The 288,358-nt window shown below is 34.6% G+C and overlaps 1 protein-coding gene across 1 annotated transcript; it reads left to right on the top strand.

Moving 5' to 3' along the window:
- The first annotated feature begins 75,179 nt into the window (after positions 1-75,179).
- Positions 75,180-286,700, top strand: LOC150094741 (G protein-coupled receptor GRL101-like). Its single transcript, XM_090411656.1, has 24 exons — positions 75,180-75,186; positions 75,318-75,491; positions 149,333-149,437; positions 158,684-158,800; positions 163,782-163,907; positions 177,378-177,476; positions 180,933-181,073; positions 184,724-184,855; positions 203,081-203,197; positions 215,719-215,841; positions 223,717-223,854; positions 224,455-224,574; positions 227,532-227,643; positions 229,278-229,352; positions 243,731-243,802; positions 243,921-243,992; positions 250,548-250,619; positions 266,199-266,270; positions 267,358-267,429; positions 267,647-267,718; positions 269,501-269,699; positions 269,840-270,496; positions 285,039-285,204; positions 286,133-286,700. Exons 1-24 carry the CDS (start codon positions 75,180-75,182, stop codon positions 286,369-286,371), a joined length of 3,279 nt encoding a protein of 1,092 aa, XP_090267782.1. The 3' UTR covers positions 286,372-286,700.
- The last annotated feature ends 1,658 nt before the right edge of the window (positions 286,701-288,358 follow it).

Below are 288,358 nucleotides of genomic sequence, written 5' to 3'. Positions count from 1 at the left end.
TGCAAAATTTGAATCCATATTGCATTTCTCAAACACATTTTATGAGCATTAATTCGCAGTCTTTTCTACTAACAGACAACCGAAGTATAAATTAATCTGTAGTACAACTTTGTGTTGCTTATTTTAATATTTTTATGTTTCTGTCGACACTAACTCACTTTATTTTTTTGTACGCACCTAGTTTCGTATCCAACCAGATGTAACTTAATTAACGTTCTCTATTTGGTTAGTTTTATATAAGAAATCCAACTGAAAATATGTTTTGTTTTAAAAAAAAACAAGTGATATTCCATTATTCATAAAATACATAAGCATACAGAGAGACTATTCGGTTTAGTCGTTTTGTTGTCAGATATTATTTAATCTATTAGTAAAATAATCACTAAAACAGAGACTACGCCATTTAAGGAGATTTATTCCTAAAAATGTTCGTTATATCGTGGATATAAAAGGCATTATTAAAACACATCTTGTCACCATAAAATCCCTAATGTGTCCTCTCGAGGGATGTACGGAACTTATCTTAAAATTACGTGATTAAGTTTACATTATTAGAAACTTTCTATCAATAGTTGTCTTCGAAATTAATTTGTTAATTGCCAGGATGCCATGTTTTCAGATCTTCTAAGTGCATTAATCCCCTTATCCTCTGCTGATTCTCTTTCCTGCCATTCTAGCATTAAACACCTGTTTTAATAGCTTTTCCTTGACTATTCTGCTTACATCACCATACCACCCAATACCACCCAAGCATTCTTCAATGCTACGATCTCAAGTTCCATCTTAAAATCTTCATTTTAATATAATTTTGCTATCTGGTCACTTTGGTGATTTTGTTCACTGTCATGTCGGTGATTTCTAGTCTTTGACGAACCTTGTCTAATTCAGCTCTCAGATCCATTAGTTCAAATTAGGTTGAACACTGTCCTGTATACGAGCTTAATGTTTTAGTTCATTTCTGTCTTATTCCATACAGATTTATTTAGGAGATTTCATATCGTGCTACTTTGTTTATTACTTTACTGTGCGACCACAGATGCGAAACCACTCGACGCTTATGGGCATGCTTCAGGATCAGGAAACACTGTGTTTATTATTATACGTCGAAAAATTAGCTTTTCTTTCATGAAAATGATAGTTTTTAAAGTGGTAACTATTTTGCTTGTACAACAGTTGGAAACGTTTACGTATAAAGCATTTGATTTCACCTTTTGGTAACGAATCTGTACATCGCCTTATTCCTTTTCCCCCTTCGACATGAATTGACCCTTCTTGGCATATTGCTAGCCGAGGGTTTCGGATCTGTGGTCTGGCAGTATTTCATTTTTCATATTCTCTAAAAACCTGCCTAAACAGGTGAAATGTTTTACTCATTCGACAGGCTTTCCATTGAAAATTTAGCTGATGTTCTTCATGTTCCTCATTATTTTCATAAAAATTTGTCTTTTTGTTGCTGATTTTCATTGCAACTTTGATACAGCAGTTCATAAGTCTAGTTGAACAATCGTGTACAGGATTTATTTAAGAGTATAACATCATCTGCATAAAGTAAAGAGCTCAGTTGAATATTTCAAATTTTGATATCAGATTTAATCCCGCTTTCCTTCATAATGCAATCCACAGAGAAGAATAGCAGTTGCGATGGTCTGTACCATTATCCACACCTGGCTTTGCATCAAACCATCTTCGTATATCGCCTTGCAAATCAAATATACTTTGCATAACTTGATATAACGCTCTATTTACATGGCATAATCGTAGCGTTTGAAACTCTTTTCTCTGGAAACTTTGTCATATGCTTTTTTCCCGATCTACAAAACTTAAATACAGATCCTTGTTATATTCTCATGATTTCTCGACTTTTGTCGTAAAATTCTCATCTTTGAAATACTTTTTCATCTTCCACAAAAAACTGTTAATGAGAAACGCGAGGAAGTACGTGCTTGATTCAGACCAAACATTATTTTGTAGTCTTTTCTCAAGTATGTTTGCACAAATTGTAATATGAGAGCTCTGCTCTGATCATCCGGAATTCGACCTTGTGACCAGTCTTCTGACAGAGATAACTCATACAGAACTTTTATACTTCCATATTTAAGTGTTTCTGTTCGAATATGATCTGTTTCAGCTGACTTTTCGCATTTAAAAATTTTGATGGATCACGTGTTGATATATTCGTGATTACATTGCACTTGAATATTTTCTGCACACAGTTTTGTTACTGCCTGTCTCATTTAATAATCTATGTAATGATTCAAAACATCCAGAGTATCTTGATTGCCAGTTTCTGCCTCATCTTTATTATTTCTTATTCCTTTCACAGTACTCTTTCCACCATTTCGAAACCTTTTCCTAGTCTACAGATCATTTTATCAACTTACTAATATTTTCTGTATTCTAACCGAGGTTTTTCTGTGACGTTTTTGTCGCTTTTACACAAAGCTTTCTCTCAAATCATTTGCTGACGTAATTTCTAGGAACGTTTACTATACTTTGTTTCTTTTTCTAGGAATGTCTCTTTAATTTCTAAACTCTATGAGAGTTCATATTTTTCAATGCTTTTAAGCAACTTCACCACCTGCCTTCCTGACTGAATCCACCGATGATCTTTCCGAGTTTATCAGTAAGGCTCCAAGGTCTGTACTTGGTTCAAGCGCTTGCATTTTATTTTAAATAATATTTCGATATTTCATTCTATAGTTCATCTATGAGAGCCGTTCGCTCGACTTTGAAGAAGTTTTAACAAGTTATGAAAATGATATTCATTTTCATAACTAAATCTCTCTCTCTCTCTCTCTCTCTCTCTGTTTCTTACTATTTAAAATTCCCTGAGCGCTCTTGTGTCTTATATTATCATTGATAGTGGTAACACATCACTATGAGCTATAACATTAAATAAGTCCAATTAAAAAGGTTAGTGCTGAATGCTATAGCTGCTCCTTCCTTCCCCTAATCACTTGTGCTCAATAAATCTTACGATTTCCTTTAGCAGAATTCGACCTGTTTTAGTCTTCTACTTTTTCGTCTGAATAACACCAGTTGTGCTGACATAATGCTTATTTAATTCTTCTGCCTGTTTCTCCCTCTTTCTTTTTGATACTTCTTACGTTGATGGTTTCTATTTCAAGGTAAGAAGGACTCGTTTAATCGAGAGACACTACAACTTGAATGATATTTCATCACATTTTACTATCGTTTTGTTTTTAGTTTAAGTCAAAAAAGAATACAATTTGATCAAAGAAGTCCCAAACTGCTAGTGTTCAATCCCCACAAGAATGTGAGGATTGAACACTAGATACAAATCCCGGTATGGTTAATGCATTTCGTACAAGTTATGTGACGATCTTTGCTTTGAAAGTAAAGCTACCCATTAAAAACCAAATTACTAAATAAAAAAGAAAGAGTATTTTTTGTAAAGGCTTTTTTCGCAATTAGTATCTAGTGTTGAAATATTCCTTGATTCTAAACAGCATATGATCTTTCGAATAATTCTCAGAAAGGATGAAAATGAGTATACCTTCTATCATTCTAAGTATGATATTAGTATATCAGTAAACAGACGAAATAATACATTTTCTGAATGTGAATTTCAATCAGTTAACGAAACAAGTTGTCTTCTATAACTTCACATGGATGAGTATGAGACACAGTAACTCTTTATTTCTTTCCTTATTAGCAAAGAAATAAATATACTGTATTTCAATTTTCGTATAAAGTCCTTCTACTGAATAATCGCATTTTGGGCAGCATATCATAATTTTGGTAATGTCTACTCTCACCAAACCAGCCAAGCATTTCAAATATATGAATATATATATTATATTTCATTAACTATAAAAGGTGTATTACATTCTATCCTTTCATAAATAATTGAAATAAAATTTAGGCATTAAATTAATTTTATTCTAAATTAAAAATTATTTGCTTTTTTATTAATTAAAATTTATTATTTTTTTATTGCTAGTTATTGAAAAACAGGAAATCTCTCTTTATGTGAGTTCTTCTCTACGTTAAAATCGAATAAGTTGAATATGGGCGGACATCATAAGTACTTTGAATTGCATGATTTCTTCATAATAAGGATAAAATTAACTGGATACCTACAATACTGATATTTGAAAACGCATTTCGTTTCATACATGCATACACTGCAAAGAATGCGACTGACACCCCTGCTGGCAAGGTGCATCGTACTAGGTAACGAGTCACGTGTTTGTAGCCGGTATAAATTGGAGGAATATGATGTTCCAAAGTGAGAAGGGAACTGGCGGAGTTTGAAAGAGACGTTGCGATAGGGTGCCATGTTGCAGAACCATTTGTTCGGCAAATTGTTGACAATTTGATGATTGTGGACCACCCACCACAATCACCAAACGTAACCGCAGGGTGCTACGAAGGATAAGATGTGAAAACCGCCAGCCGATACTTCCGCCTTACAACAGTCCAAGACCTCATTACACGCCTACAAGAAGAATGGTCCACAATTCTCGCTATCGTACGCTTGTAGAAAGCATATCCCCCTAAGATTGCTGCGTTCATTGCAGCGAAAGGAGGTCCTACATCTTATTAAGGTGGGCGCCATGGCTGTTTGTTCTTTACACTATGGTGTCCTTTGATTTCGTTGCCAGCAGTGTATCACGGATTTTGTTTCAAGGAGCCTGATTTGCAGGGGCTCGACAGAATGAAACATTCGAAAATTAAGTATAACAATAACTTCAATCTGATTTTGTGAAAATGTAACAGAATTCAACGTGTAAGATGGACAGAAGAATTTTTCTGCATCGTTTGATTTTGGTTTCAATGGATGAAAAAGTGAATCCACACGCGCATCAGCATGATGTTTGTGTGGCTGCATGCTAATAGTGAGAGTTGAGGGTTTATTTCTACGTACGGTAGTTTCCCCATCGTCGTAAGTTTTCCCGCAATTAACGGATGAGCTGAAATGGTTATATAATACCAGAATAGAAGAACTATTTATAATTTATTGTTCCTATACCTCTTGTAGTAGCTAAAACGGATTCAAAATGGCGGGGGGGGAAGAAATCTACATGATTTCTAAACATGTTGTTCCAATTTTTTATTTATTTATTTTTTTATGTTATTACCAATACTCATCATTCTTCGTGGCATTCAACTTCATTCAAATAACTACATTTATCACCAAAGATAATGATAACACAATTTGTAATTAAAAATGTCCCTTTGGTGATCCCTTTCAGTTTGTAAATGCTAAGTGACTGCTGGGAATATTTGAGTACCGTTTAATTTAAAAAAAAAATATTTTAAAATATTTCTGGCTCAAATATTTGGTTTCTCCTATTATAACAGCCCTTGTTAAGTCTTACTTGTAATGCTGCAGATGGAGATTAATCAAGTTTCCATTCAACAGCAACTCGTTGGAGAATATGCCAATTAATATCTACAACAGACGCAGATTTTTCCGGATCTAATTAGCCTTGAACCGAACGCAAATATAGCAATATTTGTTGTTATTGATATTATACTTTCGGGTTTTCATATTGAGACGAAAAGGAAAAATAATTATGCACATATTTTCTGTAATTATGTGCAGTATTCTGTAACAGGATCAGAAAACCCTCTCAGGAATTCCTTTAAATGTAGACCGATGAAGATCTTGAATATGGAATAAAAGTTGGTTATATTATTACAAGCCATTCCACTTCAGCCCAAACTACTTTTTTTCTTTCGTGTCTTCTGTGAACAGTAAAAGGAACGACTAGAAAAACATACATACACACACACACACACACACACGCACGCACGCACGCGCGAATTCTACCCACGAAAGGCTGTTAACTGATAGAAGATGAGTCTTAGTGGTCTCCGTTATCTAAGAATAAGATAATTCGGAAACCTTGCTGTAGAGACCGAACACGGATTCATTTCAAGCCACTTTAGTCCCCTAGTAAGCAGAGTGGTGATCTCATACGGGCGGACGATTCCACCTGATGACATTACTCAAACACAATGCCCACCGCTGTTCAAACCCGCAGCTTGTTTGTTGGAGAATGAGCACCTTTACCACTCGGTCAATCTGGCCACTGACTTTACTGTCAGCTTCTCCAAGTTACTGTTAGTTCCCCAGTAAATGTCGAAGTCAGTGAAACGAAGTAGCAGTACCGATGTACAATATCTTAATACCAAGCAATTCGGAGCCTAATAAAAGTTAGATGCATTAAAATCCAATGCCTTATTTCCCAGATTTAGTCCAAAAATAAGTAATACATAAATAATAAATAAGTTATAATAGATCCACAGTCATTATTCGATGCTTCTTTGAGACTGTAAAAGTGCTAAGCATATTAGATAACAAAAATAGGCTGTGAACCTTTATTTACTCCGCTATCTATCTATCTCCTCGACAAGCAGCTATTTATATAAGATTTTCGTGTTATTTTACCCTGTAATGGTGGAAGGATCAAACTATGTTTAGCGCTAGTGATAAATGATACTATCTTGCGTTCATTCAGCTTCGAAAAGCAAAGAGCCTCATAGGGAGATGTTGTCGCATCTAAACATGGCACAGTTTTCACGTGCAGTACGTGACATCTTTAATAATTGGATAGACCACAAATTACTCCGAAAGAAAGAAAGAAATATAACTCTCTCCACATATTACTGCCATACAGATTACTTCATAACTCTCTTCATGGAGAGAGTTATCAAGTAATCTGTGTGGCAGAAATATGCATGCTAGGAGAAAGAAGAATCCATTGTAATCATAGAAAACATGAAAACATTACGTCACATGAGAAGATGGCGTCAGACGATAGCGTGACTTCACATCGGTCTTAGTCGACAACAAACAATATATATATATATATATATATATATATAAAATGAAGAATTTCTTAATTAATGGAACAAACAAATCAGAGTAAAAAGAAAATAGAAAAATATAACCTATTATTTTACTATTCAGTTTCACAAGTTTAACGATTTGGGGCATGAAACACATTATCTCTGTATTGTCTAGTAACTGAATTCGAATCCCATCTATTAACTAGATGGGATTCGAATTCGGGATTTTTCAGACCGAAGAGTATTGTCATTTACTGTATGAGAGAGAGAATATATGCATTGATATATTAGAAGCGTTGAGATACTAAAACTATTATACCAAATATTTCACAATCCAAGACAAATGTCGCTTATTTTTAGAGAAATATCTGAAAATCGCTTAGCAAAATACTTTTCTAAGCTGTTACAATTTCATCAAAGTTGTTTTAGCATTGTATAAAGGCAGTTATAATATAATTCAGAATTTACTTCTGAAAAAAAAGTGTTAGCATTAATTAAAATTAGATATTTATATTAATTAAATTAAATGTATTAAATTTAATTATACAATATTAATTATAAATAATTGATAAAAATATTAAATGGAGTGGAAAAATCAAGATAACTTAAGAGAGAGAGAGAGACCGCCAGATGAAAAAAAAAATGGGAGCCTCTGAGAAGAGAACTGTAAATAAATACAGTTGTAAATATACAGTTACTGTTTTTATATCTGTGCTTTAAGCACCGATATTTTGGGAGTTCATGTCCCTCACCTTGATCACCTGGAGAAGATAAGTTAGGTTCAGAACTATATAAATACGCAGGAACAAGATTCAAAGGAAGACTCTTATTATTTTTAAATAAAATTTACTCAACTGGTATCCCCCCAATAGAATGGAAAAAAGCAATTGTGATTCCTATCTTTAAGAAAGGTAATAGAGATGACCCTAAAAACTATAGAGGTATCAGTATACTAAATTCATGTTACAAAATATACAGCAGAATCTTAAATAACAAATCAATGAAATATTCCGAAAACTTAAACTTAAAGGACGATCATGTATAGACCCAGCCTTCTGCCTAAAATTAATAATAGAGAAAAGAAGAGAATATAATTTAGAAACACATTGCATTTATTGACTTTGAGAAAGCATTTGACAAAGTTAAAAGAAACATATTATTTAACATATTAAAAGAAAGACAAATACCAAATAATATCCTAAAAGCTGTCACAAGTATATATGAAAATAATCAAATACAAATAAGATTAAATCACGAGCTATCATATACGAGAGAGATAAACCAAGGGGTCCGACAGGGATGTCCCCTCTCAGCAACTCTTTTTAATATCTACTTAAATGAAATAATAATAAAATGGAATAAAAATTTACATCAAGGAATTAAACTTTCTTCTACAGTAAACTTAAACACTCTTCTTTTTGCCGACGACCAAATAATAATTACAAATTCTGAAGATAACTTACAGAAAGCTATTTTAAATCTAAATGAGATATCCAAAGATTATGGTATGATAATATCAACAGAAAAATCAAAAAATATGGCCTTTAAAGGACAAGATCCAGCAAGAACTAAAATAGTATTAGATAACAAGATCTTAGAACAGGTGAATTCATTTAACTACCTAGGATGTATGATCACTTATGAAAATGAAAAAGATATAAACATAAAAATTGCAAAATATTTAAAAACAACAAGAGTAATTAACTCTATATTTAAACCAAACCTAGTTCAAAAACAAACCAGGCTAAAAGTATACAATACATTAGCCCTACCGGTCTTAATGTATGGAAGCGAAATCTGGACAATAAAACAAAAAGACAAACAAAGATTAACAACAGCAGAAATGAAGTTTATGAGAAAAACTGCAAAGTATACCCTATTTGATCACAAAAGAAACGAAGATATTATGAAAGAATTAAACCAAGAACCAGTAATTGAAAAAATTAAAAAATATAAACATAGATGGATGGAACACGTTCAAAGAATGAAAACAGAAAGATTACCAAAACAAGCCTTAAAGTACAAGCCATTAGGAAAAAGAAAACCAGGACGTCCTCTTAAACGATTCAAACGTCCTCTTAAACGATGACTTCTAAGGCCGGAACAGGCCATACTAGGCCTAAATCCTTGATACGTATGATGATGATGATGATGATGATGTCCCTCACCTTTATAGTGTAAAAGAGTGCTGAGGGTCAGCAAGTAGTAAGAGGAAAGAGATCAAAAAGTAGAGTATGTTAATAGGAGGTTATAAAAGAGGCTTCATTCGACTAATTTAGCTATATAATCGTGAGGTTGTGACTAAAGGTCTTTAGACATTACTCTCATCACACCTGTCTAAAAAATGCTAAAAATGAAAAATAAACATAAATATCCAAAATAAATAAACAAAAGAGACAAAACGATCACGAAGACAATGTAGTAACCATTGACTAGAGAACCAAATGAACAAAAAAATGGGGAAGAATATGAACCCGAGTGGTACATCTCTCAGGGAGCTGATAAACCGCCTCGTTGTTGGCCTTTGCAGCTCTGGTTTAATCAGGTCAACCCCCTCCTATTTGTGAACTATATAACCAAAGAATTATTTTATAAAAATATACAGGGTTTAATTTGCCCCTGCGTCATGAAACAGATAATAGGTGGTTTGCACCATTTGTTGAAGAACCTTCCATCCCCTAGCAGGAATCTATCCTGTGCCAAGAACCTACGGAATTCAAAATAAAACTCACTGCGGACTCTCGCGTATGTTCCATTTTCGTCCCGTATCTGGGATTTTTTTCTCACTTTCCAGATATGGTATTTCATTTGCTAGGAAAATTAAGGATTTCTGGGTTTTTCTAACGGGTAGTGGAAACTGTAAATACACGAACTTTACAAAGATCAGCATTGAGATGCCTAATACGTTACTGAGTCTTCTCCAGATACGCTGAGCGGGAGGATAGAAGTAGAAGAAATGTTCCACTGTTTCAACGTTCTGGCAAACGTAGCAGAACGGGTCGTGACTGCCTGGGGTCTGTAACTCGACTTTACCTCCTTCACCGGAAGATGCCCATAAGCTATCCTCCAGGCCAAATCCCGATGAAATGGTTGTCCTCAACTATTTTAATATTGTTGAATAATACCTTTGCATTTGTTCCCAGGTGCGGAGTGTCGTATCTAGAAAGCTGAAAAAATTCCAGTATAACTTTGGTGATTTTAATTTAAGAACGTTTACACCATCTGTCGTAAACTTTTTTACGTAATTACAAAGTGGATAATACCACTCGGGCACAACCTCTGTGTGAGGGACCACATGATTTGTAATCCCAAAGAAGGGAAGAAAATGCCTCAGAAAGTACTATATCAAAGTTCTGCATGGTTCGAACTTAAGGATTTCCGTATGGTTTTATATGTGTTCACATAGTATTTTAGACTAGGAAGAGAAAATCCTCCTTGGTTAGTTTAAAGTTTTTGGTATTAAAGTTGATTTTCTTGAACTTCTGTTATGTCTGTTACGTTAATCGTATGCATGAGCAGTGGGGTAATGATTGTTTTTAATATTATAGCTCTGCCGTAAAATGACAAATATCTGGGCTTAAAAGGCTTTAGTTTTTCGTTACATAGTTTTCGGACGGGCAGAACCAGACTCGCCAGAAAAGGAACGCCCAGTACTGTAAGAGGATTTATTAGCGGAGTTAAACCACATGGAAGACACGTTGTCTAGAAATTTCCAAATATTTTAATTTTTGCTACATTTACGCGTAGACCACTGAACACGCTGAACTGATGAAATATGCCAAAGTAGATGGAATCCAAGTCTCGGAGCGCTGCAACTACATTGTCAGCATATGCTTTGCTCTGTCTGGTGACTAGGGTAACGGTATTCCTCTGACCGCGGGAGAGTAATCTATTTTTTGATGAAGGGTTCTAAAGCTAGTGAAAAAAGGAGAGGGCTTAGCCGGCAGCCCTGCCTTACTCCTTTCTGTATACGAATCGGTTCTGGAAGAAATCCATTTATAGCTACGTGGGTGGAGGCCTCTGAGTAAACATTCTTAATTATTGCGCAGCCCAGGTCCCATCCCAATTTTTTGAAGGACGTGATACAAGTAAGTGTGAGTAACACTATAAAATGCTTTTCCAAGATTTACTGAGAGAAGTGCAAGTGGATATTCCTTGTTTTTGGCGAGACAGATGAGAAAAATATGACACATAAAAAAATATAAATACAGGACGTCTCAAAAAATGTATACACACTTCAACAACTGATAACGCACTTAATGTTTGTTATTTTCCAGGTTTAACGGATTTGAAATAATGGTTGAAACCAGACTAAGCTTTGAAGAAAGAAACTTTATCCTAAAATGCTACTGGAAGTATGAAAACGTAGTGGAAGTGCAAAGACAGTTAAGAAGAGAATTTCAACGAGATCCTGCCTATGAGACTTACTATCACTCGAATTAGAGATAAATTTGAAGAAGATGAAACTGTTCAAAACGTCCATGAGCAACGTTCAGGAAGACCACGAACAACTACGATGCCCGCAACAGAAGAAAAGTTGATTAAAATGTATCGTGAAAGTTCAAGAAAATCTGTGCGACAAGCGTCTCGTGAGATAGGAGTATCCAAATCAAGTGTCCATCGCATGTTGAAGCGCAGTCATTGGGAAAGTTACATTCCCAGAATGGTACACGCTCTCAACGAAGATGATCCTGATGGATTGGAAGAAGAGATTCTGTAAAAATCCCCCCCCCCGCGTTCACCAGATCTCACGTCAATGGACTTCTTATGGGAATTTATCAAGGATAAAGTTTACACTTCATAAATTGGCTTGAAAGCAGCAGTCGAAAGAGAATCTACAAGATGAAATTATCTCAGTCTTTGTAATTCCTTTGCTGCACGTTATCAGCAGTTCCTGGACCAGGACGGTCATCAGTTTAATACAGACGTTGAGGGATGAAAAGCACATTTATGTAATGTACTTTATAATGTGAAAGTTAACTGTATTATAATAAATACCAACTTTATGATCATTCAAATTGTGTATACAGTGTTTTGAGACACCCTGTATATATATATTTTTTTGGCTAGATGGGTGAAGCAAGAATGCTTTTCATATTCCCCGTTATCTGTAGAGGAAAATGTATGGATAGGGTGTTATTGAGCTATGAGTTCTGGTCATGGCGGGGTGACGGCAATAGCCGAGCCTCAGTTAAAATTTCGTTGGCTACAGCATTGTCATCCATTACCCTTCCTGAGTACCCATTTTAGCTGGCTCGTACGACATGGGCGATTTTTAAGTAAAGCCCTGTTTAAAAATTAGAACGATCCTTAGCCCATAGTGGCCGAAGGATCGTCCAACTCAGCATTGGCCCACTCAGTGACAGGTTCACTCTACCATCGAGCGGGGCCGCTCATATTCCAGGGGAAAGATCCACAGATAAGACCTACACGAGCGACGCGGGAAAACACCCTCCCCGGAGACTCAAAATGCTCTCTCAGGGCAAACCCTCGAAATCTAAATGTAAAAACACACCCCTCACTGCGAGCAAAATTCTGGAAGAAATGTAAGAGAGTGAAACTCTCGAAACTCTGCTTCCACTTTAATTATTACAGTGGCGCTATCCTTAGCCCGGTCACCACCTTATAGTCCTTATAAGGTTGGCTTAAAGGGGCGAAGCAAGAATGCTTTTCATCTTCCCCGTTATCTGTAGAGGACAGTGTATGGATAAAATGTTATTGAGCTATTAAAGCTCAGATCATGGCGGGAGGGTAACAGCAATAGCCGAGCCTCAGTTAGAACTTCATTGGCTACAGCATTGCCACCCATTACTCTCCAAGGGTATTAGATTGACTGTAACATATATATATATATATATGTATATGTAACACATATATATATATATATCCCGGTCGCCACCTTATATTCCTTATAAGGACTGGCTTAAAGGGGCGAAGCAAGAATGCTTTTCATCTTCCCCGTTATCTGTAGAGGACAGTGTAGAGATAAGGTGTTATTGAGCTATAAGGCTCTGATCATGGCAGGAGGGTAACAGCAATAGCCGAGCCTCAGTTAGAACTTCATTAGCTACAGCATTGCCATCCATTACCCTCCATGGGTATATTGGATATTCCCGATCTCCACCACACGGGGAATCAAATTATATATATTTTGATACAAACATTTTTAAGGTTTATTAAAATACTTTAATTGTTTTAGAAAATTTTTAGATAATTTTCATTTAATTTTTATAATTAAATTAAGATTAAAGTTGCATTATAATTTGTATAGAGATACTTAAATAAAATCAAATTAGAAATCTGAATATCAATTTTAATTAATAAATTAAATATACGAAAATTAGTATTCATAATATTTAATATGAATATTTTAAACATCTTCATAATCATATTCGACAATGCACTAACTTTTTTTATGCTTTCAAAGGAAATATCCTTGATGCAATAATCTGCTGGGACTGGAGCCTGACATATTTCTCCTTAGTTCAAGCGATGTCGGTAACTTCTTACCAGCAACTTCATAATGTCATGAATGCGAGTCTGTTGTGCTTATTCGCCGAGTTGTTCTCCTCTCGAGGCTGATTGATTGATCAGTAACTTCCAGAGTGCGTGATCATTGAATCCGATCAGCATTCCGATATCAAACAGCCCACTCGTGATTACTGCAGCAATCAGATTAGGAACTTTGCACTTGTGTTACGGCGGAACGGTGTCGTTGCTTCTCTGCGATATGTGCAAGCAATCTTGGCTCGCATAATGCGAGTGCATTTGCCTTTCATTTCCTGTCGGTATGGAATTCAAACTGACATCTAATATATAAAGAATGATTTCAATTGGTAAATACAACGTTAAGACTTATTTAATAACGAGATATTTAAAAAAAATGAACTATATGAATGAATATTGCTAATTTCCCATTTATACGATCTCGATAGCTCTGATGCATTACTAGCACGGACTGATTACAGAATGCGAAGAAACAGGAAAATTATTAGTGTAATATTTGAATATCTATAGGATACAACATTTCGAAAAAACAGTAGAAAGACTGAAGAATGAAAGTGAAAGAAAGATAAAAGAAAGATTAGATAGTGAATGCATCAATGCTCGCGGTTGTGGTCACCGATACTTCATCCGGCTAAGAAGACAATGAAGAAATTCGGAATACTTCTAAATTAAGATTCCACTTTTATCTTATTTTCAGACTGATTAAGATGAAAGAATACGTTTTCTTAACTATATTTCTGTAAGTTTTGCAATAAGCCTTGTTGGCTTATGGCTTGTTGAGTAAACTAGGATTTACCTTTCATCATCGCTGCAGTGGAGGATATTTCTACGGAGTATTAGACGATGTACCTAAACCTATAAGTATTCATTTATGCGTATTCGTGTGCGTTACTCGCTAAGTAACTCCCCGTTTTATTTCCCCAAATCGTGAGGAACTCGTATAAGGGATTTTCAAATGAGTGACATTATGAAAATGTTATCCTAGAACGCTGACATGGGGTGGTGTGGTAGACTAGTAACTGAAAATATTTGTAAGTAATATATACTCGTGAGCATATTTCAGTATTGGAGATAATAAAAGTTCTCAACTGTTTGAATTTTTTATGACTCATCAGGAGAGATATAAAGCTTAACCCAATCAGGGTACTAATGTACCCTGATTGGACTAAAGTTTCATTTGTTTAATATTTGTTTTTATTTTTAAACGTCAAAATATTGAAAAAAGCAATTGGAGTAGTTGAAATATTTCACCAGGAATGTCCAATACAGAAGTGTAAACATGTTAGAAGGTCGAATTGCGGATGGTTGGAGTAAAGGTCGCGTTGTGTCCATCGACGAGTATAAAACTTAATGTGACAATTGCAGAGGAATTTTCTTGTTTATGCAAAAGAAGCTGAAAAATTGGAGAAGAGAAACTTGAACAAGAACAAGCTGTGTTCAGGCCATATAGGGGCTCTGAGGATAGGATCAAATTTCACTTTAAGACAAATAGCCAAGAAGAAATCCTGAAAGAGAGAGAGAGAGTGAGTGAGTGAGTGCGTGCGTGGGTGAGTGCGTGTGTGTATCATCTATATGGATAACAGTATGAGGGAAAGTGGTAATGAACCCGATATCGAAATCGAAAATATTTAACTCAGTTCTTTGCTTTAGACAGATGATATTTATACTGATAAGTAAATTCTGCACTAGGCAGAAAGAATGTTGTGAAAATTGTGGTATATGAAAATCAAAAAAAAAAAAAAAAAGCTGTATCAAACCAATAGATCTGAGAGTCGGATTAGAAATAAAGCAGTTGACCAAATAATGGAAACAACAGATGTGAGCTCTAATAAAGATTAAGGAAGTGAACAAATGATATCAGTGGCACAACCATATTAAAAGGACGGATTACGTGAGGTAATTTTCATTGTTAGCATTCAAAATTGTGTGTCTGCAGAGCTAATCTCAGATGGGTCATTTAAACAGAATGGGAGTGGAAAAGAAGTTAGCAAACTTTAATTTAATTTTTTGCCAAGATGGTAGGAAAAGACCCAACGGATGACCTTAATATAGAAAGATTACATTAATATGGTAAGTAGTGCCAACTAAAATATAAGATCTTACAGCAATTGAGACCTGATAACGAAAATGCATTCATTTGGACGAAAATGTTAACGGGATGCGACTCATAATGTAAACTTAATTCTGTAATTCGGTACTGCCACGAAGGGATATTTACGGCAAGTCTAATGACTTATACTGTTGAGTTATTAAGACTCTCTCTCTCTCTCTCTCTCTCTTTCTTTCTCTCTCTCTAATGATTATTTTCCTTTCCAATAATGTCTTGTAAGCTAAGTCGTAAAAAAATATCAAAATGAAATTCCTCGTGCTACAGAACATCTACTTGGTTTTGAGTCATAAAAGCGCCTTTTCCATTTCGTGCCTTCTAATGATGAGTTTTCTTCATTTACTACCGAAGTTCAATTATTCAACATCGATGATGCGAATTGCTCCCGCTGCCTTCGTTCACTCTAAGTAATAAATAACGTATTATTGTTAGGTTAGCTTAATTTAAATGAACCATTTGGAACTAAAGCAAAGGATTCCCTTTAGAATGTGTTCTTTCTTTGATCGATTCTATAGCTAATTTTATTTATTGAATATTATCTTCGAAATTCAAAATTTATTTATTTTATGTAATTGCAATAAAATCCATAAACTAATTTAAGTTAAGGGATATTAGATCCCATATTGTTTCTTAGCCGAATAAGAAACTCAAAGAGTTTCATGCCGAATATGGAAACTATATAAAGTTCGGCGATTCCAAGCGTAAGCAAATAACTGGATAGTGCAACACCTGACCCATTTGGTAGTGCAAACTGAGGCAACTCATAGTAAGGGTGGAGCAGGCTCCGATCACTATTCTTGGTATTTATCCATAATGTGAACTTAGCTCCTAGGAGCTGTATTATTGTTCTACATTATGAGAGAAGGTCATATAATTAGTAATTTATTAGGACACCTTCTTGGCAATTCTCATAGAAGGGATGTAAGTTCTGTTCGCTACAAACTTGGTATTAACTAGGTCTACCTACTCACTGATGAGACCTCAATAAAGGTTGAAACCGGTCTGGATTTCTCTCATAATGTAGAACAGTAATACAGCTCCTAGGAGCTAAGTTCACATTATGGGTAAATACCAAGAATAGTGATCGGAGCCTGCTCCACCCTTACTATGAATTGCCTCAGTTTGCACTACCAAGTGGGTCAGGTGTTGCACTATCCAGTTATTTGCTTACGCTTGGAATCGCCGAACTTTATATAGTTTCTATATTCGGCATGAAACTCTTTGAGTTTCTTATTCGGCTAAGAAACAATATGGGATGTAATATCCCTTAACTTAAATAAGTTCATGTCGCCGAATTGAAGCCTTTGGCTCTTCATATAATTAACCATAAACTAATTTTGAACAGAGAAAAACAAATTTTTCGGTATTAAATAATATTTACAATTTCGATATTAATAAAAGATGTGTAAATAATTTGCCACTTTTACAAGAAAATACAGATTATGATATTTCTTATTTCAGAAAATATAAGTATTATGTCATCAAATTGTCATAAAATCCATTGCTTGATTTGGAATTACGTGAATGAAAGGACATTCATCTGTGGCTTGTGATTTCTATTGGTGCAAAAAAACACCCGTTGCTTGGGGGATCATTCTTAGATGATTGTTAGTGGACGGGATTTGAAAAAAAGGAGTAAAGAGAAGAGAAAATAGGAAAAAGATAACAAAGAACGAAATAAATTTGTCAGTCATCGGCAAGAGAGAGAGAGAGAGAGAGAGAGAGAGAGAGAGAGAGAGAGAGAGAGAGAGAGAGAGAGAGAGAGAGTTATTCTTGGTGAGGGGAAAAACAGAGTGAGCCATGCTTTTATAATATGTAACGTTTTTGGATAAAAGTCAGTAAAATAAAACAAACACTGTCTTCGGGAATTACTCGATTTCCTTAGATCATAGAATTAGATTCATTAAAAGTTTATTTGCAATGGATTACGTGTGATTCCATTCACAAAAGATGTAAACCTATGATATATTAGTATCCTGGGCGAGAGAAATATTTTATTTATTTATTAGTTTTTTTATATTTATTTTTACCTAGGATATTGACATTATTCAGCATCAATGATGCGAATTGTTCTCGCCGCCTTCAACTACTGTGAGTAATAACGTATTATACTATAAGTAAATAACGTATTATTTTAGGATATTGGATATCCCTCCTTAAGGATATTGACAGAAGAAAGTTAAAATATTTTGGACACATTGAAAGGATGAAGGAGGACTTCTCAGAACAGTAATAGAAGGTAAAGTTCCTGGAAAAAAAAGAGGAAGGGATAGACCATCGATGAGATGAGATGAGATGAATTTGTGTGTGTGTGTGTGTGTGTGTGTGTGTGTGTGTGTGTGTGTGTGTGTGTGTGCGTGTGTGTGTGTGCGTGCGTGCGTGCGTGCGTGCGTGTGTGTGTGTGTGTGTGTGCGTGCGTGCGTGCGTGTGTGTGTGTGTGTGGTGATTGATCTGCAGACAGAAAATTGAAGCCTCCAAAAAAGCATACAACAGGATTGTATAGCGAGGTTGGGCGTGGCACATCATCCAGCATCGGGGTGACTATACGTCATCTGCGGATGCCCAGTGAACATATGATGATGATATTTTTACCTATCCGGAAACCTGCTTTAGTTACCAAACACAGAATTTTTCAAGCTACTTCAGGTCTTCGATACTAGAAGTAGTAGTCTTACACCAAGCAACGAAATCTGTCTCCCACCTTTAGACAATCCCGAACATTTATGCCCACAGCGGAATTTTGAAAGCGAAACATTCAAGAGATTTTGCAACAAATTTAAATTAATTGCAATAATATTACAGTGGTATTTTTTCAGACTTTTGAAAAGTGGCAATCAATTCTTTAGCTGGCGGCGATGGCACATTTGAAATACGTCAATGACTTACGAACAAAGATGTTTTACCAACTGCATGGATTGACCGACATAAAATCCGTAGTGGTCTCAAAATCACCACATAATTACAAATGTTTTCATAGTTTACTCACCAATTGATAATAAATAATAATACATACTGACATCTTTTTTGTAACTTTCCTTATAATTGCAAAATTAAGAAGAAAAAAGTATCAGACTCTTTCTACGTAGATAATTATTTCTAGTGTATATTGCTATATAATGGACACTGTGCCAAATTCCCTCTGTTGCCAACCACTCTTATCCTGATCTATATTTATCTCAACATTACTAAGGATACTTGTTTTTTTTTAAGTCATTTATTCCAACTAATATTCATTCAATTATTATTTATCCCTTATTATCTGTTAATTATTACTTATCTATTATTATTCATGGGCTATTATGTATTCAGTTCTGTCCGTTTTTGTTCAGTTTTGTTATCTATTTTCATCTATTTTATTTATCTAGTCGTTATTCATTTAATTTATGCAGTTTAACCATTTTATTCATCCAGTTATTTTTCAGTTTAGTTATTCTAGAAACTCGAAATTTTTCACAAGAAAATAGCTACAATTGGCTATTTTCTTGCCTCTGCATAATTAATCAATAACTAATCAATGCATAATTAACAGACAAAAGTACTGTATGTACTTTTGTAGTAGATGGTGTAATGTAGACACTAATAGACACTAAACTGTATAGCGTTGTATGATGTACACTGGCCTCCACCATGAATCTTGGAACTATATAAAGGCGCTGTGTAATACCAATAATAATATGTAGAAACATTCCATTTTAACTTCGCCATTTAAGTTCTAGTGATGAAATTAAAGTGGTGATCTCCTAAAAGAGGGAAAAAAATAGTAATGAGGTTACCGGAGGGCTTACAAGGACTTAGTTTTGATGGACACCTCGCATATTTTACTCATGACGAAAATAGGCCTGATAATATTACTAATTTAAAAGACTTGTCAACCATCATAATCAAACTATGAGCGAATTAAACTACTACGTATATTCAGAATATTTTTACCTTTGTTTTTAATAAAAGCTCGCTCAGCTAAGTTTGGAAAATAGCCAAATGATACCAAAAAAAATCTAAATACATGTAAAAGACTTCCTGAACTTCAAGAAAATAGTATCTTATCGATTCTCGCTATCATGTTATTGTATGCTATGGGGCATTTCTACGTACCCTTCCAGTGTGTGTGTGTGTGTGTGTGTGTGCTAAAATGATAAGGCGTCTCCTTTTATCAGCGATCTGCCCTAGAATTGATCCTTTAAGCATAAAACGTCAAGGTAGGTCGTCAATTTTTATGGACGATCAGTAGATGCCTTAGAATCATAAAAATTCCGAAAACTCTGCCTCAGGAAATAAAACTTTAGTTTTACAATCTTTATTAATAAGCATTTTTTATTAAAGTATTTCTACGTGCACAGTTTTAGCATAACTTAATGTTAGCAAATATTTTCATTTTTTGAAGTTTATTGTTAACTAAGAGTTGACTAATTGTATAAAACTAAAAGCATGTTTCATTCCTATCTCAATAACGGTCTGATTTCTGGGCTATATTTAGCTAATTTATTTGTGTATCTCCGAAATGGTTAGATAGGGAGAGATGAATTATTCCTGGAAAACAAAGCAGGGGATTGTGGATGTGAGTTATAGCTTCATGTGCGGCTGAAAGTTTTATTATCCAATAGTATTTGCATGCCGCCGTGTATAAATATAGCAGAGAGAGAGAGAGAGAGAGAGAGAGGTCAAATAGCAGCATGTACCTCAAACATTTGCAGAAAAAGTGCGGCAATAAATTTTATTGCGTCAGAGACTGTGCTAGTGAAAAAGCTTTGAGAAAACCTGAAGAGGAACAAGCTCCTCTGATACTTATGAAATGTTTATAAGCATACTGGGGGGGGAGGGTATAAAGCACTTCGTATTTTAGCCATAAGTGAAAGGTAGCGTATCTCAAATAGCTCTCCGAAAAAAAAGTTTAAAACACTTCCGAATTATCAGAAACATCCCTACCAGTTACCAGACAGATGAAGACAGTCCCGCATATATTCGAACTATTATATAAAAGGCTATCAATGGACAGTTCTATCCAGTCAATAGTTCACATGACATTGCCCATATACTACTATTCTGCAGTATTTGTACAAAATACGTTATACACTAGCTATCCGGTGTTCTACATTTGCTTTATCCTTTGTATCGGGATTGCAAGTGGATGAGCACTGGCAATGGATTTTGATAAGGCTCGCTTTTATACAAGCGACACTCTAAACATCCATATTTGTAGCATTTTGGCAAAAACGGACCATCACAAGTGATTCATGAAGCTCTGCAAAATAGTTCACTCTCTGATGGGATTGAGGTATCGTTCTTCATCGTTCCATTTTGTTTACGCTATAGAGTCCACCAGATAAAAAAATAAGTGGGTGAACACTGAATAATCTTCATCAATAACATTTGTTTATCCATTTTTATATCCACGTTTTAATCGAATCCACTCATATTCTTTACATACACGAGACAATTCACAGAATAGTGCATTCACAAATGTTTTGTACAATGATTTCAGCATTTTGTTCACTTTTAATTCACAAGCATCGAATGAATGCAAATGGTCTTTGATGCATATATTCAGAGGACCGACTATGATCAAGCGAAAAATTCAGGAACAATATTGATTATTTAAGCGAACTACATCACTCAACTAGGAACGGAAGTTCATTCAGCAGTGGAATCAAACAAGAAAATAAATAAGACTGCAAAGTTGAAGATGTTTCCAGTCAGCTAAAAGAAATATTTCTATGAATATTTTCAATAAATATTTCTTTTCTTTTTCCCACAAAAATGCATTTGATAAATTTGAAACACTTTTCAATTTCTATTACTAATATTACCGAATGGTTAGTTTCATTTTCTACGAATTCAGCTACCAATCACGTTCAAACTTATTCTTCTGTAGGATTGGAATTCTTGCTTTTGTATCGCATAATTGGAATGAAGATATTAAAATCGATGGACGAGATATGAAGAGAACCGCTCGCTCCCATCTTACACCTGAATTTATTGTGTGAAATCACCGAACTGAGAAACATCTGGGAGTGTGCAGAACTTTCTTACTCGGCCAAAAATGGGAGCAATTATTAATGTCACCCACCTCGTCTGAAAGACACTTTTCTTCAGTGCTGTTGGCCAGGTAGTCACTCAAGTAAATTGATTTGTTCCGCTCGTGAAAGAGAAATTTATTTCACATCTGAATTTTAAGTTTTGAGCTAGTGTAAGAAAAAAAAAGAAATCATAGGGAAACACTAATCTGATTTTTAAAATATCAAATATTGATAGAACGATCACGTACTTGAAAATCATTTTACATAAGTGGACTCTCAGGTAGTGGAAATCGTAATATTACAGAAAACATCTATTTACTTTATTATATTTTTTTCAATGCCCTAGCCAGTTGGTCGAGCTATCGAATATACACTCATGAGTCAAAACAATATGACACCTATATAGGAGATAACCTATTTCACCCGTCTTCATATTGACTCCACCAGATCAAGAAAGATGGCATGAGGTATTCCGACCAACTATAGAGGTCATCGACAAAGCAAGGCGGTGGCAGCCGACAGGTGGATTGCAGAGGAATGCTGGAACATGCTACTCGAACCAGTATTTCTGGAAGGTTCTGGATCCATCGAGCCACCTAGTCAGCATGTAAAACAATACGTCCCAAACAATCCCCAGGTAAAAATTAGCGGTCAGTGGGTGTTCACTGAGGATGAAAAAACCCAGTGATGTCCAGGAGAACAATCCTCATACTAGAATGCCGCACCCGTTTCCGGCCAACTGTGCAGACTAGTTGACTGGTAAGAGGCTGGAGGACACAGTGTTTCGGCTCATGAGTGTATGTATATCACTTTAAAGGTCATGGTAACGAAGTCAAAGATGTATTTCTAGCAAACGCAAATACACTTCATTTTGATCTTTACAATCTATGCCTCCCACTTGAATGTATTAAAATGTCATCATGATAAAGTGCTTTTGACTCGATTTTCCTAGTGGAAAAACTAAAGTGCTTAGTCTATACCGATGGAGCTACCGAGGCTCTCATATCGAATAATAATAATATCATGCACTTGGCTCGCTTCATTATTTAGTTTCCTTCTTTTCTTTCTTAAACTGTAAGGAAATTTTAAAGAATAACATATCGGTTGATCTTTTTAAATAGTTTTGATTAAGTAAGATAGACGTGAAGAATGTTTGACATGAAATGACAATGTCATGTTTAGATATAAGACAAATGCAGGTTTAGAGGTTGGCAGAGATAATCAGCGTGTGATTCTGTTGTCAGAAACAAAATATCGTCAGCAAATGACTCGTAAAAATGAGGTATGCTCTGCTGCAAAATTAGTCCGCTAAGTGAGCCAACATTCTAGTATATGATATGCAGTTACTATAAAGCGCAGAAAGATCCATTTCGAATCTTGTGATATTTTAAACAACTGATCTCGGGAAAAAGTGGTAGGAAGTATCTTTTATTGCAGTTCATACAAATAGCAGTTTGCTAATGTCATTGTCATAACTACGGCCTTAGTTGCTAAGTTTATTCTTCAGCCAATAAACATTCTTAGAAAACGAAGAAAGGGTTTGGTGGTTCAAATCTAGTCGCCGACTAGAGGAAATTTTTCTAAGCCTTTTTTCGACCGGTTCCCGAGTTAGTCGATCTCTGGCACGGGCAAGCGGGTTTTTCCTCCCGGAAACTCGGGTTTTTCGTCCCGTAAACTCAAGAAAATCGACCGCAGAACCCACATTATTTTCAGACATTAAATATATTGTGTTAAGGTTAGGGACCACGAGATGGCGGCACATTTGAGCCGTCTCTCTTCACTGTGGTCCGCTTAATTAGTAATAGCCTTGGGCCATCTATCTCCGATTGGTACCAGTGGAGATTGAACTGCCCACTCAGTCTCCAAAAAGTTAGATAGGGCTAAATGGCCTCGCCTACTCCCGTATACGGGAATAAAAAGGCGTTAGCTGATTTTTTTTTTTATTTGTTATTAAACAGATTTTTTTTTCATTCGCTAGCTATAATAATTCTAATTCCAACATGCATTACAGGAATTCTTTAAGAATACTCCGCAACACAAGTTGAACTTCAAATAGTGTCTTAAATATTTGAAGTAAATATGAAAAAATATATAGTTTTCATATTTACACATTCTTTCTATTTATTTTAGAAAGTAGTATTTTAACTGAATCTAATAATTCGTCTTTAATTAGTGACATTTATGGAAAATAATCCATTCGTTAACCGAAAGGCATAACTTAACTCTTGAGATGAGAGATTAAAAAAAATTGATAAATTAATTTTTTTAACATAAAATAACAGTTACATAATCCGCATATCAGGAGTTAACTATACCAAGCAGAAAAAATAAACTCCGTAACCATGACAACGGAAACATTCTCTTTAAATGGTGATCGCCTAATTAGGAGTCAGTTGCTCTTCACTTATACCGGATTCCCACAGCGTAAAAAAGTAATTAATATAAAAAAATGAAAAAGAAAAAAAGAAATTGTTATTATTTGTTAAAATATCCTTTATTTTAAAATTCTATATATATTATTTAAATATTAACTATATACCAAAATATTTCTAAAATTATAATAATATATATAAATATTAATAGAAAATGTAACGATTTTACCCTAAGAATAAAACAGACAACAAAAGGAAAAAGATCTCCTAATCCTGCCCACAGGCACCAGAGTTGACGGCTCCCCAGTTGCCTGGCACCTAGCAAAAGACAACAGAATACCAGCTCTCACAAATGGAAAATACCAACAGTCTGGAAAGCCACCGTCGAAGCAGGACATACGCCGAAGTAGCCCGCTCATCCAAATATATCCAGCAGGACCAAATTCTTCCAAACATGACAACAGTCATCACAGCCTCATTGGCAAACATGCTTCAATACTTCAGTAAGTCAGACCCTTCACCAAACTCCACAAAAAGATTTCTAAAAGAAACTCAAACCATATTATCAATGCTTGTTAATGAATAAAACTAGATTACTCCCAGACTCACTACAGATCGCCGCTTGGAACGCCAATGGTCTAAAAACAAGACACTGGAGTTTCAAGAATTCTCTCACAGATACAACCCTGACGTCATCCTAATTAATGAAACTCATCTAAGACCTGCAAACAATCCAAAACTGAGAGGCTACACACTATATAGAAATGACCGACTGGACTAGAGAGGTGGTGGTACAGCCATATTTATCAGGAACTGCATCAGGCACAATGGAATACTCACCCCCAACCTGCAACCTAGAACTCACCGGTGTCGAAGTCCACACAAATTCAACTGGAAGACTTAAAATCTACGCCGCCTACAACTCCCCTGCTAAGACCCTAATATTTTCTGACTTGGATGCTGTATTAGGCACAAATGAATCCATCATTGTCACTGGGGTCTTAAACTCCAAACATCCCTCCTGAAACAGCAGAATCACAAATAAAAATGGCCGTATCCTCTTCAGTTACACAGGATTAAACAACGCTGTCGTAACAGGACCCACTGAATCAACCTACCACAGCCCAACTGGCACAGCCGACAACCTAGACATCGCCATTCTGCACAACATCAAATACCAGCACAGCATTCAAGCACTGAACGAATTATCATCAGACCACAACCCAATCCTACTTCACTTAGGGAACAAAAACCAGTTACCTCCCCCCCCCAAACATCCATCATTTGGGAGAAACTTAAGAAAGTGCTACCAGAACACATTGGTCCGTTCCCCATATAAAAGCCAAGGAAGAAATATACACGGCAATAAATAACCTCACCAATCAAATCAATAAAGCCATAACAGCAGCCACAGTATCCACGATTACCCACAAACAAAATCGTCTCCCGGAAGAAGTCATGGACTTAATAAGAGAAAAAACAGACAACGAAAAAGATATCACAGCACTCGTGCTCCCCAGGACAAAACAGCCCTCAACAGATTAAAAAAATCTGTCCGAGAAGCTCTTCAGAACCACAGGAACCAACAATGGGACAACAAGCTCATCTTCATCTCCATAGCAGATCATTCTATATGGAAATTCCTAAAAAACCTCCGGAACAAGCGCAAATCCCCCCACCTCTGCAAGCAGAAAACAGCACCTTGCATACACAGATGCTGACAAAGCCGAAGCCATAGCAAAAAACCTAGAGAAACAATGCTGTCCTGCATATGAGAACCTAAGCATCAGCCACGTATACAAGATCCATCGTAAAGTCAGGTTCACAGTAAATCATCCCGATGTCAATTCAAGTCCTATAATGCCTACCTCACCTACCGAAATAATCGGCATCATCAACCATCTCAAGATCAAAAAAGCCCCAGGTCCTGGAGGCATCACTAACCAAGTCATCAAAGCACTACCACGCAAAGCCATAGCACATCTGGCAAACATCATAAACTCCATTCTCAAATGGCAGCACTTCCCCCAGTCATGGAAAATAGCTGACATCATCCCAATTCATAAACCAGGCAAAGACCCACACCTACCTCAAAATTACCGTCCCATCAGCCTGCTATCCAATTTAGAGAAAATAGCTGATAAAATCATCCTCATCAGACTCCAAGATCATGTCAACCAACTAAATATCATTCCAGAAGAACAATTCGGCTTCCGTCAAAATCACAGCACCACCCATCAAATCCATAGAATGGTAGAATACATCACCACAGGATTCAATTGGAATCAACACACTGGAGCCGTCTTCCTAGACATCTCAAAGGCCTTCGATAAGATCTGGCAACAAGGGGCCTCCTCTACAAACTTATCATCGCTAACCTTCCACTAAACATGATACACCTGATCAAATCCTACCTCTCCAACAGGAGGATGCAAGTCAAAATCAATGAAACAGTCTCAACCCAACGGAAAATCCTCGCTGGAGTTCCTCAAGGATCACTGCTAGCCCCGATCCTGTTCAACATCTATATGGCAGATGTCCCTCAAATTCCTCTCACATCCCCCATCGCCCTTTATGCATATGACACGGCTATTCTAGCCAGATCTCGTCAACCACATCTGGTTACCAAAAATCTACAAGACACCATCCTGAATCTAGAAAAATGGTTTAAAGACTGGCGACAACAATTAAACCCCCAGAAAAGCACAACGATACTTTTCACAAGAAGACGAGCATCCCCCAAAGGAGACATCACCCTATTCAACTCTAAAATTACCTGGAAAACTGAAGAAAAATACCTCGAAATACTTCTCGATAAGCGATTATGCTTCAACAGCCACATCAAGAACACATGCACCAAAGCTTCAAAAGTTATCGCCCAGTTATACCCCTTGATCAACAGACACAGCAAACTAAGCTCAACAAATAAAATACTACTGTACAAGACAGTGATCCGTCCCGCAGTCATATACGCCTCCCCAGCCTGGAGCCATACCTCCAAGACAAACATCCTCAAGCTACAAAGACTACAGAACAAATGCCTGCGAATGATTCTGGACGCCCCGTGGCTCATCAGGAACGCCCAGATCCACCGGGACATAAATATCCCCTACATCTCTCTCTCCACTACTTCGCTCCCTAGCAGAAAAATTCTTTATGAAGACATCTACGCATCCTAACCAACTAATACAACAAGCCGGAAACTATGTCGGTAATGACTACTGGAAACATAAAAGTCCGAAAGCCATCCTAACACTCAACGATGAATAACCACTTCTGCCGATCCAGGGCGAGCTAAAATAGCTCACAAATCTCTCCCATCACTGCTCCCGAAACAGACAACAGGGAATATGAAAAGCGTCAAGCTTCACCCTCTGCGCCATACATGTCCTGCGTCCTGCGTAACGATTTCAATAATTTTTAGCTTAAAGTATTCAAATCCTTAAAATAAAATCATGTCTAAATTCTAGCTGACTTCACTGTTTCAAAAGTAAAATACAGTTCGCCCACTTTCTATCCGACAATTCACTACTGCCAACAGCATGTGTATATGAGACCCACCAGTTTAAGAAATACGTAAATCGCTGTATTAAGAAGCATACCCATGTAAAGGAGAAATATGAACGATGCAGCGGGGAGGTGATTTTGCTTTAATTACGATGTCAACACTGTAGCGAAACCATGAAGGCTCTTTCTAGTCCCAGAATGGATTTGGAGATCGCGAGCAAATTCGCTGCACTTTGGTGCATTATTAAATGCTTAAAAAAGGAAAAATCTACTGTTTACTGAAAGGATTTGTCATCTTTCTAAGGATGTACATGCATGTATTCATCTGCTGTCAAATGAAGAAATTCGCATTAAGACAGTTCATGCATAATCATAAAGGCAAGAAAGATTACTGTTGTTGGTAATGGGCGATAGATGGCGTTGATAGTAGTAGTGTCATGGTTGGAAAATTAAGTATTAGTGGAGAGGATTAGATATATTTAGCGAAGTAGAGTAGTGTGTTCCCTCCCACGATGAGTCCTTGGACTCCTTGGAGGTGTCATAATAATAATAATAATAATAATAATAATAATAATAAAAAGATGACAAATTACTTCTAGTGGTTCCACAATAGTGAACGATATACTTCTAATATGAACAACTAATCATCTATGAACCCTACAGTTTCCTGCAACATTTCCTATAGGAGTAGATGAACTGCTTTTAATTTAAACAAAGGAAGAATCGAAGTTTTCATAGTCTTCTTGATTGATGTGGGTGAAGCTGATATTCAAAAATATACCCATTAGTTTAAATAAGGTTCGCTACTTACGTTCATCTACGTGTGCACTCCGGAGCCAAAACGTTATGACCACTCAACCTTGTTTCCGGTCAACCCTGCATAGTTAGTCGTAAACAGGCAGGTGGTGGAGATATGTTGTTATGCAATGTTTCTGTGATCATCACTTGGTTCCCTCATTCCCATTGACTGCTAATACTTATTTGGGGGATCGCTTCGGACCATGGAATGATATAATTTCTCTTGCATATTTTGTGCATTTTTATCTTTTTTAAAAGATACTTTTTAGCCTCTTTTTTGATCCAGTTCCTTTTGTCTATCTTGCTGTTAGTAAATGATTCTTGTTGCAATGCAAGGCGTTTACTTTACTTTCTCTTTAATATTGCTGTCTAAGTAATCATGTTTACAATTTCAGGAATTTCTGCAGCTCTTCAATGTCACAAATCAGGTCTTTTAAGTTGCATCTGATATAATTAACAACGGCATTTTAGTGGCTTTTCTTTGGTATGCATTACCAACTTTGGAATGCATTAGTGTTTTGGCCAAAATGCTTATTAACAGTAAGGCTTAATGTGCTTACAAGTTAAACTGCATTAGTAAAAGTGATACGATTTCACTCTGTTTTCTTTTCTTTTTCTAAGTAATCATAACTTAATACATCTGTAGGTAAGTCAAAAGCGAGTGTTATCTAGACAAAACTGAATTCTTTCTTCGCAGGCTCCAATTCAACTACTTTAGTGCTCATTGGGGACATTATACGCCCCAGGAATAAAGGAAAAAATAAGAATCATAGTTAACTACTGTTGTGAGAAGAGACGTGAGTATGGATTGATTAATGCGCAGGTGCATTGTCATGATGAAGTTGCTCTTCACCAGATATTACTTTTGTGGCTGTTTTTATAATACTTAGAAGATAATTAAGTAGTTCCCAACTAGAGCTACAGCGCTCGTACGACGTTGAAATATGACATGTTGTAGCATGAATTACTAACGATATTGCGTTGGTCAAAACTTAATCAAAAGCTATTGTTGGTAGAGATGTGGGAACATAACTTCGCAAAGTTCTAGTCATCAAACAAAATTATTTTATTATATATTGATATAACAGTTACTATATAGCCATAGCGCATTTATTACATGGAATCCGAAATTTCAACTTTCCACTTTTGTCTTCGGAGTGTAGAATACCCAGGCAGTAACTGACCGGTTGCCTTCATTATGATCAGTGTTTTCACATTTATAGCGAGAATGTTTTGACAATTGATATATCGGATGTTTATTTTAGGTAAGTTGAATAAAAGTGTGCGAAAAACTGGTATTCTAGCTATAACTTGTATCCCGATGTTCCAGTGTGGAAATGCAAGATCTTGCTACTATCGATCTTTAAGTAAAAGCCAATTTCCGTGAAGGAAATTAACTTTTCTTTCATCCGATTTCTCTTTCTAATGAGCTCACATTCCTAAGAGTGTATCTTTTTAAAAATTATACGAAAAAAATGCATCAACAGTACTAGACTAAAATATAATTTACTTTTTAACAAGACAGGAAGAAGTCCAAAGCACACGTATAACTTGCAAGCAGTTTTGAAAGGCTCATATTGAAATATATTCACACTACTTATATAAACAACTTGTTGAAGGGTTTTTCATGACCCTAGGGATATCAGTAAAATCACATGATCGAAGAGACTTCATTATAACAAACCAAAGTTGTTAGGTGATGAAGCAGAATGTGTTAGGTATATGCTAGTGGAAATAAATGATGTATAAGCCTACTTCTTCTGAATAGACCGGCAAAGGGAATATTTATAGGAAAACGGCTAAAAGTAGGTGATCGAAATTAATTAAAGTGTTCCTGTTTATGGAACACTTTAATTAATATCGATCACCTACTTTAAATAATGCGAGTAACATTTGAGGAAATAAAAAGTTCCGAACATCGAATGCATGGAATTTGCATATCACCGGACTCGGCAGGTGTCAAGAGGATTTATAAAGATGGACAAGGGATTTTTCCGTTCATTCTGGTTGTTAATACCGTCGACAGTGATGGCACTAACTTTAACCCAACGTGCGCTAAACAATTGCAATGCTGTTGTTGCACTCCTTGCGAGTTTCGTCGCCTGAACAAATGTCGACGAGGTCCACTATCTCCATGTGCTCTGCGTCAAATGATTTGTCATTTTGAAAAAAAGATTGTTGGGAGTTACACTTGGAAGAAGTCGCAAGCCAATCAGTTCACAACAAGGGAATAAAGTTGCTACTGCCGTTGTGGAGCAGGTCATGAAGAATAGCGAAGCTGTCGAATCCAATCAAAGCGATCGGGCAAAGTTAAACTGGTGGAATCCTCCAACATACCGGATTCATTAAGTTGTATCCAGTCAGTGCGAAATTATTAATGTGACTTTTTGCCATTTTTTATTAAAAAAATGGCAAAAGTTATATACGATAATCACAAATTTATTATTATTATTATTATTATTATTATTATTATTATTACAGGAGACCAGCAGTGGCCGAGATGTGTAATTGATATATCGGAGATCACGAAACACAACAAATATCAAAAGAAAATATTAGATATATTTCTTTCTGTATTTTTTTCGGTGGAAGGTTTTATTTTTATTTATTATTTATTTATTAATTTCTTTTAATAAAATATTTTTTTTATTTATGCTAAAGATAAAAAAGTAACCTAAAAAAACAAAAGCGTCAAAATTTCACAAATAGATTTTACTCCGTGTGGGTTACCATTTGTTTGCATTAGTGATAGAACATCGTTAATGCGATCTAGAATTCTTGAGTTATCTCTAAGTAACATTTTTCCTTAAGAGCGTTATCGATTGACAGGCATAGGACTTCAAAGAGAATTTCCGTCTCTGTTTGATCCTATTTTTATTGATTATTCACTATAATTGCTAAAATAGATGGTGCCTTTCTTAGCTGCTTCTTGATCACATGATGTTCCATTTCAGTACATCGGAAATTCAACCGAACAAACAATCGTAAGAGATGTTTCTTATTTAACCACCGTGAAATCGGTGCAACAAAATTGAAAGACTTTAAATTATATTCCATTACTAGATCCTAAAAACGTTATAAAATCTTCTATGAAATCTATAATCTTTATCATTAGATATAAAATCGAAATATCGGCCTTTTCCTCGCTTGGAGTTCCGTTATTGGTTAAGAGAATGCCATCCAATTTAATATTAGGGAAGAATGAAAGAAATTCAAACACAAGCTTTATTAAAGACAATTTCTTTAGATTAATTTAATCAATTTAAAAAATTATGAAAAACATTATTATGTAATAATCTGTGCTTTTCCTGCTAGTCAGTTAGAGGAAGCTAAATCGAAATAACCAATAAATAAATAAATAAATAAAGGAAAAAAACATAGGATTCAATATAGTTTATAAATAAAAAATTATCAAATAAAATATTAATGTAAATTTTAAACAAAAGAATATCTTTTGAATTTTTATGTAAATTAATATACTTTTAAATTAATTAATGCAATTTTATAAATACACCTCTCGATTTATAATATAACGTTTATAGTTTAGAAGAAAAGATTAAAAACATGGAGTGTGGGGAAACTTAGCATCGATCGTGATATGCGGTTGTCATTACGTTTTAGTTGGTGATTAATACTCTAGGCGGGTAATGGATGGCAATGCTGTTCTGAAGCCTGGCTATTGCTGTTACCCTCTTGCCATGATCAGAGCTTTAATAGCTCAATAAACCTTATCCCTACACTGTCCTCTACAGATAACGGGGAAGATGAAAAGCATTCTTGCTTCGCCCCTTTAAGCCAGTCCTTATAAGGACATGGAGATAGATATGCAATCATGTATATTATTTTAAAAACAGATTTATTTAAACATTTAAATGTAATTGATAGAAAATTTTGCTACACAAATGTTTTACAATATGGGAAGGTTTTTTATTATTATATTAATCCTACGTAACCTTTTTTAGTTAAAGTGATGTTTATACTGAGATGACCAGGGTTTTCTTACACACTGTAAAAAGGAAGGGCGAAGTGTTATAGACAGCTGGAGGGCGCTTCGGGATGCAGATAGTAGAAAAAGTAAATTATATGGATGTATGCTTACCAAGCAGTTGGTTATCATTTTATGGGGGACTGTATCCGTTTAAACAAGAATGATTCATTATATCAGCAAATAACTAAGATAATAAATAGTTTGATTTCTATTTTGTTTCGTAGAAAAATTTCATTTTTCTTACAAGAAAATAATATTGCAAGTGATAGTTCGAAAGTTAAATTAACTATTGTTTAAGGAATAGACGCGACGCCATCTGATAGCTAATAACATTTACACAATGCTTACTATTTGTGATTAGTTTACAGATGTGTATACAAAGTATAGTAAACCATATTGTTTTTTTTTTATATACTTGCGTTTAATCTTTCGTAAATAAAAGCGAATCTGTTATGTCTATTTATTTATTTATTCGTAAATACATATATTATTTAGCAGTGTTGATTACAGATAATAACATTCCATTGTTAAAAGTAAATCGCTTAAAAATGTATACAAACGAAGTCAACAAAATATTGTTATGAATATATAAGCTCACTCATTGTTTAGCCGATGAAATAATGGAAAGATCAACAATGTGTAACAAGTTCCAAGAATTGCTGGATACAGACAATGATAACGCATTTGTTCATTCATAATGTACTAAAATACTCAGAATTGGTACAAATAATAAAAAATTAACACAAAGTTATTAAACTGACACACCTTTCTGTATACATATGATGGCAACAACCTGGGAAATGGGTGTATAGCAGATGATATGAAGGTTACATTGCTCGAATGTATTACACTCGAAAGAAGTTATAATAATATTCATAAAAGAGTTGTAAGCCTTGGAAAATAAAGAAAAAATGCCTTGTATTCTCAGTTATGTCATAAAAACGATAGAAACATATTAATGATTGAGAAACAAACAAACAAACAAAAAACACACACATTGACTCCAACTGTTAAAGCATTGAGGTCACGAGTGACGTTCTCTAGAGTAAAAAATATTGTGAAACAGTAATGGAAAACGAGAAAACCAGACACGAATGAGTCACACTTCTCCCAACGAAAGTGCCCAAGTATATGCTATTGAGTGATTTCTTCATGCAATCCATTAAGTTCACAAGACATGTGAAAGACAAACGAATAAAAGCTTCTGTGGTACGCAAACAGACCTGACAACACAGAAGAATTTACGTTTTCATTAAAAAAAAAAAAACACACTTGAAAACTGACTTTATTAAAATGAAAATATTTTCTCTATTCACTGGCCAGGAGAAATCGAGACGCCTCACTGGCTGAGTGGTTTCGCCACTCACTCCTGAATGCTAATTTAACGGTTTGGGATATTTTATTTTATTTTATTTTATTTTATTTTTTACATGCAACTGACGGACATGCTAAATTGATGCAACGTAACCTATATTCTACTAGGGACTGAAAGAATAAAGACCTTTTTTTTTTCGATATATATTCTATTGCGCATGTGCTGGTTAAACATACCTTTTCCTACACTTGTCACTTATTTCATTTTATTTCTAAAACAAAGAAGAGAGAAAAAATAAAAAAATAAAACAGAATTTACGTGTTACATTTTTTGTGTGTTATCAACATTCACAAAACTTTTGTTATTCTTTTTTGATGTAATTAGCCCACGTGTCAAAGCGAGTGACAAACAGGTCATATTGTGTCTCTTCCGTAGCATCGTATCCTTACTGAACCAACGTTGCTTTCAGCCCTCGGCATTTATGGTTTGATCTGTTTACTGCTGACTGAAAAATAAGATTGCGAAGGTTGTCATGAGAGCATAAAAGTGATCGTTCCTTCCTCCTCACTCCAAAGATGGATTGATTCTTCGCTCGTTGCATGTCAGGCTCAGTGACCTCTCATGACCAAGTAACTTGTCTTTGCAGAAACCACATAAAGGCTACGATGTGACGGTTAATACTATCGACCTGGTATGCTATGTCTATTTTGTGTGTTCTGTGGTTGATTTGTCTGTTTTGTTGTTATGGTGAAACTCGAATTTCCGGTACTGAAAACTCTTCCGCTTCCATTTGAAAATCCTATCTCATCTTAAACTAACAAAACTTTTAGAAAATTCCTTGCATCTTGGAAGGAGATTCGAACCCGGTCTTTCCAGCTAAAGAAGATGTTATTATTGACAGAGCTAAAAATGATCCAGAAGGATTATCACTTACAATGTTTCTTTCTTTTTTTCACCGCTAGGAGCTTTTGGAATTCATTCCCATAGTTTTTTTTTTATCCTAAGTTGTTGAAAGTTTATCGGGTTAGTTCAAACTAGCTTTGGTAGCAAACATCTATCACAGTCAGCAAAGAATGAACTGATCGTTCCAGCGGTGAATTCGTCCTCAAAAGAACTGCAATGAAATTAATTCTACGTTTTCCATTATGGAAAACATAGAATTAGACAGATTCGCCAACAGGGTATTGTTAACCTTTGGAGTGCTAGCAATTTATGATAGTTAAGACTCTTGGTGAACCATAAAGTAAGTCCTCTAATAAAACTAATACTTATTCTAGTGTGATAGGTGGCGCTGTTGTAGTTTAGATTACATTTAAACTGATTAGAGATTTTAATCATTTTGGTAATGAAAACGTAAATCTACGAAAGTCGAATAATTCAACATAATCTTCTCGGAAATAATAATTTTGAACATAATCTCGAAATCAAATTAATAAGTAGTGGCATTTACGCTCTGATCGTATATGCGTGATTCCCGTTGTCGACAAAAACGTGTTGTCATTAGCTTTACTGTAATGGATGGGAATGTACGTGCTTGTTTCGATGATGGCGAAAGCCTTGAAAAACGTAAGTAAAAAAAAAAAAAAAAAACTGAAAAAAAAATAGTTTGGTTGGTTCGAATTAAGGAAGTGAAACCAATGTTTTATAGCTGCTGCTTTTATAGCTTTAGTTGATTATAAATTAGTATTAATTTTTATATAAAAATAAGGACATTAATTTTGTATAAAGTAACATTAAGTTGAATGTAATGCGACAGTTATTCAATTATATTTTTCTGATGCCGCCATATTGCTTTCTCTTACACTGTCAGGTGTACCGTTGTATTCTTGCGTGTGTTGTTTATTTGAAACAGTAAAAAAACACGTAAATCTCTCTCTCTCTCTCTCTCTCACACACACACACTCAAGTACGCATATTAGATTACCTACTGGAGAACGAGAATTGGGGACTGTAAACCAGCGAGCAGGCGATGGACACCACTAGAATATCAATGCAAAAGTTCAACAATTTGTAAATCTTCAGCTATGACCAGCAAAAGAACGAACGAATGAATTAGTGTATTCAAAACGTAAAGGTGGATAAATATGTTAACGAAAAAACTTACTAAATCACACAGGAATGAATTCCTAGTAAAAATTATAATAATAGATGAAAATAGATAATAATATGAAGTCACTAATAATTATTATTATAATAATTAACTAATAAGTAACTACATCACGAAAAAGAAGTAAACATTTCCTATTTTTTAATTATTGCTTCATTAATAATGCAGTTCGTCTCAACAATATAAACAACAAAGAAAACCGACAACAATACGACTTAGTATTACAACTCTATTGTTGTCTGTTTACCATTCTACCGAAAACATGCGCTAGTTCGTTTGGCTAATTAAATATTGAGTTTTCTGCTGGTAGAAAATTACATTTCATTATTTATAGTCGTCTGTTTCATATTTTAGTAGGCAACAAAACAAACATTCATAATAAGAACAATATTATTATGAGCTGCTAGAGAACCTCATAACATGTATCTTTAATTCTAATGATCAAACCTCATCATCGATAAAAAAATTTTAAAAAAATAATAACAAACAAAGTCTCAAGAGAAAGGTTCGGAAGCTATCTATCCTTCTGTGACCAAAACAGTTTTGCTACGCTGCTATCGGTCTTTTAACTTCTCCGCTGTGAATGGGCATGCGTCTTCTGACACACATACATACTCCGACACCCTACCTAAACGGCAAGCTTGGCGCGAGAGGTAGAAACACCATCGCGGTGCGCTTGTACGGAGAGTTTTGTTGCAAAGGGTGTTCTGAACACGTTCCATATGAAAGGGTTAGATAATGATGCCTGTTTTCTACAGTTGTATTTAAAAAAAATATATTTTTTGTATTTGGACAAGTTGCATTGACAAAAAAGGGATTGTTCAGAATTTTAAATAGATTATGAAAAGTAATGAGAAACAAGGATTTATTCTATAGAATATCGGAAAACGTAAGAAATACCGAAGGATTGATTTTGATATGGTTCCTTTAATCAAAACTAAATTGCAAACATTGACAGTTATTCTGGCTTGTTGGATACCTTGTACAACTTCTGAATTAACAGGTGAGTGGCAATAAAGTTATCAGACATTGGGGATTCAAGTTAAAATTGATGTTCTTATCTAATGCAAAAACAATACATGATATTAAAAAATCAATTATTGTGTAAAGTCCACTTAATCACCGTACATTGAAAGCCAATATTTTTTCCCTTCCTATTGCCTCATGTAACAAAGGCATCTGTTTGTTTTTAAATACAATTCATTTAATAAGAATTATTACGTAACAATAACCAACATACAATATAACATGAAATGTTCAATCATTATTACGCGATTTTCCTTTGTTGATCGGTTAACAATGGTAATTGTTGATCAGATATCTTTCATTCTTGAAACCTCAACTAAGATCGTTTACTAATGCGATATTAATTGTTATGTGTATGTTTTGTAGATTGCCTTTATTCAGAACTAATGGATTCTAAATATTTTTCCGAAGACAAGTAATGATGAGGTCGCACTGGGCTTGTAATAGAAAATCTAAACGTAAACAAAGAATGGGTTCAAGCATAAGCCTTAAGATACACCACGATAGTCCGCATAAAATACTTGATACGGGAGGTAGCATTTAACATGAAACTGATAACATGCTACTTATTTAGTACATTGATTTTTGTGTCTTCTGAAATATATTCAACATTTTAAAATATATTTAGAATTTGTCCAACTTTTAATGATGACATTTTCTTAGATATGCATGGAATAAATGTCGAAGCATTTGTTCTGGTTGATTGGTTGGCTAATTATCAAAAAAATGAAATAAGTCGTGTACATAATGCGTTTGATGTAATTCTAACCATTCATCAAATAACTAGCATAATGACAAGTTTAATCTCTTTCCTATGTAACTCATAATTGAGGTTCATCTTTGTTTCCATGACAACCATTTGAACCATCCGATCTTCTTTAGAGTTGAACTTTGAGTCAAATAGAAGGAAGTATTAGCCTTGACATCTGCCAACTGCTTGTGTTCCTATGATTTAGGAGCAGTACCTTCCCAAGGAATCTCCCCCCCCCCACACACACACACAAAATTCATTTTTGGATAAGAGAAATATTAAATCCTTTAAAACCGGCCATGACGTCTGTAGACGTTCAGCAAAATCTGGATACGATTCTGTAACACCTATTGAATAACATGCATAAGAAGTGCAATTTGATATCACTATTTCATCCACCATGGCCGGTAGAGTGGTTAAAACACAACGATTCGTTTGTACAAACTTTTTTTTTTTTTTTTCATTCACTGATTTTTTTTTTGTATTCTGCTTGCAAAATTGGTAGACTATCTATCTTCGACTCGTTGGTGTCACTATCGTACAATCCTAGGATTCACCTAGGATACACACTCTTGTGGGAAACTGAGATGTTCTTGAAGACAAATCTTAGAAGGAGGTAGCAGGAAGTCTTCTTTCCTTTCAAACAACAGTTTTTTGCTCTCGTTAAAGGGAAGCTAATCGAACGAAACACTAATCAGAAGACATTATGCAAAACACTTGCTCATGGATATCTAACAATCTTTATTCCTATATATTAATCCGCCGATGAACTAATCTTAAGTATGCAAAAATATTTTAGAAAAAATACTTGAAAAGAATAACGATGTTGAATTTCTAATAACGAAAATTCAGCCCTGTTAGTATAAATCGAATTCCATACTTATTTTTCCCAATGGTTACCTTCTGTAAACGAAATCTCTAGAAAATATTATTTTACTTTTGGCCTACAACTACTTTTATTTTTCTTGACAAAAACATACGGCTTTATTGATATACAAGAAATTAATCTTTTATTATTTCAATGTCTAATTCATTAATGCCTTCCTTTAATTTAGTAATTTTTCCCACGGCTTCTTATACCAAGCACCCTTTCACATATTCTACGTTGTCTGACTACTTAAATAGATGTTGTTTACATTTATGAAAAATGTACTTAATGAAATATTAGATTTAAATTAATAATTAAGCATAATAAATTTAGGTTAATCCTTTATCCAAGTGTAAGCAAACAAAGTTTGCGCCTGGGGTATCTTCAGGACTGAGGCAACTCGTGGTAAAGGTGGACTAAGCTCTCATCGCTCCTTGTCTTAGTATCTCCCATAATGCAATGCACATCTCCTTGCAGACATGCATAATACTATGCATTAAGGAAAGGGTCACCACCCAGACCAGTTTCGACCTTTATTGAGGTCTCGTCAGTGGGAACCATACCCAGAGATAGTGATACTAAGGTGGAAGCAATGGAGAAGTCTGCCACTGACGAGATCTCAATAAAGGTCGAAACCGGCCTGGGTAGTGACCCTTTCCTTAATGCATAGCATTATACATATCTGCAAGGAGATGTGCTTTGCATTATGGGAAATACTAAGACAAGGATTGATGAGAGCTTGGTCCACGAGTTGCCCCAGTCCTGAAAATACTTCAGGCGCAAACTTGGTTTGCTTACACTTGGGTAAAGGATTAAACTAAATTTATTATAGTCTAACCAAGGGGAAAAACCTCTAGTAATTATGCACACAGTTGAGATTCTAAGAAAATACAAATTTTAGAATATTATATATGATAATTGAAATTAATTGTTAGGTTTTATTTGTATTTAATGTTTGAATTCTTTCCATATCCTTTCAATTCATACATGATTTAGAATAATTGATGAATCAAAATTCATACATCTGCACTGTATCTCCGTGTGGTGGCCGGGATAAGAATAGCTCCACTGCAATTACCCATGCATGTCGTACAAAGCCACTAAAATAGGTCCCCAGGGAGGGGACCTATTTTAGTCGAAGTAGCCAATGAAGTTCTAACTGAGACTCAGCCTTTGCTGTTACCTTCCTGCCAAAAAAAAAACAAAAAAAAACATCTACATCACTGAGATCCCGTGTAGTGGCGGGGATAAGAATAGCGCTACTGAAGCCCATGCATGTCGTAAGAGGTTCGCTCTCTCAGGTTTCTTTCGGAATTTTGCTCCCGGTAAGGGGGGGGGTGCCCTGAGAGAGCATTTTGAGTCTCTAGGAAGGATGTTCTCCGGCGTGGACAATGAGGGGGCCTTGTAGGTGGATGCCTTTCCCTGGAATATGAGCGGTTGTGCTCAGTGGGGGGGCGTCACTGAGTGGAACCAACACTGAGTTGGACGGTCTTTCGGCCACTTGTGGGGAGTGGTATGGGGGGATCGTCTTAATTTTTAGAAAGGACTTTACTTACATACTGCCCTATGTAGCCCATGCATGTCGTACGAAGCGAGTAAAATGGGTACCCGGGGGGGTAATGGATGGCAATGTTGTAGTTAATCAAGTTTTAACTGAGGCTAGGCTATTGATGTTACCCTCCTGCCATGATCAGGGCATATAGCTCCATCCATCCATTTTCTTCTACAAATAACGGGGAATATGAAAAGCATTTTTGCTTTATCTATCTAGTCAAAAAAAAAAAAAATATTATTCATCTACATGACCAGGTTTAGAGAATGCGAAATGCATCTGACCCAAGGTAACGGATGACAATGTTGTAGCCAATGAAGTTTTAATTGAAGCTTGGCTATTGCTGTTACAGCCATCACTAGAGCTTTTAGCTCAATAACACCCCATCCACACAGATTTTCTTCAATCAGATGACGGGATAAAGAGTCATGGACTCGGTCTACTCCCCCCCCTCCAAAAATTACATCTACATACATGTACATGTATTTATCATACATGTACATTTATATAGTATAATAATAAAATATATAAATAAGTATTTCACTAGAGTATTAAATTTCTCCTTTTCAGTTTTTCTTATAAAATTTGTATTTCAAAATAATTTTCTAAGGTTTGTAGAATTTCCTTCTCTATTTAATGTTTCCATTTTCTTAGCACATTCGTTCAATGCTGATACTAAATGTGCTATAAATAATGGTCCTAAAAAAGGTTAAGCAACTATAAATGAAGTTACTAGAGATTTAAAGCATTGTGGTGACGTATATGAGAGAGAGAGAGAGAGAGAGAGAGAGAGAGAGAGAGAGAGAGAGAGAGAGAGAGAGAGAGAGAGAGAGAGAGTCGTCCTCTGGAAGCGGAACAAACTATCAATAATAATAACTATTGCGTCGGATAACAAATCTGTTTGTTGTTGCGCACATCCATTGCTTACAATAGAATTCCTATCCAGTGGAAGGAATTTCGAACTTTTAAACTTCGTGTGCCTTACTCCGTGTTCCATGGACTCATTCGCTCACAGTCAATAGGAATGGAATTAAACCATTTTAACCTCTTTTTCTGACTTAGCAGAAAAAATTGAACATTTCGGCTGACACTTTGTTGTTAGCTGAAATGTTCGCTTTTGCACCACATTGTTGAGAACTCGTGTTGCGTCACACAATAATTAATTCTGAACTGGAATCAACTTCTTTTTTCCCGGGGTGTGGAAAAAAGAAAATCTACTTACAGGGTCCGCATTGCATTAAGAATACACGAAAGAAAAAAAAATATTATTCGATTTTTTAAAAAAAATAGATATCTTGCATTTCAAAGTCTTGTATTTTTGTTATCATCGTAATAATTTACGTTCAGAAATAAAAGAAAGATAATCACATGAGTACAGATTACTTGTAATGCATTTAGTTCACCGAACCTTCATCTCAGCATGACGCAGATACGTTAACTGACTTTAAAAAAAAATCTCTATCAGTAAAAAATACTGCTATTCAATTAGTACACATCACCAGTGTTCCACTTTTTTAGAGAAAAGATAACTAATTAATTTATTTTATTTTTTTGGTTTAATGGATGAAAACGACATCGAGATATATTTATTACCTAACTTTTATTTGAACATTAAGCAGATAATTCGCCTTGGTCACCAAGGTAACTGAAGACTCAGTACAAAATGACGTAACCCTAAACGGAAGTGGTGCCCTCTGTGAGTTTTCCACCATGATGATATTGAGCGCAGGACCTGGCTATAATAACAATAATAATAATAATAATAATAATAATAATAATAATAATAATAATAATATCTTCGAAACGTTTATTGCATTGCAGTAAGCATGTTCGTTTCACTGGTGAGAGGCAAATATGGCCCGAACAAATGATTCAAGTTAATTCTTACCCCAGAGATCTGTTTCATCCAGCGTCTTGTTATATATATATACTAGACCTAACTTTGGAAAATCGGATGGTAGTCAGTTTCCATACCGGTTATTTGTCAGTTGATTAGCACGACCTCTACCGGTGAACTCAATTGAAACTTCGTACGGCTGCGATAGAGAATTGTTGCCATCTCACTCCGAGTCTTAAACTTGCATTAAAGTAGGAAATATTACTGTGTGAGTGATACTGGCGATTAAAAAAAAACTAGTGTCTGGGAAGATAAAAACACCTCTTCGGATGAACATAAATTAAACTAATTCGAGGCTGTAATAATATTAAAAGACGTAGAAAAAGTTCCTTTAAGCGGTGATTGGCATCGAATCTTTAACAATGTTTATTCTATCGATGTACCTCATACACGCTACCACGAGGATGGAAATCTTATTCCATAATGTATTTAAAAATATTAAAATGCGATTTTATTATTTTAAAGGCTTTCTGTTATATCACACGTTCCCAAAGTGAGCGGTACCGCCCCCCCCAATGGGCCCTGAAGCCTTCTAGGAGGGATATAGTGGGATCAGAAGCATTTGGGGGCGTTCAGGCGGTCCAGGGGTCGGTGGCTCTTTATAGAAGAAATTAATAATATATATATTTAAAAATTAATTATTTTCATGATTTTGCGATTAGGTAATCATTTAAAATGTAAATATAGAATTTTAATGTCCGTCTTACACGATCAATTTTTTTATCAATTTTCTATTTCAATTATTTAATCATTTGAATATTTACCATGTCAGATAGAAATAGATGTCAATTTTCTATATCAGTGAGAAAATTGAACGTGTCATACAGGATATTTTAACTTCTATTTTTTATATACTTAAAACATTTATTCATTTTTTGCTATCGTAAAAAATTGATCGTGCCATACAGGCTTTAGTCTATCCACGCGCGGACGAGTCTTAACTAGTAGTATATCGGTCAACTATTATGTAGGTAATTCACTCAATTCAGCATGTTTTGACAGGAATATGGGTGCTTGCAGTGACTTGTTCAAAGCACGAGTACGATGGTATCGCAAACAAGTCGATTCGGGCTAGATTTCAAATCTATAAATACCAGTGGTTTAGGAATAAGTTTCGTTATTTTTTGTGTGCTTTGCCGACAATCATCAGTCAAAAGTGTGATAGATAAGTGGAGTCATACAAAGTGTAAATTAAATCTTTTATTTTGTGAATATTTTTGCAAATTTTATTACTTCATTATGTACGAATATAAGAAGAAATGTCGACAGTACAGTATTGAGTATTTGAAATATGGTTTTATTCAGTCTCAAATATTTGAAATATGGTTTTTATTCAAACTGTTATAATGGGGGGGGGCGTTACAAAATTTATGTCTTGCAAAGTGGGCGGTGGCCCGAAAAAGTTTGGCAACTTATGTGTTATATGATTGACAGATGCGTTTCGTTTTTGGTGTAAGTTTATCCGAAATTATTACCAATTTAATAAGTGTATAGTAAGACAAGCTTTAATTTTATTATGGTGTTGAACTGCATCCACTCGCACCCACCCATCAAAGAGTCTTCTTACTTTGTTTAGATAGTCATAAACGAACAAATGGCAGTTGGTTTCTGAAATTAACGGGTTCCTTGATGACGCCTAAGGAATTGCATAAACAGTGTATTTAAAAATGAACTGAAAAAAAGTCAAGTATAAATTGAAAGTAGCCATAGTCACTTAACGATTATTGACCACGGAATTATCATACCTATTTTATTCTTAGTCAAAGGTTTATGTTTACATATTTTTAAACCCTACAGAGTAAACATTATTATATACCATATACCATTACGTTATTCCTGTTTATATTCTGTATTCTGTGGCAAGTGATCGAATTCTGTCGCTTTTATCAATTTATCGAATTTACTACAGAAAATAAAATAAATTACTAAAACTTTTCAATAATAATTTTAATAAAATTTAATGGTGTGTGAAGAAAGATCAAAATAGTACAAAGTTCACCCAGCTACAAATTCCAAAGTAAAGTGTATTTAAATCTAAATTATTCTTTCTATTCAAAGTATAAAAATATATGAAATTTCTAGAGATTACAAAAAGTGTGCACGCATTTGTTTTGACGAATGAAAACCTTTTATGAGATTTGAAATCGGTTATGCTAATTGCAACAGCAGTGTTTATGGCAATGAATCACGTTGGTTGTTCGAAGGTCTTAATAAAGTTGTGCACAAAAAGATTAAACAAATGCAAGCTTTAGAGATTACGGGCCAATTTCATCAGATTCTCCATTGGAACCATTATTGAACCGTTCATAAATATTAATAGCAATGAAAAGTAAACAGAACTAAGAACTTAAAAATTATAATCCTATTTTCTCGTTCATAAACAAATCAGCGGTTTAATGGAGAAAATGGGAGGAAGGAAGAACGATCGTTTAGAAAGAATGCCATCTAGAAGTCCATAAATTTAGTAGAAATAGAATCGAACATTTTCTCTCTCTGTCCATCGGGCACCGTCGTAGGTATAAATCCCTTTAAAGACATATAACGTATTTTAGACCCTCGCAACTGAGGTTGAATGAACCAAACTTTTTTCCACTCCAAAACTCGTGTTTTTCGAATAACAAAACGAACACACACACACACACACACACACACACACACACACACACACACACACACACACACACACACACACACACACACACACACACACACACACACGCACGCACGCACACACACACACACGCGCACACACACACACAAATTAAATGAAACATCACATGTGTTTGTGTGTGTGTGTTTAGCTTTAGGTTTTGCATCGTCATTCAGTAATAAAATACTCTTCTCGTGCAGTTTACGGTTATTTACTTCACACACAATTCATCAGCGCTGTTGTCTTCAGCCATTATTGATCTAGAGAGGGGGAAGGAAATCCATCCTAATCCAAGACATTTTTAAAGTCTACTACTTTTTTGTGCAGTGAATTTTAGTTTAAGTAAACGCACAAAGAACGCATAAGATACAAAACTTGAAGAATATAAAATACTAAACGTCTCAGTTTGGACTCCAGCCACAAATAAACAAAGTATAGTATGAGCAGACTATTCACGAATATTTAAACTTCGTTATTTATAATAATTAAATCACAAACGAGCAATATTAACTAAGTCCATATATCTCAAATAAATCTCATATAACAACGAGTATATCCTAACTTTAAAATCAGGTAATTACGCATCAACTTTTTATTTTATTCATTGCCGGGAGAAACTGCTTTCACTCAGCAACCTCATCGTACCGTAGAAGGTTGTGATGATGGTGCATTGGAATATGAACTTGCTACTGAAGCATGATTGCTACATTAATGTATAATACATTAATGTATTATACATTAATGTATTATACATTAATGTATAATACATTAATTATACATTAATTTATTATGATTTATTATTTCAGAACGGTAGTGGGAGGCTATACTACGTTGACAATAGTGAAATACTGCTACGTGTTTATCTAAAGCCATAGAGTAAGAAAATGAATTATGGATGAGCAGATCATCGGTAACGTAGTGATCCCAAGAATATTAAAACGAAACTTCGACAACGAGCAAAAGAAAAAAAAAATGCAGTTCGATACTTTAACACTAATTATGATATTTTTCGTGGGAACATCAGTCAGTAGATTCATTATGATACAAGAATAGTGTGAGTTGCGGTATTTACCATAGGTAGATCACATCAATCGATTGTTGAAAACAGAAAGAGATTGCGTCGATCGTTTGCTGTAGTTTTTGCATTAAAAAAAAAGACTTGCTTTGGAGTTTAATTCTCGGAGTTCGCAAGGACATGCACTATTTAGTATTTGTTATTACATTCGAATTGCAAATCCGTCATGAGTGAGAGCACGCCAAAAATCAAATATTCAGCATTGTTCAGTACATTTATACTTATTTTAATTTTAGTACTAATTGTGACTATGTTTGGAATTATTGTAACAATTATAATCAGTTTGAGGTACTCAAGCGCGGACGATATTAAAAAGAAAAAGAAAAACATTAAAAACTTAACGAAGACTATAAAGTCATCCATTACGAACTTTTACAATATTTGGACAAAAAAAAATCTGTTCAAAGTAAAACTGAGGATTGGGTGTTTGTGTGTTTTATCCTGCCGGATCCAGTTGACATCCTTCTAATTTACAATGGTTCTTCTCTTAATTAAGACCTTGTTTAGAGTACGCAGAATGATATTGATAATAATCAGCGAAAAGTACGTTCCGGTATATCCTCAAGCCTATTCTTAATCCATCTTATCTTAAATGTATTCATTAGGAAACATGACGATCATATTTGTCTGGAGATATGAAACTTTAGATCATTACTTCATCCAAATTGCATATTTATTAAGTGTATGCTGAGAATGAAATACATACAAGACAGGAAATCAAGAGTTGTGTTGACTACGAGACTTCAAGGTAGTCAAAACTTATAATTAAGCCTAACTAATGCCTACAAGGGAGGCATTGATCAGACTTAATTATAAGTATCCTTTGTATTAATTATATATTAATTATTTAATTATTATATATTAGTATTATATATTAATTAATAATAAGTAATAAGTATAAGTAATTATAAGTATCCTTTGTATTAATTCAACTTGCTTGTACGACAAAATAGCGTAAACTATGTTATTCAGAACTATAAAATGTTTTAGAGGATTCAAATTTGATAGAATTGCACAACACAACATTTTGCGGATAGTTAATGTAGTCTGGAGAATCGAATCAAGGCAAAAGTCTTCAAATTTCGAGTCTTAAAGCATATGAGGTTATCTAGCAAAACAATAAATATAAATGCTCGTCTAATTACCATAGACGTGGGGAAAATTAAAGGAAAACACCAAGGAATCTCACTCCAGAAAAGTTCTAAACACTCTCGAAAAGAGACCTCATATGGACCTGTTTTAAGTCACTTTAGACGTGCGATAAGCAGCGTGGGTGAGCTACTACTCTGCCACCGGACAGGAATGAATTAGGTGAGTTTAGATGATGAAAAGATGGTGATGAGATAACCGCATCTTCTGCTTTGTATCCTAAAGTTAGTTTTTAATATCAAACTACGATCATTATGATAATCGTCGTTTATATAATTTTTTATTAATTTATAGTAAGGAATAAAGTGAAATTCATTTCGAAACCAGTTTAATGTAATTATCGTAGAAAGTACTAGTGAATTCTCATCAGTTTTTTTATTTTTATGTCTGCACAAGAATTCGATTATTTGTCTGTCAGTTGAGTTTGTTCTCCTGACGTATTTGCCTGGTTGAGGGACGAAAACCCAGGCAAACCAGCTTTGAGACAGGCTAATTCACCTTCACGTGAAAAGTTCTGATAAAGGTTTTTTCGTGTCCTGGACAGGATTCGAACCCAAGGCTTTCCCGATAAAGTGTATTGTCGAAACTGACTGGCCTGTTGAGACTCAAGTTCTCTCTATTATTAAAGATAACAGGCGAAAATATGTAGTAATTATGCGGGCATCTGATATTTCACATGTTTTCGACCATTTCTTAGAGATGCTATCCTCCAAGGAGGATAGCATCTCTAAGAAATGTTCATAAAGAATATATGATTTTGTCCGATCCTTCTACAAAAAAAAAGTAAAAAAAAAAAGAAAGAAATCAATGAATCCATTTCTATATGTTTTCTTCAAGAGCAGTTCGAACCCTTCTTAAAGGAACTCTGTAATGTAGACTCCAGAAGTGTACTATATATAGTACACTTCTGGAGTCTACATTCTAGACTCTCATTTGTTCAAACCATCTTTCATAGCCCTTACAGTGCGACATCTTGTCCTTTCACTTTGATACAAGTAAATCACTTTCAAAGCACAGGTAACAAAGAATTACCGAGAATGTCAAAATGACCTTTAAATTTGTTATTCATTTTTCGGATATTATCAGAAGGTATCCTAGTTAAAAACAATGAAAGGAATTACCCCACCATGCTACCACATTTCACCGACAAGAAATAGACTCCAGCAAATTTCCTGACAACTAGAAATCCGACACACACACACACACACACACATATATATATATATATATATATGTGTGTGTGTGTGTGTGTCTGTAGCACCTGTTTTATATTCCAGAAATGAAAACATTAATGACTAGACCTTATAGTCCTTATAAAGACTGGCTTAAAGGGGGCGAAGCAAGAATACTTTTCATCTTCCCCGTTATCTGTAGAGGACAGTGTAGGGATAAGGTGTTATTGAGCTATTAAAGCTCTGATCATGGCAGGAGGGTAACAGCAATAGCCGAGCCTTAGTTAGAACTTCATTGGCTACAGCATTGCCATCCATTACATGCGGGGATTGAATGAAATCAATCACCGCATCTATCCTGGAGGTAAGATTTAATTAGGTGGACTATTTTTGATGATATGCCTGCTGAGATGAATTTGTGTAGTAATTCGAAGTGCCATATCTTATCAAAAGCTTTTGCTATGTCTAGGAAAACTGCTCCAGTGTGCTGGTGCCAATTGTAGCCGGGTTCAAATTTTTAGTATATTTCATATACATAATTTTTAGTTCAAGGACATTTTGTATAAAAACTCTCTGATTATTAACATATTTTATTTTATTAATGTCAAATAAATATTTGTATTTATCGTTATAGTATTATTATTAAATAATTTAATAATTAATTTAAATTATATTATATTATTTGATATACTATTATATTTACACCTTATACTTTCCGTGGAATTTTACTGAAAATTATAGTTTTTTATTGACATTAATAAAATAAAATATGTTAATAATCAGAAAGTTTTTATACAAAATGTCCTTGAACTAAAAATTATGTATATGAAATATACTAAAAATTTGAACCCGGCTACAATTGGCACCAGCACACTGGAGCAGTTTTCCTAGACATAGCAAAAGCTTTGATAAGATATGGCACTTCGAATTACTACACAAATTCATCTCAGCAGGCATACCATCAAAAATAGTCCACCTAATTAAATCTTACCTCCAGGACAGACACATACAAGTCAAAATAAACGGAACAGTTTCAAGTTAGCGACGGATCTCAGTGGGAATTCCCCAAGGTTCGATACTGGCACCGATCTTATTTTCGATATATATGGCAGACATCCCACACAACCCAATGTCATCCATCTTAGCACTCTATGCGGATGACACAGCGGTACTTGCCAGATCTCTACAGCCACATTTCATCACCAAAAAAATGCAAGAAAACCTACTAAAACTAGAACAATGGTTCTCCAAATGGAGATTACAAGTGAATCCCCAAAAGAGTATAGCGATACTTTTCTCCAGAAGATTGGCAACTCCCAAGGGGAACCTTTATCTATTCAACACCAAAATCCCCTGGTAAACAGAAACAAAATATCTTCGGGGAATTCTAGACAAAAGATTAACTTTCAACCCACACATCAAAGCCTTATGCGCGAAAGCATCTAAAACCATCGCACAACTTTACCCTCTACTAAACAGAAAAAAAAACAAGCTAAATACCAGAACCAAAGTACTCCTCTACCTGCTGACAATCCGCCCCATAGTGACATATGCATCTCCACACATCCAACACCAATATCCTCAAGTTACAGAGAGTGCAAAATAAGTGTTTGCGCATGATCTTAGACGCACCATGGTTTGTAAGAAACGTCCAACTGCAATACAAACATCCCTTACATATACTTCTTCCTACAAACTACAGCGGAAAAATTCTTCTCAAAGATCTCTACACACCCCAACGATCTAGTGAAGCAGGCAGCAAACTACGACGAAACTGACTTCTTCAAACACAAGAGGCCAAAAGCCATATCCTAAATACTAGCAACGACGATTAATCTCCGTGCCCCCCCCCACACACACACAGGGCGAGCTCACAGCTCATAAATCTTTCCTCTTCAATTCGTCCCTATCAGACAACGGGGAATAAAACAGCATCTTGCTTCACCCTCTTGGCCAGTGATGTGATGTTACGTGTTATAAACTAAATCCTTTACCCGTGTGGTGGCCGAGATAAGAATAGTCCTAACGTAATCCATGCGTGTCGTAAAAGGTGACTAAAATGGACGCTGAGTTTCGAGAGTTTGAGTTAGCTCTCTTAAGGTTTTTGTCTTGAGAGAGCAATTTGAGTCTCCGAGGAGGGTGTTCTCCGGCACGGCCCGGTGAGGGGCTTTGTCGGTGGATGCCTTTCCCTGAAATACGAGCGGTTCTGCTCGGTGGTGGGGGCTCGATGTTTAAGTAAAGCCAACACTAAAAATTAGGGATCGTCCTAATTTTTAGTGTTGGCTTTACTTAAACATCGCCACTGTAACCCATGCATGTCGTAAGATGCGACTAAAATGGACGCAGACTTTCGAGTTTCGCTTTCTGAGGTTTCTCCCGGAATTTTGCTCCCGGTGAGGGGGAGCTTAGATTTCGGGGAGTTTGCCCTGAGAGTATTTTGAATCTCCGGGGAGGGTGTTTCCGGTGAGGCCCTGTAAGTGAATGCCTTTCCCTGGAATATGAGCGGCTCTGTTCGGTGGTAGGGTGGGCCAACGCTGAGTTGGACGATCTTTCGGCCGCTATTGAGTGGTCTAGGGATCGTTCTAATTTTTAAACAGAGCTTTACTTTAAAATAGCTTTACTGCAGCCCATGTATGTCGTACGAGGCGACTAAAATGGGTACCAATGGAGGGTAATGGATGGTAATGCTGTAGACAATGAAATTCGAACTGAGGCTCGGCTATTGCTGTTACCCTCGTGCCATGATCAGAGCTTTATTTATATTTATATAGCTCAATAACATCCTATCCTTACATTGTCCTTTACAGATAACGGGGTAGATGAAAAGCATTCTTGCTTCGCCCATCTAGCCAAAAAAAAAAAGATAAACTAAATCCTCAGTCATTAAAGAATGTGTAACCTAGGCGTCTGGTCATTTGCTTTTGAACAGAATATATGCAGTGGTACATTAAATTCAAAGAGCCACTTTTTTCTTTTCTGTTTTTTACATGAAAAGTCGTTCGTTTTTTCCCCTATTCTATGTTTTTGAAATCCCAAAGGCATTAAGTCTCAATAAGTACGATTAAATACTAATTCCGTGACATTAAAAGCTGCTTAAGATCTTGCTTACTCCATCGTTATATATATTTTATTTTTTATTCAACATCTTTCCTCTTATACTTTGAAGTTTGTATCTGAGCTAACGTAAAAAAGAAGACGCCTTATTAGGAGCACTGAATCTATTTCTTGAAGAAAATCGTTGCAGACATAATGACATGTTTTTTTTATGAATGGTCGAAGGAAGTGTTTCATAATTTCGCTATAAAATATACATTTTATTATTATTTAATAAAATAAAAACTAAGCACAAGATTACTTCTAAGCGACCTTTAGAAACTGCATTGTGTAAAATAAAAAAAAAAACGTATCACGGTTTTACATTTTTACATTACATCTAGCGAAAAAAAAAAATTGTCACAAAAGTTAAAACTTCATTTGTTGCCATCCATTACCCTCTCTGGGTACTCATTTTAGTCACCTCGTACGACATGCATGGGCTACAGTAGGGCTATTCTTATCCCGACCGCCACACGGGGTGTGTTTGCGACAAATTACATGAGGTTAAATGCAATTCGTCACAAACATACCCGTGTGGTGGCCGTTATGAGAATAGCCCTACTGTAGCCCATGCATGTCGTACGATCAGAGCTTATAGCGCTATATTACCCCTTACCCCATTGATACATTTTTTTCTACAGATAACGGGGAATATGAACACCATTCTTGTTTCACCCATCTGGCCAAAAAAAAAAATGTCACAAACATGATTGAGTATTTTCATAATTTATGATATGGAAAGTGGGAGATGAATTAAAAAAAAAACTCAGTTAAGAGAAAATAAGTGTTAAATGTATTTGAAATGTAGAGTGCTGAAGTTTGACTGATGGAAATAAGGTTAAATGGAATTAGGAAATCGATAAACATTGTATCTTACTATTTCATATTGATTTCCGATTTTGTGAAGATCGATGTGGGATATATCTCTTATGATATCCATAATACATCACATCTACTGATAGCTACTCCGAAATGTGACGCATATGCTGAAGTGTATATTGAAGTCGCTATCAGCGTAGGTTTGCATTATTAGCACGTTGAAAACAGACTATTACTCAATGCAGAGAATTGTACACCACACATAACGACGTTCTAATAACGGCATGATTCATACTGAAGGCTCAGGGAAACCACTGAGTTATCTATTTGCATATGATTTGAATAGCCCTTCGCTTATGTGTCCATTCATAGGAAACGTATTCAGAAGTTAACTCAGACCAATACACATAATCAACAGTCCTCACAAGTTTAGTTAATAGAAGATAGATGAATCTGAATAGCGTGGGTTATTTGAAAGCAATACAAAAATCAATGACCATTGTTCATCCTTATTACTGCGCATGCTTGTTACACCATCGTCCCAATTCTGTAGTTTTCAATACAGATCGAAACTGAATGCCCTTAATAGAGGATATTTCTATCAATTAATCTGTTCTGTTCAGTTACATAGATATAAGAGACACAGTATGAAATAAATTGCTTAATATTTGCACAAAGTCACATGTAAAATTATTGCAGAAATGGACGGACTATGGTTAGGCCTAAGCGCTAAGGCTTAAAACATGCTTATCGAATTAAATAGGTTATCTGAAATTAAAACAACATAATCGCTCAATTTATTTAATTTAAACATTCTCTCTTTTATTATGGAAAAACAGCATTCATTATCCAAAAGACATATATCAATGGTACAAACAAATATGTTCTGTAAGAGATAAACACTTTTTTTTTTACAAACAAAATAATAAAAATAAAAGATCCTCTCAACTTTAAGTCTTGTTAATTTCGTTCCAGGAATCTTTTAATCGTCTTGAAGAGTATCCAACATCCAACTTTGTTTCATTCCATATAGAATTCATTAAATCAAGCAAACAACCCGATTTTAACTGAAAAGATTAAAGAACTGATTTTGTATCGACATTTATTTACGTAGTCAAGCTAACACACGCTGTTAGCAGTTTGTACAAATTGTTTTCGACTTTGCCTTGAAGTTACTCAATGAATGTAATGGCCCGTGTAATCTGCTGGGACCAATAAGAATCTTTTTCACCAAAGCACTCGAAATAATTAAATGGAAAGTTTAGTTTAGGTAATTGGAAAGAAGGATTGTGTCTGGTCCACTTATTTTGACTAGACCTACGTTTTGTGTGTAACTGAGTCAGAATAAACAACCAACTTGTTCAAACTGTAGTTCAAACAGTCAGACTTCAGACTGTAGTCTCTTTCATGAAGTTTATCTTGAACTTAAAATCATTAATTAAATATAATAATAAGAAAAGTAAACAGATCAATGCAAAAGTATTGGATGCTTAATTATAAGTACATTACTTTGAACAAAATCGTTTTGACTCGAAAACAAAGATGGAGAATATGAACAGACTTCCAACATTTCTTACAATCAGTGGGTAGTTTCATTTTCTAGTTAATTCTTTATGATTTATATTTCGTAATTCCTCTTATGAACTAATTTATATAATTTCTACAATTAAGAAGACTCAAAAAATAAATAAATAAAATAAAATAATAATATATATTTTTTTTTCTTGAATTTGCGTACCTGGGTTCGGCAGGGGGGGGGGGATGAATGAATACCCCCATTACTGTTCATAACAATTAAGTTAATGGTGCCCATAAAACTGCTGAGAGGATTTTAGCCTTATCATATATGAGAAAGGGGAAGCTCCTGCTAAAGGCGATGCACGGGCTCTTGGGGAGAATTTGTGTCTTGTATTAGTGTGATACCGAAGAAGCACATGGCGAAGCTTGTGATTTCACGCACGTACGCACGCACACACACACACACACACACACACACTCTCTCTCTCTCTCTCTCTCTCTCTCTACCGAAAACGTCATAACTATCGGCGGTTTTATGGGCAGTTTGCTTAATTGGCGTGACCAGTAATGGATAATATAATACGTTTTTAAAATATTTTATCGAAAATCAAAGCATCTTGGTTTTATTTTCGTATTTGATGGTGAGAAGGCTCTTTTTTTTGGACCTATGGAGGTAGGAGAAATATTCTTAAATAATTTATTAAAAGCTAATTCAAATTTACATTTGATTACAGGAAACGTTATTAAATTTATTAATTGAAATTAAATCAATATAATTTATTACGATAGTATAATGGAAAATATTATATATCCAATTATATTTTATAGACAAATACAAAAAAAAAGTAGATTTTGATATTTTAACAGATCGATTGCACTACTTAAAAGGCACATTCTTCTCAGGAGTTCGTATGTTCGCCTTTTATTAGTACTTAAATTAGGTTTCAATGTGTTGATACGAACTATTAGTTCTCATTCAGAGACCAGGCTGAAACCTAGAGAGCAATAAAAGTCTCTCAGCACCATGGTAATCCTATGCCAGAAAGTTAAATTTATCAAAGTAAACTCCCGATAGGTGAATATTTCGCTATAAAATATGGATGGATCCATAATCTTCAATAGTTCACATTACTTTAAGAATTAAATTATTGTGTTAAAATGTTTCACTGTTATTGTTACCTTCCTCAATTTGTGTCAAGTAATTTCATAAAATTGGAGGATCACGTGACGCATTTCATATAATGGATTATCTACGCTACCAGGTGTCGCCTGAGATAGATGTTTGATGCGATAAATTTGATATAATATTCTGACTCAGAAAAGCCATTTTTCGAGCTCTTCATGTCAATTATCACGTACAATACGCTAACGATGTGTGTACTCTGGTAGGTTTATCTATTTTGTGAGAATGAAAATCTAAGTTTCTGTAAGGAAAAAACGATGCTACATTCTAATGAACGTCGGTCGTAAAGCGCTTATAAATCCATATAAAATATTCAAATTATATTTCAATTTTTTTGAAAAAAATATTTTTTAAGAATAATATTTCGAATATGATAAAAATATCCCGCTTATACAGTAAGCCTCGTTTTTTTTTTTAACCGATTATTTCGTTGCAGAAAAATGCAATAAATAAATAAATAAAGTGAAATGCATTTTTCTATGACAAACGTTAATTGACATGGAGGGGGAAGTTAGTTAACTAGAGGCGATGGAAGAAAATTTGGTAATATATATATATATATATATATATATATATATATATATATATATATATATATATATATATATATATATATATATATATATATATATATATATATATATATATATATATATATATATATATATAAGTTATAAATCTTACATATTTGTTTATGACAAAATATGTTCTCAATATACATTGGTTATTTCTACCAAATATTTACAAGAGTATAACTTGTAGACTTTTTTGTTTCTCTAAATTTCGTGTACATTAAATGCACTACGGTCTAACCCGATTCTTTCCCTACTTCTTATAGCTTCTTGTGACAAGAATCATTTTCTTCTATTCCGAAAATCACAAGGATGGTTTTAGAGTTCTCGCATATGACAGGAATTCATTTCTCTTTCACGACACCAGCGCAACAATTCTTTATGCAAATAGATGACTTCTGCAAATCCCAGAGGATATTTTTTTCCGACAGGGATGCCGTGAAGTAACTCGCATTCAAGTTACATTCATGAACTGCAGAATTCCTATCTCGTGTTTCGACTAGATTGGGTGATAAATATCGCAACGGTAGTTAAGGAATGTAAATAAAGTCACGTTACCATGATGATATTAAATTATCTATTTTTAGTTTATAATTATCAAGGGAATGTAACCAGTCATCATTTGCATTGGTAAAATTTCACGTCATGTTACGCATATGTGGTCAGCGTATCGCATAAATATCCAGTGTGGAAAATAGTAAAAAATAAAATGAAGGGGAAAAAATATAACCATTAATCGAATATCAGCAAGGAGCGAAAACACACAGAATTTTCTCACATGTAAATGTTGAATTAGAGAATTATTGTAGAATAATAAATAGAGTAAATTCTATAATAATTATAGAATTATTTTCATAATTCTATAATGTTTCTCGATTGTCGAGACTGTTCTAAAGAAAGCATCTGCGAATGTGTTCAAACATTCATTTTACATCTTATGGTCTCCTTATTGGGATTAAAAAAGTAGAATTTAAATAGAATTTTAGGGAAATCTCCGTAAAATTCTCTACTACGTTCTATAAAAACATAAAAAAACAAAGAGAGCTTGAAACGCGATATAGTAGGCATTGGTTTTAGAACTTTTTTTTTATGTTGCTCCTACCTACGAACGTTTATTTGGAAACCCATAGTACAATTTTTACTGGAATTCGTCCATCTCACCAAATGTTTCGAATTACGAACACTGCAAAACTATAATTCCGTATATAAACATTTCTAATCGAACATCATTTGCGTCAGCTTCAGTTCCATATTTCTGGTTTCGTCCAGTACTGATGTTCATTCCTGATAGCGTTTGTCCTGGATATTATCTACGATTATTCTATTGCTTGTTATATTTTTCGATAATTTTTCCAGCTCATTACTCCAAATATCCAGTATAGATCTTCTTTATGACCTATGATTCCTGTTGTGGTATTCTTTCCACCATTTTCAAGCTTCTTAGTGGCATGCAGAATGCTTTGTCACTTTTGTAATATTTATCTTCTGTATTTATCTTGAGTTATGTTGAGTTAAGCAATGCCTCTTCAGTTTGCAATTCCCTCTCTGTTTGGTTCATTTCTTCAAAATAATTTTCCAAGATAATATTTGTGTATTTGAGTTCGAAGGTCACATCTGAGATTTATTCACGTTTCTGAAGAGAGTAGCATAATCGATAAAAAAATTGCTTCTTTTCTGTTTTTTTTTTCTTTATGTGAATTTATGGACATTTTTCTATTCGAATACTGTGCCAGTAATTACTCGTCCATGTCCTGAGTAGAATTCCAACAGGTAGTTACCATTATTATTAGCATATAGTCGAGGTCTCTTTTTCACACCCACATTTTTCCAATGAGTTATTATGACTAGAAAAATTCTTGCTTTAGAACCTCCCATCGGACCCATTATTTTTATATTTTGGAACATATTTAGTTATAATTCTTATATACAAAATTCCATTAAAACCAGGAATTTTGAAATATTCCAATGGACAGCCATAAACTAAAGTCCTAATCTTGACAAAAAATTCATTAATTACATTTGTTCTAGAAGACCACAAAGAAATAATTTATAAATAAGCTTTTTTATTTAATATAAATTGGAAAAAGTATGCAAAGTAGACGACTTTGCATACTTCAAGTAAAAGTTTTCGTTTTTTAAACATTATTTATATAATGTGTTTTAAATATCTTTCCATGCTGACAAAGTAAAGGTAACCAATAAATAAAATGACAAGCATAACATGTACTTATTACAAAATGTGGTTGTTAATATTGTAACTTTATGCCAGTAAGGTTAGTTTAGTTTTTGAAACGATCTGGTATTAAGCGTTGCTAAATCATCTTTCCCAAGTGGAATTGCGAAACTGCAGTAATGTAAATGGAAAGTATGTACGGTAATAAATATTTACATTGAAATATCCAATTTTCGATGTTGGACATTCGAAATAATGTTCCATCATTTTTCTATGGAAGCTCACCTCTACAGGAAATAATATTGATAATTTTCTTCATAATATTTGACTTTCAATTTTGCCGATTGTTTTTTGCAATAATATTTTTTCAGTACTGCGTAAAATATGCAATTTCAATATTCTTGAGATTGTATACTTTACGACTGATTGATGAAAGCTGAAACATTTTTTTCACATTGGAAAAATCTTTCGAATATTAATTCCGAAAGATTTTTAGCACGAATCTTTTAGCAATTCTGCATTCATTTTTCAAATATAATTACATACACTGCTTGGAAAGAAGTTAACGGACACATTCATGGACAAGTTGCATCGTATCACGTGTTTTGCAGCACGTATAAATTGAGCTATCACAGTTGCACGGACTTGTGATGCTCCCAAGTCAGTGCAACTGTGTCCGCGTGAAATGGCTGCGAGAAGGGGAACTGACGGAGTGTGAACTGACTGAGATGAAAGCGCGGAAAGTCGAGTGCAAGTAATAGCCGAAGTGAATTGACAACTCACAACCCCCTCTTGAACATGACCGTAGGGTGTTTGGAAGGATAATTTGTAAAAACCGCCATTCGTCGGCCCACACGTTGAATGCGAAGTTCCGAGCATCGACTGGAACACGAATCTGACAAAAACCTTCAGGACCGAGACTCACATAGATTTCTATTGTAGGACCGCAATATGCCAGCCCCCGCATTACCCGAACCAACATGCAGCGTCGTCTTCTGTGGTGCCAAGAGCGTGTACAGTGGTTCATGGAAGGTTTGGAAAACTGGAGCCAAGAATTACGCTACACCGTCTACTTTGCACATGGGTGAGTGGGTGGGTGTGGCGGATGTCCGGTGAACGTCTGTAATCACAGTGCGCAATCTCAACTATGAAGTTCAGCAGTGACGGTGAGATGGTATAGCCCTGTTTTTCTCGCTTTGGCCTTGGACATTTGTTTGTCGTGCCATGAACACTGAACTCCGAGAGGCATCTGAACATCAGAATGTTCAGATGCCTCTCTCACTATATACTAAGGTTTAAAATCATGCAATAATTAACACACGTTTTAGTGGCATAAAAAGACAGTAAGTATGTATATTTTTAGGTTTTCTAGGCATAACTTGTTTCTAAAGCTTCATATCTTAATATCAGTTCTAAGTATAACTGTGTTTTCTTCCTTCAACCTTCAAATGAAACGTCTACCCTTTCAGTCTACGTAAAACGATACTCGAAAATATACAACAAAACATTGATCGGCAATAAAAGAAATTTTTCCCGTAAATTCCCTTCGTCAATATTTTTATTTATCTCTGAAAATGAATATACTGTATCACAGAGGGTAATTCTCCGCATTTGAAAAGTATTCGCCCCAAGAAAAAATCTGCGTACTCATTTGAAATGTCACATAACATTTGCAAAACTATTTTGATAAAAAAAATAAATTAAATTAAATAATGATGGTCTAAACGAAGTGATGTCGAAATTCAAATTTAATAAATTAATTGATAATCTTAAGTAAGTTTGAAGATATATCTGTCGGAAAACCACGAATTTGCATAAAGTTGGGTAAAACGAAAAATAAAAATATTGCGAGTGCCGTCTCTTTTTGTAGTCGTTGTAACAAGGAGTAGGAATAGGATCTATTCCTTCATTATTATTTAATCTAAATTCATATTATGAAGGATAAGGTTTATTCAGAAAGAGAGAAAGAGAGAGAGAGAGAGAGAGAGAGAGAGAGAGAGAGAGAGAGAGATTATCTTTTTAATCAGCATTCTGGAGAAAAAATATATTTCGATTGTCAGCTATAGATGGAAACGTGTCAACGTTAACTGAAGCGTTGGTAATATACGGCATTTTAATTAAACCAAAGAGCTATCTCTTAAAGTTCACGCGAACAAGTTCGATGCGCCATGATAAAAGACGGAGTAAAATAGTGAAATTAGTTAAAAGAAAAAATGCGGGTCGAAATAGTCAAACATTTGATAAGCCAATGCACGAAAGCTAATTTTGTGATCATTGAATGGACTCCAACGGAAATCAAACGTATTGGTGTCTTAATGAAGGCTGTATAGTATGCAAACAATATATCTTTCAAGACAAATGCGACTATAAACATTATTATGAAACGGGAGTAAAAATGAATTGCCTTTATAGGTTGATTTATAGATGTGTTTAGAATTCTCTGGTCTTGAAACTATCCGATTCTTGATATCGTAATAGTTCAAGAGGATAATGTAGATCAAAAGATAATATAAACTGTTCACTAAAATGCAGGCTTCTGTTTCATATTCTCTGATTATATTGAATAATTCATTCGTCTCTCAAAAAGCAATTTTAGATGTTTATATTTTACGATAGATGTTAGGATTTCGGTTTTAAAAAGTGATGTAATTCCAACTTCATGTTATAGAGAATTTGTATATTCTTATTAGTTTTGTATTCCACATAATTCACTGTTATTATTATTATTATTATTATTATTATTATTATTATTATTATTATATTCACATAATTACTATACAGTCAAACCAAGATATCATTTAAACAGCAATCTGACTGGTGTTACGGAGCATTCAGATTCTACTTTGGTGTGTTTAAGCCACAGCCGGCAAACTTCGAATTGCCAGATCTCGATATTTAGGGAGTTTTTCCCAAATCTTTGTAAATTTGTCATCTGTGGGTACTACAACGTGAATAATCCAAACTTGTTTATGTTCAATAATTGTGATGTCAGGTTCAGTTGTGTTCTAAATGCCGATTAGTTTGTATTCTCAAGTCCCAGAGAATTTTTGTTGTATCGTTTTCCAATACTGTCTCTATTTTTTGCTGCCACCAGTTATCGGAAGTAAGAAAACTATATTTTTTTCATACATCCAAGTGAATTATTTTGGCCACTTGATCATGGCGATATTTATAATTAGTTTGAGCTATGTTGCTGCAGATATTATTATTCTTATTCTTATTATTATTATATAAAATATATATTATTATATATAAAAAAAATACAAACCCATATATCATATTTCAGTGCTGTAGTTACAGCGTTTAAATATACCAAAAAAGAAACCAAATTGTAAATACATATAACGCATTGTTAAGTGAATAAATGCTGTATTATTATTATTATTATTATTATTATACAGAAAAAAAAGAAAGGAAAAAATCTGTACGAATTTCATTGTTACAAAAAAAAAAAAAAACAGAATTAACACTATATTAATCATAATTTTAATAATGAAAAAAAGGGTTGAATTTTTTAAAGAAAAATAATGTAATCAGATATGAATCACATATAATCAAATGTATGTAAGTATCATATGTAAAAAAATAAATAATAAAAATTATTATTATTATTATTATTATTATTATTATTATTATTATTACTACTACTACTACTACTACTACCAGCAGAATGTTTATGGAGAAGTAACATCAAATATTGATGATCATATTTGAATAAATAACTATAAATCAGATTTCCTAAAAAAATGAATGTATTTTCTTTAGAATTAAAAAAAATATTTTTACTTGAGGCCTCCAAGGACTCGCTGTTTACTATTCGATTCACCATTTGCAGTACATGTTGATTTGTAATATATGCAAAGAATTAGGACAACAATAACTGCAAATAGTTTCAATGAAAACTGCTAACAATTATATTTATAAAATGAAACACACCGATAATTAGAAAATAAAAAAAATGATGATTACAACGTTAGGTCAATACACAGTATCTGAATTTCATATTATTGAGGCAAACATACACATTTAGTTAGAAAAACAAAAGATATGTCCCTTCTGTGAGTGATATAGTTTTTCTCGCTTACAAAGAGAGAGAGAGAGAGAGAGAGATCATCCAATGTAGATGATAAGGATTTGAACAAAGAGTCTGATTTGCTATTTATGATGGATAAATATTTATGTGGATCAAGAAGAACCGATATAATCTTAACTACTCTGAAATAACGCTTTCATATTTTTTCGCAAATGTAGCTGATCATAGAAAATATGACAGAATTTCTATCGATCAGCGAATTCTGAGAAGTACAAAGTTTTTCGATTCACTTTTAAATTATATTCTGTGATGAGTCTGTAATAAAATCTGGTGTCATCCATTAACATCGATCATTTAGTTATTTGGTAGTCTTATAAATACATTTCTTCCTAAGCTGTAAGTTGCATTCACAAACTGAGCTTGCATTTCTAGATTTTAAATTACATTGGCGATCTCAGCATTGAAGTAGATGTCTCCAATGGAAACGGAAGAATCGAAATACTGCCATTTGCATAAGATATGCATTTTTTTCCTCAAGGAAAACAAAATCTGATTCAGCACCTGTTGAATTTAAATTACAGAATCTGTTACTTTCTCCAGCCGGTCTTTCTTTAGATAAACACATTCAAAAAACAGAAAGGTGAACTTTCGTTTAACATAAGATACACAATAATATTCGTATCTACTTTATTAAAGAATCAAATATTATATAGAAAACTCCTAAGGTTAATTTCCTTAAAAATTTCTTGTTACTAAAGAAAAATTATACAAATTGTAATTCTTTCAGACTGTTTGTATAGTACAACGTTTTTGGATAAAGACCAGTTGAGAAATACCCGGATGTTCTTGCAGGGAAAGAGAAGATTGGATGATGATTAAAATTTCACAGAGAATTTAATCTGGTAAAAGCATCATTTTAAGTGACACTGAAAAGGTTCATATTTCTCCCTTAATCTATGCACATTAAGTTCGTGTTTTTTTCTGTTCTTTATTTTTCCTCTAACAGTAATTTTAAAAGAGAGGAACTTGCATTAGCGCAAGGAGTACTTTAAGCTATCGCATATCATATTCCAATTATTAAGCCATTAGCGATCAATGAATGAGACAGAACCCAATATAACTAATTACCACACCACATTTAGACAGAGATTATATGCTGTAACATTACGCTCTTTCAAGTGCTAATGAATAACTTATCTCTTTAACCCTCTTGAAGTAACAAGGACGATATCTCTACGAGATATTATCTCTCCGTGTTACGTAAGAATTTGTGCTTTAACGAGCGACTCATTATTCAATGCAGTTGTTAAACTCTATATTTAATCTGAAAGGAATATTGTTATAAAGCGTAATGATTCTTCTCGGATGCATTTTGTGAGATGTGTTAGCGCCTACTAGATTCGTTTGGTCGTTTTCTTTTGCCGGAATGTCAATGCGTATGAGCTCTACTTTGGACTGACGAATTTTGATGAAATTTAGTATTTTAGGTTACGGAATCGAATTTTTGATTTACAGTTGTGTCGTTTGAGTACCATCAAATTAGGCAAATAACTCGAAATTATCTAACACTATATTCAACAAACGGTAATAAATAATCTACTGTATAAATTAAAAAATAAAAAAAGTCGTAAGACATAAAATCATTTTAATGTGATGTGATGTGATCTGATCGATTATCTTGTGCGTAAACACCACCTTAATCCATGCAGGCATTCGAAACAAAACCCGCTGGAATAGGGTGGTTAATCTTTATTCCCATAGTGTCCTATGGCTGTTTGCCTGTATGTGGGATGAAAAATCCGGCTAACTCATACGTTGAAAAGATGACAAAAAATAGAGAATTTTTTGTCATCTAATTGCCATTCAATTTCTCTTACTTCAGTGTTTTCTACAATCTTGAAATATAATGTTAACGAACTCTTTTGCTCTCTTCAAATTTTCTGCCAATCTACAAACTAAACTATACTGTAGGAATCTTTTCTATGAGATTACTACGAAAATGTGCCACTGAAGCAAAAATAAATTCGAACAGTCGGACAACGATACCTCAGAATTCAAAATGTGAAATTCCAATAAAGTATTTCACCCAGAGTCCTCTAGTGACTTTTCTCTCATTTTTATAACGAGCTCTAGTTTAAGAGATCCTATGCTCCGTGTTTTTTTTTTTTTTTTTTGAAATCAAATCACTGGAGATACTTTTTACAGAAAGATTATGTTCATTTCAGAGGATTTCGGTAGAAGTATTCGTAAATCGAATAACTTATGTAATTTCCATGAGCGATGGACTCGTGACAAATACATGAATCCGTGCATTTTGCCTTGAACTAGTGCTTCTGATTAAAGATTCGTTCATTTTTTTAGTTTACCTTAGGAGCTCGCAAAAAATATACAATTTATTTGTAAAATGATTATGGATCTATTTACATTACCTCGTTAGAAATAAACAAGCAAAAAAAACTGGCTTGTTCCAATTACATTTATTACTCCAATCCAAAACCTTTTCAACCTCTTTGCATATCATGTGAGGAGTAGAATAAACTCGCTAATTTAATTCATAGTTATTCTTTCACTAGGGAAGAGAGCCCTGCAACTTAACTATGTGCTTACTAATGATGTAAAATCTCCTTGAGAGAACCAAGATGACAAGACATCCGTATGTCGTGTGGCACCTTCATGATTTACCAGACCGCTGTATGTTTCGTTTCGTCGGGGGGTGGGGGGGGGAAGAGTTCTATAAAGGAACTCCAGGTATCATTTACTTTCCGTTTTAAAGATCTACAAGAACTTAATTATGTTTTAGACACTATTCGAACCCAGATCTTCGTAATCAGAAATCATACATCGTTCTAACTACTGCAAGAGGAGAAGCATCTAATTGAGTTCTTATTTTTATAGATTTCTAAGACCAGAAAAGACACATCAAATCATTATTAGAATCGTCACTTAATTCTCCTATGAAGGATGTTTATCTATTTCGACGCAGTGTTAGCTAATTATTTATAAATACAATGAGCGATTTTATTTATGATATTTACATTTCATAATTACCATAATTAATCTTGCTTAATGGTTATCTCAAGTCATTAAATTACTACTTGATGAATCAATTTTTATAAATTAGTGTAATATTTATTTTCGTATGTGTGCTACTCGAAGCCATTTCACTATTATTTTGAAAGACGTTTGAATTAGTAATTAAAAGAACAGAAAAACAATATTCTAACGTTATCTTTATATTAGCATAAACATGATCGCCTTAATGTAGTGTCAAAATCATTTCCCTAGGCAGTTCTTCGATCTTTAATTTAAATAGTAAGCAGTCAACCTCAATAATCTTTTTTCTTTGGCTTAATAGAGATAAAATATTCCAGTTACGTAATTGGATGGAAGCCAATTAAACAGGAGTCGGGATATTAATCACGTCTCCGTGGCCATTCTATTAATGATCTAGTTTGTCATTTTATTCAATGCATTCTTATCAATTTGGTTGTAAAATTTCAAAATAATTAACATGAATAAATAATTTTCTATACATATTATTTATACACTGCCTGGTCAATTTATTAGAATATTCTTGGGCCGCCCTTTGGATTCCTATCGAAAGCTATAGCCACGTTCTTTCCCTGGAGAATGGGGATATTACAAAGAGCTGAAAGACACTGATAAGGTTACTCTTGGGCGGATCCCCCTAACGCGTATTCGGGCACGCCCTCATGGACCGCAGTTACTATAATGTTCAAATCACGAACAAATCGCTTCTTTTGTCGAATATTGATATTAACGTATTTTTATTGATATTAACATAACTGATACTAATCAATTATTTATTAAGATTCTGTGGAGCTAATACTAATACGAGAGGACTTTATGACCTCATAACAGAAATCCAAAAATGTATATTTCTCAATAATATAAGAACGCCAGCTGTTTAGGGAAAAAAACACATTTGTTTTGGTTTCGTGTCTGTATTATGAAAAATTTAATCCGTTTTTATTTTAATTAAATGAACCAGGTTTTGAATTTTTAACGTGTATCATAATCATAAAAAACGCATTAGCTCAGTCTAATGAGCTATTTTTATGCCTATTAGCAGGTTATACGTGGATTATTTATTGATTTTTTAAACGAGTACATTATGAAATCTGACAATGTGTTTGTCTAAGCATATTTTTCATACTTTGTTTTGGATTCTTCCATCAATTATAGATTGGTTCTCAAAAAATAACAGTACTTCGTAAGTCTCTCCATCTTTTAGTAACAAATAAATCCATACTTTGTTTTTTAATTTTTGTTAAATTATGACAATGAAAACTTTATATTAAGATTGAAATACATTTTTGTGATGCACTAAGTGGAATTATCCTTGGACACCAAACGTTGTAAGTTGTTGGTAACAGTTGACTAACATATCTTAACATGGAGAACGTGCTTGCGATGTTACATTGTGAGTACATTTCCTATCTTGTTCCCGTAAGACATGACAAGATCCCTAAACGCACAAATCTATCCACATGGTTTCTACAAGAAAATATCACGTTCAATGCAAATATTTATTGGACTAAAAATAATTTCGTTTTCCAAACCAAAAAGCTGTTGATTTATATCATGTCATCAGGATGGATGTGTATATAAAACGTATATTTTCTGAATTAAATAATACGTTTTACTGTCAATAAAAAGAAATAAAACTCATTCAATTTTTCACGGTTTATTCCATCATCCATCTTATTTACTGTGCATGTTTTTAATTTTCAAATAAAAAACTGCTGTAATGCTAATAGCATGTATTCCTTAACAAGCCTGAGTTAATAAAAAAAAATTGGCTCGTGTCAGAACGGATATTCACAAATGTCTGAGAAAACAGGCCTATTCTTAATGTTCTGGTTAAGTATGACATTCGCGGTTTTCTTAGGCATTTGTGAAATACCCATTTTGACATTTGAGCTGATTTTGTTTCCAACTATAATCAAAAATGGCTATTCATAAGTTAAATGTTATTAATTCTGAATAAAGAATACTAATACCATTTCTGTAGTTTAATTAAATGTTTTTAATCATTTATAGCTTGATTTTCTCTATCGACTGCTTAAAATTAATTTCTACATTTGTATGTTTATATTTTCTTTGTTTTCATTGTTGAAAATAACGGAAATATTTCATTGTTGAAATGTTTCATTGTTGTTATTTGGAATTATGATCTAAGCAACAAAAGCTATGAGGTCAATGCATTTTGTTTGTAAATTGCATTTTCGGAGGACCGGTAATAGTTTTCCAAGAATAGGTGCAGGACTACCGACCACACTTTGGGTGACTCTCCTGTAGCCGATCTATATTACATATAAGAAAAATTGCAAGACATTTCAATGGCTAATAGTACGACTGCATATAATTATACGTTTATTTAGAAATGACACTTGTAAATTTAGTTAATTTAGCATCAAATGATATGATGAATTCAATATGTAGTCATTAAAGGCGATCAATCCCTCTGATTCTGGGCTAATTATTTTACCCACAGAAGGATATCTGATATTCGGATTTAACTGGTTGACTGGCTTCATTGGCACAAGTCGATAAAGCTACGATATTGTCTTACCTTTTATGAAGACATCTATAATTGGACACAGAATAGCACCGTATGGTGAAATTGCATAAGAAGTTCCGTAGTTAAATTGTACTGTCTATTTTTGAAGTGCAGATTGGCCTTCATGAAACGATAGGAAGAAGATAGGTATTGCTAATAAGGATATTATGCCCAGATTAATGCACCTGGATGCTTTTTTAATTATACACTCCGGAAGTTTGAGCAAATGATATACTGAGTTATAGTGCTTTGCTGGTAGGATTATCTCTGAGTAGATTGTGATAAAAAAAAAAAGGATGTGCGCTTTGTCATTTTGGAAGGAGATTCTTCTGTTCTTTATTTATGATCGCTTGTAAGTATCGATTGGTGAAACCCATTGATTGCTTTTCTGAACCATTTTAAGCGATTTTTAAGTAACTCGTTCATCTGAACGAGTTCACTCATACTAAACAACTGACTCGCAGAACATTACTGGTTTGATGGGTGAAGCATTAATACTGTTCATATTATCCTTTGTCTGTGAGGGAAGCTCTTTGAGTGGAGTGTTACTGAGCTTTAGGCTTGCCCTGTGATGGCATTGAGATTAGTTCGTTTAGCAGAGCATAACAGTGATTGGGTCTTTTATATTTGTAGTATTGTGCTTCATTGCAGTCCGAAGCTTGTTTGATCAGCGGGTTTGGATGATGACTTGCCTTAATGAAGAACGTTTCTGCTAGATCATGGAGAAGGGAGGAGATATAAGGAAAGTTGACTTCTCTGTGAATCTGGGAGTTTCTAATAAACCATGGGGCATCCAGAATCATCCTCAGGCATTTGTTCTGTATCCTCTGCAGTTTTTGAATATTTGTATTCGAGGTGTGGCTCCAAACAGGAGATGCGTAAGTGATGACTGGGCGTATTACCATCTTATATATAAGTAGTTTGTTACGTACATCCAGCTTACGTCTGCTGTTGATCATGGGTAGAGTTGCGCGATTGCTTTAGATGTCTTCCAGTCAATGGGTTTTATGTGATTGCTGAATTGAAGTTTTTGGTCAAGCAGCACGCTGAGGTATTTAATTTCAGTCTGCCATGGAATCTTGACTCCTAATAGGTGTATGTCCTTCTTGCTCTGGACGTTCTTTTTGGAAAACATTATACCTGGACTTTTTCGAGGGGTTTACTTGAATCCTCCAGTACAACAGCCACTTCTCCAGTGTATGAATACTGCTTTGGAGTCTACTGATCGCCAGTCCGGGGCTGAGAGATCTTACTAGTAGAGTGGTGTCATCTGCATATAATGCAGTGATGGTTGTACTAGGGTTTTAGGGGATGTCGGCTATGTAGATCGAAAATAAAAGGAGGCCAAGAGAGCTCTGAGGCACACCAACCAGGATTTTGCGTCTAGTTGAGGCAATTTCATTTATTTTGACTTGCATAAATCTGTCTTTGATTTATGCATCTATTATTTTTATTAGCTTGATTGGTAGGTTGAATTCTATGAGATTGTAAAGCAGGCCCTGATGCCACACCTTGTCAAAAGCCTTTGCAACATCTATGAAGACTGCGCTGTATGGAGGTTCCAACTGAGGAGTAAGTTGCTCGAGCGTACCGAGCTTAAGCAGGATGGAGGTTGTGGTCGGAAGACAGCTCGTTTAATGTTTCCAGCTGATACTGGTATCTAATGTTTATGAGGATGACTATGTCAAGTACATCTGAGCTTCCAACTAGACTGTGATGGGTGGGCTCTGTAAGGTCCGGCTATAATTATTGTTTCGTGTTGAATAATTGTTTAGTGTACGACATGTATTGTTGATTGTGGAGCTGAACCAAGCTGTGTTGTGTTTGGCGTTGAAATCTCCAGCCATAATAATGGAGTCAGTAAAGCCGAGAATCGAATCCAAATCAGATGCTAACAGTAGGATGCTAGGTGGGTTGTAAGCGGCGTTGATTTTGATGCTGCCGGTATTGTTAGTATGAACTTCAATACCTGTTATCTTAAGGTTCTTGGTTTGTGGGTTGGTCAAGACGTTATGGCTTAAATAATTTTTGATGTATACGACTGTGCCTCCTTCACAGGCGGTAAGGCTGTTTGTTTTATGTTTGTTTTTATATATTATTACACGAAGCCTCTTAATTTACGGCTATTGGCTGGCCTGAGATGCTTTTCTTTAACCAGGACAATGTCCGAGTTATATCTGTGAGTAAACTCTTGCAGTTCGAGGATCTTGTTGATCAGACCATTTGCGTTCCATCATTTATGTTTACTCTTATTTACGATTGAGGGCTGTCCGAATTGAATGGGTACCTTCCAGGAATTTCTTAGTGGAGGATTGCGAAGGATTTGTTTTGCTGAATTCCCGAAGCATGGTAGCTAGTGAGGCAGTTAGTATTGATGTTAGATTGGAATTTGTGAGTTCGTAGGAGAAAGTATCCTTGGCTCGTAAAGCCTCGGCATATGTTTTGGTCATGGATTCAGGTTGTTTTCCTTCCTGAGTTGTCGAAGTGGAGGTTGTTTGGACTGGATGACGAACTGCACGGTTGCCCGGAGTGTCACTGAAGGCGGTGGATGGGCGATTTTTCTGACCCGCGGTTCGCACCCTTTTGTAGTTGGCGGGGTGGGGACCTCCACAGTTGGCGCACTTAACCGGCGTAGATCTTGGTTTGATGCATGTGATGATCTGGTGGCCTTCGCCGCAATTTAAGCACCTGAAGTTAACCCGGTTTGTTTTTGAGCATGACATTGCTGACATCTGTGGCACTGTCCTGTTGACGCTCTCTTTCTGAGAGGTTCCGTGGTAATTCTGAGGCCACCATTTCATATATCTTCTGAGTGTTATCAATCTCTACAAGTAACGGCATTGGCCTTTTGTCTGACCTGAGCATCCGGCTCACTTTGATTGGGGTCAGTCTCTGGTTGCTTAGATCAGTGGAGATTTCTTCGGGGGTGATTCCTTCTGTGACACCGCGTATCACCACCTTTAGGGTCTTTTCGCTTGGTAAAGCAAAGGTATGGTAGGAAAGATTTTTGTTGTCCATTAGCCTTGTCATTTGCCAGTGAGTGTAGCTGGCTGGATTTTGACTCCCTCATCTGAGTTTTTTGTCCAGGAGTATGCGATGTTGTGCTCCCTGAGGGCTGATCTGACAGAAGTCCATTTCTCCTTATCCCGTAATATGACTGGGGAGACCTTTACCGAATTCCTTGGAACGTCCTGTGTTGGTGAGTCTTCCATAAGATGTTCTGTTGTTCTGCGCCATAACATCTCCCCTTGTCAGTTGTTATGGCGGGGGATTTTAGATGGTAGAAAGTAGTGAAATCACCTTGAGTTTCCTCATCCTCTCCTTCTGGATCGTTTGTTTTAAGAAACCCGGCCAATCAGTCTCAAACTTTGTCATGATTAACTTCAGCACATCTAGTGACTCCTCCTTGTTTAGGGTCGGGATCTGTTCCTTGATGATCTCCATGCCGATGGAGCGTCTCCTGTCGCCTGGAATTATTTGAGGGCTGTGAAAAACTTAGCAATAAAGTAGGTGCCCTACAATTATGTTCCAGCAGGCTTAAGGACCTGCCAGCACAATCTTGTTGACTGGAACAGTCAACTAGCCTAGATCGAGAAGCGGTGTTGTGTTGTGGGAAGAAACCGTGAAACTGCTTGGCTCAGCTCGGATTTTCTAACTCCCTAAAACCATACGTCCACCACTGGTCATCAATTGCGGGTGGGGCCTACGCGGCCATTGACCTCATACACATTTCTTGTATAGGGGGAGAGAGTAGGAATTCGGGCAGGGTTAGAGCCAGTGCAATGCAAGATTCAAGGAACACCATCGTAAATTGTGTAATATGACATAAAAGATCGTGGTTTTCAAACACAGTTAATAAAACACGTCTGTCCGCATCGGAATTAATCACCCTCAAAAATAACTGACTCGGGAATTTCGGCAGTTAAATGGTGTCTTTAGTGATTAATTCAAAGCTCGTTCTAGTTTAAAATTTTTTCAGAAGAATAGATCATTAAATAATATTTCCCATTGAATTCCTTTTTTTAAAAAAATTATATTCGCTCTTATTGTTGTAATCATATTTTAGTAAACAAACTTTCCTGGCGCGTTTAAATAACAAAAAAGTTATATTGTTTTTTATGAGCAATTGAAATATTATTATTGAAACTAATATAGTAGAGACATGCATGACAACTTGTTTCAGCTCTGAACTGTTAATGAAACAATGACAAAGCATGCGAGAAGAAGAAAAAAATGACTGAAATTGACAGGACTAATTTTTCATTTCAACAATGGAGATATAAAGCCTGTTAATTGTTATTCGATTTAACTGTTATATTCCTTCGTAGCTTTGTGTTAAATTTATATTATTTGCAAATAATTCCTGCTGCATAGAATGAAAATACTCTCAACTCTTATCATTGTTCAGATTACTGCTAAAAATGGTAGTCTGTTTGCATACGACTAAGCCGATAATACGGAAGTGAATAAGACGATTAACAATCAGAATAAATTATAAACAGCATATTGTTAGACTAGCATATAACAGTCACAGAACACGATCATAGTTGGAAAACGAAATACAGATTTTATGATTCTAATATTATTTCCGTGCAATTTTATATTTCTAGTTAACTTCATAATTAAGAACTCCACTAGATTTTTGCAACATGAAAACGTCATGCAATCTTGTTACTCTAAAAACACTAAAAAATAGAAAACAAAAAATAAATTATAAACAAACATCTAAACAACGCGGACTTATATATTTTGCATAAGCTGTAGAAACTCCATAAAATTGGTAAATTTCTAGGAATTTCTAGGAGACTAGTTACTACCTTTCTCGAGGAGAGAAAGTTACTAACCAGTCTATGTAAAAATTCTTCTTGTTTTGGTACTCGCTAACACTAGTATGTCCGAAGATCGCAGACATATAAATCATTGAAGGCTGCTTAACAGATAAAGAAAATCTATAAAGCTAAAGCCGAAATATAAAGAAAACAAAGGAATTCCCAGGAAATATAAGAGAACAGTAAAACTGCTACAAGTCAGGGAAAACTGCGTTACCTCGTTTTAAGTTATTTACTTGAGCTACGGAAAAATATTTGGGAAAATTATATAAGATGAACAGAAGTTTATGGAAACACAATACCAGAAGATACTTTCGTATGGGAGAGAACTCCCTGTGGATACTTCCGGGCGCATAGTGAGTACACCTAGTAGTTAGAACGAGAGGAACTTATTCAAGAAAAATGCAGCAACTCTTCAAAAATATTCAGGTAATGCCATTGTGTTTATGATGGACTGTAAGCTTCGATTTTCTTCTTAACTATAAAAGCACATCAGTCTTTTTTCCTTTTGCCTCTGTAAGAAATTTCTTCAAATCTTCAGTGCTTTTTCTTGAAGTTTAGTATGAAATATATTGCAATCTTAATGTTCGATTTTGGTAAATAGGATACAAGAGGCTATTTACAAAAGAAGAAGGGGGCCGAACATACCGATTGCCAGGTTAATAAAGAATGCAAGGTAGTCTTATGATATCGGAAAAGCAGTGGAGATACACTATGTTGACAACAGTATTTGGACACCTAGTTGTGGTAAAAAATGAGTTTTAATTACATTTCTAGTACCGAGTGGGGCCACCTTTGGCTTGAATGATAGCAACTACTCTTCGTGGCATGCTCTCAACCAATTTCAGATACGTCGCAACAGGAATATCCTATTCCTCGCGCAAAGTTACTCACATTGTTGCCGAAATGTGACTACTATGGTGTGGAGCGAATTCAGCGTTCTAATTCGTCCCAAAGATGTTCAATGGGGGGGGGGGTCTGGACTGTGAGCCGGCTAGTCTAACACTTCGACTTTGTTTTATGGAAACTTGTCTCGGGCACGAAGCGCAGTATGGCGTGGACCTGCTTAAACATGCAAAGGTCACTGTCGAAGTACTTATACAGCGTCGGAAGCATGAAGTTGTCTAAGATGTCCAGGTAGCCATCACACGTCATGGTTTTGGGCGCGTCCACCAAAGGACCAATCCTCAATCTGATGCAATTCTGCAGGAAGTGTTCCCCGGTAATCTTCAGATCCAACATGGCTATCACAGTAAAACGTTTGAATTCTTCGCTGCCAGAACCCTTTTCCACTCATCTATGGTCAAGGAACGGTGTGAAAGACACCAATTACTCTGCGTAGCATAGCAACAACTCTGCTGTGGTAATCTAAGGCATGCAACCCTCTGCGGACAGTTTTAGTGCTGACAGATTTCCCTGCGGCATTTTCCACTTTGGCTGCAAGGTCCGGTGATGATAACTTGTGGGACCTCGGCTATTGAGTGTCGGTGGCCATACAGGGCGTTTACCTGATGTGGTAGCACTATCAGCTTTCCATCTATGAATGACACAAGCAGCAGTGGACGGGTAGCAATGCCACCGACAGAAATACCACTGATGTGACCCTTAACTACCATCCCATATTGGAAGTCTGTCAGTTCAACTGATCGTGGACATCTTGACATGGAGTACAGGGCAAAAACGCAACACATCCCACCTTTTATTACCAGCCTTACACTCCCTGAATATTTGCATGGGATAGAATCCTAAATTTGCATGGCACGTAAGGTGTCCAAATACTTTTGCCAACATAGTGTATAAATCTCAAATATCGAATATTAAAAAGCAACTCAGGAAAAATATCAAAATTGACCCTTTCATCAGACAGGTGTTAAAATTTAAACGAAGTGAATTAATGTTTCCCATCTAACCTCGAAATATTGTAAAGCCACGATCTTTTGGTAACAAAACGGGCACTAACAACTACTTGATGATTAAAAAACACTCAGTGTCACTGTTCTTGGAAATTAAACTCGACATGAGTAAATGTGGTAAACGTTGTATTACTGATCACTTTACGTAATTCTTGCCAAACAAAAGCGCCGAAAAGAAAATCCTAACACATTTCTAGCAGCCACCACCTAAACAGATCCATCTCATTTAAACAGTGTACTGATTTGTCACTCCAAATCTACAGTTTTACTGCGGTTTACTCTCTAATTATATCTATAAAAATGAAATCAAGCATTATTTCGGAGTGTGCTGTTCAGCACAAAACGAGGATATGGCAAACATGTAACGTCTTGTCTGAGAGACTTCCATGCAACCTGCCAATAGCAATATACACGATTCACCACTTTCTTATTTCTTGACATCGTTTTAGACAGTTTGCTTAAGATTTGTTGAGTTTATATTCACCATTATGTTTCCATTTATTTAATTATTTTAACCACAGTCGATCTCGGGTGCTGTAATTGTGTTGGTTAGTAGCGGTATGCATATTTTTTGATGGCTTTAAGTTGTAAATGATTCTACCAACCAATGATCAAGGATCATTGGTTGGTAGACAAAGATCAGCCTTATTCGTTGGAGGCCTGAAATGGCTTAAACTCCGTGTTCGATCTTCAGAGCACTCTTTCCGGATTATTTAACCTTTATCCTACGAGCGAAGTACAAATGGTATCAAACATAAATCGACCCTTACTTGGCCCACCCCTGGTACGTTATTCGAAAAAAATAATGGTGTTCGGATCAATTACAATGCAATGTAAAAAAGTTTTTGCTTAGAGAAATAAACTTTGGGACATGTAATATTTAAACAAAAAATAAAAAATTGAATCTCTAATCATTTATTTTACTTTTGTACTTGAAAGTGATCAATATTCATAACCGCTGAGACAACGTCTGTTGTGGAGTTTCCTAATACATCTGTCTTTATATATATTTTTCCAAATTAGGGATTGTTTATTTCTCAGACTCGAAACAAACAAAATTTACAATTGAGGTGGCATTCCCAGAAGCAAAATTAAAAAAAAAAAAAAGGTCACTATCCTATTGAAATAACTCTTTGGCTCCATTCCATCAGTGACACATTTCCTCCAATTCCCAAATGGGACCTCTCTGTGCAGTGTCGTTGCCACCACCACCACCACAACAACAATCCTCTCTTGAAACCATTAATCACCCACATTTGCTGTTTTCCCATCTGGGACGATCCATCTATTAGCAGAATCTTCATTGCACACCAACGACCATCAACACAGATATTGCAGTTCTGTGGAGACTGAAACTCCTTATACACATTGCTGTTTACAAATTTAAACTCTCAACTTTATAATAAATATTTACTCATGGCCTTATTAGAATCATCAGCATATTTATTTTGAATGCGCTGTGATTTACAATTTATGTTTTTTTTTCACATTTGAAATAACAATATTCCCTTGCAGCACTTTGTTCGGTCATAGTACAGAATAAAACTAAATATTGTTGATGCAGCATTGTTTACAAAACATCAACAATAGCCTTGTTCTTCTGCTTCTCATATAATTTTGTAAATTGCACTTTTGTCAATTTCGGGAACTTCTTGGCTGAAATTACATTCTTGTGAACACGTGCGTTCATGAAAAGATAATTTTCAATTGTTTATATATGTACACACATGAATATAGTGATAGTGTATAGTACATTATTAATATTCAAGCTGTTTATTTATTATGAGAGGTAAAAACATTGTGCATGATATAAATAAACAAGACTAAATGGATCCATTTTGATTTTTGTAAATAATGTGTTATATAGGTTGGCACTACTCCAGCAAGGCACGATTTTTTTACGGTTATTATTTTCTTTAGATGCGTGGTCTGTAGAGCAAAACAGGGAGATCATTCTACCTTCTCTGCTCCTGTGCGCCCTTGATGAGAAGTCTTATGACTGCGGAGATAACACCGGTTGTATACCAGACACATCTCGATGTGACGGTGTCGCCGACTGTTCCAATGGTGGAGATGAAAGTGTGTTCCTTTGCGGTAAGAGACAGTTTTTTTTTATTTTATTTAAATCATTTGTATTTTCATCGCCACAAAAAAAAAGAAAAGAAAAAAATGGAGAAGTAATATTTTCCCATTATTTAGTTTACTAGTAAATGAACGAAAAATACCATTACCGATTTTTTTTTAATTTAAATTTTTAAATCGTAATAAGAAAAAGAAAAAAAATCGTAATAGAGACATATATTATTATAATATATATTGTATTTATATTCAATACTAATTTATAATTTATATCCAAAAATATATTCAGCGAATATAGCAAAAATGAAATGCAAATATTAAATTTTTAGCATCTTACATACACATTTTTAGCATGGCACATTATCTCATATTTTTATATAGATAGATATATTGTTATTGTACATTTATAGTACAAGCACCTGAAACTTAAAACGATTAGTAATAACCAAAGTAAGAATTAAAAACATTAAAGAAGTTTAATAACAATTTAATGTGATGGATGTGCTTCAATACTGCTACACAAGAAGTCAATATCAGGTGAAATATTTGAAACTGCAATTCTTAGATTCTTTCCGATGCTTCCATTGATAAGCAGGACCTGTGTTTATTTTTAATTGCCAATAACGATGAAAATGCTGTTTCACAAAGGTATGTAGCTGCGAAAGGAATTAGCATGGCTGCGTTTGCTAATGAAGGACATTCTTTTAGTCGTCGAATCTAAAATTCGGATAAATCACTGTTAACGAATTCTGATTCGTGGGTTGAATCTGTTCTCATATCAATTAGTTCTTCTTGGGATGACCTTGGAAGATTGCTCAATTGTAGAAAAGGAGCAAATGGTGTTCTTATCCAATTATTCTTTATCTTCATTCAAAGTAGGAAAATATTTTTCGAAAAAAACCATAGAATTTGTGAGATGTTAATTATTATCCTTTTATTTTCTGTTAATAGTAAAATATTATTTTCTTTAACATATTCATGAAGAGAAGTAAGCATTTCCGTTTTATTATCCTTAAAACACTTTAACCACGCAGAAAGTTTACTTTGAAATGCTTGAAACTTAATGTTTAGCGTTAATATATTAGTGCTTTTCCTTGCAGAGAAAGATTCAATAACTTTTTCGAAAAAATCCGACAGATAAGAAATGAACCACAACTAATTTTGATCACGAAAATGAGATGCTAATATGGGATTTTGATCAATAAGAAAAATCCGTAGTTCATCTTTCAATATTAAAACTCATTTCAGAACTTTTCCACGAGACAACCACCTTACTTCTGTCTGATATAAAAGAGTGTCGTAATTGGAATCCATCTCTTGGAATACGAAACAGTCTTGTATTAGTAGCATTACTTTTTATATAATTAACTACAGTAGAAACTTCTGATAGCACTTTACTCAGCGATTCTTCCGTTTGTCGAAATACTAAGTTTTCTCCATGGATAAGGCTATGAACATGTCTTGCAATCGGATAAACTTTTTTTTACTTCTGCTACAAAACCTGAAATTCTCCCCATCATGGCTGCGGCATCATCAGTGCAAATCCCGATTCACTTTTGCCAATCAAGTTCATATTCTTTAAAAAAATTATTCACTTTTTCAAATATATCTTTTCCTTTGGTTGTACCGGAAAGATTTCTGCAAAACAGTACATCTTCATGAATTTGAAAATTATAGAGGTATCTAAAAAAAGCATTAAATTAGCGTCCGTTATATTATCCGCATTACTTTGTTTGATTCGTGAAATTAATGTAGACATGATAGTATCGGCAGCGCAATCTATTCTTCTTTTAATTGTGTTATTAGGCACAGGAATTTTTTTAAAGGTTCTGATATTTCGGAACCAAGGATAGTTTCGCAAATTTTTATTGCTGCTGGTAAGGTGAGGTCTTCACCATCTTTGGTTTTTGCAATTAAGAAAGCAATTTCGAAAGATACTTTTACTAATTTGTCATTCAGTTTAGAATGCTTTGAAAAACATTTAGTTTGGCGTTTTAATTCTTCAGCCTTTCTTTGAAAAAACTCAATTGTCTTATTATATTCCCCATGAACAGTGTCTAAATGGCGACGTTTTCTGGGTCGCATGCAATCATTTGATAACTGTTTACAGCGCATTACACACATAGGTTTGTTTGGATCATTATATGATGGTAAAACCCATATTTCAAATAAGAAGGATCATAGTTTCGAATTTTTTCATGCGACATTTTTTGCCTCTTACCGTTTGGTGCTGAAGATGATGCGGGCTGTCCTGGTAAAATATGAAATACTGTCCTTTTTTTGAGTCTGTTTCTGCTTCTTCTGATTGTTCGAGGGATTTTTTTTTTATTTTTTTATCCGCCACTTATCCATCTCAGGGTTAAATTTTTTAACGTAGAATAGATCAAATAATATCACCACTTACCGATACTGGCACACCACAGACTGATAACATGAAATTAGTGAATATTACCTGAATAAGGGAATCCCCGGACCAGGAACATTTTTCTCTTTTGTGACTTTTCTCCCTTTAAGGTAATTAAGCCTAACGCGAAACAGACAGCAAAGGCAGGTTATTAAAACGTGCATATGATTGGTGCGGTATTAACAAAAGATCCGCGCAACCGAAAGATAAAAGCATAACTGACAATTGAGTAAATGTTAACTCTCTTCAACCGAATTCCATATGTGAAACTGCCATAACATTCATTATATATACAGGGTGTTCGGGATAAATTTGACAGTTTCGTAAGGAAAAAGAAAATCTTCTTTGTATCTATTAAATTTAATGAATTGACACAAAAACATTACAGGCAGAGTTAATTACAATACTATCAACAAGATTTACTCAAAATAACCACCATTAGCATCGATCACAGCTTCAATTCTGCTTCGGAACCTCGAACAAGCTGATGCTACAGTCTCCCTGGGAAGGGCCGCAAAAACTGTTTTAATTTTATCCATTAACTGGGCTTTTGTATTACTGGAAGTGCGATTGGTGTCTTTTTCAACTGCGCCCCATACAAAATAATCCATGGGGTTAAGGTCTGGGGAGTTTGGAGGCCAAACATTTGGACTGGTGAAGTCGTAGAAATTTTCAGACAACCATTTTTGACTTTTCCCAGAGGTGTGGCAAGGGGCCGAATCCTGCTGCCATACATACGGCCTACCATTGGCTACCCTTGTTATCCAGGGCTTGACTACAGTTAGCAACTCCACGAACAAAGCCCGAATTCCAATGCCAGGGTTCTTCAACACCTGTTCCTGCAGATTTGCGAGGAATTCTGCTGTACGAACGCAATCAGATCGTCTGCTAGGGATCTTTCTTCTTGCTACATCCTCGTAGTCACCATTGCAAGTCTCTAGTTCATGCCTGATTGTTTTTACTGTATTCAGGGAGCATTGGGCAGCAGTCGTAATATCCTTATTTTGATGGCGGGCACGAATCATCATGATACAAGTTATTCTCTTCCATGATTCAGGTGGGTTCTAGCTATCCATCCTTTCTGACATCTTGTATATGAATGAAGAAGGGTCCAAACTTTTAAATGAAGAGAAGTGTGTGTTAATACATGTAACGTACGGAAAAATATAATTAATTATAAATATGTCAAATTTATCCCGAACACCCTGTATATATATATTTTTTTTCTTCTTAGTTTTAACACTTTTACGAATTTTAACACATTCGGTTGAATTTTATTGCTGCCCTGCGAAATCGAACTCACACACATCTACTTAATACTAGTTTTAGTTAGATACTGTGTTTGCCCATGCAACGTATGGTTTACTTGAGTCTATTTAGCATAGTTTCTGTATGAGGGGCTGATTCATTAATTAGTGTCGTTTTTATCTTTGTCTCTAATTGCACTATTTGTTGAGAAATATATTAGCAGACTGCTCGTACCTTATTCACTGACATAATAAAAGTACTTGTTTTTATTGCCTCTGCAGTATGGTGACTGTTGGGGAGGGAGTGTTGTTTACCGCTGCAAGCGAGTTATTTCGCCCAGCCCCACGTGAACTTGTTTAAGCTTTTTTTTTCATGTGTGAAGTATATGCGAAACTTTTATTGGTAACAGAAAACTAGCTGGGATGACAGTGATAATATAAAACGAGTTTTGATATGTATATAAAGTCAATATCAACAGTCCCTGATTACGAACGTGTGATGAAAGGGACGGGAAGATTTCGAGCTTCCCAGGAGAGAATTCAAAGTAAATACAAGTAAATAAAATTAACCACTGCTTTGAAATGAAACTTATATGAATAGCATATATTTACTAATATTCATTAAGCGCCGAAATACGCAGGAAGCAAAGTTTGTGAAGCAACACCAATGTGTGAATTTTTCCATTAAAATATAAAAAATAATAAAAAAAAAATAATAAAAGTTAAATACGTTTCTTTTAAGATAAAAAAATCTACTTAGTCTTAAAACATTTTAAATTTGTTTTCATTATTTCACGGTCCGCCCTCAACAAAACCTACTGCCCCAAGGGCGCCGCGGCCCACAGTTTGGGAAGCGCTGCACTAGATGACGCCTCACCGGAGTGAAAACTATAATTATCGTGATGGAGTATTTTTGCAGTAAAGAACGCTTTTGCGATACCTTAGAGAAATACGAAATATTAATGATACAGTTAAGTATGCTATCATGTAGCAAAATGAATTTTTATTACATTTTGGTTTGACGTGACCTCAAAGCTTTATAATTGAACTTTACTAATCGTGATGATAAAAATATGCAGAACACGTCTCCTTTTATAAATCGCCTATTTAAACCTTCCCCCATAACACAATAACAGTACTAAAGTGTCAAGTGTTTTGAGAAAAAAAAGTTAATATCAACTTTCAGGATGAGATACCGAGGTGCTCTCCATCCGGTAATAACGCCTTCAAGAAAAAGTATAACACTCACAGAACATCGTTCAAATTCTTTCTTTGTTATCATATTTATGAAGGAGAGATCATTGTTTGCATCTAAAATAGGTTTAAGAAATAATGTAGGTAAAATTACTCAAAAAAAAACATTTAATTTAATTTGATATATTTAGCTTAATCAAATGGCTTTTGACTATTAATAATATTAATTAGACACATAAATTGTAATGATATTTTTCTCGGTCAATTAATCCTAAATATGAAGCGATTTTAAGATTTGGATTCCACAACATTCAAACTTGCTACTACAATTTATCACGTATTTATCAATAACATATAGTACATAAAAATAATAGTGGTGTATTGATGTTTTGTATTATAATGAATACAAAAATCACTTTTTCTTAATTAATTTAAAATCCAATTGAAATTAAAATAGTTTTAATTTCAGATTAAAAACTATTTTATAGTAAAATGTTAAATCTTTCTTTTCAAACTATCTATTTTTACTTTTTTGCAATACCTCTAATTGAGGTAATTGCAATTATTTTGTTGCGAACCAGAGCTTTAACTCAATGTTAACTGGCACTAAACATGTGCCATAGGGAAGCAGACAATACGAGAATTTTGTTGATTCCGAACATTCCTTGTATCATTTACCGGAAAAGTTTTCGCGTACTAAAATTTAATTACTAATGGCCAAAGTTGATGTTCTGAACTCATCAGTACCGTTCTTGAATGTTTTATATCTAATTGTCAAATTGACAGGAAATTGCCGCTACTTTGTAAGAGACTGGAACAGAATTTCAAAGCTCTCCCGTTTGTACTTTGTTGAGGAAACTCTTTCGTCTTCATCTCACGCAATGATGCTGTTCACTTGACCTCCTGTCAACTCAAACGGAAGACGAACCATGAAACTGACAAAAGAAAGTAAGAAAGTGCTAGAGGAGAGAAAAGTCCTTTTTTCTCCACCTTAACTTGAGTCATTTGGCATTTTTGTTTTCTAGCAGAGAATTTATTTAATGGTTTACTTCACTTGTTAGTTCAATTGCAAGATAAAAACAAATAAGATATTGATTTGGTTCTTACAATGAAAATATAACACCTGGCTTTACTAGATGAGTAAAAGACATGGATTTGTATTGCATTTTGTAATTTCATGTAAATCAAGTAGGGATTTACACTTAATAAAAAATGCAGTTGTAATAAATAAGATGTGTGATCTGCATCTTGAACTAAATAAAATCAATCAAACCCATCTCATACTGCATAACATTATTAGGACGCATCTTGCATTGTTTAGTAGGTTATCGGCCTAATTAACAAGGGTAGATGTATTCTCCTATCAAGAAGATGTGGGTTAGAATCCCCCCCCCGTGGACAGAATTGTTTGTAAATATCAGTAGATGGAAGATAAAATTCTTCTCACATTAGCTGAGAGATTTCATCTCATTGGAAAACGAAGATGAAAAAAAGTTCCATGTTGCGTCTTAAAATATATATTAATTACACTGTTAATAGTTTAATTAAAGTATTCAAAATTAAATAATAATATAGTACGTTAACCCACTCAAACTCATATTTCTATTGCACAATAGGTTGACAACTTTTCGTGTGTGGAAGTCACATTAAAATGTAAGATTTATATGGCGTATTGTAGCGAAGCTACATCGAATCTCTTGTACTGGATAACCTTCACAGAATCTGTTGCATTGGACAACCTTCACAAAAAGCCTTGTATTGGGCAATCTTCTCAGACTTTTCTCTTGTACTAAATAAACTTTGTGAATTTCTATATGAATATTTTGCTGAAAATATTCCGTAATTTTTAACTCGTATTGATGAAAAGATGCATGGATTTTTCATCTTGTACTGATTAAAATGCATAGATCGATTTTCATGTTATATAGATGAAATGCATGGAATATATAATGAATTTTATAATGGATAAGATGCAGGGTTGTAGCCTGTCTTATACTGGGTAAGCGTCATGATTTTGCATTTAATACTAAATCGCATGTATTTGCAATTAATAATATTCATAGTTTTTTGTATTGCATTTTATTACGAACACAAACGGTGGACGATAAAAATAAAATAAATACAGTGTAATGAATTAGTTTCATATAAGATCAAAGCAATTAGGCGACCACTCAAAAACTTTAAGAAGGAACATAGTTAGGAAAGTTAAGTCACACGAAACAAGAAAATATACGGTACATAGAAAACGACCCACCGAAGACCAAGGACGTAGTTAAGTAATTGGTTACTATGAAATCTGGAGGGGAAAAATGAATTCATGTAAGAAATTAATAAGTGGATATCGTAAGCTAATAACAGAAGCTCTTTTTGCACTTCTTTGTACATGTTGTTTGAAATCTTGGATCATTCGCGTTATAAAATGTGCTTTGTGTCATTCTTTATGGAAAATAAGAGACTTTAATCATCTGAATTTAATTATATAATTCACTAAGTACAGGAAAATGCCGGTCAAAGAATTTAATTCCAGCAACCAAAAATACAATTTTCATAGTCATGCCCTATCGATCATACATGCCAATGACATCATTAAATTATCTTTCGGAAGACGTTTGCCTGCACGCTATATTCAATAAAACTTACTTGGAAGACAAAATAGGTGGGAGATTGGAGATCTTTCCCCACCTTTGTTTTCAAGTGAAATTTCTCAGTAAGCTTACGGCAAAGTTATTGAACCCCACGAAAAGTAACTTCTAAATCGACTTCTAATAACATCGTCCTTACAAACAGAGAGGTTCTGTTGCATAAGAAGTGCTTGCTCGGAATACTTGTGGCAATCTTTCGACACACTATCAACACCATTCTGCATCATCAGATCCAATAATGCACACATCGCATAGCTGAGACATTTTCTTCGAAATCAAAAGAAACGTTTTTCCCGTCTCTTATTACCACCAGCGGGTTATAGTGCACGAGCAGTTCGTAACCTGCTGATTATGTGTTTAATAAACAGTTTTCTTTCACTTTTGACCTTATCAATATCGAGATTCATATTCGCCTTCGTTAGTGTGCTAAAATACGAGGAACGGATCACTCTTTGACTAATAAAGATGGTCACTGCCGATCTTCGTATCGACTTCAGGTTAAATTTCCAATAGCATAAATGCATTGCTACTGCATGAATACGATAAAAATGTCTTCTTATCTTATAATTTAAAGAAAACACGATAAGATGGTTTACATTATTTCTGGACCCTAACTAGGATCTTATGCTAATATCATTTGTTTTTCCCAATGCAAATCGGGAAGCCAAAGAGTCCATCACTTGTTAATGTTCAAGGAACTTTTAGCAGCAAAAAACCGATTTAGGTTATACGAATGCCGCTGAACTCTGCACATCATTACCATACTTACAACTGTATTCTCGAATAGCATACTTATGGTTATCTTCACATCGTTAAAATAGACTGCTTTGCATTTTCTTACAAAAAGTTATTATGATTTAAATTAGCAACCTACTTTATATCACAAGTAATAATTCAGGTAATAATGGACAGAGTTTGGTTCTCCGAAAAGTTAAAATAAGTATTGATAAAAAAATGCATCACAATATTGAAAAATACATAACTTATAAAACCATATGAAGTGAATAACTTGCTAAGATATAATACGAATCACATAAAAACAAATTTCTATTAGAATAATGCACAGGTGCAAATGTTTCACATTACGTAGGATGCTCAAAGACATCCTATTAAATAGAGAATTCTCGAGTTATTCTATAATCCACTGCTAACACGACATAAAATTACGATTCTTCATTAAGTGCCAATAAAAAAATAAAATAAAAAAGACCATCCTTTATTTTGCGTTGAACTGCGTATTCGTTACACAGAAAAAAAATTTATTTAGTCACTCTGTTATATTCTCTGAAGTAATGTATTAATTGTTTGAAAACTTTATTAATTGTTTCGAATATTAGTTTGAAAATTTTGTTGTTTTTATTATTAATTGTTTTGAAATGTTGTTTTTATATTTTGTTTTAAAATATTCTTTTTATATTACTGCTGCTGCTACTACTACATTGGTGTAAAATCATCACAAGAATATTCCTTCACGAAATGCACGCAGACTTCATACAAATGAAATGATTATTATTTTTAAATAACGTTTTACTCGTCATGTTTATTCACCTGCTTCCGTGATTGAGCATCCATTTCATTCATGGGGAGGACCGAAAGGACTTCAAATGAGAAGTGGTCGGAAGTTTAGTTATTGGTATCCAATTCGAGGTTGACAGCAAAAGAAAAAATTCTATATATGCGCAAAATATTATCCACGCATATAAATAAACGAATTATTCTTGAATTCAATAAACAATTCATAATGAAGGTTTATTTTCTTGACCATATGAATTAGTATAATAATATTTGGTTTACAGATCAAGTATTGATAAAATTTATTAACTCTACCAACTAGTTTCGCCACCCTTTAACTGTTGGCATCTCCAGGAAATGGGCATATAGGCTTAAAACAATCTCACAATTATGAATAACTGTAAAAACTGACAAGAATAATTACAAATAAAATAGCATCGAACGTGAGTGAAACACGTATCGCGTGTACAAGATTAGCCAGCTGTTGCTAAGAGGAGCTTCCTGTAGTTTGTGTTGAAGTTCATTCCTTGTATTTTTAGAGATCTAATTCGTGTTTTCCATATCTCTGGGAGTATTAAACCTTGATTTCTGTTTAAGCTAACAGTAGAACGGGTGACTGTGGCTGCTTCTTTGAAAATTCTTGAATGGTAGTTTTCCTCAATGTAAGGGGAAAAGCTTTTATTAATAAATTGCTTCACTAAATTTTATCAATACTTGATCTGTAAACCAAATATTATTATATCAATAAACAATTGTTTTTTGATATAAAACACAATTGCTTATTTAAACAGTAACCCTTTTTCCATATAATTTTAACTGCATGCATGCTACCATTTTTGTCTTTTGTAAATGGGAATGATTTTGTGTATGTGCAAAAAGACCTTTGGGAATTCGTTTTCCTTTTTTACCTCTACAGTTTTTACTTGAAGAGTCTCAGTTTTACGAGAGAATTACTCATCCTCATAAATTTTACATGGGCTCTGAAACCACAATCAGTATTCGAGCCTCGTGAAGAAAATTTCCAAAGACCAAATCAGTTTTTAATATTAAACTATCTGATTTGCTAAATGTAAGCAGACATTCCACATTAAATATTTATAGTCTACTTAGTTTCATGTAGATTCAGTTTTATATTTTCTCTCGTAATACTTTCTATGACTTACCATATGTGATACGCCAGACAAGGCTGTCTTGAGAATAAGATTTAATTTGGAGAAAAGACTAATTAATATATTATCTCCAGGCTAAATAGTCGAAATAAGATTAATTCAGGCCCTCACCTAAGCCTCCCTTCTCTACCACTCAGAAATCAAATACTGATCTTCAGATTGCCAAAAGCTGCCTGCCTGTGTACGGAGATTTAATGAAAATCGATCCGTTTGTAGCAACTGAATCTTTTTCTTACACTTTTACGCTAGTGATAGTCCGGAGAAATTTTAGCGGGTGTTAAGAAGGCATTTCTCAATGCCGTAAAATTGTTTGCCCTTTTATAAACAAAGAATTTCATTCGATAATAATAATAACGAAAGATTTAAATTAAAATTCTTCAGCAGGGTTCAACGACTCATTTTACAAATTTATTAGTTTTAATAATCAATGTGGATCAAAGCAATATAAACTTCGTTATGAGTTTCTCGTAATTTATATTAAATAATTCTGATCAAGATAGAATCTCCTGAGACAAATCATATTTGTTTCAGAAAATTTGATTCAAAATTATTGGCCTAAAATTTCTTATTCCATTCAGTTGAATTAATGTATCGTCTCCTTGCTTTATTCTGCTAAGCATCCAACGTTTTCTATCAAGAATAGTTTTACAACAAATTGTTCTTATTTATCCGAATATTTTATAGGTCTATCCCTCTTCTGAACTCTCTCTCGATTTATTGCTTCACTAGTAAATGTGACAAGTCATCTTAACTTAAGAATCAATTGTTATCATTCTGTCTACTCGAAAGCTCGTCATAACTGCATACACATTTTTACCAAGTCAGAATTGATTTCAAAGAAAATGCTAGAAAACATAGCGTCACACTCAGATGGAAATTATTATTTTTTGGCGTCATTATTTTTATTTGTGACAAATTAATCCTTTCGTGTAGTTGTATTGTAATAAACTGAAGACAAGCTAGCCACTGCAAGTTTTGCTTTTCCTCTAACTCCTGCTGACGATTTTACTTTTCTTCGAGCTCCTGTTAGAGATTTTCATTTTCTTATAATCCCTAGAGTGTTTGTTTTTCCCCAAACTCCTGATAAAGTTTTTTTTGTATTATAAATTCTATTATAATACATCGTGTTCAGTATCAAAGCCAGTTTTCCATTTTTATGCATTGAAAATCAAATCCCATTCGACACATGTTTATAAATTACGTAGACTTGAGATGGAAAAGTTGGCTGAGAAGTAATATTTGATTCGCATAGAATTTTAGGTGCTGAGTTCAGAAAAAATAGTAAAAAAATTTCACTCACCAATTTTATCTAATTTCTAATTTTATCATTTTTATTAGTAGTATTTGGATTTAAATTCAGCTCATTGGTATTTATTTTTATTCGCCTTTATTTACAACTAATTAGTTGTATAAGTGCTTTTTTGAAGGGCCTTTTTATGGTAAATAAAGAAATTTCCACGAAACTTCTCATTCTTAAGATAGAGGGAGGGAAGAATGCAGATAAACGTGCAGGTGGCTACTTTCAATCTGATTCGCCGAGAAAATGGATGACTTTTCTATTGTCACAGACACTTATGTTTTCCTGTGTAATTCTTTAGTTGAACTTTAGTCGCTATCTACTAAGATTATCATAGTTCTGAAAGTTGGCATATTTTCTAAGTTAGTGTGAAGATTCAATGTACTACTGGTTACCAGTAGCACATTCCGTGCATTTGAAAGAATGATACCAAAATGTAGCCTTCATTCTCAGCAAACTTAAGTACAATGATCATGGATGGACAGTTTGTGGTGATCTTAAAGTCATATCTATGATTTTGGGACAACACAGAATATACACCAAATACCCGTGCTTTTTATGCGAGTGGGATAGCCGAGATCGAGAGCAACATTGGATCAAGAAGGAATGGCCAGAAAGAGTCACATTAGAACCTGGAAGTAAAATTGTTACACGAAACTGTGGTTACTTGGGAAAAAATCATTTTATCCCCGCTTCACATAAAGCTGGGATTGAGGAAGCAATTTGTCAAGGCTTTGTCGAAAGAAGGAGAGTGTTTTAAATACATCTGTGCAAAATGTCCGGGGTTATCTATCGGTCCTGACATTGGGAAACTTATGAAGGACAAATTGTTTGAAGAAAAAATGGCAACTGTTGAAAAAGAAGCGTGGAAAGCTTTGAATAGGTGGTGACCAAATGTTTAGGAAATCACAAGAACCCCAACTATAAAATGATTGTGGAAGACATGCTACAGAAATTCAAGGATTTGAGATGGTCCATGAGCTTAAAAGTGCACTTTCTCAATTCTCATTTAGACTACTTTCCTGAAAATCTGGGAATTGTTAGCGAAGAGCGATTCCACTAAGACATCAAGGAGATCGAAAGAAAGTATTAGGGCAGATATAATGTCAAAATGATGGTGGACTATTGCTGGATGTCGCACACACGGGAAAAGAATTTCACAGAAAAAGTTCAAAAAGAAGCTTTGAAGGAAAATGAAAAAGACACCACAACGAAACATAAGCTATGTACTAAAGGTTAATCTTTAATTACTTTAATTAATTTTTTTCCCAATACGTTCATTCCAAAAATGTTTATGGAAAATTTTAAATACTGTTATTTTAATTATAAATATCGAGATCCACTTTGTGAAAAATCCTTATGTAATAGAGAAAATAATGGAAGAGATTCCAGATAATTTTTCATGACTCGAATTTTGCCGGCCTGTGTTATTATCTTTCGTCTCATACAGATCCTTCTAAAATAAAGGAGAATTCCATCGATCACTTCTTTGGAAACGCTACATGCAAAAATTAAAGAAAATCCAAGTGTGCCTTGATATTTCCAAAGTGTTTGACTGAGTTTTAGTAGTGGGTCTTTTTAAAGTAACCTTGCATTTTATGGTTTCCTCCTGTCCTTGAGTTTGTCAGGTTCTCTCTCACTACACAACACATCGTGATGGATGGGTTTCTTCTGTATATCAACGATCTTCTCTAATTGAATCCAATGCACAGTTTCGCTGATAACAGTGCCCTGTATTATTCTTTGTTATCTGAGAAACGTCGGACTATAAAAGCCAACGAAACTTCGAGAATCTCTGCTTTTGTACTCCAAACTTGAGAGAGGATCAGATAACCTTGTTAACGTCCACGCTGATAAATTTAATCTTTTCTTATTTCTTGTAAGAAAGAACTACTTTTCTTCAAATCTGACCTTGGATAATGCCCACATATCTTTACAAATTGAGATATCTCACTCGGTATAATTTGACTTAAAATGTTTTTGACATGTAGAGGATACAGATATTGCCTTCTGAGCATCCAAGAAATTAGAGTTGCTCTTCAGCTTCTCTAAGCACTACTTTATTTCTGAAAGAAAAGTTCCGCATATTGCTTCAGGCTATAATCGTACTTCTATATTAGAACATATTCTTAAATTCTAGTCATCTGATATGTAATTTAATTTTGATAATCCTGTGCTACCACAAGTCACAAGGCATTAGGCCTTGTAAATCTGTCCACGTATGCCCTTTGTGCCTTGCGGCGCAAAAGTGTTAAAAGTATAGGGCTTTAAAAATTAAATTATAGGTTAAAAGTGATGGTCTGAGTGGGTGCTAAAACGTCTTATGTAATCCGATGATTTTAGTATATATGCAAGACCCAAGACGTTGCTGTCTATAAGGGTGATGCAAAATGCCTTTATATTCCCTGCTATCTGATAAGGTTGCTGTGTAGGGGAAAGTTTATGAGCTAAGTGCTCTGCCCGAGTGGGTGCGAGTTAAACATCTTCGTTAGGAATTAGGATGGCCTTAGGTCTCCTATATTTGGGGACATCTGTTTCGTCATAATTTTCTGCTTGTTGTACAAGTTCATTTGAATGTGAAGACGATGCTGAGAAGAACTTTACTGCTGAAGATTGTAGGAAAGAGTAGATGTAGGGATATTTGTATCCCGGTGGAGTTGGACATTTCTGATATACCATGGTGCGTTTAAGATCATGCGGAGACATTTGTTTTTCACTCTTTCTAGTTTGAGGACATTTGTACTTGAGGTGTGGCTAGGGAACGCATAAGTAATAATGGGTCGAATCATCAACTGATAAAGGAGCAGTTTAATTTTGGTATCCAGCTTGTTATTCCTATTGATAAGCTATGCATACGACGCTTTTGCGTGTGGACTGAAGGTTAGTTTTCTGTCCAGCAGTACCACCCCAAGATATTTGGCTTCTGCTTTCCAGGGAATCTTGGTATTAAATAGGAAGATGTCATCTTTGGGAGATATTGAGTTTTTAGTGAAGAGCATGGCGATACTCTTCTCAGGGTTTACTTGCACTCTCCATTCCGAGAACCAGTGTTCTAATTTCAGCAGGTTTTCTTGCAGTTTCTTGGTGACAAGATGCGGTTTAATAGATCTGGTTAATATAGCTGTGTCGTCTGCGTATAGGGCAATGATAGATTACATTGGATTGTGCAGCATGTCCGCCTTGTAAACCGAGAAAAGTATCGGTGCCAGTAGGGACCCTTGAGGCACTCCTGCCAAGATTCGTCGCTGGGTAGATAATATATCATTTAGTTTGACTTGCATTCGTCTGCCACTAAGAAATGACTTTATAATTTGGACTAGATCTAATGGAATGCCGGCTAAAACCAACTTGTATAGTAGTCCAAAGTGCCATAGTTTGTCGAATGCCTTTTCTAAGTCAAGAAAAACTGCTCTGGTGTATTGGTGCCAATTGTAACTTGTGGTAATGAACACAATTAGTCTGTGAATTTGTTGAGTGGTGCTGTGAAATGGAAGAAAATCAAACTGTTCTATAAGAAGAATGCTTAACATTTTTACTAAAAGTTCAATTCCGGAAAGGATAGCTTTTTCTGCTATTTTACCCAAATTAGAAATCAGACTTATGGGACGATAACTTTGAGGCTGCTGAGGATCCTTGCCAAGCTTACAAATAGGAACTACGTCTCTCCCAACTTCTATGCAGAGGAAAGTACTTGAACCTGATTAGTATATGTTAACACTGAGATATATCCTTATAAGGACTGACTTAAAAGGATGAAGCAAGAATGCTTTTCATATTCCCCGTTATTTGTCGAGGACAGTGTAAGGATAAGGTGTTATTGAGATATATAAAGCTCTGATCATTGCAGGAGGATAAGAGCAATAGCCGAGCCTCAGTTAGAACTTCATTGGTTACAGCACTGCCATCCATTACCCTCCTTGGTACCCATTTTAGTCGCCTGGTACGACATGCATCAGCTACATTGGTTTTTTTTTAAGTAAAGCCAATCCTAAATATTAGGACGATCTCCAGACCACTCCATGGTGGTCTGGAGATCACCAGACCACCATGGAGTGGTCTGGTGATCTCCAGACAGAAAGACAGTCCAACTCAGCGTTGGCTCCATCAGGTGATGGGGCACCCCCCCACCACCGAGCAGAACCGCTCATATTCCAGGGAAAAGCATCCTCCGATAAAGCCCCTTACCGGAGGACACCCTACCCATAGACTCAAAATATGCACTCCCAGGAAAACCTCCCGAAATCTAAGCCCCCCCCCTTCACCCGGAGCGAAATTCCGGAAGAAACCTGAGAGAGCAAAACTCTCGAAACTCTGCGTCCATTTAGTCGCCTCTTACGACATGCTTGGATTTGCATTGGCGATAATTAAGTAAAGCCAACTAAAAAATTAGTTAAGACGATCCCTAGACCGTCCATCTCAGCGTTGGCTCCACTCAGTGATGGCCTTCCACCCACACGCCACCACCGAGAAGAACCGCTCATATTCCGAAGAAAAGCATTCACCGGACTGTGCTGGAGAACACTTTCCCCGGAAACTGAAATTGCTCCCTTAAGGCAAAAACCTTAAGAGAGCGAACTCAAACTCTCGCATCCCTGCGCCCCAGCAACAGCCGAGCCTCAGTTAAACTTCATTGGTACAGCATTGCTATCCATTACCCTCCCAGGGTATTAATTAATCACCGCATCTCACGGTCGATCGCTGTACTTATTTTATTATAGCATATTTAAAATTTATTTTAAATTGTGTATGTTACTTCATACACAATTTCTAATGCTATGCAAAATGTATAAACCAATAAAGTATAAATTTTAATATAAACTTAAAGTTTATATATTATTATATTTTATTATAAAATATTATTATTATGACGATAAGCATCTTAAACCATTACTGAATACTACTGCTACAATTTATGTAAACAACATAATTTGATGTTTAGAGTCGCTTGCCTCCAGATCATATGCTAGTGACGTTAGTGTTAGCCTGAAGAGAGTAATATCATTAACAGCACTCTAAAAATTCATGATTCTGTGTCGAGGAGAGAGAGAAAGAAAGAAATTGGGGTGATTAATGACCACTCTTACCGAATCACCCGCTGCCTTCCATATAGGCGTGTATGCGTCCACAGGTATTTCCACAGTCATCGTTCATCAAAACTGAGCTAGTTAACTTCGACAAAACTAAACACACAGCGTAACACTTATCCAATATCCATTCACAGTTCAACTTCAAGAACTTTGCTTCCACTTAATTGTTCTCTGACACAAAAGTTCTTGTTAGTTCTGCTTAGTATTTATTTACAAAACGTACAATCTATATGCAGAGTGTATGGTTTAGTGCAATTATATGAAACGCAATTTATATAATTATAATGATGCAATATTATAAATTTCTAAAGTTTTTTTTTTTTTTCATTTTGCTTTAGCAGCACTGAATACACCATTGACAATCTTTCGCATTTAACAAATTACGAAAAAAAAAGGTTCTCAGTTATTTTTCGAATGATTGATAAAACTGACTTTCGCGTTTGACAGATGTCTAGTGATAAATGACTTTCTAACCTTTTATAAAATTCACTTCATTAATCAAGTTTAGAACATTTTTAAAAATCTACGTTCATATGGTTAAAATACGGAAAAACGATTCAAAATAATGTCATACGTTTCACAGGACTTTTTTTGTTTTACAGGAAGACGAAATTTCTTTCACCTTCCTTCCGTTTAATCGAAGCAAAATTTCATGTAAAACATGAAATACTCATAAAATTCGCATTAGTTTTTTTTTGAGTAATTATATGTAGTATTTTTGAAGTCATACGTAAGTTGCTTATCGTATTCTGTTCGTATTTAAGAGGTTTTCGAATTTAAAAGTTTGATAAAGTATTTTATTTCTAATTTAAAATATTTTCATCTAAAGCGAATGTTATTACACTTCGTGACGCACTATCGTTTTAAATGCTTCACCAAAAATACTGACACTTGTATCCATCTTCCCCTCCACCACTTTTAAATGATACATCGTTATATTCTGAAGCTCATGAAAATACTCTCAGATTAAAAGCAAAAAGGTGGGAATTGGAAAAATGTTTAAAATATTTATTACGTTTAAGAATCTCTTGTTGCTATAGTGATGCACTTCTCATATATCATTTAGCATTTTCGAGTTAATGCATCCCTGCATAAGATGTTGCATTCGCATAATCACATACACAGAAGTTTTGCTCATGTTATTCTGATTATGTTTCGTTTATGAAATTTTCAACACCAGATAATTTAGAGATTTGAAGGTGAATTTTGAGGTCATTACTAGCAAAGCAACTTTGCATAGCTACCGTATGCGATGGTTTCATTCCTTTTTCTTTTTAGTACCTTATGTTTCAATTTTTAGTAAAATATTTAATAGAGTTTATTGTTCTCATCCCCTCAAGAGAGAGTTTATCTCAGTAAATAAAAATGATGATTCATCTTTGTCATTTTGGCAAATTTCTTCGGTAATTTAAGCTTTTGCTTTCTTAGTTAGAAAATATTAATAGATGATGATAGAAAACGGTGTTTAATAACTTTCCTAAGAGAAAATTAGATACTATGTACCCTATCTTAACTTTCCTATAGAAGGGAGGTATCCCTGATCCATAGTATCCCCCCCTTTCTTTAGGAAGAAGGAGGTACCCCCTGATCACCATCAACACTGCCTGCGAAGTGTATTCAGAAACACTATTAAGATACTAGGCATATTGTTTTTCAAGTCAATTCAAATCTGCGACAAAAAAAGTTGTGGTGACATACCATACGTTGAAAGTGTTTATAGCCTAAAGACTTTCAAATATATTTCTTTAGCAGTTATGAACTGTACCACAAAATCCGATTATCTCTCTCATCATGATCATTGTCATGCGTATTAATGCTAGGATAGTTCCTTCTTAGCTTGAGGCACAGGCCGTTATTTTCTACTGCCTTCACGAAATACAACCTTTAACTTTGAAACATGATGTCTGAACGGTTATGCTGAGCTCGGGGGTTAGGCATCCCCTCTTACTCTCACATGTTACTGAGAGGGGATGTTAGTATACGAAATAGTTTAAGGATCAACCGTTTGCTATAATGATACTAGCGTTAGAAATGAGAAGTTGCCGAATTGAAGCAGGTATTTAGAGATTTATGGAAATGCAAATTGATGGGAAATACCAGTGAAGGTCAATATGGCGGAAGCGAACGAGCAGTAAGGAGAACTCAGTAGTTCATTGACTGTTTATCAAGTCACTATGACATGCTTACAGTAATTAATTCATCGAAGATTAAAAAACAAAATAATTCATTCAACGTATTAAAGCATTTCTCTGCAAATGTATTAATTTTCTTTCAAAATTATTTGAAAAGTTCGATGTATAGAGCAGCTTTTTCGGATAACCGTAACCTTTACACCACCGGTCGTACTTATATTAATGTTTTACAACCTTTGCTGGAAGCGATTCGCATAAAAAATAAATAAAAAATTACGATTATGCACTATTAGAAATAGAAGCATTAACCGTTCCTAAGTTATTGTTAGAATTTTTAAAATTAATGGAAATATTAGATCAGCAACAAGTACTATTATTATATTAGCAAATTCGTATTATTTTGTTTGTAAACAATAAGAATTGTTTACATTGCTTACAAACGTTGTTCGTAAAAATTTTAATTTATTGTTATCATAAAATCTTGTTATCATGTTTTATAAACAAGGGAATGCATAATAATTGCATAGAAAATATTAGAAGCTGCTTAGCATTTAAACAAAGAAACAAACAGACAAGCACACGAACACACACACATTCAATCAAAATACTAGTTAGGATCAGATACACAAGATGGGGATAGTAACGGACTTGCCGTTATCTCTAATATGGTACGCCGGTAGAAGTCCACATGATCGAAAAAAAAAATAAATAAATAAATAAAAATAAGGCTGGCTACCTATTAAAATTTTTTGTTATACTGATCCAGAAATTGCGAACGACAACATTCTGAAATCATAACAACAGGGATTAATCACATAATAAAATCGTGTGCTCTGCTAACTGATTCTACTTATGGAATGCGAAATTGTTTTGATCACTTTAAAAATGCTTCCATCACCAACAACGCACTTCGAATGGCAAACAGACAATCTTTGTAATTAACACAGCAAAAGACATTGAACTTGTACATAAACCAGTCATCTGAAATGACAGCTTTCATCATTAATTATGCATAAAATATTAAAAATTAGAATTGTCATTCTTCCTGTTATTAATAAAAATTCCCATCGGCATACTTGTTCAATGCGTAAACTCTTAAGTATACATTAAAAATTAATAAATAACACTCACCGTTGTGGTTGTAGCTCCTTTTAGCATTAGTAGTACATCTTCTATGCTTGAGAGTGTATTTCTTGTTACTTCTGATGTTCAAATGAAAAGAATCGAGACGGAGGCATGAAACTGTCTGAGTATACCAGAAAGAAAGATTTTATATATATATATATATATATATATATATATATATATATATATATATATATATATATATATATATATATATATATATATATATAAAGTAAATATAAATTAAATAACAAAATTCCAAAGTACGCAATTCCATTATTATTATTATTTTCAGTAATAATTTAAAGGTGTCTAGCTCTTTTGCTAGTTTTTATATCCAACTTAAAATTAACAGTAAATTTTCATTATTTTTCACGTATAATATAAAATTTTAATATTTATTTTATAAAACGTTTTTTCTAGATATTAGTTATTTTATGATTTCAATACAAAGTATTATTTTTTCATGTTTTTTTAGTTTTTTTATTTAATATCGTTTTGAATTTTTCTTTTTGTATTGTATAGTAATGTTTGAGAAATTTAATCATATTTCTTATATGAAATATTAAACAATTATTATATTATGTTATATAAGGAATTGAAATGAAAGCGATCTCAGATCTCATCAGTCCATCTTTTGCTGTTTGAAAACGGCTTTCATCGCTCAAATTCTCGTGGAATATAGCCTTGAAATTGTTACACTGTATTTCGCATAATGACATTTTAAATTTATCATTTCTGTTGGAAAATTCCATCATGGTTCGTAAGCTTTTGAATGTGACTATCATCACAGAGATGATTAATTTTAGAAAATCTCTTAAGAGAAAGAACACCTGTAGGAACCGTAGTGAGCAGACGAGTAAGATGTAATTGGTTATACGATGCACGGATTAAAATTAATCTTACTTGGAATGGGACATCAAATACATTACTCTCAGTGATATAATTGCTAGTTTTCTAACAAAATGAGCAACGCACTATTTATTTATTATAATTAATAATAAATTTTCAATGACGTTATCACTAAAAATAAAATTTCAATAAAATGGTCAATTCATCTGAACAGCGGAGAAGCATTCAACGGTATAAGAATTCTGTTCATACGAAACATATCAGCAGTAAGTAAACAAAAGTTTAGCTGAGATCTTGCAGAATAAATTTTCTGATATTTATCATATATTTATAGTCCTCATAGTCCTTATAAGGACTAGCTTAAAGGGGCGAAGCAAGAATGCTTTTCATCTCCCCCGTTATCTGTAGAGGACAGTGTACGGATAAGGTGTTATTGAGCTATTAAAGCTCTGATCTTGGCAAGAGAGTATCAGCAATAGCCGAGCCTCAGTTAGAACTTCATTGGCTACAGCATTGCCATCCATTACCCTCCAAGGGTATTGGATTGAATGTATCAATCACTGCAATTTTCGATTTTGGTGTTTATGTTTTCAATAAAAGTTAACAAAAAAGTTTCAGTCAAATTTGCAAGATTATGAAGGATTAGTTAAATTTTTTTATTAAAATTAATATTTTTCATTATTTTTGTATTAAACACAATTAATTAAAATGTATCAAAATAAGTTCTCAAATATTCAAGATCGTTACTGTGGTCCCGATTAGACTGATGGCTTAGGCTTCCATAAATCACTACATTTGAACATACTGGTATGTGTGGTATCTTCGTTTCGTTTCGTTCCATTCGACTGTGTGTGTGTGTGCGTGCGCGCGCATCTGTGTGGAGCTGAGTCCTACTACTGTTTTATGGACTCTAATGATGATAATTAAGGACCTTAACTGTTTCATTAACAGAAATTAAATCCAAAATTGTCTCCCCATTATTACATTATCGTTTTTCGCTCTTAACTTATAAAGTGGAATCATACATAACAATGTCTGATGTTAACAATTCACCATATTTTAAGTAATTGATGCCACACGCGATACTCAAAAAAATTACGCAATTTACAGCAGCATAGTTGGTATACAAGAGCAGTTAACCAGGAAGAGGTGCGACTGGCGAAATCTTTATTAATATATTAGGAAATGAAAATGAATTTTATTAATCAGATATTATTAATCAATAAAATATATTAAATAAAATCTTCAATAGACAATGTTACTTCTCATTTTATATAAACACATTTTATTTTAATTCTTAGGTTTATTATTGTTTTACGAATTTTCTGCATTTATCTGAAATAAAATTAATAGGTTGGAAGAGTTTTTAACACCGGAGATCGAGAAACAGCGGGATGGGGACCTTCCTAAAAGTACTTCTTGATCATCTTTATTGCTATCACAAGTACTTTCCGACGATGGATCAAAATCATAATGTTCATACTGGGTTCACTCTTGATCGCATTGTTTACTCAATAAATCCCAAAATATTGTACGTTTATTTGCTTTTATATAATTCTAATAAATACGAAGGTTTTTTATTAGAAAATAAATAATATGAACATGAAAATATTGTTTTCAGGAGAGATCCTTGAAATTCGGAACCAACTTGGATTCAAAAACTATTTACGACACGAGGAATTTACAGCATCCTTTCCCCCGTAACTGAATTAAGTGGTGTGGAAATTAAGGCGATTTTGAGTAGAAAACTTCTAATCGTGAAAGATCTGGATATTACCGAAGTTTCACAAAGCTAGTGCACTCCACAATTATTCAACTTGTGAAGGAACAACGAATAGACTAAGATTTCATTTACGTTTGAAACGCCACTTTCGGTAATATACTTCTATGGTTAAAAAGTATCTCAAACGAAGAATCATTTAAAATGTGTATCATACTAAAAGAACAATATTAATATGCAAAGATCAAATTCATTTATATTGCACTATAATAAATGAAGACTCATTTAATCTTTATTTTTATTTTTTCCATCGGAAGGTACAACTTCCACCTGGAATAGCATTCATTAAGTTCCATAAAATCCTCGCCCACGTTTAAGAAGAAGGTTTTTTAATAATGCCATTCTAAATATCGCAGCATTCTTTAATACAGATTATTACCACAACAGTTACTTATTTACATTGAAAACATACTTTCTTTGTTTTTTAAGTTTACTCTAACCAACACCATCCACTCTCTGTTCATCGTCTCATCGACATGTCTTTATTTACAGTTACCTGTCTAATTCTATTTCCTGAAGTTTTACACACACACACACACACACACATGGAGGGGGAAAGACGTCTCTTCCTTTGATATCCACAATGGCTTTTAAGAAAGCTGAAATAGATTCTAATTTTTTTAAACAACAACAACACCAACAACTGCTATATCACTAGAGGAATCTTACCAAAAAATTCTACACTTGCAGAGTTTTCCAATCGAATGCTACTATATGTCATCATTTAGATTACTCATCATTCGGATGTAATCTAGTATAAACACTTTTACCGCCAGTTCGATACATTGAACGGACTACATATTTAGAAACAGACTCTCTCTCTCTCTCTCTCTCTCTCTCTCTCTCTCTCTCTCTCTCTGGGACATCTCTAACTTGCATTGTTGTTGCAATGGAGTATGCTTATTGAGCACATGGGGCATAATTGAAAAATAATTGAAATCGACTAACTAGTTTGGGAACACTTACAATAAGACTTAGTTTTCGTGTAGCTATTCGAAAGCTTTGCTAGATCACATATAATAAATGTGATCTAGCAAAACTTGATCACATATCATAAATATTTTGACCTATTATGTATATTTGTATATTAACAATTTTGCATTCGTTACTGATGGATTTTGCTTTGTGAGCTTCTTGATGTTCCGGTTTAGAATGCTCTTTTGTGGGATTTTGCTGTTTAGAGTCAGTTGCTTTGGACTGTCCCTAAAAAATTATACAAAAACTTGTGTTAAGTAAAATTTATTTTTCTCCAGAAAGTATTGACTTTAAATGTAGTTAATTGTTACATCTGATATTTTGCACTTTTAAAATTACCATAAAAGTTTAATTATAAAAAAGAAATTTATTTTCGCAACAAAAGTGAGATGCTGTTGATTTACATTTTAATAATTTTCATATCTTTTCTATTTATTTAATATTCATCAAAATGTATTAAATGTCTTCACTGGAAGATAAGCCACTAATACATTAAATAGCTTTCTTCTACCACACGTATCATTTGAATTTGAATTTTAAATAAACCCTTCTAAGAAAAAATAAAATAATCTCTTGCTGGAATCTTGCTACTTTATCGTAGATTTTCATTGAGCTGGGAGTCTTATTGAATTTGCCGTTAGACTCTCTCTCGAGACTTGTCTTCGCCTCTAGAGGAACAAAGCACTTGCAGTGTTTACATTTTAGCTCGTACATTTAGACCAATATCGTTCTTTATTACTCTTGACACTTTAGAAGACCCTCATTAATCTCAGCCCACTTCTATAATTATAGCATCTAATCCGAGCTGACAGAAAGAAGGAAATAAACCAGCTTAATAGGAAAAGATGGGCTTTAAGCCCAATATTAGAGAGAGTAAAAACACGCTAGAAATTTCGTCGATAGTAGAGTCTGTTACCCTGACAACAGCTGCTGCTTGTCAATATATATGGATATATAAAACGACGCATGGTTATTAAAATTAATTTCATTGACCAAAGTATAACAAAAATGTCGATATCACTTGCTGGTGCGAGCTAAGATAGAAATATATCTTCGTATTTCTATACGATATTACGCGTAATTCTATCAATTCTGTCATAATCTGTGAACCACAGCGCGACCTAGTTAGCCAAGTGGTGAGCGTCTTTACTTTTCAACCGATAGGAGCATAGATACTTGTGAAATTCTTTGTCTGGGGTCACATTGTGTTGCTTTTCACAGGTCTGAAATATATTGACATTTTTCACATTCACCAAAATAATGCGATATTCTTCATCACAAAATTTAAATTTTTTTATAAGTCCTTATGAGGACTTGCTTAAAGGGGCGAAGCAAGAATGCTATTCATCTTCCCCGTTGTCTGTAGAGGACAGTGTAAGGATAAGGTGTTATTGAGCTATATAAAGCTCTGATCATGGCAGGAGGGTAACAGCAAGAGCCGAGCCTCAGTTAAAACTTCATTGGCTACAGCATTGCCATCCATTACCCTCCAAGGGTATTAATCACCGTATCTCACGGTCGATACGTCTCCACCGATCAAAATTTTAATTCGTTCACACCAGAGAAATTGTATTATTATGATATACAATTCGTAACAGTGTATACTAATGTTTTAGAATATCGGAAATTTATTTAAAGGATTTATAATTTTAGCGCACGAATTATAAGTAAAATATCTATTCAATATTCTTTTAGTTAAACGATTAACTTATCACGAGCATCTCATTCGACCGTACCCCGAAAATATTCCATGGTACTGAAATCTGGTGACTTACAGGCCATTCCATTAAGATAAAGGCACAATTTCTGTGATTATTCTTGAACGAATGTATGTGCTCTGTGCGTTATCCTGTTGGGTGCTGGAATTATCACATTGACATTAACCGAGGTGCTTGGTTGCCAATGATGCCCAGTGTTTGTTCTGCTAGAATTTCAAATGTTCTAAGACTGCTTTTGGAAAACGTTCCTGGATCTACTGATCAAGATTCTTCCATTGTTATAACTGAGCATCATTGATCTATGGTTTCAAGCTGTTTGTCGATAAGACGTAACAGGAAACGGGATTCATTGCTGCATAAAACCTTTCTCCAGTCTCGTGATATCCACTGCGGATGTTGTTTTGCCCCACCATAGCTGTATATCTGTTTTTTGTTTTTTTTTTGTCCCGATAGGCGCAGTACCTCAATAGTCATCTGCTCTTATATTCCACTAGTAACAGATGGAGGTATTTATCGGCTCAGTTGGCCGAATTTTCAGTAAACAGCATATGGGTTTCTTGTTCCACTGTGGCACAGGTATTTGGGCGCATCTTTAGACTGCAGATGCTTTTAAAGCCCTTATTGTGAGACAACCTGCCTCCAATAGTTTATTGTATATGTGAAGTGGCCTGAAGGGTATTATCATGTCTGGTCTTTATAACTGGGTTCTCAGATCATCTAATATTTTGTGTAAGCTTAAAATCATTTTGGATGCAAAGTCGAACATTGAAGAGTAGCGGTTAGACATTACTAGGTGATTAGATTAAAATGGTTTACTTATACACTTTTTGATTTGCTATTAATTTTTTGTCGAAACTAAAACTTCAATGCCCCCATCATCACTTCCCCAGACTCTCATTTAGTTTGTTTCCTTCTCAGAATGCCAGATAAACTGACCGAGTTATATTTATTTTTGCAAATAACAGTTTCGTATGCAGGTGAGCTATTAATAGCATTCGTAAATGAAAATTATACCTAAAACAGTGATCTCGGGCACAGGCACGCAACAAAACAAGAATCCAGTGATCAGTATTAATACTACATCTAATATTTTGCATTTATTGTAGTTAAGTTTCTTACCAGACCAGATGGTGGTGGTGTGTATGATTACGCATACCCACCACTGAAGTTGATCACAATGGCTAACATTCCCAAAACTACACATTCGTCCGTGAAGCTTTCTTTAAAGAATTTAAACTCACAAATTATAAGTATAATATCTCTTTCATCTTCTTTTAGTATTAGGTGTTTGCATTTATAGTCTGCGTAGCTCAATCTGTAGAGACGAAGCCCTTTGGTCGGAAAGACCTTGGTTCAGTTGCCGTCTAAGACGTCGAAAGAGACCAGATAATTTTATCTGGTCTCTTTCGACTAAAGGTGAGATCCCCCCACCCACACAACGACAGGCCGGTTGATACCCTGCACCCGCTGGATAAAAACGCTAGAAAGAAGAAGTGCTGTGCACAATGGGAAAAAGAAAGGACCTTTCGGAGTTCGATAAAGGGATTATTGTGGATGCCCGTCTGGCTGGAGCCACTATTTTGACAACAGCGGAGCCGACAAAATTTATTGCTGGAAGGTCGGATGTCTTCCAAGGAATTTATGAACATTGTTGCCCATGAAGTACATCCTGCACTGTTGACTTTTTTAATCAGGAGGTGACGGTTGTTTCATGGACTATAATGCTACTGTCCATTTCTCAAGAATTGCTCAGCAGTGGTTCAGAGCGCATGACAGCGACTTCCATCATTTTCTCTGGCCATCACATAGCCCAGATCTGCACCCGATTTTGAATGTACAGGGCATGTTAGTAAAACAAAATCCGGGAGCAAAGTCCTGGTCCGTCGAATCGGAGCCAGTGATAGGACATTCTGGTGGAGATTCAATCCAGTACTTTGTATAATCAATGCCAAACAGCATACGTGCTGTAATTCGAGCTCAAACACGGAATCAAATAAAAGGTTCTAATTCAGCGGCGTTATATGTACATGCATATCGAATATTTAACGTTATTATGTTTTCTAAGGTTTCTGAAGTACCAGACTGGTAGTATTTTTATCCTGTTTTTTCCAAGGTTTAGGGATTTTATTTAGAGGCCACCCCCTAAATTAAACTGACTAAAACAGTAATCATCAACTTCTACCACGTGATAGTCGTTAAGTGATTTTACTCTCGAGCTGCAATCATGATCCTATTATTTGAAACCTTAAGTAGCTCCGATGAAAATTTCTAAATTTGGCTTGGAAATCAACATTCTGGATTATCTTAGTCTATCCAGGATAATGAACATATTATGTGTTACCAAAACATAAAGTAGTGTTTGCATTAAAAAATCCACTTCGAGCCAGAAAATTGCCTCTCAAATATTCTTCCGATGTTTGGTCTGTGTACTCCAACAATGCACTTAATACGTCACCCGAATTGTCCACATGATAATATGGACGATTCGATGTATGATAATCGCTGGACCATTCCATACATAATCGTGCATGATAATGCACCACATGTGGTGCATTACCATGGCGCACAAGCCAAGAGCTCGATAGAACATCATAAGGTTATTTCCTTGCGAATATTTTAAAGTCATTCCTCAGATTGCATCTTTATTCAGAATTCCTCCTCTTCCCTCGAATAAAAATAGTAGCAAAAAATAAAAAAGAAAAAAGAAGAAGAACGATAGAAAAAAAAAAAGAATAAAAACCTGACTACGACACCGCAGCTGTGAGTTATTCCCAAACATGTATATCACAGATGCAACGAAGAACGTAAGGATTCGCTTCATATAATGGGGAGAATTGTACTTTGAAAATATAACCAAAAATAACTTGAATGTGTTTTAAATTCCTGCAAAAATTCTGTCTTGCAATATTTTGGATTAATCTTCATAAAATAAGTTATATTTACTATCTCATTGTGTACATAATTTCATATTTTACAAGTTATGTTCATGAAAATAACTCTTGGAAAGTTTGCTGAATAAGAAAACTGTTCTTCAAGCGTAAGCAAACAGAGATTGTGGAAAGAAATGCATGAATAAGTAGGTAGGGTGGCACGTTTATGACCACTCCAGACATATTTCTCCATTTCAACACGCCTAAGAAGTGTTGGAAATCCTCAGGCATATATAGTGAGGCACGTGCTTTTTACCCTTCTTCACAAAGTAAGGGTATTGCGTTGTAGTTTGTGAGAAGTGTAAAGAAGGTCATAGCTGCTCGTTGACGATTATCTGTATTACCAAGACAAGTCGGTGAAGGAAAGAGTTTATGGGAGATGTGAATGATGCCGAAGTGCAGCATTGAGTAGGGGTTTGTAAAGGAAGCAGAAGGAGTTTTACATAATAAGAATGAACATAATCACATCCGCTAGAGGACAGGAAATACTTGTGATAGATCAAGCTATATTATTTTTTTCACATCGACTACAACCTATCGAAACTACAAAATTTGTTGAAGATGTAGCGAACAATAAGACATACGCGTTTCAAAAAGGTATAGGATTATCTCTGCGGATTTTGTTTTATCATATTGTGCTTTTAATGGTACAGGGGCATATTCAATGGCTCTTTATTCAAAGACACAAATTAATGTAATATTCTTTTAATGTAATATTCAGTCATTGGCCGACGAAAATAGTGATTTTTTTCACTTCCCGTTTTTAATCCTGCAAAATGAGAAGAATTTCACCGTAGAATTCAGATTATTTCAGACAGTTATATAAATGTGGGTTGGACAAACAAGATTTCCCCAAACATTTGCCCTACTCTTGACTCCCTTAAAGTCGACAGTCACCAACTGAACTACAATAAACACAGAGTGGACGAAAATGACTTGTTAAAATACTTTTGCCACTATATTTTTGGGAATAAAAGAAATTGGATCTATTTAAAAATATTGTTTGCACTTTATTTAAGTATAACGTGAACATTTATACTTAATTTGGACCTTTTAAAATTCACAAAATTTCGTTTACATTTTTATACTGTATCTAAGTTAGACTTTGAAAAAAACATTTCTAATTTGTCATAATTAACTTACACTTTATTAAGTATGGTATTTCAAGTTTCCAAATATAACACAGATTATAAATGACCTTCTCAAAAATTGTATTTAAAAAATTACTTTCTTTTTAAGGAAAATTTGTTTATATTTTATATGTAAATTGTTATTATCTTTTAAAAGTAAAATGCACGATACCAGTTGTCTTCCACTGTTCAAAGAAACCTTTTATCTAGATAGATCATATGTATGAATAGATAATGCATATTTCGTGTTATATTGTACGCACATTTCTCAAACTTGTTTTAATATAATTTTCTCATTTTAATGGTAAATTTAATTTTGATACGAGTGTATAATATTTGTATTTATTGTAATATAATCCTAGAAGAACTGTAATACGTTGTAAGGTTGTCTACACCTATCTCTGCTACCGATCAAGAAACTCGACGTCAGCAAGTCTACAGGAGAGCAAGAAAGCCCCTAATTTGATTTCTACTAGTGGCTATCGATAAATGGAGAACATTAGTGATTAGCTGAGAGAAATTTATTTGCAAAGACAATCGACACTTAGTTCAGCCGAATTGTCGTAATGGGGCGTGAATATCAGTCTGAGATACAGCAAGAATTTTGCAAAATATTTTTGGTCTATTTTTCATCCTTGAGTATTTTGTGAGTTTAGTTGGAGCTTTCTTAATTCGAATAAGTTTAATAATATTGTTCTTGGACGTCCTGTAAAAAGCAAGACAAAGTAAATTCTTCCGTTAATTCTGTTTGTAGTGACACTCAGAGAATTGCACTAATCGGTGTTTTTCATGGGTATTGCCTTGACCTCTAATGTGACATTCGATGAACGAGAGCTGACAACAATCCTTCTTTTTCTTAGTTCTATAAGAGTGTTACTATTACGGTGTAGGTACATTACAACTAATTTGACACTGCCGTTGATTATTGGAGACTTAAGGTGATATATTTTTAAAAAATGTCTAATTTAGATTACTAATCCTTAATCCATGAGAGGTTAATCTGCTTTACGATCCCATTTTTTATGAAAGTATGGACATAAAATGCTTCACTTTGATCCTGTTACTCAGGAGACTTACATAATATGTTTGTTTATTTATTTGAATAAATGAAGGTTGTAATAATTGGGAATCTGAGTGGGGAAGTTCGTTCCAAACCCAGTGGGTGAAGGAATGAATTAATGAAACGAAAAGTTAATAGTATGTTTGAAGCTGGACAGCGACCGCATGCTCACCAGCAGTTTCTTGTGTTTTCAGGAGAAAATAGAGAAAAGGTGACATTCAAAATCAAAGGAACATTGTCTATTAAAATACCTATATTTTCTTGAGAAAGTGCCTAAAGTGCGAATGTAAGAAATTAGCCATCATTTAATTTTATTACCCTATTTTGTCTCAGTAAGAGTTTTTAGGAAGGATTTTAGTGCATCACCCCAAGTGTGATAACAATCTTCTAAGTTAAGGCGGATGCAGAATTTATACAGCGTAGACTATACGGGAAAGTAAAGTTTGGAGAGAAAAGGATATCTATACTTTGGAGGAACGGAGACTATTTATTAGATGTCCTAAGAAATGTCTTAGGTGTAAGTAAGCCTAAGCAGGGATGGCATGGATGGCAAAAGTTGTGCCAAATGCTCTTGGTAAGGGAAAAGGTTGAGTGCATGTGGTCAGAAGTCATTTTTCACACTTGAATTGTTGCAGCTGCAATGAAGCAATGAAGACTGTGGGATTAGAACCACTTGTAGTACAATGATGTGTTATTTGAAGTATCTTAGTACACTCAGAAAAGAAATATTTGGAGAATGTTTGGGTTTGGATTTAGTGGAGATGAAGATAAATGCCTTCATTCCAATTAGAATTATTTCTGTTATTCGGTCTGAGAAGATACTTGAATAAGGAGAACAGAAACAGTAAAATATCACGAAAATGATAAGAGAGGATCATAGACGTTATCCCATGTGTGACTACTGTAATGCCAAAGGACGCGAAACTGAGAATGGTTCGATGGATGGTGTTCCATAATAAAGCAATTTTGGAGTTATGGACCGAGTTACAGAAATGAGAGCAAACGCCATACATTTGAAAGAATAACTGCTTTAAAAGAGATCAATGGTGTCGGAAGAGTGAAAAGTATTATTTTGTATTCTGGTGAACTGTAACAATTTCAGAAACTACCAAATATTTGTGCACCTCTTCCTGCTTCATCACTGTACTTTGGGATGGAATTTCAATTTGAGTTGTCTACATTGGAGTTCTAAAGAAAAATGTCTCATTGTTTGGTTATCTGACTGTAAGATAACCAGAGTAATAATCACTTTGGAAAGCGACAGATACATTGCATGAATGCAATTGATTTGATTAAGGAAATTTTGATGTGAAGTGGATCAAAAAGTGGGGGTCTAAGGTTTCTCATCCTTTGACGAGATATATAACATCTGATAAAAGTAGGTTGCACGCCGCTTATAGTGGAAAACACTTGCAGAATGTAGTTTGGAAGACTAAAGAAGATGGTTGAACTGCCATTTTTAAATTTTGTTAAGAATAACTGGTCGGAATAGAGATGAGACCACGAATATTAGGAAAGATGATGTAAACGCCTTCTTTTTAGGAACTAGTTTCGGTCATTTTTTATGATTTTCCGTCATATTTTGTTGTTCTGTATTTTTTATATTGTTTTTTAGAGAAAGAGAGAGAGAGTTTAATGATCTGAGGTGTTATCAAAGTTATTTGAGGTGATTTGCATAGTTGAGTATCAGAGTGGATTGGAGAAGAAGAAGCATGCTACGAAGTGAAAGATCCCTACACATTCCCTACGTAGTAAGCACCGAATCTGTTGCGCATAGTGTTTTCTATGTTGATTCCCATACACGCGCGGTTGGTGGAATTGCCTCTAATTATGGAAGATATGCCAGAACCTCGTTTGTGGAAACAAGGGTGATCTGTTTCCAGGAAGGTGGAAACAGTACACACCAGCCTATTCGTTAAGAGCCATAAGTATTTGTGTTCTCTTATGGGTTTACGTATTTAACCAATGCGTAAGGTTAAATATTTATTTGCGATTAAATTACTATTATTATTGGTATTGTAGCGGATAAAGAGGTCAAATAATTTTTTTAAAAAAACTCAATTGGAAGTAATTCTATTTCACTTAACTAGAAATTGCGTGGGTCTTGGAAATGCCAATTCAGTGTAATTCATCATAAGTTTCTGCGAGTTTGTTAGAAACAAGTAGGTCAACCCTCGTTGAGATATTTTTTAAAGAAAAAAGAGTGATTAATTGTTTTCTACTGTTTCGTTTCAAACAAGCAGACAAAAAAAAAAGAAAGAAAGAAAGAAAGAAAGAAAAAGAAACAGTTCGTTGCTAAATTTCTTGTCGACTGTGCTCTGAAACTCCTGCAGTTGTGGCTACCACGCCGAATTCAATTGTTATACAGAGAAACATACCTTTAAGGGGCAATGGTGCCTTCAGTACGAAACAAAAACTGTATTGCCTACCGAAGAATTCTTCGGCAAATTTGTTAGCTTGTAAAAGCGAGAAAGCGGTGCGGGTCTTCTGTTTAAGTTATCAAGTTACACAGAAATGTCAACTTTAGCAATTGTAGCTACAATTACAAAATAAAATTAAATTAAATTAAAATTAAGTTAAATTAAATAGAAAGTTGTGGCTGCTGATAAAGCTGACGCTGAACAAATTTATAAAATTCAAGAGACAGGCAAACCTTTGGATACATATATTCATATAATTATATATAAATTATAACTAGAACAACTTAGACGTCATATATTTGTGTGTATATGAGATGTAGGTGGTGTACGAGGTGTCTGAGAGTGACGTTATTTACATCTTTGTATGTAAAGCGTAGCACCCTATTACAAATGGATATTTAATATTGTCATAATTATATTAATTACATTAATTCTTAAAGTAGATTTAGAAGAAAAATAATATATAATATTTTTAGAATAATGTTAATATCGTGACTTCAGAAAACATTTCCTTCTTTATTGGAATACATTAGCATTTTAGTGATTAGTATTTAGTCTGCAAACAATTAGGAATATATGGTGTTTTTATGTGTTATTCATTTTATTTTATTTTTTATAATTAAAGTTTAAATATTAAATCATATGGCTTCATCTGATCCACGTGGCAATATATTCTGAATTTGTAGATGGAAATTGTAAAACGTCATTAAAAGGGAAATAGAAAGTATCCAATAAGAAGTAATTCTGTTTCCAGCTGCCCTCTGTCTTCCATTACAAAAAGCTTGTGATTAGTGATATGAAGAATAAATGGCTACTTGTTTGGATGGATAGAAATCCGGTAATATATTTTAGGAATGTGAACATATAAACCCAGATATAAGTCAACCTGATATTGTTCAACAGTGAGATTAAATTACAAACCCTTTAAAAGAGAGCTCAAGAAATTAAAATACAGAAAATATTGACTTTAAAGAAAGGCGCACGTTAACGGCTTCTTGATGGATTTATTATGCGTGCCATTGCTTGGATTCTCCCGCTGGTTTCTCTGTTTTTTAGGGATGAAAACCACGTCACTTCCTTATGACATAGACTAACTCAGCTTCAGTTTAGTAGTCTTTATAAACGTTATGTTCTGGATTAGATTTGAGTTCTAATCTTTTCTATTAAAAGAAATGCTAGTTATTCAGACTATGCTAAGACAGTGAGATTGGGTTGTTTAGGAAACTGTCTCAACTAAAGTAGCGACACTCATGTGTGATTGCTATTAAAGGAGTTTGTTCTGAAGCCTATATTCACGGGTGAAAAACCCGAGTTTTCTTTTACACACATACATACATTCATACATACATACATACGCACGCACACCAGGCTAAACTGGAGATACTTATATTTTTATATTCATCGTAATCAAAAATTTGTTCCTCGACAACTGTTCTGTGAGTCTTAATCCAGCTTGTCCTCGCAGTTTTCCCTTCAACAATTTCCCTTAGCCTTTTATAAGATATGTTTCATTAAATCTTTCCTGGTACACTCAGTAACTGGAATAATTATCAAGAGAATTATTTGTAAAATTCAGTTTTATTCCCCTTTATATATATGGACATTATAATAGCTGTGCCCCGATCATCTCGTATTCGGCCCTCTGTGTACTCCTTTTAATTAAACAGTATAAACTCTGTAAATATTTAAAAAAAAAAAAAAAAAAATCAACTAACGCCTTTTTATTCCCGTATACGGGAGTAGGCGAGGCCATTTAGCCCTATCTAACTTTTGGAGACTGAGTGGGCAGTTCAATCTCCACTGGTACCCAATCAGAGACAGATGGCCCAAGGCTATCACGAATTAAGCGGTACGCAGTGAAGAGAGACGGCTCAAATGTGCCGCCATCTCGTAGTCCCTAATCCTACCACAATATATTTAATGTCTGAAATAATGTGGGTTCTACGGTCGATTTTCTTGAGTTTACAGGACGAAAAACCCGAGTTTCCGGGAGGAAAAACCTGCTTGCCCGTGCCAGAGATCGACTAACTCGGGAACCGGTCGAAAAAAGGCTTAGAAAAATTTCCTCTAGTCGCCGACTAGACTCGAAACCAAGTCTTCCTTCGTGCGGCCAAGCGCGGTGGTTGGTAAACGCCACATCCACTGAGCTACACAGGCACTGTAAATATTTTATACTAACATATTACAGCATTTCTGATCAAATATCATCTATTTCAGGTACCTTTCCACATTTTAGGTTTTTGTTGGCCTCTTTTATCTAACCATCGATATGCAATCCTGATTGACTTCCTACTAAATATTTTCCTATGAAACCTTCTCTATGTTTTTACATTATTTAATAATTAATTGAGGTGTTCAGAATATCCTTACCTTCAGTTTTATATAATCGGCATGCGATGCGCATGATTTTTTGTACTCTTTTCCTGGTTTAAAGCGAAGGGCTCTTTAGCAGCCTCCAGAACATTTTGCGTCTTTCATAATATTTATCTATTGTTTTATACCTTTCTTCTTTTTAAAAAAATCTTTCATGACTTTTATTTAGTTACTTTTTTTTAAATATAACTGAGCTTCCTACAGTTTTATATTATATAAGAACACATACTGTAAATACCTGAAATATTTTATACAAAGGCGGTATGTGATTCATTTTTAACATCAGGTGTGCAAAACAAAAAGCACATTTTCGTGAACTTTTTTTTCCATGTTTGTACACAATTTCACTGCATACTTCCATTCGGAGTCAATCCGTTTTTATTTCCAGAATTCTTGACGCAGTTAATTTTTTTTCAAAACTTCTTGACTCAATGATTTTTTAAAACCTCTTGAACTAGTTAATATTTTTTCAGTTCTTCCACTGAGTCTAAACGAGTTTGTTGTTGTTTGTTTAAACGCCATCACTTTTTTCATAATAATAATATTTGTAGATATGAGGTGGCAGTTCATTTCTGAGAACTATTTGAATTTGCGGTACTCACTTCTTATTTCAAATTTCCTGTTTATACTTGTCTTCTAGTGTAGTCCAAAGATATTTTTGTCAACAACATTATTAATAAGATGTTTCTTATTTATTGTGTATTCTCTCCATATGAATTTATGCACCTTTTTATAATGAAACATTAGCGAGAATAATCAATATTCTGAACTGGAATCTAATAAGTGCTTACAAATATTACTGTAGCCTTCTTCAAAATGTTCGTAAGTATTTCTATATGTAGAGGATTCATTTTGTGCTATGTATAGGTCTCAAACAAGAACCAGCTTTTAATTTTCTTTATTTTAGCTTCTCTCTTCGATGCCTCGGGCAGTTCAATCCGAGTTTCCAGTGAATGAATTTCATTTCTTCATGTATTTTGGAATAAAATAGCACAGATCTTTGATAACTCATCTAGATGATACATCGTTTGTTATCTAAAACAGGAGTCGGTTTTGGCTGACGAACCATTTTGGAGAAATTTTGGCATTAACAGAATATTTCGAGAGCTGAACCTGAAAATAAATACCGGAATAATAGATATAATATGGTGCGTTAATATTTAGGGTATAAATTGATTATATTCATGTTTCTCTGAAATATGTTTTAAATAAAGTAGGAAACAAAAATATAATATCATCCAAAACGTTCAACTGAAAAATCGAACTAATCTTCGAAGAGCTTAAAAAAATTCTAAAAGGTGCGCGGATTGATGACCCCCCTGATGTTGAGGATATACAGTTTCAACCAATATTGATATATTTGTCAATTAGGTCCCAAGGCGTCAGACTATTCCATTCGTTTCAGCATCCAAATGGAAAAATAATAGCAGGGAATGCAGAGGAAGACCACTAGGTCTGAATCACCCCGTCTCTTCTCAGCATTGGAAATAAAAAGGAATTCATATGGTAGATTATTATTATTACTATTATTATTATTATAAGTAACACTTTCATGGGCACAAAGGAGGATTAGTCACAGGAGGACACACTTGCAAACTATTCACCATCCACCGTCCCCCAGTACTCTACAAAATCTGCTATCTACACAATATCTCATTTATCGCCCATTTGTCTGTTCGTTATCATCACTAAAACAGGGATTGGACTACCAAACCAAGTCTCTTAACAAATCGAGTTGTGCTTGACGATAGTCAATGCATCCCAAAGACAACATGAACATTTTAAAAAGCTGTATATTCATAATCATTAATGATGACAGTAGATGCAAAAAAACAAAGAGCTAAAGACAAAATCTAGAAATTGGACTTCTAAATCACCTGCTTGCTTCTAATTGGAACGATGCTTCTCTCATTTGAAATGAATGCAGATAAATTCGCCAGAATATTTACTGCTGCAAAAAAACAACAACAACTGCTTCTTTGTGTTTCTGCTAGAAAAGGTACACTCCTCAATTATTAACCGATTATTTCTTCCATTCGGAAAGTCGGATGGATTGTTAGTAAGATCGTTAACTGACTTAAAAGACACCGTCTGTCATTAATCTTTGGAACAAAAACAACGACCCCTGGTGAGATCAACACTCTGTCTAATCTGATTATATGGATGGCCGCAGAACAGCTTTCCAGATTATTGATTAAGGAGCTTTGCATGCAGCGATGTTTCTTTCATTCTTTCTTTCCTCTCTCATGCTGTGTTTATTCTTATACTCCCACTTGATAGAATATCGCTACACCAAAATAAATGTTTAATTAAGACCCAATGAAAAGGAGATGTTAATTATTTCAGGAGAAATAAAGCAACTTCGTAATGGCAAATCTCTCTCTCTCTCTCTCTCTCTCTATCTTTACAAGCTGTCTATCTATCTATCTCCTTAGTGATGCTTTCATAATTATTTTATTTATTTAATTGAATTGACTTAATTCAACAATTTCCAGATTATTATTTTTATATTTTAATATTCAATTTTGCATTTTATTAATTTTTAAATTATTCTGGTATTTGAATATTAATACGACTTAATTATTATTATGATTATAATTACCCTGCTGAAAACATGTAGGGGATATTTTAGTTTCTGTCGTATAATTATAAATTTCTGCAAATAATTATAACTATTGGGTACTTATACATGAATAAATATTCCTTACTTATGAGATGGGGTGTAATTGATGAGATTGTTTAAATAATCGATATTTATTACAAAGTATACACTTCAGCGTGAAATAACTTTAACATGAATAACAACAAGAATATATCCTAATTGTTTTTTTTGAGCAGTATGTTTATAAAACAAGTAAAATCGAACCTGATAAGAAAAGCTAAGCATTCATAATATATCACGACTGGTTTTAAATTTCCATTCTTATTTTTCTAATCTTCACAGAGTTGTGTTAGAAGCTGAATAAATGAGTATGGATTCGTATATGTTAAACGAATATTTAAACAACGCATATATCAAAATAATTAACAGTAATCATTTTACAAATATAAATATTTATCGAATATGAATAAAAATTCATATTTTAGAATAAATGCTGCCAAATGAACACAAACACTGGGATCTTGAGCCACCTTTGCTAAGAGTCGATTCGATGTGCACTACATAAAGTTAGTGATCTTTGTCAAACAAAGATGGTTTCTGAGTACAAAGACATTGCATGTTGGCTTTTAAGGAACAGTTCAATGTAGTATGCATGAACGAAAAATGATTCAAGATATTTCAGGGTCTACGGTATCTTGTGTAGATTCTTTGATATTACAATCTATAGAAGATAAAGAGGACTAGGCTGTATCCATTCTTAGAAAGAAAGGACACAGATTTTTCGAAAAATTAGTATATATATTCAATGTTACTCTGCTTTGATTGTGCATTAGTTTCGATTTTATGCTGTTTTCTTTTCTTTCTTTTTTAGCGCTTTTTCCAAACTCCATATGCACATATGAATAGGTCTTTAGTCTCTTCATTCGTCCATATGCAAATTACTTTTATTCCAAGAACTTGGCTTTGGAAAACAAACTGGGATGCGGAAGAACGTCGAAATGTGGTATTACATCAGCTCGCTCTGGAATGATGCAATAATTTAAAAGTGATTTAAAAAACCATCAGAATTTCGGAAACCCAAACCCACAAGAGGTCATCCACGGTTCAATTTTGATTTGAACAGATGCATTTTTATTGGCAAAATGATAATTAAAACTGAACTGATAATTTTATATCGGCTGGATGAAATTTGTGCCAATTTGGTATTTGGATCTCAGTTAATATTTGTCAAATTATTTCAATCCTAGTTGGATTATCATTTGTACAAGGGAAGTTAAAGAAAATAATGTTATGTCCTAAAATGTCAAACACCGTTTTGAATATAATAAATCACGTCATTATTTGAGACATACTTGGAAGGTTCTTTCTTTAAGAAAATTACTGCTGCTTCATAACCTTTGTTTTTAAATAACGCAACCTGATTGCAAAAATCACGATGGTTCTCTTAAAAACAGTCGAAATATCAACAATCCGAAATTCTACTTTGAACTCTCTCGAACGTGTATTCTTTATTAAACTACACACTGTTAAGCTCATTTAGATTTAAGACTGTTTGATAGAAGAGTCTTATTTTTTTTGCGTAATTCCATTTTTATTGAATAAGTTTCGTTGTTATAAAAGTCCTAGGTTCAAGTAATCGATGAGATTTTTCTTTATTTATTGTCATTGGCGAAATTATTGGAAACGATAACAGCTCCCTTTCAGAAATTGCCTTCCTGTCTTATGACCCTGCAAAGTCCATTAAGAACATCTCCTTCTTTCTAAATGGTTTTATTCCTTTAGTTTATTAATTAAGGCTATGACAGTGAGCGAGTTCAAGGCAAGGTATGATAGATACTGTGAGAATGTTGAACAGCTGTGTGAACATGATGTTTAGGGCCTCCCTCGATGAGTCTAAGGACTCCTGGAGTAGCCCGTGGTAATAATAATAATAATAATAATAATAATAATAATAATAATAATAATAATAATAATTAACATCGCTGAGCAACAACATTCATGGAGAAGTGATAAACCATATTTGTTTACTATCTGGAGGCTCACCAGTTAATGAGGGATCAGCCATTCTAGATTAACTGTAAATCACCTTTGCGTACATCACCCAAACTCTAGTCACGTGGTGCTGAAATATTGGAGAAACTTTTACTGTTACATTTGATACTTTTGAGGCATACAACAGGGTCGAGCAAAGATGACTCCTTACAATATTGCTGTCCTGTGGGATTCTTTCCACTATTTATAACTCTCAGTGGAAAAATGATCCGCACTGTTTGTCTAAGAGGCGTACCCACCGTTATGCCTCTTAGACAAGTCCGAAGACAGTCTGTCTGGAATGAGATCACCGTTATCTGAGAAGACTTGTACCTCTGTAATTCTCGCATTCAGTATTATTTTCATTTCTATATATGGTAACTATGAGAGCTTTAATTAAGAGGGAGATGTTAAATCCCGTTTTATTTTATAGCCGGGTACGAAACTAGGGTCGAAATCCATCGATATCCATAGAGTTTCAATGCCGAAAAAACTATCGGCGGAACCAAGTGTAAATGATCACTTGGATAGTACAACATCAGGGCAACTCCATGCAAAGGTGGAGCAAGCTCCCTCACTAACTTTAATATTCTTTCATAATGTAAAACCCAGCTCCTAATATATAGTACACCACTTCGGCAATTCGATAGTAGAGGTATGTAAGTTTCTGTTCACTTAAAACCTTGATATTCCAGGTCTACCTACTCACTGATGAGACCTCAAAAAATGTTGAAACCGGTCTGGGTAGTGACCTCTTCTCATAATGTAAAACAAATTATATATATATATATCTCTTAGGAGCTGGGTTTTACATTATGAAAGAATATTAAAGTTAGTGAGGGAGCTTGCTCCACTTTGCATGGAGTTGCCCTGGTGTTGTACTATCCAAGTGATCATTTACACGATTAGCCTTTTGGCTTATTATCTTTGTATGAGAGCTTTACTTTCATCATCTGATCATACACTCTCTAATACTCCCATTCAATCACTGGGTTGAATGGCAGTGTTAGGGAGTATCTAGTGTTATTACACCTTTATATATTTGAGCATTTCAGATCGAATTTCATCTATCTTTCTACATTTCGTGCTCAACTGATTGTTTTGTTTTCTACCTGATGTATTGATATGCATATCCTGATCGGATATGTCTTGAATATTTTACCACAGTTTTCTAAACGTTTCATTTAACAGCATTTCAAAGTAATTACTGCACACACTTAGCTGACTAAATGTTTTCTTCAGAGTTTGCCACTGACACTTCTTATTTTCGAGCTCTCATTGTATCTCGAAAAATAATCGTACACGAGAGCCTATGCGTCACTTGTAAAAGTTGTTCAACTTTAATTCTTTTTGAAATTTCTTACATATTTTTTCTTTTCAGTGTACTATTCATTTTTATTCTTCTTAAGAAAAAGTGATGACTGCTTCTAGTTTCATCTGTATACTGTATTATGATATTATCTTGTATTCTGAATTAGTGTGAACACTATCAACGGTAATAGTCAATGAGACTTTTCTTATTTCTTGAGTCTTCTCTCCATGTGAATTTGTGCGCATTTTTATGTTGGAACGTGATGTGGGAATAATAACTTGTTAGTAATAACTATCCTATACCCTGAACAGAAATCCAGCAGCTTGCTCTTTCCGAAAACATTTCTAAATGCCGTACATTCATTTCCAACCAAGAACAAATTTTTCTTGTTTGCTTTATGTCCGATCCCTTCTGTAATGCATCTCCTCTCGAAACATTCTCCTGCTTCTTCCTTAGGAGAACCTTCTATAGGACCATAGGCACAAATATGTTTAATTTTCTAATACCACGTTTTCAAATTTGCTCGCATAACTCTGTTTGAAATTTCTTATCGATCAAGTGGTTTCATATTCATATTTAGTGTTTAATGCTATAGTTATCCCTTCTGTTTCTTCCTCTTCCCGAATGAAGCATCCAATATTTATTATTTAGCAGGATCGCACCTGTTTTAGTGTTCTTTGTTTCAGTATGTCTACGCGGTGCTTCTGTAGTTATCTACCGTTTCGACTTCTTTTCCGTTGATGCATCTTAGATTGATTTGTCTATCCGTATTTCTGCTGACAATCATAGGGTAACATCACTGCGTACTTCGTCCGCACGGTTAGCCTCGTGGCTTTGCGCTTAGCAACTATATGACTGGGGGAAGGAGTGTCCCAGGTTCGATTCCTGTCGAAGACGTGAGGAACTTGAGGATCATCCTCAGCCATAGCCAAGTTAGCCGGTCTCGGGGACGGGCAGTAGGGTTTTTTGCGCCAGTTTATCTGACGTTTTTCATCCCGCAAGCAGGCAAACCGACACCGTCAACACCACACGAATCTACAGCCATAAATACTTACTACAAGTATTTTCCTAATATCTTCGTTTTATAATATGATATTGCCATTGATGCCATCTGTTCACGCCTCTAATCTTTCTCAGGACTCTCACATCTGCGGTCTCTAGTCTTTGGCCAAGTGTTTTACTTCTGACTCAGCTCTCAGTTCCATAAGTTAAAACTGGTTTGAACACTGTCTTATACAGCTAATTTAGTGTTCCGACTAATTTCTCTCTTATTCCATATGAATTTATTCAGTTGACTTCCTACCATACCGGCTTTGTTGATTCTGTTGTCTATTTCCATATTTAATTTACCATCTTCACTAAAAATCATGCCTAAGTAGCTGAAATGTTTCACTTGTTCCACAGGTTCTCCGATCACAACGTAGTTGATATTTTCAATGATTCTGCCTATTTTCATTGTCTTTGACTTTTTAATGCTGACCTTCATACCATATCTATTACAACAGTTATTCAATTTAGTCAGGAAATCTTGCAAACTTGTATCGGATTTATTTAGAACTATAACATCGTCCACATAAAGCAAAGAGCTGAGATTAACACCTCTAATTTTGATATCATGTTTAATACTACTTTCCTTCATAATGTTATCCATATAGAAAATAAATAAGAGAGGGGATAATGTACATCCCTGTCTCACATCAGATTTAACATTAAACCATTTTCCTGTAATTCCTTCAATTCTAACAGCTGACTTACAACTCAAATAAAGACTAAGTATTGCTTGATATAATGCCCCATTGACACCACTGTAGCGTATTGAATAGCTTCTCTCTTGGCACCTTGTCATAGGCCTTTTCCAGATCGACAAAACTTAAATACAGATCTTTGTTATATTCCCATGCTTTCTCCACTATTTTCCGTAAAGTGAAAATCTGATCCTGACAGCCTCTATTTAGCCTGAATCTAGCTTGTTCTTCATCAAGCTTCTCTTCCACAATCCTTCTCAACCGTTTCTCAGGAACACTTAGGAACACTTAGTATAGAAATGCCTATGTAATTCTCACATTGTTTTATTTCCTTTGTTATATATGGGTACTATGAGAGCTCTACTGCAATCATCTGGAATTCGTCCCTCGGTCCAGGTCTTCTGAACTGTGCAGTTCAACCATTGTAAGACTTTTATACCTCGATACTTGAGCATTTCTGGTCGAATATCATCTAGTCCTGCTGTCCTTCCGCATTTCAGGCTTTTGATGGCTTTTTCTACTTCAAATATGGATATGTATTCCTGACTGCATGCCTCGTCAGCGTTTTTTTACCACTGACGAAGCTGTTAGCACTGCTTGTTTCATTTAGCAGTTTTTCAAAGTAATTACTCCATACTTCAAGGATATCCTTTTCTCCAATTTTCATGTCACCTTTATCATCTCTAATTCCTTTAACAGCATTCTTTCCTTCATTTCTGAGCTTCTTCAACAACCTCCAGAATATTTTGCCACCTTCTTGATATTTACTTTCTATATTCTTGCCAAAATCTTCCCATGACTTTTGTTTAGCTAGTTTTACACAGTGTTTAGCTTGCTTACATTTGTCTCTGTATTCTCTAAGAGCACAAGCTGACTTATTTGCCAGGAACCTTTGATATGATTTCTTCTTTTCCTTCACTGCCTCTTTAACTTCCTGTGTCCACCATTGGGTTCTGATTTTTCTATCCTTGCAGGCAACCTCACCACATGCCTCTCTGGCTGAATCAATCAGGGTTTTCTTCAAGGTTTGCCACTGAATCTCCAAGGTTTGGTTCCTATTCTCTAACTCTTTCATTTTTTTCTTCAATAATCTTTGTGTATTTTAGTTCACATCTGAGAGCTGCTCAACTTTTATTCACTTTAAAACGTTTTTACACGTCATTCTTTTCAACATGAAATTCAGTTTTATCCTGCTCAAGACTAAATAGTGATCACTTCCAATTTCAAATCCTCTGTACACTCTGGTGTCCTCCACCAGGGAAAAAACATCACTATCAACAATAACATAGTCAATGAGACTTTTCTTATTCCTAGCCTCTTCTCTCCATGTGAATCTGTGCACATTTTTATGTTGGAACATGGTGTTAGTAATAACCAGTCAATGTCCTGAGCAGAAATCCAACAGATATTTGCTATTATTATTAGCTTTGCTCTTTTCTCCAAATTTTCCCAAACTATTTTTGTATGTCTTACAATCATTTCCTGCTCTGCTATTTAGATCCCCAACAAGGACCAACGTTTCCTTTTCAGCCTTAGCGGTTAGATTTAAATAAAGGGATTTAAATAAAGTAATTTAAATAAAAGAATGTAAATATAGAATAGCCTCCGTCGCTATATAGACGATTTCGATTTCCATCCATGCCGTGAGATTATTGCGACTAAAGGTGAGTCATACGGTGAGTAGAGGTTTTTTCACAATAACCTCAGGCAAACCGGCCCTGTGAATGAACGAACGCGCGCGCGCGCACACACACACACACACACACACACACACACACACACACACACACACACACACACACACACAGATCGACAGCATGAATACTTGCCCTTAGGGAGTGCAGCACAAGAGTGACGAGCCGGCTGCATTAATTCGTCGTAAATCCTTCATTAGAGGACTCAACCCGTCCTAAGGGACGGATGAGAAGGGAAGCAATAAATATTGGCTAGAAGTTTAGGTTTCGTGAAAGAATATCATCCGTCTTGATAAATCACTTTGATCTTAAAACAGTTCTGAATAAGTTGTGGATTTTTCAAAGAATAAAAGAAGTATTTGAAAGGATAAATATTTATCCTTTATCCCTTATTTATATACTGTATATCAGAAAATATTTTATTAAATAAAGGGGCGCAACTTGAAGCTAAATTACAAAATAAAAAAAAATTCCGTAAATGTTTTAGAAAATAACACCTTCGGAAATAAGTATGCGAGAAGGCGTTATGAAAGGTTAATGTTGTCAAATTGTGTGTTATCTCCAGGGGCCGCTCCTGAATTGGCACTGCGGAACTGCAGCATCCCCAATTTTTCTCTTTATATATATTTATTAATTTATTTATATTTGCTTGTAATATTTAATTTTATCATCAATAATCCTATACAATTCTCTTATTTTGTATAAAAAATAATTAAAATCCATCTTGTAGCACTTAGGAGGACGAAGGACGCTCGCAGCACTGTGTTTATCATAGTGTCATATTGCTACATGCGAAAGCATATGCATGTCCACTGTTTTATATTTAATATGCAGTTTGCACCACTAGTAGAGTGTTCCTAGTGCTTATCGTGTTTACTTATCGTCTCTTTAAATATTTGGACATTGAACATTTGTTATAGTTTTTATTTTAGAAGATTATTGGGGTTATGATAATGGATAATGGGTTATGATTGGGGTGCTTAAGGGTCAAAGCTGTATAACTGAGAGGAGACCTCCACATAACCTTTAAAGGAATGCGGAGAACCGACCAGGGCTTCTGACCTAATGTCCAATCCTCACCTTCTCGTGGTGCACCCTGTTGGGTATCTACCTGGATACTGAACGAAAGATGGGCTGGCAATTTGGGATTTAGCCGACCAAATTGTATACCTATTGGTTAAACCAAAATAAAAAATTATGGTACGACATGACAAAATTTCATGCCGGCTGGGGCGTCGCCCGGTTAAACAAGGCCCCCGTTGTTTTCGCCAGGGAACCAGGGAGAACAGCGAAAAGTCAGCTACTGGAACAAATCTGAAAATAAACCGGAACTCAACATCACCAGAGTTAAAGATCGGTACTATCAACATAAGAAGCCTGAATGGCAAAGAAATGGAACTAGCTGAGGAATTAGATAAGTACCAGATTGACATAATAGGGGTGACTGAAACAAAAAAGACCAAAACTGGTGAGATCTTTCTGAGCAATAAATACAAAATGTTATATTCAGGCAATGACAATCAAGGAAAAGAAGGAGTAGCCATAGTATTCAACACAAAATGCGAGGCTAATCTTCTTGAATGGCAGTCAGCCTCAAGTAGAGTACTGTAGGCAAATATGAGAATGGGGAACTGGACAATGAGACTTATTTGTGCCTATGGTCCCACAGAAGGATCTACTAAGGTAGAAGTGGAAGAATTTTTTGAGGCTTTAGAAATAGCAACTGACACAATGAAAAAGGAAAAGTTGGTCCTTGTTGGGATCTAAACAGCAGAGTAGGAAATGATTGTGAGACATACAAAAATATTTTGGGAAGATTTGGAGAAAAGAGCAAAGCTAATAATAATGGCAAATACCTGTTGGATTTCTGCTCAGGACATGCAATGGTTATTACTAACACCATGTTCCAACATAAAAATGTGCACAGATTCACATGGAGAGAAGAGGCAAAGAATAAGAAAAGTCTCATTGGCTATGTTATTGTTGATAGTGATGTTTTCTCCCTGGTACAGGACACCAGAGTGTACAAAGGATTTGAAATTGGAAGTGATCACTATTTCGTCTTGAGCAGGATAAAATTGAATTTCATATTGAAAAGAATAACATGTAAGAAAGTTTTAAAGCGAATAAAAGTTGAGTAGCTCTCAGATGTGAACTGTAGACTAAAATATACAAAGATTATTGAAGAAAAAATGAAAGAGTTTGAGAACAGGAATCAAACCTTGGAGATTCAGTGGCAAACTCTGAAGAAAACATTGATTGATTTTGCCAGAGAGGCATGTGGTGAGGTTGTCTGGAAGGATAAAAAAATCAGAACCCAATGGTGGACACAGGAAGTTAAAGAGGCAGTGAATTAAAAGAAGAAAGCATATCAAAAGTTCGTGGCAAATAAGTCAGCTTGTGCTCTTAGAGAATACAGGAACAAGTGCAAGAATGCTAAACACTGTGTAGAACTAGCTAAACAAAAGTCATGGGTGGACTTTGGCATGAATAGAGAAAATAAATATCAAGAAGGTGGCAAAATATTCTGGAGGTTGTTGAAGAAGCTTATGAATAGAGGAAAGAGTGCTGTAAAAGGAGTTAGAGATAATAAAGGTGACATGCAAAACGGGAGAAAAAGATATCCTTGAAGTATGGAGTAATTACTTTGAAAAACTGCTAAATGCAACAAGCAGTGATGAGAGCACAGTGGTAAAAAACACTGATCAGGCATGCAGTCAGGAATACATATCTATACTTGAAGTAGAAAAAGCCATCAAAGGCTTGAAATGTGGAAAGGCAGCAGGAATAGATGATATTCGACCAGAAATGCTGAAGTATGGTGGTATAAAAGTCTTACAGTGGCTGCACTGCATAGTTCAGAAAGCCTGGTCAGAGGGACGAATTCCTGATGATTGGAGTAGAGCTCTCATAGTGCCCATATATAAAAAGGGAAATAAAACTGAATGTGAGAATTACAGAGGTATTTCCCTACTGAGTATTCCTGGCAAGATCCATGCAAGTATACTTGAGAAACGGTTGAGAAGAATTGTGGAAAGAAAGCTTGGTGAAGAATAAGCTGGATTCAGGCCAAATAGAGGCTGTCAGCTCAGATCTTAACTTTACGACAAATAGTCGAGAAAGCATGGGAATATAATAGAGATCTGTATTTAAGTTTTGTCGATTTGGAAAAGGCATATGACAAGGTGCCAAGAGAGAAGCTATTCAATACGCTGCAGTTATATGGTGTCAATGGGGCATTATATCAAGCAATACTTAATCTTTATTTGAGTTGTAAGTCAGCAGTTAGAATTGAAGGAAGTACAGAAATATGGTTTAATGTTAAATCTGGTGTGAGACAAGGATGTACATTATCCCCTCTGTTATTCGTTATCTATATGGATCACATTATGAAGGAAAGTGGTATTAAACATGATATCAAAATTGGAGATGTTAATGTCAGCTCTTTGCTTTATGCCGATGATGTTATGCTTCTAAATAAATCCGCTACAGGTCTGCAAGATTCTCTGACTAAATTGAATAGCTGTTCTAATAGATATGGTATGAAGGTCAGCAATAAAAAGACAAAGACAATGAAAATAGGCAGAATCATTGAAAATGTCAACTGTGTTGTGAATGGAGAACCTGTGGTACAAGTGAAACATTTCAGCTACTTAGGCACGATTTTTACTGAAGATGGTAAATAAAATATAGAAATAGACAACAGAATCAGCAAAGCTGGTATGGTAGGAAATCAATTGAATAAATTCATATGGAATAAGAGAGAAATTAGTCGGAACACTAAACTAGCTGTATACAAGACAGTGTTTAAACCAATTTTAACTTATGGAACTGAGAGCTGGGTCAGAAGTAAAACACTTGACCAAAGACTAGAGACTGCAGATATAAGAGTCCTGAGAAAGATTATAGGCGTGAACAGATGACATCAATGGCACTATCATATTAAAAACGAGGATATTAGGAAAGAACTTGACATTGTCAACATCCAGGAATGCGTTAGCAGAGCTAATCTCAGGTGGTATGGTCACTTAAACAGAATGGGCGAAGAAAGATTAGCAAAACAAGTGTTCTCTGCCAGGTTGGCAGCAAAACGACCCAGAGGAAGACCAAGATATAGGTGGATTGATACGGTACAAAGTGCCTTAGACGATAGAAATATAAGATCTGATAATGTTGGAGTCTTGACAAGTAACAGACTGATTTGGAGGAAAATTGTAGATAGGAAGTTAGTAATGATGTAATTTTTTTTCATGCAGTACTGTCATATCCTGTACACCCCTTGAGGGTACATGGCAGGAATTTGATGATGATGATAATGGATTTTATTTTTAAGTAATTTTGAATTATACTAAACTGTATAATTTTATCGATAATAAACAATATTCTTTCATGTTTATTATTTTTTTTTAATTTTTACCATAATTTTGATATTTTATCCAAACACGTATGTACTTACAGTGTGTATGTATATTTCGAAAGTTGCAGCACCCCCACGATTTCAAGCCACGAGCCGCCACTGGTTATCTCATTCCTTTGCGATGCCTCGTATACATAAATATAATAGAATCAGTTATTGAATATACGGCACAACTAACAAAAAGCATAAACATCGATATTTTCCTCTAATTCAGGAGGAATTTAATCATAATAATTAGGATTAAAATACAAATATTAGGTATATTCAATTTCACATCTGCAATCTGAAATTTGATTGTATTGTTTGTTATACGATTATCATAACAAAAGAAATACAGTTCCATTAGTAGAACTGAGTATTTTGTCTTTTGTCAAACATAATTACGCAATTTTTAATTTTTAAATTGCTATATTCTTTCGAAACCTTTCTCCAAATGAAAAATCTTTTTTTTGGTTTACACACACACACACACACGCGCGTGCATGTGTGTGTTTGTTTCAATACACGATGAAGTTGTGCAATATCCTGGAATAGTATCGCAATTCTTCATGTCCATAGATAAATAATAAAAACATCTGTTCTAATTGAACATAAACTGATATATTTCACTTATAGGTTATGACATTGTCATAGCTTTACTAAAATAAAAATGAAATATTTGTCGTAGAGATTCATATGTCAACCAACATACCGCAACCAGGAAAATATTATCTACAAAACAATAAATAAATAAAAGCTGGATATAATGAATGACAGGAATTCGTTTCTGTTATTGGCATACTATCAACAATTTCCATCAGTTTTGATCTACTGAAGATGGCTTTGCATTCTTTTACAAAACTGCTTGTTACCACCGCTTGCATCGCTGAGACGTATGTCTCTTTACTGCTGATTGTAGCCTGGTGAAAGACAGCTGGCATTTCACTATCTGGTAATTGGGAATTCTTCTGCTGATGCCTTTTGATGCGAATGACAGAACTCCAGCGAGAAGGAAAATCAAATGCAAAATAAGAATGCCTTTGATTAGGATAGAAAACCGTATCGATTTCATCGTAAGCGAATAAAGTATTTCTTATGCATCACCCACACATAAAGTGATTGATAAACAGAAGGTTTTGACTTCGGTAGAAGTTTTTACTGAAAATGTGTAATGAATGCGATATTGCTGGATTATCAGTATCATATATAAAATCAATTTAACGCATGGCGGCATCTGTCAATGAAAAATGGTGGAAGTTATATATATATATATATATATATATATATATATATATACAATATATATACATATATATATACAATATATATACATGTTAAAGATACCAAGCTATTTTAAACCTGGTTTTACTCCATTTCCCAAGAAAGCAAACAGACAAGTAAGTCAAGTTCGCACCTGCAAGTAGTGCAAGTCTGGGTGACCCCGCACGTAGTGCAAGTCTAGGCAACTCGTGGTAAAGGTGGAATAAGCTCTGATGAAGTTTGATCTTGTCTTGATCTTTGAGCTTTGATCGTGGTAAAGGCGAAATAAGCTCTGATCAAGCAAAGTTTGTTTTCTTACTTGGGAAATGGAGTAAAACCAGGTTTAAAATAACTTGGTATCTTTAACGTATATTATACCCAAGGTAAAAAACTCTCTACATCTATCTCTCATCCTGAGATTTTTTATTTAATATGGTCAAAGCACCTTATGGTAACTTGTTTTGGTAAAATACTTATAAGCTCTGTATTACTTAAATCTTGGTATTTCTAGCCTGGCTCCCACTGATGAGACCTCAATAAAGGTCGAAACCGGTCTGGATAGTGGCCCCTTGCCTTTAATACAAAGCATCATATATCTCCTCCAGGAGATGTGCTTTGCATTAAGGGTAAATATTAAGAATAGTGATCAGAGCTAATTCCACCTTTACCACGAGTTGCCTAGACTTGCACTACGTGCGAGGTCACCCAGACTTGACTTACTTGTCTGTTTGATTACTTGGGAAATGGAGTAAAACCGGGTTTAAAATAGCTTGGTATTTTTAACGTATATTATACCCAAAGTAAAAAACTTTCTACAGTATATATATATATATATGATAAAAATAGCAAAAAAAAAATCCTTAGGCCATCATGATACAAAATGTGCTATAGGTTTATAATAACATTTCTTGGGTGGAAACCACACATAAAAAATATAAATGAATGATTATTTTTTGATTATTAACGAATAAACAGGAAGAAACGATCCATGATTATTACGGTTGTTGTTATTATTGATTATCACTGATTGTTTAATGTTTTTAACACAAATATCAATAAGAGATTATTTAAAAATGATTTATATGTAATCAGTGTTGCAGAATATGTTTGGTTTTGGTATTTTAAATTATTATTCCTTTTTAAAGATTAGGTAGTTGATTGATAAGTAGCGATCTTGCACGATAAGCCGTGATGATCATGCAAAAAATAAAATAAAATAATGAGAGATGGCGGAGTTTTTCCCTACTGTATACCTAATATTCTGTACCGTTACAGAATATTAGGCATTTAATTCTCTTAAGATATTAGCGGAGTTGTATTAATGCTTAACTTTAACGTTAGTGCTTAAATATTCAACACATAATGATCATATAATGATCATTATGATGATCAACACATCATTATATCTGTTTTGTTTCGCTTAACGTCAAATACTTCTTTATTGTTAGAATGGATCGTACGCGTTTGATAAATTTAAATCGGAGCAGGAGTTCTGATTTGTGTGTGACATGCAAGAGGTGACATGCAATCAATGGCACTCCACATTCTAAACTTTTCCGAAATTTACGATTGGATTCTTTTCAAATGAAAACACAATTAAAGAAAGGTTCGGTTGGATAATCAGTAACTGGGAGTTAATTTATTTGTGAAGTAATTCATAATTCCGCTCAGGAGAAAATAAAGAAAAATGCATAATTCTGGTTTCTGTTAATGTGAAAATAATCACGGGAACAGTAGAAATTTTGCAATGACTTCCCTTTATGCTTTCTGATTCGGTGCCGTAATTACAGACTTAATAGGAAGCGGGAAGTCTTTCCAACGCATCGTATTTGATGTTTGTAAACACCTGTAAGGAATATCAATAAAGGCATTTAAACCGTAGGAAGACGGAAGACTGGCTGATATCATGAAAACAAAAAAAAATTGTTTTTTTCCTCATGCAAAGAAAAGTATTCCTTCCGGAGCAAAGACACGGGATTTTCTAAGAAAATTCTGAAGTTTCCTATTGAAGACGATGGATTTTTCTTTAGTAAAACAGACAATTACAGTTAATGCATACAATACTGTTGTTTAGTTATCGAAGCAATTATGCCTACACGACTCGCATATTATTTGTCACAATTGCAGCTCTAGTTGCCGTTTTTTCTGTTCGTAAAAAAAAAAACACGAATTTTTGGAAGGATAATCCTGTCACTTTTCTATGAAACTGTTTAATTCAACCTTCTGTTTGAGACTTCTAAATGGGATATAACCTTCATCGTTTCAAAGGAAGCATTAGCGTCATTATACACAACGACAACAACCACAACTATCACATGTGATATAACAGCAGTAGTTATTGTCGATAAAATAGTTGTACTCATTGTTATCCATAGGTCCTGATGCTCTGATTTTCCTCCTATAGTAATTGTTAATGTAAATTTCATTCCCTAAAGTTTGTAAAGAGACCATTATCTCTATAGGACATTAGCTACAGAAATCATAGGGCTTTCTCAAGCCACTTCGGTGCCTAGAAATATTAGTTTAATCATTAAAAACTATAACTTTGTTTCAACTTATTCGTATTCAATACATACAAAACAAACAAACACGCGATCCAACCAGTCACCAACCAACGAATCCTTCAAAGGGCCGTAACAACTGAACAGTATCAAAGAGCGGGTATTTGATACGCAGAACTGTGTGGTAGCAGAATGTTCTTCCGTTAATCTATTTATATACTTTCGAAGTATTTGTTTACGAACTTTGCGAAAGCAAAGTAACCTGAGGAAGTATTTCGCTAAGTATGTTTACTGAGAATGATGTTACCTTCTGACTATTTGAAAGACTTCTTTAAGGAATTCGTCTATAAATAGAATAACAGGAAGTCGAGACCGCTCATCATAATGAGATCACCAAATTAGACTACACCAAATATTTTAATTTCCGAATCTTGAGTGGAGCGAAAAAATATGGACTTTATTTGTAATGCAAGATCTCCTGAGGTGTTTCTAATGCTGAGAGACCAGAATTATAACTTACACTAGAGAATTGTATTTTAAATAATGGAGACATTTAAGAAATCAACTTAAATGTTAAAAGTATTTCAAATGATAAACTGCTCTATAACAGATTATTCTGTAATATCTTTTCTCCCATGATTTATATATTTTTTTGATGTCAAAATGGTCTTATATGGAGAAGACAAGATTTCTCACAAACATTTTGTTTATATTACCGCAAAGCATGCAGATCTGCAGTAGAGTCCACAAGTCTCAATGTCCTTTGTTAGGGCTACAATTTCAACCAATCGGTAGAACTGCTATAATATATTGCATATACAGTCTTTAAAATAAACGAACCTGTAAGCGAAGGGTCAATAAATTCTCTAAATGTGTTCGAAATAAACATTGGTAATTTCAAGTTTAGGAAAAAAATATTTAGTGACTTATGTTGTCAAAAATGAAAACTTAAAACACGAATAGACCCTATTATTATAACTCTATTGACTACATCATTGCCATCTGTTACTCCCGGTTTTGTTCCTTTCTGGATTATCTCCGAAAATAACTAGGGACTAGATCGTCTGAAGGTTATCGTTACATATATAAATTACTAAATGGTGTAAGAGACTATAATGCATAGACTATAATTAATTACGATACTATCGAGATGGAAGTTATAAAAAAAGTTATAAAACTTCACATTCCTTTACTTACAGCTTTATTTTAAGTATGAATGAAATGCATCCGGAGCTACTCGAAATAAATGATTCTACCTTTCTTTTCCTCTTCACAAAATCTTTCTCCTCTACTGAAATCTCTGTGTGTGAGTAATCTGAACTCTAACAAAACATACCGAATATTATCTGCACATATAAACGTCTTAATCTTAAGCCTTCCACTTTTGAGCAATTATTTTCCTGAAAACTCAGAGTATCTTGAAGGAAAACCTGTCTCAAGCGTATAAATCACCTTCAACTGAAAAGTCCTAAAAAGGATTCTTGAAATATACAGTAATGAATGCATCACTTGCATTACCTCAATGTTTTCTGTACACTAATTTCAATATTGGCGATCTTCTATTCTCTGTCATTATCCACTCTGAAAGCATTTCTCTCTTATGAACAGTGAGAACTAATGACTCTCTGCTTTAAATTATGAATAATCAAAATGCCTTCAATAATGACAGACTAGGTATAGGTTGAACAATAATTTGACCTACTAAGCCAGCAATTGTCCGAAATCGAACTATTTGTTGTATCGGGTAGCCAATGGCTTTATAGTAAACACATTGCTTATATTGCGATGTGATAAACACATGCGGTCAGTAATCAAACAATTTCACAGTTCGGAATATTACACTGCAGCAGTGGTACGGACTCAGAACACTACTCTAAATACCGAATCCAAGCTTTCTGATTCTCTTTTGGATTTTGGAAACTGATTTTATACCGCACAAGATAAACTTCGTAACGCAGTGTTTTAAATACGTTCCCCTGAATCAATTAAATAAATTATTGCGCTATTTAAAGTATATTTCTTCGTCATAGGAAATATTTATAGCAAATTTTCCCACTGGGTTGGATAGTATACTGTACTTAATAAATGTATTCTTGTTTTCATCATTTTATCTAAGCAAAGAATAATATTGTGTTATATTTTTGTGAAAGCTTGCATATTAATAAAGGAAGTTAATAAGTAATAAGATATCAATAAGTTAATAATAATGGTTAAAGTATAATATACTTTTAAATTTTTTTCGAAAATCGGAAGGGTAGAACACCGTTATATTATTTATATATATTTTAAATATATTTTTTGAAATCCATAATTTATATATATATTTGGGGAATATGATATGATATCTGAGTCTTTTTAGGACTTCCAGGGTAACATAACAAATGGCAATGCTGTAGCCAATGAAGTTTTAACTGAGGTTCGGCTATTGCCGTTACTCAGCCATGACTAGAGCTTTTTAGCTCAATAACACCCCATCCACACAGATTTTATTCATTCAGATGACGGGATAAAGAGTCAAGGGCTCAGTCCATCGCCCAGTTCTTATAAGTTATAAGAACTTTTTTATATATATATATATATATATATATATATATATATATATATATATATATATATATATATATATATATATATATATATATATAAGTATTATGGATTATTATATATATTTATATATATAAACAGGAATTATATTTATATATAAATATATATAAACAGGAATTAAGATGGCGGCGTGGAGATGAAACCCTGGGAGGGTAATGGATGGCAATGCTGTACCAATGAAGTTTAACTAAGGCTCGGCTGTTGCTGTTACCCCCTAGGGCGCAGAGATTAGAGAGTTTGAGTTAGCTCTCTTACGGCTTTTGTCTTAAGGGCGCAATTTGAGTCTCCGGGGAAAGTGTTCTCCTGCACGGCCCGGTGAGGGGCTTTGTCGGTGAATGCTTTTCTTCGGAATATGAGCGATTCTGCTCGGTGATGGTGGTGGTGGGTGGAAGGCGATCATTGAGTGGAGCCAACGCTGAGATGGACGGTCTTTCGCCCACGATTGAGTGGCCTAGGGATCGTCCGAATTTTTAGAGACGGCTTTACCTTTACATATGGCATGATGGTTGTTGTTGCGAAGAATGTTTTTGATTTCAGTGGTGATTAGTGAGTCTTAGATTTTGTGAATCTTCTTTGATAGCGGAATACAAAGTAAGACTTTGACTTTTGATGCAATTTTCCGGCCCTAGCCTGTTCTCTTCGCCATTATAAATATTTCTCAGAATTTCTGCTGGCAAGTCTCAAGACCTGCGGGATTTCTACTTGCGCTCATACGCAATTCCCCAATCACCACCTATTAGATTTAACAACGAACAGAACAGATATTGATAACTTTAATGATTTTCTAGATCATCTAAACAAAGATCAAGCACTAAAACTATTTAAATCATTGCTTAAAAAATTCGATACGGAATGTCCAGGTTTCCTAAACCTGTACACTCAACCAGATGAACCCGAAGATATCGAGGACGAAGTTCAAGAGATCAACAACACGTCCATCTCCCTACCTGAGAACCATAGTCAGACAGACTTCACAGAAGAACACACGAATAAAAGACGCAGAACCGAGGATGATCATATGGAAAACAAAACACCCTCACAAACAGTGCCGGAAAAAAAGGAAAAGTCCCCCCAGGTAATTCTCCGTGAAAAAGAAAAATGACAACAGTTGCAAGAAACCTGAGAGAACATAACATTGACTACTCCTGGGCCAGAAACACCGACGAAGGAGTAAAAATTCAACCGACAACAGTCACAGACTACAGAGGGATAACAAAGATGATGGATAACAACAAACTATAGTACCACACCTTCGCACTAAGCAGCGAAAGAAATCTCAAGGTTGTACTGCGAGGTGTCACTGAAGGCATTACCTCCAAGGAGATCGTGGCAGACCTCACCCAGCAGGGCCTAACACCAATCAAAGTCAGCCGGATGCTTAGATCTGATAAACGACCGATGCCATTAGTATTAGTTGAGATCCAGAACATGCAAAGACGAATATATGATATAACTGCGGTCTGTAACCTTAAGATAACAACAGAACCACTTAGGAAAAGGGCATCAGCAGGGCAATGCCATCGTTGCCAAAAGTTTGGCCATGCCCAAAGACTATGTAAAGCCGAGTTCAGATGCCTGAAGTGTGGTGAGAAACATAAAACCATTAGATGCTCAAAACCAAGATCCACACCAGCCAAATGTGCTAACTGTGAAGGTCCCTACCCAGCAAACTACAAAGGATGCGACCACCACCCCAGAAATCACGGAAATTCAAGACCCATCCAACCTCCCCCAATCTGGACCACTCACAGCATCTCAGCTGCACAGTCATCAAACTAATAAATCCCTATCCACAAAAGTCAGGAAAGGGCTCAACCTCCCACCAAGACCTATGCAAAAGCAGCCCGGCCAAAGGACACAATGCAGAGCAATCGAATAGGCTCCAACATCACAGCAATACTGACTGCTTCGCTAGTCACTATGCTGCAGGAATTCAGCAGAACAAACCCAACTCCATCCTCCACAAAGAGATTCCTTCAAGGAACCCATTCCATACTGACAGCACTCAATAATGAATAAAACAAAAGTAAAACCCAACTCGCTTCTAATTGCAGCCTGGAATGCCAACGGCCTCGCCAACAAGACACCAGAACTACAGGAATTCGCACAAAGACGCAACCCGGACATAATGCTGATCAACGAGACCCACATAAGACCTGCCAACAACCCAAAAGTGAGAGGATACACAACGTACCGAATGGATAGACTCAGCACCAGAGGGGGAGGCACTGCCATCTATACTAAACCGTACCTCCACCACAATGCCATATCCAACTCACAGACTACCAACCTGGAGACTGCAGGAATACAAGTCCACACAAACAATGCTGGAAGCCTCAAGATATATGCCACACACAACTCACCAAGCAACCCTCTACTGACAGCAGACCTGGATGCCGTCCTTGGCACCACAGACCCCAACATCATAGCAGGAGACTTGAACGCCAAACACTCAGCATGGTTCAGCTCCACCAACAACAGGAGTGGACGCATACTACACAACTATCCAACACTTAACTCAGTTGTGGTGGCAGAGCCCACTGAGCACACTCATTACAGCCCTCATGGCAGATCAGATGTACTTGACATAGCTATCCTTAAAAACATCAGTTATCAATACCAACTAGAGACGATCAATGAACTATCATCTGACCACAACCCAATCCTGATCAAACTTGGCACGCAAGACCAACTAGCCCCTCAGCACACCTTCATATCATGGGATAGGCTAGCCAAAATCCTACCAGAAAATACATTGACCCTGTACCCATCATCCACAAAAAAGAAGAAATAGATGAAGCAGTAAGCAATCTAACAAACCAAATCAAAAAAGCACTAGAAGCAGTCACTAAAACCACAACCAATCACCCAACCAGACGGATCCCAGAAAACATCATGGACCTCATCAGAACAAAAAGCAAAGCCAGGAAAAGATACCACAACACAAGAGCCCCACAGGACAAGAAAACATTGAACAACCTGAACAACAAAGTCAGAAAAGCACTTTAAAACCACAGGAATCATGATTGGGACAATAAACTGTCATCACTCAACACAGAAGATCACACAATATGGAAATTTCTGAAGATCCTGCGCACCAAACACAACCCTCTACCCCCCCCCCATGCAAACTGCACATGGAACGGCACACATTGATAAAGAAAAAGCAGAAGCAATATCAGAAAACCTAGCAAAACAATGCAGCCCATCATATGACAACATAAACATCACCCACATATATAAAGTCCATCAGCAGGTCAAGCGTACCTTAAGACAGACCTCAGACAGCATCACCCCCACTACTCCAATGGAAATAACCAACATCATAAAATATCTAAACAACAAAAAAGCTCCAGGTCCAGATGGAATTACAAACAGAATCATCAAACTACTTCCTCGAAAGGCTATTGTGCACCTGGTTAACATAACAAATGCAATACTGAGGATACAACACTTTCCCACTGCATGGAAAACAGCCGACATCATACCAATAAAAAGCCAGGAAACAATCCACAACTCCCCCAAAGCTACCGTCCAATAAGCCTGCTTTCCAACCTAGGAAAGATTGCTGAAAAAATCATCCTCTCAAGACTACAAGCAAAAATCAGACCAATTAGCAATAATTCCAAACGAACAATATGGCTTCCGCCGTGAACACAGCACAGTGCAACAAATACACCGACTAGTGGAGCATATCACTCAAGGATACAACTGGAACCTTCACACAGCTGCAGTCTTTCTGGATATTTTCAAGGTCTTTGACAAGATATGGCATCAAGGATTACTCTACAAACTCATTCAGGCCAACATTCCAACAAACCTTATCCGTCTAATAAAATCATACCTTACCGACAGATCCATGCAGATAAAAATAAATGGCACCATCTCAACTAGGCGCCAAATCCTGGCAGGAGTACCACAGGGATCCCTGTTGGCTCCTTAACTTTTCACAATCTACGTGGCTGACATTCCACAGAGCCTGAGAATGACATTCACAGCCCTATATGCTGATGACACAGCTATAATGACAAGATCTTTCCGCCCACACCTGACGATCAGTCGTCTCCAGGACACCATTACAAAGCTAGAGAAATGGTTCTCGGACTGGAGGATACAAGTAAATCCCATCAAAAGCTCAGCTATACTATTCACCAGACGCAAAGCCTTCATCCAAGATGACATTCAACTCCTCAGAAAAAAGATACCATGGCAGACAGAAACCAAATACCTTGGAGTACAGCTAGACAAACAGCTAAATTTCAACAGCCACATCAAGCTCATAGGCACAAAGACACCCAGAATCATAGCCCAACTCTATCCCCTGATCAACCGCAAAGCAAATTGGATACACGCAACACGCTGCTACTATATCAGATGGTAATACGACCAGTAATCACATATGCATCCCCAGCACATCCAAATCTAACATCCTGAAACTACAGAGGATACAAAACAAATGCCTGCGGATGATTTTGGACGCCCCATGGTTCGTCAGAAACACGCAGATCCACAGAGAAACCGGAACCCCCAGACATCCATTCTCTCCTTCATGACCATGCGGAAAACTTCTTCAGCAAGGCACACTCTCATCCCAACCCACTAATCAGACAAGCTTCCAGTTATAGTGAACATGACTATCACAAATATGAAAGACCCAAAGACCCAAGCCAATCCTGCTCTCAGGATTGGCTTGGGTCTTTCATATTTGTGATATGAAAGACTAACTCCACAGTTCACAAAGTGCGAGCATAAGGCTCAACCCCCCCCCGTCAAGCTTCTCGACACAGACAAAGGGGAAAACAAAAAGCATTTTATGCTTCACCCAGCAAGCCAGTAATGTTGTTGTTGTACTTTTATAACATAACACCTATAAATAAAATAACATCTATAGAAAAGCCTGGAAATAACCCACTACTTCCCCAAAGTTACAAGCCCATCAGTCTACTATTCAGCCTTGGCAAAATTGCAGAGAGAGTTATCCTCTCCAGACTACAAGATGCGACAGAGAAACTTAAAATCATTCCTAATGAGCAATTTGGTTTCCGAAAGGAGCACAGTACCACTCAACAATACACTGCCTGGTAGAACACATCACAGTAGACTTTAATTTGAACCAGCACACTGCAGCCGTATTCTTGGATCTAGCAAAGGCATTCGACAAAGTATGGCACCAGGGCCTACTCTACAAGCTTATAAAAGCCAACATACCCATAAACATCATAAGACTGATTAAGTCCTATCTCTCAGACAGATACATGCAAATAAAAATCAATAGAATTATATCATCCAGAAGAAAAATTCTGGCAGGTGTACCCCAAGGCTCTCTTCTGTCCCCCCCTACTCTTTTCAATCTATGTAGCTGATATCCCACAAAACCCAAGAACAACCATCACTGCCTTATATGCCGATGACACGGCAATATTGTCCAGATCTCTCAGCCCCAAGCTGGCAACCAAAAGCCTAAAGGATAGCATCTCCTCTCTTGCAAAGTGGTTCTCAGATTGGAGGATTCAGGTCAATCCACAGAAAAGCTCAACTATGCTTTTCACCAGAAGAAAAGTACTCATCAATGAGGACATCCAACTCTATGGGAAAAAGATTCCATGGCAAACAGAAACCATGTATCTGGGAGTTAGACTGGACAAAAGACTTAGATTCAACAGTCACATTAAACTCACTGCAGCAAGACATTCAGAGCCATAGCACAGCTATACTCCATGATCAACCGCAGAAGTAAGCTTCACGCACAAAATAAACTACTAATATACAAGATAGTATTACGCCCTGTAATCACGTATGCCTCCCCAATCGTGGAGTAACACTTCACAGTTTAATATCCTAAAATTCCAGAGGATACAAAATAAATGCCTACGGATGCTCTTGGATGCACCGTGGCATGTCAGAAACACACAGGTCCATCGGGAGATCAAAACCCATACATACCCCCTCCCTACTGCATGACCTAGCAGAGAAGCTTTTTACCAGAGCAATCACTCATCCTAACTCACTGATTAGTCAAGCTTCAGAATACGATGAGACAGTCTACAACAACCACAAAAGACCAAAAACAATCCTGCTCCCAGCTGATATCAACTAACTACACTGCCCACAAAGGGAGAGCATAAAGCTCAAAACTACCCCCATTCGTCTGTATAGCAACCCAGACAAAGGGGAATATAAAAGCATATTTGCTTCGCCCATCCAGTCAGTAAAGTTGAATGTTGAATACTTGTGGAGATGTGATCGAATTATTTAAAACTGTCTCCCGTGTGGTTGCCGGGATAAGAATAACACCAATGTAGCTCATGCATGTCGTACGAGGCAACTAAAATGGGTACCCTGGGAGGGGTAATGGATGGCAATGCCGTAGCCAATGAAGTTTTAACTGAGGCTCGGCTATTGCTGTTACCCTCCTGCCATGATCAGAGCTTTATATAGCTCAATAACACTTTATATTTACACTGTTCTCTACAGATAACGGGGAAGATGAAAAGCATTCTTGCTTCGCCCCTTAAAGCCAGTCCTTATAAGGATCTTATATATTTGTGGAATAATAAATATATTATTTATATTATCACGAATAATTTGGAATGTGTTTTGTTATCTTGATAATTTATCACATATTATTGCAATTCGTGCACGGGTCGAAGTTTGTTTTCGTAGAATACCTGGACAGAATGTCTTTTTAAGTAGCGAAAACAAAGCTCCGACGGTAAAGTTTGAATTCCTATTGTCAACAGGTTTAGGGTATCTACTGCCTTTTAATTATATTTTGACAAAAGTTTGAATCATTGCTAATGGTTACGATAATTTTAAGTTCTCTGGTTAATTTCGAGACAAAATAAGTTTCGAGTATTTAGCTTTGAAATAACCGATGGATTCATAATATTTTTATCATAGAAATTTTCGAGTATCAATTATTGTGTTTACGATTCGCGTGCTTCACATATTAGGGAAATAGTTTGAATAAATATTTACCTATTATTTCATGTTCATGCTTCTAAAGCGTTTACTTCTGGTTTCAGTTTGTCTTCTTTTAAAGATTCACGTTTATTTTAATATTTGCTGTGGTGTTTAGATTTTTTCATGGATTTAATCAGTTCACAAATAGCCTACAAAAGTGGAAAATTAAAAAAAATAAAATAAACAAAGTAATGGAGTACGCAAATAAAATATTAAAATCACTCATAGTTCATTTATTTTATTTTACTTTATGTAAAGCAAGGGTACATTGATAATTGCCATAATAACTGTATGTTGAGGTGGCGTGAGTAACCGACCCTACTCCTGGTTATGTAATCATTCAGGGCATCACGTGCTTTAAACGCAGTGGCAGAAAGCGTTTCGCTGTGTGCGATCGTTATACAGACATATTACGTGTTTCTGATGACACATGTAGCTCAACCAATTTTGGAACCTTCACGCTATTAATATGTTGAACACAACTGCGGATATATTAAACCATTGGACTTTAATTAAATCCTTCAGTCCATAATTGCATTTTATTAAGTGCCATATAATTTGTTAATGGCAGCGGAAACCTTGTAAACGAGATAAATAATATGTCTCTACTATACGTTTATGTTTCTTCCAATAAAAAAAAAGGATAAGTTTAGCTTTCAGGTAGGTCTTTTAAGTGATATTCATTTATAAATATCACTTAAAAGATTCGCGTGTTTTAATTTTGCTTCTCTCCCTTGTTGGTATGACACGCTTCCTTTGCAATTTAATTAACATCTACATATCTAAATAAAGGAATTACAAGCTTAGTGACGCATGCGCATATGACAACAAGTTCAGGGTATCTGCTGCGTTTTAATTATATTTTAACAAAAGATTGAATCATTGCTAATTGTTACGATAAATCCCGCTTCACGATAATTTATCGCATTGCATCTTGATGTATAATACTCATTATAATTAACAAATTAATAATATTTGAGATTTAATTTTCTTTTTTTTTTCTTTTTACTTTCCTGGTGTTTATTATGTTAATACAATACAATATCAGATTTCAAGAGAGAAACTATAGAATTTGCTTATATCTATCATATAATAAAGAGTATGGGATTCTTTAAGGGAGAACACCTTTATGGATTTGTTCTTGTACATTAAGTTATTTGCAAAGTTATATACATTTATGAAATAAGTAAATATGTTGGAAATGTAAAGCAAAATACTTATCATCCTGTAGTCGTCGGTACTAATACTGAAAGGTCTAAAACCTAGCTTATTTTTTTTTGTTTAATCTTCCTCTCAATGTGTTACGCTTAGTGGCTTCCTACAGTCAAGCAATATGCCTTTATATAAACCCTGATATAAGCTCCGTAAGTTACATGTATTAACACACACTTCTCTTCATTTAAAAGTTTGGACCCTTCTTCATTCATATACAAGATGTCAGAAAGGATGGATAGCTGGAACCCACCTGAATCATGGAAGAGAATAACTTGTATCATGATGATTCGTGCCCGCCATCAAAATAAGGATATTACGACTGCTGCCCAATGCTCCCTGAATACAGTAAAAACAATCAGGCATGAACTAGAGACTTGCAATGGTGACTACGAGGATGTAGCAAGAAGAAAGATCCCTAGCAGACGATCTGATTGCGTTCGTACAGCAGAATTCCTCGCAAATCTGCAGGAACAGGTGTTGAAGAACCCTGGCATTGGAATTCGGGCTTTGTTCGTGGAGTTGCTAACTGTAGTCAAGCCCTGGATAACAAGGGTAGCCAATGGTAGGCCGTATGTATGGCAGCAGGATTCGGCCCCTTGCCACACCTCTGGGAAAAGTCAAAAATGGTTGTCTGAAAATTTCTACGACTTCACCAGTCCAAATGTTTGGCCTCCAAACTCCCCAGACCTTAACCCCATGGATTATTTTGTATGGGGCGCAGTTGAAAAAGACACCAATCGCACTTCCAGTAATACAAAAGCCCAGTTAATGGATAAAATTAAAACAGTTTTTGCGGCCCTTCCCAGGGAGACTGTAGCATCAGCTTGTTCGAGGTTCCGAAGCAGAATTGAAGCTGTGATCGATGCTAATGGTGGTTATTTTGAGTAAATCTTGTTGATAGTATTGTAATTAACTCTGCCTGTAATGTTTTTTTGTCAATTCATTAAATTTAATAGATACAAAGAAGAATTTCTTTTTCCTTACGAAACTGTCAAATTTATCCCGAACACCCTGTATAGTCCATTTTTGTTGTTTGGTCACATCAGGGATTACTCATTACATCGGATTGCTTTTCTATCGGGGACGTCCAATTTTCTTCTCACATCTACAAACACGTTTGGTAGTGATTACTTGTACTCTGAAGGTCTTAAGTAGAAATCTGAGTAATGTTTGGTTGTTCATATGCTGTTTCGATGGTCTTGAGTTATCACAGCAATCAAACCAATAAACAATAACTAACGGATGTCATCTTCAGAGAAGCTTCGTAAAAAGCTTCGAGGATGCAAGCTGAGACATTACATCTCAACCGAGATCAACACAAAGAAAAGAAAAAATCCATTTATTACATTTAAGTGCTGTAGTTACTGAGCTTAAATATATTAAAGTAAAATTGTAAATATACACAATTTATTGTTATTGTATAAATACTTAAAAAACTGTAATCTTATTCAAGCGCAACTATAGATTACCAACTACAATAACTATTTTTAATACATTACACAAAAACAAACAAAGAACGAAAATTTGTGTGAATTTCATTGTTAAAAACCAGAACAATACGTGTTGTAAACGAATAATATATAATCATAATTCTAATAATAAAAATTATTGAAATATTTTTTCATAGAAATCTAATGTGAAAACGATCCATAATCTGCAGCACTTAGTTGCTTTACTTTGTAAATAACATGTTGGAATGTCACTAAAGGCGATTATTCTATATACGTAAATAATTTTGAGATCAATAAAATTATTATTATTACTGGCTATCCACCATAAGACTTATGTTCATTTAGGGGGGCAACATCATAAGCTCACGGATTACCTAAATTTATATTTATAGCAGGATTATACATAAATAAAACCGAATATGTTGAAGGTCGGGTTTTTGGGAGGCGAAAACCGTAGAACTCGGAGAAAAACAACCCTACAGCCACAGCCTGAGAGAAATTTGATGATGAAAACGAGTGAACAGCAGGTGAACCATATTCTGAATAATCACCACTGTGGCTAAAACTATACTCGTACCACAAAATTTACCGCTGGCGTATTATAGAACGGCTTGTGTAAATTGACTCAGGTTATCTTCTCTTTCTCGTTTGATTTTTTTTTTTTGCCTTTTTTTAAAGCACTTTACATTTTTTATGATTCCTTATAGTTGCTCCGAATTTCAAGAGAGCGCTTGTCTTATCAAGTAGGGACTTCAAAATGTTGTTCAGCGCTCGCGTAACTCCCTATTCAAGTTTTCGCTCATTTTGACATATCAGTTAAGCGTAGTTGAAAAACTAACTACAGTCTAAGAGGCGACTAATACGGATGGCGTTTACGTTAGTTTTTCACCATCATGTGTATCATGTTTTTTTTAAAATATTACAAAATGTAGTTTATATTTCAATAAACACGTCAAGAGCACTTATGAAATTATTTGTTTTAATTCTGAAACTAATTTCCATATTTTGTCCATTGATTATATTTGACAATTCAGAAATCTCGGTTGTGTAAAAGCCTGGCTCTGAAAAAATCCATCTTCTTCTTCAATGAGTGAACGTGCATCGCATTTTCTACGTTGTAAAGAACTTGTGAAAACGTTTTGCTTTGATTTCACATCACATATCAGAAAAGCAGAAATCTTTGTTCGCATATTCATAATCTGTTTCTTAGAAAAAGCTCATAACTTGGTTATGTGAAGTTAGTTTTTCGTGGCACTCTACTTTGTGACAACTAATGTGATTGAGAGCAGCTATACAGAAGATCTACAGGATAACCTTCATCATTTTGAAGCATAGGAAAAAGCGGATGATATAGCGAAGGATTTGTATGCCATGATTTACAATAACTCTGCTCAACGTATTACGAACATCGCAAACTTGGCAGTAAACTGTGTTGATGTAGAATTGGAGCATCCGAATTTATCACTTTCCTGTGTATAAAGCGACAAAAAGTTTACGATTTTCCTTGATGTCGAGTACAGTCGGAACACATGCTGATGTGATTATGCAAATGCTGTTTTGCTTTCAGGCGCATGTCCTGAAAGGCAATAAAATGACCCCTTCCAAAAGATTTTTCTTTTAAGAGAAGACAAAGCCAGGCTGGTAATTCTTCATATACTACTGATAATCTGCTGCCATAGCGAATAAAAATTAGCAGTCAGAAATATACGTCGATTCATTTAGAGAAACAGAATTAGTAAATACCTCCGTTCTGAGGGATTTCATAATGGTATCCAGTGATATTGGCAACCATCTTATGACATTCGGTTACACGTTTTCGATAAACAGGTGTTGTGTTCTTGTTATGGTTCCATATTCGTGAAAGTTTTAAACCTACAACACATTAGATACTGTGAATAAATAAGATGAAAGAGTAAAAACTAAAACCTTTTTAACATTGGATTACAAAAGCTGTAAATTTTTCTCTTTAAGAAAAGTCATAAGCAGTAGAGAGAATAAAATACAAGGGAAATTCTTTTCGCTGAGTTAGGAGTTGAACTGTTAAGTAGTTGTGACTTCCCAATTAAAGAATTAACAAATGTAGAGGATAATAGAAAACTATCAGTACTGATTCTGAGGACAATGATGAGCAGTAAATACTTGTTGGAAATGCGTGCAGTAGAAACTAAACGTTCAGGTGAAAGAAAGGTGATTGCATTAGCGACAGTCGAGTCATTAATCAACCTAATTACCCCTTTCTCTACTGTCAAGTATCGAATGCATGTTCTCATTATCAGAAATGTTAGAACGGTATTCAATTTGGGTGGATTTGGAATTCGTCTCTGAAAACTTAATAGCTTTTCAGAGGTAAAGAAAGAAGGAAAGAAAGAGAAAAAAGTAATTTCTGTATAATCATTTTCATTGTAAGATTAAGTGGGTTTAAACATCTAGTGATATTGCAGTGATTTTGCAGAGTGTGTGGTGTTATGAAGACCATTTTTTGGCTAGCGAAAACACACGATTTTTCGCTAGCTATTATACCCAAAATGCCAGAATAAATTTCATCTAAAAATGGCAGTTTCAAGAAATATTAGAAGCTATAGTTATTCCAAGACAAGTCATTTGTTTAGAGCTCTGAATATTATAAAAAGTAAGATGGGTGAAATGTATGCCTTTGAGAGATAAAAACACCGGATTGAGTTTTGCAATCTTGGCAATTAACGATGAAATGAATTCTAACAAAGAAAGATTCGGAGATCAGAATAAAAATAAAATATTTAGATATTCTACAAATTTTATTATTTTGCATGGCACAAAGTTTGATAAATGAGAAAGAGTAGTGCATTGAAGTTATCAGGGACAATTGAAAATTGGATTTCCGGTCAACTGAAGAAAGCTTATGTTATATAGACGTTGTTGTTTGAAATTATTACAGCGGTAGCTATTAAGGCAATGAGAACGGTGAGATATATCTGATAATTGCATATTATACTCTTATCTGGTTTACCTGTTTTTATTGATGTAGAAATAAGAATGTAGGTGAAAGAATATTGGCTCTAGACAGTCTGGTATTCCAGCAGTGGCTGTAGAGCTAAAGATAAAGATTGACTTATCATCGCACGTAATATATGACAGGAGAGAAAACTGGCAACTCATTTATAAAATAAATAAATAAGCAGGTTAGTAAGATAAAATATTCACGAACAGAACGAAATAACCATGGCATCATACAAAATGAAGTAAATAAACAAATGAGCAATGAAGGTTGTAGAATATCTGAGTGTCTCCACAGCTTCATCTGGAAGAATAAGAACAGTAAAAAACAAAAATAAGAATAATCTATAAAGGAGTAGTCACATTAGTACTAACGTATGAAACAGGAATCTACAAAAATCAGAAAATTAATGAAATTACTGAGATGAACACATTAAGAAAATTTGAAGGTGTAACAATATTAAACAAAAGTCGGAACTCACAAATCAGAGAAATATTTTAAAATTCATTAAATAAATGATTGGATCCAAAAACGGAAAAAAGAATGGAAAAATCATATAGCAAGAATACAGGGGATAACAGATTGACAAAAAAAAAGAGAGAGTAAAAACTGGATATCAAAGGAAAGAGAAGCAACAGAAGAAAAAGATGGCAGGACGGCTTTGAAAACTGCCAAAAGAAGTAAAAAATGTTAGACTAAAATATACGTAAAAGGTCTTCTACAACTTTGGGCCATAAAGAAAACCCAAACAGCTCACTTTTGTTTTGAATTCATTAAAACATTTTTCGATATTTAGATAGGATTCCAACTCGTGTCTTTCCAAACTAAAATTTGAAACAATGTTTGTCTTATTCAGAAGTGAAAATATCAAACAATAAAAAATAATATCTCGCACATAAAAAACAAAATTATAGATAAATGTTTCAAATATGAAGGGCATGCCATCTTTGAAGAAATGGAAGCAGCAACTTTAGTGTAATATAATTATGAGAAAATACCTTAAAGATATTTTCGCGTCAATCACAAGTTTCATCTTAGAAATCGAAAATGAAACTAATAAAAAATACTGAATGAAATTGCCATTCAGGGTACAAGAAAGATAATAAAGTCACGACCTTTATCGATGCAAACGCATCAAAGAATCAAAGTAACGAAATCACCAAGTAGCATGTCTTAACGTAGAGTGCATTGCGAGTTTCCGTATCACTTAACAGTCACTGCTAATCAATACAATATGTAGTACTTAACAAATGCGTCTAAAAGAACGACTTTCTTCTAAGACGTTCACAAACAACACGTTTCATACTGTTGGTATTGAAGTTTTGCGATCCTTGTAATTCCAAAGAAAACAATGAGAGAAACAAATTTCCATTTGAAATATATTTATAAGCCATTTTGGATGTATGATTTTCGGATTCAGCAGCTCTTAACCATCTAGAGATCATTAAGTAATTTTGTGTTGTGTGATAATATTGGAAATGGAATATACATTTTTTTTTTGCTAGCTCTTTCATCCAAAATTTCAGAAGAGTAGAAGAAAATTTGCAAGCAAAAAATTATCAATAAAAACTAATCATAAAGCTCATAGTCATTTAGCTCTGTCGCACTGATCACTTCAGAATACATACTAGATTTGATTCTGATGATTTCAAAGACGGGAGTATATTATATTATAGTATTATTTACAATATGGATAAACGACAGAATCCCCACCTCCCTTTCCCTCACGCATACACGCATCTAAATATTTTTTGTAATTATTTTCTAATTCTCTGATGAGACTAAATGAAAGATAATAATGGTTTGATAGGAAAATTATTTTGTAATTATAATTATATTTTCTAGTTCTTATAAGAACTGGGCGATGGACTGAGTCCTTGACTCTTTATACCGTCATCTGAATGAAGAAAATCTGTGTGGGTGGGTTATTGAGCTAAAAAGCTCTAGTCATGGCTGGGTAATGGCAATAGCCGAGCCTCAGTTAAAACTTCATTGGTTACAGCATTGCCATTTATTACCCTGGTTAGTAAGTAAAGGGTAAAATCTCAAAAAATCGGACGATCTCTAGGCCACTTCTTAGTGGGCGAAAGACCGTCCATATCTCTGCGTTGGTTCCACTCAGTGAGGGGCTCCCCGACCACTGAGCAGAACCGCTCAAATTCCGAGGAAAATAATTCACCGGCAAGTACCCCTCAGCGGGCCGTGCCGGAGAACACTTTCCCCGGTAACTCAATTTCTCCCTTAGGGCAAAACCTAAGAGAGCGAACTCATTTACCCAGGATAACAGCAACAGCCGAACCTCAGTTAAACTTCACTGGTTCAGCATTGCCATCCGTTACCCTATATGGGCATCTCATATAAAATCAATCACCGCATCTCACGGTCGATTGATTCACTCTTCCCGACCTCCTTATATCCTTATATTTTCTATTTTTTTTTTTTTACTGGCTTAAAGGGGCGAAGCAAGAATGCTTTTCATCTTCCCCGTTATCTGTAGAGGACAGTGTAGGAATAAGGTGTTATTGAGCTATTAAAGCTCTGATCATGGCAGGAGGGTAACAGCAATAGCCAAGCCTCAGTTAGAACTTCATTAGCTACAGCATTGCTATCCATTACCCTCCAAGGGTATTGGATCGAATGAATCAATCACCGACTATGGAAGTAAAGGTGAAATCTCAAAAATACGGACGATCTCTAGGCCACTCCATAGTGGGCGAAAGACCGTCCTAATCTCAGCGTTGGTTCCACTCAGTGACGGGCTCCCCGACCACTGAGCAGAACCGCTCATTTTCCGAGGAAAATAATTCACCGGCAAGTACCCCTCAGTGGGCCGTGCCGGAGAACACTCCCCGGAGACTCAAAGTGCTCCCTTAAGGCAAAAACCTTAAGAGAGCGAACTCAAAAACTCATCGCCCAAGTGGGTAAGAGCAACAGCCGAACCTCAGTTAAACTTCATTGGTACAGCTTTGCGTTGCTATCCATCACCCCCAAGGGCATTAATGAATCAATCACCGTATCTCACGGTCGATTGATTCCCAATTCCTTATATTTTCTAATTCCCTGATGAGAATATAAGTATATAAGTTATAAATGAAAGGTAATGGTTTGGCAGGAAAAGATTTTCACTTTAGTTTTAATTATTTTTTACATTACCCCAAAAAAGCTTTTTCGTTTTATTTTTAAATTGTATTATTTATTTTCTTATTATTTTATTAGAATTAAATTAAACAATGTCGACATTTTTAGCAAATGATTGATTTTAAATCTCACTTTCTCTCGACTATATATTACTTTTATTAATATATATTACTAAATATTACTTTTCATAGCATTAATAAGAATAAAATTAAGACCAGTCTGTGTGGTTTTAATTTTTTTAAATTAATTTTGAATCCTATTTTTAAAATAATATAACATTTTACTACTTCATTAAAGAGTTATACTACATTTATTTAAGTCGACAGTTGAAATACAAAAGATATATTTTTGCGCATGCTCAATTAAAGGCTTCTATCTTGATGATAATAAAGACATAATTATTGAATATATTTTTTTTTCTTTATTTTGGTCTACAGCTAACACAATAATGTTAAATATAAACCCAGTTTTTCTACATTTCTAGAGTAGAAAATTAATTTATAGTTGCGTAAGTTTTTAATTTCGTTTTTCAAGAGTCTATATTTCTTTCTTGTCTTTTTTCTATTGTTGAACGATTGAGGCTTGGGTTACAGGTTATAGTAAACTAAGAATACGAGCTCTGTTCGTGCGAGTAAACAAAGAGACAAACTTACACTAAGCGAATCAGGGTGATTGTTATATGTTAAACGAAATCTAGACTTTTAAGGAGAATTTTGGAACTTGTTCGTTGTTTTGAATTATGGCTGAAACCACTAATCCAATAAGGCCAGTATTAAAACTATTAATTGCATGCGTTCTTCTGGACGGTTTGCTTATTCTAAGTTGTATACATCCAGTACTTTGGTAGTGCATCAATATATAAAGATAGCAATACAATCATTTTTGATCATTTATATAGAGGTGTGTGATAAAAATGGTTAGGTTGACCAGATGTGACTGTTGCGGTTAGCACCAAGTTCCCGCGTTACGTATTGGGAGAGTAGAATCTGCAGAGCCATTCCCATCGATTTCAAGGTTTTAGTGTCTTCCGTTATTGAGAAGTTAATACTCTTGTAAAAGTTGACTGCATCCTTTGCTATTTCCACTGTATCAAAATAAATAAATAAACAACAACAAAAAGCACGTAGCTTGTGGAAACGTTGCTTGTTCCATAATGCTAGACTACTAGAAGAAAGGCCGTTAACTGTATGTTCGATTCTAGTCGCTGGTTAGAGAAACTTTACGTAAGCATCTCTTCAGTCGGTCCCCAAGTTAATCCATCTTTCATGCATACAATGTAGGATTTTTTTTTCTCTAGGAAACTAGGTTTCATAATCCTGCAAATTCAAGAAAAATCGACCGCACAAAATGCCAATCAATAATATGAATGTTAGGGTTTAAGATCAAAAAATGGCGGTGCTTGTCCGTACTCTTTCTCTCACCCCATGGTTTTACAAATAATCGACGGCTCTGAAGTCAACTATTCTTAATGACTAAGGTTAAAAATCGGCTGCGCAATGATCTCTAGATGCGTTAGTGAATTTTGAATTTCTTCATAAGTATTCAAAATGACACAGTTTAAGAGCAGTGTATAGCCAGTTTTATTCCAAATGAACAGATTTTTTTCCATCACATTTTTAAGGAAATGTTCGATTGGAAATAAGACATGAAACCCCATACATGTATAAAACACATCAGTATTTATAATTTATTCTTCTGTTAAAAACTATCCAGTGTCCGTTCCATTAATTTTTGTGTGATTTCTAATCAGTGAAATGAAATTTCAAATGAATGAGTTTCACTTTCCAAAAAATTCGAATCCATTCAAATGTTAATCAGAACAGGTTCATTAGACACTTATATAGTGATTCAGAGCTACCTAGACAAAGCATCTCACAAGATTGCTTTGCATAAAGAGTTTTATTTTCATTGCCTTCTTCTGGCAATTGTGGTAAGCACTGACATGTGGTATTCACATCACTTCAGTAATACAAAACTCAAGAAATGCGTTATATGTCGTGAGTTTCATTGCATTTTGATTTCCATTACATGTTTCATTACATTTTTTTTTTTCATTTCTTTCGAACGTAGTAGCATCTGGTTATTGTATCTCCATGGATTTAAATACTCTTCATAAAAGGTACATTATAAGACGTTTAACAAACCATTATAACTGGTACAGGAAAGTTTACTACATGCACACATTTTCTTTTTTTTATCAATCTGAATATGACACAACCACGGGGATGATTACTATGAAATTCACTTGGGATTTTCGCTAAATATTAGAAGAGCAACAACTTAATTTTGGTTAATAATTATTAACAATTAAGCACGTTAATATCATCTAAAACAGTTAAATTTTATTGGATAACATAAAAATCCTATGAGAATCGAAGGTTTTGTTAGAGGAAGACAAGAACATGGTATTGTTGCAATAATAAGCTAGATAAGAGCAACACTATGCATCGCTATCTAATAAACACAGAACTTATTAATGAGAAGAATTCAACTTATTTGTATATGTACTCGCATATATTAAAGAGCCGTCTCGCTCCGACAGTGCCGATAATTACCAGCGGAGATACCTGTGTGGAAGGAAATATTTAATTAATCATTGATCATATCTGTACTTATTCTCTTGTTGATTTGTTTCTGTACAAAAATATCGGAATATCAGAAAGAATTCATAAATCATCAAGGTTGTTTCCCAACAAGTAATAAAATGTACGGCTGAGCTACAGTTTACATTTATTTACTTCGAATATATTTCTAAAAGCGCCTTCAGATCTATATTAAGCGCCTTCAGATCTAAAGTTTACTCTTATTGTTGTAAGTGTCGATGTGAAGAATGATATATTTTTTCTTTGTTTTACATTTCTAGATTGAATTCCATCGATATGAAGTATGATACAATTTGTAAATTCTTTTTCTGTGTTTCTAGGTTGCCTTCCTCATGAGTTCCATTGCAATGGCACTTGTATTGATCAGATCCATCGATGTGATAGAGAAGTGGACTGTCCTGACGGTTCGGATGAAGAAAACTGTGGTGAGTTGAATGAATACGTCATAAAGTATGGATTTCTTATCCCTTCACCATCTGTTTCATTCGAAATAACACTTGAGATGGAACAATACAGAAAACGGAACTCAACAGCAGTGCCTTACATTAACAACAAAAAAAAAAGATACGTCTTCCACTAAAATAAAATAAAATAAATAAAGAATAAAATAAACTATTATTGGAAAATGTTCGTACAGTATACTGCATTATTGAATATTCAATTCCATTTAATCTTTAATTCCATTAAAATTTAAACACAAACCTATCAAACGAGAGAGAGAGAGAGAGAGAGAGACGAAAGGATATCCCATCCTCTTAAGACTGTGTCTCTTTAGCACCTTTAAACGACGTGTTGTTATACATCGCCAACGATAAAAACAGAGAAAATATATGAGAACACTTTCTGGTGATGCGTTGTCAAGGCAACTGTACTGGACATATAACGTATCTTCCTAACAATGAGGAAAAAACATAACCTTTCAATAACACCTGACTACCTACAGGCAAGAGACAGGCTTACTTGATAGCTTCATTAAACATGCGAGGAGCATAATACAAACACTACAGTGCTTGTCTTAAGAATCTGTCCCCTATTTCTGTCCAGTCTTCTTACTTCAGCAAAATCAAGTGGCAGTGAATCAACAAGACAAGTTCTGATTAACGTTTCCTGTCGAAAGCAAAGGCGAATAATATCATAAGATACCTAAGACGTACAACTCTAGCATAAGAATAGAACAAGACACCTAAGAGATACTGTATAGCATAACAAGTAGCGAAATGTTCATAGACCCAGAAATAAATATTAGGATTGGTAGCTTTTCTTTAACTATTTGCACAAAATGCAGGCTGAACGTTATTGTTAAAAATTGTTTTTCATTGTTAATATTTCTGTTATTTTTGCGATGTACTATTATGATGTCCGCGACTTAGTTCCAGCATTCAGAGAACTCTTATCTGATTAGTAATTCTGGTAAAAATCAACGAGTGTATGTCTTAATTTATAATGTGTTTTTATTAAATTTGAAATCTGACAGATTTTGCTTTGTGGAATTTCAAATAATTTTACTAAAATGCTACTCAAAGGAAAGCAAAACTGAACATCACTGATAGTTTCTTGTCTCTGTCTGCAAACTCGTTCCTCCTCTCCTATTGAATATCCATCCTTTTATTGTGGAATTATTGTAATCTACACTTTCGACGTACTTTCTTGTTTGTACTCCTGTAATGGCAAATGACCCAATAGAAATCAAAATTGGGAAAGCTCGACACATTTTTATAAGCTTACACACACACACACACACACACACACACACACACACACACACACACACACACACACACACACACACACACACACACATCTCCATGTCGGTATAGATGGCCGTATTCAAGACAGCTCTAATAGTCATCAGGAAGAGCAAAAGCAGATACCGGCAGTCATTCAAATAAAGGGGGGGAGTTACCTTATTATTATTATACAGGGTGGCCATAAAATAACTTTCCCTCTTTGGAGGCATCTGTAGCTAAAGCCAATAAACGGAATGAGACTAAATTTTATATTGAGACTTTTAAAGGCATGGTGAGATGATTTCAACAAAAAAAAAATATTTTGTACCAAAGATCGACGATAGGGAAAATATTGGCGCTGGCGGAGCCAAAAACAAGCGGATAATTACATTAAAGGCAGATAAAATGGAACAATAACATTTCGACAGTGTAAGCGATAACCGCCTCACTCATTCCAGCTGGATATGGTGCGCGTCACAATGATAATAATAATAATAATAATTGAATAAAACAACAACTTGCGAGAGACACAGAAATTAATGTAGTGATTGAACTCACAGGAAATAATGTTTTATTCATCAGAATCAGGGTCTCCTAGACCACATACACGATTTTCAATGTCCTGACCTTTCTTGTTTACAACAAACTCCTAGTGATCGAGTTTCTTCAAACTTCTTAATCACAGCTTTCAGTGCTACAGCTGACATAGGACCTGCACGCAGGTTATGAGGTCCTAAATTCCCGATGGGCCACTACGGCATTTCACTGTTTAAGGTAGAACAACTTAACAAGTAAAGCACGCTGAGGCAAGGTAGGACGCATATTGAGCACAATTCGTTAGTCATTCGAATAACTGCCTGAATGTTTCCAATCCCTTTTAAGTGGAATTGATGGGCTGCTGTCACGTACGTACAGTAAAATTTGCATAATCCTTTTTACCTGCGTTTACTGCATTATTAGTTTTAGCTACAGATACCTCCAAAGAGGGAAAGTTAATTTATGGCCACCCTGTATTATGCTATATTATTAGATGCTTTTCGCAAAATACGCTAACAACTTTTTCTATAACAGTCCCTCTGTTTGTCTTAGTCCACAGATGTGAATTCTTCGGGTTAAACAGAAGCATGCTCACTGATAATTTACAATTACTGAGGCTTGGACCTGTTTCACTCTAGTAACGATTTGCATGCTAATTTATAGCCACCTTGTTCGTGAGCAGATCTATAATTTGTTTAGATATCAGAAAATATCTAATTTCCCCATATACACCATTTTGTGGCTTTCTTTTACAGCTCCAGGCTACCCACAACCAGACCCTTTTTGCAAAGCCAAGGCATAAAATAATAATAATCCCAGCAATTACAATTAAATTGGCTTTCGTGAGCATAATTTTAGGATCAAGTGGTTATTCTCATGCTTAAATATGCACTGGATACACTATATTCGTATGTATAAACTGCGGGTGTTTTAATTGTCGTTTTGTCTGATTGCAAGTTGAAAAGCCTGAGTGTTTCCGTCAGGAAATACCTAACCTCCCCGGAACGAGATCGGATAACTCACATTCCCAGGGCTCGACAAATACGCTCACACACTTGTCAGTGGCGAATAGATTTTGCCAGCTTGAAGTAGCTGCAGACAGACTAGACAAATATAATATTTTTTATTTAATAAAAAATAACTTTCCAAAGAAACTGTTTTTAAGAAAAATAGATGCAACATCAGTAATCACTTTTTGAAATTCCTGTTGACTTATTCTGATCTGATTTTCCCTTTCAGTCGTTTCCGACCGTATGACTTTGTAGGCATTGCACACAAAATATTCCTGGTGAGAGTTTTACAAGGTAGTTCACCATTGCTTTCCCCAACCCCCCAATTTTAGCCGGGCTCAGGACCGGCATATGGCTGGGATCATGACTCTAATCCATGTATGTTCACGGGGCCGGTTTGGGGGGGGAGGGATGAAAAACCCGCGTTTCCTGGTGAAAAATCCCCCTACCTCCGTATAGGACTGGCTAACTCACCTTTAGTCGAAAGAGACCAGATGAAGGTTCCTCACGTCACTGACGGAAATAGAACCCAGGTTTTTTCTATCAAAGGACTTCGTCTATACTCATTGAGTTTTGGAGGCTCTAAGCAGGATATGACAACAATTCTATGCAACTATGTTTACGTCATTAATATCTTCGTATCGACGATTTCCATCCAACGCAGTCTCACCTTTCATCACTCCAATATTATCATATTGTCTGTCTTCTGAAGCACTTCTATTTGCATAAATCCATATTGATCTTAGTTTCCTCTGAGTCTCTTTTCTTCACATCCTTGCATCAAACCTGCTCCATGTGAGACGCCTGTTCGTGCTGGCGAGGGCCTCCCCACTGACGTACTGCTCATTTTCGTTCTATACTTCTCTTATCGTATTCTTCGCTCTATTTGACTAATAATTTGTAATAATTGACTTATTAGAATATATTAAAAATGGAAGGTTGGAGGGGGTCTTGGGAGAGTAGAGCTTCGTGTAATTTGTCGAGCCCTTGCATATTCCATTAAAAAGCACTATTAAACGCTTTTACAATTAGAACACCTAGATAAGTTCGAATTCAGGCTCAAATCCTGTCTAGGACGCGAAGGGCCTTTATCAGGAACCCAGGTTCCAAACAAGGTTTCTTCGCAATCAAATAAGCCATGGAAGCTCACATGTAACATGACAACTAATACTTCGCCAGAATAATCGCATTAGCTTACCAAAGTTTTAAGAAAATTATTTAAATTATTATGGTATTTTATACAATCAAAAATGTCGTTTAGTTTGATATATTATTTATGTTACAGAGAAATTTATAAAATCCAATATGATATTTGAATCCGATAGCATTTTTGTACTTAGAGTTGTATGAAGATTCGTTCATTGTTTCGAACGTTATTTAGGAATTAAAATACAATGAAATCAAGATGCAAATTTCTCTAAATGAATACTATGAATTAGCTTTTTTATTCAAAATATTGAGTTCAGATTTAGTTATGAAGGAAACGATGTTCTGAGACATGCATGTGGTATGATTGCTTCGCTCGAGAAATTTTTCTGTGTTCGAATGATCTTAAATTTAGAATGTGATTTGAAAAGAATTTTTTAAGTCTACAATTCCACTTCCTTGTTTTCAACTCGATGATGTTTACAGCTCGTCACATTCTTGCAGTCTGCTTTTATTTATTTGATAATAGAAACACCGCGAATGAACACGGACTGCTAACAAGACATAAGTTTAGTTATCTTGCTCAGAATATTTAACGTATGTGAGAAATACAAGATGGTGTGACTGAAGAAACTGAGATAGAACCAAGTAACTTACACATTAATTCTACATATTCTCCACGAAGTGTTATACACTTGTTAAAAGACTGCTGCATCATTTGTTTTAAGCTATGCTCTTTCTTGTGGCTATATCAGTTGCTTTAATATCATTTTTGTTCTAGATGTTTATTAAAACATTTCTGAAGGGGGGGATCCCCCTCGTCTGAACTCAATAACTATGAGCAGTATTTCATTTGCATTTTTTAGTTTCCTATCAGGCGATAAAAGAGTGTTAAAGATTACGATACTATAGGAAAGGAAGGAACACATTACTGACTCTAGCTCATCTGCTGTCATTATCAGTATACTTACTGAAAAACAACAGGAAAAAAACTAAAAAAATTATTAGACCTAGAAATTATTCACTAGGAGATTAGTTTGACCTTCTGGCATTAGTCTTCTCCTTCAGCTACTGTTTAGACGACCACAGAAAATCACCTCACATTCCAATTCTCGTCTGTCTAAAACAGATCGAGTTATTTAATGAAGGCTTACCGGCAATGAATGCAGTCTGCTTGCCATTTCTGTGCTGCATCTCATAAGAACAAGTATTTTATGTCTGTTCATGTGTATTTACCGCCTGCTTACCCCTTCACAGTATCAGACCGGCTAACTGACCTTTAGTTGAAAAGCCTTGATAAAAGTTTCTCGCGCCGTAGATGAGATTCGAGCCCAGATCTTTCCAACCAAAGGGATTTCGTCGAAACCAACTGAGCTTCGGAAGATCTTATCCCGTATATACCACAAGAATCTCTCTGTGTCCCTTTTGATCTTTTTACAGAAAGATATCGAAAAATTTCGCTTATTTACGTACTAAGTTTCCCAGCCGACCTGGTATTTCTTTAACTGCACTGAAATTTGTGTTCCAATCAACACTCATTCATCACCACCTATACATGCTGTCCTACTCATTGACACCTATCGAAAAACATGGAAGCAAACTTTTATCAAACCTGTTCCAAACAGGGTGATAAAAAAATTATCGTTCTATTTCCCTCATCTTAGTCCACTCGAAAATAATAGAGAATGGTATTAAGGGCTAACTTCCTATAACTACTTCTAGACCTACCAATTAATAAGTGATCATCAATATTCATTCCTCCTCTCTGGCTCCACAGCAGCTCTCTTAACTAACTCCCTTTGCACAAAACGTCATGGAATGGTTTAGCAAACGGATCTGCTCCCTCTTAATATTGTTCAAGGTTATAACCCCCCCCCCCCTAACGAATTTTGCGATTGGGTTGCAAAATCGGATCGGAATGATTGCTCACTCTGTGGCATAACGGATAGTTTTCACTCACCGAGACACACACCCAGTGCTCTCTTCTTTTGCCCACACTGTTTCTTTTATGATAATTCGGTTCTTTTATCAGTCCCAAATTCTATCAATAGTTTACTGATGACACTACATTTAATTCATTTTTCCATCCTAGAAATCTTGTGGTACCAAATGATTCGAGCTTTTAAAGTTTTCCTAACCAGAGTGTAAACTACCTCCTCATTATTCTCAAGTGACAAAGATAATCTAGTAAATTTTGGTGCTGTTCAAGTACAAGCCTGCTTATTTCTCGGAAGAAAGATCACGTTTCTCTTTCCCTTATTTCTAATAATATTTCTATCAGCAGTCAAGATCGATTTTCTTTTCACATCTAGCTTGGAATAAACTCATTACATCCATAGTCTTCTCTGTCTCCCGAAAACTCGTGTCATCTTTCATTCATAGCATTCATTATTACTCCAACATAACTCCTAAACCTTTATAAATCTCAAACCCTCTGTAGTGTAGAATACTGTTCTAACATTCGAGATTGTTTCCCCAAAATCCTCCCTGAATATTTTATATTGCCCAGAAGAGGGTATTTCTTTAAGATGACCAATTATTTCACAAGCTCCCTTAAATTTCTATCTCACGGACTGTTTTTTTACATCGTCTTTTTATAGGCATTTTCAGGGGTGCTGCTCCACCGGCGTGGCCATCACTATCCCTTCACGTTCTTTCAATTTTCTATACATGCATTACTAAGCAACTGACAGTTACCATTCTTGCACATTTCAGTTTCAAAGTGATCGAAGTAACCTTCATTCTACCTACCTCTGTCTTATCAAAATCTTACCTGTTCCTTTAACAGCAGAGTAACGAATACTGCTTGACGACGAAATTAAAGAAAATTAATTGTTTTTATGAAATTACTTTATTTCGTTAGTATTTAATTAAGATATGTGACTTCTATTGGGATTGTTTGCAGACAGTACGTAACCGGAAATATCAACGCTCCCCCCCCTTCCACATTCCAGGATCGACCATATTTCCTAGTTCCACACAAATTCCGGACCTATCCTGATACAGCATACGGTTGTAGAAAACAATTTATTTATTTTTTACTTTAATTCATCATAGAAACATAATTTTTATTTAGAATAAATCCGTCAGACTTAATAGCACACGTTCACGTCATATACAAAGAATATTCAGCTGCAGTTGTACAATTAAGCATACTAAATAATTATACTTGAATTTTATAGAACAAACAATGTTTCTTTCAAATCCAATCTCATTTCAAAATGGACTGACCAACTAAAGTTGGTATTTTTGAGTTTAGAAATGTATTCCGTCTTAGATTGACGTTTTACAGTTTGAAGAATTAAAAGTGAAGTAAAAATTAAGCTAAAAGAAACATGATAGAACCTTGAGGCAAAAATATAAAGTAGTTTATCTAATTTGTGTAATTTGTTTACGGCTTTCCTGTACACATACAGCATGTGACAATGGAACTAAATCCACCTGACCCGAAGTTCCCTACATTGCCGTCCCTGCTTATGATGTCATCATGAGCCAATATTTTTTAAATGTTTCTTTATCTTCTACATTTGGTTGTAATATTTCCCAGTGTTAAATTCTGGTAAAACAACAAACACGAGATTTCAAATTGAAAATGTTACGTGGTGGCTTAGGATAACTATTTAGGATAATATAGTTAATCGATAACGTAAAAACCAATATGCTAATCAAAGGACATGAAATTTCTCCATTTCACTAGCCTATATTCTCTTGAAGCCTTCTTTATTGAAGTCCAAACAAAACTATAAATCTTAGGGCAAAATCAATAATAATAAAAAAAACATATTGTCATTAACTGTAACGGATGAAATCTAAAGAACCGTTATGTAGTCGAAACCTAACAAAAACATTTTCATAAAGTAGACAAACGTCAGATTACCAAGATCGTAAACAACAAAGACTTCTTCACAGAATTAGTAAATGAAAAACTTTACTAGGTTTCCACAATAAAATCAGTTTGTAGGGAAACCATAAAAAATCCAAAGCTTACGCATCACTCATGTTTCCGCTAGTATCCATAAAAATACATCCAGCTGTCTAGACTGTTCGACACGCATCGTATTACGCAAAGAAACATTTCTGCTAGCATGATTAAGTCACTGATGATGTAATTCGATTTTATGATCAGAGGCATTTATTAATTTTCCAGATGAACATCATAAAAAACTTCCGCACTGAACATAATATCTTTAAGTTCACTGAAGGATGGACAAAGACTGTATGTGTAGGTTTTAAGATATGCCATATGCAGTAAATATGGATCAGATTCTCGACATAAAGTTTTGGATATTTGAAACGTCACCTTCAGTTGAAAAGGTCTTATAAATGTTCTTTGCTTTGTAGACTGAATTCAAATCCAATTCTTTCCACTCAGTAGGATTCGACTATGTAGTAACTGAATAATATCTCGGGTTTCAAAGTTTTCACCTAAAAAATCTAGCCTATTCAGTTCCGACAGCCAAATCAGTAAACAGACAAAGCCGCTCCATCGATCAGGATATTGCGCATTCAGACAGCACTGCATGATGTTTAGACTTGGTAATATTCTTCCGTGTGGATGGTAATCCTCTAAACCTATATATAAAGTTTCACAAATAAACTGTGTCTGGTTGGGGAATTACATGTAGCGACGCAAGCGCTGATCACATCAAACCAGCGACAGAATTCTAATGGCCTACCCATGTCTCAACGCAACTTTCCAGAAGTTACCTATATTCAGTAAAAGCTGTGTGCTAATTTTGTTGGTTGTTTTAAAATAAATAAATAAAAATTTAAAAATTACATATTTTGGTTAAAAAGGAGAAATGGTTTATCGAAATGTCATTTAAAAATAACTAAAATTCATTTTGCTAAGAAATTTGCGCAAGATGAGATTTTTTAATTTTCGTAAGACTAAAAGAGTTGAGAGTTTTGTGTCCGGTGACCACAGTTGACAATTTATCTTTACCATTACTTATAAGCCGCTTGAAGTTTTCGAAAAACGACATGACGATGGTGTTGTAATGATGAGCTTCATGTTTTCCATTATACGTTACTAGATATTAATTTGAACCTTTTGCGAAAGATCAATAATGTATTAGAATTAACTATATTAAAACAAAACCGTATATGATGAATTTCATAAAATTAAAATAATTTATTTCATAATTTAAAGTATTAAATAAAATCAATTGCTTATTATTAAAAATATATTAGTTCAATAACATATCCAGATCACTGTATATCTATTTCGTTTATATTTATATCCCTGCAGAAGCATATTTATGTCCCCAGACCCACACTAAGTGCGATAACCATTACTGTGTTCCAAGTGACACCGTCTGTGATTTTCGGAATGACTGTGGCGATAACTCGGATGAACATGGCTGCAGTAAGTATAATTCTTCATATTATAATATATTATATTAATTAGTTTTCAATAATTTTTGTTATATTAAACGAATACTATTCATTCTTCTGATGGCAAACAAATATAATATATTATTAAATTAAGGGGATATTAAATCCCACATTGTTTTAAAACCGAATAAGAAACTCAAGTAACTTAATGGTTGCACCTTTTTGACAACTCGTATAGCAGAGTATATAAGTTCTTTTCGCTATAACCTTTGGTATCTATTTGGTCTAGCTACTCACTGATGAAGCCTCGAAAAAGGCTGAAACCGATCTGGGTAGTGACCTCCCACCATAATATAATAACAGCATACATTTCCTAGGAAATGTGTTTTTAAATTATGGAAAATACCAAAGGATAACGATCTGAACTTTCCCCACCTTTGCAACGAGTTGCCCGAGATTGTACTACGTACTAGGACTACTTGCATTAGCTCACGCTAGTAATCACCGATACTTTTATAGTTTGCTATATTCGGCATGAAACTCTCTGATTCCAATCTTTGAGTTTCTTATTCGGTTTTAAAACAATGTGGGATTTAATATCCCCTTAATGTAATAATGTTTATATCACCGAAATGAAGCCTATTGGCTCTTTATATTTAAGTAAATATAATATAATTATTTTACCTTCATTCCAATGGATTTCAAAATAAAATGGAAAGCATTTGTTTGTATATTCTCAGTAGGTGACGCATTTAATACAGACTATTTTAAAATATTGATAAAATGAATTTTAACAAAATTAAATAAATTAAATATAAAATTTTATAAGAAAATATTTGCTGCCCTATGAACCTAAGCATTTTGATTTTTAAATATTTCATATCTTTCCGACACCTATTATTCATGTCCATTTATGAGATTGAAAATTTATGTATGTTGTTTATTTTAGCATATTGTAGGATGGTTGTGAGAATCGACCGTGAGATGCGGTGATTGATTTTATATATGAGATGCCCATATAGGGTAACGGATGGCAATGCTGAACCAATGAAGTTTAACTGAGGTCGGCTGTTGCTGTTATCCTGGGTTAATGAGTTCGCTCTCTTAGGTTTTGCCCTAAGGGAGCACTTTGAGTTTCCGGGGAAAGTGTTCTCCGGCACGGCCTGCTGAGGGGTACTTGCCGGTGAATTATTTTCCTCGGAATATGAGCGGTTCTGCTCAGTGGTCGGGGAGCCCGTCACTGAGTGGAACCAACGCTGAGATTAGGACGGTCTTTTGCCCACTATGGAGTGGCCTAGAGATCGTCCGTATTTTTTGAGATTTCACCTTTACTTACATAGTCGGTGATTAATACCCTTGGAGGGTAATGGATGGCAAAGCTATACCAATGAAGTTTAACTGAGGTTCGGCGCTGTTGCTGTTACCCCCTTGGGCGCCGAGATTCGAGAGTTTTGAGTTCGCTCTCTCAAGGTTTTTGCCTTAAGGGAGCAATTTGAGTCTCCGGGGAAGTGTTCTCCAGCACGGCCCGCTGAGGGGCTCTGTCGGTGAATGATTTTCTTCGGAATCTGAGCGGTTCTGCTCGGTGGTGGGGGAGCCCGTCACTGAGTGGAACCAATGCTGAGATATGGATGGTCTTTCGCCCACTATGGAGTGGCCTAGAGATCGTCCGAATTTTTTTGAGTTCACCTTTACTTAAACAGTCGGTGATTAATACCCATGGAGGATAGCAATGTTGTAGCCAATGAAGTTCTAACTGTAGCTCGGCTATTGCTGTTACCCTCTTGCCATGATCAGAGCTTTAATAGCTCAATAACACCTTATCCCTACACTTTCCTCTGCAGATAACGGGGAAGATGAAAAGCATTCTTGCTTCGCCCCTTTAAGCTAGTCCTTATAAGGATTTTAGCATATGCTATGCAAGTTATGATGATGATGATATGTTTTCAGTGAGACTAGTTTCACGCTTAATGTTATTATTGCCTGCTTCTAATTGCTATGATTACTGATGGGTTATGTATCAGTAAATATTCCTTTAAAAACCGTTTCATTTAATGCTGTTGACGTAATTTATTGACACAAACACTTTTAAAACAATGTTTTTGTTTCGGGCGTATTTTAGTCTGGCATAAAAAGGATGCGGGGTTCGAATCCCGCCGTGGGCATGAATGTTTGTGATTTTATGTAATAATACTAGTGGTGGAGTGCGGTAGAGGGCGTTGGCATAGTTGCGATGATGGTAGTTGGGGTTCGTTGTACTTGTAGGATAGTAGGGACCCTCCCTCGATGAGACTTTGGGCTCCCTTGAGGTGTCAAGTAATAATAATAATAATAATTTAAGCAATTTTAGGGAGGATGAATTTCAGAAAGCTATAATGGTTTAATGAACGAACGGATTCGTTAATGAACGAATTTCACTTTATATTGTTTTATATATACCTTAAAAAATAAATATTCGTATCCTGTATAATAAAGAGAACTATATTCTATAAGATACTATATATACTGTAGAATATAGACAATTTCTGCAAGGTATCCTTTTTTTTATGTATATGTTTAAAGCATATCTTATTGATGTATACAAGGTTTCAATTACTATTTCGCTGTTTCTGAAATATTAACCATAAGCATTACACTGGGACATGATCTTTAAAGTTATTTCATGAACATTTCCTCTAAAACAACTTTAACAGAGGCTGTTTTGCCGTAATCTCTAGCTAACCAAACGGAGTCGTTGTCAATGATAGGCTGCAAGCACCGGTAGAACAACCGTAATTCTCCCTTATCAGCTCTCTCCTTAACACACACACACACACGGACAATTCGAGAAACATCAAATTAAATTTCTCAGTGTAAATAGTCTGGTAATACGCTTGAATAGACTGCTGAAGCTGCCATCCACTGATTTCCTCAAATGCCTACAGTTATAAACATTTACACCCAAGAAATCGATAAACCAAAGCAGTAAAGTGATCCCCTGAAGTTTGTAGTAATGTAACAAAGTTAGCGTGAATATTTGAGATAAACATGTATCAAGATTATCCATATAACCGCAATTTAGATGCAGTTTACAGCTAAATTGCTAGTGCAACGCATTAATGTTAGGAATTAACGTTTGGTAAATATAACATGCATAATTTTCCTACAATGTATCATAAAATCATTCAAAACAAATAGTCTGTTGAAGAAATATGCTTATTCATTGTCTGCAGAAAAATATTTTCTAGATTATAAATTAATTTTTTCTTAAAATTTGTAAATATTGTTTTAATTATATTATACCTATTTATGCTTTTTTATATAATTTTTCTTTCAATTTTTGATTCATTTTCCTTTTTAAAGCGAGTCCCATCTATGACAGGTTGTAAAACTATCGCTCAAACGTTTTGCAAGCCACTCGAGTCTCCACTAATCAGGTCAGTTAGTGGGTAAATGAACTTGCCAACCGCCTAAATATATCCATAAATATCCATCTACCTGAATGGAACCTAATCCCACGTCATACTGGCGAAATGAAAAACTATCGACTCCAATCAGGCTGATGCAAATAATGATATAAATTATTTCATAATATAAACATTATGTTTAAATATTAAAAAAAAATTGTGATAATTTTCTTTAAACATTTGTTATTTCCTATAAATTAAATTATAATTCTAGTTGTTATTACAGGAAAACTATAATGAAACATTTTAATTTTTAATCAGTAACTAAAATAAATAAAAATAAGTAAATAAAATACAGGAGACGTTTCAGAATGTGTCAGATTCGCACAATAACGGCTCTTAGCAAGCGACACCGAATTAAAATAAAATGCAAGTTATAATATGAAGTCAATTATAAAAAATAATGCTTTTTTTATAATTGACTTCATATTATATTATAACTTAAATTTTATACTCCATGTGGTGGCCGGGATAATAATAGCCCCACTGTAGCCTATGCATGTCGTACGAGGCGACTGAAATGGTACCCAGGGAGGGTAATGGATGGCAAAGCTGTAGCCAATGAAGTTTCAACTGATGCTCGGCTATTGCTGTTACCCTCCTGCCATCATCAGAGCTTATAGCTCTATAGTATCCCATCCATACATTTTCTTCTACAGATAACGGGGAATATGAAAAGCATTCTTGCTTCACCCATCTAGCCACAAAAAAAAAAAAAAAAAAAATTATATATATATATATATATATATATATATATATATATATATATATATATATAATATACTATAATAGACAAGAAATTATATATAATATATATATATAATAGACAAGAAATATTTTTGTTTTAATCATTCACACAAGTGGAAAGATTAATGACAATGCATCTCCACTACAGGTCTATATATATAATAGACAAGAAATTATATATAATATATAATAGAGGAGAAATATTTTTGTTTTAAGTATCTCCACTACAGGTCTATTTGTATTAACTTCACAATGAAAAGCATACTTTTCAATATTAACTTCACAATGAAAAGCATACTTTTCAATATTAACTTCACAATGGAAGGCATACTGTTTAACATAACTATACATAATAACTGTACAGCCCAAGCATTAATAGTTCTTATAAGAACTGGGCGATGGACGGAGTCCTTGACTCTTTATCCCGTCATCTGAATGAAGTAAATCTGTGTGGATGGGGTGTTATTGAGCTAAAAAGCTGTAGTCATGGCTGGGTAACGGCAATAGCCGAGCCTCAGTTAAAACTTCATTGGCTACAGCATTGCCATTTGTTGATTGGCTACAGCATTGCCATTTGTTGACTCTGGAAGTCCTGAAAAGGACTTTATTTATTTCCCTAAACCTAATCTCCCAAGCATCAATACAAGTTTAAGTGAAAATATAAATCAAATATAAATAAAATTTAATGGCGTTAAGATATAAGTATATATAAAATGTATAAATTTAAGTTTATTTTTATATTTTTTAATAATTATTATGTAGTATTATAATTTATACTTGATTTTTAAAAATAGAATGAAAAATTGCAGGTTTAAATTTCAGCTTTTAGGTCATGCTATTATGGAGAATACACTTGTGACAGCGGGCAGTGCATTCGCGGCTTTTCTCTCTGTGATGGTCGATACGACTGTATGGATGGAAGCGACGAGGAAAGATGTAACGTCTCAGGTAATTAATCCTTGACATTCAAGTGGGTAGTAACGGTTGAGTAGAAGTTCTCATAGGAAAAGTTGACTAATTTAATTACAAAAAGTTGCTGTGTGGTTCCCTCGGGAACACTAATTTTCTCATTGATCAAGTAGTTGGCAGTACCTCATTCGAAATGTGGGACTCCGAAAGACCTGTTCTGTTCTATAAGCTGAAATAGAACCACCAATGATATATACAGAGAATCTCAGTCTACTTTGAATGAGATTAATTATCTTAATGGAGCATGCTTAAATGCAAATTGACTAGGGAAATTTAAAAATTTACTTATTATATATTTAAACAAAAAATTAAATTATATTATATTATCAAATTTAATAACAAAATAGATTTTTTTAAAAATGTATCTAAAATATATGAAATAAGTTAAAGACACCTTTTTTTATAGCTATCTAGTCTGTTAAAGATTCTTGTAATCTTTAACGCACAAATCTTTAACAATTCTTGAAACTGAATTGTTGATTATTGATTGTCTCATAGAAGTGTAAAAATAGTAGCGGAATATAAAATTCCGCTACTATTATTACACTGTTAAAAAATATTATTCCACTATTTAAATTAAGGGATATTGCATCCCATATTGTTTCACAGCCGAAAAAGAAAAAAAGAGTTTCATACCGAATATAGAAACTATATAAAGTTCGGCGAGTCCAAGTGTAAGCTTGGACTCGCCGAAAGCGTAAGCAAATACCTGGATAGGGCAACACATAACCCATTTGTTAGTGCAACACTGAAGCACCTCATAGTAAGGGTGGAGCAAGCTCCGATCACTATTCTTGGTATTTACCTATAATGTGAAACCCAGCTACTAGGAGCTGTATTACTGTTTTACATTATGAGAGAAGGTCACTACCCAGACCGGTTTCAACCTTTATTGAGGTCTCATCAGTGAGTAGCTAGATCTAGATAATACCAAGTTTGTGGAGAACAGAGCTTACATTCCCTACTATAAGAATTGGCAAGAAGGTGTCCTAATAAATTACTAAATATATGAAGAGCCAAAGGCTTCAATTTGGCGACGTAAGGGATGTGATATCCCTTAATTTAAATAATTTTACGTCGCCGAATTGAAGCCTTTGGCTCTTCATATATTTAGTAATATTATTCCAGTGTTAAAATATAGTCGTATTTTACTAAAATGGTTCGAACCATGCGGAAGGAGTTGACTTTAAATCATGCAGCAGTATGATTAAATACTTTCTTGAATATTTCCTACCCTTTGGGGATAATTAGCTGTGCTGGACTTGGTTGCAGGAGGCTGTCAGAGTATTACTATTTTACATGGAACACACAAGAAGGTTTTTGTCAGATGGGACTTCAACTAATCACAGAACAAATGTATTGGAAATGTTTTGACTTCTTCGGTCACGAAACTCCGGATTTGAATAAAAAGAGGCGTTATTCACAAACATTAATCCCTGCGACGGACTCCAGTATATGGGAATATCGAATCTGCTGTCGACCAGTGCAGCACATCTGGCAAAAGTTTGGCGAAGTATTAAGTGCTAACTTTTTCGGAGGTGGTCCTATGACAATTTCCTCCTTTGCTAACGAAAAAAACTAGACATACACACAATGAGGATATTAAAGATCCATCATGTTTTTATAGCCAAATAAAATGAAAGTTGAAATGTTTCGACTCTGCCATGAAGCCAGTCTATTCGCTGTTTCTTATTGCATTGATTAACTTTCACTAGCTACCAGCAATTTCAAAATGTTGGTTTTCATCAAAGCATTATTTAATTTTCTAAATTAAAGCCTATTTAGTATTATAGAAATACATAGTCCGTCTTAAACGTGTTCAAGGGTCACACATGGAAAATACTACTGGGGAAAAAAATACTCACGGATTAAAACTGTTAACTGATTATTTCGAACAAGAAAGACACACCATTCTTATGCAAATAGTGAAGAATATTAACGATATGTACAAATGAACAAGGGCGAGGGGGGAAAACTAGCTTTTTATACACATCGTACATTTTTTTTTGGATTTTTTTTCTATCTTAGCGCATCGTTCATTTCTTCGCTTTATTTCTGTTGTTTTCTGGTTGTTTCAATTTTATCACTTTTCATTATAGTTTATATTTTATTTTATCGTAGTTTACGTGGTTTTATTACCGGTTTCACTGCACACTGTTTAATGTTAATTTTTTTTCCATTTTTTCTGTTTAAGATTTTAGTATTTTTTACGTTTTGGAACTTATCCTTTCAGAGTAAAAAGTCAAACGATTATTTTAGAAGCAGTCTGGGAAGAGGGTCAATAGCTTAAGGTTTATTTCTCTCCTCTTATTCTACCATTTTTCTCCTATCCCTTCTGAATCTCTATTGAACTTTAGCATTTCTTTTATTATACCCTAAAGACCAATGATTAGAGACATCAACTCGTGCATGCGGTTAGATTATTTGAATATTTTATAAAAAGCGTTAAAACTATAATATATAATGAAGAAAAACTATTTTAGTGATGTGGCGCTATATTTCTCGAGTGTAACACCAGCATCGTTAACGTTAGTGCTACAACGCAGAAATATTTAGAACAAATTTATAAGAAACTTTAATTTATATAATTAGCTGCGTTTTATTGTATGATTTTTCATGTTACATGAGTCATATTTTAAAATTACACGAGTTACATGAATTGCATATTTTTGAGTTATGTCACTTAAACCTAAATATTTTAAAACTTTATTTTACATATTTACTTTGTTTGTAAACCAGGAAAGAAAACCAGGACGTCCTCTTAAGAGGCTCAACGATGACTTCTAAGGCCGGAACAGACCCCTCTAGACTTAAATCGCTGAAAAGCGTGATGATGATGATGACTTTGTGCATGTGTTTTCCCAACTCGGTATTCTTTTTTATTCGAAGAGGCCAATGTATTATTTGAGGGAAACCTCCCTGTTTTATGCATGCCTTTAAATATTCATAATACTCTTTATTGTCTACGATTTTGTGCGATTTATAATGAAATTTTATCGCCTATTTCTAATAATATTCCCAAGACTTTTCGTGTACCCACTTACGAGCGAAATGTCTACCGTTTTGTTTAATGGTAGCTGCGATACTTGAATATGTGGCTGAACGCATTTCTTCCTAAGAAACAGGTGTGATTTTAATTAATTACTCACCAGGTAAATATTCCCTTAGCGTTGTTTGAAAGAAAAAAAAAAGTTTATCAAGCGACACCAGAGTTTTCTTTTCTTTCAGTGCTTTACAACGGTTTGCGGGATAAAAAAAACGAGTTTCTCGCAGAAAAGACACTGCCACCTCCATATGACAACGGATACCTGACTACCGTATTTTCGTTTGAAACGGGATTCGAACCCACGCCCAACGAAAGCGCATCGTCGAAACCAAATGAGCTGCGGAGAATCTGAGATTGAAAGAAATCTAAGCCGTTTTTTTTTTTTTTTTTTTTTTTTTTTTTTTTTTTTTTAACTAAATACCACCTCTATATTATTGTCAATAGATTCTCATTATGTCAACAATTCTTACGTCAGAATTTTCGACATGCTGCTCTTATGTTAACCATAATATCAACAATTACATTTTCTGAATCAAAACTTCGGATCCAACAAACGATTTCCTTTTGCGGCTCCTTTTGTGACCAAGGTATTATTTGCTAAATTATTGAGTTTCTTTCTTGAATTTATGAGGGTTTAAGAGTTCAGCGGTACAGAATATTTAAAATTAAAGAACTGTCCAGGTAATTCAGGGATATATGGTGCGACTAACATATTTTCTTGACGTAATGACATTTTACTAGCGTGCTAGCACTAGCAGCAATTATCAACAAAACGATAATCACGTTTTTTGACAATTATGACAATAGTAGTTATCAATAAAACGAATTTATCCCGAAAATTAATAGCGTTCCATAGTTTTGCTTAATGAGAGGAATATCCATAATTTCTTTACACTAGACAATATAATATTTCTCCAACCCTGTTCTTGAAAGGAGAAATTAGAACCATAATCGATATACTTACCTTTAACTTGTGTTCTAACTTATTCATAGATGCTTCATTGGATTTCTATCACTCAAGGTGTTGGCCAAGGTAGTGATATGAGAAACCTCTTCTTAAATCACCTATCTAATCCTGGATTTATGGCACGAGGACATGCATTTATACTGTAGCAATTATTTTAAATTAGTCGTAGAATGCACTTCTTGGTGCATTTGATTAATGATGTTGAATTAATTCTAGCATGCACTTGGCAGAACATTGTGTCCACAGTAATGAATTAGTCCTAACACATACATGCAAGCAACATTACCATGAATCCCTTAGTATAAATAATGGAATTAATAAGTTGTTATATTTCAGATCATTTGACTCCATTTAACGCCATCTAACGGAAAAGATATCAACATAACAAACGTTTTACATCAATTTCGATATTAATTGTCGGGTATTGCTAAAGCAAAAAAAAAATCTTTCCTATATTCGAGTATGGTATTCAGTATTAATAATATAAAATGAAAGTTAAAAACTGTCTGTTTAGGTCCTATTAATATAAAAAAGCCATAATACAAATATTTATAAATTAATTAATAAGACACCAATTGAAGCTTTCTATAATATACATTTGGCAGAGAGCATTGTTAATAAATGTATTGTTTTTAATATTTATTTGGCATACGTCGCGAGCAGTATATCAATCGCATGACACAACGCGAAACTAGTTTTCCGTTTTATCGAAATATATTATTGGAAACTTCTTTCTTTTTCAGGATATATCTGAACCTAGCCTACCATTCCTCGCTATTGCTATAATTAAATAATTTATTCGCTGGTGTGGTGTTGATTACGCATTTTCCTTTCCGCCTACTTCATTAAAAGTTGCATCTTTGCTACATAATGAATGCGTGCATTGTGCTCGCCTGGTCCTGAAGAAGAAGAAGAATTTCGTATTACTCTAGATAACAAGTAATGTGAAAGAAGCAGAGATATTTATTTCTGTTGATGCATCTTTCCCTTTATAAATATGCATCTCGCTTGTGTCAGAAGTAAGGCAGACTTCAATTACCTACGAAGTAATTACGCAATCATTGGATCAATCAAAATCAACAAATATCTTCTTTGTGATAATGGACTGTATTAGTCTCTACAACTGAAGTGATCCTCGCACAAATAATAACGGCTCTAATCCCTTTAGGGGATGCAACTGGTATAAAAGAAAAAGAATCTGTTAAATTACTCGTTATGTCGTGCATAATGTAGAATAATTATCTTCGTTTCACTATGAATTACAAAAAGTTTTAATATATCCAAACGGACAAATTATAATTAATCTAAATAAAAGTTTTACTGTTTACTTTCGGTTTATTGTTTTTTTTATCGTATTAATTTCTTTCGGCATATATTTTTAAAGGAGAGAGATGTAGTTGGTTAGTTGCTAGTGTGTGTGTGTGGGGGGGGGGGTCTCTTTAGTTCTACACGTGTGCATATTAAGTGGGACCTTTGCTCTGTGTTTGCTGTCTTGCATTTCAATCCGTAAATCCAGGTTTACTTTAATACAGCTACCTTGATCTATGACTCTGAACCCCCACACCATATATATTCCTAGTCTTCTCTGCACTGAGGACAATTATTGCAGGCTCACCGTATGCGTTCCAGTGTTAAGGTCTTTGTTGTATCTTTCCGAGTCTGTTTACAATAATTCACAGTTTCACAGATGACAATTAAATTTGTTAGAATCGCATTCCAAGAAACTCAAGCTAGTACTCAGGTCACTCGTTCTTCCAACGACGCTGTTTGTCGTTTAATTTACGGAATATCCTTTTTTATGAAATAATTCACTAACTGCAAGACATAAGATTATTTAAATATATAGTTCGACTAAATAAAGTGTGCCTACAATATTTTTAGTCTTTGATTTGAAAAGTAATTACGTTTTCTTTTGCAATGACTCAAGCAACATGTGAGATTAAGTCTAATTTATTTAAAAAAAAAATATTTAATTATTTGATTTAATTTAATGCTAATAAATAATTTGAGGTCTTCAAATTATTTATTAGCATTTTCAATACAAAACGTTTTTGCATTCCGCAAGTTAATGCACTCTTACGAATACTGGGATTAAAATATGACAATTAAAACTTATGTTGAAATCTTGCTGGGGGAGGGAGATGTTATGGAATATTAATGTCGTTATTTTATAATATTATATGCAAATGCAAATGACACAGACGTATGGGTTAAACATAATGGATTTTCTTAAGGAAATTTAAAAAAAAGTGTGGTCTCATCTTTAGCCTAAAAGAAACCACAGATTCTTCGTTAAACGTTTTTCGGCCAAATCGCAATAACAGACAGCCGAATTTTCGACTTTTTTTTTTTTTTTAGTGCCGTCACTTATCATAATAAAAAGATGAATCGTTCCCATCCAGTTTACAAGAGAGTGGGTGGAGACGAGATATTGTCGACTCTGGAAGAGATTGTCGTTTTGAATTTTATTTTCCTCAAATTAGATCGTGTGTTCATGACGTCAAGATTGGAATCTTTGCATCTGAGTTATAAAGCGACCAGATTCATTGATCCGTGACTTCTAATCCGAATTTCATTATTATGAAGGTGCATTAGGGGAAAGTATTTTTCTTTGAACTTAACCTAAATAGGATAGCCAGACCGAAGTGAGTAGCTTTAATCGTTGGGCGACAGAACCTAATCTCATTGTTTAGAAGTCCAACAAAAATACACAAATCAAACTACTTCAATCAATATTGACGTGTAATTCCATAGAACCGCACTGTCATGAAACTAAAGAGAGAAAAAAATTCCATCTTAGCAAAAGATTGGTTTGTTTTTCAGAGTACTTGAACTAGAACAGCCATTTCTTAAACGAAAATTATGAGACACATCTACGAAAATAACATCGATTATTCGCAAATCACAATGATGCAGTTGACAATTTTAGACAATGATGTAGAAATTTATAGCCAGAAGCAAAAATAATAGAATAAAATAAATTAAAACTGAACTATGTAAACTGGGACATCAGTTTTATTGAAGTAATAAACGTTTCCACCAAACGACTACGTAAATAAAAAAGTAATTGAATTCAACTTAAGAAAACGAGAAAAAGCGGGTAAAACAATAGAAAGAAAGTGTTTATATGAAAAAAAAAAAGAAAAAGAAATGCATGTTCATTTTAAATTAAGGAAAAGAAAAAAAAAATAGGAGAAAATAAAAACAAACAAAACAATTGTTTTTACAATGAAATACAAATCAATTGTTTGTTCACGAGACTTCAATATCCACACGCATAGTTTCTTAAAATAAATAAATAAATATATTTGGATATTATACCATTTCACACCATTAAGGGCGAGGATACTAAAAAGCTTTGGAATAGTTTATAAACGAATCGTCGCTGTAAGTTTTGCTTGGTAGATATATATTTTGGCTAGATGGGTGAAGCCAGAATGCTTTTCACATTCCCCATCATCTGTAGAAGAAAATGTATGGATAGGTGCCATTGAGCTATAAGCTCTGTCATGGTGGGGTAACGGCAATAGCCGAGTCTCAGTTAAAACTTCATTGGCTACAGCATTGCCATCTGTTACCCTCGGGATTATCACCGGTAGATAAATTGAATGGGAAAAGGCATAACTTTTGGAGACCATCGAGGTTTTTAATTAGTAGCCTTTTATTTTTTTCCAAATAAAGAAACAGAAACAGAAGAATCTTATGAGAGTATATTACTAATGGATATTGTAAAAATTAGAGACAATGAAATATATGTATATAAATTTAATATTAAATAACGTTTAGGTTTAAAAAACATGCACATATTTTAAATTTGGAGACTATGTGGCTGTCTTCCAACTGTATTTTATGTGAATTGAATCCCACGAAGGGTAAATTTAGCGTACAGTGAATGGACTACACCTGCTTGATCACGACAGTTCATAGCAAAATTAATAAAGAACCTTTGAGATACATAATAGAAAAACTAAACCACAAAATAAACAAACATTAAATTTTATTTTGTTATTTACATTTAATTTTTATGCATGTCTGTCTGCGCATACACTAAATAATTAATTAAATAACATTCTTATAATTTCAATGCAAGTGTTCATTACGATTGTGTCCTCGTGTGGTGGCCGGGATAAGAATGCAAATCCAAGCATGTCATAAGAGGCGACTAAAATAGACGCTGAGTTTCGAGAGTTAGCTCTCTCAGGTTTCTTCCGGAAATTTGCTCGTGGTGGTGGGGGGGGGGGTTTGCCCTGGGAGAGCATTTTGAGTCTCTGTGGAGGATGTTCTCCGGCGTGGCCCGTGAGGGGGGAGGGCACGTCGGTGGACGCTTTTCCCTGGAATATGAGCGATTCTGCTCGGTGGTGGTGGTGGTGGGGGGGTCGTCACTGAGTGGAGCCAACGCCGAGTTGGACGATCTTTCGGCTACTATGGAGTGGTCTAGGGATCGTTCTAATTTTAATACGGGGCTTTACTTACGTATGAGCCACACTGTAGACCATGCATGTCGTACGAGGCGACTAAAGTAGGTACCCAGGGAGGGTAATGGATGGCAATGCTGTAGCCAATGAAGTTTTAACTGAGGCTCGGCTATTGCTGTTACCCTCCTGCCATGATCAGAGCTTATGGCTCTATATTACCCCATTCATACATTTTCTTCTACAGATAATGAGGAATATGAAATGCATTCTTGCTTCGCCCATCTAGCCAAAAAAAAAATATAATTGTGTGTTTATACGCTTAGACTATAATATCTATCCTTAGAGTTCGTAATTTTCTTTCCAATATTTAGAATAATATTTATGTTCGTAAAATAGGGGATATTAAAGATATATCCTTATTTCATAATCGAAGAAGAAAACAGAAATTTCTTTTTCAATAATTAAATACGTTTCAAAGATCGACTTGAGAGTTTATGAGGATACAATCCTCGGCATCGGAGTTGCTTTAACTTACATTAATTACAAGGCACGAGCATCGTCCAGGCAACCGTATCTTTTATCAGTGCTGTTTAAAAGGTTTCACTGATCTGACAGCTGTTTCCAATTTTTTGGTTCTCATCAGAGACCAAGCAAAAAAGCTTAAGAGAAAAGAATCTTCATTCAGTGCCAAATCAATCCGATGCCATAGTGTTGTATTTTACATACGCGAACTCTTGGTCTTTGCATAATTTGTAATAACTAAAAAAAACTGGGCAGCGTTCGCGTCATTTAAGAATTGCAAACTAAAGTAATTCCAATACCGAAGACTGTATTCTCATAAGTCCTTAGATCAATTTTCGAAATTTTTAAAGCTTTTATTTCTTTATTAGGTTATGAAATAATATTGAATAATTAATATTTCACATTTCAATCTATTTAATTTTAAAGAAACATGGACCTTGATCTTTCTTTTGATTATTACAATTTACACACCTACCAAGAGTTTCCTTAAATAAAATACAACTTTCTGTTACTGGATTGTTTTTTTTAACGTCTGCTTATGCAGTTGTCCTTAAGAGGATTATAAGTAAGTTTGTCCGTGTGCTGGAATAAGAATAGCGTTGACGTAACCTATGCGTGTCGTAAAAGGCGGCTGAAATGGACGCTGAGTTTCGAGAGTTCGTTCTATCAGGTTTCTTCCGGAATTTCGCTCTAGTACTTTCTTCCTTTCGAATAAAAATATCAGCGTTAGACATATGAGTTTAATATTGTTCTCTTCTCCCACCTCCCCATATGTCACATTAAGCGAAACAAACATGATCTCTATTTTCCCCTTTCCCTCTCATTGTTCGCTAATCTTCTCTTCCCTCCCCCCGATCCCATACTCACGCAATCTGATTGGCAGTAGCCAATGAAAATAAATAACTGAAAATTTAATGTTACATAAAAATCTAGTACTTTTTTTTTTTTTTCAGATTTAGTACCTTTTTCCTGCATAAGTTGGTACAAAAGTTTTTTGCTTGGTCGTCACCCTGGCAATGATTACGTGTCAGTTACTTGGATACTGATTAAGTTCCAAGTTTTAGGGAACTTTTAATATTTCGTTTCCTATCTCGGCCGCTTCACCAAGCTAACGCTTATCGAGATGACAGTGAACCTTTTAGACAGGCACTGATTAGTTCGAAGCTATTGCCTAGTCTCTGATGAGATCCAAATGTTCGAAACAGCTGTTAAGCGAGAAACCTTAATCAAAAGCACTTATAGAAGACAACCATACGCACGCCTGGGCTACTGCAAGCTAAGGCAACTCTGATGGTGACGCCAGTAGCCCAGCATCTGGCGTCAGCATCAGAGTTGATGCTGACGTCAATTTCACGTCAATTCTGATGTCAATTTTCGAAACTTTCAAAGTCTCTATTTTCATCTTTCGCTATAAATTAAGGATGGATCTTTAATATCACCTATCATTATCTATTGAACATCGCCAAAATAAAGATCTCAGCAATTCTTTTCATTATAATCATGTAAAAAAAAACGGTGTTACCTTTTGATTTTCTTTATAAATAATAATTAATGTTCCGTGTAGTGCTTCTATGTATTTTCTGATGCGAAATTTAATACCCTTGTAGGGTAACGGATGGCAATGCTGTACCAATGAAGTTTAACTGAGGTTCGGCTGTTGCTGTTACCCCCTTGGGCGATGAGATTCGAGAGTTTTTGAGTTCGCTCTCTTAAGGTTTTTGCCTTAAGGGAGCATTTTGAGTCTCCGGGGGAAGTGTTCTCCGGCACGGCCCGCTGAGGGGCTTTGGCGGTGAATTATTTTCTTCGGAATTTGAGCGGTTCTGCTCGGTGGTGGCGTGTGGGTGGAAGGCCATCACTGAGTGGAGCCAACGCTGAGATGGACGATCTTTCACCCACGAATGAGTGGCCTAGGGATCGTCCGAATTTTTAGAGACGGCTTTACCTTTACATATGGCAATGCTGCATACCAATGAAGTTTAACTGAGGTTCAGCTGTTGCTGTTATCCCCCAGGGGGGCTGAGATTCGAGAGTTATGAGTACGCTCGCTTAAGGTTTTTGCCTTAAGGGAGCAATTTGAATCTCCGGGGAAAGTGTTCTCCGGCACGGCCCGCTGAGGGGTTCTTGTCGGTGAATTATTTTCTTCGGAATGAGCGGTTCTGCTCGGTGGTCGAGTTTCACTGAGTTGAACCAACGCGGAGATTTGGACGGTCTTTCGCCCACGAATGAGTGGCCTAGAGATCGTCTGATTTTTTGTGATTTTACCCGTTTACTTAAACAGAGGGTTACGGATGGCAATGCTGTACCAATGAAGTTTAACTGAGGTTCAGCTGTTGCTGTTACCCCCAGGGGCGCTGAGATTCGAGAGTTATGCGTTCGCTCTCTTAAGGTTTTTGCCCTAAGAGAGCAATTTGAGTCTCCGAGGAAAATGTTCTCCGGCACGGCCCGGTGAGGTGCTTTGTTGGTGAATGCTTTTCTTCGGAATATGAGCGGTTCTGCTCGGTGGTGGCGTGTGGGTGGAAGGCCATCACTGAGTGGAGCCAACGCTGAGATGGACGGTCTCTCCCCCATGATTGAGTGGCCTAGGGATCGTCCGAATTTTTAGAGACGTCTTTACCTTTAAATATGGCAATGCTGTACCAATGAAGTTTAACTTAGGTTCGACTGTTGCTGTTACCCCCTTGGACGCTGAGATTCGAGAGTTATGAGTACGCTCTCCTAAGGTTTTTGCCTTAAGGGAGCAATTTGAGTCTCTGGGAAAGTGTTCTCCGGCACGGCCCACTGAGGGGCTTTGTTGGTGAATGATTTTCTTCGGAATTTGAGCGGTTCTACTCGCTGGTTGAAGGCCATCACTGAGTGGAGCAAACGCTGTGATGGACGGTCTTTCGCCAACGATTGAGGGGCCTAGGGATCGTCCGAAGAATTAAAGACGGCTTTACCCTAACAGATGTCAATGCTGTACCAATGAAGTTTAACTGAGGCTCGGCCGTTGCTGTTACCCCATAGGGCGCAGAGATATTGAGAGTTTGAGTTGGCTCTCTTAAGGTTTTTGCCCTAAGAGAGCATTTTGAGTCTCCGTGGAAAGTGTTCTCCGGCACGGCCCGCTGAGGGGCTTTGTCGGTGAAAGCTTTTCTTCGGAATATGAGCGGTTCTGCTCGGTGGTGGTGGGTGGAAGACCATCGCTGAGATGGAGGGTCTTTCGCCCAGGATTGAGTGGCCTAAGGATCGTCCGAATTTTTAGATACTGCTTTACCTTAACATGTGGCAGTGCTGTAGCCAATGAAGTTCTAACTGAGGCTCGGCTATTGCTGTTACCCTCTTGCCATGATCACAGCTTTAATAGCTCAATAACGCCTTATCCCTACACTGTCCTCTACAGATAACGGGGAAGATGAAAAGCCTTCTTGCTTCGCCCCGTTAAGCCACTCCTTATAAGGACTATGTATTTTCTTTCTTTGTGATCTTCAGAATAACAGTTATATTTATTGAATTTGAATATTAAACTTCAATTTTTAGCGTATTTAAATAGATGTTTCCCATCATCTTTGTTTGAGTTGCTCGATATTATCTAGTGTTTTCGATAAATAGGTTAAATTGAAATACTCCATGGAGAATAAGGAAAATGTCCTGATTTAGATTTTTATTTTCCTAAAATGAAACAAATATATATTTTCCACTCTTTTTCTTGAACTAATTTTGTAATTCTAGCCAGTTTGGAAAATTATCATAAGAAAATAAATTTTAATAAACTTAAGAGATTCAAATACAACCTCGCTTTGATTTGTTTTCATCAGTAGCATCCTAGATTTTTCTTTCCCATTAGATTTAGTTTTATTCACGTACACTCTCTTTAAGTCTAAACTTCCGTTGATTTTCTAGTTAAATTACATAGCAGAATGGGTAAGATGTTGGTGGTTGAGTGATCGAATGAATTTGTCGCCGATATGTAATGAATTTTAAACTTTTCACATTTCATTTTTCCAGAAAATAAATTAGGATAAAAGGCAATAAACTATTTTAATAAGCCAGTGAAGACCTGAATGGCGTTATAATAAAAAAAAACGAGAAAAAAATATTCAGCATTCGCTTTATAGTAAATGAACTAATTCTAGACCAATATAATATCGCGCGCACGTGTTCGATTTGAATTTTTCTTGCTTTTATTTGTAATTGTTTAACAAGATAAACATCTGTAAATTTGCAATTTCAGTAGGGGTAATTTTTGGAATGTTATTTTTTTTTTAATGTCACCAAGGCCAGTTGGAGAGGAACAGATTGAAACAATTTTTTAGTTATAAGTTTGAAATTTCTACAAATTAAAACCACAAAAAATCTTGCTGGTAACGCTAAAGTGATACCTGAAATCGGGCATTTTAATGCTACAAATTGTTCATCAAACATTAATAGGAACTTTTAATATGTATTAGCTATTTTATTATGTATTTTAAAAAACGAGAAACTTAATATTCAAGAAGAATAAGTTTCTTCATTTTCATTTTTAGAGCATTTTGTAGAATGCGAGGATGGTCGAAAAGCGCATATGTCACTTTGGTGTGACGACTGGCCCGATTGTCCACTAAACCATGCCGACGAATTAAACTGTAAGTAAAATATTTTTCTCTAATTTAAATAAAATATTTTGTGTCTGTGTTCAATTAATATTATTGGTGAATTTTTTAAATTGAATTTTCCATTATTCATTGAAAATTGTGTAGCAGAAATTATACAAACGTCCTTATATTTTTATTCGAAAATATAACGGATAACCCATAATTCAAAGAAAAAGGTAGGTATTAAACAAGGTATGAAAGATTAATCATTGCACTCTTTGCAATATTATACACACTACACAACTGACAGTGCGGCGTTTCTATCATTTGCTTTTTAAGTAATTAATAATTTCGTGAGGCTGAAAGAGTTATTAGCATACCTAATATCTGATACGTCATTGGATGACGTCATTTAACATGGAAGCTTGATTGTGAAAAAACAGCTTCTGTTTGAAACGGTAAGCAAAGCAGATAAATGAAAGGAACAGAATAGGAGTTTCTGAGAATGGTTACGGGTTCCTCTTGTCATGAATATGCACCCTTTTACGTTCTTTTATCTTTCAACTAATTCAGGACATTAGTCATTGGTCTCCATTTCATGGAAGGTCTACTATTGCAAATACAAGCAAAACATCACTTCAAAAAATGACAGAGTTCACTTGCCTGGTGAGAGTACACCATGATTGGACAGGTGATTGTTGAGCACCGGTATGGAGTGCTGAATCACGATGCACACACGTTTCAAATCAAATGGACCTAGTTGGATATGAACGACGACAACAGGAACACGTTTATCAGTATTGACATCACTCAATACTGATAAACGAACCTGCGTTCGTTTATCAGTATTGAGTGATGACAAGTTTAGTAACAAGATAGTGAACTCTAAAACTCCTCCAAAGCTGGATTGAAGTTTCTTAATATAACGGACTTGTGGAACACTAAAGTCTATTTACATTTTTGACAATACAGTGTATATGTCTTGATTGGTGTGTGGATCAAATGCATTATACTATTTTTATTCTATAAGTTTTGATCTTTAATGTTTCTGCTAGTTTGTAATCATTTCCCGTATAATTTCGAATGCCCATGTTTATGTTTATAAATATTATTCTCTTCTGTGTTATGTCTTAATTCTGTCCGTCCTAACATTCCTTATAAGGACTGCCTTAAAGGGGCGAAGCAAGAATGCTTTTCATCTTCCCCGTTATCTGTAAAGGACAGTGTAGGGATAAGGTGTTATTGAGCTATTAAAGCTCTGATCATGGCAGGAGGGTAACAGCAATAGCTGAGCCTTAGTTGGAACTTCATTGGCTACAGCATTGCCATCCATTACCCTCCAAGGGTATTGATCACCACATCTCACGGTCAATAAGCCTCCCCCCGTCCTTACATTACTTTTTACTTTATTTCAAATCAATTATTATACTCCGATGTAATCAGTTTTTTGGTGTGTAGGTATGTTTTGTTTTTTATAAAATTCTAAATATATTCTCTCATTCTACATATGAAACTCTTCTGTTGTCTCACTCATTCTGTTTTTCATCTTATACTTAATATCGCTTTCTTCTTTCACTATAATGATATTCGTTGTAACATCTAGATAGGAGAACTTATCTAGAATAATTTTTCGGTATCTGTTATCAACACATTATCGTAATTTGTCACTTGTGACAAACACTACCATCAAACTATTTATCAATAAATAATAAAACTAGAAAAGGAGAGATCTAGAAAAGTTCATTCTAAGTAATTAGTATATAAATAAACGAACGAAAATAAAATAATATATTATTAATGACGCTAAGGAAATAAAAATAGCTCATTGTGCGACGCACGATATTTTACAGACAGCTCAAAAATAGAGAAAGAGAGAATGAAAATAAAAACGTTTTGATTTTCATTCTCTCTTTCTCTATTTTTGAGCTGTCTGTGAAATATCGTGCGTCGCACAATGAGCTATTTTTATTTCCTTAGCGTCATTAATAATATATTATTTTATTTTCGTTCGTTTATTTATATACTAATTACTTAGAATGAGAGAATATATTTAGAATATATTTAGAATATATATTGAATATAGCTAAGTTTTGTTCCCTTTTTTAGTTTATTTTCATTTACTTTTCAAGCTCTACTGCTCAGTTTTAGAGGAGAGATGCACTAGACAGAAATGTTTGCAATAAACTGTACATATTGACCTACTGTTATAATTTAAGCTAACAGAAAATATTAGCATATTTGTTGCGTTTTTAAGGACTTAAAAGAATTCTGCGGAACTCGAAATATAGTTATGGTAGGCTGGGAAGAGTATGTGACATTGACAACTACTCTCTCCTTATTGATATTTATTTATATTGATATTATTTATTGATATAATTTATCTTTTATTTGTGATAGCATGCTTCTGAAATTCATTGTACGGCTTAGCAGACACAATTATCCACATTCTGGCTATAAAATGTTTTATTTAAAAAAATATCCTATTTAAAATATGGTGTGCAGTGTGTGCATCATGTATACGCAGTGTAAAGATGATATTTTTCCAGGTTTATGAAAATCAGCAAATAGTACATGCTGAATATAAAACTGCGGTTTTTTTAATTTCATTTTATTTATAGCTGTTTTTTATAATCACTAATTCTTATTATTATCTTATTTTTGTATACTTTTTGGATTCCTATTTATCATTTTGGTGCTGAAAACTTCTTCCTTTTAATTGATTTTTAAATTCCTTTAGAAAAAGTTATTTCACATTCTTCTGTAATTTGTTTACTAATTGTCTTTATTTTGTAATTTATTTAAACTAGCAAAATGTGTTTTTTTTTATTCAAGTTCATTGAACATAATAAAAATGTGTCTCATTCCTAGCATTTGATCTCATAACTATTATACAAAATGCATTATAATGGTCATAAAATATTTATAATTGATGATGTAAAAGAACTACTCGAAAGAAAATTTATTCTTTACTTTAATAAACAGTTTTTCTGCTTTATAAAAATAGGTATTGAAATAAAAAAAAAATACACGTGAATTTAAAATATCTGCATGTTGTCTCTTCAACACCATCAGATTTTCATAATAATTAACATACCGCTGTTAAAAGTTAAAATAGATGACAGTAAATATTTTCAAATTCAATTTCAGGTTTATATTTATGATATAATTTGATAATGATTATAAAATGTCTACGCAAAAATTATAAATTATTTTCTTTTTAAAACTTTAAAATAATAAATTTCTATTTTCAGTTTTGTTATATATGTAAATACTTTTCACACCATTTTAAAGATATCTGTAGGCTTAATGTTAGAGATAATTCGTGGAAAGCTTTGAATTTCGTGAATTATATGATATTAATTTGCAGTTTTTGCATTGCCTCTTATGCAACCCTTTTGCATCCATTAAATGAAATACTTTCACTGATGAACTAGAATATTTAGTTATTCGTTATAATCTTTTTATCATGTTTCAAATCCCAAACAAATAACACCCTATTATTTCCAGGTCGCGACTGCACAAGCGAGGAATTTCGTTGTGCAAACTCGAGATGTATTTCTAATGCTAACGTATGCGATGCTGTTTGTGACTGCTCTGATACGTGCGAAGACGAAGAAGGGTGTCAACATCGTTACTACCTTATTGATGGTAAAGTAGAACTAAGCTTATTCCATTAGTATGTGCTTTAAGTATGGCGTGTGTTTTTCCTTAGTGTTTACTAATGGATACCCTGTGGGTAAGCAAAGAAAAGAAACAATAGTTACGACACCTGAGTACAAAGTGCCGACCGCAAATTACTTATGATGGATCGAAGTAACTTCAGCCAGCTAACAGACTCGAGGAAAGTTGCACTGCGAAAGAAGGATAATTAATGCGAAAATAAACGCCGTGTGCTCTCTAGGGAGAGCAAATGACCGAAAGATCAGTCGCTAATAGTATACATTTGCTATTCATTAAATAAATTCTTCACTGTAGTTTGAAAATGAGGTCATCATCAGATAGTGTTGGCTTTTAATTATCATTACGGCACGGTAGGTTTGTGGCCAAAATAAATACCGTTACATTCTTTTAATCTTCCGATTCCGAAAGCTGCATACTGTAAGGTTAAATAATGTCAAGATGTAATATTAAGAACTTACTAAATTATTATTTTTTCAAGTTATAAATTACTTACACACTCATAAATAATTTCATTAATGAGTGTGTAATATTGAGTGAGATGTGTAGTATGAGTGAAATAATTTTATTTCACTACTGATGATCATCTTTAAAAATGATTCGTTTTTCGAAATTCCTGAATTTTATTTCCAAAATATGGGCCTGAGAAAACTTCGCAAGCAAATATTCAGCAAAGGTGAAAACGTAGTTAGAAGAAAAGTACTATGCTAAAACACTTCTTTTAAATTCTGTAAAGCTTTAAAAATATTAATATTTTCTCATAGTATAAAATTCAACCAATAGAAACTTCGATATTTCAAAAAATAAAAATATCCCCTGTTTAGTACACCTTCTCCTTTCTTAAACATAAGGATGGAAAATATCGTTCTTGCAATGCATTTTCCAAAAATAAATCTTGGTTATATTTCCTGTATATACTTGGCTACACTTTTTTTATTATCAGAGTCATTCAGGAAAAACGGAAACCGATTTGATAAAAGGCACCATAAAATATCTTGCATCTGTAAATTCTAAATAGTAAAACTTCGATATTGCTAGCTTACTGCCGCCAATTTAATGTATAAGGAAATACATGCTTTGAAATGTTCGAAACTCGGATTGTAATACGTATTGCTACTTGCAAAACCTAGCAGTTCAATTGCAATATTTTTATTTTTACACATAAAAAAAGTGTTTAAATTTAAATGTATTCTCAGTAACGATTCAGCAACAGCAGTATACACCAAACTAGTATTTATCTAGTTTTTCTTTACTACTGAAAAATGTTTACTCCCCAACTGCGTTTTAACATGCAGTTTACTGACTTTTATTATGTGAGTATTTGTTTTATGAAAGAAAAATGTACGAGAAAGAATTCTTCGTTGGTGTAGCCATGTAAAAATTCTGTACTTGGCTCATTTCATATTGAGAAAAAGCTTCTTTCAACATCTCACTGTTAACTTTTTTTTTTTGAGTAGGAATTTTAAGACACAACAACAACAACAACAATAATAAAAGTCTCCCTATAAATGCTTAGCTACTAAAATGTTTCCTTCTGGATTACTTCTAAAAACTTAAATTATTTTCTAATTTAGATGCTCCAAATATTGCTTAATGTATTATATTTTATAAGATTCTCAACAGAATTTAAATACTGATTTTCTTCTCCAATAACTGATTCACTTTATTTTTTTATTATATTTTTATTCACTTATTTATTTTTTTGTTTATTCCAAAAGTATGTTTTGCATTTATTATCCCACAATCACGTTGAGTATAATGAAATAAATTATGTGGGAGACCGTATGCTAATCATTTTATTGTAAATATATTTTTCTACGGGACAGTATTTATAATCCCGCGCATCATGAATTTCAGAAATAACAGTCAGTCCAAAAAAGGTTGGTTAAGTATGATGATGAAGGTTGAAATAATGCCAAGGCGCCACCGAGGAATATTTTACTTTATCACTTTGTACATGTTGACTGCTGGAGGAATTTCCTGAAGAATTTTTACTTGCAATAAGCTCCACTTTAATCCCTGGTGGTGCATTTTGAAAGCTTTTTTCAATGTAATTTTCTTCACAGTATACAGCAGCAACTCTAGGACACTGTTTTCGATGACTATCCCTACAGAGGCATTTTCAAAGATGCCATTTACTGTTTAACATTCTAGTACAGCATTATAATACTTTCTAGTGTAATCTGTAATATTTTGTAAGCGATTCCTTTCTCTATGTCTATTTAAAACTTTCAAATGAACAAAAAAGTTAATTCCCTGCTTATATTATATCACAGATTTTCTTAATCTTTAAATAGCAATCGAATATATATATTAAAAAACAAAAGATACTATTATAACTACGCTTAACATGAAATTACTTATTTTTAATTAGAGAAATAAAAATCTATTAGCATAATCTTATTTTAAAAGAAATCTTTTTAAATGAATTTATTGCACCATTTTATTTTTTAAATAAGAACGCTCTTAATATTCCTACTGAACATTCTACTGATAATGAGAAGATGCGGTGATTGATTCATTCAATCCAATACTCTTGGAGGGTAATGGATGGCAATGCTGTAGCCAGTGAAGTTCAAACTGAGGCTCGGCTATTGCTGTTACCCTCCTGCCATGATCAGAGCTTTAATAGCCCAATAACACCTTATCTCTACATTGTCCTCTACAGATAACGGGGAAGATGAAAAGCATTCCTGCTTCGCCCCTTTAAGCCAGTCCTTATAAGGACTACTGATAATTGGAGAGTTAATCGACCGTGAGATGCGGTGATTAATACCCTTGGAGGGTAATGAATGGCAATGCTGTAGCCAATGAAGTCCTAACTGATGCTTGGCTATTGCTGTTACCCTCCTGCCATGATCAGAGCTTTAATAGCTCAATAACACCTTATCCCTACACTGTCCTCTACAGATAACGGGGAAGATGAAAAGCATTCCTGCTTCGCCCCTTTAAGCCAGTCCTTATAAGGAGTACTGATAATTGAATGGTCTTAGGTTGGAAAAGACATGATCCCTGGGAGGGTAATGGATGGCAATGCTGTAGCCAATGAAGTTCTAACTGAGGCTCGGCTATTGCTTTTACCCTTCTGCCATGATCAGAGCTTTAATAGCACTATAACACCTTATCCTTACACTGTCCTCTACTGATAACGGGGAAGATGAAAAACATTCTTGTTTCGCCCCTTTAAGCCAGTCCTTATAAGGACTACTGATAATTGTAAGCTAAAGTGTCAAATGATCAATGTTAGTTGATGCATTCATGTAATTAACAGCCGTCTAATCTTATTTATTCGCTCAGAGAATGCGATTCTAGTAAAGGAATTATTCCGAAATTCTTCCAATCTCGTTACATATAACTACGTTTATTAATAATAAGCAATCACTTTGGCATTCTTATTAAAATCGATAATGAATACCACAGACGACACTTAGGAAAAATGGGAATTCGACATTGCGAAAACTACACAACCAGAAACTTTTGCAAATTTAATATGATAAAAACTCCCTTTTCGCTGCTATTTACTTGTTTTTCATCACTATCGTTCTTTACGAGTAATGCTGTTTGATCGCTATAGATGTCGTCATAATTTAATTTGCAAATTATATCTTTATTAATTTCAGGAGTGGCCTTCTGCGATCCAGATGTCAGCATCTTTTGTGCACACAGCAATCGCTGCATTTCTGCGGAATACATTTGTGATGACCGTAATGATTGTCGCCGGGGAGACATTGGAGCCGATGAGTATGGATGTGGTAAGTGAATTATTTTATAAATAACACTTGACTAACAGCAATTCGATTAAAAATCTATATGAGTCTTTGGAATCCATGGACGCTTGGAAATAATACTACCATTTTTAAAATTCAAGGAGAGCATTAATATGTATTAATACTCTCAATACGTCTATAATCATGGTATACCTTTCCCATTGCTCGCTGATTTCTTTCACCAGCAACGCCATTTTGGACATAGCAGGATGTATTATCGATAGTCTTGTTTTGTGGGTTGAACGACAGGAATAGGAAACAGTTTTTTTTTTTTTTCAGTCAGAAAAGTGTACTTTTGAAGTTTCTTCGTCAATACTCGCGCATTGTTTCATACTATTCATCTTTAAAGAAAAACAATCGCATATACTGTTCTTGATGCGTTGTTGAAAGGGTGTTGAAATACACATTATGCACATATTAATAAAAGAATTCAAGGAGAAAGCCTCTGTAAGTGGCGTTTGTTCAAAGCTATAAGCAACCCGAAGAAAGAGTTTTGACTTCGATTCTCATCGCCGACTACAGAAACATTTCAAACCCTTTCTATCACAGGTTTCTGAAGGAGTCAATCTGTAGCATGGGCAAGCAAGTTGTTTCTCCCCTGGCAACTCGGATTTTACGTCTCACAAACTCAAGAAAATTGACCGTAGAGCCCTCACTTCAACCAATAATCTATTGTCTTAGCATTAGGGACTACGAAATGGCATAATCTGTCTGCTCTCTCTTCACCGGATGCCATTTAGAATAGTGATAGTATTGGTCGAGCTGTCTCTAGTTGGTTGACAGTAGACTGCCTTCCCCAGTCTCCAAAAGTCGAATAGGGTGAAAACAGCCTCGCCTACTCCATGTGTAGAAGAAAAAGCGTTAGCGGATTGACTTTAGAATATAGATGCTATGACTTACTGCAAATCTGTAAACATTGTTATTAACCATAGTGTAATTCTGTATTACGGTTCCATATTTTACCTGAAAATTATTATATTAGATTCGAGAATATGATAAAATGTTTCGTTGAAAGATTATCAGTTTTTTTTTTAATTTTTGAAATTAGAAATATTTATTCCTTGGGTTTTAAAGTTTCTGTATTATATACAAACATCATGCATTTAAAAAAGTTAATTCAAGACTAGTGTTGATTCAACTTTTATTTATTACACGCGATGGAATTGTGATAGGAGTCACGTGCTAGAAACATTTAAACGGAGCATGAACGTACCAGACCATTTACAAAAATGCCAGTAAAGATAAGAAGGAAGAACAAAAATTTTGACAGTTGCAGTCGAACTTTTACATCATACTTTGGAAAGCTATCATGGACTTATAAGAAACTAGCGAAAGAAAAAATCGGGAAATTTTTATCCAACATAAATTTTATCCCCCATCTCTTAGAATGGCACAGATTCAACATTACAGGTTTGAAGAAAGGTAATCTTTCAGGTATTAGGCTATATAATTCTATCTAACATTTTCAGAATATTATGGAGAAGAAAGAAGCCCGGAATATCGATTTCGGGAATAAGCTTGACTTTTATACCAAAATCTACATCGTAGAGGAAAGTTTAATTTCAAGTACTTAAATATGTTCATATGGCGCAATGTCTATTGAAATGTTTGTGGATCTAGGAATTTGAATATACGACTGAAGCAACTTTAGGCTACGAGACCCAGTGTATTACTCAAGACATTGCGTGTGTTCTCCGAGTGGTTTGTCTGTTTAGCAGGATAGGATAACTTGAATTTTCTGGATAAAAAACCCTTAGCACTTCCTTACAAGACCGGCTATATTATTTAAAATTACTAAGATAAAAATTAGAGAAAAAGTATATGTATCAATTAAAAATGCAATTCAAACCTTGTAATACATTAAAAATGTGACACAACCAGCGTATTAGATTTAACCATTCCATGGCAACACATAACTTTTAGATGGTTGCTAGCATAGTAAAAGTCTGGATGTGTTTCATGCTTGTATTAGAGGCTTCCAAATATCATGTAAGATACTGGCAACATTTCTTATTAAAAGTACACTGAGAGCGTATAACATCAGTTTCTTTTAAAGGCATTCACAGGAGATTTTCGTCTAGATTAGGAATTAAGGCGGATTTCCGTCCATATCGTACTGTTCTGTGAAAATGTAGCAGTTTATCCTTCCTTTTATGTTCGATATCCCTGGGATGTTCATGCTTTATCGAATTTCAAAACATTTTTCATTCTGATCTGTGAAGGCTTTGCTGCATAAACAACATTGTCTTTGGGAAGGGCAAACTATCTTGGCTACTCTTTGAAAGCGATTCTGATAGTAGCATTTTGTAGAATATGAGCTATACATGGGGGGGGGGTCTCTGTGATTTATAGTAGACGGATGCAACCTTTATATCTGAGCTACAGAGCTTTCCTGTTGTACATTTCTAGTTTTTAACTTCCTAAAGAAAAGTTCTAAATAGAGAAATATTTAGTTATAATCCTTATTAGCATTAATAAAAATATTATATGCTTATTTTCTCATAATTCGTAATTATGTATTGTTTTTAACTAGCCTATATCCTTGTTTCGATAATCTGGTTTGGATAATTTAAACAGTTTTTGGTAAAAGGAATGAAAACAGAACAACAGGAACTACATATACAACATTTAGAGGTATTATAATGCATTATGTATTGTACTGTATGTCGTAGAAATAGACCCGGTGTCTCTGACTATATCGGTCATCATTGGATACCCGGTAATGCCGAAATTTCATTGCCGAGACTGTTCCCAATCAGAAATGTCTTATGATTTCTCAACAGCTAAGGAAGTATGAATATGTGAAACTTAGCTGGACTTGATACGAATCCAGTCCGTACATTGGTGAAATCGTTCGTACATTGGTGTCCAAAAGCTAATCTATTGGACTGGTGTCCAATAGATTAGCTTTATTGTCAGCATACTAATAAATTATATTACACAAAAAATGCTATATATTTTGTACAAATTAAATCATTGTGAAGTTAACAATTTCAGAAGGGGAATTTCAGACAGCAATGCATCTCCCTATTGCGTCCCGAACGTGTTCTATTTGGGGGTTGAAATCTAGGGAGCGTGCTAGCCACTCGATTCGATTAATATCCTGGGTCTCCAAAAGTATCTTCACTGTTCCTGTACGATGTGGTATGGAAATGTAATTCATAAAAATGAATTCTTCGCATACACCAATGACTTACTTCAGTTGACCTCTAACACAATACACAGTTTTGCAGATGGCAGCACATTGCACTCCTCCCTTTCATTTGATAAACCTCACCCTGTACAACTCACTTCAACCCACAGAACATCAACCACAACTTTCCTTAAAGCAGACCTCCAAAACATCATCCGATGGGGCTCAGATAACCTCGTCAACTTCAACGCTAGTAACACAGTTCTGTCTTATTTCCCACAAAACAAAACCATTTTCTCCCAGTATTATTTTTGATAACACTCAAATTCCCAGACAAGGCGAAATTTCTCTTCTCCGAATTACCATGACATCAGGCCTCTCCTGGCATAAACACATCACAATCGTATGCATCCTCAGCTTCCAAAAAACTCGGCTTTCTCTTCTCTTTCGCTCAAGACGTTACTTCACCTCAAAACAGCTGTTAAGCTTATACAAATCGCAAATCCGTCCAGCTATCGAATGCTGTTCTTACATTTGGAGTGGGGCTCCTAAATGTTCCCTCAAAATGCTAGACTCAATACAGAGGAGAGCAATTAGACAGATAAATGACCCAATGACCGAGCTCTTACCGACTACTCCAGCCACTTTCACATAGACGTTTAGTCCCTGCTATTTGTATATTCTACAAATATTTTAATGGAAAATGCTCATCTGAAACAACATCAATAATTCCCTCATCTGTACTAAACCCATTGGAACACGTACAGCCACCTCCCAACATTCCTTCACAGTACACCTTTAAAACCCACAGAATAAGTTTTTCCTCCTCCTCCTTCATCCCTGCTACTGCTGTACTGTGGAACAGTCTTCCCCCTGATGTATTTCCCAAGGAATACAATATACAGGCTTTTAAATCGAATGTCAACAAGATTCTCCTTTCCCATCCCACTACCCATATACGGTACTAAAGTACTATAGGTTGACCAGCCAACCTCTCGTATATGGGCCCAATAAAAATAAATAAAATAAAATACAGCACCATGAAACAATCGAACATGATGTTGAAGAACTGTGTTGTAATATCTTTCACCGGTCACAGTCCGTTTTTCCAGCACTTGTAGCTCGATGCTTCCATTAAGCATAATGTCTCTCTACACCATGACCCCAGCACCACCGTATCTATCCCTTTCAAGAACATTCTCGCGGTGGTAAGGTGGAAAGACTAAAACGACTCTCATCTGTAAAGAGTACATTAGCCCATTTGTGTCTAGTCCAATTTGTATGGATACAACACCACTAAAATGTGTTCAATGAGGAGCTGTGGATAAATGCACACAGACTACAAGACTTGCGGGAGAACAGTCCTACTTGTCGCAGACATCTTGCCACAGGTGTCGAGATATACACGTACCTGTGCTCGAATGGATCCCACTTGCAAGCTCACCTGCCGTGGTGCGTCGATTACATTTTGCTGTTATAACCAAAAATCTGTCTTCACGCTCCGTGACAGAGCGAGGACGGCGAGAAATTTCCCGTTTAGTTAGTACGGTCGCTAAGCCTACTGACATTTCACTTTGCAAAAATGCAGTCTAAATGTCGTTTGAGAGACGTGGCCAGAAGATGTAATATTGAAATTAATATTCTGCTCTTCTGCGTGAACTGTCATAAAGCAATAAACTGAATTAAAGCAAGTAATCTAGCTCGTGAGCAAACAAATATAGCGATGAAGTATTAATAGTCTCCCTATACCGAAATAGTTTTGGAAATAGCTTATACCTTTTCACGGAAATACTGGTAAAATACCAGATTCTGTTCAAGGATATATGAATTACATTCACTATGTTTTTTTTTGTTTGTTTTTTGTTTCGTACAAATATCTAAGGATATGAAAAATATCCCGTTTTTATGAAAAATAAAATCGCATTGTATTTTTAATCAGCTTTCTTTCTTAAACTTTTAAAAAAAGTTACCATATATATAATATAAGAAACGGTGTAAATCCCATTAGAATTTAAGTACATTACTGTTTAAAATTATTCCGCTGATGACTGTATGAGTATAATAGCAATAGCAAAAATATGTTAAATAAAGTAAGTTTTATTTTGGTTATGAAAGTGCTACTTTCCTGTGAATGTATACATTCACAGAAAGAGTGAATTGCTCTGATACATTTCATGAGATCTTCAACAACAGAACTTACAAAAAGAGGACTCTTTAACTGCACCTCAAAACATCAATACAAATATACTAAAATTACATCAACTGAAAACTTCCCAATTAAGATTTTCATGGATGAATTTGATTAATCGAACTTCATTCTTTTCAAAGGAGAAAATTTGAATTGGTATCAATTATTCTTCCAACTGTTGGAGTTTGAGAATCATTTAGGTATTTTTGATAATTGCTTTCCAGACCTACTCTGTACCAACAGTGTAATCGGTATTATTCAATTACCGGTATATGGTAATGCATTTAAAACATCTTGCCCATATCGATACTACAATAATCGATAAGCCACCTGGGAGCCGGATTAAACACACTCAAGACCCACGCTGAGCTTGTCGAATCTTCAAAAGAGAGCAATATAATTGCACCTGATATATAACCAAACACTGTGAAATGGGACATTTTATACTCTCTTTTATAATAATAAATCGCAAAAGAAATTTAGTACATAAATAAATATTCTAATGCATTTTATTCCTCGATTGGAGCAAACAAAGCTATTTTAATTCTAATTAACTGTTTGTTTGAAAATCGGAGGGAGCAGTGGGTCTCCTCCATCTTTAGCCATCAGTGATGCTTTCTTGAGAGTAGTGTGTCTGTGTGTGAGGGGGGTAACTACGCCAGCCAAGTAATTCTAAGCCTAAACAGGTAGATTACTGTCTGAAATAATACGCAAATCTTACCATTTTATTTTATTTGAGGAGTCACAAAAATACTACGTTGACTGTACTGCCAAAGATCGACTAACACGAAAACTGTCTGAAAAAAAAAAATTAGGAAAAGTTGTTCTAATTGACAAATAACCTTCTTACTCACACCCGCACAACATATAGAAATCTTCTAAACAGGATTATCTGCAATAGGAAAAGTAAGGAGAGGCCTTAACAACAATGGCTGGACTGCTTGAGAGGGAGGGGACCTACAAGACGTCGGGCTAGAGGAGAAAATGGCCTTGGAAAACGGGGGGGTGTATGATCTGCTGCAAGGACCCTACTCCATTACAACTTACTACGACATAGAGTCTACTGCAACAAGCTTCACTTGAGCCAACAGAATATATGTTGTTATACTGGAAACTGCAGTTTTTCGCCATGATTTCTTGTTTGCGTTTGTCGCGTAGTATTTTTTCCAATAGTCTATAAATTGCTTCGTTCAGAAGGTGGCGTTTCAGGTTACTGGAGAGTAATTTATACTTCAATCGCTTCGTGGAGATTTTAAATTGTTGCTTTTGTCATCTAAACTTGTACAATAGATCATTGATGCAACGGCTTGTAAATCTTGTTTTATGGACATAAGAAAAAGGATTTTATTACAGATAATCCCCTCTACGACATTTATATACAGTATATTGTGCAGGTGTGAGAATGCTGTTTCCCAAAATATGATAACAGTTTCAGTTGCTACATTTTAATCTATTGATGATCGTCTTACAGAAAATCAGTTTCAGATAAGTCACAAATATTATGGAGTTTGATTTAATGAAGTAAAAGCGAGAGAAATCTAGGTAAATGAAAATGCACAATTGATTTAATTTCTGATTTAGAAATGAACATTGAATTCATGTGCTGAGAGATGATCTATTTCCATCTTAAAATTGCATTCATGTCGAGTTTCGTTTTCTGATAGAGAGGTAAGAACTTGTTTGGAAGTGTCCTTCAGTTTTATTTGTATACTTTTAAAAAGGTATTAAAACCCTTTAATGTGACTAATATTTGAAAGCAGTGACTTGTTTAGTTATTAGTGTTATAGAATACTAAAAATATAAATAAACACTTTAATGCGTTTTCACTCTCCAAAGGGAGTGGAAGGAACTGTTTTACAGTCTTAATCTTGTTTGAAAATATGGGTAGTTGGTCTTCACCCTTTAGCTACCCCCTGTAGTTAAGTTTCTCTATATTTAGAAATCATCAGTGAAGGGTTCTGAGGATAGAGAGTTCACCTTTATCTACTTACCCATCGCATAAGTACAGCAGACAGCTGCCGTCATGTCGTGTTCCTAACCCGAACTGGCATTATTGTGTATAACAGTATGAGTAATGAGGTTAAATAAAAATAATTTCTGGGTTAAAAAAAGCTGAATTAAAGTTGAATTAAAGATCGGTTAACTCGGAAGACGACTTGAAAACGTGTGTCGAAAACGTTTTTCTAAATATCGACTAGAAGAGCCAACAACGGTTTTTCTTTTGCCATCCTAGCATTCTGGCCTTTATCATGAAGTCACATAGTGACCACTTTTAGATCAGTGGAGACATTATGTAACAGAAGGATGGGGAAAAAAAAACTCGTGGACATCGATTAGGGACTGCAAGTGGAAACTTGAAATAACACGGTACCCGCAGAACAAACCCGTTGATTACTACTACAGGATGAGCAAAGTTTCTCCGTACAACAACCACTTTCCACTCTTGAATAGAAGATGAGACTTTCTGCATTTTCTACAACCTGTAGAAAAAAGGCAAAATCTATCCTTCCAGCACTATTTTTGCATACTTCATCCTCTGATTTTTCCAGTATTACAAGTTACATATGGTCAATAAAGTATGTATATCAGTACGTAAGTATGTAAAAAATATTGGTTACTAATATACATACATATGTACTATATATATATATCAATGACACATATTTATATATTATTAATATACTAGGAACAGAAGGAAATTATTAGCAGGAATTTAATTAGTTTTGCAAACTGTGTATTGTTTACTGAGAGAGAGAGAGAGAGAGATTGAAACAGTAGAAAAATCAGCGAAGTTGTGTATTTCGTCATCTTCTGGAGACTACAAAGGAAGTTATTGTGAAAGGAAACGACTTTGTCGTAAACAGACAAGTTTAATAACTGACTCAGGATTTTCGTTATTCTGAAACTGCTTCATAAGGACAGATGATTCATTTATGGGCATTGCAACATTCTTTTGTTTCCTAATAAAATTAGGAAAATCGCAGTAACAACATTCCCAGACAGGTAACAAGAAATATGAAAAGAAATAGCTAACACTGAATAAACATTCGAGACAAAATGTTTCTCTGAATGAAGTAGCAATATACTGTATATATATATATATGTTAAAGTAGTGTTTCCCAACGTGGGGCTTACGCCCCACAGGGGGTAAATTTGAATTTTTTTTGGGGGGGGGGGCAATTAAAAAATGGTGTCGCATTCGTCACCTGATCAATATACTCAAAAAACTCCCCATTGTCGGCGATAAATTGTCGATGTTGCAACCCTGACTTTCCGAGAAAAAAAAACTGACATCACTAGTACAGCAGTCAACATAAATACAGTATCAAGAACTCCCAGAAAAGCAAAATGATCAGTCTACTAGAACTGTATTTAATATAAAAGGAAGAATGGCATGGCTTTCTGACGAGACAGAAACGAAATACCGAACAACTAGTTTTGCAAAAAAAATACTGTTGCCCTTCCCCTCGTCATATTTAGTTGAATGTGGCTTTAGTGCTGTAAGTGACTTGCTACTGAAAAAAAAATCATCTGGATATCACAAACTATGGGGAGTTGAGATTGAAGATGACTAAATTAGTACGTCAAATAAAAACTCTTTGTAGCAGACATCAAACTCAAGGATCGCATTAACTTGGATTTTATTTTCCCGAGTTCAGTTCGATTTATGTTTTATAATATACAAAGTGTAATATAAAATTTTTAGTCATTGAAGAAAGTCAAATTAAAAGCAGTTTTACCTAAGTTCCTTTTTTAGTTAAAGTACATATTTATATTATACTTTTTCAGAACTTTTTTGAATATTATGCTAGGTGGGGGGCATCAAAATCTCTGAGGCGTTGAGGTGGGGCATGATCAAAAAAAAAAAAAAAAACGTTGGAAACACTGTTAAACATACCAAGTAATTTTATAAACTTGGTTTTAATCTTTTTTCCCAAGTAAGCAAACAGACATGTAAGTCAAGTTTGCGCCTGAAGCATTTTCAGCTCTGAGGCAACTCATAGTAAAGGTGGAGTGAGCTCTGATCACTTTTCCTTAGTATCTTCCATAATGCAAAGCACATCTACTTGAGGACATGTATGATGATATGCATTAAGGGAAAGGCCACTATCCAGACCGGTTTCGCCCTTTATTGAGGTCTCGTCAGTGGGAGCCAGACCCTGAGATACCAAGGTTGAAGTAATGCAGAACTTATAAATTTTACTTATACAAGTTTCCACAAGTTGCTTTGACCTTACTAAATAAAAACCTTGACTTACCAGTCTCTTTGCTTACTTGGGAAAAAGGATTTAAACCAAGTTTATAAAATTACTTGGTATCTTTAACGTATAGTATACCCAAGGTAAAAAATTTTCTACATCTTTCTCTCATCCTGCGATTTTTATATAGTAAGGTCAGAGCAACTTGTATAAGTAAAATTTATAAGTTCTGCATTACTTCAACCTTGGTATCTCAGGATCTGGCTCCCACTGACGAGACCTCAATAAAGGTCGAAACCGGTCTGGATAGTGGCCTTTCCCTTAATGCATATCATCATACATGTCCTCAAGTAGATGTGCTTTGCATTATGGGAGATACTAAGGAAAAGTGATCAGATCTTACTCGCACCTTTACTACGAGTTGCCTCAGAGCTGAAAATGCTTCAGGCGCAAACTGACTTTCGTGTCTGTTTGCTTACTTGGGAAAAGGGATTAAAACCAAGTTTATAAAATTACTTGGTATCTTTAATGTATAGTATAACCAAAGTATAAAAAAATTTTTATATATATATATATATATATATATATATATATATATATATATATATATATATAGCATCTTTTTCCTTAGTATAATTACTTTGATGTATTTATGTATTGCTGCACTAGGACTAATTCCATGTCAATGAGGGTATTCGAGAATACCCTGATTGACATGTGCAACATATGATCGTATCGCATGACAAAGTTTGCATTATTAATAACTTTATATCAACATTTCCTTCTACCTCCTAAAAATATATGTTACTTGTCAGATCTTATACGTATTTTCAGGTCTCAGTCTTCCAACTCACTTCTAATGTCAATCCACTTAATTTAGTTTGACAATGGCTCTTCTTTCTGTCATCCTGGCATCATAGTAAAATAGCAAAATGAGAGCAGGATAATAAAACACTTGTTTTACTATCCTGCTCTCATTTTGTTCACGTGCGATGTTGTTGTTATGCTCCATCGAGTCGTTTTCGACTCCTGGTGATTCTATGAACATACATTCTCCAGTCAGATCTGTCCCTGGCCATATCTTTCAGAATTTCCAAGCGCATTCCAGTTGCTTCTTTAACTCCATCCACCCATCTAATTCTTGGTTTTCCTCTTCTCCTGCTTCCATCAACGTTAGCAAGCATCATCTTCATCTTCTCCAGACTGTCATTTGCTCGCATAACATGTCCGAAGTATGACAATTTTTGCTTGATGATCATAGCTTCAAGGGAGCAATCTGGCTTTATTCTGTCTATCACTTATTTATTGGTTTGCTTTGCAGTACATGGTATTCTTAGTAAGCGTCTCCAAACCCATAATTCAAATGCATCTATTTCACAGGGTCCAGTTTTCACATCCATTCAGTACCACAGGGAATACCATTGCTTTTACGATTCTGATTTTTGTTGTGAGGCTAATATCTTTATCTTTAAAACTCTTGCTTAAATTTGTCATTGCTTTCTTTCCGAGTAATAATCTTCTTCTAACTTCTTCAGTACAATAACCATCTTGATCAATTCGGGATCCTAGGAGCACAAAATTGTTAACTGCTTCCATTTTCTCCCCATCTATTTCAAAATCATTAAGTTCTCATGTTGCCTTAACTTTTGCCTTTTTGCGGTTAAGTTTAAGAGTACATTTAGCACTTTCGTCTTTAAATTTCAGAATAAGTTAATCCAGATCTTCTTTGTATTCTGATAGTAAGGTGATATCATCTTCATACCTGAAATTATTAATATTTCTTCCACCGATTTTAATTCCAGCTGAAGACTCCTCCAGCCCTGTCATTCTTAAAATGTATTCGCTGTACAAGTTAAACAGGTACGAAGATAAAATACATCCTTGTCGCACCCCTTTACCTATTGTGAAATACTCAGTTTCTCCAAGATCTGTTTGGACAGTAGCTCCTTGTTCATAATAAAGATTCCTCAGAAGGATAATGAAATGCTCTGGTACTCCCATTGTTCTTAACACATTCCACAGTTTCACATGATCTACAGAGTCAAAAGCCTTGCTATAGTCAAGGAAACAGAGGTAGACATTCTTTTGATATTCCTGTGCCCTTTCTATTATCCATCTCACATTGGCGATTTGATCTCTTGTTCGTCTGCCTTTTCGAAATTCTGCCTGTTCATCTGGCATTTCTCTCTTCATGAATGGTTCCAGTCCTTTCTGAATGATCGTAAGAAAGACTTTACTTGCATGAGAAATCAGTGCTATAGTTCTGTACTTTTGACACTCACTTGCATCGCCTTTCTTCAATAAAGGTATATAAAATGATATTTTCCATTTCCAAGGCCATTTATTTGTGATTGGTGCCTTCTTATTGGATAACTGTTGCAGTGCCCACCTCACTTCACTCTCCAGTATTACTAGCTCATGTGTATAATCCTGCTCTTCAAATTTCTCAGTAATTTTGGAGTCCTTTCTGTAAAGGTCTTCTGTATACTCTTTCCATGTCTTTGATGTCTGTAGCTTCTGTAAGATAACCTCTGTGTTTACTTTTCAATATTGTCACCTTGGCACTAAACTTCCCTGTTACTTCTCTGATCTTTTTGCAAAGCGCTCTTGTTTTTCCTTTCTTGTTTTGATCTTCTATTTGTTGGTATTCCTGGTTACAGTATTTTCCCTTCTCTCTTGTAGCTTGTCGTTGAAACTCTGCATTCAAATCCCATACTTACGGCAAATTTCCTGTGGCCTTCATTTTCCTCCTTTCCTGAGCAGTTCTGATGGCATCTTCTGACAGCCATTTAAACTTCTTACAAACCGTTGGAATATTCATCTTTGCTTCTGTTTTAATTATATCTATAATCTCTTCCCATAGTTTATCTGGTTCTCGTTCACACAAATTGAGTGTGTTGAATCTGTTCTGTATACTAATATCGTATTCAGCTGGTATCTTTCCAAGATCATATCTGATCGACATTTGTGTTGTTTTCGGTTTCCGTAATTTCACTTGTATCGTAGCCACTAATAACTCATGGTGTGTTCCACAGTTTCCACCTGGAAAAGTCTTGACAGATTGAATTGCACTTCTCCATCTTCTTTGTCCAAGTTTATAGTGAATTTGATTTCTGGATTGTCCATCGGGTACATTGTGCTGTTTAAAGCAGTGTTAGCAACAACCAAAGAATTCTCTGCACAAAACTCAACTAGTCTCTTCCCTGCAGTGTTACGAATATCTAAACCAAAACTACCTGTTATTACCCGTTCCTCAGTCTCTCCCACGTTTGCATACCAATCTCCAATAAGTAGCCATAAATCGCGCTTTGGTACTGCATCTATCACTTCTTGTAACTTGCTATAAAATTCTTCAATATCTTCTTCTGGTGCCTCTGTAGTGGGTGCATAAACCTGAATGAAGGTCATATTCATTGGATGCCCACTCACTCTGAGAGAGAAATGATTCTGTAAATCACTGGATTATAACCTAATACATACTTAGCCATCTTTTTACTGACTAAGAAAGATACTCAATGTTTACGACTTGTCTTCTGTCCTGAGTAATACACCATATAGTTCCCTGACTGAAAATGGCCCATTTGTCTATCTAAGTTCACTTATTCCCAATATATCCAGCTTCTTGGCTCCATTTCCATCTTTAGTATTTCCAGCTTACCTTGGTTCATACTTCTTACATTCCACGTTCCAATCCTGTGGGTTGGAACTTGAATGCTAGTGATTGGAACAGGGAGCCACCCTTTTCCAAAGAGCAACTTCCGTGACCAAGCTTCCTTTTGGGTTTGACCTGGACACATCATAAAAACTAGGTCTACTTGTGGAAGTCCCCAGTTGCATGTTGGATGCCTTCAGGTGCGGGGGTCTTACCATCCAGCACAATATCGTACTTTCCCAAGTGAGTACGTCACCATAAATTAACTCTGCTCACACATGAATGTTAATAACATTACGTTCCTTCTCAATATCATTTTAAACATTTTCCTGCCGTTGCTGTTCACTCAGGTCCGTAGTTTCCAATCATTGATTGTTTTACTTCCGACCCAATTATCAGGCCCATAAATAAAAATTTGATTTGATCAATGTCTTGTATATTTCTAGTTTAGAATTTTGGCTCTCTCTCTCTCTCTTATTATTATTATTAATGGAGGCCTCCAGGGAGTCAGGGACTCATCCAGGGGGGGGGGAATTCTACACGCACCAGCTATCATAGTTATTTTTGAATTCCTTCACACTTCTTGCACTCACAACATCCAACGGCAATACATTCCAATCACGCACCACCCGATGAGAGAAAAATCTAGCCTTCACCCCTTCTTATCGGCCTTCATTCATTCTCAGCTTCCAAGGATGCCCTTTTGTCCATTCCTCACCCTCCATAAATTGAAAAATTCCATCAATTCAAATCCTGTATGATCTTTCAGAAGTTTGTAAGTCTCAATCATATCACCCCCCCTTTCTCCTGTCTGCAAATTTCATAATCAGTATTTCACAATATGATATCATTTTTGACACCCTCATTTACTCTCTCTCTCTCTCTCTCTCTCTATCCACTGTATCAGAGAATCACCACGGAAACTAGGAGACCAGACCAGCGAGCAATAGCCCAAGTGAGATCTTATCAGTCTTCATAATCAGATTTCACAATATGATATTCACCCTCGTTTACTCTCTCTCTCTCTCTCTGTCCACTGTATCAGAATTACCACGGAAACTAGGAGACCAGACCAACGCGCAGTAGTCCAAATGAGGTCTTATCAAGGCCTTTGAAAGAGGCAAAATGACTCCTTATCTTTGCATGTCAAGGTTCGTGTCAGCATTGCAATTATTCTCTGAGTTGTATTTACAATCTTTTCTATATGACCCCTGAACTTCGACTTGCTATGTACTAAAACTCCAAGATCCATAGCCTTATCAGTTTCTTCTGGCATAATTCCACAAATATAATACGCCATTGGATATCTAATCACGCCAAAGCACATGACCTTATATTTATTAACATTGAACTGACAGCTATTTTCACATGCTCACAGGTCTCGTCTATTCAAATCATTCTGCAAGTAGTGCATATTAGCAGCACTCCTGGTTATCCTACCTGTCCTTGCACAATCACATGTTATATATCACATGTAATTAATGTACAGATTGAATAACAGTGGACCAAGGCACACGACTGGTTATCTTGAACCTAACAGATTCACACACCCATATACCACTTGTTGATATCTATACAAAATAAATAACGGAAAAAACTCACGTGGAAAGATTATTTAATAGCATAATTTTCGCCTGTGTGTCACAGGCATCTTCAGTACATTAAGCTCAAAATTAAACACTAACTGACAATTCCAAAAAGCGCCACCTAAGTAGCTGGTGTAAGATAACTAAAAAGGTCAACAACTTTCCTTAAAAAAAAAAATACAATAAAAAGTTAGGAAAGATTAGCTGATTTGTAAAGTACTATCTCCCATAAAGGGGATAGACGTAAGCCGTCGGATCTGTTTAAGTTAGGAGAATGAAGTAGAGTTTCACATGTTTCTTTATAAAGGGTTTCCATGAGAAACTGACTTCTGTGAAGAACTCTTGTCTTTCTTCAATGAACTCTGTGTCTAGTGAAGATGGCATGTTCTGCAAGTCCGGACTTTTCAGGTTTAAAGTATTCAATATAAGATTAATGTTCTTCTAGCCGAATAGAGGCAGATCTTCCCGTTTGTCCGAAATAAGATAATCCACAAGAGCACGGAATCTGGTAGACACCTGGATGATTAAGATGTGGAAGCTTGTCCTTAGGAGAAGTGAGAAAGGTGGAGATTTTTCTAATCGGTCGAAAGGCAACAAAAATATTCAGTGGTTTTAAAACTTTTGCTATACGTTCACTGATGCCTTGTACATAAGGGATAGTAATGTGCATTATTTCCTCTGTGTTTGAAGAGGAAGACATTAAAACTACTCAAAGTTCTTTTAATGAAGCAATTCTTATAACCATTAGATAGAAAGGAAGAAGTTATATATTGTAGTTCTTTCTTTAAAAGATCGTCTGTAGAACAAGCGCTTTTTGGAATTGTCAGTTAGTGTTTAATTTTGAGCTTAATGTACTGAAGATGCCTGTGACACAGGCGAAAATTATACTATTAAATAATCTTTCTACGTGAGTTTTTTTCCGTTATTTATTTTGTATCGATATGTCTACTCACGGTTTACCTCTTTTAAAACTTATTGTTGATATCTGTCAGTCAGCCATCCTCTTCTACTTGCCAATAGTTTATAATCCAACCCCATATTCTCCAATTTATGCAATATTCTTTCATGTGTATTCTGTAAAAAGCCTTAGCAAAATCCAAAAGTATCATGGTGTATCCATTCCTCTTGTCTAACTCAGTGGTAACATTATTATAGAATGTGAGCAAGTTGCTAAAACATGACCTTCCCTTAGTAAATCCATGCTGTTCGTTGCAAAGTAGAGATTCTCTGTCAACCCATTTCTGAATGAGAGCCCCAACCGCCTTTTCCAAAATCTCCACCACTCCTGAGATAATTATTGGTCGATAACTGGATTCATCGGCCTTTGCACCACCATTGTGCAATGGGATTACCATACATTGTTTCAACTCCTGTGGAAAGAATCTTCCCTGTTCTAACTCAACTTATATAGGTCAAAGGAATAGCCAGTTCAGCTGAACACTCTTTTAGAATCAGTGCTGATATCCCATTAGTTCCTATTGCAGAATTCTTATTCAGTTTGTGCAACAGCTATCTGTTTGTGTTGCTGAACTCACACTGTATGAGATTCCTCATACAGTGCGAGTTCAGTGTTGTATATACTAAGTTGTTAGCTTTTAGCATAACGTTTATGCATTAGTTGAACACTTCCTTCTGCGTTAGTCACCCGAATATCATCTGCATTCAGTGAGATATGTCTTAAAATTCATTCTTCCTTTTAGTTGCAGCATGATGATAGAATCATTTTAACTTGTAAAGCGATTTCTTTTGATACTTAGCGCTCCTTGCAATCCTTGGGACTCTTCTTCCCCGCTGCTTATAATTATTCCCTATGAAGTAATCCTTTTGGGCTCTCGACTATACCATTTGTCTATTCTATTGTCTATTTCCATATTTAATTTGGCATCTTCACTAAACATTGCACCAAATAGAAATAAAAAATAACTTATATGTTCTTTATTGATGTTGTCAATTTCTGTTTCTATTTTCGTTCTTAATTTAATTGTCGATATGTTTGTGCATTTCAGCAATGCTGAGGTATCAGATCAATTATTATTGATTTTCTGAAACTATGTAAACAAGATAGTGAAATGAAACCCGACAAGCAGTGGGGGTCAGCAAAACCACACAAATTGGCAGTGCAAAATTCATGCCATTCCAGGCGATAATACATACTTGTTAGGTTTTAGGACCAAGAGATGGAAGCCTGTCATATTCTCTTCTCTCATTGTTATATGAAATCATCGATCGGCTTTTGATCAGTTATCAATGACTGGCTACCGTTTTTCCAAAAGTCAGGACTTAAAAAAAAAGAGATATGCCATATATGGAAATAAAAGGCGTTTAAGATTTAATTAATTTAAATCATTATTTATTTATGATATTTTTGCGTTTTATAGTGTATCGTTCATATTACTTGATATTAACGAAATATTCGAGAGATATGGAATTAGAATAATGATTCCTCGTATTATATAAACAACAGATATCACATTCGAGGAGTGTCTAAAAATTGTTAATCATTCCTGGTGCTCTGATGGCCGCTGTCTCCCTCCTGAAGTCAAATGCAATCATGTGCAAGATTGTCTCCATGGAGAAGACGAAATGGATTGCGGTAAGTACTACATATTTTCATTACCCATTATATAAATCTTGCGCACAACCTAAAAGGACAATATCACATTTGTTACACACACACACACACACACACACACACACACACACACACACACACACACACACACACACAGAAACTTCATATGTATATATGAACAACATGAACCAACATTTCAATAAGTTAAATTATTGTAAATAGGTGCATTAGTGTCATAATTAAGGTAGTCCGAGCGGTTAGCTTAGTGGCCTTGTGCTTCGTAACCATATGCCTGGGGCAGGAGTGTCTCAGGTTCGATTCCCGTCGAAGACGTGAGGAACATCCTCAGGCATAGTCAAGTTAGCTTGTCTTGGGAGCGGACAGCACGGTTTTTTCTGCAAGTTTATCTGGAGTTTTTCATCCCACAAGTAGGCAAACCGGCTCTATGAACATACGCTTCTGCAGCCAAAAATATATCCACCCCCCCCCCAGCGGCAGACTAGGCGACTGGGAGTGGAACTAACAAGAAGTCGCATCTAAGTAACACGCGGACCCTGCATAGGAAGCGGGAATAACACGTAGTGAAAGAAGTGTCATAATGAAGGTTATGAAGCATCAGGTCATTTTATCTGTTTACCAAAAAAAAAATTCTAAAAATGTCAGCACCATCTTCGACCAGGGCTGATGAGAGACAAGAAAAAACTGATCAAAATCTTTATCATAATTAAGTTCCAATGTCTTTTCTTATATCATTTTCATCAGGCCATGGAAACTTGAATGAAACAAATATGTGACCAGTAAATCCTTATTGTGCTATAATTAACATGCTGAAATATAACAACCACATTATTTGTGAATGCTGAAATGTTTAATATTTCAGAACACGAGCCTTGTGCCCAAGATGAATTCCGTTGTAACAATGACCAGTGTGTACACATGGACAGAAGATGTAATACAGTATATGATTGTCTGGACAAAACTGACGAAATCGGCTGTGGTAATGTATCTTACTACTTTAAAAAATGGGTGTGTATGTACGGGTGTCTGTATGTATTAATTATAATTACACTAAATAGTTATGAATGATGTGTACTGTGTTTTTAATAACTGAAATGCAGATTTATATGCTCGAATAAATTTTCTCCTTTGTATCTGTGTAAGTTTCGAAAGATAACAGTAAGTTGGCTGAGGTAATACTGAATCACCTAAAATAATCGAATAAGTTCCCAAAGCAACAAGTGAATGTCCGTCCTCTGGCAGATGAATAACAGGTAGTCGACTCGTTTTCTGAGCATTCCCTTGAGGCCTGGGAAGGATGCTATTTAAAGAATAGTAGCTTTCTAGGCACGCTGACAATCCTCTCCAACAGAGTTAGACTAAGAAAGTGATAGCGCGCGGTAAACGAGCACTGCAGTGAGTGATAAGGAACTGTCGACATGGCAACATCCCAAAACATTAAGCAAGGCGTCTTAAGACTGTTCCACTGGAATTGCGAGGCTCCATGGAAACAGCAGAGCATTCGGGAGCGTTTTGTAACCATAGCAAGGCCACACTTGGCTGCAAGCAGCTGAGAGATAATATTACTTACGGTGATGTTTGACAGCCGAGCCTAACTATAACAGGTGGATTGCTGCTGCAATTCACTGGACAGATCGATGGGGAAAAAGAAGACCAAAACAAGTATATTAAACTGTTTCTTTCTGTTTTCTGTTGAGAGAGAAACCTTGTAGATTGTTATCTCTGTTTTAACCGGACTGTCCTGTGTCTGTAGATGCGTGTGTGCGCACTGGACCGGTATGCCTGTTCTGGGGGACGAAAACCCTCGAGTTCCCTGGGGAAAGAATACCCCCCTATCTCCATAGGAGACTGGCTAACTCATCTTTCATCGAAAGAGACCAGATAGAGTTCCTCACGTCACTAATGGGAATCGAACCCAGATCTTTCCGACCAAAGGGCTTCGTCTTTACCGACTGAGCTACGGAGGCTCTTCCGATGTATGTTATAAATTTTAACATGGTGAAATTATGCATTTTTGTTATTGTCTTTATAATACAGTGAAGCATATTATAAGGATAAATAGGAAACTATCTCAGAACGAGGCATGCAATCACTTGTCAAGCATTCTGGATTTATTAATCAAAGACCGCAATACATAATATTAGGTATAATGACGATGTTATAAAAAGCAGATATAATTGAATGATCTTCTCATTATTAATTGGTGAATAGTCACAAGCATGCGTCATACAAAGCTTCTTATAAAAGAAGCTTTGTATGAAAAAAAAATTTTTGTAAAAATGTTGTGCTTTCTGGATTGGAATGAAAAGCATAACCAAAAAGGCTTCACTACTATTACGGTACATTATTTATATTCAATGCGCATGCCATATTTTGTTCTTTATAAACGAGGTAAAGCAAAATATCTATGCTGAGAAATCGAAATTTCTGATTGTATGTCGAGAACTGCCATAGTATTGCATCAGGCAACTTGTTTTGTGTTTTGAAGGATTTCACTGACATATTATAATCACATTATTTATATGCCATATCGTATTGGCAAATAAATAATGTGTAGTAGTGGGGGTTAGGCCCCCTCCGGACAAGATAACTGCTTGCCCTCGTCTTGTGATCACAGAAAATGTCCAGAGGTCAGCGATCGTGCGAGACAGTAGGGTTGACCGCTAGATGCTGCCTTCCATGATTCCACATATCTTCGATTAGATTCAAATTAGGAGAATTAGATAGCCAGGGGAGCAGGAAATGCTCGATTCGCTTGCACAATGCGAGTTTCGTAGTACCAGGCGCTGTCTTTTTCAAAGAGTCCAGATCCATCAGGTTACATTACCACGTAGGGCAATACTTGGTCCGAAACAATCCTAAAGGTAAGAGTTAGCAGTCCAGGTCTGTTAAATGAGGATGAAAGTACCCAGTGGTGTCCAAGAGAACAATTCCCATACCAGAATACCGCCTGCCGCCAGCCTGTTTCCGGCCTATCGTGCAGTCTGGTTGGCTGAAAACTGGCTGGATATCATAATGTTTTGGCTCCTGTATGTCTATATTACATATAGAAAAATAAACGCTGGAAAAAAAAAGTTCTTTTAAAGGAGCTGAATTTCTGAGATTAAGGAACAAAAATTTCAAATGGTTATTGGGAATTACCAAGAACTTTATCAAAGAATTACACAAGATGATCTCAATTAATTCTCTTTGTTTTATTTTTCTTTTCTCTTTCTTTTTTTGAGGCTACTCTATTCTATGTCGTGAATGGTTCTCCGTTTCCCATTACTTACGCGTAACTTACGAAACCTTTTTTGACTGGCTGCAATGAATCTAATCGTTTTTGAACAAAGGTGTTCGCATTGGGATAAGAGTCTAATGCGAGTTGCTAAAAATGCTTTTAGCGACTGCCATTAGCAGTTTCTCAAGACGGTTCTTTTTAAGACATCATTACGTAACGTTATAATCGAAAACATTTTCTCATAAAATAAGCAAAACAAAAATTCTCACAGTTTCTTGGAAAGCATACATCCTCATCGATCTAGTTCTTTTAATCAGCAGGACTACCTTGACATTTCTTGCCTTTCGATGTTTCATTTTACTTCCCGGGTTTAAAGAAACATTTTTAAATTATTCCAAAAACATTTTGTTAACTTCTTTGGCAAAAATCTGTCAAGATTCTGCTGAACTAAGTGTCAGATTCACAGGTGATGTTTTCACTAAGATTGTACTCGTAAGCAACTTTCACTAAACGAACGAATGCATATTATATGAATCCAAAGAAATTAACTTAATTTAGAAGTTAGCCAAACTTATTATAAAGTAAGTTGGTTTTTGCCAGTTTTATCTCGCGTGTTTTCTGTTAATATTTCATACATATTGCATACTTTAATATAACTAAAAATTCAGAGAAACGTTTTTCTCCTACTCTTTTAATGAGCCTACTCCTGTCTATTTTCTGGAAAATCCTTCCTACTCGAGTGTTCCCCAAGAACTAAAATCTCCAGCTGTTCAAACATAATATCAACGAATTGCTTTCTTTCATCCCTGCCCGCTCCCTGAATAATGTTCTATAGGTTCTACTATCTCTCATGTGTGAGTGTGTGTATTGGGGAATAAAAATATCTAAATATAGCGTAGTAGAAAGAAACAGGATTTGACTAACTATAGACAGACGTGTTAGATGGTGAAGGCAGGATTAATCGACTTAGGCTAATAAAAATTAGGTTTATAAAAGCCAAAGTATCGAGATTCACAGACCATTAGGCTTATCCGAAATAGAGGATGAAATAGAATACAAACCTACATACTGATTTGGGACGAGTATTAATTATAACGCACACGAATTAAAGTGAATATGAAATGCTAATATTTCAGACCGTTTTTATATGTGTGACCCCCCACAACCTTCTTGAGAAAATGTCAGTTCAGCGATCTCCCTTATTTCTTCAGCAACCATTACTCAATAATACGAAACATAACTAGACTTAACAATGTGTTATAACGTTATCTCATTTCGAATTTAAAGGAATTAAAATCGGATTATAATGCTACCACTTGTGCAATAACCAAATTAGTACTGTAGATTTATGGATTCGAGCATACTGATGTCTAACAAACCATTATCTGGTTACCATTGGAACCCAACATATTGGCTGCAAGTAATCTGCTGTCGTCGTTGATATTAGTCTACTTAACACAAAATTACATTATTCCTGATGGGTAAGATAATGAAGATTAACCTCGTTTCGTCTGTAGTTAACAGATAGCCTTGGAAATGATTAGCTGCGAGGTTTAACGTAACATGTTATGTCTTTACATTTCAGTAATTTCACTAACATAGGAGATGTTATTGCATCTAATTACAATCTGCAATTTCATATTTTTGAATTAAAAAAAAATGGAACCGCCCCTAAGAAAGAACACAGTTCATTGACTTTCTTCCACGCATGAAATGTTATTCTTTGAAACTATCATCTTCTACCTATCTCAAACAGCATGAACCGCATTTGGTTGTTCCTCCTTTTTCCCTTTCATAACACACACATAATGAAATCATCATGTGTGTGTGAAAGGAAAAAAAAGATGTATTTTAGTCTTTAAATTATGATAGCGATCGTTATTAATAGCTACAGTAAATTTAAATTCATACAATAAGATGCGTTTCCGAAATATACCATTACTGTATTTGTTTTATGCAAAATAAGCAAATATTAGCAGCATCATAAAAGATTTAGGAGTAATATAAAACAGAATACAAATCAGACTTACTTGACTCGTATTTCAGCAGCACTGTATAACACGGTTATGTTTATATTCATACAGTAAGAAATAAACTATTAGAAATAGTCATTTTTTTAGTATAACTGTCACTCACTCACACACACACAAAATAATACAACTGCAATTTATTCGGGGAAAGTAAAATTAGATTCTATCATGTTGAACATTTTAAACAAATATAAATGCAGAACGCCTCAGCGATTATGTCTTCTATGTAATAATTCTATACATATGAAAGGTTTCTTAATCATTTTAAAGAAAAAGATTTTCTTCCTTCGCAATTGTTAACCGCACTGACGTATAAAACTGTTATTACAGGTATATGTATTATTATTTTGTAAATATCATTATATTCACTCGCACACCGATTTCAAATCCTGATAGTGTTATATTAACTAGTTCTCTCGCGACAGCATGGATAAAAGGTCATTTTTCCTGTCAAGATGTAAAATACTAAAGATGGTTTAAGAAATTTAAAACCGAGATTTTTGTATAATCACTTACAGTTAATTAAATATGTAATAAAATATATGTCCACTGTGTTCACGTTTATTTAATGTTTCTTTCTACAATAAAAAAAGAGTAGATATTAACTGATTCAGGTAATCTGAAAGTTTCGATTTCTTGAGCTCTTGGAGGGTTTGTTTCCTCATCCTCGATTTGCAGAAGGACAGAAGCTGGTTTCTGATTTATTCATATTTATCAAATGCAAATTCTGTAAAGCCCACCATCAGTACAGAGACGCTGCGAATACATTTTTATATATATAAAAACATGCAATCCCATCACATACTTGGCGACTACTTTTTTTAGACTCATACCATTATTTATCGAAATAAAATTTGAAATAAGGTTTCTAAAGAAAACTTCCGATTACACACACACGCCACCAGCTGGCATATCCCTGATGTTCTTTGAACTAGAACTTAGAAACCACTTCTATTATTAACTTCCTGAACTGGTACAGCAAACGATAGAACACCTGCGACACTCCGTTAGAAGAATTGTCGGCATTTTCAGTTATGTTATTATACCGCGTTGTTGTAAGCAAAAGGAATATCAATGAACTATATAAAAAAAATATAAATAATACCAAAAGAAGCAGAATACACAATAGGGAAGTATTGTTAAATAGAATGATGGAGGTAACGAATTACTTAAAATTGACCTAATATCAATACTCAGAATATTCAGGTATCTGCGCAGTCCGGTTGAAATATTATGGCCATCCCTGTTATTTCACAATCGGCCATTTCAACCCAGTCAATTATGGCAATCGTATCAGTGTGAAAGCCAGCATACATGGCAGTGGAAGTGCGTGACGTACTATTTATTTGAAATTTCCAACTTGACGGAATTGGAAAAAAAGCATCATTGGAGGATACAGGGTGAAGGCAAAAGTATCCAGGAAATTGCCAATATTATTGAAGACTTGTCGCCGAGATTGCTACAGGAAGTATTCCTAGAATGATCAAAACGTCTGTTGCCAGGCCAATGGTGGTTGGTCACGTGTCACTGATTCTCGTGGTGAATGTGGAGTCTTCCGCCTTGTGTAATCTCATAGACGGAAAACTGTGGAATGGCTGACCACGGAATTTAATCAGAAAAGAAATGGGCAGTGTTTCCTAGACCACAATATCATTTATCGTCGTCGGTATGGCCCTAAAAGTGGGCTTCCAGTCAATGCACCAATGCTTGCAAATAATTATTCACGATGAGACCTACAGTTTGCATCTGAGAGAAGTCAATGGAGACAATTCAAGACTGGATTTCGGACGAATCTCGCTTGCAGCTATGAGGTGTGGATTTTGGGTGAAGGGATATAAGAAAATCCTGGGGAAAAAATCAAGAGATTTTTTTATTTTTTTATTCCAGTAAAAACTGGAATCGATCTCTTGGAGCCCGTATAACCACAGGCAGTACTATAAATGCGCCATATTAGCAAGTTGGCAGTATCGTTTGCGAGTGGTTCTCTGAATATTACACGGATGTTCAGGTGTTATAGTTCGCCCACCGTTTGTAGATCTCTCCTTGGTATTTCGCCAAGAATAGTCGATTCGTACTGAAGGGGAGAATGAAGGATGTACGAATTGGTCGCCAACATGCGAAATTACGTGCTTTCTTGTCTGTCGCTGTACTAGTACTAGCTTGATTTTTGTTGTCGCTTTTTCGCATTATTTTTTTACTATTAATTTGTATGATGGATCCAGTACAGTCAACAAGTTCTATTGTTACACGTTTCAGTAGCTCTTGCAAAAGAATATTGAATAATGTGCTGACATTCTGCGGAAAAGAATCGTCTCCTTGTTACCCTTTCTCAAGTCATAAAACGTGCAATTGCGGGCGTATCGGGGTCGACTGTTAAAAGAATTCGTAGGGAATCAAAAGGTGAAGGTAAGCCAAAATTTAAATCTCTTAAAAAAGCACCAGAGTAAAGAAAACCATTCACGAATCATTCACGAATTTTACGTGGTCGAGAAAAGAGTACCAACTGCTCCGAAATTGATTCCTATGCTTAAAGAAAAAATTAATTTTCCTTGGAAAAGAGAAACTTGAAGAAAAATACTTCATGAAATCGGATTTTGTTTTAAAACGTCCCAGAATAAAAAGAAACTTATCATGGAGCGAAGTGACATTGTTTTATCTAGAACGCAGTATTTGAGAGCAATAAGACGGAGAAGAAAATACCGATTGTGTATCTAGATGAAACTTGGATTGATAGTAAGTTAACTTACGGAAAATGTTGGCAGGCTAAAGAAGAATGTGGAGTGCTACAAACCGGAAATGCCTCGCGGTGCATAATAATTTTGTGTGCGGGTGGAGAAATGGTTTTTTTTTTACCGAATTCAAACTTATATACAAAGCCAATTACCATAGGCAAATGAATTCTACGATCTTCGAAAAGTGGGCAGAAGAAAAACTAATTCCAAACCTTCCTAAAAATGCTGTTATAATTGATAACGCTTCATATCACTCTATTCGATCAAACAAAGTTCCAAATTGGTCTAATAAGAAGCAAGTTCTTATGGATTGGCTCTCTGCAAAAAACATTTCTCATTCCCCAGATATGCGAAAAATTGAATTGCTTAATTTGGTTAAAAGAAACTCGCCCACAACTAAACTATTTAAATTCTACACGATGCTCAAAGCGCATGGATTTCTAGCTTTGAGGCTACCACCATATCATTGCGATATTAATGCTATTGAGTATGTTTGGGCAGAAGTGAAAAGTTTCATTCACCATCGCAACGTAACTGGGGATATTGACATGTCGAAACTTTTTAAGCTTTCAGAAGAGGCGATTGAAAGTATTACAGTTCAAAACTGGTGAAAATATTGCTTTCATGTTACCTCATTGGAAAATATGTATTGGGACAGAGACGGAATTATCGAAGAATTATGCGAACCTTTGGTGATCAGTTTAAGTGAAAGTGATGGCGATTCGGACACCGATTCAGATGACTCTGAAGATTAAAAGGATTTGATAAGGGTATTTTTTCCAACCTTTTTTTGCATGGGTTTGTTAAAAGCGTCACAACAAGTCATAAATAATTAATCGGTTTAGGACATTAAAGTGTCTCAGTTCTCTCTACTGTAAGTTTAGAATATCTAAGTTCATCTGAAATAATTTGTTTTTCTCTATAATTATTTTTATTTTTTAGAAAACTTTCTTAAAAATAAACAGTTAAATTTTTGTTTTATGCTATTACTTTTTTTAATTTTGTTAATACTCTACGTACATTTTTCCAACTGTTATACAAGCAAAATAGTTACACTTTAAAAACTACAATGTTCGTAAAAGAAAAGCTAAATTTTCCGACCTGTAATAATAAACAACCCAGAAGATAGATTGATTACTCTATTATCGGAATGGATTCTCCTTTTTCTGACATGCGCAGAAGTGTCGAGGGACCTCTAATCGGTGGGCGAACTATACCATGGCAACCGAATTTGCTCGATAGATCTGAATCCCATAGAACATTTCTGGAAATGAGGGGTCGAGAGATCAGGGGGTAAGAATCCTTCACCGGAACATTCGCAGATCTATGGTCAACCCAGATTGCGGGGGGGACTAGAATTTATTAGTACAGGCCATAATATTTTGATTGTACGGTCTTTAATACTAAACAAACACAATACTCGCAGGTAAAAAGAATAAATGTCTTCTTACGTCATGTATATATAAAAAAAAAGGAAAATCAAACTATAGTATAAAGCACACAAATTCTAGAAATAAATAAAAAAAAAATAGATCTCTACTTGCTATAGTAAAATATTAGAATAGAGTGGATAGCTGAAAGAGAAATAATTGTAAAGGAGTTAGCTTTGGAAATTACTAAACTGTTTGATTATATTTAATCAATTTTCTCAAATTGTTTATTACATTTAAAAAAAATGTAATAAAACACAACTAATTGTCAAGCTATTTCTCTATTGGCAACTAAGACGTTTTTTTTTTTTGATATAAATATTTCAATAAAGCGGAAGACTCTTTTCTTGAACTTCCGTATATACACAATAGACCAATATACTCTTTTTGAAAGTAATTATTTTCTATTTTGTTTTGACCTACTTTTCGTATTTAGATTATTTAAGAGTTCACTGTTAACCAACACAAAGCGCTATGGGACTGTTAAGTCTTCTGCTTTTGATGAAGAACATGTTTTTAAAGTGTATATCGAATGATCCTTGAAATTTATAGAGAAGTGGCATATTTATGTATGCCTTGAGTTTTTTAAAATACTTGCGACAATTTTGATTGATTTGATGATGAATATTTATCATTAAAAAGGAATGCATAAGATGAAGTGAAAGTTTATTACTGGTCGTTAACAGAAGTATTATATTGCGATTTTTTCTAGCATAAGCGTGACTGATACATACTAGCGGGTTTGTCTATCAGTTTAGTTGGAAAAACCCAATATGAATCCCAAGTAGGATTTATGGCGAACTCAACTGGAGATCAACCAGTTGGTCTCATACAGTGATCAAGTAAATGTAACCGGGTTGGATTTTCCTCTCAACAGACTAACTGGTCGTAGAATACAACATTAACAGATATAATACATTATATCTATTAATTTTTTGAAGTGACTAAAAACATTTAGCATTATAATGATGAATGTTTTTAGTTACTTCGTAATTCTAACAAACCGCTAGACTGGTTTGCCGACATGGTTGGTCAAGAGGTGATCTTGAAAAAAAATGGCTTAAAAATAAATAATGTATCTTTTGTATTTATATTGCTTTGTATATTATTATATATAAATAATTAATAAAAAAGCATGAAAACTCTTTAGCCCATGGTACGAATATACTATACGTTTACAAAAAAAAAAAAAATTCGTGGGTAGGGCTACATAAAAACGACACGATATAACAAAGTCATTAGATTTTCTTTTCTATAGATGTCCGGGAGGACTGTAATGGCCTGTTTCTTTCAGCAAATTGTCTCATTAAATCGCACTATATAAAAATACGGAGTAAGCTCTCTTAAAACTTCGCAAGTCTTGTAAGTAGAAATAAAATCTGTTCTACGTGTGCTATTTCTTGTTCTGGTTTGTGCCACTCACTACAGATTCTAGTCTTATACCACTAACTTCGGAATGATAAAAATATGACAGCATATTGAAACATCGAATATACGGTAAACTAACTGCTTGTTTCATCAAGTTTTATTTAGGGTCTAAGTTCTGACGTCTTATAAACTACATTTTTAATATTACTTCTAGTGGCTCTTTTATGTTCGTAATAAATCAACAGGTCTAAATCCCACATTTCATTTTTTGGATACATAATAAAATATGGAATTCGTCAATTTAATATATTTAAATAACTTCTAAGGAATTATACGTAAATTTATAAACTTTCGCACCATATGTTGGTCAAATTAATTTTAAAATTCAGAGAAAATGTATCGGCAAGAATGCATATTAAAATGAGCAAATTTCATCTTTACTACTTCATCAATATATGTGAAAGAAAACGATATTTAGTCATATAAAGCAGTGAATGTCTGACATTGATAAATAACCCAACCAATAACACAGATTTCTAGGTTAAAATACTTCAAAGTATTATTTAAAATTGATAATTTATCCAAGTCTTCTTATATATATAAATGGTTCATATTACTACTGACTATACCTGAAGTCCTCAAATAGACCTAAATATTTCGCAGGTGCAATGAAAAAATAAACAACGACAAAAAATAACTGTACAACACAAGCACATGCAAAGCGAACGTAAAAAACGTCAACTGTTAGCATTGAACCCAAAGCAGGAAAATTTTTTCTCATAATGTTTTAAATGGGGGGACGCTCCTGTCACACATAATTTATGCATGGGAAAAATCAGAAGCGGCCGATGTTAATATGGGGGTGTAGGTAGATGTTTATTTCTGGAGGTATTATTTGTTTATATGTTCTGAAGAAAGAATGTAGGGTTTTATCTTAATTCAGAAGATGTATCGGTATTTAATAGATGAGAGACATATTTCAGTAATAATAATAATAATAACAAAAATTCGCTGGAAATGAACTTAAGTTCCCACACGCGCGCGCACACACACACACACACATTGGAAGTCAAGAAGCTCTACTGATTTTTCTCTGAATAAGGGAAGACTTTCTGGGTTGCCGCTGTTTTTAAATCCTATTATTAGATCATTTTCTTCCTTTGTAAATTTATTTAGCAAGAGAATGACGGAAGAAATTATAACAAGGAATATTTTTTAATAATCTGTGGAAATAAGATTGGAAATAGAAATACAGTACATTCTTAATAGTTCGCTTAGTTTGGATCATGGCATTCAATCACCCAGAGGAGCTTTCTTATACCTTAGGAAGCAAATTATTTCGCACACTACGTAAAGATGACTTTTGTGCAACCCATCGTACGTTAAAATAAAATAATATTCACGCATCCAGATACGTAATAAATATGATAATCAAACAGAAACATATTATATGATAATCAAACAGAAATATATTAAGATTTATTTTATTCTAAACTATAGAAGGTGCTAATTGAAAATCTTTTATTTTTATTTAAAATCTCCTTTATTTATTTCAATTTTAAAAATTTCTAAAAGTGTAAAATAGTTTCCATAGTAATTTTAAATAAATTCATCAGAAACATTTTGGTGTGATCTTTTGTCTGACATTTTTATCTCTTGGTTGCTTCACCTAGATAAAAACCATTATTTCATTTCAATTCCGTTCGCTAGAATTCAGGATGGGATAGTAATCTCATAGCGGGCGATGAAGGTCACCAACTTTCGTTCTTGAATAGCTCATGTTTATAAACACGAAATTAATTTTGAGTTACAATAATTAATTTACTCTTAACCGAATAATTAAATTGAATGTGGGATTTAGAAACATTCCTATTCGCGAAATGTCACGCGCATATACAAAGCAAACAATCCGCCCCCCCCCCCCCCAATTTCAAAATTCCTGATAGGCTGTTCATATTTTGTCTATACCGAGAGTCATTGGATGAGTCAAAAAAAGCTGGAAAAACGTGTCATCACTTTAAGCCTCAAGTTTGTTAATTGTTGCAAAAGATCCAATTTGGCCTTACCTTTGTAATAATCTGACATTCCTAATTCACTCGTGGCCTGACTAGCATAATGGTTGTCAATTTCTAAAACCGTTTTATAGTTTAGTTACGGTTATTTTAGTTAGTTGAGTCTTATATTCTTTAGAGATCGGCACTAATACCAATGCAGATCTCTTGGGTTTAAAAGGCAGATATTATATTATAATCCTTGTATTTGATTGCACTCATTTGGCAAAAGGAAAGAGTATACGCCAGTTCTCTATATTCTAGTACAGTCCAGTTAAAACATCTCGATGGAATTCAGAGTTCATCAATGCGATGCTGTTGACTTTCAGAAATAAACAACTCTATTATACATTTGTAGATATTAGTTGCTGGTGACATCTGGTGAAATGATCTTGTACTTATTTAAGGATTTCTTCCAGAAGAATTAAACTACAGTTATCCTAAAAGAGTTTCAAATAATTTTGTTTTTAATTTTGTACATATATTTATAAATATGTGTTCTTCTGTTTATTTACTGCATTCTATCTCCATGGCCAACTGTTCTATTCTCAATTCTTTATTTCTATAGATCATCGATTCATTATCCCATGGAAGACATTTAACTCAAAAAAAAAAAAAATGGCAATAGCTGCATCTTTTCTAAATATTCAGACTTTTATTACATTTCAGCTAACATTTCTGGATGTCCAGATGGGTACACACGTTGTGACAGTGGCTCGTGCATTCCAGAGGACTGGTGGTGTGACTTCCGGATAGACTGTCATCGCGATGGTTCCGATGAGAAGATGTGTGGTAAGATTATTCTCTTATTTTTATAATTATGTTAATATTCCGAAAAAAGGTGTTATTCAAATATTACGATGTTAATTGTTATTACAAATAATTCAGATATTCTTTTAAAAAAGAGTTACAAAAATATAACGTTTAATAAATGATAAAATTATAGCCTAATAATTTTATTTAATAATTTTATTTTTTAATGATTTTATTTATTTAATAATTTTATTTTTTATTAAACTGTTTAATAAAATGAAACAACAATGTAATCTAAAATAAAGCTTGTGTTGTTTTATGGAAAAAAAGTATCTTATACTTAATCAGTAATGCACAGTTAGCCCTTATACTATATTGTTGATATGCGAATAGCCACGATGACTTGTTATTTCAGTTTTACTGCATACTGTGCTTACCTTAGTTTTTCAAGTAAAGAATATCTTTATTTTGGTATAAAATAATGAAAAATATTTTCTCCAGAACAATTGCAATTCCATTCCCATATTAGTTTATAAACTTTTTTGGAAAAAATAAAAACCATGTTGCTAAAAAACCCCTTAAAAGTATGAATATTTAGAAAAGAAATAATAAAATAACTTGATTTGCTATCGATGAACACGGATGTGACGTCATATTCCATGTCAACAAGAGGTTCTCCTTGATTACGTTATTCGTATTGTTGGTTGGCGAGTGTTAGCATTTAATGTCGAGTTCTAGTGAAAGGATTGCCATTGGCTGTATAAAATAGTTTTATTTCTTTGATGAGTAAAACAGATGTGACGTTATGCTCCCTTGTTTCCATGGTAACCAGAAGTTCTGTTTGCTTATATCATGTGGCTGTGCAAGCCCTTTCTTTCCCTCAAAGACGGTTTGAAAATTTAATGTCTTTGGATGCATTAATTTGATTTCCAAGACAATAGATTCTTTGAAGTTTTATCAGCAAAGAAACTACCTGAAGTGAACACTCCGGGAAGCAACTTTTGGTCTTTTAATGAAAGAAAGTTCCTCGCATGGGCTAGATAAGTCGCAAACGAGGCTTTTCTTTTTGAAGTCACTTCAGACTTCCAATAATGAAGGTGGTGGTGGTCTCCCCTCTTCCCCCTCCCTCGAACGATGAAAACCCTAAAGACGTTCAAAAATATCCCCACAAAACAAATATCCATTCTTCAGATTATGAATATTAATATTTATCTTGTTTTCAATGATTACATTTTAAATATTATTTTAAAATATTAAATTACTGATATATAGAGCCAGAAGGCTTTAATGTGCCATAAGTAAGATATTAAAATGGGAAATATTATATATGTAGGCATATTTTATAGCCAAATGAAAAATATAAAACCATAATATCCTGCATTAAAATATTTAATTTTATTAAATATCAAATTTATTTAAAACTTAAATATTAAATTTTATTAGTAGTTTATGAATTTAAAACGACACCTATATCTGGCTTACTAAATTCTCACTTACCTGGTCAAGTAAATGACGTTGTTTTGTACAACGTAAATTATAGTACCTGTATATTTATTGTTTGGCTTCTATTTTGACGGAAGTATGAAGCGACATCTACCAAGAAGCGTTTTTATACACAGAGAAGGAAAAAAATAAAAACGTATTCATTAAAACAGAAAAAATATACATACGTCACTTGTAGTCAGTGAAGTAGCAGACGTAATTCAGTTATATTTGAGAACAGAGTTTTTCTTTTACTGCTGTGTAAAAAGGCACATTTCTTTATTTTAAAAAGGAATATTTTAAAAAGACAATAGTCTCATAAGAGGTTATATCTCTTGTATTTGACACACTGTTTTCTTAGCAATTATTTCAATAAAGGGAAACATTTGAATATGAAAAATTCGTAAAACCCTTAAATTATGACATGGAAAACGCCAACGCCAATTGAAGAATAATTCTTGAGAAATTACTTCCACATTTCCCTTCGTTAAAAACACTACATAAAAAAATTGCGGCAGATGAAAATTTAAGATAATTTTAGAAACTTCGATTAGTTGAAAAGGGTAGCGTTAAAGGAACGCCCCAATTTCTTCATCAGTTTAGTCGCTAGAGAAAAACTGTGGGTAACGGGAGGAGGCTTTAATATCCTTTTAGTTAATTAAAGTTTGCTCGAGTGACGGGGTCGAGTGACAAGGCCTTTATTGTAAGCTGCGAGTGCATATTACGAATATAAAACACAACACGTGCTAAGTATTGGGTAAAAACAATAAGAATTTATTTTAACAATTTTCGATATACTGAACATAATTTAATTTACCACAGAATAAATGCAGAAAATTTGGGCTTCGAATTTTCTTCTCTAAAAGTATTTTATTATTATTTTTATTATATTATAAATATAATAAAATTATTTTTAGATATTTTTTAAGTCTTGTGATTACGTACGCTCTAGCTTGGTGGTTTCCGTCTATCAGAACATGCTAGATAATTATAAAAATATATGAAATTAATAAAAACAGAATAAATATAATAATGAAAACCATGAAAGATTGTAAGCCAAGCCTATACTGTTGGCTTAGAGCCTTTCGTGGGTGGAGTCACATAAAAATCTCCCGCAGAGTCATTACATAAAACTGATAGGATGAAGCAGCAGATTTGTTGATATCTATTATATAACACTACACAAGTCCACAAATATTGACCCTGATCATTCTAAACACCCGAAAGGGTCATCTTAATTACATGATTATTTCCTATTACGACTATTGAATAATCCGCGATGTAGAGTTTGATACTCATCTTGTAGGGTTTTTTAAATATATTTTTTAATATTAGAAGCTGGATAGAAGCTGGATCTTCAATGCACCTGCCAATCTTTAAACATAACTCTATAAAACTGGGGCATAAGCTTGTCTTTCAGCACAATTATTTTATAACTTTATCAGACTCTTGTGTTTGTTAGTTTTGTTTTTATCTATAAAAATATGGGCGTTTTATCAGCCTTTTTTAATATGTCTTTGATATCTCTCTGTTATATTTGAGGATTTGAGTCAATCCCCTAAAATAACAGCAACAAGAAAAAAGTTCATTAGAAATTTAGATTGCTGATCATTTTGATTGAATATTGGATTTAACTAAGAAATTTCATTTACATAATTTCATAGTTTAAATAATTTGAAACAATTTCAACAAACAATAATTTCTCTCTCTCCCTGTCTATCTGTCTCTCTCCTTCTCCTTCTTTCTATCTTTTTTTTTTTTTTTTTGTGTGTGTGTGTGTGGATCAGGAAGCATGATAATTGTGTCATCTTTCCACTGATTTCGAGAGCACAAAAATGTCTTCTTGCTCTTTCTTTCATAAGGGGAAATCCCCTTAGAAAATAATCCAAAGTTGGTATTTTCTGTATAAAAGAGAAAAACAATTCCTTAGAAAAACGTCGTTAATTTGATTGACTACATTTTGTATTTTGTAGTCAAATGTATTATTATTATTATTATTATTATTATATTCTAAAATAATCTTGAAAAGTGAATCGTCGCTTTTTTCCCTTTGTTTTGCACGTTAACTTCCCCTTTCCCTCACTTGTCTCTTGACGGTTACTCAAATATTGCCTACTTTCTCTCTCTCTCTCTCACACACACACACACGCGCACGCACGCACACACACACACACACACACACACACACACACACACACACACACACACACACACACACACACACGCTTACTGCATTGCTGCTATGGAAGCGTGTTACACCTTCTATTTCTTCTATATTTCATTTAATTGTAAGTTTTACAGAAGTATTATGTCACATTTGCTCGTCAGATTGGACAGTATCGACGCACTTGTTGGAGAAATTAGTTTATCAGCATTGCTCTGCCATTCGTTTAAATATACAGGGTGTCCACAAATGTTCACTCTGATTGTAATATAATTTAACTCTTCAGTGGATACTTGAAATGGAACACAAAGTTAGACTTCAATGCATAACATATAGAAAAAAAGTCAATGAACAACTTCAGCATGTGCACCGCCCGGTAACACGTAAAATATCCAAACGGTAATCAATAACACGCCACACATTCTCCAACATTTGTTGTGTGACTCCTTCAACTGCATTTCTGATGCGCTGTCGCAAGGTCACAAAGTCTGGAAATGGTGTTGCATAAACAAGATCCTTAGCATACCCCCAAAGAAAAAAGTCTAGGGGCGTAATGTCCAGTGACCCCGAGGGCCATGGGATTGGACCATCTCTGCCAATCTAGCAGTTCGGAAAATCTCGATTAAGACGATTGCGAACATCACGAGACCAATGAGGGGTGCTCTGTCCTATTGAAAGATAACCAAATGTTATCTTTCAATAGATCCTTACATTGTCTGTTGACTACTCCATTCACGTGAAATGTTGCCTCATCAGAGAAACAAACACGCTGCAAAAAAATCATTATCCTCATCGATGAGGTTCAAAATGAGGTCAGCAAATTCTTCACGCCTTGGACGATCATCTGGCTTTAACTCCTGGACAATTTGGACTTTGTACGCAAACAATTTCAAACGTTTACGTACCACTTTGTGGACTGTACTCCTTTGCATTTGAAGTTCTAGTGAAGCTCTTCTTATTGACTTCTGCGGTGACCGGGTGAAGGCTGTTTGAACTGCCTCAACTGTCATCTCGGAAACCGATGGTCGGCCACTGCTTGTACCCTTATGAACTAAACCTGTTTCTAAAAACTTTGTCCTCCATGACTTAATGAGCTTGACATCAGGTGGGTTCTTTCCATACTGTGCCCTAAACATTCGCTGCACTGTAACTGGAGATTTTGTTTCTGCTAGCCACAGATTGGCCCTGGCCCCCATTTCCCATAAACCCTTCCCCTTCCTCTAAAAAATAGTTGCTATTTTCAGCCCCCTTTTTCCCACTCTACAAAAAAAAAGAAAAAAAAGCGCTCCGCCCACCCTTAAAAATAACATATGTATATATTATTACAAAAAAACCTGGGTTTTTCAAATTAATTCTCTCACATTGCCTAAGCGCCCCCCCCCACTCCCCTTTCAACACCATAACAGCAGAAGTATGCACACCGCTGATTCCAAGAAAAGGTATGTGCGAATTTTCTTTTATTATGCTACATATATTTCTCTCTAAAATACATCTGCAACGCTCTAAGAATTCTTGACTAAAAAGCCAATGACATTAAAACAGCCGTAAAAATAATAGTTTTTAAGAAGAGTAACATTAGAGTTTTCCCCAGAAATAATACTTACATTGGGCCTTTTCGTGTACTGAAGCCATTTTAAAGAAAATCAGCGGTAGCGCTCCTGGTGGCAAAAGCAGTATACTGAAGATACCAATATGGAAACTTAATATTATAGCCAGTTGAAATCAGGGTAATCATTTGTGGATACACATGATTATCAAATATATCAAATTATTATATAATTTGATACATCAATAATATTATCATTTCTAGTTAAATTATACTAAAAACAGGCAGTTTTCATATGTATTTTTAAGAATGGTGTAAGTGCATTTTTCACATAGCAATAATTATTTATAATCCATATGCTCAGTGCAGAAAATAAAACATTTAATTAGAAAAACTTACCTTTCGTAATTGGTTGCTATTTCTAATTTATTACAATATTACAACATACTACTTTTTAATTAAATTTAATTAAACAGCAAGTTACAAAATATATGCAGATAAATGACAGATTCCCGAAAATAGCACAACATGCAACAAGTCCTTATATCCTTATAAGGACTGGCATAAAGGGACGAAGCAAGAATACTTTTCATCTTCCCCGTTATCTGTAGAGGACAGTGTAGGGATAAGGTGTTATTGAGCTATTAAAGCTCTGATCATGGCAGGAGAGTTACAGCAATAGCCGAGCTCAGTTATAACTTCATTGGCTACAGCATTATCATTCATTACCCTCCAAGGGCATTAATTACCGCATCTCACTGTCGATCCCACATGTAACAAGTCCTTATAAGGACTGGCTTAAAGGGGCGAAGCAAGAATGCTTTTCATCTTCCCCGTTATCTGTAGAGGACAGTGTAGGGATAAGGTGTTTTTGAGCTATTAAAGCTCTGATCATGGCAGGAGGGTAACAGCAATAGCCGAGCCTCAGTTAGAACTTCATTGGCTACAGCATTGCCATCCATTACCCTCCACGGGTATCATTAATTAATCATCACAAGAAAATACTGTATGTAAAATATAATTAGAAAAACATTTTTTATTTTGGGTGTAGGAAAGATATTAAACATTTTGAGGAACTTTCTTAACGAAATTTTAAAAAATATTAGTGCATAAATAAATAAATCATTTTCATTTTTTATTTCCTCATTTTTAAAAAGAAAAACTATTTTTGCTCAATGTTTCGATTATCTTACGTTGTCAAATTGAATCTGACCATTCACTATAAAATCTCATCTTTGTTTCTGTAGGCTTCTATTTTTCGCTATAAGAAAGCAATATTTCAATTTAAACCGTAGCACTACGAAACAAATAGAAAATTCCATGTTTCATATTACATTCAACTGTACCAACCTGGTTACATTGGTATTATTTTCATGATTGAACTCTCTGTGGAATTTATTTTCTTCGTGTGTCTTGAGACAATGAGAGCTATTCTATTCAAGGGAAGAAGAACTATAAAGCAAGAGAAATATTGATGGAAAAAATGCTTTGAATTTTTTATGGGGAATTAATAAAGGATGTATGTAGTTATATGCGTATTCAGACAGTAGAGAACATTGTTGTGCTGTAAGTAGAATTATAAAAGCACAAACTAAGGTATATGAGATATGAAAACTTGTTTCGTTTTCTTTTTTTTAAATGCAAACTATGATTACAATCAATATGCAACTATGTATATCACGAAGGTTCGCTAAAATATTAATAGCAAAGGTTTTATATTTGCATTTGCTTTCGCATAATCTAATATTGTAGAACTACAGTGTGTGTGTGTCTCTGTATCTCAGTCGTTTCGACGATGGCCTTCGGTCTGAAAGACCTGAGTTTTATCCCTTCTGCTACGCAATCCCTTCTAGTTAGCTGGTCGCGTATGATGGTGGAGGGGTTTCTCCCGGAAACGCGGGTATTTCACTCCGCAAACACGTAAACCGTCCAGGAGAACATACATAAGTATATTTTAACCATTAACTTTATATTGGTTAGATAAAATGGTTTTCTGCCCACATAGATTCTAAGGACCATTGCATCATCATACTGTAACTAACTAACTATAGGAGTACAGTGAATCCTTCAATGTTACTTGGTTCGATGGAATTAGAATTGCTTAACAGCGTCGTCTAAGATGACTGTTGTCTGAAATGACTTCGGAAAACGTTCTGCTGAACTTTAGTAAAACAAAAATTGAAGGCACTAATTCGAAGAGTTTTTCTAAGAATCCACCAGGTTTTCCTCAATGGCAATGCACGAGTATGCACTAACGATGCTAATAATATCGAGATTCTCCATTTGGTTGCTTTCTCTGGACTATCCGGAATATTTGCTCTTTTCAATTCTTCTTGACACCAAAGAAATATTTGAGAGCATGTCATCTCGTGTCAGATAAAGTACAAACAATGGTAAATATATAATTTTTCACAATACACTCAGGACTATACTGAGGGACTAGAAGACCACGTTAAAGGGAATGTGTGGGTGGGGGGGGGTCTACAAAATTATTATTATTTACGTTCACTATTTTCAAAATTCCCCGCTTGTAAAACCAAAACAATTGTAAGGTGTTTGGTAGATTGAAGTCTGAGAATAAAACTGAAATTTATAATACACCGTATTTATTTATTTATCTTTATTTAATGTTAAAATTAATATTCTAATATACACAGCAACGGCCATTACGGTATCATTTTCACTTTATCAAATGATCAGTTACATTTTTTTTTATTTGCAGAAGATTACATGCGGGAGTGTTCAGCGACGGAGTTCCGGTGCGACAATGGTCAATGTATCGATAAGTCTTTGCAGTGTTATTACGTAACTAATAACAGTCGACAAGGATGTGCAGATCTCTCCCACCTTCAGAACTGCGGTAAATTAATTACAAGTTTAATATTTTTATCACCAATACGCTGTTTGCTTTATATAAATACTACTAATAACCTTTATATTAATGAAATATCATCTTAACCCAATACTTTACTGCAGAACGGCACGTTTCGTGGTTCTGCAGCTTTGTAGTGTTTACTATTAATTTTGTAGTGAATTAATGACTACTATTAATGACTACTATTTGTAGTCATTAATTCACATGAAACTAGTAAAAAAATGATTAGTTGCATATGAACTCATCTGTAAACTTTGTGAGCAGTTTCGGATGATCTCAACACAGCGCTGCCATTGTTCCCGAGTCACTCGCTGTTGTTGTTCGATGCATGAGCACAATTGTAGAATAACAGTGCTTAAAAACAATCATTGGAAACGTGGGAATCATAAAAGAGAATTACGCAGAGAACACGAATTGTATTTCATGTAAATAATTTAAAACCAAAATGTAATTTATCTCCTTTTGATGTTTTAATGCCTATCGGTTCTCCTTTGTGTTTTTTTTTTAATATTTCTATCTTTGAAAGTAGTGCGTGTTTCTATTCTTAATAACGTATTACAGGGAATCAATATTATTTTATTGCAGAGAGATGGACGTGCTCAGGTGACCAAGTGAAGTGTACGAACAGCTATTGTATCGATAAATCGCTCGTATGTGACAAGAAAGTCGACTGTTTGCATTCATGGACAGACGAAGAAAACTGTCGTAAGTCACTTCCCATCCGTCATTCGCTTGTGTGTGTGTGTGTGTGTGTGTGTGTGTGTGTGTGTGTGTGTGTGTGTGTGTGTGTGTGTGTGTGTGTGTGTGTGTGTGTGTGTGTGTGTGTGTGTGTGTGTGTTCATAATATTAATTATTAATTTTTCCTTTATTTATATGTTTATGAACATTCATCATTGCTGATTATTTCATGTTCATAACTAGCATTTACGATCAATTGTTCGATTACATTACTGCCAAAAATACAGTGTTTTTTCTCTTTCTCGGAGGCAGTCAAAGCGTCTATTAACTAGAGGACAGACAGTGGCAAAGGAAGTCAGTAGGAGTGAAATTCACGTCTCTCCTAATTAAAATAAAACAAAAGAAATAATTCACTATAGAAGAAAATTTCTATTTTCACAATTAAATATGTTCAGATATAACAGTTTGTATAGAAAACATTAGATAAATGTTGATGAGTGCACCAAATTGAACATCTCCAATCTAATAAAGTTGTAGCTGTACTGATTATTTGACTATAATGTGCTCCCGTCTATACAAAGTCGAACTGCTTAAAAGGAAATACAAACAATACTGTAATATGGTTCTTATTTGACTTCCTGAAAGCATTTTGCCTCCCCTCCACACACACACACACACACACACACACACACTGGAAATTCCAGTATTTTCTATATCTGTGGGTAGTGAGAACAATCTGAAAAACAAATAGCTATGCATATGAATCACTTAGGAGACGAGAAAGATAAACAAGATATTTAGGGAGGCTCTTAAAGACAAGAGAAACACTTACAAAACAAAGAGATGCTCTATGTCTGCGGGGTGATAACTATTGATGGCTGGAAAGAGAAGAAAGATAATTTCTCCTGTGACTTTTATTGCGCTAAGAGGATTGAGTCAGCTTTGATACACGAATACTTAGTAACCGCTTCCCATAATAGACAGGGTTTGTAAAACATTTTATGGTAGGAAATCTTAATTTGATATTTTCCTGAAGGCTCTTAGATTTACAAATTAATATCCTTTGCTATCTACGTCATTTGAGCCGTAAAGTTCATATATGCACCATCAACACCATCTCTTGAGTTTCTATTTTAAGATGCAAAGTTATTATTTCAACCTTGATGAATATTCTAAAAGATTTATTATTGTGTTTTAGGTTTATGATATCGAGTACATTTTTAAGATAATGAATATATTTATGATATTGATTTATTCTTCAACCAATTCCCTTGTGTAGAAATAACATCCATTCGTCCTAACCATCCTCATTGTAAATCACTTTATTTTTATCTCTATTATATAGTATGGACTTCTTTTTCTAACAAGAAATTTCCTCGTGTAGGCCAAAACTTCAGTATTAAGAATACTTTTTTTTTTTTGCTAGTTTTAAAACCCAAAGCCACTATAGCCATCACACCAGTGTATAACTCTAGATTAATTGCATTTTTGGTGATGTTACCATTTTTATGGCATGAAAGACCCAACAGTCCTAGAAGAAAACCCTAACCCCCCCCTTCGTAGGTGAGCAGCTAACTTACCTTCACTTGCGAAAACCCTTATAAGACTTCTTCACGTTCTAGACAAAATTCCAAGCTTTTCCAATAGAAGGATATCATTGCTAATGACTGAGCTATAGTCACCTGAGGAATATATTTTGAATATTTACCTCACAAATTAATGGATATATTCCAATGCCTTTTGTTATATAAATTGCAATGCATGTATGGAGGAAATAGTTCGTGTAACGAACTATTTTAATATTCTAATTTGCATTATTATTATAATATACAAAGGCTAGGAGATGTCCTAGTAATTAAGCTAATGATTTCCTCCAAGAGCGGGAGATTGTTGCGAGAGGTCATAATTATTCAAGTTCATTTTAGTTCTTCTTCAAGACGTGAACGGGAAGAAACCTTTATATATATATGAAATTTCCACATGGAAATTTATAGAAAATATATAGAAAAAATGTAATATTAGAATGAATAAATCTCTGAATGAATAAATGAATGAATTGTATATGTTTGATATGTCCTAATGCGTAGGGTATGCATTTTGAAAAATAAAAAAAAAATGCAAAAATAAATAAATATATAAAACAGCTTGTTTGTTCGCTCCAGGTATTTTTCAAAGCAGTCGAGATTTGCGAATTTTCTTACAGGGACAACTGAACTCGTAAACAGATACTTCAACAGTCAATTTCGACGTTTCTGGGAAGATGTTCTCTGAAAACTGCCATAAGTGGCAAACATACAATAGGTTGTTTAGCCACGTTAATGTTCTACTACATTTTGTGTTGTTTGCGCAACATTTTTTCCCTATTAAGAAAAAACATGTCTGCAATGGTGCAACTTTCTTATCATCCCAACTCTTATTGTGACTTTTTTTCCTAAGATGATATTGCTCCTCAAAAGAAGGAAATTTGATTATTGTAGAATTCTAGAGAGAAAAAATGAAGCTGTGTTGAATGACTGGCAATGAACTAGAATAACGATTCGCATGAAAGAAATAAACGAGAAGCCTTAAATGGAAATATGAGACAAAAAAGAATGAAAAATACTCCTAATGGAAAATTAAAGCCACACGACGAAAGATATAAGTTTCTTAATGGATAATAAAATACCGCAGTACATACATACATATAGAATTATGAATTACATATCGAACTCTCGAGTTTCAAATGAGGGTTTTATATATATAATGCAATTTTCAGGGGGAAAAAGAAAAAGAAAAGAATTCTGGAAGTCGCCTTTCGGAAATATATGCGCTGTTTCCCTAAACCTAGAGAATTGATGAAAATGATGTTTTTTAATTAAAATTTTTAAAAACTTAAATTAGCAAACATTATATTAATATATAAAATAATTTTTTAAAGTTAATCTAGTTTGGTGAAAATAAAAGTAGATTTGACCTTAACATGTTTATCATTTTAACTTCTCTAGCATTCCTTTGTTCTCAAGAAAAAAGATGTTCGTGTATTGACATCACAATCAACTGCACTGACCTCAATTTAACTTCCGTGCCAAAGGAAATAGAGCCTGAAATATCTCGTGTGTAAGTTGGTATTATTTATTGTATTAGCTGGTTTATTATAATTTTTGCTAACCATTGTTTTATTACTTTATGAAAATGTATAAGCCACTATTAAATGTGTTTTGTCCGTCCTTACGCATATTATTCCGGACTCTGACTGGAAAGAATTAAATTCGATATTTTGAATCTTTAGAAATACTTCTTCATCAATTTCAACAGCTGTTTCACTCAAACCGTTATCAATGGCATTCAGGGACAAATTGTATTGAAATTATATATTGCATCAATGCTGATCTTTCCTAACGAAATTTGGTAACATTTAGGATTCTACATGAGCACATGAATATATATCCAGGAATTTCTATTAACGAATATTCAACACTGAAGATCTCTGTGAACATCTGTCGACTCTTCAATTTTGATTTCAGTCACACCCTCAAGACAAACAAATGTATTACTACAGAAAAGAGGTAGTATGTTTGTTTGTTGAGGAAAACCATTCGATATAATAATAATAATTATAATTATCTGATTCAATGAAACTTATGTAGTAGTGTGGAGTCATTTCCTTCACCATTTTGACAAAATGAAGCAAAAAAAAATTATTCCTAAACTATCTATCTTTCTGTTCAGTTATTATAAAAACAAATAGGTGTCCTTATTCGTTTTTATAATACTTTTACATATTATAAAAACAAATAAATTTTTTTTTTATAATACGTTTCTTTTAATTTATACAGTTATTTACTTATTGTTCATCAACATAAAAATGCGTGACAACAATTAATAAATATAAATAATGTTTGAACTGTTTTCAAGAGAGATAATCGATGTATACTTGAATTCTAGAAATACAGATGAGATTTATTTGATATTGTTTATTCATACTTCACAAACGATTATTCAATAATCTTTCTGACAAGTTTATACAAACTTGTATTGTATAAAGTAAAATCTCTGAATAATATTTACATTTTTTAAAACGAAAGTAGGATTTTTATCAAGTAATTACTCCTTTGTCAGCATTATACGTAATTGGTGCTGAAAGTCTAAAACCAAAGGGAATATTATGTTAACTCAGAGAATTTATCTCCAGGTAAATGGAAACAGAAAAACGTTGAAGTTAGAAATAGAAGAACCTTTACAGAGTTGACACATTTATCAATACATGAATTCAAAATAAATCTGAAAAAAAAAAGAACGTTATATTTTTTTTATATTTTACCTGAAGTATTAATTTCAGCATATCTGCTAAGAAATGTTTTATAAATGGATAGCTCCACTATTGATTTATTGCATTATTGATTTGAAATAAATTAATTCTTTGAAATGTTTCACATATTCCCCCAATCTTTTAATCTCCTTAATCTTTTCCAACTGGTTAGCTTTTCACGAATTTCTTTAATTCGTGAAAGGCTGACTCATTATTTCATTTAATTATACCTGAAGTAAATTATCTGCTAAGAATATTACGTGTTGTGTAAGCATAAAATAAGTTCATTTTGTCGATATGCATAAACATCTGTTGATTTCTCTTTATGCGCACTAAAATGTATTAGCTTACAAGTACATATCAACTTTAGTTTTCCTAAAAGTTGTCTGAAAGTATAAATAATATGTGATTTTTCTTAAAAATATCTTCATTTGTTTGGCAGAATTTTACGAGGTAACAACATTGGTCCGATACTACACGTAGGAATGTTTCAAGGACTTGAACGTGTTACTTATTTGTGAGTGTAAAAATCTACCTTTGGTAATTATTTTACTCAGTTTTCATGTGATAAATTTTATTACTGCTTTAATTAAGCATTACAAATTTATAAAATTTATGATTTTTAAACTGCTACGTCTAGCTTTAATCGATTCCTTCACTCCAACCATCAAACCTACTTGGTCCTATTATAAATATGTTATTGTTCAGATCAGAACGATGACCCCAATGCCACAGAAAGATCAAAAATCATAATATATAATTTATTCTATTATGTAGCCATTTATCAAATGATAAATGGTGTACTGATATTGATTCAGAGATTCCCCAGCACTCATAAAGGTTACAAGGATATTAAAAAGAGTCATCTGGTCTTCTTCGCCATCTAATTGATTGCTTGAGTTATTGAAAAATTCAATTACGTATTTATTGGACTTTGAATAACGATCCCAAAGGGTTTCTACAATAGTGATTCATTAGTATAGTTTATTATATCAAAGCCTATAGTAACAAATTAACGCTAAACTTAGGTTTTCATCTACTAAAACATAGTTGCCATTTTCCTGTGGTTGAAAATTAACTTCACTTTGTGAAGATTGTCTTAAGAATTAGGAACTTGCCGAGATCCTTTGTTCTTAATAAATGATATTTATATGCAGATAACATTTATTATTTACTTTTTGGAGTTCTTTTTTCTTAAGATTTACACATTTGCAGCATTGCCACAAGATCTGAATGCTTATCTGAATAGGAAAGTGTGTCATTTATTCACCGCATTGTTCATGCAAATTACAAATTTAAGGAGAAGACTCTGAATGAAATATGAAGTACGCTTCTCTACTTGATGCTTCTCATATATTATGGAAGTCAACATCACTTAGAAAGTATCATTTTCATCTCGCTTCAAGGTAGCATTATTACCTGCAAAATTATTTATTTCTGGAATAATTAATAGCCAAGAACCAACGAAGCATGTCTTAATCAAACTGTTTAGAATTATGTTACTATTTCATGAAAGTGGAGGCTAATAAAGAATTACGAAGAATGAAAGGAACATTAAAATAGATTTCAGAAGATTTTCATTTCAACGAATGGGAGAATATCTTTAATAAGGAAGGATTTTTAAATGATTAAGAAGATTGGTCATTATATCTGGTGTAAATAAGATTTTTGAGTCGAAAAAGGAGTACATATATTATTAATGTATCCTCGGGTGAAATGCTAATAAAGAAACCATTTCTTATTGCACTGAAATTGTTAAACGGAGTGAAGTAAAAAAATATAATTGCAGTCTAATAGACAAAGTTAATTTCTTAGTTTTATTTTGTGTTTGATACAACTAGCAGAAAATGCAACTATGAAAGCTTTGAAAAAAATAGTCTTCTGTAAATTTCAGTATGATATAATAAAATTAATTCATTTCTTAATATAAAGAAGAATAAATTTAATAATTAGTTGAAACTGATTTATTAATTCAATGAAGAAATAACATTCTGAAGAATTCATAATTCTTTCTGCGAGGGTTGAAATAATTATGAATTTTAGTATACATTAACCGTATACGGAAGTGTCACGTAATACTACTACTACTACTACTAATAATAATAATATGCAGATTATGCGATCAGAAAGATTAGACTGTAGAACATCTAATCAACGCCTGCAGCAAAATATTCCAAACTAATTATAAATACCGCCATGATCAAGTGGCCAAAATAATTCATTGACGTGTATGCAAAAAATATATCTTTCCTATTTCTGATAACTGGTAGCAACATAAAATAGAGACTGTATTGGAAATCGAAACAGCAAAAATTCTCTGGGACTTTCGAATACAAACTGATCCGATTTGGAACACAATAGACCTGCCATCACAGTTATCGAACATCGACAGATTTGGATTATTGATATCGCTGTATACCCGGTGATAACAAAATTAACAACAAATAATTGGGGAAAAAATGACTAAATATCGAGATCTGGCAATACAAGTTGGCCGGCTGGGGCTTAAACACATCAAAGTCATCCCAATAGTTATCGGTGCACTTGGTGCAATTTCAAAAAACCTATCAACTTTTTACAAGAATTAAGCATCAAAGAAGTGACCCCATATGACCTACAAAAAAACAGCGTTACTTAGAACAGTCCATATTTCACGATGCTACCTGAAAGACTGTTCTTAGATTCTTGGGCAGAAATCTGAATTGCTCTGTATTGCCAGGCAAATTGTTATTTGAATGATATCCTGTTTTGACTATGTATCCATTATGTGAATAATTGTTTTTTTTAATAAGAATGATAATTTATTGATTGCTAAAATATTTATATATACAATAAACATCATGTGTGACATTGCACCTTACAATTTTACAGAGTTCAGCACTAAGTGCTCCAATTTCTACATTGGATTTCAATTAAAACTTTTAATAATACTTTTATTATTAATCTATTAAGCTATTATTAATTGTGTGGATATAGCTTAATAATTTTATTATTAAGCTATATCCACTTTTGAATAGGAACAGCTTCCTAAACATAAACAACAAAATTCTGCTCTACAAATCAGTGATAAGATCTCAGATAACTTACGCCTCACCAACTTGGGGATACGCATCTAAACAGAACATCCTCAGATTGCAAACGATACAGAACAAATGCTTTAGAATGGCATTTAATGCCCCTTGGTTCATGAGAAACCTGCAATTACGCCAAGAAGCCAACCTTCCAGATATCAAGAGGGCAGGCATTGCAGAAAAGTTCTTCACACTCACAGATAATCACCCGAATCAAGTAATTCAACAGGCAACGGACTACAAACGCTCAGACCGTTTCAAATATAAAAAAAAAACGAAATCCGCCATCGCTAGAGAAAGCTAATATAGCTTAAAATGCTCACAATGAGCTGGTAAATTACCTATAATAATCCCCTCACACTCAAGCTAAAATCAGATGAAGGGATGAAGATTTCAAGTACACAGTTCATCTCCCAAAGAAGTTCCAAGTTCCAAGTATAGTAAATGTCATATATTAAACATATTTCTATGTAGTGTATGTGTACACCGAATTTGAAGAATGCCATGTAAGTAGACTGCATGCAATTATTATTGAAACTAACCTGATTATATTCTTCCGGGTTAAAACAGTGTGTGACCTGCCCATCATTTGTTTACGTTACCTTAGTGTCATACAGAGAAGTGACCTTATCGGATAATGGGTTTGTGGTTGCAGGTTCAACATTAAAATTAATGGCTTTCTTGCATAACCTAAATCACAGTTTAGAGCTTATTTATTAACCCTTCACGTAAATGACTCTGCTTCATGTATACACCATTAATTTAACTTAATGGAGAGCGGTAAAGTCTGTTCATTCCCTAAAACTGCAAAGAAGTTTTTCCTTAAGAAACAGGGTTTCCAAATTTCTTCGAGTTTCCTGTTTGTATAAAATGTTTTTAGATTTATAATTATAGCTTTCGTAAGGTTGAAATTTTCTTAGAAATGCAAATTTGATCTTCGTGTAGAAAATTGCTTATAAGCAATTCCCTAAATGTAATACTTAGTACACGCTTGTCTTCAGAGATGTGATGATGTTGTATAGTTTCTGGCATTTTATGCTCATTTTTTCATCATTTAAAACAAACTCAAGTCTCTTCGGTAGACTTGATATGGTCATATATAATGTTGTCATGATTTATAGGATTGCTTTTTTTTTGCTTTGGGCATTATATTTAGATATCTTCCATAATAAAGCAATGTCTAGTTCTTAAATAAAAAATTAAGTCGAAGTACCGTATTTGCCAGCGTATAAGAAGCACCGGCCTATAAGACGCACCCCATTTTTTGTACACATTTTTTAGGAAAAAAAAAAGATTTTTTAGATTCTTTTCCTGATTCCGCCAAGTTCTTATCATTTTCTCACTTGGGGGTGGTCCACCTTCCAGATATCAAGACCTACATGACAGGCATTGCAGAAAAGTTCTTCACACTCACAGATAATCACCCAAATCAACTAATTCGCCAGGAAACGGACTATAAACCCTCAGACCGTTTCACATATAAAACAACCGAAATCCACCATCGCTAGAGAAAGCTAATATAGCATAAAATGCTCATAATAGGAGGGTAAATTAACTACAATAATCCTGTCACACTCAAGCTAAACTCGGATGGAGGGATGAAGATTTCAAGGACACGGTCCATCTCCCAAAGAAGTTCTAACTTCCAAGTATGGTAAATTTCATATATTAAACGAATTTCTATGTAGCGTATATGTACACCGAATTTGGAGAATGCTATGTAAGTAGACTGCATGCAATTATTATTGAAACTAACCTGATTTTATTCTTCCGGGTTAAAATAGTGTGTGACCTGCACATCATTTGTTTGTGTTGCCTTAGTGTCATACAGAGAAGTTCCCTTATCGGATAATGGGTTTGTGGTTGCAGACTCCACGTTAAAATTAATGGCTTTCTTGCATAACCTAAATCACAGTTTAGAGCTTATTTATTAAACCTTCACGTAAATGACTCTGCTTTATGCATACACCATTAATTTAACTTAATGGAGAGCGGTAAAGTCTGTTCATTCCCTAAAATTGCAAAGAAGTTTTTCCTTAAGAAACAGAGTTTCCAAATTTCTTCGAATTTCCTGTTTGCATAAAATGTTTTTAGATTTATAATTATAACTTTCGTAAGGTTGAAACTTTCTTAGTAATGCACATTTGGTCTTCGTGTAGAAAATTGCTTATAAGCAATTCTCTAAATGTAATACTTAGTACACGCTGGTCTTCAGAGATATGATTATGTTGTATAGTTCCTGGCATTTTATGCTAAGTTTTTCACCATTTAAAACAAACTCAAGTCTCTTCGGTAGACTTGATATGGTCATATATAATATGTGTTATGATTTATAGGATTGCTTTTTTTTTCCTTGGGTACAATATTTAGATATCCTCCATAATAAAACAATGTCTGGTTCTTAAATAAAAAATTGAGGCGAAGTACCGTATTTGTCAGCATATAAGACGCACCGGCCTATAAGACGCACACCATTTTTTGTACACATTTTTAGGGAAAAAAAGATTTTTTAGATCCTCTTCCTGAATTCTCCAAGTTCTTATCATTTTCTCAGTTTGGGATGGTCCGAAATACTTCTCTGTAGCCTTGTTTCCATGTTCTTTAGCATGCGCAATCACACGTAGCTTGTACGCACCGGCCTATAAGACGCACACCATTTTTTGTACACATTTTTAGGGAAAAAAAGATTTTTTAGATCCTCTTCCTGAATTCTCCAAGTTCTTATCATTTTCTCAGTTTGGGATGGTCCGAAATACTTCTCTGTAGCCTTGTTTCCATGTTCTTTAGCATGCGCAATCACACGTAGCTTGTATGCAATGTTGTAGCAATGCCGACGCTTTTTAGCCATAATTTGCCAAGAAATTTAGAGAAAATATAACGGCAGAAATTTATCACCGTTTTCACAACAACCACGACAACAATCGGAAAGTTTAAACGAACAGGAACACAACTGTGTTCCAGTTCGTTTAAATGACAGCGTATGCGCATCCACTGAACTCTACGTAACTGGAATGCTCTCACACATCGCAAGGAAGCAAGAAAGAAATCGCGTAACTCGGAAAAGAGAAATTTCCAGAAATGAAAGTAATAAAAAAACTGAATATCGACGTATAAGACGCATCCTGTTTTTCAGACCTATTTTCAAAGAAAAAAAAAGTGTGTCTTATACGCTGGCAAATACGGTAATTAGTCTGAGAGCCTCAGTAGCTCAATCAGTATAAACGAAGGGTTTTGATCGGAAAGACCTGGGTTCGATTCCGATCAGTGACGTTAGGAACTTTATCTGGTCTCTTTCCAATAAAGGTGAGTTAGCCGATCTCATACGGAGGTTTCACCCGGAAACTCGGGTTTTTGGTTCCCCAGAACAGGCAAACCGACCCTGTGAACGCACATGGATTACAGTCATGAATACGTCCCAGGCATGCACCTTTCCGATCCCGGATAATGCCGACAAAGTCATTTAGGGTCGGAAACAACTGAAAGGGAAAACCACCACCACTTGGTCTGAATTCGCAGAAAAAGTACAGAAAAATAATCGTATTCATTAAATATAACAAAAATCTGATATTTGAAGATTTACTAAAATCCTATGTTGCTCAATGATTATTTGAAATATGGGTTTGAACTCGTGCAATATTTATACTGTAGCATTTCCTCCAGTAATTGCAAAAGTAAAATCATATTAAAATCCATGAAACTGCGCAGCATTCCTTTCCATGGTTTAGTTGGCTAAACAACAAATACTTGACTCCGATTCCAATAGCGATAAGTAAGTTTTTCGCCACAAAAATAAAAGATGCGATCCCTTAAAACACGTATCATATAACTGCAGTATAAAACAAACAAAATTTATAGTTCCATGCATTAGTGGTTCGAACAAACATTAAGAAAAGGTTTTAAAAGTCGTTTATAAAAGTAAAGGAAAAAACATTAGCGTAGTCATCTCAAAGCACTTAAATTAAATTAAACTGAAAAACTTCGTCGCGTGATTTATTATGTGACGTTATTTTTATAGACCCAACACGGTTTCAAGAAACTAAAGCTGGCTGTACAATAACGCGACTTATATGTGCAGCATAATGAGGGAAGTTCGTCTAATTTTTCATGCGGTAGTTTAAGTTTTTCTTTGCTATCTACTTGCACGTTCTAAAAATAATTTAGCAACTCACAGAACACAGTCATGTTGCTCATTGTTGTCAGAGAGAGACACACACCAAGGGTTGTGCTAGATGGAATTCTAACGCAACACGACACCGTGTTTATGCAATGTTGAAGAATACAAAAATAAGTCGAACGTCACTGCCATTTAAAATAATGTTGGAGGTTTAATGGATTTTTTACAACACTCAGAAAGGATTAAAAAGAATTTAATACTTCCTATATTTCGTCCTAGTCACTAGGACATCTACGGGGATTAGAAAAATAACTAATGTACCATAACACAAATATCATACAATACTAAGCCCAACCACGTGGGTGACACTAAAATCCATTAAAATCCATAAAAATCCATTAAACCTCCAACATTATGTCTTCACAGCACTTAAGCCTCTATACACGAACTGCCATTTAAAATTGACCTATTTTAGACCATGAACTTTTCAGAATATAAAAATGAATGAATTCACTTTTATATGTAAATATACAACGATTAGTTTTTAAGGTGTTTTCTGGATAGGACTATCTATTTAAAAATGAAGTGTCATTGTATAGAAATGGTTATTCATCGGTGATTTCTTGCATTTTAAATAAAGGTTGTACTAAACTTCATTAGGACTAAATGGCCTGCATTTTCTTTTGTGAAATCTCTCGGGATGGGAGAATTCTTAACCACTTTCCTCATAACCCTGATGTTGCTCTCGCTGACCTCCACCTGTTTGGTCCGCTAAGAAACATCGTACTCTTTAATATTTCACAACACTATGAGGTAAGATCACCTTCTGCTAAACGTACATTATGTAATCAGTAATAATGTACAAGGAAACTTAAAAAAACTCGACTAACGAGAGAAGAAATATCTAAATAAATCTGTTCGTTTATATTGGAAAATACCTAAAAGATTATCTTTCGTTTGCATATTCAGAAATGTTAAAAACACTTCAATACATCAAACGAAGATCGCTTTTAACGACATCACAGTTTCCTATTATAAATCCCGAGAATGTTAAAAAATATAGTACTGTAAAGAGTCAACAATGCGGTGAAAAATATCAACGATGCCTTACATGATATTCTCAGGAGTTTTATGCACTTCCTGGATTTTATTGAACAAATACGACACGCAGGTGTAATGTAATTATAACGGATGAAAGCAAATGGAAACTTCTGTTCTTTGTTCTGTCAACAACCTGTTTGCACAATCTTATTAATAATAGATAGTTCGTAAGTATGTTAATGTCAAATTATAAATCCATTTCTAGAAAAAACTAAAATAATATACTATACCTTAATTCTTTGATTTTAGACTTTTGAAAATAAATGAACACCAATTATTAAATTGCGACTTTATAATTAATATATGTTATCAACTATTGTGTTTGTTTGTCAGTGTTTCTAACTTGAGAAGCGAAGTGTGCTTCTATGGAATTACAGTAGATATTTTAAACAAATACATGATGTTTTCGTTTGAATATAACGTAAAGATCATCCCATTTTCTTTCATTATTTCTGGTGAGAGCGCGGTAATTTTCCACTTTGTGAAATACGAGATTAGTAGAAACTTGAACAAAAAAAAAAAAGGAAGAAATAAAAAAATAAAAAGAACACAATCGATTACTAACAAAAACAATCTGCTGTACTATTTGTGCAATGTTCGTAATAGCAGAAAACCGAGAAATTGTCTGAAGTTACGACTTACTAGACAATTAGACGATGGTGTCGACTTTTGATCGAGTTGTTTTTCTTACTGTAGGAAGAGAAAGAAACTCAGGAAAAATTCGTCGAAACTTGGGAATTGGACGAGCTTTCAAACTATAGATCTAGTTAATTGAGAATTACTGCCTATTATCTCACGAATAGAAAGAACATGGTTAGATAGAATGAAAACAAGAACATTTATTGAAAATGGGGACGTGAGGAGAGAGAGAGAGAGAGAGAGAGAGAGAGAGAGAGATTGTGTGTGTGGGAGGTTTGTTAAAATGATAGCTGTAACCGAACAGGAATGGTCTGAGTTGGTTTCCATGATTAAGAAATACGAGTTGAACGATTCTGCGTCGAGGGTTTCTATGCGTAAAAAAACCACGGAAGGGATAATCCAACTCAATAATATGCATTATTTACTGAAGATCACAGCACATGGATGATCACGTGTGTAGTGCTAAACATAATTTATTGTGGTTATAAAAAAATCTTGGAATTAACGAAGACGAAGAAAAAAAGATTCATCGAAGAATTATCTCTAAGAAAAAAAGCTAAGAATATCTAAGAAAATGCATTATTTAAGGAGGAAAGTTACCAATAAAAAAGACAGTTTATTCTGAGAATTGGCATACTGTTCCATAATATGTGAGTAGATCATAGCAAACAATGTGCGATTATTTTTCATAATTCGAAGAAAGTATAACGAAAAATAACAAATAACTTACTTTTAGTTTAATTCCTAACTGGTAATGTTGAGTTTTGCAATTTGACGATTAAAAATGCGGGATTAGAACAAACTCATACTATTAAAGGGATTTATTTAATGATTGTTTGTGTGTGACAGCGCTATTCTGAGAAGTTGCTGAGTGCATTTTTTCAATTTTATTTTGCTCGTTTACGTATAACAGCCGTAAGCCTTCTTTAACTTCGAAGCCACTGAAAAGCATTCGTCAAGTAGTGAGATTTCTTTAATTGTACAACTTCGTAAGTAATGAAAATTGCACGAAGGATCTAGAGATTACATTTACAAGAAATATCTAAGACGTAAAGATGTTAATTCCCTTAAAGCTGTCATCATCATTCAGATAAGAGAAAGGAGAGTTACCCAAACAGCCTTATTTCGGGTCCGTTGACGATTAGAAAAGTTAGTTGTTGCTAAAACAGTCAACGCGGAGCTTGGTTCTAAGTGAAATTGCTTTTTTTTTACTGTTGAGTAATCGTAAATCTGACTTGGCAACATGAATTCACCGTAAGATAATTCTTAATGTCATTTCACTTTAGCGATGCTTGCAAAATGCTTTTATTTTTCTCCTAGGAGGACGCGTGGTTAACTATTTCAATAATAATAGTAACGTTGTGGTGATTACAGGATATTTTAATATTTCCCTGGCACGCATGAGAAGCTTCGTATGAATTTATATAAAAATTAATTCTTATTGTGTTTCTCGTAGTAGATTGTAACTTAAGAAACTTCTTGAACTGGTAAAAATATTCGTAGCAGTTTCAACGTGAAAGATGACATTAATTAAAATAAAAGAGCAAATGATTTTTTCAGTTACAAACATTAAAATTAGGCACGTTTATTTCCATTTTTAAAACTCTTGCGCAGTTATTTTCAGTTAATTTTTTTGCTATCGACATACTTTTCATTCCATCGATATAATTTAAACAATGAAAGATAACAGACATTGCTGTTTATTTATTTGTTTATTAATTATGTAAATATCTTCTTCTTCTTCTTCTTCTTCTTCTTCTTCTTTAGTATTCTGCAATTGAGCAGGTTCTTCTTTTAGTAGCAGAAACTTTCCTTTCACTTTCTTCTGTTCTGAGCCTTCTCTTTCAAAGTTGTGTACCTGTCTCCATTGAGCATGTCATCTAGCATTGTTTTCCTTACTCTTCCTCTGGGTCTTTTTCCGTCTATTTTTCCTTCGATGGCATCTCTGATGATTCCATTCCCTCTCAGAATATGTCCGATCCAGTTTTCCTTGCTTCTTTTTATCCTCCTTAACAGACTTCTTTCTTCTTCTACTCTTTTTAAGACCTCTTCATTAATTATTAGTTATTTTATCTATCCATTTGATTTGTTCCATCCTTCTCCAACTCCACATCTCAAAGCTTTCCAAAATCTTAATTTCTTCTTTCTTCAATGTCCAAGTTTCGTCTGCATAGAGGACAACACTCCGCAAATAACATTTTATTAGTCTTTTCTTTAGGTTTCTGTCCATTTTACTTTCTGAGTCAATTCTATTTTCTATTAAAGGCATCTATTTCCATTGCTATTCTTGCTTTTATGCCACTTTTACATCTTCCATCACTGCTAATCACACTTCCTAGATATTTAAATGTCTTTACTTGATTCAATTTTCCCCATTTATTCTGATATCCATATTTGCCTCTTTCCTTTCTATTTTCATTACCTTTGTTTTTCTGATGTTAGTTTTCATTGCATAATTGATCCAGGATTCCAGTAATCTGTTCAACAGATGTTGTAGTCCTGTTTCAGTATTTAATAATAATGCCTTGTCATCTGCGTATCTTATTGCAAATATCTGTCTACCTCCAATCTTTATTCCTTCTTCCGAATTCTCCAGTGCTTCTTTTAGCATTGTTTCGGAATACATGTTAAACAAATTTGGTGACAGAGAAGCCTTGTCTTACTTCTCGTCCAATGATATCTGGTTCTGTTGTACCATATATGTCTCTCACCATGGCAGGTTGTCCTATATATAGTGAAATAATTAGCCTTCTGTCTTTCCAATCTATACCAATTTTTCCATTACTTCCACCATCTTATCCCATTTTACATTGTCAAAAGCTTTCTCAAAATCTATATAACAGATGTTAACTTCTTTATTCACTTCTAGACTAAGAATAGCAAGCGAAAGTCCAATCGGATCTCTTGTTCCCCTACCCTTCCTGAAACCAAACTGATCTTCTCCAAGAAATACTTCCATCCTGATGCAATTATCCGTGTTAGGATTCTCATAAGCATTTTTGATGTATGGGAAATGAGGCGTATTGTTCTAAAATCCTTGCAGTTCACTGCATTACTTTTCTTTGGTATAGGAGTAAATATTAAGGTCATAAAATCTTTTGGTAGTTCTCCTTTGTTATAAATTAAATTTATTATTTTGGTTATTTCTTCAGTTCCTTTCTTCTGAAGTTGTTTCAGGAATTCTGCAGGTATTTCATCTATTCCTTCTGCCTTTCCACATTTTAGTTCTTTGATGGCCATTTCTACTTCTGTCTTCAAAATCTCTGGGCCTAGATCATCTTCATTTACCTTCTTTATATCTATTAATGGCAACTCATTTGGTCTATTTTCCTTGTCATATCGATCTTCAATGTATTCCTTCCATCTAATTAGGATTTTATCTTCTTCAGTTATAATTTACCCATTTTTATTTTCTATGCCTCTAGCTTGAATTCCATTTCTCTTGTGATTCATGCTTCTTGCTTTTTCGTACCAAAGATTCATACCTTCCCACTCTCTCCTAATTTTCCATTTCTTCGCATTGTTTTTAAGCCAATCTTCTCTACTTCTTTCTGCTTCCCCTTCTCAATCTGTCATTCAGGGTTCTATATTGTATTTTCCCTTCTGGGGTGTCTTTATATTTCCATTTTCTTCTTTCTTCCATTAGAGAAATCATCTCATTAGTTACCCAAGTTTTTTTAGCTCTTATATATCCCATTTCTTCTTCTGCAATCTTCTTTATTTTCTCTTTAACTTGTTCCCATTTCTTTTCTGGATCTTCAGTTTTGACAAAATTTGTTTCCTCTAATTCTTTATCCAATCTATTTCCAAATTACTCGGTATTTTTTAATTTCTCTAAGCTCCATTTTTTCCTTTTCATAGCTTCTTGTATTTTCTTTAGTTTCACATTTATTTCTGTGAATAGTAGGTTGTGGTCAGAGTAAACATCAGCTCCAGGATATGTGCATGCATTTTTATACTATTCTTGTATCTTTGCTTTACTATAACGTAATCAATTTGATACCTTTCCGAATCTCCTGGTTTTTTCTATGTGTATAGTCGTCTCTTAGAGTTTTAAACCAAGTATTTGTAATTATTAGCTAATTTTCTTTACAGAATTCCACTAAACTTTCCCCTCTCTCATTTCTATTACCTAGTCCGTATCTTCCTACTACATTCCCATCCTCTTTTTCTTCTCCCACAACTCCATTCCAATCTTCTATTATAATCATATGGCCGTTTCTTTTTTCTTCTTTGATTAGTTCTTGTAACTGTTCGTACATTTCCTCTATTTCCTCATCTGAATGGTCACTTGTTGGCATATATACCTGCATTATTGTTATGTCCGCTGATTCAGCCTTCAATGTGTAAGTATATTTGCCTCAAACACAAAATATCATAGATTTATGACGTATATATTAAAATCAAATAAACATTTTTGTAAGTAACATTACGAAATAATAAAGAATTAAACATGTAGGAAAAATTTTTAAAATACAAAGGAATAACCTTTTTTCTTCAGATTCTGTTTACTACACCATTTATATAAAATAATGCTGGATTTTTAATATAAATAAATAATGTTTATAATATATATATAAAGAACATACCTCGTTTGGTGGCCGGGAAAAGAATAACCCTGCTGTACCCCATGCATGTCGTACGAGGCGACTAAAATGGGTACCCAGGGAGGATAATAAATGGCAATACTGTAGTCAATGAAGTTTAAACTGAGGCTCGGCTATTGCAGTTACCGTCCTGTCATGACCAGAGCTAATAGCTCAATAACATCCCATCCATACATTTTCTTCTACAGATAACGGGGAATATAAAAAGCATTCTTGCTTCACCCATCTAGCCAAAAACAAAACAAAACAAAAAAAAAAAAAAAAAAAAAAAAAATATATATATATATATATATATATATATATATATATATATATATATATATATATATATAGAGAGAGAGAGAGAGAGAGAGAGAGAGAGAGAGAGAGAGAGAGAGAGAGAATTTCTTATATTCAAATGCTGAGGTATAATCTAATAAAATTGCAGTGGTCTCTTTCGACTGAAAATGGGTTAGCCGGTCCCAAACTGAAATTGGTTTTTTTTGCACCCGGAAACTCGGGTTTTTCTTCTCCCAGAACAGGCAAACCTGCCCCGTGAACACAGACGGTTATAGTCATAAAATAGTTATGGCAGGGAAGGCAACGGGAATCGGCCTTGAGTCATATCCCCCCTAGTAATTAACTGCAACCCTCTCAAAGAGAGGAGGCCATGGATTTAGAACGTCATCAGTACTTTAAAAAAATATTATTATTATTATGACGCATTAATGAAATTATTTTTATTTTATTTTTAACATATAAAAACTCTTATGTTCAAATTCTTAGATATAATAAATCTAATAAAATTATTATAGTTTATTTTATTATAATTTAAAATATATTTTATTAATTAAAATTATATTTAAAATATGTGTAAGAATACAAACATTTTATTAAGTTAGTTTTGTTCTATTTTATTTTGAAACATTCTAATAAATAAATATATTAAATTAAAATATATATTTTTAAAATTAATTAAAATAATTAATAAGAATAAATTAAACCTAATATATGGTTATGCTTTCAATGTTTATGAAATGAAAGTTATATGTTGATGTCTCGCTTATAAAACTGATTAATTACCTATTATATATAAAAATTATTAATATGCTTATGTTTAAAATTATTCAAGTTAGATTAAATCATTATTCTTAATATAGTTATTAGAAAATGCTTTTTTATTCTACAGTGGTTAAGGAAATTGATAAAATTATTATTCTTGTGATATTATATAAAAATATAATGCTTATAACAATCGAATGCATTCTTGTTATCATTACTATTACTATTATTTAAGGGATCCGAGAACTCATCGACACACACACACGCACACACACACAACGAGAGAGATATAAAAGTTTTATTTCATCTATTTCTTTTACAGGGATCTTAGTTTTAACGCCATTATCAGCATCCCGAACGAGACATTTTGGAATTTGTGGAGGCTCAGAATATTGTAAGTTCCCATTCATGATTAATTTAATATATTTAGAGCCTATTAATTAAACAATTAATATTACTTTTTTTCATTATGCTTATTAATACTTAGACATCGTTTTTTACACTGCTTTCAGAGATCTAAGACATAATAAAATGCAAGTTCTTTACAAGGATGCTTTTATGGGCTTAGCAAACCTAAGATCATTGTAAGTAAATGTATTTTAGTTTATTCATTTGTAAATTTTAATCGAATGTCTTGTTATTTACTTTATTTCTAAATGAAAAAAGAGTATATATAAAAGAGAGTGAGAAACACAGAGAAACTGACAATAATGATTTTTTGAAGACATGAAAGTTTCACCTCGGCAAAGAAGGAATTCAACTAGTCAGTTGAGTCCAGAAGAATAAAAATATCATTCACGTCTCCCAAAGGAAATGAACTTTTACATTATTTGAGGCGTTGGCAAGGGGAGAGATTTATTATGCTGACTTTACTGAAAACTTTGGTTTCAAAGCATTTTTCGTTTGCGTTTGCTTGGATTTTTATCATTTCCGCCTAAACTGCTGTCTGAATATTTGTAAGAACAGCTGAACATGCAAAAATAAGAAGTATTTTTTGATGAAGATGAAGGCTTTATTTACGTTTTACATTGAATATTTTATTGTATATTTCTAACATTCTTTCGTAAATTCCATACTAAATTTATAAATTATATTAGTAGCAGACGTAACATTGTTTGATCACCTTGTAAGATTGAGAGTGATTGGTGCTTTAATTAGTGATTGATTGAAGACGAAAAGACTCATCTGATTACTGATAGTGGAGCACAAGGTAAGACTTTCTGCTGGCAGGTCTCTAGACCTGCGGGATTTCTACTAGCGCTCACACGCAATTAAATCGATATGAACGTGCCTGACCTAGACGTCATCACTGATTTGCTCGATAAAGAGCCTGCTCTTATACTCATTAATAAACTCCAAAAGAAGTTCAGGCTGAAATGGCCTCCTAGCATGATCGCCCCCGACTTCATTATCGAGTCGCTCGATAAAGGGCTAGCACTCACTTTTGTTAAAATGCTTCTCAAAAAATTTGAACGAGAATGGCCCGGCTACTTAAACTTATATTCTTCACCCAAGGTCGATGATGAGGAAAATGAAGACTTTCCTCAAATGGAGGAAAAACTCAATCTAGTTGTCTCTGCCTCTAATCCTTCTGATCAAGGAGAGATCCATGCGCGTAAGAAGCGAAAACCTCTCGCTGCTGAGCCAACAAATGATGTTGGTATGGATGAGGACGCTCCCATTTCAGATCCCTCTGCCTCCCCCCATGAAATGGTGCCGCTGATTATCCTAAGGGAAAAACAGAGATGGACAACACTAAAACCCACCATGGCTAACTTACAAATAAGTTATAGATCGGCTACAAATATAGATGAGGGCATAAAAATTCAGCTCGCCACGGTGGTTGATTATAGAAATCTTACAAAGGATCTGGACACAAGAGGAATACAATATCACACATTTTCACTTGCCTCGGAAAAAAATCTGAAAGCGGTCTTACGAGGAGTCTCCGAGGATATTGACACGGATGAAATAGTTACTGACCTCAACTTACAGGATCTACCTCCCATAAAGGTCACTAGAATGTTCAGATCAAATAAGATAGCTATGTCTCTAGTCTTAGTAGAGATTCATAATATTTACAAAGACATATGCAATCTAAATCGATCTGTGGACTTAAAATCACCCCAGAACCATTGAAAAAGAGAGCATGTTCTGGGCAGTGCCACAGATGCCAAAAATTTGGCCATGCCCAGAAGCTATGCAAAGCCCAGTACAGATGCCTAAAATGTGGCGAGAATCACCCCACAACCACCTGCACTAAGCCAGAATCCACCCCGGCTAAGTGCGCTAATTGTGTGGGGTCATCACCCTGCTAATTATAGAGGATGTATACATACCCCCAAAACAGATGGAACGATCCAAATAATCAATCCACCTCGTCATCTAGTGCGATAATTCCTGAAGTTCAGGCTCCTCAGTCCTCCAGGAGTGAGAACACGACAACAGGTGCTCTCCCACCATTAACTGAGCCCCTTAAGAAAATGAATCTTCAGCATCAAGCGAGAACATATGCTGATGTGGCCCTCTCCAAACAGATAGTACAAACCCAGAACCTGGCTAATCCACATTCAAATCTATCAGCTATTATCACCTCTTCTCTTGCTAGGATTTCAGCAACTCAAATCCATCACTAAGTGTTACAAAAAGATTCTTACAGCAAACCCAATCCATATTATCTGCACTAGAAATATATATAGGAAATGCATAGGGAAAAAATCATCCCATATTCGCTTAGGAGTATCGCTTGGAACGCCAACAGTATCAAAAACAAAGTGTTGGAAATCCAGGAATTCAATAATAGATATAATCCAGACATATTTCTAATAAATGAAACTCACCTGAGGCCTGCTGACAACCTAAAAATCAGAAGGTATCAGATTTACAGAAACGACAGACTTGATTATAGAGGTGGAGGTACAGCCACCTTTATCAAAAACTATATCCGCCATCATCATTCAACCCAACCCTACAACCACCAACCTCGAAATCACAGGCATTAATGGCCTCACAAACTCAATTGGTAACCTAAAAGCTTTTGCTGCTTACAACACTCCATCAAAAACATTGTTGACCTCAGATCTGGATGCCATCCTTGGAGTGAAAGTACCGGTCATCATCGCTGGAGACTTCGCTGCAAAACATCCTGCCTGGAATAGTAAATCTACCAACAAAAATGGCCGAATACTGTTTAACTACTCAAGTTTCAATTGCATAGCTGTGGCTGGTCCTTCTATACCAACTCATATCAGTCTAATTGGCTCCTCCGACGTCCTAGATATAGCTGTCCTCCAAAATGTCAAATTGCAGTACAACTTGGATTCACTTGACGAATTAACCTCTGACTACAACCCTATTCTGCTCCAATTAGGCAATCAGAAAGGACTGTTCCCCCCGCCTCACACCTTCATACCTTGGGAAAACTATCCAATGTGCTCCCAAACTACTTTGGACCTGTTTCTCAAATTAACTCTAAAGAAGAAATTGATTCTGCAATCAATAAATTTACTCAACAAATCAATGCAGCCTTATCATCTATCACCTCAAATACGCCTACTTCTAAGCCTAAAAGACTTCCATAAGATATTATGAACTTAATCAGGGAAACAAATAAGGCAAGTTTAATACCAGGGCTCCCCAGGATAAAAAGTTACTCAACCAGTTGAATAGTGCAGTGAGAGATACACTGAAGGCCCACAGAAACAAACTATGGGAAGATAAATCAGCTTCCATTTCACCCGGTAATCAAACCGTTTGGAAACTGTTAGGAAATATCAAAAATAAAAATAAAACTCTTCCTCCTCTCAAATGGGATTTAGGCACAGTTCACTCAGATGCTGAAAAAGTTGAAACTCTAGTCAAAAACTTAGAAAAGCAGTGCAGTCCATCTTATGATAACTTGAACTTCAATCATATTTATAAAATCCACCGCCACGTCAGATATACTAAAACAGTGTGATATTGTTCCAGCCAACTCACACCTACTTCTCCAGCCGAAAGCTACGACATCATACAAAATTTTAAAAATAAAAAAGCTCCTGCACCTGACGGCATCCCAAACGAAGTTATTAAATTGCTACTCCGAAAGGCCATTGTACATCTTACAACAATAATAAATGCCATGCTTAGATTAAAATACTTTCCCTATACTTAGAAGTTGGCAGATGTGGTCCCTATTTATAAGCCTGGTAAGGACCCACAGCTGCCACAAAGTTATCGCCCCATCAGTCTTATTTCCAATTTGGGCAAAATCGCTGAAAGAGTCATCCTCTCCAAAATTCAAGTTTCTGTTAACAAGCTAAATATCCTACCTATAGAGCAGTTTGGTTTTCGCAAACTCCACAGCACTACTCAACAGATCCATAGACTAGTTGAATACATTACCACTAGCTTCAACTGGCATCAATACACCGGAGCAGTCTTTCTTGACTTAGAAAAGTCCTTCGATAAATTATGGCATTTTGGACTCCTATACAAGTTGATTTTATCCGGAATTCCACTGGATCTGATCCACCTCATTAAGACCTTTCTTTCTGGAAGATGCACGTAAGTTAAACTAAATGGGGCGGTTTCTACCCAGCAGTGAATCTTGGCTGGAGTGCCTCAAGGATCCCTCCTGGCGCCGATACTTTTCTCGATTTACATGGCGGATATCCCGCATAACCCGACGTCATCTATCATTGCTCTCTATGCCGACGATATAGCAATATCGGCCAGATCTCTTAAACCGCATCTTGTTTCAAAGAAACTACAAGATAACCTCCTGAAACTGGAGCACTGGTTCTCCAATTGGAGACAGCAAGTAAACCCTCAAAAAAGCATCTTCTGTTCACAAAAATTCAACATCTCCCAAAGAAGAGATCTATTTAACATCAGAATTATCTGGAAAACAGAAGCCAAACATCTAGGCGTTCTGCTAGATAGAAAACTAACCTTCAGCCGGCATACAAAGTCCTTATGTGCAAAGGCATCAAAAGTCATAGCACAGCTTTGCCCTTTTATCAAGAGGAACAGCAAACTAGATATTAAAATCAAATTGCTCCTCTATCAGTTGATGATTCGTCCCATTATCACTTATGCGTCCCCCGCCTGGAGCCATACTTCAAGCTCAAATATCCTTAAACTGCAAAGACTGCAAAACAAATGCTTACGCATGATCTTAAATGCACCATGGTACATTAGAAATGTTCAACTTCATCGAGACACAAATGTTCCTTATATCTACTCTTTCCTGCAATCTCTCGCAGTAAAGTACTTCTCAAAATCGTCCTCACATCTAAATGAATTAGTCCGACAAGCAGAAAATTATGATGAATCGGAATTATACAAATATAGACGACCTAAGACCATCCTAGTTCCCTTCCAAGATCTATAATTTGCCCAACTCGGGCTGAGCACGTAGCTCATAAATTTTTCCCTACACCTTTAATCCCTGCTATCTGATAGTAACCTATCAGATAGCAGGGATTAAAAGCATTATGCTTTACCCTTATAGACAGTAGTGTTCTGCGTAACATTGTTTGGGTATGAAAACTCTTTACATATCTTTTCGTGTTTTTTCTTAAACGTAGTTAATTACATTTAAATCATGATAAAAGAAAATTTAGCCTTAAGAAGAAAGTCAATGTTTTTAAACAGCATGTGTTATTAATATTTGTATATTTAATCAATTTAATATTTATTATTCACAGTTTTATGCTACTTTTCTTCCCTGAAAGAATGTATGCATGCAATTTATATTTTAATTAGAGTTTTTAAACTATCTCCAATTGTATTATTTCGTCTTTCGTTCTCTTTATTTTTCTCTATTAACATTTGCCAATTATATAATTTTAGAATTAGAGCTTAACTGTATTCAAATACTTGAAAATAGTATGAATATCTGAGTATTTATGTTTGTAAAGTATAATCGAAATTCTCTTTTGATCTGCACATTTTTACATTCATCTCTCTCTCTCTCTCTCTCTCTCTCTCTCTCTCATATATTTTTTAAGTAAAAATGTGATACTCCCAATCTCTTCTAAAACAAACGTGTTTGTGCCTTGATATATTTTCTATTTCACTTTTAATCCCATTTATTTTACAGAATATTTTTTTAATATTTTCCTTGTCGCCTCAGACAATTTTCCGCCCTGTCCTAATGCTGCAATCTTTAGTGTTTCTTCTGGCATATGTAAATGATTAAATGGACTGTGAGATTCAGCATTTTTAAACATTTTAATTTTTATACTTTTCTTCTAGGAGTTTCCAGGTCTTGTTATTTTTACCTTCCTTAGCATCCAAACAGTTGCTCACATCCTTTATATACAATGCTAAAATGTTTCTATTATGCACCAGTTAGCTAACAATAAATGTATGACATGTGTTGAATGGTAGGATTATCGATGAAACCTTGTATTCTTCTAACTAGTCTTGTACATTTTAACAGGGGCAGAAAATCGCCTTCTTATTTTGTATTTAGCAAACTAATAGCTCATTGAATAATCATCAAACCAGGATAATACTGAATTAACAGAAGGCTTCAGTTGTTTTAGATTGCGCTAAAGACTCTAAGGCCAATATGTTATGTATTCAAATTACGTGTTATGTTATGTATTCAAATTACGTGTTATGTTATGTATTCAAATATGTTATGTATTCAAATTACGTGTTTTCTAGGTTTTTACGTGTTTTCTATATTGTGAGATCAGAAACATACTTGCGAGAGGGGAAATTGTGCTACATCTGTATAACTTGCGGTCGTTTAAATGATATTTAAATAAATAAAACAACTTATGAAGATACAGTAAAAATAAAATAACGCAACGCAGGTGTACCGAAGATTGGAAGGATGGAGCTGCAAATTATGGATAAGTGTCCACAATGAAATTTAAAACGCACTAGTCTAGAAGCAGCGATTTGGTAAATTGACCATTACGAACTGAGCATCGGTTTAGGCATTGGTTGTATTAGCGAATCTAAGGGAGTAATGCGAATTTGAATAACGAGAATAACCAAGAAGTAGTTGTCTTTCTATGTTTTCATAAAATATATTTTTAAAAATGCTCCAATGATTAATTTTCATACATATTTATTCGAACTCATCATCTAAGGTTTGTTTTCTAATTAATTAATATGTTTTTCTCATTTTTCTGTTTTAGATTTTTGAGAGGAAACTCAATTCGGAAAATAGGTTCTCTTGCTTTCAATGGTTTATCATCACTGAAATCTCTGTAAGTATAATGGCATACTTTCATCATAGTATTTATTCTTCCTTTTATACATAATATCATATAGTAGCAGGATTATTATTAAAAGAATGTTTCCTCGATAGTTCTGTCAGTGAAAGCTAAAGTTTGTTTAATATAAAAATTCTGGATTCGAATGCCACTTTAAAATGGACGTTTGTGAAAAATTGATCCGGAAGCGCTTACATAAGCCTTTAAGTTTATAAGGCTTCTTTAAAAAATGGCGTAATGTTACCATGGTAACCATAAGTTCTGTTTTAGTAGCTCATTAATAAAATGCTGGTTAATACTTCCAAACATTTTGCGTTTTATCAAATGGAGAGATGAGGCAATACTGATAGTTATGGTAGTGAAAGCAGTCATCAGGAAACTCAAGGAATAGAAATCCGAGGAATGATCTAACACAAGCAGAGAACTTAACAAAAACTGGGTACATAAAATTTCTAACATCTGTCTGGTTATTGCCAAGATTTAGATTAATCAAACAATCATACAGGAGAATGGAATCTAAGCGCATCATATGTTCTATCGATAAGAAGGTGGTGATCTCTAATTATAAGGAATTCAGTCTATCTTGCACTCTCTGTATTACGTTTGACAATATTTTATTCAAGACGTTTTCTCCCTATGTAGTCAATGCCATTGGTGACTCCATATTCATATGTGGATTCGTTAAACAAAGATCCACTAAAATGCAGTGAGTTTGGAACTGACAATGTTGTTCATACGGTTTACATATCCCAATAGAGGAATTCCAGATATTGTGAAAACTTTTACCCAAGTCAAAGTTACAAAGAGGAACACTCGATGTCAGATTAAAACTCAGAACTACGTTGTCTAATGATATCAAAATAATGTTCCATGGCGGAGGCCCTATCCTGCCTACTGTTCAACATAGCGCTTCAAACGAGAATCAAGAGATGGTCGTATGAGCATAAGAGGAAATATCTGCTGTAAGTCAGTACAAATTCTTTCAGGTGTAACAATAATAATTAAAGAAACCGTAATCATTCTCATTTGAAATTATACATACTTTTACCAAACTGGAATCAGAGTTTAGCTGCTTAAATCCAAAAACACGTTCTTTCCAAAAATAGATATTTCCACATCACAATTGTTCTCAAGGAAAACGAAATTCCAGGATGTCCAAAATAGTTCTAAGACGAGTATTAACATATGACTTTGAAATCTGAGTATTCTAAACGACATATGAAAGATCCCTAGGTTTATTTCGAAAGATTATCAGATAAAAATTTGTAGCAGTACAGGAGAACGATATATAGAGGAAAAGATGTAACAATAAACTATATAGATTACTTAATGAGGCAGGTATTATCAACTACATTAAAATCAACAGATTAGGCTGGGCTGGACATGTGGTACGTACGGATAATAACAGGGTAGTTAAGAAGTTCAATACCAGACCAGACCAGAATGATAACGGAAATTGGAAGACCTATACTGAGATGGCAAGATGGAGTGATCCAAGGTAAAAGGCTATCAAAAAAATTGCAGAAATTCTGAAAGGAAAACGGAAGATTGGCAGAAGCTTCTGAAGATGGCGAATCTCCATTAAGAACTGCTGAGCCATTGAACGATAGTGATGACAAAAGATATATGTGGGAGGATAAATCATTACGAAATATGTAATTGGTTACAGTAAGGTTAATTCAAGTATGGAAATCTTATATTATCTAGAAATTATCCAGGATATCGAAGATTAAAGTAAGTGATATTTTTCAAGAATAAGGCAGTATCCACTTTCGATGTTATTAAAAATTAACAAATTTGTTATTTATTTCCAGACCCTCAATTGATCAGTCGGCTTCAACAAAATCATTTGGTTGGAAATACCTGGGTTACAGTTCCATATAAGGTGCAAAGAACCTTATAAGGGCTTTTTTTTTTCATCTGAAGGTGATGCAGTTAGTCTCATACGAATGTGGTAGGGTTTATCCTCCCGAAACTCAGGTTTTTCATTATTCCTCAAGTTAAAAAAAAAAAAAAACACTAATTTACACACAGAAATATGTATTTAGATATAAGACTATAAGAGTAAGATATAAGACCTTATCACTAGATATAAGACCATGTTTTCTTAATTTATAATTTATTTATTATTATTATTTGATACCAAACGGTATTGCAAAGAGGCTGTTAACATCATCTCTAATGTGTCTATCAGCTGTCTTTTACCCAAAAATAAAATTTCTTGAAGAGAAACTCCTGTCTTCTCCGTAATAATAGCAGCTGTGATGAGTCTTTGAAAGGTTGCGTACTCCTACGTAATGGACGTCCTTAGTTCTTTCCAGCCCAAGGACATCTATCGTTCTGATAGATGTCCTCATCGACAGCACTGCGCGACGGAAGTGCTGTCGATGAGGATTAAACTAAGGGAAGAGAAGTGGCGAAAATTAACCTGTCTTTCAAAATGCTGCAATAGTTCCGTATGTCCTCGTTTATAGCATCACTTTTACAGAATAGTAATCAGGAAATTATCCGTTATCTGGTTAACACTATTCATGATTATTTTATCATTCACTGAAGATTATAACAGAATGTACAGTTCTGCACGAATTAAATTGTGAATAATAACGAAAAATGACTTTTACAATATAAAAGAAAATCCTAGAAGTTTGAGGGATTCCAATTTTGGGCGAACCTTTCTAAAATCAAGTGCCATCACGCAATGCGTTCTACGCACGAGCCTCTATTATACATTCGTCAAATGGAGGAGCTCATTAAGAATTTTGCGCTATACGTTTTAAAATATCCAGAACAAATGCTTAAAGTTTGTGAATTTGTCTATAGCATTGCCCAGTGATGAATGGCAAAATCGAGGCGAGGTCGGTCGTAGATTGACATCGAGGGAATATGCATTTCCGAACATTAATTAAGCGAAAAGTTTGAACACGTACTTCAGGAGCCGACTATAATGAGCGTCTCCATTACTCTTCAGAATTTATTCGAGGTTCTAAATTAATGGAAGCTTTCCGAATTTTTTTACAATTTTAACTGAATTTTGTAAGAGTAAAAGTTGTGTTTTTTCGAAAAGAAAACGGCAAATTTCGTAAATGTTTATACATTATAAGAGATTCTTATGAGAAATTAAAAGAAAACAATCAGGAGCTATTGAAAATGATTACGTAAAAATCAAATAATGAAGATAGAAACGAAGAAAGAACGAAAGAAAAACAAAACCTACAGTTAATAAGTACAGAATTATTCAGCACGTAATAAAAAATTCTGGTTAATTAGAACACTTATAATTGACAGTTAATTATATTTCTGATTTCATCCATTTTTACGGTACCTTAGGACGAACCGTGATAAACTTTAACGCCAGTCGTAACGTTACTTGGCGCAAATTTCTTTTTAATATGTACGTGCTAAGATAACATAAGGATGAAAGAGTAACATCCATTATTTCTGATAATATACTTTGGGTTGCTACGTGCCTTGAGTGCAATGCATGACGAACGTAAGTGCAATGAAAGAAGAATCGTATCAACTTCAACTCCACTCAGGACTTCAATATTGCCATATCTTATATTGTAGAATTCTTTTGTGTCAATTCATCTGGATCTAGATCTTTCAAAAACACTTGTTTCGTTAAGTTTTCCACTCTGTTTAAGTGACCACAGCACCTACGAACTCTACTTCTCAGGTCGTATGGTGGTAGCGCTGCTCATACCTCAATGTTAGCAACGTCCAATTATTTCCTAATATCTTTATGTTTCATATTATTCTTCCAAAGATGTCATATTTTAATTTTTTCTCAAAAGTTCTTTTATCTATGGTCTCTGGTCTTTAGTTATCTATGTTATTTCTAACCGTATGTTAAAATTGGTGTGAACATTGCCTTGTATACAGCTAGTTTAGTATTTGGCTAATTTTTCTCTTATTCAATATAGTTTTATTCAACTGACTCCCACCATACCAGCTTTTCATATTATTTTGTCTCATTTCCATATTTAGTTTGTCATCTTCAGTAAACGTGTGCTTAAATAGTTGAAATTTTTACTTGCTCAATAGGTTCTCCATTCAGTTAACTTTCATACAACTTTTATACCTGTATATTTGGACATTTCTGGTCGATTATCATGAATTCCAGTTGACTTTCCACTTTTTAGGTTTCTAATTGCTTTTTTATACACCAAGGATTTACTCCTGATTGTCTTTCTCTTGAATATTTTCTAGCACCGTTCTGTCAAATTCATATTTCCTTTGACAATCTTTCAAAGTAATTCTTCCAAACATGTAGAATATATTTATCTTCAGTCACCTTTATCCTATCTCTGATTCTTCTTTTTTTAGCAAAGTTTTTTCAATTATCTCCTTAACATTTTTCCGCCTTCCTGATATTCCCCGTCTGTATTCTTATCGAATCTTTTAAAAGATTTTATATTCTTTAGCTGCTTCTACAAAAACTTTGGTTCACTTATATTTTGCTCTGTAATTCCATAGAGAACATGCATATTTACTTGGAAGCGTACTTTCGATAAGTTTTCCTTTTTTTCCTGGATTGTCTCTTTAACTTCTGTAGTCCACTATGAAGTTCTGATTTTTCTATCCTTGCAGATAACTTCATCACATCCCTCTTTGGTTGAATCAATCAATCAGTGCTTTCTTTAGATTCACCACTGAAAGATGCTTGATTTTGATTCCTTTTAAAACTTTTGTATTTGTTATTTTCATCCTACTTAAAACAAACGATATCCATTTCTTATTTCAATCCTCTGTGTATTCTTCTATTATCCTAAACTACCACGAAGATATTTCTATCAACAATGCAATTGCCAATGAGAGTTTTATTTGTCTTTCTCCATGTGAATTTGTGCATATCGTGTTGAAACTCGACGTTAGTAATGGCTATTTCGTGTGCAACAGATACTTCCATTATTAGCTTTTCTATTTTCTCCAAATTGTTCCAAAACATTTCTGCATGTTTGATATTCATTTCCTCTTACGCTGTTTAGATCTCCAATAAGGACTGACTTTTCCTTATACTTGAAACCAGCTGACTTCTCTAGTGATCGAAAAATTGTGTATTTCTTCCTTAACACAACCTTTTGATTTTGCCTGAAGTCACAGGAAAAATAAGTATCATCGTCCAATTCTTCGTTTTGATTTTTGCTTATATCACTCTTCAAGAAATTTGCCATTCAAGAAGGCTATCTTTGTGTTTAGTATTGAGCACTATAGTTATTCATTCATTTCCCTAATCGCTGTTTCCTTAATACATTCTATATTTAGAATAATTGTGTATGTTTTTTGTCTTCTTTGTTTTGATAATACCAGTGATGTCGAGGCAGTTCTCTCTACGTTTTTCCATTGATACTTCATGCGTTGCAGATTTTCAAAAAAAAAAAAAAAAAAGAAGTAGTATAAGTACCTCAATATTACTTATTATAGATACTTCGCAATAAACGATATGTACATCCCGTTTTATTATAAGATATTTAGAAGTAGTTTTGAAAATACCTTTATGTTATAACTAATGTATTGCAGATCGTATACAGTTATGAAATTTTACTGCTTTTCGCTGTTGCGCTGATTCTTCAGTGTCGGAATTAGTCAGAGGAAAAGACATCCTTATAAATTCAAAACAATTTTGTGGATGTTTCATTATTTTTTTTACATTATTGCATTTTTATCACAACAGGAAAATCTGTCAAGGAAAGGTTGGGCAATGCTATTAAAAAACCGGACGGAACACGCAGCAACTCTATATGTAGCCTTCGTAAAGGATGTGCTATGATCATAAGTTTTTAGTCAGAACCTGTTAAATTATTAGGTTTGCAGAAGAATGACAGCAAAATATACTGGAAATTGTATAAGCCAAAGAAAAATAAAAGAATGAGGGCGGGGGGGTTGGAAAGAAAAAATGAAACCTGCAATACGTCATGACATAAAATACTGTCTTTTATATTATACATTGAACAATTCATAAGTTTTTTAGACTCTTCCTCGCCGAAATCAAAGAAGCATACGTAGCTACAATATCCACATAAGAAGTATTTCTAAGATGAGCATTAAAAAGATTGTCGACCGATTTTAGAACAGTTTGGAGAGGCAAATGATAAAAAAACGACTACTGATGGCCACATAACCTGATATGAGGTTTCAAAAACGTTCAATTTTTTTTTGAAGAAATACCAACTAGGTTCAAATCAAGTTACCAATCAGAGGAAGTTTTTTCAGTTCTTTTCTGGTATTAGTTTGATGTTTAATAATAAAGAAAGAGCATTTACTCTTTCTAAACATTAACGTAATATTGTACAATAACCATTCTAGATTTATTATTGTACAATATTATATTATTATTACATAGCACCTCCAGGGAGTCCAAAGGCTCATCGAGGGAGGGTACCTACTCCACAACTTTCCATCTACTACTATGTTCAACATCTACACCAACGCCATCTACCGCCGACCACCACCACTAATATTTTCACACACAATCACAAACATCCATGCCCAGGGCGGGATTCGAACCCACATCCTTTTGGCTGGACAGCGGATACGCTAACCACTCGGCCAACCATGCCGGCAATTTATGACAATATATATATCACCCTTATGTAATCATATAGAATTTTCCCTATAGCTAAGTCTCGGTACCGATCATTCTCTGGCAGGAAATATCTGGGTTCCAATGCCGTCTAGGAAACGAAAAACCTCTATAAAGGTTTTTAATCTGAATATTTTCCTCTGGGAAGACTGTGTTTAGAGCCCAAAAAAATTGTCAAACTGATCAGAATAGTGCACATGTTGTACGCAATTCTGATTCAAAACATAAATATTATATCAAATTAATACTACTGTATATCAAAACATAAATAATTAAATTTATGGTATAATATAACACATTACTTGAAAGATAGAAAATTATGAAATCAGTTTAATTTCTAGATTTTTCTAAAAAATATTAATACACCATTTCATTATAAGAGAATAGTTGAAATAAATAAAAAGAATAACGATCGACCTGGTCCTAGGATAATGGAGATGCGATTATTAATACCCTTGGAAGGTAATGGTTGGCAATGCTGTAGCCAATGAAGTTCTAACTGAGGCTTGGCTATTGCTGTTACCCTCCTGCCATGATCAGAGCTTTAATAGCTGAATAACACCTTATCCCTATACTGTTCTCTACAGATAACAGGGAAGATGAAAAGCATTCTTGCTTTGCCCCTTCAAGCCAGTCCTTATAAGGAAGGACCTGGTTCTAGGATTCATTCAATTCAATACCCTTGGAGGGTAATGGATGGCAATGCTGTAGCTAATGAAGTTCTAACTGAGGCTCGGCTATTGCTGTTACCCTCCTGCCATGATCAGAGATTTAATAGCTGAATAACACCTTATCCCTACACTGTCCTCTATCCTCTACAGATAACGGGGATGATGAAAAGCATTCTTGCTTCGCCCCTTTAAGCCAGTCCTTATAAGGACCTGGTCCTTGGATTTTAATTATAATATAAAATTTTATTGTATGTTATGAGATGCACATTACTATTCAAGATGTAAAATATTTTGATTCTCTTAGACGAATAACAATAAATAAATCTCGAATGCTTTTTAGTAGTAAAGGGACTAGATGAAACTCTTTTTTATCCCCTAATTAACTAACTAACGTTTGAAAAATTGGCTGGTAGCCATACTCCAGTCTTTGCCTTCTGTAATATCTCAGGCTATGGCTATCAGTGATTTTATGTGCACCACAAAGAGTACGACGACAGACAACTTCTTCATTTCGTGGTCGTAAACCCTATCTCTAATATGTATACAGTATATTATGGTCTGAAATAGTGAGGGTTCTGAGGTGGATTTTTATCAGTTGTGGAATTAAAAAATCAAATTTTGGGAAGAGAACGTTACTTACCTGTGCCAAAAATTGATTAACCGTTGAAAGGGCAACCGTTGAAATACCCAGAAAAACGTTTTTATAATCGGCAACCTCAATCGAACCAATAACGGGTTTTGTAATGTAACGGATATCTAGTATTCATTTCAACAGAATTGTACAGGCATTCTTGATTTTTTGATAAATGAAAATAATTAAATCTGAAATGTAAACTATTTTGATTTCATGTGTTATAAGGTATGAAATAGTAGATGAACTGAATAAAAATAATGATATGCGAAGTTTTTATTTTATTGTAAAATATCTTTTAATTCGTTTTGCGATATTATAACATCAAGAACTCTTAAATAGGATATTCTTAATATTTCATTTTATTTTAAGACTATTCTAGTTTTTAATTCGAACGATATTTTAAGATAATATAAAATTTTAAAATAGAGAGTCGTTCCATTTTAAATTTGGTTAGTGTTTAACATAATTAAGAGATCATTCATTAAAAATTCTCAGGGAGTACATATCCTTCATGCAGAAAATTAAGTTGAATTTGTTTCCAGAGAGAGTGCAGAGAAGTCAAATGCTTGTTTTAGAGCATCGTTCTTTATCTTTTACTCGTGTAATGCCAAGAAGGAACTAATAACGTTATCATTGTTTTCAGTCAAAGGTTTCAATAACGTGTGCATCAAACGTTTTGATATTTCTATATTAGAAAAATTGAAGTCGTATAATATAATATTATATAATATATAATATTATATTATATAATATAACTTCATTTTATTCATTCTCTTTTCCTTAATCTGTTTTTTTCTCAGTGGTGATACAGTAGACTACTAATCTATATGCATAAATATTATGTGGTCCACACCGATACTTTTTTTTTTATTATTATTTGGAATTTAAGTCTGGCACGATGTCTGCAGTGACCATTAAGGTGTTAGACTAAAAGAAGACAAATATCGACGGAATAATAGATAAGGGAACTAGGCAGACAGTGAAGATTGACAATATGGATTCGTGTGAGGCAGAAAGTATCATTTATATCACAAGACAGACGTACGAAAAATGCTCTGAGCAGAGTAAAAGATGACAGTTTGCTTCCATCGACATGGTCAGAATAGAATTTAATCACTGCCTTCCAGCAACACTATTATTCGGTAGGAATGTTAATTATTTACAATAATATTCATAATTTACGATTTAATATATTTATAATACTTTAGACGTATTCTGTTTAAATAAAACACTCTAATCTATTGATACTTTTAAAATTATTATTAAAAATAAAAATAAAAATAAACTATAATTTTAACTTAAGATTCAAATTGTGTACAAATGCGTATAAATATTCCAATGGAAACGACATTGATTTTTTATTTAAAATTAATGCTAAAAAGTGATACAATTAGATATAATGTTGTCTAATCCACTTTCGTTTTCCTTATTATCATATTAATTGTACTTAATAATGGACAGTATTATAATTAATCATTAATTATAATGAATTCTAATTAATTATTGACTTCCTTTTTATCCTGCTATCTACTCTCGACACCGATGTGCTGTAGGTTTTGTGACTTTTAATTTTTGGGTCAGATATAAATAAATAAATATTCATTATATTATTTATGTTACATATTGTATGCTATGTTTAATTTTTATTATATTTTATATTATATTGTATTTCTTTTTTTATTTATTAATGTTATTTTAGTTACATTATATTTTATTTAAGTGATGTTGCACGCAGCAACAACTAAAGAAATAAAAAATATATCATTTATTTAGGATATTATAATTCTGACACAGAAAACATAGAGAGACGATTACTCTGTCACCTTGTGGATATATCTGAAACCTACTGTTGCCATGGAAACACAACATATAAGTCACATCGCATTCACCACAAACAAGAGCAATTTGATCATAAATAGAAGCTATTTTCCACGTGTTGATGAAATTTGCAAACTCTATACTCACAATGTGAAAAAAAGGAATTAAAAATGTAAATGCAATTTTGCTAAACTAATCCCCCCCCCTTGTCTGCTCAAAGAAAGAAACAAATTTCTATGGGAATTGTGCTTCAATTTTCTTTGAGTACTCATCTGCTGCGATACATTTCAGCCACACTATCGAGTTTTTTTCCCGAAGAATAAGTGCTCAACAGGCTGATCATTAAGAGCGCTTCTAACCAAATAAATTGCGTGGGTTTCTTCACAGATATTTCTCTTTGCAAGACCTTGAAAAAAAATGAGAATAATTTCGTTCATTTATCACCTATACAATTTCTTCCTATTGATAAACTAAACAAGATGAACAAGTTCCTTTATATTTGTTACTGATAATTGCTACCTCACTTCTTACATCTAAAAATGATAACTAAAAGAAGAAGAAAATCATTCGAAAGAACGCTGTTTATTCTTCAAGGCATTTCGTTTAAAATGAACTGTTTTGAAACAAAACTTAATTAAACTGCTAAGTTTCTCTCATTTTAATTAGATTTCGACTCATAGTTTTCTTAAATTATAAGAAATTGCCAAAGTACCTTGCTCTCAATCACCCTGTGAGATGAAACAGAGCTAGTTTTCTTTCTTTCTTTCGTTAATTAATCACTATAACAAATACAAAAATGCAGATTGCTTAACGGATAAAGAAATTTCTCGGCATTTATGACCCAACTAGAAAATGAAAGTCAGATATTCTTCGAGATACAAGGTTGTCTAACCCTGTAATGGTTGGTTCTTACACTGAAGATAACACACACACACACACACACACACACACACACACACACACACACACACACACACACACACACACACACACACACACACACACACACACACACACACACACACACACACACACACACAAATTTCCTGACTGACGGAACTTGACCAAATCGAAGTTTCTTCAAGTCGTCAAGTAAGGTTTTAATAGTATTTTACTCAGCTTGATGTTTCTTTTTCTTTTTCTTTTTTTTTATTGCTGCGGGTTGCAGTTGTTTGGAAGGCTGTTCCAGAGGACGGAGTTGAACGGAATAAAGGAGAACGAGGAGGGAACAGGTTCGGCGTGTGTGTTTTAGTTGTACAGAAAAGTGACTCTGAGCAACTGTTGCTCCTGTATTAGCAGGTGCAGCAGATCTAGATCCGAAAATAATTATACTTTAAATTATTAAGTTCTAAAATAAGATTAAAGATCATTGCAAGGGGTTCGTCATAAGAGAATTACCTTACTATTTCTGTGATTTTTTAGGGTTGGTATTTGCTATTATACTTAATGAAAAAAACTATACTTTTGTTATAGTCTAAATGGAATGAAAATGAATTGAAATTTGATAAAATGACACGAATATAATTATAAAAAGAATCAGTGAATCCTTTGTAATAATCTCAATTCACCTGCTTGATTACTTTTAAGATATACGAGGGAAGGGGGTGGGCTGAAAAGTTCTGATAAGCACCTAGAACAAAAATGACTGGTTTGTGCAACAAGGGAAAGACTTCTTTTTTTCAGAGGATTGCAAATGATGCAGAAGTGTTGTAACAAGTGTATAACACTTCGTGGGGAATATATGGAATAATCGGTTACACGGTTCTACCTCCAATTCCTGATGGGATTGTGCTGAGAAGTTGTCATAACTTCTCAGCACACTCTCATATAATATGTCTTATTATAAATGCACAATCATTGTGAACTAAGTGTAAAGCAGTAGACCGTGATGATTGGCTACTTAGTGGTAATACTCGTGACTCATTTTATTTTAAACTAAATGTTCGGTTTTGAAATTTTGTTCGTAATTATTATTTCAGTCATACAAGAGTATTCCGTTTATCTTATTTTATTTTATTATTTTGTTTAAATTAGCTTTAGAACATGCATTGTTCTCTATTTATTACTTAAAATTAACGGATATTAATCAATTTCTGCCCTGGTTGAGTTAGTGGATAACACTTTGGATCTCCACGTAATAGGCAATTGATTCGAATTACTCTGTAAATAAGAATGTTTGTGAATGTCTTTAGGTGGAAGATGATTGTAGTCGCCTGGCATGAGATCACTGACCAACTTGTTCGAGATTTAAAGTAGCATGAAAGAGTTCCATTTGTGTCTGGAGTCGGAATTCCACATTACATAGCCCTTAACCCATCCATAGTACTAATCTGCAAACTTTTACGAGTGAAATTCACACACACACACACACACACACACACACACACACACACACACACACACACACACACACACACACACACACACACACACACACACACACACACACATATATGGAGCCAATAAATGCAACCCTAATGATACTGAGTTACCGTATATATGCAATGCCGTATATCACGTGTATTATACCGGGCTGCTATCTTAAGAATCGGCAAAACACACTAACGTTGAGAACCTGACCTAGAAATCGTTACTTAGAACTTAATAAGATATATTCAATGAAGCAATCGTTACTATGGTAACCGGACAGCTTTTTAGCTTATTCTAACACCAAATTCATTAACAGTCTTGTATAAGAGGTTAAGTAGATATCGTTATAATATAAAATATATTATAGTTACAGTCGGTCTCAGTGATTATGCATCGTATGTATGGACTATCATCTCTGAATGATAATAATTCATTACTCTTTTCACGATGGAAACTTTTGTTGCGTCATTTATCTAGTTTATTAGATAATCAGGAAACTCTCGTGTTATAAACTCAACACTGAAGATTTTTATGGTTGAATTTGAACGCGGTGTTCTTTAATTATCACGTCTGTTATGGATTCTGATTCAACCTTCGAAACTCATAAGGTAGCGCCTTTCTATTAATTATGTCCAACACGGCGAAGTATTTTCATCTCAGGACAGACACACGAGTGCACTGTAATCACATCAATTACTTCGGAAGATGTTCCAACAGTTTCGGGTTTCCACACGTGTCCGCTTAAGTATCAGATTAACTTAGTCTAAATTATTCCTACACAACAGTCACTTCTCGTTAGAATATAACCACGTGGATTAACAATAAACAGAAAGCGGCATCTTTTACAATTACGACCGATGAATACTGCACAATGTATTCATCGGTCGATAATATATACCATTCATTATTTGTATTTTTCTGATCATAATTCAATATTAATAAATAATTAATACCATGTTCATATAAGCATCAGATATAATTATCCTGATTTGAGGTCACTTGTAATTACTAGTTGCGTAAGTCGAGTTTCCCGAGGTTTCCTTGTTTGTAACTTCACACAGTGAACAAAGGAGCGGAAAATATTAAATTACCCAAAATTAAGTTCAAAACAACAGAACTATTTTCTTCGATATCCTTCAAAAAAGCAGTCAGTTTTTGAAACCAAAATCTTCAATATTCTAAATAAATACATGTTTAAATGTACCCCAATTTAATAAAAAATTTAACTTAAATGATAGTTCTATAAAAGTTCTGAAAAAGCTACTTTTTCATAAGATTAAGAATATGTACCAATAAAATAAGTTAAAATTAAATAATAGATAAATATATAAAAATTGCTATTTGCAGTGAATTATTAGAATAAAATAACGTGTATAAACTAATTAAAAATGTATCTGAATTAGTTACATAAAAAAGTAGTGTAATTAATTAATTACAAAATCAAAATTAGCGTGATTAATTTATTTTAAAATCAAATTTATATTAATTAACCGAATCAAATTCACCTAAACTAATTACCAAATCAAATATACCTTAATTAATACAACGTTAATTAATACAGGATAACTCATTAATCTGAATCTCATTAATTTAAGCTTTTTTTTGAATTCGTAATCTAAATAAATGGTGGCTAGTTCATCGATTATGCACGTGTGATAATAATTATCATTAAATATTTCATAAATAAATAAATTTATTAAATATATATATATATAAATAATACGATCAAAAAACTGATATTCAGATATCAATGAAATAAAGAAAAATGATAAGTAATTAAAATAACAACTAATATTTGTGCTGAATAAATAAAACAAAGATTATATTTATTAATTAATAAATAAAAAGCATTATTAATTAACGCCGAATAACTCATAGATCTAAATAATCAGTGCCTCGTAAATCGAAATACTTCTTTCCTAATTCATAATTTAATTATATGGGAATAAACTGCAGTTGTTTTTGTTGTTTAAAATTATATTTGTTTTTCTAAATCCAGTAACAGTTATTACTATTTCATTAATAAATATATATAAATAATATTATATGATAATTCATCTTTATAATTTTATTCCACATTTAGTACACTATTATTGTATACTTTTTATAATCAAAATTAAAAAAGAAAAAAGACATTTCTGTAAGCTTTTGTAATGTTTTCAAGAATTACCCATAACGAAGATTGTAGAGAAAAATTGTAATGTTGATTTAAATTAATTAGATTTCTATTTTTATAAAATAAATATTTTCGTAATATAAAACATTGCTATCTATAATATTTAAATGAATAAAATGTAAATAGAATTAAATTAAAAAATTACTTACATTTTTCTCAATAGATATCGGGAACACCTAATTTTTATTTATATAATTTTATCCATATCACAGCTTATTGGAAACATGGCGTGAATATTCTTTTATTTGTTGATTCGAGCTCACTTGTGATTGTGCAAGTCGAGTTTCTTCCTAGTTTGCTTAATAATGTAACTTCGCATGGTGAACAAAGGAGTGGAAAATATTAAATTACTCAAAATATCGAATCGAATATTATTTCGCAATGGCAGTTAAACCTTGTCTATTTTTATAAAATAATTCTTTGGTTTTGTATTTCACAAATATAAGGAGGGGTTGACCTCACTAAACCCGAGCTGCTAAGGCCAACATCGAGGCTGTTTATCAGCTCCTTGAGAGTTGTACCACTCGAGACCGGTTCTTCTCCCTTTTTTTTTTTGTTCATTTGGTTCTCTAATCAATTCGTTATTACATTATGTCTTTATGATCATTTCGTCTGTTTTGTTTATTTATTTTGGATAATTTAAGGTCAGTTTTCATTTTTAGCATTTTTTTTAGACAGGTGTGATGAGAGTGATGTCTAAAAACCTTTTAGCCACAACCTCGGGGTTATATAGCTAAATTGATTGACTAAAGCTTATTTATAGCCTCATACTCTACCTTTTGATCTCTTCCCCTCTCACTACTTGTTAACCCTCAGCACTCTTTTATACTATAAAGACCGATGATGAGAGACATGAACTCCCAAAATATCAAATATTGTTTCGATTAATATGTTGAGTTTGTTCTCATTCGTACACCTTTGCATACGAAATACCAGGTTTCTCTGTATTCGAAGAAGTATATCTGAATTAACATTGCAACACGTGTATAGTAATGCGCTCCAGCAGATGCACGTCATTTTCAACTTTGAATAACAACTGAAAATTTTACTAACTTGTTTAAATAACTTTCTCCCCGTGTTTCTAGGCTTTTCGGATATCTTGTACGTATAGTTATATGCTAATACTCATTAATTTATAATTTGTTTTATTTCACAATGGGCTTGAATAGTTGTTACCATTTAATCGAATACAAATGTGAAAACTATACAATCTCTTTCTAGCTTAAAGCTGTCATAATTGTATCATACGTTTAATACTTATTTTGGTATGTTATAGAAAACAAGAAGCGTAACACGTGATTTCTTTTATATTTTATTTCAGCGATCTTAGCAATCAGGGAATTATGAACATCTCAAGAAATTCTTTTCTAGGATTGAGATCTCTTGTGATTCTGTAAGTTACATGTTGAAATGTTTAATAAAACTAGATATATGCTTTGTACATTTTTTCAGATCGAATATTTATTGCTAATTATTGCATAAAACATTCATTTTTATTTCGAGAATGTAGGCTGAAGTCCAAATATGCAGAAAAAAAGTTATGACAAAGAAATCATTGAATTATTAGTGAAAAATAAAATAAATAACAGTAGTTCGACACTATACCTAATGCGCCTGTAGAACACTGTAATATATATGAATGAATGAACTGCAGACACCATCATTATCATTATCATCAGTGGTTCTAGCAGAACTACTAGTAGAATTGTATTTGCATTTTCGTTTCCTTTATTAAACTCACCTAGTTATTATATTACATTTAGGTAACCTTACCTAAAGACGAAGCTGATTTCTTCAATGTTTCTTGCATTAATACACAAGAGTATCATTATCATTCTGACTCAATCTTTAATCTTTTAGTGAAAAGAAACAAATATCGTCTCCAACCGACCTGTAAACGCATACAATGAATATAATATAACGACTAATTCTATCCTTAGTTTCTTCCTTCGATATTAATTCAGAACATTCCCGATGCATTTCAATCTTTTTAAATTTCCTCAGAAAGAAATCAGGAAAATTAATTTCAGTCTTGAATAACTGAAATATATTCATACATGTTTAAGTTACTCGAATATTTATGAATAACTGTAAATTATTTGCTCATTTCGTCATACTAGCCTATTTTAGTCCTTTCATGTCCTCTGTTTACAAAATAAAAAGAAGTTTAGAATATCTTTTAAAAAATGACATTCGAAACTTCAATGTACACATCTCCAACTTCTGCACATTTGGATGTGTGATGACTGCTGGACTGACGTTGAATTATTCAATAATCCATCAATGTCTATATAGACTATCCCTTTATCTATGAAGACATTCCAATAGAATCCATGAATAACCAACTGTATGTTTAAATAATGAAGTTGTGCGGCGTGTTCGATTTACTTGAAACATTTTACATCCATTTGATCTTTTGTCAGTTAGAAATCTTCAGTGCAATTATTTTCGTATTTATTCTCGTGTTATTTTTTATGTAGCGATCTTTCGTCCAATCACATTGAGTACCTTCACGATGGGATATTCAATGGACTCACTTCTTTAATATCATTGTAAGTTATGAACTTTCTTTTCATATAATTTATTATTCTGAGCGTATCTTTGCATTATTGTTTAAAATTAGTGTTATTAAATGTAAAGCCAAGATGGCATTAAGCACAACAATAAAACATTTAATAAAATTTAACATATCTTGCTGTAAATCGTATGAAAAACTCATAGAGTGTACTTCTTCCATTATTAATTTTTTTCTCTCTTTACTGTTTGCAGAGACCTTTCTCAAAACCTTCTCATTGTAATGGGCAGTAAAACTTTCCAAGGACTTCCATCTCTCCATCACTTGTAAGTGTCATACTTAATTAACTAAATATAATCATTACTGTATCAAATGTAACATAAAATGTTATTTGTTCACAATGAAATATCTGAAACTGCTGCAAAGTATTGTTCAGAAATGTTCAAAGATACCTTCGACTCCACTATATTACACCTGTTAACTTGTATGTTCTTAAGCAGGTTTGTTTTGCACGATAAAAAAAAAACACTTTTTTTTATCGTGCAAAAATGTTATATTTCTTGTTTATTGGAATTTTACAATCTTGAATTTTGTATCAAAATCAAAGAATATTTGACTGTGTAGCTCAGTGGATGTGGCGTTTGCACACCACCGCGCTAGGCCGCACGAAGGAAGTCTTGGTTTCGAGTCTAGTCGGCGACTAGGGGAAATTTTTCTAAGCCTTTTTTCGACCGGTTCCCGAGTTAGTCGATCTCTGGCACGGGCAAGCAGGTTTTTCCTCCCGGAAACTCGGGTTTTTCGTCCTGTAAATTCAAGAAAATCGACCGTAGAACCCACATTATTTCAGACATTAAATATATTGTGTTAGGGTTAGAGACCACGAGATGGCGGCACATTTGAGCCGCCTCTCTTCACTGCGTACCGCTTAATTAGTGATAGCCTTGGGCCATCTGTCTCTGATTGGGTACCAGTGGAGATTGAACTGCCCACTCAGTCTCCAAAAAGTTAGATAGGGCTAAATGGCCTCGCCTACTCCCGTATATACGGGAATAAAAAGGCGTTAGCTGATTTTTTTTTTTTTTTTTTGATAAAATTCTAGTTTTAAATTCCACTGCGTTACAATTTAACTACATTCTTTGTCCTCACTTTCTGGGAAAAAAAAATTCATTTGATGTTTATCATCTTATTTTGCGTTCTTCTTCGTTTTCTTTTTCTTATAAAGTCTCCTTGATACGATATTACATGGTCTTTAAAATGAAATATTTTTTGAAAAAATTCCTTAATTCTGTAAAGCTGCTCGCGTGTCTTTGTTCTTTTAAATAGATCTTTCTAACTGCTCATTGCTCCCTATACTTTGCTCATGGAACTATCATTTCTTTCTTGTTTGAACGAGTAAACGTATAAATCGACATGAGCTAAAACGCGTTCTCAAAGCAGTCGGTGAAGAAGTAAGATCAATTCAAAAATAAAAATTTTTTTTTTTCATTCTGACATTTTCGTTTTGTACTGAAGAAAGAATATTGAAGAACAATGTAAACATGCTAACTATTCTTTTCCTTTGATGTTCTTTATAATTGTAAAAAGCAATATATAATTGAATTAAATATATACTTAAGATTTAGTTTTTTTATGAAAATATTTATATCGCAACAGGAATCGAATAAAAACACAACATAAGTTAAATATAACAAATATTGTTGCAAACATCATCGATCAACTTTTTTATATATAAATATGAATGAAAAATCTTAAAAGGTGTATTTAAAATTCTGAAAGAAATTTGAATTAAAAACAAATATTTAAAATATTTTCTTATACTGAATATTATATTACATAATACAAAAAATTATATTACATAATACAAAAAATTATATTATCAATATTTCTATATTTTAAAATAATTTGAAAAAGAGTTGAACTTATGCTGGATAGTTCGCCGACGACTATTGAGATTAATATACGGAAACGTGAAATCTTTCTAGATTAAATATAATTAATTAGCTGTATTATATTTATATTTATTATTATATAAATATGAATTATAAATTCATATTGAATTATATTATAACATTAATAATAATATTTATTTTGGAATTTGACTTTCCTAGAACTACGGATGAATTTCGGTTTTGTTGCTTGGCTACTTCGGTAAAATCTTGCTTCCCAGAACCTGACGAATTTTCTTCGTGCGAAGATTTAATGTCCAACTTCGTTCTTCGAATGTGCATATGGGTGCTTGGTGTCATGGCTTTGTCTGGAAATATCTTAGTAATTGTTTGGAGATCGGCATACAAAACTAACAATAAAGTAAGTATAAAATTTATCGGTCGGTTATTGTTATGTATTTATTTTATTTTTTGTGTGAACTGCTGTAAACCTACATAACATTTGAAGATTTTTTTCTGTTTTTTTAAATAACCAGTATTTAATGGGAATTTTTTTAATAGGTGCATTCTTTCCTGATCACAAACTTGGCTATAGGAGACCTTCTAATGGGCATCTACTTACTTCTGATAGCATCTGTTGACACCTATTTCCGAGGCGTATACTTCATATATGAAACCACTTGGAGAAGCAGCCAGTTGTGCCAACTTGCAGGCTTTGTGTCAACCTTATCTAGTGAGCTGTCCGTATTTACGCTAACTGTGATCACAATGGACAGGTTCGTTTCCATCATCTTCCCCTTTCACTTGAAGCGGCTCGAAATGAGACAGACGAGAGTGATCATGGCTGCCATTTGGATCGGAGTTCTCCTGCTTGCGGGAATTCCGCTTTTTGACTTGAAATATTTCGCGAGTTATTACGGCCGGTCAGGAGTGTGTTTGGCATTGCATATAACACCAGAAAGATCAAGTGGGTGGGAATATTCTGTGTTCGTGTTTCTAGCAGTGAACTTTGTCTGTTTTACTCTCATAGCTATTGCCTATTTATGGATGTTTGTAGTGGCACGGAAAACCCAGTTAGCAGTGAGGCAAAGGGAAATTAGAGGCGACGGAACAATGGCTAGGAGAATGATGATTATAGTCCTAACTGATTTCTGCTGTTGGATGCCCATCATTCTACTCGGTATCAGTTCTCTAAACGGAGCTATAATTCCCCAACAAGTAAGGAATTTCTATTATCTATATAATATATGACTTGCTGTAGGGTTATCTACATTTAGGATTATGCAACCGGTTCTAATATACGGACAATACGTGTTAAGCTCAAATGGAAGTCTTTGATATTTATGCTGAATTTGCTCATTTAATTTGTACATTTAATTTTAATTTTGTTTAAATTTAATTACATATATTTGAATTTAAGTTTAATATTATTTAATTTTAATTATATTTAACTTTAATTTTTATTTTTTATTTATTTTAAATACTTGGTTTTCTCTATTATTAGAACATATTAGAAAAAATAATCCAAAAAAAAGTTTAATTATTTCTTTGTTCATTTCATGGCATTATAATGGACAAAACTTTTCCTAATCCTAATCCTGTTGCCTTTTCTGTATTCGGAGGGTTGAAGCTGATTACTAGGGAGATATGATCAAAGTCGTTTCCCGTTGCCTTCCTTTCCATAAGTATTTATGACTGTAGTCGTGTGTGTGTTCACGGGACGGTTTGCCCGTGTAGCGGGATGAAAAATCTGAGTTACCTGGAGGAAAAATCCTCCACCTCCGTATGCGACTGGTTAACGCACCATTAGTCGAAATAGACCAGATAACGGTTCCTCACATCAGGGACGGGGATCGAACCCATGTCTTTCCCACCAAACGGCTTCGTCTACACCGACTGAGCTAGGAAGGCTCTAGTACACTTAAAATGTATGAAAACTCATTTTAACCAGGAGCGTTATGTTAGAAGAGTTATTGCTAGATAATCTTACAAGAAGAAACAGAACAAAATAGGTAAAGAAAAATTGAATACACAGAACTTGAAATGATGATGTACTAGAAAATCCCTTGATCATCCAGTAAAATCCTTAATTCATTCTAAAGATATGTCAACAAACAAATAGTCCTTCTGTAATTGATATTTACCTGCTATGATAGGTAGGATTATTTCGAGGTAACTAAAACAGCTCTTCCTAGACATATTTGCGATTTCTCACTGACTATTCATAGCTTTCGATGGTTTTATTCTATACAACAAATGTAGAAGGAAATATTAATCGAATGAAGGTTAAAAAAGTATAAAACCAATCATCCTTATAGTTCAAGATGATGATATATCTGTTGCGATATGGATACATCATTTTTCTATACATATCTCTAATTCAAGACTGCATAAAATATGTTCGCTCTTTGAAGATTGTTGATCAACATCTGTAGAGCTGCAACCTTACAAATGCTGCCGACTGACAAGCGTTAAAAGCTAGAAACAGTCTAACTTATCAATTACTGCCATCTTACAAATTTCTTTCTTCAGTTACTGTAGATGAACGAATATAGACTGAATGTCGTTCATTTCACTTCTCAATCGGTAGCATTTGTAAGGTTTCCGTTCAACAGATGTTGATCAACAATCCTCAAAGAGCTATTTTGCAAAGATCTGCTTCTTAATGATAACGAATTCCTTCATGTGGACAGATAAGGAAAATAAACGAATGAACAACATCTTTGGAACAGAGTCTGTCTGTGTTCAGTGGGCATCTACAGATGCCGTATGGTCACTCCGATGCTCGATGATGTTCCACACTAGGCCTCGCTATGTAGTCCTGTTGTTTGCCCTTCTGGCAGCCTCAACTCTCTGAAGATCAGTCACTCCACACACGCCATCCATCCATCTCATTGATGGTCTACCCCTGCCTCTTTTTCCAGGAACTTTCCCTTCTATTACTGTTCTGAGAAGTCCTCCTTCCATCCTTTCTATGTGTCCAAAATATTTTAACTTTCTTCTGTCAATATCCTCAAGGAGTCTTAAATTTCTACTGATCTTTTCTAACACCCATTCTTTTGTACGCCTTTCAGTGTATGATATCCTCAACAGCCTTCTGCAGCAGCACATCTCAAAAGCAGATATCTGTTTCTTATCTGACTTCTTTAGGTTCCAAGTCTCGCATCCATAAGTCGCTGTTGGAAAAACAACTGCATCCGAAATCCTCAACTTTGTTTTCATCGAGATAGATCCATCCTTCCAGATTTTAGACAGGTCTCTGACTGTTGTTTTAGCCATTCGTAACCTTTTTCTGACATCTTCTGAACAGCAATTCTTCACATTAATAATGGATCCCAGGTACTCAAACTTGCTGACTTCCTCAATTCTTTCTCCATTAAGATACATTTGTTTCTCAAGAGTTCTCTGTTTGTTTTTCCTTTGAGAACCATGATCTTTGTCTTGCTAGGATTGAGTTGAAATTCTCTGTTATTACTGATCTTGTTAACTTTGTCAAGAATTAGTCCTAGTTCTTCCATGTCATTACAAAGGAGTACTGTATCACCACAGATTACTGATCAATCTACCTCCTATCGTAATTCTTGTCCTGAGCTCATCCAATGCTTCACGCATGATGTCCTCTGCATATATACTAAACAAATGAGGAGAAAGTAAACATCCTTGTCTAACTCCTTTTCCAACTTGAAGCCAGTCAGTCAATCCAACACCTGTTTCTTGCTTCTTATACAAGTTGGCTATCAACCTGATAGTGTGTTGAGGAAAATCCATTCTTTTCATTACTTCCCACAGTTTCACATGCTCAACACAGTCAAAAGCTTTAGAGTAGTCTAAGAAACACATTACCAGAGGGAGTCTGAATTCTTTATATTTTTCTATGATCTGTTTAAGGCAAAGGATCTGATCTCTGGTGCCCCTACCTTTCCTAAAATCTGCTTGTTCCTCGGGCATCTCTGCCTCAACTTTGGCCTCAATCCTATTTAGCACGATCTTTAATAAAATTTTGCTTGCATGAGATATCAAACTAATAGTTCTATAACTCTTGCATTCCTTCATATCACATTTCTTGTGTAGTGGTATGAAAACTGACTTCTTCCAGTCTCTAGGCCATGATCCTGTCTCCCATATCAATCTATGAAACAGAGTAAGTACCCAAAATATCTATCACTGGACCATTATTATTCTGGTATTCTGGGATATTTTACTAAAAGCTATTGACATGGTTGTTTAAAGTGTTGAGTGATTTTCTATCTTCTGTATTCAGACAATTAAATCGTCCTTAAATTTAAATAAGTGAATAATTCTAAAGATTAATTATTCTTTTATATGTGCAGCGAACCTGATTAATCTCATTTATCCTTAAACTTGAGTTGCCATGTCCATTTTGGATGATTTTCATTGTTGCCAATCAACAGAAAGGACATGCACACTAGTCTTTGACCAAGCTATTAGTAGCACAATTCCACACATATCTAGATGTATGGTCACGCTCATTTGAATTTTATTGATACTTAACTATTCGTAATGAACGGTTTAACACATTTTCATAGTTTTGAAGAGCAAGAGGGAAGAATCCGTCATTTTTGCAGCACTTTATATTTTTGTTTTACTCAATTAATTTTTCATGGATGGTCTACCAGCTCTGAAAGCTATCTGTTTAGATGAGTTTGTTTAGAGTGCATTCTTCTTTAATTAAGCTTGCAATCCGATTGAGAATAATCTGAGAAACATAGCGCATGAAATGAGAAAAGACAAATGCACTCTCTCATTTTTTTCCTTCAAATATTTAAGTTAACATCCATAATTCATTTTTTACATTTTATGCAGTTACGTTAAATGTAGTTAACTGTAACAAAAAAGGAGTATAGCTTAGTACACATCATGTCAGTATTTGGGTAACCCTCTTCTGTTTGGGGGTTATGCAAACAAGTTTATTGTTCAGATTAAAGATACATCGGCCAGAAACCTAAGCTTCAAAATTGGATAAACGGTGAGATGGAAAAAAAATAATCATGTGGGTAATGATTCTCTGATTATAGACATAATATTAAATAACAAATGTTTCTAAAATGTTGCAGGGATTAACTTTTTACCTAATCTTTTTTTATCATAAATTGTGATCATTAAAGTAGGATTTCGATACCGTAATTGCTGATTCTTTTGTTCGTAGAGAGGATTTCTCTAATTTTTTGCATGTGTATGATTATATTAACATGCTTTAACTAGTCATCAGTATTAGAAGACTATCAAATACGTCTTAAGTTAAATACATTGGGGAAAATGTCTCTAATGACTCGTAATACTTGAAGGAACATGTCACATGAATCAATAGAAGATACTTCCATTTGTGTTCCACTAGAAGAATGATAAGGCTGTCCTAGAAAAGCAGCCCACTTGATTTCGACCAGATCATAATCTACAGACTAAATACAACTTCAACAAAGTTAATGATTTTGCAATTTAACGAAATCTTGCTGTAACTGTTTATCACATTTTGATGTCCTAGAACAATTGTTTAAAACCTTGTAAGTCTCGTCGACAAATCAGGCAAACCCAGAACACAACGCAATTAATTAACCGCATGTATTGATCTTATGCTTAGGCTTTGGGCGTAACTCCAAACAACCACAATATTTCGTATTCGTTTATTTTCTGAATTAAACTACACAAGTAAGTAATAGAAACAGAACCAGTAGTTTTCGATTTTTCTTTTTAAATTTATTCCCAAATGTTTTTTTTTAAAACATAAATTCTTAAAACTTTTATATTAGCTCAATCGTCGAAGATTGAAATCTCCTCTTACACGTCTCAAAGATTTGCTTTCAAAAAAAAAAAAAAAAATCCATCAAAGTGATTTTAACATTTTCTGTTATTTTATATATTTCCTGATTATTTAAATCGCTTTCTTTAGATAAGTAAAATCGCCTCAAAATAATAAGTTTCAATCGAAACTTTCTTCACTAATACTTTCTTTAATTTAGATGATGCCCAAGATATTAATCAACCTGAAGTAATTTTTTTAAATTAATTTTCTTTCCTTTTGGGAAACATTTAGTTTATGACTAAATTGCTTGTAATCACGGCCGTGGTTAATTATCAGTTATCTGTGTAAGATAAAGAATGTGATCATCTTAAACCTGCTTAAGACAAAATAGCAAGAAAGACGTTCTTATGTGTAGAATTACACCGGTAAAAAAGAAATTGCTTCTTTTATCAATCTCTCTACAAGTTTGAAGGTCTTAATGATGTCCAATTTCCATTATTATTGAGGATTGATTAAAATTTTCTTGGTCCCATATATCAAAAAAGTATGAATATTACATGAGACAATCGTAAAGGTGAACGTCACAACAGTATTCTTGTATAATTACAGGCTTTGAATGGCACTAAATTGTTATAGTTTAAATCAAAATTTAGATGGTCGACAATTTCAAAAATAATAGATGGACAAATTAAAGTTAATAATCTTACGTATTATGGGAGAGAGAAGCACCTTATAAGGAAAGTTCAGAAGATCAATCGGTATCGAGGCGAACGGTCTTTTATTACGGCTTTTCTACTAAAGCTTATTAGCCGGTCTCATATGGGTGCATTATTTTGCCTCCGGGAATTTAGGTTTTCATCCCAAAAAATAAAAATACTGAGCAGAAAAATACACAAAAATACACCTTAGTTGTTTGGACTCCAACTCCTTAAAAGAATCGAAAATTATATTAACTACGTTCAAAATAGTCTCTTTAATTATATACATTTTTAAAACTTTTAAATTTGAGCCTTAATATTTTTATAATTAATATTTTAATTTGTATTCTATGCTTTTAAAAACACAGAACAAATCACAAACAACTATGATTATATTTGTTCTTCATTTCAATCTTTGGTCTAATACACATTTTCCGCGATATTTTGAATATAAAAGTCTTCAATGCAATTAATACTTCATCTTACCAACTCAGAATTTTGTGTTTTGCGCATGCGTGTCACCTATTATAATCAGTAAGTGCTAACATTACGACAGTTCAAATAAAAGCTGTGTTTTATGGAATGCCAAATTTGGTTCAATGATTCATGTACAGTAGAAAAATATGAAATGAGTCAGTCTAATCCCACGATAAATATTTTAAGTAGTAGTATAATACATTTAATAATTTATTTTATAATAAATTTAATACGCATCGAAAGCGTCCTCACTAAGAGTTAAAACAAAATTAGAGATGCTCTAGCCGAAGTTATCCCAGAAAATATTAAAGCGCATACAGTCATATGTCGAATGAACAGTTGGCCGACTTTCACATAAAGATGACTCTGAATTTATTTATGCACAAATAAAAATAAAATAATAAGCTTTATACTCTAAACTGGAATTCATAACATCTATTTATTAAATAAATTTTATGAAAAATTTATTTTTAATATAAAAATCAAGTATAATATCTAAGAAATACATATTTTACCTATTGTCATGGTCGTCTGTCAGAGGTTTGGAACCAATTGGAGGAAATCAATTTATTATTGATTTCAGCATACAAGGAGCTTTGTAGAACGAACTACCATCGGATGTTGGGGTCCCACTGTAGATCACCAGAAATGATCTCAAATATTTGTACTCTACCCATCATTATGATGACAACGTATAATTATCGACATGTCATACGACAACCGTCTCAGAACTGAGAGGTGTAATTCACTGAAATGACGTGTTGACAGCAGCCTTCAGTTTCATCATTAGTGCTATTCAGAGAAATGCTCATTGACATAATCCCCGCAAGGAATTGTCACACATACTCGGATATGAGATTCTCATCGGCCATTACAGTAGTGGTCGAGTTGCTGGAGGTTGTGGACAAATCCAGTGCTCAGGAAATTCATCATTCAGGAACTTTGGCACTAGTTAATAATGATTAGATGGAAAAGTAATGACCTACAACTGTCCTATAGACACGCATACAGTATTTTCTCGTATTCAGTAGATAAAGTTGTGTGTGTGGGGGGGGGAGAACTGTTGATTCACATCTCCATATATACATGCTAGTTTACCGAACATTGACATTTGACATTAATGGCTTTAGGGGTGAAGCAAGATGCTTTTCATGTTCCCCGCTATCTGTTACAGCTACAGTGAGGGAAAAATTTTGTGAGTAGTTTGCTCGCGCTGAATGAGCATGGAGATTATGCTTCACTACAGGAAATTAAAATGGCTGTTGGTCTTTTATGTTCAAATATATCTGTTGCGTCGCACGCTACGGCTTGCTGAACTAGATCGTTGGGGGTGTATGACGTTTTTAGGAAAAACTCTAACTTTAGATTTCTCTAACTTTAGAAGGTTTTCTTGAAGCTTTTTAGTAACAAGGTGTGGCCGAAGAGATATGGCTAACAATGCTGTATCGTTCGCTTATAGGGCTATGATGGATGCCAATGGTTTGTGCGGAAGCGGAATGAAGCCAACTGGCTTCATTACTACCCAACAGTAATGAAGCCAGTTGGGATCCCTGTGGTACTCCGGCCAGGATATGGCGCTGAGATGAGGTAGTACATTTATCTTGACTTGCATGCCTCTATTCTGTACCATTTTCAGTGAGATACCGGCTGAGATAAGTTTATGTAGCAATCTGAAGTGCCATATTTTGTCAAATGCTTTGGATAAATAAATAAAAACAGCTCCAGTGTATTGACTCCAGTTGTAGCTGGTGGTAATATATTCAACTATTCTGAGGATTTGTTGGGTAGTACTATGGTATTGACGAAAACCAAATTTTCTTTAGGAAGGATGTTATTATTATTATTATTATTATTATTATTATTATTATTATTATTATTATTATTATTATTATTTGACACCTCCAGGGAGTCCAAAGACTCATTGAGGGAAGGCACCTGCTCTACAACTGTCTCCACCACTCATTCACTAATTATCCAACTGACCACAACTACCTCAACGTCATCTACCGCCGACTACCACCACTAGTTTTCCCACAGACAATCACAAACATCCATTCCTTTCATTTACTGAAGCTTAAATTCGTGAGAGGATGACCTTCTCTACAACCTTACTCATGGAGATGAGACTGATTGGACGATAATTTTGAGTCAGGTGCTGGTCCTTGCCTGGTATAGGGATTACATCAGCCAGTTTCCAAGTGGTAGGAAAATAGTGAAACCTCAAGATTGCATTTATGATTATGGTCAGGTGCACTACAGCTTTTCGGGGCAGCAGCTTGATCACTTTATTTGTGATGCCATCTGGACCAGGAGCTGTTTTGTTCTTTAAATGTTTTATCATATCATATATTTCGGTAGGTGAAGTGGGTGCAATATAATCAGCCGGTATCAGGGAGTTTTAATGAGTGTCTGACCTGAATGTGAATTTTATACAAGTGATTGAAATCTAAGTTTTCATATGAAGGTTTGCACTGTTCTTCTAAAGTTTTTGCTATGGCTTCTGCCTTTTCTACGTCTGTGTGAATAAGGCCCCTATAAGAAAGTATAGGGGGAAGGGATCTGCCTTTATTTCTGATATTCCTCAGTAGTCCCCAGATAGAGTGATCAGTAGGTGAGATAGAAGCTAACTTTTCTTCCCATAATTGGTCTCTGTAAGCTTTGAGTGCATCTCTCACTGCCCCATTTAGTCTGTTAAGAACTGTTTTATCTTGTGGTGAGGGGCGACTGTGAAATCTTTTCCTTGCTCTGTTTTGTTCTCTGATGACGTTCATAATGTCTTCAGGCAGACGACTAGGCTTGGGGACAGATTTGTAGGAGGCGACTGCCATTACAGAAGAGTTAATTTGTTAGGTGAAGCTGAAGCTTGTGACTGCAGTTACATCTTCTTTTGAGTTTATATGAGGAACAGGTCCAATGTAATCTCGGAGTACTTTTCATAATGTTTCCCACGATATAAATGAGTGAGAGGGAAGAGACAGGTATTCTTGTTTTCCCAGCTGTAACTGAATTGAATTACGATCAGATGACAACTCGTCCAATGATTTTAGGCTGTACTTAAGTTTAATATTTTATATGAGTTTATATGAGGAACAGGTCCAATGTAATCTCGGAGTACTTTTCATAATGTTTCCCACGATATAAATGAGTGAGAGGGAAGAGACAGGTATTCTTGTTTTCCCAGCTGTAACTGAATTGAATTACGATCAGATGACAACTCGTCCAATGATTTTAGGCTGTACTTAAGTTTAATATTTTATATGAGTTTATATGAGGAACAGGTCCAATGTAATCTCGGAGTACTTTTCATAATGTTTCCCACGATATAAATGAGTGAGAGGGAAGAGACAGGTATTCTTGTTTTCCCAGCTGTAACTGAATTGAATTACGATCAGATGACAACTCGTCCAATGATTTTAGGCTGTACTTAAGTTTAATATTTAGCAGGATAGCTATATCCAGTATGTCAGCAATGCCAAACGTACTGAGAAGAGTTGGTTCGGTGGGGCCTGCCACAACAGCATAGTTTGATCCTATGTAGTTGGAAAGGATGCAGCCATTCTTGTTGATGGTTCTACAATTACAGGCAGAATTTTTGACTTTAAGTCTCCGGTAATAATGATGGACTCTCTAACGCCTAAGATGGCATTTAGATCAAAATGCAGTACAATTTTTAAGAGTGGGTTGTAAGCTGAGTAGATTTTCAGTCTGCCAGCCGAGCTAGTGAACACTTTCACGTCAGTGACCTCAAGGTTAGTGGTTGGAGGATTGTTTACAGAATGGTGTCTGACATAATTTTTAATGAAGATGGCAGTGCCGCCACCTCTATAGTTTAGCCTGTCGGTTCTGTATCCTCTTATTTTGGGGCTGTCTGAGGGTCTTAGATGTGTCTCGCTTATTAGAATAACATCTGGCTAATATCGATGAGTCAAGTCTTGAAGCTCTAACATTTTGTTTCTGAGGCCATTTGTATTCCATGCAACGATCTGAAGATAGGCTGGAATTAGTTTGTTTTTATTCATCTATAAGTGCTGTGAAAATGGCTTGCGTTTCACTTAAGAATCTTTTAGTGTTTTCTGAATGGTTTGACAGGCTGAAGTCTTGTAGAATGTTTCCTAGAGAGGCAGTAATAACAGCTTTCAGGTTATTAGGTGCTGTTGGCTGATTCTGTTCTGGTGTTGACTTGTTTGAACGGGCCACATCTGCATAACTTTTTGTCTGCCTTTGGTATTCTCTATTCTTGAAGACCTCTGATTGTGGCCGCTGAGCCTCTGACTGTGCTGCAGGGGCCTCTGGTATTCGTGTGCTAGAGGAGTAAGACTGTTTGGTCGTCTCCAACAGTCTGTTCTTCGGGTGATGAGTACATCCCTTATAATTGGGTGGGTGACGGCCACCGCAGCTGGCACTTTTAGCTGGGGTAGTTTTCGCCTTGGTGCAGGTGGGATGGTTCACTCTGCACTTACGGCATCTGAGTGCATCGGCACAGTTTCTGAGCATGGCCAAATTTCTGGCATCTGTGGCACTGTCCTGTTGAAGCCCTTTTCCTAAGAGGTACAGGACTGATCTTAAGTCCACAGATCGATGTCAAGTCATTGATGTTTTTGTAGGCCTGATGGATATCAACCAAGAACAGAGGCATCAGGGTCTTGTCAGCTCTGGTCATTCTGCTGACCTTGATGGGTGTTGGTTTTGATAGCGGAGATCAGCAGCGATTTCATCTGTTAATATGTCCTCAGAAACACCTCGAAGAATCACCTTCAGGTTTTTCTCCGAGCTGAGGTAGAAGGTGTGATATTGTGCACTGTTTGAGTCTAACTCTCTGGTCAATCTTCTGTAGTCCATTACTGTGGCGGGCTGAATCTTTATGCCGTCATCCACATAAGGTCCACTACGTCCGACTTGCAAATATCATATGGACGTCCATCTGCGCTTTTCAAGGAGAATGATCGGGGGTACTTTCTCTTTGAGAGAGGCAGAGGAATCCGTGATGGGACCATACCATCTTCATCCATTTCGTTATTCATGGGTAGCTCTGTGGTTGTTGTCTTTTGCGCACGCACTTCTTCAAAGTCTGTGGGAGTGGAAATCACCAAATCCAGCTTCTCCTCCATCTGAGTAGTGTCTTCGCCCTCCTCAACTTCTGGCAAGGAGTAGAAATTAACGATGCCGGGTCGCTCGTGTTCAAATTTTCTTACTATCTTTTTGAGAATGCTGAATGCTTGCCCTTTTTTGAACGATTCAATATAGGCGTAATCTTCCTCCTCGCTCATGGTGATGACGGCGCTACAATATGTTATTTAAGCCAACAATGGTGATTATAATGACGATATGTAATTATTGGAAGCAAAAATTAGGTTTACCTGAAAATCCACAATTGAACCCAGTCAATCTTGGAGTATAATCGATCTTCAGTCGACTATTCAAATTCACCAAAAATCTAAATTTTCAATCTTGAAAACTCAATCAAAATCCTACCATTATTTCACTATCTCGCTAACAATTGTAATCTCCCCAATTCAATATCAATTCGGTATTGAAAGTTATTTATTTATTTATTTTGGCTAGATGGGCGAAGCAAGAATGATTTTCATATTCCCCGTTATCGGTAGAGGACAATGTAAGGATAGCGTGTTATTGCGCTATGAGCTCTGATCATGGCAGGAGGGTAACACCAATAGCTGCGCCTCAGTTAGAACTTCATTGGCTACAGCATTGCCATCCATTACTCTCGCTGGGTACCCATGTTGGTCGCCTCGTACGACATGCATAGGTTGATAAGTAAGTAAAGCCCTCTCTAAAAATTAGAACGATCCCAAGACCACTCCATAGTGGCCGAGAGATCGTCCAACTCAGCGTTGGCCCACTCAGTGACGCCCCCCACCACCACCGAGCAGAACCCATCATATTCCAGGCCCCTCACGGGCCACACGAACACCTCCCCAGAGACTCAAAATGCTCTCTCAGGGCAACCTCCACCTAACCGGGAGAAAAATTCCAGAAGAAACATTAGAGAGAGCAAAACTCAGCGTATATTTTAGTCGCCTCTTGCAACACTATTAAAGTAAAGGCAACTCTACTTTAATACGACTCACGGGCCATGCCGGAGAACACCCTCCCCAGAGACCCAAAACGCTCTACCAGGGCAAATCACCACTCACCGAGAGCAAAATTCCGGAAGAAACCTGAGAGAGAGCGAAACTCAGAGTCTATTTCAGTCGCCTCTTACGACACGCATAGGTTACCTCGGCGCTATTCTTAGCCCGGCCACGCACGAGGTATTGAAAATTCCTTATAAGGACTGGCTTAAAGGGGCGAAGCAAGAATGATTTTCATCTTCCCCGTTATCTGTAGAGGACAGTGTAGGGATAAGGTTTATTAAAGCTTTGATCACGGCAAGAGGGTACAGCAATAGCCGAGCCTCAGTTAGAACTTCACTGGCTACAGCATTGCCATCCATTACCCTCCAAGGGTATTAATCACAGCTTCTCACGGTCGATTCACCTGGGTATTGAAATTTTTTACCACCATTAACATTACTGACAGGATGGGTGAAGCACTAGCGCTTTTCATATTCCCCTTTATCTGTGATGAGAGTTGTTTGGGAATTGGAGGTTTGTGAGCAGTTAAGCTTTCCCTCTGAGGGCAGTTGTGTTAGCTATGATCGATTGAGAGAAGAATATCCTTCGGTCTTTTGTGTTTGTAGTAATCAGTCTCATTGTAATGGACAGCTTGTACGATTAGTGGGTTTGAATGTGAACTTGACTTCACGAAGAATTTTTCTGCAAGATCACGAAGAAGGGAGGAGATGTATGGAGTGCCGGTTTCTCAGTGAATCTGTGAATTTCTGATGAACCACAGTGCATCCAGGATCATCCTAAGGCATTTGTTTTGGATTCTCTGTAATTCTGAAATGTTTGATCTTGAAGTGTGATTCTATGCTGGTGAGGAGCAGATAATGACTTGTCGTATTACCATCCGGTAAAGAAGCAATTTATTATGTAGGTTCAATTTGCTCTTGCGGTTGATCAATGGGTAGAGCTGTGCTATTACATTAGAAGATTTGGAGCAAATGAGATTGATGTGTTTGCTAAAAAGGAGTTTCTTATCCATTAATACCCCAAGATATTTGGTCTCTGATTGCCATGGGATCTTATGACCAGAGAGCAGGATGTCTTCTTTGTTGCAGATCTTTCTTCTTGAAAACTCCATGGCTGAGCTTTTGAGAGGGTTCACTTGAATCCTCCAGTTGGTGAACCAGTTTGCTAGCTCATTGATACTTCCTTGGAGTCTTGTTATTGCTAGGCGAGGGCTGAGTGATCTAGCTAGAATAGCGGTGTCGTCGGCATAAAGGGCCGTAGTAGTTGTTCTTGAATTGAGAGGAATATCTGCCATGTAAGTTGTGAAAAGTATTGGGGCCAGAAAATCCTGAGGTACTCCCGCCAGGATTTTGCGTTTTGATGACCCAATTCCGTTGAGTTTTACTTGCATGTATCTTTCATTAATATATATGAATATATGAGTTACACTAGTTTAATTGGGATGTTGTTTTCAATTAGTTTGGAGATAAGACCTTGATGCCAGACCTTATCAAAGGTCTTGGCAACATCCAAAAATACAGCAGCAGTGTGAAGGTGCCAGTTTAAACCATGAGTGATATGTTCTGTTAGTCGGTGAATTTGTTGCACCGTGTTGTGAGCTTTGCGAAACCCAAATTGCTCATTTGGGATTATTTTCTGTAGGTCCACTGCTGATTGTAGTCTGATAGGATGACCTTTTCTATTACTTTGCCAAGACAGGAAAGAAGACTGATGGGCCTGTAGCTTTGGGTAAGTTGTGGGTTATTACCATGCATTTTCAGAGGTATAATATCCACGATTTCCCAGTCTGTGGGAAAGTACTGGAATCTTAAAATGGAATTGGTAATATTAACTAGATGAATTATGGCTTTCCGTGGGAGTAGCTTTATTATTCTATTGGTAATGCCGTCAGGGCCGGGGGCCTTTTTATTCTTCAGATGGGAAATGATATTTATTATTTCTGTTGGAGATGTGGGGATGATGGTTTCTTAATCATCCTTAGACTGACTTAGTGCATATCTAACTATAAATTATTATAATAATTATATAATTTTTATTATTGAAAAGTTCTTAAAAGAACTGGGCGATGGACTGAGTCCTTGACTCTTTATCCCGTCATCTGAATGAAGTAAATCTGTGTGGATGGAGTGTTGTTGAGCTAAAAAGCTCTAGTCATGACTGGGTAACGGCAATAGCCGAGCCTCAGTTAAAACTTCATTGGCTACAGCATTGCCATTTGTTACCCTGGAAGTCCTAAAAAGGACTCACATCATCAAAATATTATTATTGAAATTATAAATTGCAGTAACTGATATTACAAAAATATGATAATTTTTCTTTGGTGTTGGAGTAAAGTTGGTTTTTAAATTAAAACTTAACGAATTTTTCCGTGTTTTAAGATAAAATTGTCAAGATAAATAATGATTTTTATCACAAAATAGACAAAATTCCAATTTTATCGAGAAATATTCATGTTAACTTCATTTTCGAATTTCTGTCATGTACTTACCTAAGCATAATCCCTGAGGTATGCTAATCTTTCGAAATCCGTTTCCTAAAAGAACATAAACCAGTTTTCTGTGTTTTCGAAGTAAACATCTTCCAAAATACTGATCTGTCACTACTTTGTTTACATAATTACACAGATTTCGATTTTTATTTTTTAAATGTGATTTAACCACAGTTTTCTCATGATAAATAAATAGATTAACTATTATAATATAAATAAATAAATACTGTTATTTTTCTAGATTTTTGCTTGGGTGGCTGTCTTTGTCTTGCCTCTAAACGCTGCTGTGAATCCTCTTTTGTATACACTGTCAACTGCCCCATTTTTAGGTCCAGCAAGACGAAGAGTAACAAGGCTGCGAATTTCTTTCATGACACAAAATGGGGACACTCAAAAGTCTATGGTAGGTAAGTTGAGAAAAGACTGCATGGTAATTAATGCAGACAATCTATTTTTATAATATATCCCACAAGGACGTCCTAAAGTCTAAGAACGATGTTGTAGACACCCAGCAATCAGCTTTTTAAAATAATTTTAACTCATTTAATTGAAGTGAATTTTCGTGGAGTTGTACCAAAAGGAACAAACACATTCCATGCTGCAGCGAAACTTGCAAGTCCTTATAAGGACTGGTTTAAAGGGGCGAAGCAAGAATGCTTTTCATCTTCCCCGTTATCTGTAGAGGACAGTGTAGGGATAAGGTGTTATTGCGCTATTAAAGCTCTGATCATGGAAGGAGGGTAACAGAAATAGTCGAGCCTCAGTTAGAACTTCATTGGCTACAGCATTGCCATCCATTACCCTCCAGGGTATTGGATTGAATGAATGAATCACCGCATCTAATGGTCGATTGATTCAACCCATCCAAAAAACTTGCAAGTTGATACGCACATATTAATTAGAATAATGTTAACAGAATTATAAACAGGTGTTAGAATTTTTCAAAGTTTATTTTTAGTATTTTCATTTAGTATTAAATAAGTCAAATAAATAATTTTAATGTTTTTAGGAATAAAATATTTATATAGAAATAAAACATTTAATTTCCCTAAAATGTCCATATTTAACAAATTCTTAAACGCAGGTTGGCAATGATAATGCTAAATTAACTTTCACTGAAAGTATGTTTTCTTTGGAAGGAACTATTACAAACACGGTGCGTGTGCTGCACTTACTACGCATTTGAATTTGACCAATATTTTTATATTTATTATAATTTAGCGCACTAATGATCTTCAAAATTAGTAATTCTCTTCCACAGATAAACTAATTCAATATATAAGGTAAATGGAGTAAAATAAGAAATCTTTTAATAATCATTTATTCTCCTTACAGTGTCTATCCCAGACAATCTTCGCAAAGAAGAAGAATTTTCGTCACTGTCCATTGAGGATCGACAAGAGGTCGTACCTCTCAAAGACATGAAGGCATCCTTCCGAGAAGCATCTCCATACTACAGGCAAGAGTCTTCCGTTGCCCCTTCAAGACGTCCTTCCAGTAGGTTCGATCCTGGACGAGATAGGAATGAAAATGTTAAGGAATCTTTCAACGATAAAAAGAGACTATTTGAGTGAACCACTTTTTAAAATAACATTATCGTCCTTCAGGGTAATGCGTGATATTTATTTACCTGGTGACATCTATTATCCAAGCTGTTAGGTGGTTGTGTTCCTTAATACAATGAGAGGTTTTGTGTGTTTAGAGAATCATCCACTCTCATTGATGGCTCAGAAGAGGAAGACTTCTACGTGTGCTGAACATGAACAACAATACCTAAGGATAAAGAAAACAATATGTCACATAAATACTATTTGATTATTATCACGCCTATAAAGATCATCCTTGATTATATTAAGGATATATATATACATATACAATAAGTGATTTGCGCTGAATATTTTGAAATGCGTGCAATTCTATACGGAAATGTTTTACCTTTATGTATTCTTGTATACGTTCAATTCATAATAAATATGATTTAGAATTATTATATATATATAATAATTATAATAAATATATATATATCATGAGACGTATATCATGAAAACTCGTCGAGTGAGTTACCATCACGTGACGGGATGTTTTTTTTTAATTGAAAATCCACGTAGTCTATTAATCTGTAGGTAGAAAACTAACAAAAGGGTTAAATTAATTATTTTGATCGAAAGAGATGAAATTTATGATATCTATCGAGGAAGAAGCCTCAAAAAAAAGTTAAACCCTTACATTAGTCACAAAGAAAATAAAATATACACATAATATGTCAATTTGAATTCAAAATAAAACAGTGTATTTATTTAATTCTAGTGGCGATAATTTATGTCATAAACCAAAAAATAAAATAATATAAAATATAAAATAAAAAAATACACGCTATGACATAAATCTATAAATCACATGAAATATACATAATATATCAATAAACGCGGTGGAAAGGACTCATTAATAATAGAAAAGCAGTTGAAGTTTACCCCGACAATTGACATTTATTCTTTAAGGGTGAAGCAAAATGCTTTTCATATTCCCCGCTATCTGTCGTGGTTACAGTGAGGGTAAAATTTACGAGCAGTTTGCTCGCCCTGAATGGGCATGGAGATTATGTATCGCTATAGGAGGCTAATATAGTTTTTGGTCTTCTATATTTAAATATGTCCGTTGGCTCGTATGCTGCAGCTTGTTGAACCAAATCGTTGGGATGTGTGAGCATCTTTAGAAAAAATTTGGAAGCTAAGGATTGTAGATAAGAGAGAATATAGGGAATATTTGTGTCTCTGTGGAGTTGGCTATTTCTAACATACCACGGGGCGTTCAAAATCATTCTCAAGCACTTGTTCTGCACTCGCTGTATCTTAATAATGTTAGCATTAGAGGTGTGGCTCCAGGCTGGAGAGGATTTACCCCGACCTTAGAGGCCAACATAATCAAGTTGGATTAATTGTGCAAAATACTGGTGTTAATGGATCAGCGAATTCTTTTCTTCTAAAAATGTCTGAAGTTCCTTCCATAGACAACGATGTTTCTCAATAGATTTTTTTCTCTTTTTTGTGTTTATAAATATTCGTTCCTTAAAACTTTTAATGCGATAGGCGTCTCTAGTTCCAATATCTTCAATACAGTCGTCAAACTCTGTCTTACCTAGCTTCTCGGGAAAAATGGGACATTTCAATGCTGGCTCTTTTGTTTGAAGTAAAAAAAAGACACTGACATCTCATTTCAACTCATTTCGACCTTTATTTCCATTATATTCTCTACATTTCAAAGAAATGAACATACAATATTTTGTAAACTATAATATTTTTACTAATTTATGAATAATATTTTATTATATTCTTTAAATTAAAGTTTAATTAGAATTCACTATAACACCATTTTTATTTTATATTAAATAATAATATAATTATTAACCAAGAAAATTCTAATTCATTAAGGTTACATTTATTCAGTCAGTAGATGATATGATCTAGAAATCGGCGGTGATAAAAGCATTTCATATTAATACATAATTTTAATATTAATTTACTAATTAGTAAACTGGTGCAGATGGAGATTGATATAGGGTTG

The sequence above is a fragment of the Typopeltis vanoorti genome, chromosome 21, assembly GCF_054136105.1.
Source record: "Typopeltis vanoorti isolate ZY-2024b chromosome 21, IOZ_Tvanoo_1.0, whole genome shotgun sequence".
In the NCBI taxonomy this organism is placed as follows: Eukaryota; Metazoa; Arthropoda; class Arachnida; order Uropygi; family Thelyphonidae; genus Typopeltis; species Typopeltis vanoorti.
This window is presented reverse-complemented; position numbering and strand designations above follow the sequence as displayed.

Coding starts and splice junctions, on each gene's coding strand:
- LOC150094741 (XM_090411656.1), top strand. Junction 223,855..224,454: donor CTCCCACCTTCAGAACTGCG/GTAAATTAATTA, acceptor ATTTTATTGCAG/AGAGATGGACGTGCTCAGGT. Junction 224,575..227,531: donor GACAGACGAAGAAAACTGTC/GTAAGTCACTTC, acceptor TAACTTCTCTAG/CATTCCTTTGTTCTCAAGAA.